A 288358-nucleotide genomic window follows, 5' to 3' on the forward strand; every position below is an offset into this window, starting at 1 on the left:
TAAGGAAAACAAAAAAGAAAATCGACGTATTACAAAGGAACTATCGGAATGGACGGAAATCGGTAGACGTGATGTACGTGTACACACAAACAAATGGTTACAATTTTAGAAAATTGGGTGATGTAGCCGGCCGCTGTGGTCGAGCAGTTCTAGGCGCTTCAGTCCGGAACCGCGCTGCTGCTACGGTCGCAGGTTCGAATCCTGCTTCGGGCATGGATGTATGTGATGTCGTTAGGTTAGTTAGGTTTAAGTAGTTCTAAGTTCTAGGGGACTGATGACCTCAGAAGTTAAGTGCCATAGTGCTCAGAGCCATTTGAACCATTTTTTATTATGGTGTTTGATCATACAATGCGCCTAATGCCCGTTTGACAAAAATCACCATAGATGTACGGTTTTTGTTTTGTGTCGTAACCGCAGAAACAAAAAAGTGATAAACAGTTTGCTGCTCGAAACAAACATGGAACAAATGAATTGAGTATTTTTCGTGGCGTATGTGGTATTATAGGCACAACGGTCACAAGCGCGTCGCGACTTCGGGACGATATAGAAACTTGAAGTTGATAACATCAGCCTACACGATGGAAGTTTGCAAATAAAAAAGAGTTCACAGTGACGAAAAACAAATGAGATAAGCGTAAGTCGAAACGGCTAAGCTGTAAAGAAATTGCGTGCTTCAAGGTAAGATTTCTTTTTATAGGAGTTCTTATTTATGAATGAAGGGGATTAAATTTTCACAGTGCTCTGTATGTACCAGAAATTTGCTTGGAACTGTGAGAAGTGAATGAAAGATAAGGAAAAGGAGATATTTAGATGTGTCCTCTGAATCACGTGGCTTGACAAGAAATGGCATGGCAAGGAGTGCGGTTTTCACGGTCACACAACACAATCATGAAGAGGGAGAGTTGCAAAATGAAGGCGCATGACTGTCTTAAGGACATCATTTTCGGTGTTCATTGACATACAATGAAGACAGGCTATTACAGTTTGCTTAGGGAAAGATCACAAGGCGAAGGAAGCGTGATAATAGATTCCAGATGGGTGGAACTTCTCTCAAAATACGTCAGTTATTTGGATGTGCCATGGGTCACACTTGCAGTTTCTGTTGTGGGACGAATCAGTTTCACGATTATAGTACATTTTCTCAGTAAAACTTGTGCCCAACATACTGAACAATTACAAGATTTTCTGAAGCTGGTTTCTTATTTCATTTATTAACGATGTCCAGTCCCTGTAGCTTTTTACACACACACACACACACACACACACACACACACACACACGCACGCACGCGCGCGCGCGCGCGCACGCACGCACACACACGATATTATTATACACTGAGAAATTCTTGTTGTATATTAAATTCTTTACATAACTGAGTAGGTGTTTGAAGGTGATTTTGATTGCTGAATATCTCATTCCTCACTTGTGTCACATTAAATCTTGAGTGATGGAGAGTGCAAGTCATTTCTCTTTCCAGCATTACATTTATGAATGCTATTGTTTTCAAACTGTGACTGATTGTTGGCAACAACATTCATAAGGGAGTAATAACATAAGACATTAATGAACGAACTTCTGAAAGAAAATCAGTAAACTTTTGCATTATATTTTCATATGTAAAATCTAGTGTGATGCGCAACGCAAAAATTTTAGAACTTAGAAACAGAAGTTCTGTTACATGTGACTTTCAGGTCAGGCTTTCAACAATTTGTGCACTCAAGAATTTACGGCATTTTCTTCCATTTATTGGTTTACCCTCATGCTGTGTTACTAATGATGTGGTCAGGTCTCGTACAGTACTGAATTGCATGTATGGTGTTCTGTCTAAGATCAGTTACAGCCGGTTTGCAACGAACCATTTATTAATTTCCAAGAAAATATTTTTTACATTTTCAAGGGTCGATGTTTATCCAGTAGGCTTGATTATAATAACTGCATCGTCAGCAAAGATAATTACATATTCCTACTTCTTGTGTATATTATTGTAGATGTTACAAATATAACAGGAACAAGAGCGGACCCAATATCGGTGCCTGTAATGCCCCTGTAGTGATCATTCCCCATGATGAAGATGCTATTTCTTTGTGCAAACCCTTTGCGTTTCTTAATGGGGCACCCCGCATACATTTAGTATAGATAAGGGGGAAACCAGTTTCCAACAAGATATTCGAGACCCATAATATTTTAGCTTCTGTAGGGCACTGGTAACTGCATAATAAAGTAGCAGTTGGAATATTTTGCCATTTCAACTTCGTTAATTTGATTCGTGACCGGGAAATAAGGTGTTCCGTGGAGATACCCTTTTGAAATCCAAACTGAGGTTGATGAACTTATTTTGAGGGACATCTGTTGTGGTTGTTGCATCCAGCACCTTCGAGAAGGAGTTATGTAGTAATACTAATCGCGGTAATTATTGACATCGACGAGGGTTGGAACTTTAATAGTGGCAACTATTTATTTACAGCTCGTACAAAATAGACACGTGTTTCAAAGTTTTACTGACCTTCAAAGTAGTAACCAGCATTGTGCATAACCCGTTGCCAGCGATGTGGAAGTCGTACGATACTCTTAGCAGTGCCAGTTGTGTTGACATTTCGAGCGGCGCGGTCTATTGCCCGACGAATTTCTAGCAGTTCTGAAGCGGATGCCGTGAAGGGTTCCCTTCAGTTCAGAAATCGAGTTGAACTCACGAGGGCTTAAGTCTGGGGAGTGCAGTAGGTGGTACAGCACTTAGCAGCCCCATCCGTCAACCAAATCAGTAACAGCTTGCACTGTACGTGCTTGAGCATTGTCCTGCAAAATGATGGTCAGGTTCTGCAGAAAGCGTCATTACTTCTGTCTCTATGCTGTTCATTTTTGGAACACAACCTACGACCAGCTTAGAGACAGAAGTGATGACACTTTCTGCAGGACCTGACCATCATTTTGCAGGACAATTGCCAAGCACGTACAGTGCAAGCTGTTACTGATTTGTTTGACTGATGGGGCTGCTAAGTGCTATACCACCTACTGCACTCCCCTTACTGAAGCCCTCTTAAGTTCAACTCTATTTCTAAACTGAAGGAAACACATCACGGCATTCGCTTCAGAACTGCTACAAATTCATCGGGCAATAGGCCGCGCTGCTCGAACTGTCAACACAATTGGCACTGCTGAGAGTATCCTACGACTTCCACACCGCTGGCAACGGGTTACACACAATGCTGGTGACTACTTTGAATGTCAGTAAAACTTTGAAACACGTATCTATTTTGTACGAGCTGTAAATAAATAGTTGGCACTATTAAAGTTCCAACCCTCGTATTTACTACCTTTACAATAGCATATTTCATTCTATCTGTAAATATTGCCTGCAATATTGATGCACTTGTGAGTGAATATATTGCATAAGAACAGGGTTCTGGTAGTATATTGAAGACATTATCAACTTCGTGAGAGTTTTTGCTATTGACGGAATTAATTACATTCTTAATTTCTTTGGTGGGGCATGGAGTAATTCCGATTTTCCTGTACGTCTGTAGCGGTATTAACAACCACGGTAGAATGCGCTGTCTTCTTGAATGGATATTTCATAATTGTGCCAAACGACAGCTGACCGAGGCAACAGGCGAGTATTAACATTATGGATCACAGGGCAAGAGACTCAGCAAAGCGCCACTGCCAAGGTCGCGGCAGAGAAGCCAGCCTTTCGTCTCGTCTCAGTGCTTCGCTTACGGGACTACCGAGAACCGGGGACGTCGTCAGTCGGATGAATCACGCTAACGGCGCTTGAAACTGACGTTCGGTTCCGAAGTGACGCATACACAAGCAGGGCACGTGTTTTGGTTCCAGTAAGGCATTAAACGGGCTGCTGCTCGTTCTGTTCATATATAGCGAGTTTTTTCGTTGCTGTTCAGGTTTCAATCATCTTCCCATACATACACCACGTTTACGTGCGATACAACTTGCGGAAGACGAAAATGGAATTTCCGAAACAGATTTTCAGTGCCTCATTTGCATGTTTAGTCTTAATCGATTTCGCTAGCCCGATCTTGGGTTACTATATATTTCCAAATGAAAAAATCGGGGGGATATTACAAATAATTTTTATGCGAACCACAGCGGCGGCTTTTTTTTTTTTTTTTTTTTTTTTCAAAAGCATGTTTCTCGATTGAGTAACTTTCGTGGATTTGATGTTGTCATAGTACTGACAACAAGTGAGAACTTTATAGTAAAAAAAAAATGTCGTGTGACGAGGGCCTCCCGTCGGGTAGACCGCTCGCCTGGTGCAAGTCTTTCGATTTGACGCCACTTCGGCGACTTGCTCGTCGATGGGGATGAAATGATGATGATTAGGACAACACAACACCCAGTCCCTGAGCGGAGAAAATCTCCGACCCAGCCGGGAATCGAACCTGGGCCCTTAGGATTGACAATCTGTCGCGCTGACCGTCGAAAGACACCCATTTCAGTTCGTTGTTGTTCCACTAACTCAGTTTTTTTATTAGAGAGGGCAGCTAGCCATCTGACCGAACACGCTGACCTACCGTGCCGGCAAACCATTCAGCTACCGGGGGCGGACAACTTTATAGTTATAACAGACGATCAACAATTTCTTTACACCTTGTACAGAAAAACTATTTCTTTCATCAGTCCAATGAATATTTATTAAGGAAAATACCCTTTCTGCAGGCACACTATGGGCAGGGATTGCAAAAAAGTACATAATTTAAAAAGTTCTGAATATTCAAATCCAGAACGATTGTTAATGAAATCACGCCATCTATCAGATACAGTTATCTCTAAAAATGTTTACCTGGTTTGCTGTTTGAGCTGTTCGCTTAAAAGCGTTTTACGACGATTTACGTGATGCAACAATTCACTATCATCCACAAGAACATTTCTGTTTCTCAAATAGGCTGCAGCATTTTCTGCATTTTCCCAATCAAGTTTTGTACTAAGAGTTAACCAATCGGACACAGTTAATTCATCGTACTGCTTCATCTGCTTGCTGATGTAATCGCTACAAACAGAATAAATGAATTCATGTCATTTCTGAACAAAATAATAAACTGGTCATTGTCACATTTAGAGATGACATCTCTTACTTATAGGGAAATAGTTATTTTTAGCAGAACCAGTCAGGACAGCATACACTTCCATTACAGTTTTTTTCTCACTTTCAATGTGCAATATTTTTTTGTGCAAGTAACTAGAGACATGGAGAAACCGTAGGTATCGTACATCCAAAATATTTTCTAGGAAAAGCCTAATTGTAATGGCGATATTATTTTCAGACATGTAGCAAGATCTAAGAGCCTTGTAAAATTGTAAAATTCTTTCAACTGTAAGTGATAACGATCTATGTCTTACGATTAGAAAGTATTATCTTACATTCAGTTCCTACAAAATCACAGAATTCAAACGAGTTTTGTCCTCGTAAGTGCAAACTGAAAAAATGGGAGAATACTTTCGGGACAAGAACTTCCCCATTCATCTTCATGAAGTCTGTAACATTTCTACCAGCATTATGTATAATACGGTACAAACAGCCACTCCTTAGAATGTTGTCCCGCTATTCATTCTTCAGTTCACTGAATACATTGTTGAAACCAGGTCGTTATAGTCCGTCAAAGTTGACATTGACGTTATCACTGCCAAATGCAACATGCTTTTGTGACAGGTGAGAGGATGTCCCAGATCGCAGTATATGTGATCTGGACTGGATTCGCGATACACTACTCTAGAGGAGCGAAGCTGAAAATCAAATCGCCATGTCATGACAGTCGACGATCGCCTGTAGTGTTGTTAACCTGCTTTTATCTTTCCCAGTTTATGTCCAGTTTCAGTCCATCAGACGACACTTGACATCACGAAATAACAACTCGACATCGAAGTGTAAAAACCGTTTTTTTAGTGTTTTATAAATTTGCATCTGGGGGTGGAAATAGGGCATTAGAAACCGGGTGGAATATGGATAAACCAGGAGATTTGGTAATATCCCAATAAACTACCGGTGATCCGAGCGACAATTGTTTTGCACTAATGGAGTCTGCAAACCAGCTGTTCCAATTTTATCACATGATATTCCTTCGAAATATTCTTCATTTTCTTCTTCAGCCTATCTCAGTCCACTGCTGGATATAGGCCTCCTTCTGTTTCCATTGTCTTCATTTATGGGCCACGTAGTACCACTGTGTTCCAGCCACCAACTTTGTCATCAAACCGTCTCTCTCAGGGTCTTCCAATGCCTCTCTTGTGATCCCATGGCCTCCAGTGACCAATTTTATGGGTCCACATCCTTTAATCTTGTCGAGCTACCTACCTGGCCCATTGACACCTCGGTCTTGCAATTCTCTCTATAACTTCTTTTATCTGTGTTCTCTTTCTAATGTCCTCTCACTGAATCCTATCCCTGAAGCTGACTCTTTAGCATCCGTCGCTGCGTAGCTCGGTGTGTGCGCTGTAGTTTACGAGCACCTGTCTTAAGAGTCACAGTGTCGAGGCTGTAGGCCGTAACTGGCAGTATGCTCATTAATATGGCTTTAGCCTGCAGATTATTTAGGGGATTAATGTTGGTAAGAACGCTGTCCAGCCCAGTCCTGTTCTCTACTTCGTAATATTTTTAATAAACAGATAGTACTATTTCCTAGTGGATGTCAGTAAATTCATAAACAGATCGTTCAAGCCCAGATCACGTAATATTCTTACGGGATCTGGGATTCAAGGAAAATATCTTTAAATGTCGTATTCATGCCAGCTAACGTTTGCGAAACAACCTTTTACTACGCCCGCCTCGAACGTAGGGTTGTGGAAAAAAATTACGAAATTATAACTGGTGGAACATTACTGAATGCCAATGTTGGAACTTGATACGGCTAGGAAACCTCCGAATGAGTAAAGGTAAAGTTCTATGGCTGCGTTAAGAATTGACAAATGTTTTGTCACTACCCATTGCTACTGTACGAGAACCTTTGCCACTCATGGAGTGGGTATGGCAGTTAAAAATCAGCCAGCTACGAAGGATATAGGGTTGTTGCTGGAGAGTTCGACTTTGCTACGTCAGTAAAGACAATAGCATTTATCAATCTTTTCCCTTTTAATATTGTTCAAATGGCTCTGAGCACTATGGGACTTAACTTCTGAGGTCATGAGTCCCCTAGAACTTAGAACTACTTAAACCTAACTAACCTAAGGACATCACATACATCCATGCCCGAGGCAGGATTCAAACCTGCGACCGTAGCGGTCGCGCGGTTCCAGACTGTAGCGCCTAGAACCGCTCGGCCACTAAGGCTGGCCCTTTTAATAAATATAAAAGGCGATTCATACTAATTAAAAAATGAGGTACGTAACTTTCAGTACAGTCCAATACTTTTTCTTTTCCTTCATACAACTGAGGGTACCAAATCACGGGGCTTATCAGGGTACCACCTGGTTCACACAACTAGGACTACCACAACACATGGTTTATCTGGGCTCCACCCGATTTGTAATGTTCAATTTCAAACCCCAGCTGCAAATTCATAAAAAAAAACAACGATTTTCGGACTTCCATGTCATCAAGTTGGACTGTGGCTTCAAGTGTCATCTGATGGACTGAAACTGAAACTGGACATAAACTGGAGAGATAAAGGCCGGCTGGCATCACTACACACGATCGTAGACTACCATGGCATGGCATTTGCTCCTCTAGAGCAGCATACCGCTCATCAAGACATTGACACTAATTCTGGTGATCGTATAGAAGGCTTCGAATATGCCTAAAGATAACTGTAAATGCAAATTTAGGGAAAATTAACTGCCTATCTTTCCATTTCTACATAGCAGGAGCTGAGGTAGCATTTTCATTCAATACCTTACAACACAACCAGTTTATCTCGATGGGATTGTACCAACAAATTGGTTGGAAAGGCTTTCGATGACTGCGAAGTTGCTGGAAACTCTTCTTGTAATAGAACTGAATGTGAAGAAATAGCAGTGTCTTAGCCTCTGAGTACCTAGATCACTTAAAATTTCAATTGGACGGAGTACCACTTATGCCAGTAACCAAGCAAAAATTGAACTTTTCCTGTGGTTATTCAGTCCTTTTTGCTAGCCAGGATGTTAATGTATTTAGAAAAGCTATGAATGCTTTTTATTCTATGCTTTTGTAAAAAAAAAAGTAAGCTAGTGCGGTCCACATAAAGATTCTAATATCCCCAGTTTTTTCATTTGGAAATATGGTAAACCTACACACAATACAAAATCACTTCATCCACATTAATTGTTTAAGCTAGTGGCAAGCTGATCGCCTAACCATGGTTTAAATACGGTATAGCGTTTACATGGAGCGGAAGCGTATTGCAGAAGCTGAAATTTGGCAGTCAAACCCATATTTCGGAATGAATATTTGACTGTTTACATGACCAGCCAGACGCGTCACTGGGAAATTGGTTTATGAAAAACCTTATTTGGGAGCATATGTAAATGTATTGACAGTAAAACGATTGTGACCTCTACGAATGACTCCGTGCACCCCAGCTCAGTTCACGAAATCACAAAACGACGTTGTATGCCAGCAGTTTAATGTACCCGCTTATGGGGCGAGGGAAGACCAGATGAGTTTGATGATAACGTTAGAGAAAATCAAACAGTCTTGTAGAATATCAAACAGTCATTCCAATATGATCTAGTTTAATATTTTTTGTGCTTTATAGAAAAAATATTCGTCTTAAAAGCCATGAATGGCTATTTAAGAAGGTTGCTCATTATCTTTGCAGATGTCCTGTGTTCTCTTGTTAGTGGGAAGGAATGCCGTGATAAAGCAGTCGAGAGAATCCTCCATCCTGATTTAGGCGTTTCACCGTTTTCCTAAATCAGTTTTGGCAATGCCGGGATGGTTCCTTTAATAGAAGCCACAACTGAATCCTTTCCCCTTACGCGACAGTCGATTTACTTTAGTGCAAACTCGCTCATATTACGATTTCTATATCCGCTGCTATCCTCTTGAAACCAACAAAAAATGTTTGGCACGGCGTACTTTTAATTCTATCATACATTAAGATTTCTTCCCGTTCCGTTCAAGAACGGAGCATGGTGAGAACGACTGCAATATATGCGCTGCGCAAACGGTGTTAGTCTTAGGACATTTTCGCAGTCTTTGCAGGGACGATATGCAGAGAGCTGAAGTACATTCCACTCATAAAACGGTTTGCTGGAATTAAGTGAATAGCTATCTGAGGAAGTTAGACGAATTCAAAGGCCTGTCGCTTCAAATTAAGCAGAATTCTGTCTGTTGTTGAAACAAGATTCCGACCATTCGCGCTGAACCGTGAACATTCCGTGTGCTCTGTTATCCCAACAAGATACTGATCGAATAATGAGTTGTATTCCTGTGTAGGCTGTACAAATTGTTTCAAGCAATCTCTTTCGTGCACAGATTGCATCTTCTCAGTTTCTTATCAGCACATCGAGTCTTATCATCTGCTTTACCTTTACGTGGGTCTAAGCTATCATCCAACTTGGTATCACCATCCATTATTAGCATATTCGTAGGTATTTGTATTGATTTGCTAAATCATTCAGGTGGGATGAAGGACCCGTTATTTTGTTATAGTAATAACGATGGTAATATGAGAGCAAGTGGGGTTCCTAACCATGCAGCTGACATTTTGTTCCCAGACCTACGTCAATTCTTTGATTAAATCCTTCAATCAGTACAATCCACAAGTGGTCACAGTTTTCTTCGTACTTAAGTAGCACACTCAATCACCTTTGTTGAAACTCAGTTCTCAATTACTATTGTCTAACATCGTCCAACTATGTTTCGTGTTTGGCAAATATTTAACAAAACTAATGTATAAGTAGACTATATGACTGTAAAAATACTGACACCTTATGCAGGGCCGCTTCGGCAACATTAATTTTTCTGCACAAGCGTCCTCCCGCTCCATCCTTTTCCCTCGTACATGTTCATCCCTGTCAATTTTAGCTACCAATTGTGAAACGCACTGCATACAAGTCTTGTACTAGGCGCCTCTGGCATCCCTCTCATGACGCCCCAAGCAACCTCTGAGGTCGTCTTACGTCGGTCACATGCCTGGCGTCCCCTTCAGCTTGACGCACAAAGGCCTAAGCGGCGCTTGTGTCGCTCGGGCCTTAAACCGGCCATGATCTTATGAAATACTTTAACTCAATACACTACATACACAAAGTCTGTTTATAAATTTTTCTCTGAGACATTATCTCGTTATCATTAATCTGTAATTACCTGATGATGGCTTCAAAACGGAAAACCACCACATAGCTTAAGTAGGACATAACTGAAAATTCACAGTGTGTGTTTATTCTTGAACTACTAGGAAGATGTGACTGTATCTTAGATGTGAATATATTTCATCTACACTGACAGGAAAAAAAATCGCAAGAAGGAGTTGTGCGACATACACGAAAGTTGGTAAGCGTGTTTCTACACTGACTGGCACGAAAAACTCAACACCCAATAAATGATGTGTAATCATTGTGTAATTGTCTGTTTAATTAAAGTGAAACATTACAACCAATTTTTGAGACGGGATATGTTATTGACGTAGCTTTGCGAGCAAACAATCAAGTGTCGATTGTTTATTGCATTAGCCTCTATTGTTGTCTACGGCGGACCCTCGAAAACACATCACTGAATGTTAGCGAACAATGTTTTCCCCCTCTTGTAGCGCTTATTGTTGTATCCTCCATTGTTCCTCTTTTAATCACACGTGTTTGTAGGATCTTTCTGTGATTGTAGTAATCAGCTTTCTGGAGTAAACATGCCGTTAAGCCCTAAACAAGCTGCAAAAGCTGTTGAGGAGTTGAGGACTACACCTTCCACGATTTCCAGAACCGTACAAAGGTACAGGGAAACTTGAGACTTCGCATGGAGACTAGGAACAGGCCCGAGAAGAGCAACATCGGAGAGAGAGGACCCTTCTCACAACTTCAAGTTCTCCGCAACTGAAACACTACTGCTATTGAAGCACGAAATCGACTCCACCAGAACTGTTCGAAGAAGACTGGAAGAAACAAATCTTCTGTACAGAAGACCTGCTACAGGTCCGGAATTAACCAGAGAGCATTGCACAGATCGACTACGTTTTCCTACCAGCTGACGGAAGAGAGAGGGTCTGGAGAAGGACAGGGGAAAGGTATTCACCTTGCACATTCTCATCCAGGACGCCTTTTCAGAGAGGTTCTGTGACAGTGTGGGCACGAATCAATAGAGCTGAAAGGATGGATTTGGTCTTCGTGGAGCTTGGGAGCCTTAATGCACATTGGTATGTGGAGGAAATCCTTCTGGAGCATGTTGTGCATTTCGCTCCATTTATTGGTGATGATTTTACACTAATGCACACCCACACGTTGCGAGAATTGAACAGGAGTTCTTGGATGAAACAGGGACTCATATTGATGGGTTGGCCTGCTCGAAGCCCTGATTTGAATCCTACTGAGCGCGTTTGTGACTGCCTGCGGAGAAGAGCCAGTGAGTACCGTCTAGACACTCTACAGGATCTATGCAACGCCTTCCTGGAAGAACGGGCTATGATTCATCAACAGGACAGTACCGCATTAATCAGGATCATGTCTGAAAGGTTGAATGTCACCATTGGTGCAAGAAGTGGCAATAAAAGCTTTTGAAAATGCGAACAAAGGTCTCCGACCGTGTCTCTGAGGTCTGTAAAGTAAAGAGTGAAGTGTATAACATCAAAACAGACGTGCATTACCTTTATGAGATTAATCAAAATTTCCTTGAAGTGCGAATCTCTAGCTTAATTTGTTAAATTTCTTTATAGTCGTCTTTCATTTTTCATTGTTGGACCCTTAGATGGGACCGTACCACAATATTCCATCATAAGATTGTGGATTGGTGTCATAAATTTAAAATAAATTTCAATTTTTGTAAGAAACTGAAGTGCTTCATTTTTCGTGCCAATTAATGTACATGTGAAAGATGATGTCTATTCAAATTTTGCGCCAGTCGCATAACAATGGCGCTAGTAGCATCACTATGAGGAGGCAAATCATGTTTGCTTTAAATACACACTATGAAGGTCGTGAGCGTTAGTTACCTTTGAGAGTAGACATGGTGAATTGGTGTTAGTCAAGAACGCCTTTGAGGTGACAAAGACACCATTATCAAAACCTGACAGCTTGAACAAGGTCGTGTAACAGGACTATGAGAAGCTCGATGTTCAATCTGTGGTACTGCAGAAAGACTTCGTAGGGATATAGCTGCTGTATATAATTGCTGGCAGCAGTAGACATAAAAATGTACAATTACAAGAAGAACGTGCTCTGGACAGCCACGTGGCGCATTGAGAGGAAAGACCACCGTGTTCGGCATATGGCTCTGGTGCCTCGTACTGCATCTGCAGCAGCAATTTGAGCAGCAGTTGGCACCACAGTGACACAACAAACTGTTACAAATCAGTTACTTCAAGGACAGCTCCAAGCCAGACGCCCTGTAACGTCCATTCCACTGACCCCAAACCACTGCCATGTGTGACTTCAGTGATGTCAAGAGAGGGCTCATTGGTGAGAAGGGTGGAAGTCTGTTGTGTTTTCTGATGATTGCTGGTTCTCCCTAGGTGTCAGTGATGGCTGTGTGTTGGTTGGAAGGATATCAACTGTGAGCCTGCAACTGACTTCTCTGCGTGTTAGACACACTGCACCTGTATCTGGAGTTACGGTCTGGGGTGTGATTTCATATGACAGCAGGGACACTGTCATTTGTATGTCAGGCTGGTGATTCGACCTGTTGTGCTGCCATTCATTAAGAGCACACCATGGGTAGTTTTCCCATCAGAATAACGCTCACCCACATACCACATTATGGTCTAACATGCTCTACAGAATGTTGACATGTTGCCATGCCCTGCTTAATTACCAGATGTGTCTCCAAGCGGGCACATGTGGGACATCACTGGATGACAACTCCAGTGTCACCCACAACAAGAATTAGCTGTCCCTGTATTGACTGACCAAGAGCAACAGGCATACAACTCCATCCCACAAACTGACTTCTGGCACCTGCAAGACATGATGCATGCACATTTGTATGCTTCCATTCAACTTCCTGGTGGTTACATCGGTGATTAACGTACCAGCATTTCGCGTCTGCAACAGCTTATCTCACTCTTACATTGACCTGTGATATTACAATATTAAACACTTAGATATATTACCTAGACCAATGTATTCCCGAAATTTCATTACTCTACATTATTTCTTGGTGTTGCGATTTATTTTATGGCAGTGTATTCTGTGCACTGAAGTCTGTGACTCTTCCATAATAGAAATAAATTTGGATAGAAACTGCAATCAATTACTATACAATCTTTAGAAATGATTTATTATCCTATTAACCAGGTTTCAAGCCACTGCAGCTGTCATCATCAGATTGTGAATGGTCACAGGACCTTGCTGAGGTTATCATGACTTCGTGTAGAAGATCCAGTAGGGATTCTTGTAGTGAATAATGTATGCAGTAAGTTCAGGTAATGTATACTTTATTCCCGACACTGCGGTACACAGGAGAGTGCATGCGCACACAGCTACTGTTAAGAGCAAACTGTTTTAGTGGAACTCTGCCCCACTGACAAAAGAGCTTTCTTAAGGCAATCTGTGATTGAGTTTCCACAAGTGCATGGAACCAAGGAGTTGGGAAGGATGAATAAATGCACTATTAAAGTATCCATTCTTATTGACAAATACCTTCAATAGCAGCTTACAGCATTAGATGATGTCATTTCTACAGTGAATGAATTTATGAGACTCGAGAGCATAATGTTATTTGTTTCTTTTTTCAATCCTGAAGCTCTGTAATTGGCCTCAGTATACTATCTAGGGCAATTCGAAACTTTCCTGTATGGGAAGATAAAGAGAAAAGGTGTTGGGGATGACATACGATCATTCATGTACCGGGCCTTTGATGTTCATGTCATGTCACATAACATGGAGGTTTGCCCACACAGCAAAGCAGGAAAGGCAGTGGTTTGTGGCAGAATATGGAGCTCTGCAGTAGACAGCTCCTACGTATTCCCACAGTGCCCCTATGACATCATCAGATACAACTGCAATTGGCATGGGATCATTGAGATTTGACCAACGGTTGTTGCGTCAGTTCAATGGTTGTGCCTGGACATGCCATTATTCAGATGAATGCCCACGCGACAGATGCATTGTGCTACAGATGCAGGCTGGTGGAGGCAGTATTATGTTTAGGGGACATTCACCTGGTGTTGTGTGGAACCTGTGGCAGTAATCGAAGGCACCATGATAGCTGTGGACTACACAAACATCTAAAAAACTGAAGGCAGCAGAGAATCATACAGGCAATGGCCCAACAGATATCCTAGCATAGCATAAGAAATATTTATTTTAACTGACAAAAGAAGAAAATATAAAAATACTACAAATGATGTAGGCAAAATGGGATGCAGACGCCTAAAAAATGAGATTCACCTGAAGAGCAAAGGTGAAGCAGGACTAGCTAGAGCAGAAATGCAAAGCTATAGAAGCATGTATTACCATGGGAAAAAAAGTCATTTTCAGAATATATCTCATATGGCAAGCCAGTACCAAGCATAAGTGAAGGATGGCAAATGGAAGGAATATATAGAGCATCTACACAAAGAAAATAAACTTGATGATGATATTACAAAAAGGGAAGAGGAAGTAGATGAAGACGACAGGGGGATATACTGTGAGAAGAAACCGATAAAGCAATGAATAACGTAAGTGAAAACAAAGCCCTGGGAACAGATGACATTGTCTCATGATAATGAAATCATTGAGGCAGCCACCCTTAACAAAACTATTCCACTTTGTACTCAGGATGTATGAGACAGGTAAAATACACTCACAAGAATGTAATAATTCCTGCTCCAAAGAAAGCAGGTACTAACAGGTGTGAATGTTACTGAACAATCAGTTTAATATGTCACATAGCAAAATATATACATGAGTTATTTACAGAAGAATGGAAAAACTGGTAAAAGTTCACCTCATGGAAGATCAGTTTGTGTTTTGGTAAAGTGTATGAACATATGAGACAACACTGACCAGTTAGACTGAGGAAACGTAAACCTACATTTATAGCATTTGTAGAATTTAGAGAAAGCTCTTGACAATATTGACTGGACTGTAGCATTTAAAATTCTGAATGTAATAGGAATGAAAAAGAGAGAGCAGAAAATTTAGCTACAGTTTGTACACAGAGTTGAAGGACATGAAAGGGGAGCAGAATTTAAGAAGAGAATGAGACACAGTTATAGCCTGTACCCAATGCTTTTCAATTCGTACACTCAGCAAGCAGTAAAGGAAACTAAGGTGAGATGAGAAAGGACTCAAAGTTCAGGTTGAGGTTTTGACAATGACAAAGCCAAAGGACTTAGAAGAAGAGAAGAATGGAATGGATAATATTCTGGGAAGGGATTATATGATGAATATCAATAAAATTAAAACACGGTTAATGGAACATAGTCAAAGTAAATCTGGCAATGCTCAGGAAACTAGATTAGGAAATGAAACACTAAAAGTAGTAGATGAGTTTTGCTACCTGGGCAACAAAGTGAGTGACAATAGTCAAAGTACAGAAGATATAAAATAGAGATTGGCAGCAGCAAGAAAACTGTTTCTGAAAAATAGAAGATCGTTAACTTCTTGCTGTACCATTTAGTTGGATGAAATCCATGCCCATTGGGGATGACATGTATGAAACGAGCCGGCATGATTCATGAGAGAATCACAATACAAGCCAGCATGCAGTTTCCTGTTATGTAGCTACATGTGTATTTGTTTCCAGTGGTGCTACTCTTGTAGATGGTAACACTGATCTAATTCTTGTTCGTTTTATTTATATATATTCTTGTAATAGAATATTTCAAACAACGCTTCAAAATAAAACTGTAAATTTTTACACATAAACAGTACTTTAGTAGAAACTATAATCTTCATGGGTGTCTCCAGGTGTAGCTTCTTCAAAAGGAATGTAATAATATGCCTAAATCTTGATATTATCAACAAAACTGTAATTACATGAACAAATGCTCCCCTTGAACGAATTTCTAGCAGGAAAACACCTACAACTCTAAAAATTAGTAGTCCTGCATGGCATGGTAGTTTCAAAAGCACTGCAGTAGATGTAATGCCACTTTACACTACATGCATTCCCACATCGTTTCAATTTGTACCTTGTGATTCATGCAAACTGCCTTCTACTTTTTTGTCATGGAATCAAAGATCAATATGTTTTGAGAAATGGGCTCAATATTGCACTTGGAATCGAAGAGGTGTTTCACCTAGTATTGGTTTTGTAGACCGGCAATTGGACATTTTTTATCATTACCTCTGCTATGTTTATTTGGTAATCAACATGTTTCCTTTCTCTGACTGTGTATTGTTTCTTGGATAGTGTATATATCAAATAGAGCCATATCTGACACATAAAAGTTTGGCGTAAATCTTGTTCTCACGAGTGTGACGTGATGTTTATGTTTGGCCCACATTGGTTTCCACAAGTTGGACTTGTCAAAGTACAGCAAGAGGTTAACATCGAACAGTCTTTTCTGAAAGTATGGTTTGGAGAGTACAATTGTACATAATATGAAATGCAGATGATAAACAGTTAAGACAAGAATGGAACTGAGATTTTGAAATGTGACGTTACAGTAGTTTGCCGGATATTAGATGGGTAGATCAAATAATGCTAATGAAGAGATACTGAATTGAGAAGGGGAAAAAAGAGATTTATAGCACAACTTGACTAAAAGTAATGATTGGTTGATAGGAAACATCCTGATGCATTGATATGATAATTGAAGAAAGTGTGAGGGTTAAAAATTATAGAAGAGCAAGTCTTGAATACAGAAAGAGGTTCAAATAAATGTACATTGCAGTAGTTCTGCAGAACTGAAAAGGTTTGCATGGAACAGACTAGCATGGAGAGCTGCATCAAACCAGTTTTTGGACTGGAGACCACAACAACAAGTTCACAAAGAAAGATTCTTCAACTTATTATGATTTGAAACATGCACGATTAACAAATTTTTTTAGTTTTAAACCCCTTTTGCTGTTATCATGTGTATTACTCATGTACCTGAATGAAAACACTTAACTTGATTAAGTTTGTGTGTGTGTGTGTTTTCCAGGTTTGCTTCTGATATATATGTAGCCCCAAAAACTTCACACATACCTACTTTTTATATTTAGTTGTATGATTATTTGTAGTTATACATTCTCGTATTCTGAAAGAAACACTGAACTTCACACACAAATTTTATCAAAAATTACTGACAAGAAATTTCCAATGAAACATTTAAACCATGTATATCAATAGCAGAGTGCTACATTGTTCTTTGCAATCAATGGCAGTTTGGCAATTAGTACTTTGTTCTAAAACTGTGACGCTACGAAATGTCCAAAAATATTACAAGTCGATATAGTCTTTGGCATTGGGAATCTTGTAACTGAGAGGATTCATTTGCAGGTGTCTTAAATTGCACCCACCACTTTCTATTTGGGGTAGCATGAAGTCTGCTACTGAGTTCAGTATCTTCATCTGATGGTCGCTTCTGAGGCTTCTTCCATTGTGATGCAATTTTCACAATTTGGAATGTACATCATCTATTCCCCATGAAATATACAACTGGTCTATTTATATCATGTTTAGAATAATACAGAATACTTTTGATTAAAGGACATGCTACCTCTTCTGGTCAAATGTTATCTAAGCAGACTGCCACTTTGTGACTAGAAAAGAATTACTTCCAGTCATTGGCTTCCCAGTCAGTTAATCAGAGTATCACAGAAGCAAAGCATGTGTCATAATTAACTGTGAACATAATTCAATGGTTTAAATTTATATATCTGTAAAAGATGGATCATGTAACATAATGTGAAGTGGATAAATGCAAGAATGAAATACCAGAAAAGTATTATTTAAGTGTAAATGTGAACAGAACACGGTCAGGAATGGGAAAAGAACCGAGAAAATGTATGAACAAAGATCTATTTTACTTGCGTTCAAACATGGTGACACAAGCCTAATACATCTAAGAAAGTCTTAGTTCAAGACTGCAAAATTTGTATCTATTTGTTTGTAAACTACAAAATATAGACCAATGGCAGGATAGTAATTTCAGGTTATTCACTGAGAAATGCAGATGTCAGCACAGAGAGAGAGAGAGAGAGAGAGAGAGAGAGAGAGAGAGAGAGAGAGAGATTTGAAGAGCTGACCCTCAGTATTTAAAAATTTATTGTCCGCCAACAAAGACAATAAGAATAATCATAAAAACAATATTAACATAACAGAAAAATTGCAATTTACAAAACTGATAATATTTCTCAATAACATTACAAAATATGAGATCTCAGTATTTTTAGAATTTCCACATACAGTCTGCTAATATTGTTGGTAAAAAATAATGAAAAAAAAATTAAAAAATAAAAAATAAATAAAAAAAGGACATGTATGAGATCATATTTTATGCTAAGAAATGAATGAAAGATATTGTTATAACTGAAAGATGCTTCCAATGAATTCCTACATTTCTCTTCTTTAAATAGGAATCTCATTATGATCCCAGAAATGATCGTTTTTCTGGCAACAAAGAAATTAGGAATGAACTTAAAAAACAACATTAACATAACAGAAAAATCATAAATTTATTCTTAATTTTTTTTAATTTTTCGAATAAAATTTCTGTTGGAGAAATGGTTCTGATATGTTCTTAACCTGATACCACTAAATAAGTTATGTTAGTTGTATTGGCCCTCCGCCTGGATTCCATGGTACAGGTGAAACAGGACCTGATCGGCCAAATTTTTTCCTATGTTCCACTCTCTCCAGCCAGTCTTCAAATGCTTGCTCTGCCTGGTACAGTCTTTCTGTGGCACGCATCTGTTCTCTCTGTATCTTGACTCGGTTACGTCGCCTGGAATGGTTATTGCAATTTGTAGAATATGTTTGTATGCTATGAAAGTGTTCCACCATTTTACATTAGATATTTTATACTTCCATGCACCAATAGTGGACATATTCTCATGGCTATGAAACATATCAAGGAATATAATATACAGGTTGAGACACATAAAGTATAACATCTTTTTTATTTCTTAAACAGTTTAAGATATTGCGAGGCACATAATTTTGTTTTATGCTTAATTCTCTTAATTCATTTATTAATAGTTGCAAAAACCCAGTTTCAATATCTTGAAATATTCACAAATGAAAGAGTTTTACATCTTACACAACTCACCCCTCTACAGATATTTTACACAAGACTTAATGTGCTTAGATTTAGTATTCATAGCACAAGCCTTCAAAAATATGGAGCAACTAAAAACACTAATTTTCATTTACAGATTAATAGACTGATACAGTAGGTTTAACATAAACAGAATGATGATGTATCATGTTTACTTTTATTGATCACATTCCTGCAGTTAAAGTACACATTAGTTGAATACTACACAGCATTCAAGTTATGTTATATTACTAACAATGTTCACATCAGTTGAATCTGCTAAGAAAAGTATTGATGGAATAGAAAGGGTTGGCTACCTTTAAGTTCCTCTTAAATTTTAAATTATAATTCATTAAATTATTCTTGATTTCTGACCAGTTATTGAAAATATGTGTTCCTGGAATAACTGACATCTTTTTTGACTCGAGTGAGTGATGTTTAAGTCTTTGTGCAGATTGTTCTTATTCTTCATACTGAATGTTTGAACTAAGCCGTTGGTTAAAAGAGCTGTACGTTATTCACAGTTAATTTTCTTAAGGACTCACCATAACAAAAACCACTAGTTAGTATACTTAATACTTTGAACAAATTTCCACAACACACTTCAATTCACAACAAAAATCATTCATGTTACATGCTTTTGGGCTTAGCTTGGACTGAGAAATTACCTTAAAATATAATACCATTTGATACAGATGGGTAGGCAGGTCAAATATTACATGCATTATATATAGTGTAATTGGAAGGGAACAAATACAAAATGCACACGGGTTCTATTCCAAGAAGAATTGTCCATCATATGGAAGAGGTCATCCTGGGAGCAATCTAAAGCTTGGGTTGCTGCTAGGTGAAGTAAACTATTCAGATGGCGACGCATATAGATGTGGTAGTAAATCGGTCCATAAATTGCGAGTATTTAGCGTCAATAAGGTGCAAGTTATGCGACAAAATCGTATCAAGTGGCATTAGAATTTGTTCAGTGTTACATATTTGGTATCATTCGCAGTGCTTCGCGAAAATAAATCAAGAAAACATCTTGTGTACGTGTGGAACAAAGTGTAACGGACGTCTGGCAGCGAGTGAAATGTGCCGCGCAAATCGTGAAATCATAGTACTCGGATCACTGCAGAAAGAACTGAAAGCCACAAGAAAACATGCTCTGTTGTTGGAAAACATTATTAAAAGTCTATCTGACCCATCACATAAAGAACTCGGTCAACTTCAAGAGTACAGTGAACCAAAGAAATGTGCAAAACCTAAATTTGTTTCCAGTGCGTTAAAAGTTCCGCTAATAAATCGATTTCAACATCTTATTATGGATTGTGAACTTAAAAATGTTGAAACAAGCAACTCACACCAAGACTACGAATCGGAATCGGCGGACAGGAAATTTACAAAGCGCAATAAGTCAGTAAAACGTAACTGTCTCGATGTTGCAAACAAAGTGACTCCTAAAAACTTTAGTAGGCCTACAGTTTTGCCTGCTGACAGCCACGGAAGAGGAATTGCAGGAATTCTTCGTTTCCAGCAGGATCTCAATGTGACAAGTGTTGTGAAACCTGAAGCAGGCCTAAAAGAAGTTTTGAAATACTATAAAAACAATAATCACGTGACACAAAGTGAATGCATTGTAATATTGGGCGGTGCAAACGATGTATATAAGAATGAACTAATGGTAGCAAACAGAGTGCTAAGAGATGCGCTACGTACAACAGAGGATCAAAAAGTTATTGTTGTAGGCATTCCACACAGACATGACCTTACTGAATCTTCTTGTGCGAACAGAGAAATCCAAAAAGCAAACAGGATGTATGAAAAGATCTGCAAGACCACTTCAAATGCTTTTTTCCTCAGTATTGACGATCTTGAAAGACAGCACTTCACAACACATGGTTGTTGTTGTTGTGGTCTTCAGTCCTGAGACTGGTTTGATGCAGCTCTCCATGCTACTCTATCCTGTGCAAGCTTCTTCATCTCCCAGTACCTACTGCAACCTACATCCTTCTGAATCTGCTTAGTGTATTGATCTCTTGGTCTCCCTCTACGATTTTTACCCTCCACGCTGCCCTCCAATGCTAAATTTGTGATCCCTTGATGCCTCAAAACATGTCCTACCAACCGATCCCTTCTTCTAGTCAAGTTGTGCCACAAACTTCTCTTCTCCCCAATCCTATTCAATACCTCCTCATTAGTTATGTGATCTACCCACCTTATCTTCAGCATTCTTCTGTAGCACCACATTTCGAAAGCTTCTATTCTCTTCTTGTCCAAACTATTTATCGTCCATGTTTCACTTCCATACATGGCTACACTCCATACAAATACTTTCAGAAACGACTTCCTGACACTTAAATCTATACTCGATGTTAACAAATTTCTCTTCTTCAGAAACGCTTTCCTTGCCATTGCCAGTCTACATTTTATATCCTCTCTACTTCGACCACAGTTATTTTGCTCCCCAAATAGCAAAACTCCTTTACTACTTTAAGTGTCTCATTTCCTAATCTAATCCCCTCAGCATCACCCGATTTAATTTGACTACATTCCATTATCCTCGTTTTGTTTTTGTTGATGTTCATCTTATATCCTCCTTTCAAGACACTGTCCATTCCGTTCAACTGCTCTTCCAAGTCCTTTGCTGTCTCTGACAGAATTACAATGTCATCGGCGAACCTCAAAGTTTTTATTTCTTCTCCATGAATTTTAATACCTACTCCGAATTTTTCTTTTGTTTCCTTTACTGCTTGCTCAATATACAGATTGAATAACATCGGGGAGAGGCTACAACCCTGTCTCACTCCTTTCCCAACCACTGCTTGCCTTTCATGCCCCTCGACTCTTATAACTGCCGTCTGGTTTCTGTACAAATTGTAAATAGCCTTTCGCTCCCTGTATTTTACCCCTGCCACCTTCAGAATTTGAAAGAGAGTATTCCAGTTAACGTTGTCAAAAGCTTTCTCTAAGTCTACAAATGCTAGAAACGTAGGTTTGCCTTTTCTTAATCTTTCTTCTAAGATAAGTCGTACGGTTAGTATTGCCTCACGTGTTCCAAAATTTCTACGGAATCCAAACTGATCTTCCCCGAGGTCCGCTTCTACCAGTTTTTCCATTCGTCTGTAAAGAATTCGTGTTAGTATTTTGCAGCTGTGACTTATTAAACTGATAGTTCGGTAATTTTCACATCTGTCAACACCTGCTTTCTTTGGTATTGGAATTATTATATTCTTCTTGAAGTCTGTGGGTATTTCGCCTGTCTCATACATCTTGCTCACCAGATGGTAGAGTTTTGTCATGACTGGCTCTCCCAAGGCCATCAGTAGTTCTAATGGAATGTTGTCTACTCCCGGGGCCTTGTTTCGACTCAGGTCTTTCAGTGCTCTGTCAAACTCTTCACGCAGTATCTTATCTCCTATTTCATCTTCATCTACATCCTCTTCCATTTCCATAATACTGTCCTCAAGTACATCGCCCTTGTATAAACCCTCTATATACTCCTTCCACCTTTCTGCCTTCCCTTCTTTGCTTAGAACTGGGTTGCCATCTGAGCTCTTGATATTCATACAAGTGGTTCTCTTCTCTCCAAAGGTCTCTTTAATTTTCCTGTAGGCAGTATCTATCTTACCCCTAGTGAGACAAGCCTCTACATCCTTACATTTGTCCTCTAGCCATCCCTGCTTAGCCATTTTGCACTTTCTGTCGATCTCATTTTTGAGACGTTTGTATTCCCTTTTGCCTGCTTCATTTACTGCATTTTTATATTTTCTCCTTTCATCAATTAAATTCAATATTTCTTCTGTTACCCAAGGATTTCTATTAGCCCTCGTCTTTTTACCTACTTGATCCTCTGCTGCCTTCACTACTTCATCCCTCAGAGCTACCCATTCTTCTTCTACTGTATTTCTTTCCCCCATTCCTGTCAATTGTTCCCTTATGCTCTCCCTGAAACTCTCTACAACCTCTGGTTCTTTCAGTTTATCCAGGTCCCATCTCCTTAAATTCCCACCTTTTTGCAGTTTCTTCAGTTTCAATCTGCAGTTCATAACCAATAGATTGTGGTCAGAATCCACATCTGCCCCTGGAAATGTCTTACAATTTAAAACCTGGTTCCTAAATCTCTGTTTTACCATTATATAATCTATCTGATACCTATTAGTATCTCCAGGATTCTTCCACGTATACAACCTTCTTTTATGATTCTTGAACCAAGTGTTAGCTATGATTAAGTTATGCTCTGTGCAAAATTCTACAAGGCGGCTTCCTCTTTCATTTCTTCCCCCCAATCCATATTCACCTATTATGTTTCCTTCTCTCCCTTTTCCTACAGACGAATTCCAGTCACCCATGACTATTAAATTTTCGTCTCCCTTCACTACCTGAATAATTTCTTTTATCTCGTCATACATTTCATCAATTTCTTCATCATCTGCAGAGCTAGTTGGCATATAAACTTGTACTACTGTAGTAGGCATGGGCTTTGTGTCTATCTTGGCCACAATAATGCGTTCACTATGCTGTTTGTAGTAGCTAACCCGCACTCCTATTTTTTTATTCATTATTAAACCTACTCCTGCATTACCCCTATTTGATTTTGTATTTATAACCCTGTAATCACCTGACCAAAAGTCTTGTTCCTCCTGCCACCGAACTTCACTAATTCCCACTATATCTAACTTTAACCTATCCATTTCCCTTTTCAAATTTTCTAACCTACCTGCCCGATTAAGGGATCTGACATTCCACGCTCCGATCCGTAGAATGCCAGTTTTCTTTCTCCTGATAACGACGTCCTCTTGAGTAGTCCCCGCCCGGAGATCCGAATGGGGGACTATTTTACCTCCGGAATATTTTACCCAAGAGGACGCCATCATCATTTAATCATACAGTAAAGCTGCATGTCCTCGGGAAAAATTACGGCTGTAGTTTCCCCTTGCTTTCAGCCGTTCGCAGTACCAGCACAGCAAGGCCGTTTTGGTTAATGTTACAAGGCCAGATCAGTCAATCATCCAGACTGTTGCCCCTGCAACTACTGAAAAGGCTGCTGCCCCTCTTCAGGAACCACATGTTTGTCTGGCCTCTCAACAGATACCCCTCCGTTGTGGTTGCACCTACGGTACGGCCATCTGTATCGCTGAGGCATGCAAGCCTCCCCACCAACGGCAAGGTCCATGGTTCATGGGGGAAGAACACATGGTATGCATTTAAATAAATGGGGCAAATCGCTGCTCAGTCAAAAGATCAAAATGGTAGTGGATATTGTTTCTCTTAGATGTAAGAAAAGTGATCCTATTCCACTACCACTGGTAAAGGATGCCTGCAAAGTATCTTCCCTACCATGTACTCCAGTTGCAGCAGTAACACATCAGGTATCACTGGTTACAAAAGAATGTGCTGGGAGAGAGGAAGCTGTAACTACAGTTACAACAGGTAGAACACCTCATTCAGGAACTAAGATAACAGAAACAGAAAAAGTGGCAGCATATTCAGCAACAAGTGTACCAACAGGTGATCCAGCTGTCCATTCTGCAGCAACATTTGAACTACCTACAGTGGGAACCCAGCCACTTAGATCATGCCATGAACAAGAAGACATGAAGAGACCTGCAAGAGTAGAAGCAGTATCAAGTGTATCGGGCAAACGGAAAACTGTACCTCCATTACGTCTAAATGATTTTTTAGTAGAAGGCAGCAAGGGGAAGAAGCCCATAAGATAAATAGTGCCAGAGATTTAATAGCCTCTCAGCAAAATAGTGCATCTGTAAAGAAAGACAGGTTTGATTTTATAATCTGTTATCTTAAAATTGAAGGAGTAAGGGATAAAGAATTTATTGTCAATGACTTTGGATTAGAAAATAAGTTTGATATCTTTAGTTTAAGTGAACACTGGGCTAGTGAGAGTGAACTTACATTTATTAAATTTGATAATTATATTCTAGCCAGTAGCTACTGCAGAAAATTGCATTTAAGAGGTGGTGTGGCAATATATGTTAACAAGTCACTTAGCGGTACATTCAATAGATTAGATCTAGATTTTCTGTGTGATGAACAGAACTTTGAAGCTGCTGGTATAGTAATAGACAGTTTTAAGTTAGTTGTAATTTCCCTGTACAGGTCACCTAAGAGTATAACCAATGTATTTTTAGAAAAACTGGACCTGCTGTTACATGTACTTACAGATACTAGATGGATACATTATGATATTGTGATAGGTGGAGGTGTGAATGCTGAATTCGATGTCACAACACAAAAATGTACTGTCACTGAACTCCAAAACCTACTAAGACAGTGCAACTTACATTCAGTCAATAACAAACCTACAAGAGAACATGCATGTCTTGACAATATTTTTGTAAATTTTAAAACAACAGAAGAATCATGTTTTGTGACAGTATTTCCATATTCTGATCATGATTCAGTATCTTTAAATTATACAAGTAGGTTCCCTCTTGATAAGAGTTATGTAAATAAGCTTGTCCCAGAAGTTGTGGTCAGTAGACCAGTCACAGATGAGAAAATTGACAGGTTTCGTACGTCCCTTTCTAACAGAGAGTGGTTTGGCCTGTGTTATGATGAGACACATTATACTCTAAGCAATTATCTGACAGCAAAGGTACTATTTGATAGGTTTCTCAAAGCATTTTTGGGACACTTTAATGACTGCATACCAATAAAGAAATGCAAAGTAACTGACAGAGTCCTAAAAGCAAAAGTTCCAAATAGACAAAATACATGGTATACAAAACAGCTGTCTACTATGAAAAATCAAGTTATGTTGTTGTACAATATTTATAAAAATCTGAAAACCAACCATGCTAAACTAGCCTATGTTAGATGTAGGAATGAGTACAAAAAAGCAATTGTGGAAGCCAAACAAGCACACAATCTCAGAAGTATTGAGAAATCCACCAATAAGTGCAAAGCAGCATGGACTCTAATAAATAGTGTCGCCAAAGATAAAAGAAGTGACAAAATTAATATCTCTCCCCAGGAATTTAATGACTTTTTTTATTAAATCAGTTGAGGAAGTAGGAAGTGCTATAATTAAACCTGAAATCAGGTCATCACAGTTACTGTCAAAAAATATTGCTAGGACATCAACAAACACAAGTACCTTCAATCTTTCTGAGGTCTCACCTGGTTTTGTGTTAAGAATAGTGAAGCAGTTAAAACCATCAGACAGTGTAGACATATATGACCTGTCTTGTAACATGCTTAAGAAAGTAATAGACTGTATAGTGTACCCCCTAACATATTGTATAAACAAGTATATACTGGAGGGTTTTTTCCCTGATGAGCTTAAACTGTCTAGGGTAGTTCCAGTACATAAAAAAGGAGATAAAAATTCTGTCTCAAGTTACAGGCCAATATCCATAGTTCCAGTTTTCTCAAAAGTTCTAGAATGCATAATTTACCAACAATTATCTGTTTACTTTGATAACATAGGATTAATAAGTGGATCACAGTATGGCTTTAGGAAAAAACTTGTCAACCATTGATGCCATAGACAATGTTGTTAAATACATCCATCAAGTATTTGAAGATAAATGTTTTGCCCAAGTGATTTTTTGTGACCTAAGCAAAGCCTTTGACTGTGTAGAACATACACTACTACTCCAAAAAAATGGACTTTTATGGTGTTAAAGGTAACAGCCTTAAGCTATTAAGATCATATTTACAAAACCGTAAGCAAGCCGTCTGTGTTGGGAAAGAAATCTCCAGTATAGAACAAGTTGAGGTAGGTGTTCCGCAGGGATCCGTGCTGGGCCCTTTCCTTTTCCTAATAATGATAAATGACCTGCCATCATTTATCAAATCCAGAACAGTACTCTATGCTGATGATACAACATTTCTGAACAGCAGTAATGATCTTAATAGCCTTAAAACATGTGTTACAGAGACAATTGAGCAAGCTTCACTCTGGTTTAAAGCAAATGGGTTCTTGCTTAATGAAAGCAAAACCCAGCAGATGGTATTTAGTTTAAAAGACAAGTTTCCATCAGATGATCCTAGTTGTGTTAAATTTTTGGGAGTATATTTGGATGATAAACTTTCTTGGAATCCACATATTAAGTATATTAGCGGTAAATTGTCTAGGGTAATCTATTTGTTAAGGCGATTAATGCACTGTGTACCTACAAATTATGTTAGAGTATCTTACTACTCATTTTTCCAAAGCATCATATCCTATGGCATTATTTTATGGGGAAACTCCACTTGTGTGCATGATATACTATTGCTGCAAAAGAAAGCTATTAGGATAATTACAGGCTCACCATACAAGGCTCATTGTAAACCTTCGTTTACTCAACAAAAAATCATGACAGTAATAAACCTATATATTTATTATGTTTTAATCTAAACAAAAAAGAACTTACCTAAAGTAAAACGCAGGGCAAATATACATTGTTACAGCACTAGGACAAACAGCTCTATCTATACGCCCTACCACAGACTGTCAAAATCAGTTAACAGTTATGAACTTATGGGCCACAAATTATTTAACAAACTTCCACAAGGTATACAAAATTTACCAGAGCAACAATACAAACAAACACTTTATGACTGGTTAGTTGTAAACACATTCTATAATGTAAAGGATTTCATGACCTGTGATATTAAACTGTAAAGTTCTTAACAATTCTGTCCTTCTATAGCATGTACTGTACTGTATTGTATTATATGTATGACTTTGTCTATTGCTGTAATGGCTTAAAGACAATAAAATTATTATTATTATTATTCATGTCAGAACCAATGGCATCTATCAACTGAAATTGAAATTATATTGAAAAAAAAGGTGACTACTAAAATCAAGCAAAGCACCAGGCCCTGGGTATAACTGGCTGATTTTGAATTCAATATACAGCACCAGAAGTCCCAATTATTACTTTTGTTTATCAAGAACCTCATCTGCAGTAAATAAATAATCTCATATGACGGGAAAAGAATGCAGGTCAGTCATGTTTACTATAAGAGCAAATATGTTTTGCAGAATTACAGACCAGTATCTCCCATTATTGCCTGTTATACAATCTTAAAGCATATTCTAAAATCGAGCATTGTAATGATCCTGGAGGAACAGAAGTCTCTCTCAAAGACTTAGCTTTTTTTTTTTTTTGGAAGGGGGGGTGAGGGGGGAGGGAAGTCTTGTAATTGTAAGAATGTCTTGCAGTAGTAGATGAAAGTGAATTGGCAGAGCCTGTCTCCTAGATTTCTGAAAGGTGTTTGACATTGTACCACATGGAAAACTTACAACTAAGATTCGGTAATGAAAGTTCTGTAGAACATAAATTATTTAGGAGTAAAGGCAGCAATTCACAGATTAGTACAGACATTCTGTCAGTGACAGGAACATAAACATAGCTGAAAACCTTGTTAACTTCCAGAAGAATCCTTTTTTGATCTAGAGGATACATATGAACATACAGATACACCATGCTGGCTGAAGAGACAATGCCAGAACTGCAGTTCTGCATGTTGACTGGCGTAAGGGTTTGTGTTGGTTGGACTGGGAAAGTGGAGAAAGGAAGTGGGGAATGAGAGGGAGGGAAGGGTAACTGACAGCTCAGAGAGAGCCAGCAGGTGCATGGAAAAAGAGTGTGACAGGGACACTGGCACTGGTAAATTTGTGCACTCCACTTGCAAGGGGGTGATAGAACAGAGGAAGGGGAAAATGCTGGGAAGAGGGTGTGGGTGCAGGATGAGTGTAGTTAGGGTCCTGGGGCAGGGCAGGGCAGGGTAGGGTAGGGTAGGGTACAGTCGGGTGGGGTGGGGTGGGGTGGGTGTGCAGCTGGGGGCTAATGGAGATTGAGACCAGGAGCCAATGAAGGATGTAAGAACATCACCCACCTACGTAGTTCATAAAAGCTGGCGTTGGGGTATGGAACCTGTGGTGTGCGTACTGTAAGACCTTCGGTACACACACCATCAGATTATTTGACTTCTTACTCTAACGAAGTAGGCGAGTGTCAGCAATATGGTTCATGGTCTTATCGTGGCGTGTTTATCTTCTGCCATTAGGCCAGACGATAGAAATGCCACTTGCACGCTTAGAGTAGCAGATTGACGCTGACCAACTTTAAACAGAACTTGATTAATTTTAACACACATTTATTAAAATAGTAACAAGCATAAACCTTACGTACCTTGATCCTGGATGCTATTTACAATTGACAATCTGAAGTTCCTTTGGTCTTGGTACGTTAATCTTATTCTCACATATCTCTGATACTTGACAAAGTGTCTATACATTTCTCTTCATGGCTATGTACAGGAATATGATAATCTTATTAGGCGCAGACTGAAACTTGACTATAGACTGGTACAGACAAATGCAGACAGGTCCAGACAAATGCAGACAAATGCAGACTGACTGATTGGAGGTCTGTACACTCGTTATAATACCTTGCGCATTGAGGTATCACTGCGCGAGTGTGATCCGCGAGGAGAAAAGGTTCTATGTTAGCAGCAATCTCATTGGCTGCGTTACATATTAATATGCGGATCGGCAGAAGCAGAATTTGGTCCGCCTCTAAGGCAGCACCATCTCGTAGTGCGGAGATGGACAAGCGCTGCGCCTGCGCTGTTGTGCTTAGCGGGTCGCGCTCTAGTGGGAAAGTTGTGTACGTGCTGACTACGCGGAACTATGTACACAACAGAACCACATGGCACAGATTATGAAGCAGCAATTGAAATCAAGAACATTGTGTTCAGCAGCATTTACCACCATTTAGTGGTCAACTCTTGGCCCAGTTTGGTGGTGTCCATTCATTTGAGAGGACATCTGGTTGGTGGTCATTCCCAAATAAAATGCTGTGGAAAATTGCTTCAGAGTAGGTACATGACATGGCTGCTTTAACAGGTGGGCCTGCTTCTGATGGTATAGGATAAGGCTGTGGTCTTCCACAGAGATATGAGCTGTGTGATAAGGAATTGGGAGCATGTGTGACATTAGGAACGGCCAGGATACTGCATTTATTAGGTGGGTAAGAGAATACCACATTGGGAGGGATGGGTAGAACCGTAGATAGGATGTTCCTCATTTCCAGCCAAGATCACAAATAGCCAAAGCCCTGGTGTAGGATGTGGTTTCCAGTTTGGAATGATATTGGGTAATGAAAGGGGTGTTCATTTTCAGCTGGTTCTTCAGGGTGATGAGAGGATTAGGGGTGTTTGAGAGTATGGGGTGGGAAATTTGTCTGTAGACTAGGTTCAGAGGATAGTATCTTTCTGTGAAGGCCTGAATGAGACCAGCATACTAGACAAGGGAATTCTTGTCACTGCAGATACACTATCAGAGACCCCATTATATGAGAGTGATCTCAGATTATTTTCTTTGTGTCCATAGACCTGCAGTAATTTAGAAAGGGTAATATTTTCCACTTGGCTTCTTATTTAAAGTATTTATTCACCATGTTCATGATTTGGGCCTAATGTGCCATTCTTAGTATTTATTGATGTGACAAATGCCGAGTTGCAGGCCCCCTATAACTGGCTAGGCAAGTCAGCTCAAAAGTCAGAGGAAGGTAAGGCACATCAACTCCAACAGGACCATGCCAAGTAAAGCACTGTGGTCCTCAAAACAATCTTTGGGTTGATGACTGCTTTACTTTGTCATTTTCAAGTGAGAGTTCATTGCAAAGTACATCAGTGTATATCATTCCTTTTAAGAGGGCACTGTCTTGTGTCAAACATGTTTATGTAGTCCATGTGCATAACAGGATAGGAGTCTTTGCCACGTATATGAATGCTGAACACTCCTGTCTTATTATACATAGAGAATATTTAAACATGGTTGACACAAGGCAGGGCTTGTATATGAAGGAATCAGACAGCTGTCGGATGCCTTCTGTCAGGTTCAGATTCTGTTAGGTGATTCATCATGATCTGTGGAAGGAGGGCAAGGCCACATTGGAGGTAAGGCTTTGCTTCAAGATAACCAGGGGGCAGTTTGATGGGTGAGGGGGAGAATTGGTCTCACCATCCTTCCCCAGGTTTGTTCACAGGAAAACAAACCTTTCAGTGAAAGAAAGAACAGCCGTCCGCAACCTCGAGACGTACCTTGGGTCAGTCACCCACCCTGCAGATAAAGGCTCCACCAACACTGTGGAGACTCATAGCAATTACATTAGAGAAAGCATCCACCAATTGACTGATTTCTCCACCTATAAGCCCTGCCACCGTGATCATACCTCAGAAGTAGATCAGTCCTGAAATCTCTCCCCTGAATCCATCTCCATTCTCAACCCACTGACCACTGCCCATCAGCATTCTACATGCTTCCCAAAATCCATAACCTCAACAATTTTGGTTGCCCCATTGTAGGTGGTTACTGAGTCCCTTTCAAAATGATCTCTGCTCTTGCTGTCCAGCGCTTCCAACTAGCTGCCCACAGACTAGCCTCCCATATTAAAGATATGATCCACTTCATAAGCTCTTCACCCTTTTCCCACTACCACTTGGATCCTTGCTCGTCACTGTTGACACCAACTCCTGGTACACTAACATCCCTCATGTTCTTGTCCTTACCATTATTAAAAACTACCTCTCCCAATATCCTTCTTTCTCCAAACTCACCACTTTATTCCTTATACCTCTGACTAATCACATCCTCACATATTACTACTTCTCTTCTGAGGAGAAGATATATAAACAAATCTGCAGAATAGCCATGGGAACATGCTTGGCACTCTCCTATATCAACCTGGGCCATTAAGAGGAAACTCTCCTAGCCTCTCGAAACCCCAAACTCCTTGTCTGATTCACATTCATTGAGGATATCTTTGCAATATTGCCCCAGTGTCAAGACACCCTACCCTCATTCCTTCACAGCCTTGACACCTTCTCTCCCATACAGTTCACCTGGTCCTCCTCAACCCAATGTGTCTGCTTTCTGGATGTTGACCTCCACCTCTGTGATGGCTCCATCCCTTCTTCTGTCCATATCAAGACAACTAAGCATCAATAGTATCTGCTTTTTAACATTTGTCATCCCTTCCACACCAAAAAAGTTACACCCATTCAGTCTCGCCACCTATGGATGTCACATTTGCAGTGATGAGAATTCTGTTGCTCATATGCTGAGGGCCTTCACAGACTAGCACTATTCTCCAAACCCAGTCTGCCGACAATTTTCCCACCCCCATTTTCTCAGACACCTCTAACATCTCTACTCTTCCCACCATTCCCAAGAACCAGCTGCAAAGGACCCCCCCCCCCCCTCCCCATCATTACTAAATATCATATTGGACTTTTCAAAATCCTCCACAGTGGCTTCAACTATTTCTGATCATGCCTTGAAATGAGAAATATCCTATCCACATTCCTTTCCAGCCATACTGAAGTGGTACTCTACTGCCCAACCAATCTACGCAGTCTTGGTCCATCATTATCCCACGCCTATGTCCAACCCATTGCCCCATGGGGCATATCCGTGTGGAAGACCCAGGTGTAAAACATGTCCAATACATTCACCCATCATATCCTATTCTAGTCCCATCAGAGGCTTACTCTATCTCACCAGTAGCAGGGCCACCTGTCAAAGCAGCCACACCAAATACTGTACCTACTCAGCTGCAATTTCTCCACAGGTTTTTACGTAGGCATGACCAACAACCAGTTGTCCACCTGAGTGGCACCAAACTGTAGCCCAAAGCAGAGTTGACAACCCTATATCAGAATGCACTGCTGAACACAATGCACCTGATTTCAGTGGATCTTTCACAATGTGTGCCATCTGGACCATCCTCCATCCCCTTCCCCGAATACCAGTTTTTCTGAACTATGTAGATGGATCCGTACTGATTTATTCAAATACTTGAACAGTACTGCACAGGCACAGTAACTTGGTGTTGGTGTGCAGTGGCTGCTAGCATACAATGTAAGGGATTTTACTTATTCCTCCTTTCCCAACATCCCCTATGAGAAGTGGCAACATATAGAACCTGGAAGCAGTGGCCATGAATGTGTGACTTGTGCATTTATGAAAGTGGGTGTGTTTTCCTATGTCTGAACTAGGATTAATAGCTGATATTATCTAACAACTTTCTTTCAATGTGCCTGTCTGGTGCTCAGTGCTTCTTATATGTAGTGAGTAGGAATCTATCTACTTAATATTGTCTCAGAAATTTATTTCTTCTGCAGCTCAAGTATTAGGCCTAGGCCTGTTATGTTGCCCATTACTCCATAGTCTTCGCACACTTCTTTGGCCTATGGGATTATAATTTATAGCTTTGTAATCTAGTCTGCTCCTGTTCATTCAGCCCAGATGTTCACTTCATTTTCTTCTGTTGTCTCTAGTTTCATTTCTTATGTTAAATATGTTTAAATTCCTTCCTAATGCCAGTAGTTCTTAATCTGCCTACTCTGGTACAGCATTTCACAGCCCCAATAAATCACATTTAAGATGCCTGGCTCTTACATTTTTGTGTGGTTTGTAACTGACCCATGACCCACTATGTAGAGTAGTGTGGAAGGCCATTACTTTATAAAACACCATGAATTTTTTTTTTATGTCTTGGTTCTAAAGTATCTGTATATTGTTCCAGATATGTTTCCAAATTTTTCTACATTTTTGTCCGTATCTTTGTCATACTCATATGTGTAATCATATACCAGATAATTAAGTGGCCAACCTGTTCTACTACTGTATTATTTACTGCTATTTTTGTTCTTACAGGGTCTTGTCCTATAAAAGCCACTGTTTTAGTTTTATTTGTGGATATAGTCGTGTTGAAGCATGTGAGTAATGATAGGTCCTGTTAGTGGTGAAAGGTGCAGCTAGCTCTCTGTATCTAAAGCGACTATTGTGTTCTTATATGGTCTTCTTAATGTATGTATTAAATGGTATGGGTACCCTCTTTTCTTTGTTGTGGTGTGGTTACCCTCTTTTCTTTATCACATGCTTTTTCCAGATCAACAAATGCTAAGTGGGTTTCTTAATTAAATTCTGCAAGTTTTTAATTGATTTCCATCCACAAGTGTTGAGAGACCTATTGGTACATCAGTTCAATTATCATTTCATCATAAATGTTGCATGTGTAAACCTGTTTGTTCTTCATTTAATAAGCACTCTGATATTACTTTTAAATCTGCTGTTCACGATCCTGGTGTAAGCCTTGTATGTTATATCCGTTGAGCTAATCCCTCTGTTACTCTGACAGTTACTTCTATCTCCTTTTTTATACAGTGATATAACTTTTGCTGGTGCTGTGCTCTTAGTATGACACTTCTTTCCAACACGTATTGAATAGATTTAACAGTTTCAGGTGGAGAGAGATTTCACTGTATTTCAGGAGTTCAATGTTGATGCTGCTCATGCCTGACAGTTTTCCTGTTTTTCAAAACCATCATAGGCTCTGTCACCTCTTCTGTGTATATGTCACCCATATCTTGTGAATCTATATATACTATTTCACCATTTTCTCTCTGCCTGTCTGAATGCCAAAGGCATTAGTTGTAGTGGCGTAGCAAGACAGCCACGCCACTCGGAAGTAGCCGAAAGGCACGCGTTCAGCTCACGCAGATTGGCGTGAGGTCTGGAACAGGACAATGTCTTGAGAATTGCAATAAAGTATGAAAATCTTGTAATACTTAACTTTAATCCACATTTGTAGAACATCTCTCGTTACGGTACATGCTTCATAATATTAATTATCAATCGAATACGGCGCCTTGCTAGGTCGTAGCAAATGTAGCTGAAGGCTATGCTAACTATCGCCTCGGCAAATGAGAGCGTATTTGTCAGTGAACCTTTCCTTGCAAAGTCGGCTGTACAACTGGGGCGAGTGCCAGTACGTCTCTCTAGACCTGCCGTGTGGTGGCGCTCGGTCTGCTATCACTGACAGTGGCGACACGGGGGTCCGACGTATACTAATGGACCGCGGCCGATTTAAAAGGCTACCACCTAGCAAGTGTGGTGTCTGGCGGTGACACCACATTAGTAGTGTTTGACTCATAGCTGCTGTTCTATGTTATTTATCTGTACTGTTTCTCTGTCTGCTTTGTTAAGTATTTTCATTGTCTTACAGGCTAGTGCTTGTCTTCTGTGGATTACATCTTCAATTATACTTACAAACTGTTTCCAAGATTCTTGGTGGCCATCTTTTACCATCTTTTTTTAGCAATGTACCTCTTCTGTTTGTAAATCTGCTGTTTTCTTCTGTTGGGGCCTTAAGCCATTCAAGATGAGCTTATTGTTTGAGCTTTATGGTTGCTCCAAGGCCAGGTGACTAGATTTTGAGGCCCCTCTCCAATTTATCTATCTTCTTATCTTCTTCATCAGCAGCATTCATTATTGTTTTCCTTATATTCCTGCTCAATGTCTTCATCTGTCTGCTACAGATATCTGTTTAATCTCTTTGATATGGTTCTCTGACACTGTCTTCATTAAGCAAATATACTTTATGAACTTCACAATTTGTATGTTCTTTGGGCAACTACTGTTTTTCTTTCATTTTGTGAACAGATCTATTTTAGACATTATGACACAGGACATCTGCAACTGCAGCGTATGATTTGAACAGAATTTCAGCATTAATTGCATTTTTATGTAAATGAAAGTGCAACTAGTGCTAAAAGTCCATTCAGATTTATGCAGTAGTCAAGGCAGTTACAGTTTCTTTCTGTTGTTTAATCACATATTTGTTAATATAATTAAATAATTCCTAAATTATAGTGAGAATTATGAAAAAGATTACATAAAAGTGCAGGGTTTGAGTTAAACTTCTCATTGCTGTGTCTTAAAATCATAAGGGTTATTATCATTTAGATCAGAGTAGCATTGAGTCTTGTTGAAGAAATCAACAACCACCACACAGACAATTTATAAAAGAAAGAGATCTTTTTGTCCTCCTTTAAAAAAAAAAAAAAAAAAAAAAAAAGTATCCCATATCAAACAGTACACATTATGTGCTCATATTATCTAAAATTAATATAATATGAATTAATTCAGTATGAAACTACATGATGTTATACATATTGAATAAAATGTACTTACTTGCCAGATACTAAAGTTAGGACAACAAATGTGCAGCCAGCACCAGCATAAAGCAGCTAACAATTATAAATTCTTGGCTGATAAAATGAGTAATTTCTTTGTGGAGGAACTGCCAGAAAAAAGCAAAAAATATGAGAAAAAATAAATGTGAAGGGAACAGGAAGGTAACCAGAACGTCACATCAAGACAAACATGCTAATATAAGACTGGAAATGAAAATAACAATGAGAATAAAGCTAAGATTTAGATTTCAGAATGCCCATTGAGTTGCGAGAGCTGCATCAAACCAGTCTCAGGACTGAAGACCACAACAACAACAACAACAACATTGAGTTGCAGCTAAACCGGACACTAGAACAACATATTTTGCATATGTCCATTCTGTAATTCATTACAGCATAACTTTCTGGGGAACAAGTGAGCAGAATGTACAAACAAAGGCTGTATGAATAATAATAAAAAGTGGCAATAGATCTCACAGTATTGAGTTGTCAAATCTATGGGAATCTTGACTGTTCCATGTGAATAGATTTATTTATTTATTTACACATCAAGTTCCATAGGACCAAATTGAGGAGCAAATCTCCAAGGTCATGGAACGTGTCAGTACATGAAATTACAACATAAAAGTAATAACAGATAAAAATAAATGTTCATGAACCTGAAAAAGTCAGTCCATAAGTTTAAGTAAACGCTATCAGCAATACAATAAGAATCAGCTTAATTTTTCAAGGAACTCCTCTACAGAATAGTAGGAGTGACCCATGAGGAAACTCTTCAGTTTTGATTTGAAAGCACGTGGATTTCTGCTAAGATTTTTGAATTCGGATGGCAGGTTATTGAAAATGGATGCAGCAGTATACTGCACACCTTTTTGCACAAGAGTTAAGGAAGTCCGAACCAAATGCAGGTTTGATTTCTGCCGAGTATTAACCGAGTGAAAGCTGCTTATTCTTGGGAATAAACTAAACACTGGTAACAAGAAATGACAATAAGGAATATACAGTTTGAGAGGCCAATGTCAAAATACCCAGACTCGTGAACAGAGCTCGACAAGAGGTTCATGAACTCACACCACTTATTGCCCGAACCGCCTGTTTCTGAGCCAAAAATATCCTTGTAGAATGGGAAGAGTTACCCCAAAATATATGACATAAGTGAAAGAAAATAAGCAAAGTAGACTTATTTTTGTGTCAAGGTATCACTCACTTCTGATATCGTTTGAATAGTAAAAATGACAGTATTAAGTCTTTGAACAAGATCCTGAACATGGGGTTTCCACGACAGCTTACTATCTATCTGAACACCTAGAAATTTGAACTGTTCAGTTTCACTAATCATATGCCCATTCTGTGAAATTAAAGCGTCAGGTTTTGTTGAATTGTGTGTTAGAAACTGTAAAAACTGAGTCTTACTGTGATTGAACGTTACTTTATTTTCTACAAGCCATGAACCGAGGTCATGTACTGCACTATTTGAAACCGAGCCAGTGTTGTACACAACATCCTTTACTACAAAGCTAGTGTCATCAGCAAACAGACATATTTTAGAGTTACCCATAATACTAGAGGGCATATCATTTATATAAATAAGGAACAGGAGTGCCCCCAACACTGATCCCTGGGGCACTCCCCCCCCCCCCCCCTCCCCCTTCCACTTGACAGTACCCCACTCAGATCCCACATCACAGCCGTTATCAACATTGTGAATAATGACCTTTTGCTGCCTGTTGCTAACGTAACAGGTGAACCAATTGTGAGCTACTCCCCGTATTCCGTAACGGTCCAACTTTTCGCAGAATGATCTCATAAAGAAAATGTTAATCAGTGTCCAGCAAACAGGTCTCTACATGAATATAGAACCAGATCCTGCCACCACTTACATCTTGGTAGGGGAAAAAAAGTGTGCTATATAATGGAATTAACTATAAAAAGGACAGAAATAAATGAAAAATGAGTAAAAGGAGGAAAAATAAAAACAGAAAAATAAATAACACAATCACACAAATAAGTGAAGAGAGCACGAGAAAGGGATACACTTATGAGTGTGTGTGTGTGTGTGTGTGTGTGTGTGTGTTTGTTTGTTTGTGTGTGTGTGTGTGTGTGTGTGTGTTTTACCAACAGCCCATAAATATTGCTTGGCTGATGGCTATGTCAAAACTGGTCAGCAGTCAACATTTCATTGAGATTCCTTTTAAAGGGCTGGGAGCCTCCATGAATTCCCAGTGTGTTTTGCCACAGCACTCAGCCAAACAATATTTTTGGGCTATTGATAATGACTAGACGGTCAAAACTGGCGGAGCCATGAAATAAATTTTACAGTGGAAAATAATATGGTCACTGATGTTCTCAGCCAGTAGCAAGGCAAATGTGTACAATTTGTCAAACCTGTTTCTTTCTTGTTGGGTTTTGATTTCAGTATCCTTAAGTGTCTTCCAGGCAGAAAATGCCTTCTGAGCTGCCTCCGCCTTTTCCATCTTCTCTTTTCTCTCTTTGGCTGCCTTTTGCCTTCTCTTCATGACTTCCTCTTTATTCTTTGCTTGGAGTGCTTCATCTGCACGTTGTTTCCATACCCGATAACTCTTAATATATCCATGAGTGAAGAAAGGAAAAATTAGTCAGTTGTAATACAGATCAGTTGAACATGCAAGTGACATCACTATATTTGAGGTGCCTCATTCTATGGAATAATTAGCAAATTAAAATTAAAACCTAATGAGCTCCATGCAGTATACATACTTGGCAGCACAAAAAAGTTGCTAGAGCTGAAGTTTGAGATTCGCACCAAGTAGTCCGTGAGCTACTAAAATAACAGTGTACACAATACTGCTCATAAAGATTTACACCTTTAATTGTGAGCATGATAAAAAGAGTAACATTTTCTTGATACTCAGCATAAGGACACACACTTTTAAAAACTCACAAGGAACCCTGTTGCATTTAATTTCTCATGATGTGGATAAGGAAACTGCAATTACCTTGTTGACTTGGAGTCAAAGATGTAAAATTGTTAAGATACATCACCTCAACATTGGATAAAACAGTACAATGTGTATATAGCTTAGCGTGTTTGTCGAAAGGTTAGACTGAACTTCCATTTTGTTACATGTGATTCAACACTCCTCCCACCCCAACCCAAAGCTGCATATTCTACTGTTGTTGCTATACTGTGTTGCATCTGTAGAGCACTTGAAATTAACAGAGAAAAGAGATCACAGTTCTTGTTAAGTTGTTTTGGACCCTGAAACTGGCAGAACATGATTTCTTCACCAATTAATATGCTTCCACAGATCTCTTGACTTTAGTGAGGAAGTCTATTCAGAGGGAAATAAATCCCTCATTTCTTGGCACCTATTCCCCTAATGTTTATAAGATTACTTCAACTTTTTGGCATGGGGTCTGGCCAGTTTTCTTGTAGCATTCATCTCATTTCTGTTCACACATTTTTGATGGGTTCTATGCATCAACATGTGAGGAGAACACTTAGGAATAATAATCTTGTCTGTTCTGCAGACAATCACAGCACGATCTCAACATGTGTTCTGGAAACTAGTCTTTCAGAAAACAGATTACTCCCTCACTATACAATTATTGAACTGATGGGATTGTGACATTACTCATAATTACTGGACAGCATGAATCCAGCGATCACCCTGTGAAGCACTTCAGGTCCAAATAGAGAGATCCAGCCACATGCTGCCACAGACACATCACAACGAGATGACTCACAGACATATCTGTGGTCAAAATGAACATGTTGTGACTTATGTACTTATATTGAACCATTGTTACCTGAGAAAAATACCATTTCATCAGAAAATGCAAAATTATGTATACACTTGCAAACTGAGCCATGTCTGAATAACTCTTGAGCAAGTTACTCGCAAGTGTGTATGTTGCTCATGAGCTGTTCATGGATTGCTCAATGAGAGCCATCTACTGTTAGCATTTCTGGTGATGACAAAGGGACATTCAGGCTCAGAGTGCTGATGCACTTGTGAGCAATGTTGCTCAAAGAATGCTCAGACGAGGGAAGCTCTCAGTCACAGCTTTTTCCCTAAGCTGTTCATGAGCTGCTCATGAACATATTGCCCACAATGATACACACACCTCAATGTTTCACCAGTTATGATGGACATTTTCCTTGGCAAATCCTAACCAGTCCTTGAGGACTACTTGTTGAATTTGTTGTCTGGTCTCCTAAAGCTGGTGCCAAATTGTACCCACTGATCAGGGAAATGCAGTAACATGTTTCAACTGCATTTTGTTTAAAAATTGATTTTACAATGATGTGTTCACCTTCTCACTGCCCTGGGTCAGTTGTGAAACACACCACAGTTACGTTCCTTCATGCATTCTGGATTCTTCATTTATGCAATACTGTTGTATCCACCAAACTCACAATTGTCTTGGCCTTTTGATGATGAAAAATTTTCTTCTTTCATAAGAGCAATGGTGGGGTCATGAATAGCCTGTTATTGATGAAGTTCACGAATAAATGGCTGGGCTCAAAGTGAAATGATTCAGGTATCTGACATATAATCTTCAGTCAACTGCCTGGTACAGAATGAATAAGCTTATAGAGATATTTAACTTGCTGCGCTAGACTGTTTTGCATTTGTGAGGTATATTCTAATGTAAAAAAAGAACACAACTTCACAATGACATTTTAGTGTGAGAGAGGTGGCTCTATAAGGAAGTTAAGCACATTCCACTGTTCAAAGCTGTCTACGTAATGTTGCTAAGCTTTTGGAGGATGTCCTTCTTCAGAGATAACTACAGAATATACATTCACACAGTTGCACACACATACAAACTTGGATGCAGTGTGTGGGGAGATTCAGCAGATGTACCCGTACAAAGAGCCAGTAAAGAATGCTGTAAGATGCATAATAAAAACTCTTCTAGAGATTCCAGCAGAAATAAATTCAGGGAACTAAACATAATGAAAACAGCATAACTATACATACACGAAAACATTGTCTGTGTAAAATGTAGCCATGCTGCATTGTTACAAAGAGATATCCATAATTATAACACAAGAAATAAAAATGATTATCATATTGAAGGAAATCAACTCAAATTAACTTGCAAAGAACCTACAAAATCAGGATGCCTTTTGTACAACAGTTTGCCAAACTATATGAAGATAATAGAAAACATGCCTGTCTTCAAAAATAGACTAACATGTCACTTGATTAAAACCTCTCCATACAGTGTTAAAAAGTACCTTGAAGTAAAAAACTAATGTATTGTTTCATGTGTAACTGTGCAAATATGTAAAAACTTTCAGAAAGCATAAAGTGATTTTAATCTTTGGTAATTATGTACATATACCACTGTTTTTTTAATATAGGTACTTGTATTTCAGAGGATATTTTTGAAGAAATCAGCCATTTTACTGATGTATGTATGTAGTTATGTATATTTTAAACTTCTAATTTTTCACATATCATGTAAACTTATCCAATACTATTGTACAGAATGGTCCACAGACATAAAAAATTTAATAAATGTCTTAAGTGTGGAAGTCTTGTAGCCAAGCGTGCTAGGTACCAGAAAGTGTTCTGAATGAAATCAAGTTCTATGGTTGAAGTCCCCTACAATGCTTCATTTTCGTACTATACCTATATCTGGTTATATAGGTACCAATTTCTAGTTTTTGTAAATAAACAATAAGGGTGCATTATTAGAGAACAATCAATAGTCATTTATTGTGATACTGTTTTCTGCTGTCATCAGTTACCATTATTAGAATAAATTGCTTTTGATTTCTGATCGTCTCTCAGACAGTGTTTCCCATTTCTTGAAATAAAGAGCAGAATCTGTCCATGCACCTAATTTGTTTAAAACTCTGAATAATTTATAGAATGGAAACTCAAAACAAGATTGAAATGAACAACTTCCTCAAACTAGTAATGAACAGTTATTTCAACTACAGTTGTTTCCTATGGTACTTCATCCAAAATATGTTGTAACCATTATTATTATTATTATTATTATTATTATTGTTGTTGGTACTGCTGCTGCTGCTGTCAAGTAGTGAAAACGTTTTCAGTTTATCAATAACAATAATGCACTCTCCACAGGAGCTCTGGATCAGACCCATCCCATAACAGTGGGCCACTGACTTTAGAGGTTTTTGCTAGTTTTATCATCCTGTCCACCAGAAGTGACCCTTTATGATTTCTATCCAACAGTCATTGCACTTACCCTCAGAAATCATTAACACATTTTTGATAAAAATCCTGGCCACCTGCTGGTCACCACACTGAGTAGTAAAAGCTGATCACTTAACTCAACAATAAAGTGTTAGAATCCTTGAGCCCAGCAGAAGGCATGAGCTGTACATGCAGTAATCTCTAGAGGGAGTTTTCTATCATTTGAATAAAATGTTTCCATATTTGCTAATGTTTTAGTGGTAAATGGCACACAGAATTAAAGAACAGTACCAGTGCATGAGATTAGGGTTCCATGGCTACTGTTGCCTTCAAAAAACTTTACCAGCTATGTAACTAACTGCATCATCATGTTGTTTTATAAACCAATGTTTTGGCCACTATTGGAAATGGCCTTCACCAGGGTGGTCTGAATATTCCACTCTACTGAAGACCACTTGCAAGAGTGGTCAGAATATTGCTTTATACAGCAATATGAGTTTGTGAATATATACACAGAAAAGTTTTATTGAAAAACACAAGTACGGTGTTCAATACCATACATTGTCTAATATTTTGATTTGGTATTTCACCTTCTTAATGAAAATATATGTCTAATCAATGCACAGCCGTTGTTTATTTAACTTCCTCATATGAAAATATGAAATGCCGTGCAAAAATATCTTCATAAGTGTTCTGGGCTGGATGTCCATCTCTGAACATCTCATTCTCAATGATTGCTTTGTAGAGAATGTTGATGATAACACTTTTGGGATGCATGAATGCATTCAAAGAATTTAACATGACCCAGAGACAGCACAAATTCATTAGAGATTTTTGTGCCGTAGGCAAGTAGTGTACTTGCCCATCCCCTTCCCAACCTTAAATCTGTCATTTAGATGGATGATACATTAGTGGATGTTACTTTATTTGACCTGGTGGTCTGTGGATTTCTGAGTCCAAAAAGAATGTCGACCCTTCTGATATTATGAAGGTTGTATTCTCCCAAGCAATTCTGATGCAGAATGTTAGGAAGACCCTCTGTGATTCCTGTTTTCTTCGTAAAGTCACATGCATCTACATGAAGGACCTATGACGACATGATGAAAAGTAATGTCCCCCAAATTTTTTATTTCTAAATAAAACATTATTAACATTCTACACCTTTATTCTTATATCTATATATTTATTTCTCAACATAGTCACCCTGGCAACAAACTCATTTCTCCCAATGAGAGAACAATTTGTTGTTAGATCGTTTGACTTTGTTCATGGAGCCACAACCTCACCACTGCTTGCACTGCTTCATCAAAGCGAATTCCTTGAGCATGTACAGTATGTTTTGGAAGCAGATGAAAATTGAATTGGATGGGGCCAAGGTGGGACTGTATGGAGGGTGAGCAATGACAGTGAACCCAAGGTATGGGATTGTTGTAGATGTCACAGTGCTCAAGTGTGTTCTGGCTTTTTTGTGCTGAAGGAGATGGTGCTCCACGTGTGGGTGAACTCTCAGAATTTGAAACACGATTATAACATTTTTTTTTCTCATGCACAGACGGTCACGTTACACACCACTATATTGCACGCTACAGTTCGGAGCACTCTATAAACAGAGGGCTACAAATATGCAGACAACAAGAATAAAAATGCAGAACATTAATAACATTTGGTTTATTTAAAAACCTTTAAGAATTTTCACATAAAAAATTTGGAGGCATCACTTTTCAAAATGAATGTAAATGAATGACTGACAAAATTCAGCACAAGGAGACTCCTTATTTTAGGATTTTACCAACTTGGTTTCTTAATTTACTATGTCAGGTGTGATCTAGCCTCAACTTCAAGTCTCAATAAAATTATGTATTGTTAGCTACATTTTTGGGGGGAAATGTCTCAGCTATAATGTCCAATGTTTATTTTTGTTTGTTACCTACGTTGTTACTAACAACAATGTAACATTTATTTCCAAACTCTTGTTTTCTGTTAATAATTGGTTTCAAATCAGTATGTGTGTTAAATAGTCAATGTGAGCATCAATTTAAAGACGTTGCAAAAAAATAAGTATTCAATACTAAATAAAAGTCATACATAATATAGCGATTAGAAAATGGGGGAACAAACGTCAGAATTGTGAAGGAATTGGGTATCCCAATAGTTTCTACAATTTGCAAGGACAAAGAGAAAATAGTCTCTTTTCAAACATAATTCCTTAAAAGCCAAAACAGCGAGAACATCTGAGCACAAAGATATTGCAGAAGCTTTACTTACATTGTTTCAGCAGCAGAGATCAAATAATGTGCAAGTCAATGGGTCTATTCTACAAGCAAAAGCAAATGGATTTGTGCATCTGTTGGCAAATGTAAATTTCAATTGTTCTTCATCTTGGATACAGCGTCTGCAAGCTCACCATGATATTATCACAGGGAATATTTGTAGATCTCTATAGCTTCTCTATACATGCAGGTATAATAATGTGACGTCCTAGCTATCACGTTTGTCTCACTAAATCTAGATCTATGGAACTTAGCGCAGAAGTGTCTTCTAACAAGCAGAAGAAGTTTGAGCATTTAAAAAAAAAACAGGAAACATTGATTACAGACAATTCTCATACATTTATCAACTTGTCCGGGAAAGAACTACCCAAGGAGGAAGTCTCTGTTCTCTCAAAAGGAGAAAATTTTGCTATCACTCCATCACAGATTCCCACGGAAGATATTGTTGCCAATACAGAAGGAGGGATTCGTCTGTTATCACCGCATTCTGCCGATGAAATCAGGATTGAGACAGCGAGGATATTACGTAAAGCCAAGCCACCCAGCAGTAATTTATCCCTAGGAGAAAGGAAGGCGTTATGGGAGATTAATGCAGACAGGAATATTATTGTACTTACTACTGATAAGGGTAATGCTACTGTCGTGCTGAAGAGTGAGGATTATCATAGAAAGATCAGTGACCTCTTGGATCCTACCACCTACAAAAAACTGAAAAAGGACCCTACAATGAAAGTGTTAAGTGCTACCCTGCGATTAATAAAAAGCTCTTCCATTCCTACAGAAGATAAAAAATACCTTTGCAAAACGGACACTTACCATCATAGACTGTATGGTTTACCTAAGATACACAAGCCCAATGTCCCATTGAGACAGACAGTAAGTGCCATTGGGGCTCCTACTCAAGAGCTGGCTAGATATCTTGCTTCTTTGTTGCAACCGTATATAGGTAAAACTGACACTCATATTAAAAATTCCATGCATTTTATCAAAAAAATTTTTTATCGAAAAACTGAGGGAGATCACAGTTAGTCCAAGTGACATCCTTGTCAGTTTCGATGTAGTATCCCTGTTCACCATGGTCCCTGTTGACAAAGCTCTTTCTTACATAGCTGATATGTTTCCTACTTATATAATAGCTTTGTTTCGACATTGTCTATCCTCGACTTATTTTCAATATAACAACGAGTTTTATGAGCAAATTGATGGGGTGGCCATGAGCAGCCCTCTGAGCCCGGCTATTGCTAATCTATTTATGGAATTTCTCAAACAACAAGTGCTGCAGTTGGCCAAAAAAAGCCCTTTGAAATGGTATCAATACGTGGATGACACCTTTGTGATATGGAATCATGCTGAAGAGGAACTGAGTGATTTTTTGGTGCACATAAACAGTCTCAATTCAAAGATACAATTCACCATGGAGAAAGAGAGTAATGGACAACTAAATTTTTTGGATGTATTGGTTATTAAACAGGCAGATGGGACTTTAGGGCACAAGGTATATAGGAAAGACACACACACCGATCGTTATCTATGTAAGGATTCGAATCATCATCCTAGGCAGAAGAGAGGAGTCATAAAAACTTTAGTGGACAGGGCTAATAACATCAGTGAGCCATTTTATTTGCAAGATGAATTAAGCCATTTGTGAATGGCTTTCAGGAGAAATGGGTACACTGACAACAAAATAGATTGAACACTCCACCCTAGAAGAAAAGTGTCCGAAAATACACAACAACCACCATCGGATGGAAAAGTTTTTCTTCCATTGATTCATAACATCATGAACCATATTGGGAAAGTTTTGGCCAAGTTTCAAGTGGAGACAATCTTTCGACCTACCAAGAAAATTAGTGAAAGTTTAAGATAGGTGAAAGATGCATGACACCCCTTAGCTATCCCAGGTGTGTATAAAATTCCATGTAGCTGTGGCATGGTTTATATTGGAACAACTAAAATGAGTGTTAATACCCACCTAACAGAACACACAAGGAACTGTAGATTGGGACAGACTGACAAATCAGCTGTAGCGGAACACGTTTTAAAAGACGGTGATCACAAAATAAAATTTAGTGAGACAAACGTGATAGCTAGGACCTCACATTATTATACCCGCATGTATAGAGAAGCTATAGAGATCTACAAGCACGAAAATAATTTTAATAAAAAAGAAGAAGGTTTAAAACTAGACAAGATATGGCGGTCGACTTAGTACCAACGAAGTGACAATTGATTACCTGTAATCGAGAGAGATGGCACTAGCCAGAGATAGTTTTAAAGTTGAAAGCACATGATGAGTGGTGGCGCCATCTAAGTGCTCTATATAAGCAGGACCTCCAGTGCCTAGCAGCCAGTTGCCGACTCACGTCAGAAGATGTTGCCCGCAGTAGGCAATGAAATGTCAGGAAGGAGAAGTAGTTTTATATATGGACCACGGCAATTCAACCGGAAGTTTTAATTAATGGTAGCAGAAGTTATCCACAAAGCTACCATCCAGTGTCCTTGATACTGATACGTTGTAGACTCTTAGACCATATTCTGAGCTCAAACGTAATGAGGTATCTCAAACAAAATGACCCCCTCCATGCCAACCACCCTGCACTTCAAAAACATCAGTCATGCAAAACCCAACTTGCACTTTTCTCGCATGATATACCAAAAGCTTTGGATCAAGGCAGTCAGGTGGATGCTCTATTTCTTGATTTCCAAAAAGCATTTGACTCAGTAATACATCTACAATTACTGTCTCAAAATTATGATCATGTTGGGTATCAAGGATTTTTTGGTAGTGAGGATGCAGCATATTATCTTGGCTGGAAGTCATCGGCAGATGTAGAAGTAACTTCGGGTATGCCGCAGAGAAGAGTGTTGGGACCCTTGTTCATGATTTATATTAATGATCTTTTGGACAATGCTAATCATAACGTCAGACTTTCCACAGACAATGCAGATATCTATATTAAAGTGCTGTCTGAAAAAAGCTACATATATTCATTCAGATCCTGATAAGATTTCAAAATGGTGCAAAGATTGGCAACTGGCTTTAAATGTTCAGAAATGTAAAATTGTGCACTTCACAAAATGTAAAAAACATAGTATTCTATGACTACAATATCTGTGAGTCACAGTTGGAGTTGGCCAACTCCTACAAGTAACTGGTTGTATGCTCTGTATGGATATAAAATGGAATAGGCTCAGTCATGGTAAAGCAGTGAAGCCTTGGTAGAAAACTGGGAAGATGCAGTCAGTCTACTCGTGTGACCCCTGGAAGAGAGTCACAGAGATGCTGAAGAAACTGAATTGGCAGACTCTTGCAGACAGATGTAACCTATCCCAAGGAGGCCTGCTTAACAAAATTTCAAGAACAGCCTTTAAATAATAATTCTAGGAATATACTACACTGAAGCACCAAAGTAACTGGTATAGACAAGCGTATTCAGATACAGAGATATGTAAACTGGCAGAATACGGCACTGCAGTCGGATGCACATATATAACACAACAAGTGTTTGGCGTAGTTGTTAGATGAGTTATTGCTGCTAAATGGCAGTTTATCAAGAATGAAGTGAGTCTGAATGTGCTGTTATAGATGGCGTATGAGTGATGGGAGACAGCATCTTAGAGGTAGCAATGAAGTGAGGATTTTCATGTATGGCCATTTCATGAGTTTACCATGAATATCAGGAATCCAGTAAAACATCAAATCACTGACATTGTTGCTGCCAGAAAAAGATCCTGCAAGAACAGGACCAATAATGACTGAAGAGAGTCATTCAACATGACGGAAGTTCAATCCTTACAAAAATTGCTGCAAATTTCAATGCTGGGCCATTCAATGAAACATCAATATGGGCTTTTGGAGCTGAAGGTCCACTCGTTTACCCTTGATGACTGCACAACACAAGACTTTATGCCTCACCTGAGCCTTTCAGCACTGACATTGGACTGTTGATGACTGGAAACATGTTGCCTGCTCGTACAAGCCTTATTTAAAATTGTATCGAGCAGATGGATGTGTACGGGTATGGAGACAGCCTCATGAATCCATGGACCCTGCATATCAGCAGGGGACTGTTCAATTTGGTGGAGGCTCTGTAATGGTGTGGGGTGTGTGCAATTGGAGTGATATGGGGCCCCTGATACATCTAGATACAACTAATGTCCATTATGCATTCCGATGGACTTTGACAATTCCAGCAGGACAATGCGAGACCCCACACATCCAGAACTGCTATAGAGTGGCTCCAGGAACACTCTTCTGAGTTTAAACACTTCTGCTGGTCACCATACTCTCCAGACATGAGCATTATTGAGCATATCTGGGATGCCTTGCAATGTACTGTTCAGAAGAGATCTCCACCCCCTCCTAGTCTTACGGATTTATGGACAGCCTTGCAGGAGTCATGGTGTCAATTCCCTCTAGTGCTACTTCAGACATTAGTCAAGTCAATGCCATGTTGTGTTGTGACACTTCTGCGTGCTCTTGAGGGCCCTACACAATATTAGGCAGGTGTACCAGTTTCTTTGGCTCTTCAGTGCACAATCCCTGCTTAATGCTTACATAGGGATTGTGAGGACAAGTTTAGATTAATTATAGCACACCCAGAGGCATTTAAACAACCACTCTTCCCACACTCAAGTGGAATGGAAAGAAATCCAAATAACTTATATAATGGAATGTATTCTCTGCCATGCATGTCACAGGGGGTCACAGAATATAGATACAGATCCCATAGTGAGGGCGACATGTTTTAAGAAAGAGCTGATGGTGCTGAAGATGAAGATAAGAATGAGGATGACATTCCTCTGGCAGAGTTAGTGCAAGAACTTTGTCTACCTTTATTATCCAGTGGAATAGAGGACTTTGTCCAGGCAGACATCAATCTTACTGTGTACGTCCCAACAAGTGAAGAAGAAATTGTAGCTGACGTGACTTAATGAAGCTCTTGGCAACAAAAATTTCTTATTTTCAAAGAACAGTTTAATACTAATGGAAAATTATGGGGCATTAAAACAAGTGCATAATCAAATGCAAAACGTGTATGCACATATTAAAATACAGAAAAACAAAGTTAACTAATTACCGTAAGTAGGACTGTACACTCTAGTATGCATTACTGTCTAGCATTTTAAAGTTAAGGCAACTGGTTAAAAAACTAAACAGCACTGCCCTTGCTGTGACTTTAGAGAACTAGAAAATTAATTTCCAAGATGTTATTTTTTCGAAGTACAGACAAGGAATAATAGAGTATTTGTTTTTAATAATTTGTCGTTATGTGTGCTGAATATTTTCAACATGTCAGGACAGTACATGGCATTTGTGCAAAATTTTAAAGGGAAACATAGGAGAAAGTGTAGGTCTTCAGTAATTTAGTGTGTATAGAATACAGTTTTTCATTTTAGTATTGGTGATTTATTTTTGCTATATAGTAACTGGAACAAAGCTGTGTCAGTCATGCCTGTTATACAGAGTGTCTCAAAAGAAAGTTTATATTTGAAGAGCTCTCTGCGCATGCGCAACAAATCATAGGAGAGCAGGAGTTACATTCATCGCATGCTTGGCCTTTAGGATTTCAGTTGATATAGAGCACTTCTCAGGATCAGACCACGCATTCTGCGTGCGAGCATTTTACAAAAACAATGATGTGGTGCCTGTAGTATGGAGGAAATTTTGGTATCTTTATGGATTGCATAATGTAAATGACGCTCAGTGTTCCCCTAATTTAGAAATGGATCAAACACTTGAGGAGACTGGTTGAACATTGGTCAAACCAAAATCCAAGTGGTCCAGATAAAGCCAGGTTCACACACACAACAAAAGTATCATTACAGCTAGTGGCATACTGTAGTTGCATACGTGAACTCCCAGTTTTTAGTGGTGCACCTTAAAAGATGCAACTTTGTCATGCCACACGACGTTCAACTTGGTTGTACTTCATTGTGCCACTTTCCTTCCACTACAGCTCTCTGGTGGAAGTATTCTGAAACTCGAGCATTCTTTCGCAGTACTCTATTTAATTTCAGTGTTTTCATTTTATCACTGAAAATAGTGAAAACATGTAACTTTCACAGCTTCTGGAACTACAATAACAGCAAACTATGTCTGATTTTCTGCATCACTGTTTGTGTGTGTGTGGGGGGGGGGGGGGTGGCAATATTTGCAAACCAATGACATATCCCACAACCTTAAAAGATTATCTGATGAATAAATAATTGAACTTAATATATTTAAACCAAAAAGCGAGTCATATAACCTTCATGATTTTTGAAACCAAGCATTGTATAAATTCTTGGTTACATGCAGGAAATGGCTCCCGAGTGTGATATGGCAGCTGTTAAACTAAAAATTAGTTATTTGAAATGCCTATATCAATGAATGCAATAAGATTTTAAACACTTGGGAAAGTGGAAAGTCTGCAGATTTACATGTCAGCTGTTGGTTAGTTTGCCACGACAGACAGCATTTTTATCTCTGAGTGTTATTTCTTTTATAAATGTGTTTGTGGCCTCTGATTTATCACTGTGCAAAATCTATTTTCAGATCCAATATTTGGGTTTCATCCTCCTTGTATTTAAATCTTGTTACAGCTATAATGCCAAAACCTGCATTATAACATTCCTACCAGCCCACATGATTTCAATTGATGCCATATTGAAAGCTGTGCAACTACATAGAATTCGTGGTGTCCTGTGTGAACGGTATTGTGTGAACCAGGGACCTAGAAACAATGGAGAGATTTCCTCCTGCCGTAGCCACAGTGGTCCCCCCACACTGAACCCAGGGTTATTGTGCAGTTCGGCCTCTAGTGGAACCCCCTCCCCCCCATCCCCACCCCGGAAGCATCTCATACCAGATGAGTGTAGCCCCAAATGTTTGTGTGGTAGAGTAATTATGGTGTATGCATACGTGGAGCCTGTGTTTGCACACCAATTGCCGACATAGTGTAACTGAGACAGAATACGGGGAACCAGCCTGCATTTGCTGAGGCAGATGGAAAACCGCCTTAAAAACCATCCACAGGCTGGCTGGCGCATCGGACCTCAACACAAATCTGCCAGGGAAGCAGCATGTTAGACCGTGTGGCTAGCCGGGCAGGCTGTGTGAACAGTAGCTCATGATGCCACAACAGAAAGCCCCAAGCTGTGGCACCACATTAGCTGTGTGTGTGAACCAAGCTTAAATGAACCTGCTTGTGACAGTTCCAATGTCTCCATTCGTAAGCATGCAAGTTCCTTAAATGTGTATGGATCACCTCTGCCCCAAATTCTGCAAAAAAACCTTAAACTATACCCTTACAAAATCCAATTGGTATAGAAAGTAAAGCCAGATGCCAGACATAGGCAGCAGTTTGTTAATGAAGTGACTGAGTGCCCTCCATTTAACATCTTGTTTTTTGAGAAGGCTTATTTTCACCTGAATGCTCACGTAAATAAGCAAAATTGCTACTACTGGAGTGCATCAAATCTTAAACAGAAGCATGAGAAACACCTTCATACACCAAACTGTCCATCCTGTCACCATTTAGTCACATAACATCTCACACTTACACTTACTTAATAACATTCTGTCAGAATTCAGAAATATACAAATTGCATCATGCTGCAATCCAGTATTTCAAGTGCAACAGTGAAGTAAGAATAAAGTCCAATATAAAACACTATGGCATAATACAGGACATCATTCCCAAATTTAGAGACTGAAATGTGCAAACTCACTGCCTCAGCTTGAGCCCTCTTCTCAGAATCCTGTTGTTTTTTGCTGTTTTGAACCTGTTCTTCATTGTTCTCCAATAAGTACTTATTTTTCTCCTTTCTGCTCATCATTTGGGCCTTCCTTTTCTGATGCAGCCAGTGATGGAATGCAGATTCTGCTTTTGCACGGATCTCTTGATTACTTGTGGTGGCAAGTCTATGACAAAATACCTTCATGTTTTCTTTCAACATAATTATGTAGGATTTATTTATTTATTTTTGATACATATTTCATAGATCCAAAAGCATGTGTAAATGTAGTAAAAACGTGGGATGAGTCAAAACATGTACTGTATTTGTCCAAGTATAAGACAAAGTTTTTTTCCCTCAAATTCATGATTCAAAAAATACAGAACCACCTTGCATTCACAGACTAAGCTTCCATTGCTGTGTTCAATGTTTCTATGCTATGTAATACAATAGTATGGATGTTGTCTTACATTAACAGATGAAACTTCGGCAACTGAATTCACATGCAGATTTGATTTGGAGGATTCAGAACAGCAGTTGCAGGGTGCGGGGAAGGGGGGGGGTGGTTAGGGGAGGGGGGAGAGAGAGTGGGCGGAGGGGGGGCGGTGGGAGAGGAACAATGACACCAGCTTGGCTGGAGTGAAGGGCAGGCAGCAAATTTTATTGTGCTGCCAACAATGGAAACATATACCATGTTCCTTGGCTTTTCAAGAACATCTACCTCATTTAAACTACAGTTTGCTTGACTTCATTTGTGGTTGAAATTCAACTAACTTTAAAACTGGACAAATACTAAACAAGAGTATACATTTCTACAGGAGACAAATTAATGCTAACAAAAATATGTTCACACATAAAAATATGTTCGCACAGAACACTTGAACTGTGGTACAACAAATGAAGCAAATACAAATACTTAATTCACCTTTGATCATATTTACATGCAATAAGTGTCATCAAGTTACATAATAATAATAACTTAGGCAAATGCACTAAATACAAGAACGTAATACAAGATAGATATACTGCATAATTAAGTAAATGGCACAATAACAATAAATAATTACACAATAGAGCAATTAAAAGTTAATGCACTATATATCAAGTGAATGCCAAAGACAATAAACAGTCAAACACATAAATAACAATAAGCACTTGAAACAATAGTAAAATAGTTACACAGCCTGATGTTTATGGTTACAAAATAATGTATGTAGTTTATTTATTGTGAGTCATTTGTGACACACTCAAGGAAGCCCGGAGTACAGTAAAATACTTTACCGTCATCCATTTCACAGGAGTAGTTTTAAATTTATTTACTGGCACTGTGTTGGCATCTTCATGTAATTTAATGAAGTAGAGAAGATCAAGATATCTGTAGCTGTTATGGCTCTTTGCCAGCCTAGCAAACAGCACATTAATTGCATGTCCACTCCTTGTATTACGGTCATGAATCATCATCTTTAGGTTAAACTTACATTAGTTTTCTTTAACATAGGCAAGGCATTTGAACATATACAGCCTAGGTACTGTATTTGTATTTAGTTGTTGTTGTTGTTGTTGTGGTCTTCAGTCCTGAGACTGGTTTGATGCAGCTCTCCATGCTACTCTATCCTGTGCAAGCTTCTTCATCTCCCAGTACCTACTGCAACCTACATCCTTCTGAATCTGCTTGGTGTATTCATCTCTTGGTCTCCCTCTATGATTTTTACCCTCCACACTGCCCTCCAATACTAAATTGGTGATCACTTGATGCCTCAGAACATGTCCTACCAACCGATCCCTTCTTCTAGTCAAGTTGTGCCACAAACTTCTCTTCTCCCCAATCCTATTCAATACCTCCTCATTAGTTATGTGATCTACCCATCTAATCTTCAGCATTCTTCTGTAGCACCACATTTTGAAAGCTTCTCTTCTCTTCTTGTCTGTATTTAGTTATCTGAAGCAATCTCTACATGATTTCCACAAGTTGAGTTCTGCAAACCACCTGATAGCTTTCTTATCCTATTTAGATATTAATTTTGAGCATACAGAACTACCACATAATGTTGTTGTTGTTGTGGTCTTCAGTCCTGAGACTGGTTTGATGCAGCTCTCCATGCTACTCTATCCTGTGCAAGCTTCTTCATCTCCCAGTATCTACTGCAACCTACATCCTTCTGAATCTGCTTAGTGTATGCATCCCTTGGTCTCCCCCTACGATTTTTACCCTCCACGCTGCCCTCCAATACTAAATTGGTGATCCCTTGATGCCTCAGAACATGTCCTACCAACCGATCCCTTCTTCTGGTCAAGTTGTGCCACAAACTCCTCTTCTCCCCAATCCTATTCAGTACCTCCTCATTAGTTATGTGATCTACCCATCTAATCTTCAGCGTTCTTCTGTAGCACCACATTTCGAAAGCTTCTATTCTCTTCTTGTCCAAACTATTTACCGTCCATGTTTCACTTCCATACATGGCTACACTCCATACAAATACTTTGAGAAACGACTTCCTGACACTTAAATCTATACTCGATGTTAACAAATTTCTCTTCTTCAGAAACGCTTTCCTTGCCATTGCCAGTCTACATTTTATATCCTCTCTACTTCGACCATCATAATAGTATCCCATAAATCAGATGGGAATGGAAGAATGTAAAATATGCACACGATAGAAGTTTCTTTACTGACACTGCTCCTCAGCTTGTACATTATATAGATGAGACACGCTAGTCTGCAACATAATTTCCTTGTCAGGAATCCCAGCTGAGCTTCTGGTCTGTGTGAAACTCTAATAGTTTGACTGTTTTGTTGGCATGACTGAGAGCAGTCAGACTGAGTACATGAGCTTTAATAACAGCACTAGAGTTGCTGCTACTATGCATCATTATCGATTTTCACTGGTGGCTACAGTGTTAATTTGAAGTGGAACAATTTCTGTTGATTTGGCTGTAGGAAATTGAGGGGACAATGTGTTGTTATCATTTAGTTTGCTTAGATTGTCAGTGTTGTAAGAACTACAAATTGTTGCAACTGATAATGAGTGCCAATTACAAGTTTGTGGTTCTCACAGACATTATGATGCTAACTTTATGTTAATGGCAATTCATGAAGCACAGGCCACAAACAACTGTGCAGCAGGCAGAAAATTTGATGTCACAGAAATGAATGTTCATAGGTGGTGCCAGACAAAGAATAAATTAAGGAGAGCCATTTCCACGTGATAAACTTTCAGGGTATCAAAGCACAAACTGGAGCAACAGGTTGTTCAATACGTGCAAGACATATACATTGAAGGCTTCCTGATTACACAAGAAATTATCTGAATGAAGGCACTGGAGATAAAAGACAAATTTTCCAGCTGGATGTGTTATGGAGTTCAAAGCAAGTACTGGCTGGTGCATGAGATGATGAAAAGGGTGGAGCTTACATTGTGATGCAGAACAGGAACTTCTCATACCTTATGGCAAAAAACTACTTGTGTATCAGCGTCATATAATAAATTTAAAGAAATTGCATGATTATTTGTAAGGCAACACGGGAAATGCTGATCAGAAGTCTGTTTATTTTGACGTGCCATAAAATTCTACTGTTGACATGAAATCCATGTTGATCGGAAGTCTGTTTATTTTGACGTGCCATAAAATTCTACTGTTGACATGAAATCCATGAAAAGTTCTGACAATGAAAAGGCCTGAAATAACATTAATTCTGGTTGCACTAGCAGATGGAGGAAGCTCCCCCATATGTGATTCTTCACAGGAAAATGATATGGAAACAAGCAGGCGCTATCTTTAAAGGCCACTAAAAGGTATGGATGACATATGACATGATGCTAGATTGATTGAAGTTGTTTAAACAGAATACCATGCTCTTGGCTTAACAGAAGGAAAATGTTGGAGCTGGATTCTTTCAGGTGATACCTCACCTAGGAAGTTAATGATTAATAGCAGCACATACCTGAATATAATTCCCAGCAGATCAACCTCACAACTCCAAGAAATGTACACTGTTGTGAATAGACCTCTTAAGGCTCACCTGTGACAGCTTTACAGTGATTGGTTTCTTCAAAGAGACCATGCCTTCACTCCAAGGGAGGAAGTCAGAGAACCTCAATATCCATGCTGGGCCAGTGGATCTTTGCTGCTATGGCAAAATCTCAAGTGAATCTATCTGAAAGAATTCAAAAAGTGCTGCATATCCAACGCTATGGATGGTTCAGAAGATGCCAGGAAGGACAAAATACCAGTAGATCATACCTTGTACTATCAAAATGTATACAATCAATAATGACATAATGTTAACATCTTTAAGCAGATGCTTTATATCAATAAAAATGCTTGTAATGTTAAAAATTAAATTTTCTCAAGGAATCTCTTAAAAAGGGGGGTGGGGGGTGGGGGTGGGGGGGGAGGGGTGTTATCCTATATTGAGGGCTATCTTATAGTAGGATAAAAAAGGTACTTCATTATGTGCATGTCATTTACATACATTAATTTACACACTTATCATTTGCATTAATTTATGTACTATTTGTTTATCATTTCACAAATGTGTAAAGAAAGACCTATCTATGAGTTACAAAATACACCCTAAGGCATAAAAAAGGTGCATCATGAAGGAATTGTCCGAATGGGATAGAAATTGGTAGATGTGATGTACATGTACAGAGACCAATTTCAGAAAAAGTGGATGATTTAGGCCGGCCGGGGTGGCCGAGCGGTTCTAGGCGCTACAGTCTGGAACCGTGCGAGCGCTGCAGTCGCATGTGTGTGATGTCTTTAGGTTAGTTAGGTTCAAGTAGTTCTAATTTCTAGGGGACTGATGACCTCAGAAGTTAAGTCCCATAGTGCTCAGAGCCATTTTGGATGATTTGTTCAAGAAAAAGACCTTCACAAATTGAGCAAGTCAATAATGTGTTGGTCGACCTTTGGCCCTTATGCAAACTGTTGCTCAGTTTGACATTGATTGATAGAGTTGTCGGATACCCTCCTGAGAGTATCATGTTGAACTCCATCCAATTGGTGCTTTAGATTGTCAAAATCCCAAGCTGGTTGGAAGTCCCTGCCCTTAATGCTCCATTGGGGAGGGATCCAGTGACCTTACTGGCCAAGGTAGGATTTGGCAAGCATGAAGACAACCAGTAAAACCTCTTGCCATGTGTGGGTGGGCATCGTCTTGCTGACATGAAAGTCCAGGATGGCTTGCCACATTTGGCAACAAAACGGGGCTAAGAATATCACTGATATACCACTGTACTGTAAGGATGCCACAGAAGACAATTAAAAGGGTCATACTATCAAGGGAAATGGCACCCCAAACCTTCACTCCTGGTTGTCAGGCTGTATGGTTGGCTACCTTCAGGTTAGTATCTCACGCTGTTTAGAGCATCTCCAGATATGTCTTCTGCCTGGAATCTCATTGGCTGGAGTAAAATTGTCTTCAGTGATGGGTTCCTCTTCGAACTGAATCCTGATGACCAACGAAGACATGGCTGGAGGCCCCAAGACAGCAGTGGGATACCAATCTGACTGTTACCTGCCATACTGCCTGACAACCAGGAATGATGGTGTGGGACCCCATTAGTTGTCATCTGGGGCACCTTTACAACACAGCCGTATGTTGACAATACTCTCTACCCTGTTTTGTTGCCCTTCATGCCGAATATTGTGCAGTAAGATGCTAGGACAAAGCTAATCCTAATCTCTAAATTTCAAACTGCTTCAAATGAACTCCTAAGGAAATAATGTGCACATTTATGAAATACCAGTTAAGCTCTCATGATAATCAAGCCAATGAGCAGAACAAGAACTATACAAGCTTGAGTATGAAATTTATAGATTTGGGTAAGTTCCATCACATTCTGAAAAGAATGTACTTAGTACATTTCTAAAGAATGCAAGGGTGTGGAATGAAGTAGGAGCACTCTAGAAGGGTTTTTAACATTACAGCTAGTAACAAAGGGCAGATTTAGAAGCAACATTGCAACATATAATGTGTTAACAGATTTGGTGAAGGTTTTTGATAATGTGGGATGGAATAAAATGCCTTCCATTCTTAGTGTTGTATCAGCTATAAAGATAGAAAGGTAATCTATTCTCTTTATACTAACCAGGCTAGAGTGAAATGGTATAAGAGACCACAGTCAAGATAGACATACTGCACGGTTGCTCATTGCCACTTTTGATAATTTCTATATTGAAAAGGTAAAGCAGGAAGTGAAGTCCCAGTTTGACAGTTGTTACTCACAGGAAGAAAATCAGTATAATTTCATTTGCTGATGATATAGCAGTGGTCACTGTAAGTGAACAGGGGCTGAACTGGTACTTAATGAAACAGAATGTGTGCTAGCTGATAGCTATAATATGCACATAAAAAAATAAGACTATGGTAATGGTGTGCACAGAAAGTGGACATGAGGGATTGCAAAAAAGAAACTCTTCAAGAGGTGGGTAAGTTTTCCTACCTTGAAAGAAGAATAGATAAAGAAGGTAGATGAAAGACAGATGTGGTAGTGTAGATTGCACAAGGAAAAAGAGCAATTTATAAAAGAAAATTGCTACTAACATCCACAAATGTAAATCTTGAGACCAAGGAAACAGTAATGAAACACTATGTTTTAAGAACAACTCTGTATGGGTATGAAATGTGAACAATAGGCAAGACAGAAGTGAAATGATTAGAAGCCTCTGAAATGCTGTCTTATAGGGGACTATTGATGATCTGATAGATTGACAGATGAAGGAATGGAGAGGTGCAACAAAGAGTCAGTGAGAAAAATGGTTAGCAAAGAACACACTGAATCACAGAAACAGACCACACACAGGGACAGACCTGGGTATGAATATATAAGGCAGATTGTTGATAACAGAGGATGTACAATTATACTGAAAGAAACAGGCTATCTGGAAAGTGATGTAACTGATGAACTGCATCACAAATTTTTGTGATCCATGACAGGATTTATAACAAAACAAATATTTCCTGGATCACTATGAAATGTTATTGTGAATATATTGCAACTGTGATTATCAAAGCAATAACAGCACTTCAAAACTCATACAGGCATAACCTGTCTTACCAGGTAATTTATTCCACAGGCTTATCTCATATTTGTAGACTTTTATTTTACAGTTCAATGACATATTACTATACAAAGTATAATTATTACTAACTATTGTAACAGCTTTGATATTTTCTGTCCTTCCACTGACGCTATGGCAGGAAAGCAGGGATGACAGGATGTATGGCAAGTGCTGACACTGCATGTCAGTGCTGATGGTGTGGCTGATGGTGTGGCACTTTCCAGGTTACCAATGAGCTTCCCCCAATCACATTGGGTGATTTTTACTTGTGGCAGGCCTGGGAGGCTGCTCCCTCACTCTGTTAGTGATCTTGACAGGTGACGGAATAATCTCAAGGGACTGAAGTTTCCTATCATGCCTCCCACTATGCAAAGGCACTGTACCCCTTCTTCCAATAAACTACTTTTGTACCAATGATGCCTTCTTCTTATTATCCCAAAATTTCACAGTCAGACCTGTTGCCCACCCTCCTGGCTTGACAATTCTGTACACTGGTCTGCGGAAGTAGCATCTGACCTGTAACCTTTGTAGCCTGTTCATGGCTAACAAAAGACTTTCAGAATACATTTGTGAGGAGCACACTGTTTCCTTACAGCACAATGATGTGCTGGACAACCCTGCTGCACTACACTTTCATATGTCCCCTGATTTGCCACATCATGTGCACTGGTATGCCCACTGGGAGAAGCATGCTGTTCTGGTTTCTGCACAGTTCAGAGCTGACCTGCGTGCTAATGCACTGTTATACATTTGAATTGACTGGGCACAAGAGTATGTACGTGGGTGAATCAAGTGTGCGCGCCATTGTGGATACCGGTATTGACCACATGAATAGCTCTGTGGCTGATCATTCATTGTAGCAGAGGGTTCTGGGATTGGCTCTTGCTCTGCCACAAGGTGTCCGACCATCACCAGCTGGCTGTGCTTTGGCGTAGCTGCTGCAACATTGTCCTCATCGCAGCTCAAAGACATTGACTGTGAGTGTTAAACTGTTTTACTGTAGTTCACCATGAAGATTTCTGAGCAGGGAAATAGAAGAACACCTGAAACTATTTTAAAATGTAATTTTACGTCCAGCTTAACAGAAGCATGAGATGAAGCCTTGGATATCGCCACTTTCATTGAAACAGCGTTTGCTTGATAACATTTTTTTATTGTTACTGATTAGTTGCCTCATTTAATTGAAGAGTGACCTATGCTATTTACTTTATTACTTTACTCTCTGTGCATAATTTGGGAAGGTTTTAGAATGAGACAAAGAATGGTTATGCCTAGAGCCCAGTGGAAAGATTCACATTGTGCAAATACTTCAACTGTAGAGGGAAGTATTGATAGTAATTGTGTTGTGAATGAGGTCAACATGGAGCAGTTAGAACAGTTTACAACAGCAAATTCCAACTCTCATATTGGAAAATCAACAATTGAAGGAAAAGCTGAATCAGACAGTTGTGGCTGCAGCCATAGCTAGCAGGGAAAAAAAGGTACAAACTAATCCCTATGTTGAAACTGCTTCAACTTCACAGACCTGTATGGTTTCACCATCTGTGACAATGGCAGTTAATCTGGTATCAGATGTTTCTTTGAGCAATTGTATACCATATTTTCCAGGGAAGTTGAATGAAAATCTGCACACATTTGTACAGAATATTAGAGATGTTGATCATACGCGGGCATTGTTGAGTGAGTTCCAGTTGATTATTACTCAACTTAAATTGTATGACGATGCCAGGAGCTACATTGAGTCACTAAATTCACTAAAAATGATTTTTTTCTTTTGAAAAACTTGTGCACAGATCGGTGAAGATTCCCGGATCAAAAAAGGGTTAACTTTTGTTGGTATAAGTTATCTACTTTGAGAAAGAAAACATGCTGAGTATTTTGAATCATTTGCAGACAGAAGCCAAGCTTTTTCTTTCCGTAAATACATTCTGACAGAATGCCAAGAATGTAAAGATATCCTGCTTCATGAGGCCAAAGCTTGCGCCATAGATGTCTTTAAGGAATTGATCCTAGAACAGGAGGTGAGATCAAGTTCACATCACATAGTACCTTTCAAGAATTGTACAACTCACTCTATTGAGGGAAGAGGCAAACCAATTTGTAACAACTGCAAGCCAGGAGTCTGATGTGCTCCATGTATTTGTAACCGGAACCAGGTGTGGTTGATGGCTCTTGATCTTCCACCGGAACCGAGTCCATCAACATAAGGTAGCAAATATGAGGCAGCCAAGGAGGTGGAAATGCGGGTTCTACTATGTAAAGACTGCTTGGTAGCTACAACAGGAAAACACAATTAATTAGCAGGAGTACAAAAGAAGAAAGTATTTATTACTCAGCTTTGTTGTAGTCCATGATCTGTTGGCTGACAATTATAGAAGATGCGACTAGACCGAGCATCTGTAGAATGACATAATTTACAAGTCACAAATCTTGCAGTGATGAATTAATCTCTCGTAATCTTGAATGTTGAATCCAATGAATATGAAGACTAACTTGGCTGTTGACATGACAGGATGTAGAATTGTTTATAACTGCCAACTTAGTACTGTTGACTTTACTATAGAACTATTACGGTGCATTACAACTGGGCTACAAAGACTTGATGGCAGCAATGGCTGAGCTGCAGACAATGACTGACTAACATCGCCACTGGCAGACCACTGAGTGCGACTACGAGCTGTAGGCTGTCACAACTGCACTACACTCCTGCTACACCTGAAGTGGCCTAGCGGCGCCTCACGGTGAGCATTAGTACTGTGACTGGCTGTGTACTCTTTGGCTAGCACAGCTGTTCTTCTGTTCTGTTTATTAAGCGAATCGCGTCCGGTGGATCTATCTCTCAGCCGGCGGTGTGGTCATATGACTGACGACATCACAGTGGCCATTATTATTGACTGGGGCACCATGCACACAAGAGAAATAGGCCACGTGCAACAGGCATGCTTCAGGCAATGGTACCAGCAGAATAGAAATCTGACAGGTGTTAGTGATAGCTGCAGATGAAATAATAGGGAAAAATTCGGGAAAAGCATCAGGAGCCAGAGTAGCCACCGTCCCAAGCTCCCATTAGCCAAGATTAATCCAGTGAGAAGCCAAGGAGTAGAAAAGGTGGAATATATGATGTTCATTGGAGAATTAGATTATTAAAATGTGAAAATACATTTTGGTGTGGAGTACAGTGGGCACATTATTTGCTCCCCATAGTGATAGGTGTGCCTTACAGCAGGCATCACAGTCATCTGTATGGTTAAGAACACCAGACAATACACTCTGTAGGCTCATTGGACATTAATTTGAATAGAATTTGCAATAAAATAACAATTTCTAGAGCAAATATATGATGTACATAATTTTTTTAATTGCCTTGATCACAGAATTTATTGAACAGAATAACTGGTTTTAGCTATACAATAGCTATCTTCAAAATCTACAATAGAATGAAAAGGGGAAAAAATTACTATTACAATAAGAGATTAAAAACAAAGAACAGAAAATATAATGTAAATACAATATACCTCTCTAGAACTGCTGCACTGCAATAAGTCATAGATGTGTAACTATAATAGGAGTTAAAACTGCCATGTGTGCTTCAACTGTGTTTGTGTGTGTGTGTAATATAAATCTATCCTAAAAGTCATTCAAGCATGCATAATGTGGTGTCACCGCCAGACACCACACTTGCTAGGTGGTAGCCTTTAAATCATTTGTGTGACGTGGTCGAATCGTTTCCGATTGATTTTCGTCGTGTAGCTACAGCCACAGCTGCTGACCCTGTCCTTGCTACCGTTCTGCGTTTTGTTGCTACGCAATGGCCCTTGTCAAAGTCACGGATCAAGAATCTGTTGGTTCACCGATTTTTTGCTCACAAGGAGAGACTTTTTGTTCGACGTGGTATTTTGCTGTTGCGTTCTGATAATGATCAGTCCAGGGTCGTGGTCCCACGTTCGTTACAGTCCTCTGTCTTACGGCTTCTCCACCAAGGACATTGGGGTATAGTGCAAACGAAACAACTTGCTTGTCAGCACTGTACTTGGTTCGGAATCGATGCTGCAATTACGAATATGTGCTCTTCTTGCATGGCGTGTGCCGAACAACAATCCGCACCCCCGCGGAAATTCTTTGCATGGCCGGAAGCCACTTCCCCTTGGCAACGCTTGCACATCGATTTTGCTGGTCCATTCTGGAATGCTCGATGGTTGGTTGTGGTAGATTCATCCAGTAATTTTCCTTTTGTTGTCCGGATGTCTTCCACGACCTCATCTGCCACCATCCAAGTGTTATCCGCGCTATGTATCTGGTTTTGGAGGCCTCTGGTGAGGTGCATCGGCATCTCAATCAGCTGTGCCTCTGTCGTCGCACGGGTTTTGCCGCTCTCCGTCTGCTTTCAGTGACGGTGCCGTCCAGTCAGCGCCCTGGGGACCCATCTACTGGTTCGCCTCATCCCCAGGTGTTCCCGACGATGCCTTCCATTTTGCCCCATGGCGACGCGCCGCTGCCGCCTGTTCTCCCGCCGGCAACGCCCGCAGTGGACGCGTCGCTGCAACCTCCGGGCACCTCCCTGGGTCACGCACTGCCAATCGCTTCCCGTGACCCGTTGTCCTCTGCCATGGACTTCTTGCCCGCTCTGGACCATAGTACGTCTTCGCCCGTCGGGTGCTCCGACCCGATGGAGGTCGACCCTTCGGCCCCTCCTGTCTCTCTACGGGCACGTACACCGCATGTTGGCGTGCACCCTGGACTAGGTTTTCAGGTGTTTCCTAGCTCCCCTCGGACCGAATGGCAGGGTGCGGGTGGCACAGCCTCGCCTGTTGTTAGGCTCCCCACCTCGTCGCATACGTCAACATGGGGTCCTCCCACGGCGGGAGGAAGCCTTATAACACAACCGTATGCCGATTTGCGGGGGAGGAATGTGGTGTCACCGCCAGACACCACACTTGCTAGGTGGTAGCCTTTAAATCGGCCGCGGTCCGTTAGTATACGTCGGACCTGCGTGTCACCACTATCAGTGATTGCAGACTGAGCGCCGCCACACGGCAGGTCTAGAGAGACGTCCTAGCACTCGCCCCAGTTGTACAGCCGACTTTGCTAGCGATGGTTCACTGACAAATTACGCTCTCATTTGCCAAGACGATAGTTAGCATAGCCTTCAGCTACGTCATTTGCTACGACCTAGCAAGGCGCTATTATCAATTGCTATTTATCTTGTGATGCATGTACCGTCAGACCGATGTTCACCAATTATGGATTAAAGTTAAGTATTCCAGAAGCTACGTACTTTATTTGCTAGTCGCTATTACTTGACCTGTTCCAGACCTCACACCAGCCTGCGTGAGCTTAAATGCGTGCCTTTCGGCTTCCTCCAAACCCCGTGGATTGGCTCCTACCAATCCACAACACATAACATACTGATAATTATACAAAGTAGTTAAAAATACGTTCATTTAAAGGTATACTTCTATAAAGTATTCTCTATTTAAGCAACATTTTTAAATTTTATTTAACCATATGAAAAATCTATGTTCAGAAATAAACAACACATTTGAAAATAAAAACTGATTGCAGAAATCATTTTAAAATTGAATATTTTCTTGATGGCTCTAGAATTAGTATTACCAAGGAAGAAAATGAAATAAACTTCAAGAACATGAAGATTGGCCTGTCTTTCATATTCCAATATATATTGTGATTCAGACAATAAACAATAAAAATGAAAACAAAATAAGCATGAAGTAACTATAAACAAGGAAATTACAACAGCATTCCAATAAAATAAGTGAGAATAGCATAATTTATAGCAGGAAGGTAGTGAGATGCAGCAGTTAGTTATGCTAATGGCAAAGGCTACTTGTAGTTCCATGTTAGTTTCTTTTCACTAGCGTTCTTGTTGTGCTATTGAAAACAGTGGATGTTACTGCAGGGAATGGCACACTGCCCCATGTGCCATGTGTCCACAATGAGCTGTAGATGACAGCGGCACTGTTGACCTCTGCAAGCCTTTGACAGTGCATGATGCCACCTTAAACTAGGAATTCAAATGTCAAAAAATAAGTTTTTCCAAGATTTCATAATAAATGTTTTGTTTGAAATCACTTTGCTCATTAACAACACAATCAGGATGCTGTCTCTTACTGCCTCAAATTTCAAGTTCCTTTAATATGATGAGGTATCTACCTTGGGGAGCAATGTGCAAGATTTTCAGTTTGTGTACTATGTTCATTACTCTGTTTCTTAATCTTTAAGTGATCTCCAAATGCTGTCTTAGTGCACACATGTGTGTGTGTTTTACATTTTGTTTCAAAAATACACCCTGTCTACCCAGTATAAAAGTAGTTGTAATCATCACAAGTAATTTTATAAATACCTGAATTTGAAAATGTAGTATCTTTCTTGCCCGTTTTAAGGCAAAGATGCATTTGCAAAGTGTTGTTAATTTGGAAACTTAATTTTCAATTTTTGGGACACTTTGCTCTGATGTTCCATTGCAACATATTTTGTTTTCTTGCTGTTGTTCTGATGTTTATTTCCATGTGTTGTCATTTGCTTATTGGCCTTGTAACAAATGTTCATTACTTCTTTTATATACATTAGCACAGGATATTTGCTTAGGGATGTTCACTCCTTTATTTACTTCTTCTTGTGACAAAAGGAGCCATATCTTATGATGGATCACCAAATTAAAGAAGGCTTTTCTCTATCATTGAGGGTTGCTTGATTTGACACGACTTACGCTGTATGTGGTAGTGGTTTTTTTATAACTGTCAGATGAGAGCTTATTGCTTTTTATTGTTGTTTTTAGATCTAGGAAATTTATACTGTTCTTTTCTTCTATTTCCACTGTAAATTAATCTTTGCGTGCATAGAACTTATTGTTTGGACAAAATTATTAATATTATTTTTTGTCATTTGTGCAGGAGAAATATATCACCCATGTATCTTTTAAAATAGATAGTGCATATGTTTAAAAATAGAGAATTTGAAGGAAAACTCATTTCCCAAGTAATTAATAAAAAATTTCTCCCACAGTACCAGCCTTATTTTTGTTGGTATATTTTATTATTAAAAGTGAAACACTCTTCAAGCTTTCCCAGTGGATGTGTTGTAAATAGTCTTCATGGGTTTGCTGCCGGTTTGTTTAAAAACAAATCCGAATCCGGCAGCAAACCCGTGAAGTCTATTTACAAAAGTAAAAGTGAATGAAGTCATTTGAAGAAGCTCAATAAATTTGATGATTTCTGCAGTGCATGTCTTCCTGCATTTGAGTAACTTTTCTTTAATAATGTATGGCCTCATCAACTGCAATGTTACTGTATAAGTTAGCATTATCAAGAGAGGCTAATACTGATTCTTCTGGTATCTCTATATTTTTAATTTCTTTCATAAGGTCACAACTGTTCTTTATGTTAAAAGGTTTTTGGAAATTATACATCACCCTTAATTTTTCATTTAGTCATTTATTGAGTTTATGATTGGGTACATAATAATATTATTAACAACAGGATTGATTTTTATCTTCTTTATGTATCTTGACCAATGCCTTCAATTCTGGAATATGGACATTCATTACTTTCATGGACTTCTTTACAAAGTTTGAAAACAGGAATCCTACAACGTCTATTTTTTTAATTCAAGTATTTTGAAAATTTGAAAATATTGAGCAAGTGGTAAAGAAAACAAAAGAAAAATTCGGAGTAGGTATTAAAATCCATGGAGAAGAAATAAAAACTTTGAGGTTCGCCGATGACATTGTAATTCTATCAGAGACAGCAAAAGACCTGGAAAAGCAGCTGAACAGAATTGACAGTGTCTTGAAAGTAGGATATAAGATGAACATCAACAAAAGCAAAACGAGGATAATGGAATGTAGTCGAATTAAATTGGGTCATGCTGCGGGAATTAGATTAGGAAATGAGACACTTAAAGTAGTAAAGGAATTTTGCTATTTGGGGAGCAAAATAACTGATGATGGTAGAAGTAGAGAGGATATAAAATGTAGACTGGCAATGGCAAGGAAAGCGTTTCTGAAGAAGAGAAATTTGTTAACATTGAGTATAGATTTAACTGTCAGGAAGTTGTTTCTGAAAGTATATGCATGGAGTGTAGCCATGTATGGAAGTGAAACGTGGACGATAAATAGTTTAGACAAGAAAAGAATAGAAGCTTTCGAAATGTGGTGCTACAGAAGAATGCTGAAGATTAGATGAGTAGATGACATAACTAATGAGGAGGTATTGAATAGAACTGGAAAGAAGAGAAATTTGTGGCAGAGCTTGACTAGAAGAAGGAATTGGTTACTAGGGCATATTCTGAGGCATCAAGGGATCACCAATTTAGTATTGGAGGGCAGTGTGGAGGGTAAAAATCATAGAGGGAGACAAAGATCTGAATACACTAAACAGATTCAGAAGGATGTAGGTTGCAGTAGGTACTTGGAGATGAAGCAGCTTGCACAGGATAGAGTAGCATTGAGAGCTGCATCAAACCAGTCTCTGGACTGAAGACCACAACAACAACATTTTGAAAATTCTTAGAGGGTTCTTTTTTAATTTCAATTATACCACTTTTTAAAAAGAAACTCTTCAGACTTTATTATATAATCACTGTCATAAATGATGACTGTGATATTGCCATTATTGTTTTGTGTTCTATATATGTCCAGTAGAAGCATGCATCACAATTTTGACTCATATTATTTTTACATGGTTGTGACTTGTTACCTAATTGTTTCACTTCGATTTCTGTTCTCTTTTCCTTGTGTTTCCTTTCCTTTTTTAGTGCATTTCTTCTCCTCTTGATTTGCCTCTGTATGTGAGGATTTGGAACTACGTCAGGTCTGTGTCTTTCAGCCATTCTCCTTGTTTGCTGCCCGTCTTCGTCCCTTCACCACATGTGCTACTGTTTTTATGGATTGGGGGCTGATGACCACGCTGTTTAGCACCCAAAAACCTCAAACCACACAAACCACTGACTTGTTGCAGTATAACATAATGAGAGGTATATTGTGTTTAAATTATTTTTCTTACCTTTGTTTTTAATGTCTTATTGTAATAGACAGTGAAGTCATTTCTTTTCCTTCTTTATTTTAATCCTATTGCAGATTCTGAAGGCTACTGTATATTTGAAACTGGTAATTCTGTTAGATAGCTTTGTGATCAAGACATTTTTTAAAAAATTTCGTGTACATCATATGGTCACACTCCAAACTGCCACTATGTATCAAATTCTATTCAATTTCAGCAGTCGGGCAGATGGAGATTTTTTTAAAAAGGCATTAGAATCAAATTTAAAGTAGGAAGAGAATACACTAAAGAACTTTTTAATAAAAATAATTGTTCCGCAAAAAATGAAGAAATTTCGTTAAAAGTGAAAATCAAGGAATCTTATAAAATAAAACATTTGCTCAAAAGAGGAGACTTATGCCTAGGTACTGAGATACTTCAGAAAAAGACACCTTGTCAGTACCTATTCCTCAAGCAAGAAATTAATAATTGGGTTGCTTAAGACACTGAAAAGATTAAAATAAGACATCAGGAGAAAGTTTAGGCTCTTTGTGAAAATCACCAAATTAACTCCAAAAATAATGTGCCTGTTAAAGAAGTACATGACTGTCAGGACAGAGTGGTTAATTTCACTAAGACCTCTTTTAATGGTGATGAACAATCATTGTTACAAAATGCTTTGCAGTACAACATCGCTCTGACAGTTAACACAAGTACGCTAAACAAATCATAGTCAAAACAAAAATCACCTCAACCGAAATAGCTAAAATGAACAGATTTAAAACCCTGAATACAGCTGCCAAACATTAACAACACAATGAAATTTCTGTGTCAAAAAATCAAGATGTGGTAATTCTAAACAATCTCAATCCAGAACTTCAGACAGAAAGCACAATTGTAATCAAAGCTGTCATTTATGACAGACATTATATTACAAAAACTGAAGATTTTTTCATAAAAAATGATATAATTGAAATTAAAAGAACCCACTGTGAATTGAAGACTGTAAATCAACAAAATAGACAGTGTAGTCTTCCTGTTTTCCAACTTTGAAAAGAAATCCATGAAAGTAACGAATGCCTGTATTCAAGAACTGAGGTCACAAGTCAAAATACATAAAAATGAAAAGTCTGTTTGTCCCATTGTTAACAATTTTGTGTGTCCAAATTATAAACTCAATAAATGGCTAAATAAAATATTAGAGATCATCATGCTTTCCAAAAACCTTTTAGCACAAAAACAATTGTGACCTTATGATTAGAAACATAGAGATGCCAGAAGAGTTGATATTAGTCTCTTTTGATGTTGTTAACTTATACAGTAACATTGCAGTTGATGAGGCCACACATCATTAAAGCAGAATTCATCAAATTTATTGAGCTCCTTCAAGTAATTTCATCCATCAACAATTTTACTTTTAATAATAAAATGTACCATCAAAAATAAGGCTTGGCCATGGGAAACAGCTAGGCTGGTACCATGGGAGAAATTTTTATTTATTACTTAGAAAATGAATTTTTCTTTGAATTCCCTATTTTTAAACAAAACACTATTTTAAAAGATACATGGGTGATATAATTATTCTGTACCAATGACGAAAAAAAACATTAATAATTTTTTCCAAACAATAAATTCTATGCACTCTAAGATTAATTTCACAGTGGAAATAGAAAAAAAGACCGGTACACATTTCCTACAAAAAAAAAAAAAAAAAAAAAAAAAAAAAAAAAAAAAAAAAAAAAAAAAAAAAAAAGAAAAAAAAAAAAAGGCAATGAGCACTCATTTGACATTTACAGAAAACCCAGCACCACAGAAAGCATAAGTCACACCAAATCACGCAATCCTCAAAGATACAGAAAAGCCTTCTTTAATTTGATGATACATCATAACATACGGCTCCCTTTGTCACCAGAAGAAATACATAAAGAACTGAACATCCTTAAGCAACTGGCCTAAGCTAATGGATATAAAAGACAATCTGTAATGAATGTTTATTGTGTGTTAAGACCAGAAAGAGAATGATAGCACATGGAAACAAAGATCAGAATAACAGCAAGAGAACAAAATATGTTGTAATGGAACATCAGAGCAAAGTGTCCCAAAAAACTGAAAATTATTTTCAAAAACTGAATGAATAATTAGGTTTCCAAACCAACAACATTTTGCAAATGTGTCTTTGCTATAAATTTCATAAGAAGCACATTAAATTTTCAAACTCAGGTATTTATAAAATTACATTTGATGACTGCATTTGAGGGCTTGTTACAAAAACCAGGCAAGCCCAAAAATTGACTTTTTAAGCTAATACTGCCTTGCTTTTCTCTTCACAACATCTACTTTGTGGAAGGTTTTGTTTTGGCAAAAGTCATACAGATCCAAAGAAATAGCCCTCTGAAAATCTTTTATCTTCTACAAAAAGCAGACAAGTTACTTATTATCTCTACAAAGCCAGACAAGACCAGGATTTGTAAGGTTCCTATTCTTATCTTGCTTGATTGTTTACTATGCACAATATTCAGAGTAAGTGTCCCAGGATTGTAGATGAAGAATGACATCACAACTGGGCAGCTGCATTTTCCCACTTGACTGCAAGTGGCCTGTCAATGGCAACTCTAGGCATCTTGTACAGGGTGGATGGGAAACAGGGAGGACTTGGGGTTTTGTACTGATCCCCCTAACAACAAGTTAGAGGTGCTGTCTTTCACTGTAGCTGAAAGTGAGCCAGTGTGATTCACTTCACCTGTTTTGGGGAAACCTGTTCTGTCTAATGTCAAGAGGAGGCAAACACAAAAGGATAAGGGTCTATTAATTATTGGCAATTCAGACATATGGTGAATGATGGCACACTTTAGGGAAGTGGTATCAAGGGGCAGGGAAGGACACCAGGTGCACTCAGTGTGTATGCCTGCAGGCTTCATTCAAGATGTTGAAGGGGCTATTCCAACAATCATTGAGGGAACAAGGTGCAACCAACTGCAGATGGTGGCACATGGTGGAACAAACGATGTCTGTCGTCTGGGCTCTGAGGTCATTCTTGGGGCATTCCAGTGATTGGCAGATAAGGTTGAGAAGACCAGCCTTGTGCATGAAATTTCAATGAAGTTCACAATTTGCAGCATTGTTCTCAGAATTGATCGTGGTTCCTTGGGCCTGAGCCAAGTGGAAGGATTGAACCAGAGAATTTTAAGGTTCTGTGACAAGCTAGGCTGTGACTTCCTGGCCTTGCACCATATAGTTGAGAACTGTAGGGTCCCCTTAAATGGGCTAGGTGTGCACTACACATCAGAGGCTGCTACTCAGATAGCTGACTGTAATCCAGATAAAGACAGCTGTAGGAAACCCAGAGTATCAGAGTAAGATCAAAAGAAATGCCTCCCACAGGTGGGAGTATTAAAATCATAATGGTAAACTGGTAAAGCACTCACAACAAAGTGCCATCATTTGAAGCACTCATGAAAAGCAATGAAGCTCACATAATAGGTCCAGAAAGCTGGTTGAAAGCTGAAATTGATAGCAGTGAGACTGTTGGGGAAAATTTAAGTGTATACTGAAAGCATAGGCAAACGGGAAATGGAGGTGGTATATTTGTCGCAACAGACAAGAAATGCAAAACCATCGAGGTAGAAATTGAAGCTGCATTTGACATTGTTTGGGCAAGAGTCAGTATCAGGGATGGGTATATAATAATAATTGGATCCTTCTATCACCACCAGACTCATCTCCTGATGTAACCGAAAACTTCAGAGAAAACCTCAGCTCACTTGTACATAAGTTCTCCAATCATACCGTAATCATCAGTGGAGGCTTTAATTATCCAACAATTAATTGGGAAAATTACAGTTTTGTTAGCAGTGGGCATGATATGGTATCTTATGAAATTTTACTAAATGCCCTCTCTAGAAACTACCTACTACAGATAGTTAGGAACCAAACTCATGATGGAAATATATTGGCTCTAATGCTAGCAAATAGACCTGACCTTTTTGAGGACATCCATGTCAAAACTGGTATCAGTGACCATGACATGGTTGTAGCAACAATGATTACCAAAGTACAAAGGACAACTAAAACAAGCAGGAAGATATATATGTCCAGTAAACTAAATAAAAAGTCAGCAGTGTCGTATCTCAATGAGGAACTTGAAACTTTCAGCACAGGGTAGGAGCATGTAGAGGAACTCTGGCTGATGTTTAAACAAATAGTTGACCATGCACTGGACAGATATGTACCCCCTAGAGCAGTTCAAAATGTGAGGGAACTTCATGGTATACAGTGTAATCTTTCCCTTCCACACATCACCATTAAAATCACATTCCTTGCACAAATCTTGAAAGTTACGGGAGGAGTAAGTTTACAGAAGAAGAAATTTTTTACTTATCTTCATTATCTCATTGTTGTTGTTGATGGCTCAAAATCTTCTTTAGGAGTATGTTCTTGCAACTGAAAATTTTGATTTCTTAGGTCCTTGCTGACAAAATAACTGATGGAGAGTTGCCTGTTGCTATGAATATCTTTTATTTTATCCTTTTCTTCTAAATGACACTGACTTTACAATTTCCATGTTCAAAAAGCCAATAATTACATTGTTGTTGGCAAGTTCAGCAAAATACATGCGTTTCCATCAGAGGCATGCGCACCACTACCTACAGTCTGCCATACTAACATTATTCCAAAGAATTTACAAAGCAAAAGAGTCTACAAAACAAAGGTTGAATCATTGCTAAATTACATCATTATTTTATAAATTAATTCAGAAATGAATTTAATAATTAGTGTTAGATTGTGCAATAAATAATGTGAATTTTAAGTATGCCACAAATTTTGTAATTTCAAATATTTTTAAAAGAATAATTTTAACTGTTAGTATATATCAATTGTAACACATTAATTTCTTTTTTATACATTTTAGCCTGAAGTATATTACATTGTATACAAAATCATATGAATTCTCTTAATGAAACAGCTGAGAAAATTTTAACCTATGTGGGATTTGAGATTATGGTATTGGTTATCTCTATATGAGGAGGATGATTCATTACAACAGTCACTGTAAAGAAACTGCTAAAGAAACAGAGATTACTGCATAATAGGTGTAAAACAAAGTGTAGGGCTATAGATATAGAGATGCTGAATGAAACTTGTTTGGCTGCCAAGAGAGCAATATGTGATGCCTTGAATGACTACCATAGAAGAATATTGTCAAGTGATCTTCCACAGAACCCAAAGAAATTCTGGCTGTATATAAAAGTTATTAGTGGCACCGAAGTTAGGTCCAGTCCCTAGTGAATGAAACAGGAACTGAAATTGAGGATAGCAAAGCAAAAGTTGAAATGCTCAACTGAAATGCTCAACACAATTTAAAATGTTTTGTTACAAAGGAATACCCAGGAGAATTGCCCCAATTTAATCCTCATACCACTGAAAAGATGAAAGAAATAAGTATTAGTATCAGTGGTGTTGAGAAACAGCTGAAATCATTAAAGTTGAACAAAGCTCAAAAGCCCGACACAATCCCTGTCAGATGGATATATTTAATTTGTGGCTGAATTAGCCCCTCTTTCAACTATAATCTATCATAGATCCCTCAAACAAAAAACTGTGCCCAGTTCTTGGTATAAGGCACAGGTCACACCTGTCTACAGGAAGGGTGGTAGAAGTCATCTACAAAGCTACCATCCAATATCTTTGTCATTGATTTGTTGTTGAATTTTAGAACATATTCTGAACTCAAACATAATGAAGTATCTTGAACAAAATGACCTACTCAGTGCCAACCAGCGTGGATTTTGATAACATTGATCATGTGAAACCCAACTTGCACTTTTCGCACATGACATACAGAACACTATGGATGAAGGCAATCAGGTAGATGCTGTAGTTCTTGATTTCAAAAAGCATTTGACTCAGTATCACACCTACACTTATCATCAAAAGTATAACCGTATTTGGTATCAAGTGAAATTTGTGACTGGACTGATGATTTTTTGGTACGGACACAACATGTTAGCTTAAATGGAGAGTCATTGTCAGATGTAGAAGTAACTTTGGGTGTTCCCCATGGAAGTATGTTGGGACCCTTGCTGTTTATGTTGTACATTAATGACCTTGTAGACAATATTAAAAGTAAAATGAGGCTTTCTGAAGATGATGCAGTTATCTATAATGAAGTACTGTCTGAAAGAAGCTACATAAATATTCTGTCAGATCTTGATAAGATTTCAAAATAGTGAAGAGATTGGCAACTTGCTTTAAATATTCAGAAATGTAAAATTTTGCACTTCACGAAATGAAAAAATGTAGTATACTATGACTACAATGTCAATTAATCCCTTTTGGAATCGGCCAACTTATACGAATACCTGGATGTAACACTTTGTAGGGATATGAAATGGAATGATCACATAGATTCAGTCATGTGTGAAGCAGGTAGTAGCCTTCCATTATTGGTAGATTGGGAAATACAATCAATTTACAAAGGAGATTTCATACAAGTCACTCAAGTGATTGGTTCTACAATATTGATCACGTGTGTGGGACTGGTACCAGATAGGACTAACAGGGGATATGGAACATATGCAGAGGAGGACAGCACTAATGGTCACAATTTTTTTAATCCATGGGAGAGTCTCACAGAGATACTGAAGGAAGTGACCTGGAAGATTCTTGAAGATGGACGTAAATTCTCCTGAGAAAGTCTATTAACAAATTTTCAAGAACCAGCTTTAAATAACTACTCCAGGAATGCAGTGAAACACCTTTTTTAAGTTTTCATGTGGTTCAGACCTAAAAAAATGCAAAATTGAGGAAAATGCAGAATTGAGGAAAATGTTAAAACCCTCCCAAACTATGGGCAAAAACACAGGTAATTGGCATATATTATTAAAATCCACAATCCTCTCCAATACTTTGTATAAAATCTGTCTAAGTGAAGGAAATTAAATGTACAATACAATGTTTATACTGTCACGTAGAAGACGGTTGGTAGGTTGGTTGGTTGGTTGGTTGATTTGGGGGAGGAGACCAGACAGTGAGGTCATCGGTCTCATCATATTCAGGAAAGATGGGGAAGGAAGTTGGCCATGCCCTTTCAAAGGAACCATCCTGGCATTCGCCTGAAGTGATTTAGGGAAATCACAGAAAACCTAAATCAGGATGAACGGACGCGGGATTGAACCGTTGTCCTCCCGAATGCAAGGTCAGTGTGCTAACCACTGTGCCACCTCGCTCAGTAGAAGAAGGTGTAAGTAGATGAATGACAAACACTAACTTCATGTAATGAAGGTTTATTCAGCACTTGCACATACAAGAGCACGGAGCAAACTGCCTCTGGCCAGAACACATACGGTATATATACAGCTACAGAACATTCCAGTACAATGAGTCTTGCCATTTGTGGATACTTCTAGAATGTACTAAAAACGAATATAGAAACTAACATTTTTCAGTTCATGTGGGTTTGAACTCATGACCCTCCATGCAACAGTTTAGTCTCATAACCATTATACTATGGTGACTGTGCTATTCAGCTTCTTCTGTGACATTGCTCCCTCCTTAAGAGAACAGCGTCTCGGTGTTATGTCCTCGTAGTCTGGGAACGAGTCATCTGTCCTGCATACTCTGACTCCCGATGGCTGATGTTCACCGTGGCAGTGATCTTCTTAGAACTTCCATTGGCATTATGTTCTTCATCACCTTTCTGCTTGTTGCCTGTCGTTGTTGTTGTTGTTGTGGTCTTCAGTCCTGAGACTGGTTTGATGCAGCTCTCCATGCTACTCTATCCTGTGCAAGCTTCTTCATCTCCCAGTACCTACTGCAACCTACATCCTTCTGAATCTGCTTAGTGTATTCATCTCTTGGTCTCCCCCTACGATTTTTACCCTCCACGCTGCCCTCCAATACTAAATTGGTGATCCCTTGATGCCTCAGAACATGTCCTACCAACCGATCCCTTCTTCTGGTCAAGTTGTGCCACAAACTCCTCTTCTCCCCAATCCTATTCAGTATCTACTCATTAGTTATGTGATCTACCCATCTAATCTTCAGCATTCTTCTGTAGCACCACATTTCGAAAGCTTCTATTCTCTTCTTGTCCAAACTATTTACCGTCCATGTTTCACTTCCATACATGGCTACACTCCATACAAATACTTTCAGAAATGACTTCCTGACACTTAAATCTATACTCGATGTTAACAAATTTCTCTTCTTCAGAAACACTTTCCTTGCCATTGCCAGTCTACATTTTATATCCTCTCTACTTCGACCATCATCAGTTATTTTGCTCCGCAAATAGCAAAACTCCTTTACTACTTTAAGTGTCTCATTTCCTAATCTAATACCCTCAACATCACCCGACTTAATTCGACTACATTCCATTATCCTTGTTTTGCTTTTGTTGATGTTCATCTTATATCCTCCCTTCAAGACACCATCCATTCCGTTCAACAGCTCTTCCAAGTCCTTTGCTGTCTCAGACAGAATTACAATGTCATCGGCGAACCTCAAAGTTTTTATTTCTTCTCCATGGATTTTAATACCTACTCCGAATTTTTCTTTTGTTTCCTTTACTGCTTGCTCAATATACAGATTGAATAACATCGGGGAGAGGCTACAACCGTGTCTCACTCCCTTCCCAACCACTGCTTCCCTTTCATGTCCCTCGACTTTTATAACTGCCATCTGGTTTCTGTACAAATTGAAAATAGCCTTTCGCTCCCTGTATTTTACCCCTGCCACCTTTAGAATTTGAAAGAGAGTATTCCAGTCAACATTGTCAAAAGCTTTCTCTAAGTCTACAAATGCTAGAAACGTAAGTTTGCCTTTCCTTAATCTTTCTTCTAAGATAAGTCGTAAGGTCAGTATTGCCTCACGTGTTCCAGTATTTCTACGGAATCCAAACTGATCTTCCCCGAGGTCGGCTTCTACTAGTTTTTCCATTCATCTGTGAAGAATTCGTGTTAGTATTTTGCAGCTGTGGCTTATTAAACTGATAGTTCGGTAATTCTCACATCTGTTGTTGGAGATTCAAATTTACCCTGGATTGCAGGATCCTTGTAGGGCTCCATTTGAAGGATGTGGACCGTATCTCTGATCATTCGTTGTCTTGTGTTGGGGTCGAAATCTTCAACTTCATAAGTAACATCAGACAACTGTCTGACAACCTTATAAGGTCCAAAGTAGCGCCTGAGGAGCTTCTTAGAGAGACCAACCTTCCGAACAGGAGTAAAGATCCAGACAAGGTCACCAGGCTGGTAGACAACAGTTCGGTGGCTTGTGTCATACCTTCGGCAATCGTTTTCTTGAGCCAGCAGCATGGGGAGTCGAGCTACCCGCCCAGCTTTCTCAGCTCTGTTAACACCTGGCTGACGTAGGCATCAGGATGTAATGGAAACATAGTGTCCATCGTCAACATCGTCTCACGCCCGTGCACAAGGAAAAATGGCGTAAATGCTGTGGTGTCTTGTTTGGCAGTGTTTTTGGCAAACGTCATGAAAGGTAGCACCTCATCCCAGTTGCTCTGCTCATCAATGATGAACACTGAAAGCATGTCGGCCGAGGTCTTATTAAAGCGTTCAGTAAGCCCATTAGTTTTAGGGTGGTTGGCAGTCATCATGTGATGAGTAATGTTGCACCGATGGTTTATCTGTATCACAAGATTTTACTGAAAAACTTTCCCTTGATCTGTAATTAACAACCTTGGGGCAATGAGTTTTAATACAATGTCTTCTACAATGAATTTGGCTACCTCAAATGCTTTGGCTGTTTTTCTAGTGGCATAGTGTGTCAGATAATCAGTGCAGACAATAATCCATCTATTTCCAGTAACAGACATTGGAAATCGTCCGAGGAAGTCAATCCCAACACGCTGGAAAGGTGTTTTGGCTGGTGGAATTGGTATGAGTCGGCCAGGTGGTTTCTGAGGAACTGCCTTTCTCCTCTGGCACTCTCGACAGTGCAACACAGTGATGGACACTCCTGGACAGGAAAATCTCTTACAGATCCTATCGTATGTCTTAATAAATCCTAAATGTCCGGCCTCAGGTGTGTCATGGAATTTCTGTAGAACATCTAAGTGCATGTGTTTAGGAATCACTGGTAGCCACCTCTTTCCAAATGGATCAAAGTTTTTCTTGCAAAGTAATCCATTAACTATCTTAAATTGTCCTTTCACATCCTCTGACCAATTTAAGGCAAGCATAATTTGAGATATCTTGGTGTCTTCCTTCTGCTCAACAGAGAGATCCTGGAGTGCAGCAGGACAGTCACTATCTTCATCAAAGTCTTGATGGTCTCGCACAGGGTTTCTTGAGAGACAGTCGGTGTCTTGGTGTTTTCTTCCACTTTTGTACCCTATGGTAATGTCATACTCTTGAAGACATAGCGCCCACCTGGTGAGTCGTCTTGTTGGATCCTTAAGACCTGTCAGACAACAAAGTGAATGATGATTTGTAACAACTGTGAATGGCCTTCCATATAGATACTGTTGAAATTTGCACATGGTCCAGATCACAGCAAGACATTCTCTTTCTGTAGTTGAGTAGTTTCTCTCGGCTTTTGTAAGTGTCCTAGAAGCATGGGCTATAACCTTCTCTTTTCCATCCAAAATCTGCACCAGAACAGCACTGATCCCATGTCCACTGGCATCTGTGTGTAGCTCTGTAGGTGCTCTCTCATCATACAGACCAAGAACGGGGTCAGCTGTCAGAGCTTTCTGTAGCACATCAAAAGAATCTTGTTGAGCACCACCCCAGATAAATTTAGCATTGGATTTTAACTACTCTTGGAGTGGCCTGGCTTTGGTACAAAAGTCTTCGATAAAACGACAGTAATAACAACATAATCTGAGGAAGCTTCTCACATCTCTAATACTTTTCGGAAAAGGAAATTCTGTTATAGATCTCACCTTTTCTGGATCTGGCCGCTCACCTTAGTTTGACACAAGGTGTCCAAGTATTTTGATTTCTTTTGCTCCAAAGGGACACTTCCTTGGATTAAGTTTCATCCAGCTTGGTGGAGACACTTAAGAACGGCCCTCAGTCTTTTTACGTGTTCATCAAATGTCTCTGAGAACACTATAATGTCATCTAAATAACAGAGATACATTGTCCACGTCAAGTGACTTAGAAGATTATCCATCATCCATTCAAAATTTGCTGGTACATTACACAAAACAAATGGCATTACCTTAAACTCATACAGGCCCTCAGGGGTGATGAATGCAGCTTTCTCATGATCAGCCTCATCTACTTCGATTTGCCACAATCCCAAGTACATGTCCATGGTTGAGAAAAACTTAGCCCCCTTCAGACAATCTAGTGTATCGTCAATTTATAGAAGAGGGTAAACATCCTTTTTATTTATCTTATTCAGCTTCCGGAAATCAACACAAAAGCGCCAACTGCCATCCTTCTTCCTGACGAGAACCACTGGTGATGACCATGGGCTCTGTGAAGGCTGAACGACATCATTCTTCATCATTTTCTCTACCTCGTCGCGAATTATTCGACGTTCTGTTGCTGACACACAGTATGCTCTCTGGCTTATTGGTTAATGGTCTGGTGCTTCACCATTGATTTGTCTAATTTGCTCTATATCTGTGGATTGAAGCATTCAGAGACCTCTTTAAGAATGGCAAGCAGCTTCTTCTATTGCTCCTTAGTGAGATTTGGTGATAGTTGAGCTAGAAGATCTTGTCTCGTAGTGGTAGCACTAATTTTGCCCACAGACTCGGCAGTGGAGGTTTCTATGACACTCAGCTGTTCTCCAATTAACGGCTCAGTGTCTGCTATGCACATGTGTCTTGGAAGGATCTGTGTCTCAGCGACAATTAACTATCCACAGTTCACCAAATACATTCTTAAATGAGTCGACAGAGGCTGGGATGACCAAGTTATTCTTCACTGCTTCTCTTACGTTCCACTACAAGATCCAGGGGTTGATGTTTGGAATGACAAATGGCAGCTACCTTTCTAGTGCTGACTGCAGGAATGATCACTTCATCCAGCACACATACTCTCCACACACTCAGATGTGCATCTTCCTGTCCACAGTATCTCATCTCGCCTAGCATTATCTTCAAGCGACCACAATCGATAATTGCCTGAGAAACTTTCAAAAAGTCCCATCCAAAATTACATCATGACTACTCTCTTGTAAAATGATGAATTCTAAGGGCTGTGTATGTCCACTTATACCCACACGAATGACACATTTTCTTGTAGGTTTTACATATTTCCCATTAGCCACCTTTAGCAGAGATGTGTTGTTGTCAATGAATATGGTTTTGTGCAACGGGACAGTATTTCTCCAAAAAGACTGAATATGATGGTCCAGAGTCCACAAGAGCTTTGGCTGGTCGGCCATCCATGAGGATATTGACGTAGTTTCCTATCATTTTTGTAGTGATCAATGGCAGAGGATTTTTCTCTTCAGTGGCCTCAACTCCAAGGAAGGTCGCACCCTTTAGTTTTCCAGGTTGCAGCAGCTAGGTGATCAGCTAGAGCTTCTAAATGGCTGCTGTCTTCTGGCATGCATGTCATCAAATATCTGCCACCTTTCTCGACAATAGTGCACCAGATGTCCCAGTTGTCTGCTGTGGAAACATACTGGTTGGTTATCCTGGGTCCTCCAGACGTCAGTCTTCCTTGGTACCCCAACAAGTTCCTCATGCAGCATTGTAGGAACATAACTTCGCCGGCCGGAGTGGCCGTGCGGTTCTAGGCGCTGCAGTCTGGAACCGAGCGACCGCTACGGTCACAGGTTCGAATCCACCCTTGGGCGTGGATGTGTGTGATGTCCTTAGGTTAGTTAGGTTTAATTAGTTCTAAGTTCTAGGCGACTGATGACCTCAGAATTTAAGTCGTATAGTGCTAAGAGCCATTTGAACCATTTTTGAACATAACTTCACCTGGGCCTCGACTTCCTCAGCATTTTAAAGGGAAATGAAGGACGAGAAATTGGTTTCAATGTCTGTTCCATTTCCTCCCGTATGACCTCCTGAAGTGTCTCAGTTTTTTTAAGTGTCTCAGTTTTTTGCTCGCTGTGCAATCCAAGTGCCTTCTGAACTTCCTCTCTCACTGTCTGACAAAGAACATGTGTGAAATCAGTTGCTTCCTCCATCACAGACATTGATAGGACATTTGGAAGCCGTTCAAACTTCTTGCATGTAATTCTTTTTTGATGCATTGTTTCGATATACTGGCACCATTTTATGAAGTCGTCTGCTGTCAAAACCTCCTTCATGAGTAAGGCTTGATACATGTCCTCAACAACACTCTTCATGAAGTGTGCCACCTTATCTTCCTCCTTCATTCTAGGATCCACTATTTTACACAGCTCCAAGACGTCTTGAATGTAGGGTGCTGCAGTTTCTCCTGGATGCTGTGCCTGGCACTACAATTTATCTTTGGCCTTGCACTTCTGTCATTGTGTGTCGCTGAAATACTTGCACAGTTCCACCTGGAATACTTCCCAGCTTGTGAACTTCTCCTCGCTGCTCTCATATCATCGCTTGGCAGTGCCCTCCAAGTAGAAAAATACATTAGCCAAAGACACAGTGTCATCCCATTTGTTAAATTTGTCTGTACGCTCATATACCTTCAGGCACATGTTTGGATCTTGGCCATCGTCACCAGAGAACCCGGCAGGATGTCTCTTGTGGTGGCACATAGTTGCTGTCATCATAACATCCTCTTCTTCTTCTGTCTCCAATAGATTGCAATCTGTTGAATAGGGATCGAGCTCAGGTTTCTCGCCACGTAAACGGCGGCTCTGTCGTTGATAATGTGCGGTATCACAAGTTCCAATACCCAGCGCCTCCACCAGAATAATGTCACGTAGAAGAAGATGTAAGTAGATGAATGATGAATGCTAACTTCACTTAACAAAGGTTTACTCAGCACTTGGACATACAAGAGCACAGAGTGAACTGTCTCCGGCCAGAACACATACAATGTATATACAGCTACAGAACATTCCAGTACAATGAGTCTTGCCATTTGTGGATAATTCTAGAATGTACTAAAAGCGAATATAGAAATTAAAATTTTTCAGTTCAGGTGAGTTTTGAACTCGTGACCTTCCATGCAACAGTTTAGTTTCATAACCACTACACTACGGCGAGTGTGTATTCAGCTTCTTCTGTGACAATGCAATAATTTGTCGAAATGAATTTTGTAAGATCTTAAAAAATATCACGGACATGTAAAAGAAAGTAAAAACTCATCAAAAAATTGAAATTGGTGTCTGGGTACAAGGTAATTGAACTGTTTTCTGACATGCTACAACTACAAATTATATATTCAAAACACACATTTTTGAGAGATCAAAAAAGTCAAAATTGATTAACACATTGAATTAAACCAAAAACACCACAGCAGCTCAGTGATTAAACCATCAGCATTAGTGCGGACATCTGCTTATAGACATACTTTGTCACCACTGCTGTTATTGTTTAATGCTTTTCTTGTGCACTGCACTTCATACACTCACAACTGTTAAAGTATTATTTTAGGTTTGATGAGAGAGACAGATATGTGAAAAAATGAGTGACTGGATAGAAGCTTTAGAGCCCCTTAACAATTTCATGTATGATCAGAATTTTCTCGCATTCTTGGCAAGATCTTTTACTAAGGTATGATGGTGGTAGTTGTTGCATGCTTCGTGCATTGATCTTTTTACAGACACACAAATCTCTATTAATTTTAGCCTCTTGTCACATGCATGTTCTCCTCTGAATTGAGAGTGCAACAGCCATTGTTTCCTCAGCATTTTTCTGAATTTCATTATTAACCCACAGTGAGCGTTTTCCATACTTAATCCACTTACTCAGCACATATTTCTCCAGAAACAATTTACAATCCATTTAAACTTTGCCAATAATTCGTCTCTGTCCGTCAATGATGTCAATTCATTGTCTAAATGGGATGCTAACAACTGCTCATCTGCTCTTTCTAGCAAAAATACTCTCATAGACTTCTTGATTGATTTACTAACTTTGGTAACAATAGTTTCTACAATGGAGACTAGTTTCTGTCTCAATACTGATGCTGTCAATAAGGTCAGGCCTGTTTGTAGCTACAAGGTCTAAAATATTTCCATTATCTGTGGGCTGTTGAACTAGCTGCTCAAGACAGTTTTCAGAAAATGTGCTCAAAAGTACTTTCCAAGACTGTCTGTTTGGGCCCCCTCAGTTAATGCACAGCTGTCCCAGTCTATACTCAGTAGTTTAAAGCCACCTTCAACTAATATTACATAATCTGGGTACTCGCATGCTACTGACTGTAGATTATCTTTGAATGACTCTAAAACTGTCACAGAGGAATCAGTGGCAGGTAAAAACATCCAACAATTAACCTGGTTTTACTTATACCTGTCATACACGGTCAGACAGTTTCACTGCACATTCATATTTGACCTCAATGGACACAATATTTTTGTCAGCTGCAATAAACAATCCACCTCATATTGTGTCTAATCTGTCTTTCTGATATAAATTCCATGAATCACTAAATACCTCCAGTCAGCTATCAGCCCTGACTATAATTTCAGCATGTGAAATTTCCTGGAGGGCAGAGGGTAGTAAATTCAGGAACTTCGTTATGAATACTTTGATAATTTTCTGATAAAATTTTGTCAGTTGAAGTGTCTTTCCTCTGAATGCAACCACATTTTGTTGTCTTCATGTCATCCACCTCGTGTTCATCACATACCTCAAACTACCAATTGTTGTTGTAGTTGTGGTCTTCTGTCCTGAGACTGGTTTGATGCAGTAACTCTCCATGCTACTCTATCCTGTGCAAGCTTCTTCATCTCCCAGAGCTTACTGCAACCTACATCCTTCTGAATCTGCTTAGTGTATCCATCTCTTGGTCTCCCTCTATGATTTTTACCCTCCACGGGAGCCCTCCAATGCTAAATTTGTGATCCCCTGATGCCTCAAAACATGTCCTACCAACTGATCCCTTCTTCTAGTCAAGTTGTGCCACAAACTCCTCTTCTCCCCAATTCTATTCAATACCTCCTCATTAGTAATGTGATCTACCCATCTAATCTTCAGCATTCTTCTGTAGTACCACATTTCGAAAGCTTCTATTCTCTTCTTGTACAAACTATTTATCGCCCATGTTTCACTTCCATACATGGCTACACTCCATACAAATACTTTCAGATACGACTTCCTGACACTTAAATCTATACTCGATGTTAACAAATTTCTCTTCTTCAGAAACACTTTCCTCTACCAATTAGCCTAAAAAAAGTGCACTCCACGAGTACTCTTTTATGCTCTGCTACCGTAGTAGCTGCATTCTGGCTGGAGCGGCCAGAGATAGTGATCATGTATCTTACAGTGAGTAGCAGTCTATACTTTTCATAATAATGTTGATTCTTCCAAGAAAGCCATAAGAATAGTTGACTTCACTGACTCTCTGATCATCTTGGGACAGTAAAATTTTGCTTTTACAAGAGTTCTATGTCACAAACTGTATGCACTGTGTTTTGTTGCAACTAGACTGTTCTCTAAAGGGCAGATGCTTTTGACATCTACTATCTCATTAGGTATGTCATTTATAATATGTTCTACATCTTTCACCCTAATACTTGTGTCATCTATATGGAGAAAATTTACTGAGTCATCTGCCATGTTTAGTGGCAGATAACTGATAGTATCTAAATAAGCAATGAACACACAACAGAACCTAGTGAGATTGCCCACTTTATATAGCCACAGTCAGATTCAAACCCTTCCTCCCCATTTCTTGACACTAAAGCACGACCTTCTGCTTCCTACATTCTAGATATGAAGTGAACCATTGTTGAAATTTTTCCATAATCCTACAATGTTCCAACTCATGAATTCTATAGAACCACATTTCAAAAGATTCTGTTCACTTTTTGTCTGAGCTGATTATTATTCAAGTTTCACTTCTGTACAGTACTATACTCCACACAAATACCTTCAGAAAACACTTCCTAACATTTAAACTTATATGTTAGCAAGTCTCCTTTTTTGCTGAAATGCTTCTCTTGCTATTGCCAGTATGCATTTGATATCCTCTCCTGTGGCCATAAATTATTTTACCACCCAAAATAACAGAACTAATTTACTGCTTTAAGTGTCTCATTGCCTACTCTAACACCCTTAGCATTGCCTGATTTAACTTATCTACATTCCATTTCTCTTATTTTACTTTTGTTGATTATTATCTTACAACACCTTTTCAAGATATTATAAATTCCATTAAACTACTCTTGAAAGTCCTTTCCCTTTGTCATAATCAAAAACTCAATTTGAACTTCAATTCTCTTTCCAAATTTCTACTCGTTCCATTCATAGCTTGCACAATGTACAGATTTAATAAAATTGTGGATAGGCTACACTAACTGTTTCACCCCCTCTACAACTACTGTTTCCCTTTCATGTCTTTTGACTCCTATGATAGCAGACTGCTTTCAGCACATGTTGTAGATAATCTTTCACTCCCCGTATTTTATCCCTGCTACCTTTGGATTAGCCGGGATGATATGGCAATCATTAATGTTGAAAGCTTTCTCTAAAGTTACAAATGCAAAAATGTAGGACTGCTGGTGTTCAATCCCTCTCCTACAATTGGATGTAGGTTCAGTATTGCTCTGTGTGTACTTATGTTTCTCTGGAAACCAAGAAAATCTTCCTAAAGGTCAGTTTCTATCAGATTCCCCATTCCTCTGAAAAAGCTCACAGCAATATTTTGGAACCATGAATTATTAAAGTGGTGGTTCAGTAATATTCACATCTGTCATCTTTGGAACTGGAATTATTACAGTTTTCTTGAAGTAGAAGGGTATTTCACCTGGTTGTTAGGTAGAACAGTCTTGTCATGGCTGGCTCTCCAAAGTATGTCAATAATTTTGAGGCAATGTCATCTACTGTTTTGACTCAGCTCTTACATGCTATGTCACATTACTCACACAGTATTACATCTCCCATCTCATCTTCGCCTACTCCCTCTTCACTTTCTGTAATATTGTCTTTAAGTTCATTTCTCAAGTATAGATCTACTGTATTTTCCATCCCCTTATTAGCCTTCACATCTTTACTTGCTAACATCTGCTCTTAATATTCATACAGGTGCTCCTCTGTTCTCAAAAAGTCTCTTTAATTTTCTTTAGGTGATATATATATTTCCCATAGTGATACATGCTTGTGCAGTCTTACATTTCATCTCTACCCATTTTTGCTTTGACATTTTGCACTTTCTGACAGCTTCATTTCTCATGTGTCTATATTCTGTTTTGTCTGCTTAATTTGCTTCCTTTAAGTATTTACTACTTTTTCCAAATAAAATTAATATGTGTTAGTGAAGGATTTCAACAGGGTATTGTCTTTTTGCCTATTTGAGCCTCTGCTGCCTTCACTATTTCATTTCTAAAATCTAATATCATCTATAAAAGCTAATATGACCTGTAAAAATATTTTATCAGTTCAAAACATTCTCTCAGATCCAAAATTTCCAAAGGAAACCATTCACTAAAGAAACATATGTTATATTAGAAATTTGCTGAGGCAACTGGTATACATTAAAATGTAAACGTGAATTTTAGCTTACTGACTGGAACATCAGTGTGATTACGTACCCAATCTGAGTGTCATCATGTTTCTTACTCTTCGGTTCATGAACCTTCTCTCTCTTTTGACTGCACCATCGCTGGAACTCCAGTTGTGCTTTTTGGCGGACATTTTCAGATTTCTATAAAATATTCATCATATGATTAACATTATAAGATGGAGATCAGGGTGGAATCGAAACAAGTGTTACAAAAACAAAATAAAACACATACACAAGGTCATCTCTGTTCCCCTTCATAATCTCCTATTTTATGATCTCTTGACCACTGATATAACTAGCAATATGGTTTGAGAAGAATGAGAATGAATCATGAAAGGAGAGGAAAGAGAAGTGACACAAGGTGAAATGAGAGACACAAATGGAAGCATAGATGGGAAGAGCTAGGAAGAAGAGGTAAGTCTGTAAACAAGAGAGGGAAAAATACACATAAACAAAATCTGATAGAAACATTATCTTTCAAACCCAGAGATTTCTTGCTACAGAAAATTTTAAAAAAAGTTTAAGAAAATGGGATTATGCCAGTATTAGGCAACTGAGGTCCTTGTTGTGGTAAGGAAACCTGAATAAATGAGAGGAAAATCAACAACAAACTGCAAGAAACTGATGAAATTTCACTTTTGTCTTGCCCAGTCATGTTGGTTGGTTGGTTGTTTTGGGGAAGGAGACCAGACAGCGAGGTCATCAGTCTCACCGGATTAGGGAAGGATGGGGAAGGAAGTTGGCCATGCCCTTTGAAAGGAACCATCCCGGCATTTGCCTGGAGCAATTTAAGGAAATCACGGAAAACCTAAATCAGGATGGCCGGACGCGGGATTGAACCGTTGTCCTCCCAAATGCGAGTCCAGTGTCTAACCACTGCGCCACCTCGCTCGGTTCCAGTCATGTCACCTTGGTTGAACCTCCTGCTTTAACTTCATTGATTCCATTTTTCACAAATATTTCCTCCCTTTTTGACATGAAATCTAATCTTAATTTTAGTTTATTTTAGTCTGTATTGTAGTTTTATAAATTACAATTCAGCTTAAACTGAATTGCATTATTAACAACAAATATTCTTATGGAGTAAATGCATCGGACACTCTGTTGCTATTTATTGTCTGCTTCCACTGACTGAATATTTTAGCAGTGTTGCTCCAGAAGTACAAAACATGACAGACTCATTGGTTTATGCATATATTGTTATCCAGATGGACCCCTCATGAAATTTACATATAGTGTTTTATTTAGATAATGACTATTAAGATCTATTTCTAGGTCCATAAGTCATTTTTCTTTGTCTGAAATTGTTTAATATTGGTCTTTGTGTGGTTCAAGTTTAAACCGTTTGCTGTGAAACTGCTGTAGGCCTGTTCAGTTATCTTTAATGCTGTATCTGGTGTGACACTTGATTAGTTTGCTAGTATATGTGGTATAAAATTATCTCCTTAGGGGTATATTTGTGAAACTAATGCATGATGGTGATGAAACTGTATTTGATGGAGTAAATATAGTACTCCAGTATCTGGCTGTTTATTAGCAGTTCCCACTATTTGGTCAGGAAGTAATCGTTGAAGCTGGTGACTAACAATGTCAGTGTGTCAGCGTCTCTGCTACAACTATTATTTGACAACTCAATTATATTAACATCACTGTTTTTGTTTGTTTCTTGTTTAACAATACCTTGGATTGTTTTTGCCTTATGCTTGGAGTGTTAAACTTTTTTGTGCACATACTTTACTTTTCAAACAATGGAAGATCCAGGCTGGGATAATGACAATAGTGTGAAAAGGATAGACTGCTACTCATCATATAGAGGAAATGTTGAGCCACAGACACTGTTGAGTAACAAACAGGCACAACAAAATGACTACAAAACAAGTAAGCTTTCAGCTGAAAAGCCTTCTTCATGCAAATTCACACAAATGCAATTCACACACACATGACCGTTGTCTCTGGCCGACATGACCAGACTGCGAGAAACTGTGCATGGTGTCAGAAGCATTCTGGGTGGTAGGGGTAAGCAGGAGGCTGGGGTGTGGATTGGGGGTGGTGGGGGGGGGGGGGGGTGAGGGAGGGACAGCAGCATAGAAGTGGGAATGGTAAAGTGCTGCTTGTGGGAGCATAAAGGGGTGAGTTGGAGAGATGGCAGGGCAGCTAGGTGCAGCTGGGAGGTTAGATGGTGGGGAAGGGGGAGGAGAGAGGATGGAGAAGTGAAAAAGGAGAGAAGCATAAAGAATGTGGGTGCATTGGTGGAATAAAAGGCTGTATAGTGCTGGAGTGGGAACAGGAAAGGAGATAGGTGGGTGAAGGACAATGAATAATGAAAGTTGAGCCCAAGAGGATTACGGGAATGTAGGATATATTGCCGGGAGAGCTCCCGCCTACACAATTCAGAAAAGCTGGTGTTGGTAGGAAGGCCCAGATGGCACATGATGTGAATCAGTCATTAAAATGAAGAATGTTGTGTTGGGCTGCATGTTCAGAAACTGTGTGGGCCAGCTGTTTATTGGCCACAGATTTTCAGTGGCTATTCATGCGGACAGATAACTTATTGTTTGTCATTCCTACACAGAACACAGCACAGTGGTTGCAGCTTAGCTTGTAGATCACATGACTGGTGTCACAGGTAGCCCTGCCTTTGATGCAATAGGTGATGCTTGTGACTGGACTGGAGTAGTTGGTGGTGGCAGGATGTGTAGGACAGGTCTTGCATCTAGTTGTATTACAGGGATTGCTTACCATTTCCACTATATGGTGGGTAGCAATCTATCCTTTTCAAACTACTGTACTTTTCTTGATACTAGACTGAAGGATTTTAACACATTCAACTGTGGGTTCTGGGTGAAACATTGTACATTGTATTAACTAAACAAAAAGCTTTTTAGCCTTGTTTCACAACTTGTATTATTGTTGTATGATATAGGTTTCAGGTTATAAGCTCATTTTCTAGTATATAACTGATTCAAAAGATGAAACCAAGCAAAGGTAGACATGTGACATGATTCTTCAGTTTCTCCTGGTGTATTTGTTGAGTGAACAGTCCTATAATGTAATTTCAGTCCACAGTATCCAATGAACACAATGTTTTGGTGATCAGACATGTTGCCAGTGCCAAGTGCATTGATGAACTCTCAGTTCATAGCACACTGGATGATGATGACATGTTTGATGGCCAAAATATTGTGCTTGTTGGACACCATGGAGAGGCAGTACACACACCGACTGTTCAGATATGTAAACTTCTTAATCTACTGATTCTTGACTTGAACTGTGGAAGTTATTACTGTGGACAAATTTGACACAATTACATTTGTATTCTCCAACATCCATTAGGAAACATTTACAATAACTATAAATAACAAACACTGGACTAGATCTAAGTGCACAGGAATTTGTGCCATTATCTAAACATGAAAGAAGGCGTCCAGGTTCTTCTCCTCCATAGAAATCATAACCTTGTCTAAAAGCAGTGAAAAATTGAATCAAGTCTGCTCAATCGATAACAGAAGTTGGATACACAGTCTGCTTTTTTTAAATTTCTAGTATTTCTAATTGAGTGAGCTTTGCACCCTTTCCCTCTGTATGTAGGATACCTACACCTATTAGTTGTTGTTTTGGTTTAAATAGTGTTTGGCGAAGGATGATTCTGACTTCTTTACTCTCCAGTTTCTGTGGAGTTCTTTGAGCTTAGTACAGACTGACTTTTCAGAATGTCCAATGTAGCAATACTGACACTCTTGGCAGAAACCCACTTTTCATACTGGCCAGTTGAGTATCTTTTCAACTGAAGCAACATCTATCTGGTACTTGCAGGAAATAGAAAAATGCAGACAAACACTTTGACTTTAACATTGCTTATTCTATTAGTCTCTTTTGATGTACACAGCTTGTTCTCAAGCATTCCTTTGAAAGACTGTATAGATACTATGCCAGAATCATTGTATTTACACATCATTAATCAGGAGAACAATTGAGCATAGTTTGTACAATAGAATGTTGCTTAAATCAGAACTGTTTCTGTTTTCAAGGGAGCTATTATAAGCACATAGATGATCTGACAATGGACTCACCCTTATTTGTCTTGCTAGCAGAAATGTTCATGAACAAGTGGGAGACTGATTTTCTTGAGAGTGAACCACATGGCGAAATGTGTATCGCTACAGATATGTTAATGTTATTCTGTGTATATGGAAAAGTTCCTCCAGACAGATCCAGAAGTTCTTGGGAAATATGAACCAGTGGTATACTAACCTGAAGGTCAATATGGAGTTAGGAAGTTCCACCATTAATTTCCCATGCATGAACTTACGGATAAAAAATAGAAAACATAAATTTTATCATAAAGTCTCCTTTACTGACATGATCATCACAGTTTCCTCTCACCATGCAACAGCATACAATCATTCAGCATTCTACCACATGATCCACTGCCTCCTTTCTATTCCCATGTCCCAAGAAGACTATGATGAGAAACTTAATACAATAAAAACAATTGCTACAAATGATGAATCTGAATTCACAATCATTGACAACATTCTCATTAAAAAGGCTGTAGAATGAATCCAGATCCTTACTGTACCCAATGAACAATGCAGATAAACCAAAAAGGAAATGGTGTTGGTTTCCTTTTATAGGTACAATTTCTATTAGCATAAACAACATATTAAAATCAAAGGGTTTCTACATTTTTTTCTCTGTCCCACACACATTAGTTACATGTTATTTCAATTAAAAAAATAAGCAACTGACCATGATGAAAATGGGCTTTATAAGATCTATATCTACATCTATAATCAGGAAACAACTGTGAAGTGTACAGCAGAGGGTACATTCCACTATTCCAATTACTAGGGTTTTTTCATGTTACATTCGCATAAGGAGAGTGGAAAGAATGGTTGTTTAAAGGCCTCCATATGTGCTGTAATTAATATAATCTTGTCCTCATTATCCCTATGGAACTGATGTACAGGGGGTTGTAGTACATTCCTACAGTCATCATTTAAAGCTAGTTCTTGAAACTCTGTAAGTAGGGTTCCTCAGAATAGTTTACATCTATCTCCAAGAGTATGCAAGTCCTGTTTCTTCAGCATCTCTGTAACACTCTCCCATGGATCAAACAATCCTATGACCACTTGTGCTGAACTTCTCTGTATATGCTGAATACCCCCCGTTAGTCTTATTTGGTAAAAGTCCCACACACTTGAGTAATATTCTAGGATGTGACACACATTATCTGGTAAGAATGTCAGCCTTGCTATACTGGACAGACTGAAGATGACAATCTGTACTTGGCTCAAAGAACACCACAGAAGCTGGAGATTAAAGAAGCCATATTCATTTTTTGCTGGAACTGCTTACACAAAACTGACAACTACATGATAGAACAGTGTGAGCTTCCGGAGATGGCAGTCAAGAATGTATGTGTTTTTTTTTTCTGACAAAGGTTGGGACTGAAAGCTAATGTACAACTGATGTTTGGTTGTGCCTGTCTGCAAATAAATGTGTCATCTTTACGGTAAGTAGTGCTTTATCTTTTTCTTGCATTATAGATGTAGAAGTACTGCACATAGACAGAAAGGGTGCAAAGCTCACTCAATTAAAAATATTAGAAATTAGAAAAACAGATGTGTTTATGTCAACATTTTCTGTTGAATGAACAGACTCAATTCAATTTTTCATCCCTTTTAGACAGTGTTAAAATCTCTACATATGAGAAGAACCAGGATACTTTCTTTCAATTCCTTTGCACATAGCTTTACTCCAGTGATTTTTTATTGAGGGTTATTGTAAATGCTGTCCTAATGAATGTTGTAGAATGCTTATGTAACTGTGTCAAAACTGCCAACAAAACCTTTATAGTTTAAGTAAAAAACTGATAGATTAACAAGTTGACATGTTTATCTTTGCTTGGTTTTCACCTTTGGGGTCAGTTGTGTACTAGAAAATGTGATGATAACTCAAGACTTAGATAATGCAATAATAATAAAGTTTGTGAAACAAGGCTAAAAAGTGTTTTGTTTAGTTAAGACTGAAGAACTTTACCTTATTGTAATGGAGTTTGGTTCTTGGTTACAACTTATTCTCTGAAGTGGGTAGAGGTTTCTCTCCATGGCACAAGATACTTTAATCCCTCATTTTATCCATCCTTTGCCCCTGCTTCTGTTTGATTGTACCCCTTCTGTAGAACAACAAAGGACTTAATGTAGTGAAGAAACATCTTGGAAGGAAGAGTTAAATCTATCACTGACAATTTCTGTGTGATGTCTCATATCAGTACCACCCTACCAGCATCTTTGAGTTGGCAACAGAATTGCAAGTTTCTGTCAAATGCCAACAGTGGCCATGTGGGACCAGCAGACCCAGCAAATCACACCCTCTGTGCCACACCTCCATTGGTTCTGGGCTACAAGCACCCTCTGCCACTGCAATACAGGATGGCTGGTGGGAGCCACTCAGCCCATTTGCACCTGGAAATTCTTCACTGCAACACTATTGTTCCGTTATGCATTTGTTTTTCTGTGACGATATGAACCTGACTGCTCAGCTTGTTTTACTGTTAACATTTGACCATTATGCTATCACCCTTTCTGTCTATGTGCAGGACTTCTACATCTATAATGCAAGAAAAAGATAAAGCACTACTTACTGTAAAGATGACACATTTATTTGCACACAGGCACAACCAAACATCAATTGCACATTAGCTTTCAGCCCCAGCCTTTGTCAGAAAAAGAAACACACATACATTCATTCACACATGCAAGCACACCTCATACACAATTGACTGCCAACTCCAGAAGCTCACACTGTTCTGTCATGTAGTTGTCAGTTTTGTGTAAGCAGTTTCAGCAAAAAATGAATATGGCTTCTTTAATCTCCAGCTTCTGTGGTGTTCTTTGAGCCAAGTACAGATTGTCATCTTCAGTATGTCCAGTATAGCAAGGCTGACATTCTTACCAGATAATGTGTGACACATCCTAGAATATTGGTCAAGTGTGTGGGACTTTTACCAAATAAGACTAACAGGGGGTATTCAGCATGTACAGGGAAGCTCAGCATGAGTGGTCATAGGATTGTTTGATCCATGTGAGAGTGTTACAGAGATGCTGAACATCTTGGAAGGAAGAGTTAAATCTTTCACTGACAATTTCTGTGTGATGTCTCATATCAGTACCACCCAACCAGCATCTTTGAGTTGGCAACAGAATTGCAAGTTTCTGTTAAATGCCAACAGTGGTCATGTGGGCCAGCAGACCCTGCAAATCACACCCGCTGTGCCACACCTCCATTGGTTCTGGGCTACGAGCACCCTCTGCCACTGCAATACAGGATGGCTGGTGGGAGCCACTCAGCCCACTTGCGCCTGGAGATTCCTCACTGCAACACCACTGTTCATCCTAGTTGATGGTGTGATAGTTGGACTCTGTTTCTTGCAACATTATTTGTATTGAGTCCTTGTATGCTTGAAGACATATAAGTTAAGCAAATCTTCTGTTTGCTGTGTTACCTTGTTTGCTAATCATTTCTGCTCCTGTCCAGCTTTCCTGTCATGACAGTTGCCACACCATTCTGTAGCCCACCTCTCCTTATCATTGTGTACGAAGTTCCACACAACGGTCTGTTTTGTAAATCCCTTCCTAGCGTTTCTTTCACAGTTTTTTTTTTAAACACTGTGATCAAGCCATTGGTTATGTTTCTGTTATGCATTTGTTTTTCTGTGACGATATGAACCTGACTGCTCAGCTTGTTTTACTGTTATCATTTGACCATTATACTATCACTGTCTACATTACTGTGGTTTTTCAGTTTAAGAACAAATTGTCAGTGGCTCTCACACCTCAAAAGTCACTCCTCATTGGGAATGTCACAGTAGGAAATATTCAAAACCTGGAAATCAACTACAGTGTTCTTGATCAGAACTATCAGAAAAGTGTGAAAGCCTCCACTATGAAGAGTCTCCAGATTAATCTGTACATCATTATTAATCACCCCCTAACTTTCTTTTAGGAAACTTAAGATACTTCCTTCTGGTTATCAAATGCCGTAGCACAGTGGTCAAAGGTCTTTTAAACACAATGGTCATTAACTTTTAAGACCTAGGTCTTATAATGATTTTTGTATATGTAGTGACTTCCTATTTTCTTTTACTAGCTCTACAATAGTATTTTATTAGATTATATACAGCTAGATCCATCTCTTCCATTAATACACAACAGTATTTTTGTTTATTTTCAATACAATGAAGATCCTTTTTTTTTGTTGTTCTACATCAGCTTAACTGTTCAGAATAGAACAAAATAGAATTTTTATTCAACTTTAAACATGTTTACATGCAATTGGTCTCATCATATAAAGTTTATATACATACATAGGTACAACAGAGCTGTGTGCCTAACTAAGTCATGATTATGTTATAAGAATATTAATTCAGTAATGCACATTATATACAATCTTACCTTTGTTTGTAAATCTAGTACAACAGGCCTGTGCCATAATGAATCAACATGTCACATTAATAACCTTATAACAAATTAACATTTAAACAGTGTAAATGCTAGTATGGAATAACAGCAATATGAAATGAATAGACTGCTTCTCACCACGTAAAGGAGGCATTGCAGCTGCGACTTTTTATATTTACATTTTTATAATTTTTTATAGGTACCTGGGGAATCAAAATTCCAAGACAACTATTACGTGTAGCTTGTCCACTGTGTGTTAATTTCTAGTGTTATGGTAGTGTATTCGCATCCTAAGGTTAAAGTAATCAAGGCTTCCTTTAGCATATACCAGGCAATGTGATACGGACAGTCATAATATTCATCCCCTTGAAATGTGTCTACATGATTCTCATGGTATTAATCCCACAACACATTGGATAGCCTTTTTTGCCATTTAAATGCAGTCTTTGATCTTGGTGAGTTTCCCCATAGCAGAATTCGACATGTTGAATGTGAAGTGAAGAAAGCAAAGTAAGCATACAGTAAGCGAGTTTCACTAACATAGACTTTCAGTTTATTCAACAGATAAGTCACACTTGACAGTTTGGTGCAAAATTTATCTGTCTGTATATTCCAGCTAAGACTTTGGTCAATATGGAAGCCAAGAAGTTTCATTGGTTTAGTTTCCTAATTGGGTGCATTTGAATTTTGTGCACTGGCCTGAAACAAGAAGGTATACATATCTATTACCATCATTACATTCTCTTGAATTCTGAGCAATTAATGTGAAGTCATCTGCATACAGTATTGTTTCAAATTGTATTTGAAGGGTATGTCATTTATGTATATAATAAACAGAATGTGTCCAAGAATGAAAGAATATGATTTTTTGTTATTTTCACACACTAATTCTTTCTTATTAGTTAGGTATGAATGCAGCAGGAGGAGAGCGTTCTTCCCTCTTCTGTTGTACTGTAGCTTTCTCATTAGGATGTTATTCGACACTTCATCAGAGGTTTTCCTTAAATCTAGCAGTGTCACATAGGTTACAGACTTACTCTCAACACAGTCATATACTTTTGTTATAATGCTGTCAACTGCCTTCACCACCGACAGGATAGATTTAAAGCCGTACTATGCACAACAGAGTAGGTTATTATATTCAAAATATTGGTTCATCTGCTGATGCACAGTACTCTGTTATTTTGAAATTATTGGGACAGTTGAAATGGGTCTGTAATTGTCAGTTGAGCCTGTCTAATGTGTATTACACAAAGACTTGATTATGGATGTTTTTAGCATTCTGGGTTGACACCTTCATTTAATATTTTCTTCATTATTTTTGTTCAAAGGCATTATTATCTATTTTTTATGTGTTTAGTAACATAATTAGGAAGACCATAATGCTCTTCAGCCTGAGTTTGACTATTGCCTCACTGACTTGTCTACAAGTTACGTGACCCAATCTGAGACTGTCAGCTGCTTTACTGTGTGATGTTAGCAGTAGTGCTTCTCCCTTGCCCACATCTTCAATGTTGTTTTCTGAGATAGGATAGTCAAATAACGTATTTAATGTGTCAGGACATGTTGGAATACTGTACTCTTTCTTTTGACGATTTATTTCTGTTTCAATGATGGTTGCTTTATATTTAAAGAGTGTAAAACATTGGCATTGTTGCTTTGTTTTCAGATCTGTAGTGCTTTTTCATGTTCTTGTATTTATTATTATCTGCTTCAGTGTAATGCGACCAATCACACTACGACAGCACCAAGATACAGGGCTACTAGAAATGATTCATTCAATTTCAAAACTCTATATTTTCCAAAGTATTACATGTAAAAATATAACTGATACATGAATAGGACTGTAAACTCTCCAGGTTTGCATTTTTCAGTCTACAAATATGCTATGAGTGCCCCCTTGACCACACAACACATGTCCAAATAATAGTCAAGTTCATTCCATACCTTATGGAGCAATATCCTGTCAATGGTCATCACGGCAGCATTAATACATTCTCTGAGCTGTTCCAGTGTTCTTGGCAGTGGGGTATGTAAACATGGTCCTTAATGTACCACCAAATGAAAAATTCACAAGGTATGGGAGTGACATTGGGGGGGGGGGGCGCTTGGGGACAGAACCACATCATCTTCACCACTATTCCCTATTCAGTGATGTGGAACTTCATTGTTCAGGTAGCCTTAAATGGACTGGGACCCATGGTGAGATGGTGAGCTCTGACAGTGGTCTCTCTCTCTCTCTCTCTCTCTCTCTCTCTCTCTCACACACACACACACACACACACACACACACACACACACACACACACACATCTGAGGTGACTTCTGTGGATGACATAGCACTGCTGCATGTGTGGACTTTCGAAAGTATGTGCACAAATCACTGCATTTATGATAGCAGGTGACTTTGCCTGAAAACCCTGAAGTTCTTTGACTGACATAGGGTGTGAGAGTGACACAATAGCAGAAACATATTGATGCAGGGGTTTGAAACCCTCACAAGAAACTTTAAACCCAAGATAAATGATAGAAGGTTGAAAAAAATATGACATTTTTCTAAATTATAGTTCAACTTGGCCACTTGGAGGACAGAAAAAAAAGAGTATGGAGATTTTGTAAATATTCCTCAATGGAGGCTCCAGAAATTACTGTCATCAAAATAGTTTCCACAACCCAGCAGACACACTGAAAGTTGTTCTAAAAAAACTTCGAAAAATAACAGGAGCACCAGAGACTCCAAAAGGCAACCAAAAATATTGGTACAGTCCAAAAGGGGTATTGACAACTAACAGGAGGAGGATATTAGTGTTTAACGTCCCGTCGACAACGAGGTCATTAGAGACGGAGCGCAAGCTCGGGTGAGGGAAGGATGGGGAAGGAAATCGGCCGTGCCCTTTCAAAGGAACCATCCCGGCATTTGCCTGAAGCGATTTAGGGAAATCACGGAAAACCTAAATCAGTATGGCCGGAGACGGGATTGAACCGTCGTCCTCCCGAATGCGAGTCCAGTGTGCTAACCACTGCGCCACCGACAACTAACATTTGTTGTTACTCTGTATCTAAAGCGAGTTGTAAATAGGCATCCAGCAAGTCAATTTTTGAGAAATATTGACCACCTGATTACTTTGCAAAGAATTCATTTGGATGTGGTATCAGGTATGCATCCACTAGAGATTGTGCGCTCACAGAAACTTTAAAATCACTGTAGAGGCGTAATCAACATGACAGTTTCTTTGCTATAACTAAGGGGGTATACTGTTAACTTGATGAAATTGGCCAAACAACACCAGATTCTGTGAGATCTAATTCACCTTTGACTTAGTTCCTGAGTACCACTGGAACAGAAAAGGCCCATAAAAATGAGGGCAAGCAGAAGGTTTCATGGTAATGTGCACTTGAAAATTGTTGGCACACTCCAATCCAGGAGAGAACAAAGAGGAAAACTCATAACATAATTCATTTAGCTGTGTATATGGCACTTGTTTAGACATTAAATTCATTTCATCTGAAATGGTAAAACCAAACATCTTAAAAGCATCAAATCCAAAAACATTCTACATATTTGCTGAGCCATACTATGATGATGGGTCACCATATGTCTTCCACATGCCATCTTTGCCTCTAGCGGTGGGCTTGTTATTTTGATGTCAGGAAGTGGCAGTGTGAGGAGTGAGTTGGACAGTGGTAGGTGATGGAGCAGGAAGGCCTCTTCAGGCATGGCATGTTAGGATTTGAGCCATGTGATTTTTCTTTCAGATGACTGATCTTCGGTGTTCTGCTTAGGGCTGTGTGCCCAAGAATTAGCTTACATCCTTCATCCTGGCAGCTCTGGAGGACATGAGGCAATCAAAGCTATTCCTACTGTGGAAGTTTGTGGCTGCGGTGCCTTCGTTAAGAGGGAAGCGTAGCATCTTAGAACTATGGTGAAGTACCTTACTTCTGTTAATTGAATTTTGGCAAGTGTGAGGTTTACAAAATGTTCATTTCTATTGTCTTTCACAGTAGCTGTCATTTTTAAGCATAGATACTGTAATAAATTTTTGCATCCTTCTTCTGTCACATAAACTTGTACTAAAAATGTCTGTGTCCTAATAATTACATGGTATCTAATTATGGGAACTGAAACTTAGTGTTAGTGATTAGTTCTCAAGGGTCTGAGACAAATTTCTTTGCCCCTGTGACATGAATTGTTGAAAATATTTGCTTTCATAATTGTGACAGTTAAGTGCAAAGCTCATTTGTTGTCTTCAAACACAGATATTTTCATAACCATATACAATATTTTTTATTTCCCATGTTTTCAACAGTACAGTGTGAGTCAGTGTGACAGCATAGTAAAGACTTACTTCAATGCAAAGTAAACACTGCAGCACATGTTTGGGGATGTGCACATTTATGAAATTTAATCATTTTGGAGACTTCTTGTTGTTTTTGTCCTTAACATGCTCAATTAATTAACTGTTGAAAGCTTACAAGTAATTTTTTAATTGGCTTGATTGATCTTTTAAGAATATGTTATTCAGTAAATAGTCGAGTCATGGATCACGTTCAACCCTTACTTAGGCCTAGTCCTCCCCCTCCTAGACAACCCTTTACAGTAGCTGTGTACCATTTTGGTAGGAAAGTGTGGTTGTCTTTATGTGTTGGAGATTTTTATGGTATTAGACATCATTCATACAAGTTCTCTTTTCATAACTGATTGTTGTAACTAGGTGAGATTGTTGCTTTCTTGGATTTTGGTATTGCAAATCCATTGCATTCCAAATGGAGCCTTGAGCTATAATTACAGTGGAGTGTTTGAGAAAGGAACAGCTTCAGCATGAATCTATGATCCGAAACCTTTTGGAGGATGTGGGCATTTATGAGCCATTGGTGCAACTGTAGGTGGTGGCTGGTGTTCCAGTACACAAGTAACAGCGGAGCTGGTTGGGCAAGTAAGTGTTGCCATGCAGCAGTGCACCACTTTCCTATTTGAACTTGAGGAAAATTTGAACCTTTTAAAAGACAGTGTTCCTTCATGCCATCAGATTTATCATATGCACACACAAATTTTCCACTGGCTGTGGTGGATAGAGGACCTAGTTGTATTGCTACTGATTCCAAATTTCAACCCATTATCAAGCAACTACATAGCAAAATACTTAGCATACAAATTGGTTTGAGTAACATAGAGTGTGGAGGACATTGGGTTGGTAGGGAGGTAGAATCTGAGGTTGTCGAAAGGGAGTTAGTTCTTCCAGGACCTGGAACTCAGGAGGTGGAGGATGCATAAGTGCCCTTTGCTAAGTTATCTAATCCTTTTGTGCATGTATTACATGGGGTAGAGTAGCTCAGTACTCAGAGGGAACAAGTTGAGTTTTTGTGGTTTATTTTTAAGTTAGAAGAGCAAGTCAGTGTTTTCCAGCTGTCAAGGGAAACTGTTTTCTGGTTGCTATACCCATTATGTTAAGGGTCCTTGGTGGGGCTAATTGGGGAGGTCCTTGCAACAGGGGGTCGGTCCATCAAGGAGTTGTGTGCATGCGTACTAAGAGAGCATCTATCAGCCAGAGTTAAAAGTGACCTTGTTAATGGACATTTCTATAGTGTTCAGGATACTAACGAGGGTTTGGCTAAGTATGTCCGGGAGGTGTGTACCACTGCTGTAGCCTTTGATTTGTGACTCCTTCAGCTGGAAATTTTTGCCACTATCCTGCAAGGCATTAAGTCAGAAGATCGGTCTAGACTCTTGATTGCAGAGCGCCCAAGGACTTACCACAATTTGGATGATCTTGTCGTGCTTGTGGAAGGAGTTACACTTGCAAATCAGAGTAGAGGATACACCAGGGCATTGGTTTTAACACACGTGAATTCCCATCCTCTTTTAGTAAAAATCACACTATTAGAGAAAATTGTGACCAGCCTGACCATCCTGCCTGACAATGCCCGGGCTGATGTTAAACATGCTCCACACAGTTGATACCACAGGAGCTGACAACAGGGGGTTTTCCTCTGTCATGTCTGCTCACTCTAAGGCATTCAAAGTTGTAACTACTAATCCTATTCCCTTTTCATGTACTTATATTAACAGTGAGCCCTTGTGTGCATTGCTCGATTTGGGTAGTAATGTTTCCTTGATGAGCCAGCAGTGGTACATTAGGTATCTCCACAGTTGTAAGTTTCCAGGTTGCATTTAGTGGGTTTTTCTTGCAGAGCTGTTAATGGTAATGCCCTACCTGTATTGGGATGTGTACAGGTCTTTTGTCATGTTGATGGATTTTCCTGGTCCATAAGGATTTTGGCCACAAAGGGTTTTAATACTGATCTTTTAATAGGTTGTGATTTTGTGAGTAAGATGGGTCTTGTGTTGAGTTATGCACTTAATAGGTTCTACTTTGGTTTCCATCCAGAGGTGGAGTTTCCTTTGTGTCATCATCTAGCCAAGTGGTGGTGTGTAGCAACAATAGTAGTGTGATCAAGGAAGGGGCATTTGGGACCTGAACAGGCTCATGCTCTCCTTATGGTATTGCATAACTTCTCTGAGGTTCTAACTGACAAACTGGGTGTTACCAGTTATATAGAGTATAAGATTTTGCTGTCTATCACATTCTGGTTAGGCAGTTGTTTATCAGTTGTTGCCTCTTACAATGAAAATATTACTGGAGTTGGTGAATAAAGTGCTCACAGAAGGCATTATACAGCTGTCCACCTTGCCATATGCCTCACCAATATTCCTGATTCCAAAGAATAATGGAGGGAATTTTAGGGAGGTTGTTGATTATAAAGTTCTTAACCACAAGGTGATATTGGAGTCTGCACTCCTTCCCAATTTGCAGGGGCCTTTCTTGTGATTTTTGGGGGCCCATTATGTTTTGGTAATTGACATTAACCAGGCATATTATGAAATTCCCTTATCTGAGTAATCAAAGCTGGCCACCACCTTTTGCACAGGTTGGAACCTGTATAATTTAATCAGGTTCCATTCAGGTTGTCCACCAGAGCAGCAATCCTATCAAGGTTACTTGATTCAATACTAGGAGATCTTAAATTCAAATACGTCTACAATTAATTGGACAATCTTGTTATTTATAGTTCCTATTTACAGTTCCTACTTTGACCATCATATTCAGCAGTTTGATCATCATATTCAGCAGTTGTGTTTGATTTTGGAACAGTTGAAGGGAGCTGACTTCAGAGCGAAGGTGACGAAGGCCACTCCAGCTCGAAGGGAGATTTCCTTTCTTGGACATTTGGTTTTGGCAGACAGTGTTACAATAGATCAGCTGAGAACAGGGGTCATTTATAGCTTTAATCCTCCAAAAATAAGAAAGGAGTGGCGCATTTCAATGGGATGACCAACTATTTCTGGACATTTGTATCCAAATTTGCCAAAGTAGCAGCTCCTCTGAATCTTTTGTGCAAGAAAGGGAAGCCCTTTGTACGGACAGGCAGTCAGCAAGCAGCCTTTGTCTCTTTTTATGGTTGCCTTAAGTAAAGCTCCCATTTTGACTGTACCTGGTTTTAACTTGCCCTTCATCTTTCAGACAGACACCACCAACTCTAGAGTGGCTGCCATTCTTCTTCAGGAGCAAGAAGATGAGCAAAGGCTGTTGGTCTACATTTCCCGAAGTTTATTGGCATTTATTGGCATCATAGAGAAAATATTCTACTTACAAACTGGAGGCACTTGCTGTTGTTTCCGCCCTTGAGAGATTTAAATAATATTTGGAACACTGAGAGTTTATGCTCTCAGTTGGGTTCTGGCCGATCCTCGTAAAACTGGATGCATTGCATGATGGGCAGTCAGGATCTGCTCCTTTTGGTTCAACATGCCCCATGTAAAAGAGTGTGAAAACAGCCAATGCTCTGAGTCACATGTTTGGGGTGAAAGAAGAAGAAGAGTTCCCTCTAGATATCGCCGAGCTGGTGGAGCAGTAGGTTAATTTCATTCTTACCGATATTCCCGCACTATTTTGCGATTTGGTTGGGCATCAAGAGGAGGACCCCAAGCTGGAGTGTACGAGGGGGCAGTAAGAGTCTGGCCAGGTCAGTCCCAGGGTATGAGTTGAGGAGAAAAATGTTGTGTTGTAATGCAGATCAGGGGCAGGAGGTGGAAATCTGCCTTCCAGCCATGTTGACCCTGGCAGTATTTAAGTGCCCTTCTCGTTCAGTGGCAGGAGGCCACCTAGGACTTCATAAAACTATCTATAAAATCCAGAAGTCCCTTACCCTATGCACATTGTATCAATATTATGAGAGGGAAACTCGCTACTCACCATATAGCGGAGATGCTGAGTTGCAGGTAGGCGCCACAAACTCACACAAATGCAACTCACACACACGACTGCAGTCTCAGGCAACTGGTGGTTTCAGTTGCCTGAGACTACAGTCGTGTGTGTGTGTGTGGGGGGGGGGGGGGCGCCCTTATATGTGTGTCTGTTGTTGACGAAGGCCTTAATGGCTGAAAGCTATAATTGTGATAGTCTTTTGTTGTGCCTATCTGTAACTCAGCATCTCTGCTATATGGTGAATGGCAACTTTCATTCTCATAATACTGTTACATTCCATTCTGGATTTTCTTTTGTACATTGTATCAAGATATTTGGAGGATAGTTGCTTTGTCAGGACTGTCAGATGACCAAATGGAATCCTGATGGGTGTACATCTACATCTACATGGTTACACTGCAATTCACACTTAAGTGCCTGGCAGAGGGTTCATCAAACCATTTTCATACTACTCTACCATTCCACTCTTGAATGGCATGTGGGAAAAAGGAACACCTAAATCTTTCCGTTCAAGCTCTGATTTCTCTTATTTTATTATGACGATTATTTCTCCCTACGTAGGTGGGTGTCAACAAAATATTTATGCATTTGGAAGAGAAAGTTGGTGATTGGAATTTTGTAAATAGATCTCACCGCCAAGAAAACCACCTTTGTTTCAGTGACTGCCATCCCAACTCGTGTATCATATCAGTGACACTCTCACCCCTATTGTACAATAACATGAAACGAGCTGCCCTTCTTTGCACTTTTTCAATGTTCTCCGTCAATAGTACTTGGTAAGGATCCCATACTGTGCAGCAATATTCCAGCAGAGGACGGACAAGTGTAATGTAGGTCATCTCTTTAGTGGGTTTGTTACATCTTCTAAGTGTTCTGCCAACAAAGTGCAGTCTTTGTTTTTCCTTCCCCACAATATTATCTCTGTGGTCTTTTCCAACTTAAGTTGCTCATAATTGTAATTCCTAGATAGGCACCACAAACTCACACAAACGCAACTCACACACACGACTGCAGTCTCAGGCAACTGGTGGTTTCAGTTCCCTGAGACTACAGTCGTGTGTGTGATGGGGACTACTTCAATCTACTCAAGTTGAGATGCCATTGGAAAGCCTTTTTATTGGTTACATCGGTCCTCTGTATCATACCCAAGGTGGGTATCGATATAGTTCTGTCATCGTTGAAGGGTTTACCAGATTTAGCTGGTTGTTTCTGAGTAGGGGCATTATAGCTACACAGAGTATTAGCCACCTGAGTAGAATTTTTACTTGGTTTGGTCCCTTCAGAGTTCTGGTTAGTGATAATGCTGCTGCTTTTACTTCTAGGGAGTTTAGCAACGTTTGTTTCCACTCTGGGGTTAAACATGTCATCACTATGCCCTGTTATCCCCAGCCACCAATTGTGGAATGAGTCAATCGTAATTTGAATCCTCACTTATTGCCTTCTACTCTGAGGATCAAACTAGTTGGGACTGTATGTTGCCCTGGTTAAATTTCGACCTTACTAACACTAGACATGAAACCTGTCAGGCTCACTTCACTTATGTTATCTTATCTCCTTGATTTTCCATTGGCCAAACTGTGGTAGATATTAGTTTGTTGCCCAATAACCCCACTGCTGAGTCTATCAGCGATGCCTGATGAAGGGCCAAGGCTAACATTCAGCGCACCTATTAGCATGGAATCAGCATAATGCAACAGGGGGCATTGTCCAAGAAACATTTAAGTCAGGGATGTAGTCTTTGTCAAAAATGTTGGGGTAGAGATTCACGCAGTAAGGTTCCTAATAAGTTGTCTCCCCATTTTCTGGGACCATATAGAGTGTTGGAATTTCCACTCGTCACTTCCAGGAGCAGATGTGGACGCTGACCACAATCTATTGGTGATGAACTGTAGATTAAAACTGAAGAAACTGCAAAAAGGTGGGAATTTAAGGAGATGGGACCTGGATAAACTGAAAGAACCAGAGGTTGTACAGAGTTTCAGGGAGAGCATAAGGGAACAATTGACAGGAATGGGGAAAGAAATACAGTAGAAGAAGAATGGGTAGCTTTGAGAGATGAAGTAGTGAAGGCAGCAGAGGACCTAGTAGGTAAGAAGACGAGGGCTAGTACAAATCCTTTGGTAACAGAAGAAATACTGAATTTAATTGATGAAAGGAGAAAATATAAAAATGCAGTACATGAAGCAGGCAAAAAGCAATACAAACGTGTCAAAAACAAGATCGACAGGAAGTGCAAAATGGCTAAGCAGGGATGGCTAGAGAACAAATGGAAGGATGTAGAGGGTTATTTCACTAGGGGTAAAATAGATACTGCCTACAGGAAAACTAAAGAGACCTTTGGAGAACAGAGAGCCACTTGTATGGATATCAAGACCTCAGATGGAAACCCAGTTCTAAGCAAAGAAGGGAAAGCAGAAAGGTGGAGGGAGTATATAGAGGGCCTATACAGGGGCGATGTTCTTGAGGACAATATTATGGAAATGGAAGAGGAGGTAGATGAAGATGAAATGGGAGATATGATACTGCGTGAAGAGTTTGACAGAGCACTGAATGACCTAAGTCGAAACAAGGCCCCGGGAGTAGACAATATTCCATTACAACTACTGACAGCCTTGGGAGAGCCAGTCCTGACAAAACTCTACCATCTGGTGAGCAAGATGTATGAGACAGGCGAAATACCCTCAGACATCAAGAAGAATATAATAATTCCAATCCCAAAGAAAGCAGGTGTTGACAGATGTGAAAATTACCGAACAATCAGTTTATTAAGCCACAGCTGCAAAATACTAACGCGAATTCTTTACAGACGAATGGAAAAACTAGTAGAAGCTGACCTCGGGGAAGATCAGTTTGGATTCCGCAGAGATGTTGGAACACGTGAGGCAATACTGACCCTACAACTTATCTTAGAAGAAAGATTAAGGAAAGACAAACCTACGATTCTAGCATTTGTAGATTTAGAGAAAGCTTTCGACAATGTTGACTGGAATACTCTCTTTCAAATTCTGAAGGTGGCAGGGGTAAAATACAGGGAGTGCAAGGCTATTTTCAATTTGTACAGAAACCAGATGGCAGTTATAAGAGTTGAGGGACATGAAAGGGAAGCAGTGGTTGGGAAGGGAGTGAGACAGGGTTGTAGACTCTCCCCGATGCTATTCAATCTGTATATTGAGCAAGCAGTAAAGGAAACAAAAGAAAAGTTCGGAGTAGATATTAAAATCCATGGAGAAGAAATCAAAAGAATGAGGTTTGCCGATAACATTGTAATTCTGTCAGAGACAGAAAGGGACTTGGAAGAGCAGTTGAATGGAATGGACAGTGTCTTGAAAGGAGGGTATAAGATGAACATCAACAAAATCAAAACGAGGATAATAGAATGTAGTCAAATTAAGTCGGGTGATGCTGAGGGAATTAGATTAGGAAATGAGACACTTAAAGTAGTAAAGGAGTTTTGCTATTTGGGGAGCAAAATAACTGATGATGGTCGAAGTAGAGAGGATATAAAATGTAGACTGGCAATTGCACGGAAAGCATTTCTGAAGAAGAGAAATTTGTTAACATCGAGTATAGATTTATGTGTCAGGAAGTCGTTTCTAAAAGTATTTGTATGGAGTGTAGCCATGTATGGAAATGAAACATGGACAATAAATAGTTTAGACAAGAAGAGAATAGAAGCTTTTGAAATGTGGTGCTACAGAAGAATGCTGAAGATTAGATGGGTAGATCACATAACTAATGAGGAGGTATTGAATAGAATTGGGGAGAAGAGGAGTTTGTGGCACAACTTGACTAAAAGAAGGGATCAGTTGGTAGGACATGTTCTGAGGCATCAAGGGATCACCAATTTAGTATGGAGGGCTCCCGTGGAGGGTAAAAATCATAGAGGGAGACCAAGAGATGGATACACTAAACAGATTCAGAAGGATGTAGGCTGCAGTAGGTGCTGGGAGATGAAGAAGCTTGCACAGGATAGAGTAGCATGGAGAGCTGCATCAAACCAGTCTCAGGACTGAAGACCACAACAACAACAACAACAACACACTCAGGTTCAAGAAGGAAGACAATGGAGATCAACTTAGGGTCCATAGTTGAAGGTTGGTAAACCCTCTCCCGTGGTTTCAGTTTAAGGAGTGGGTGGGTTGGGGGAGGGTGGTGGGGGGGGGGGGGAGTGGAGAGGAGATTGAGGATACTGTGTTGTTAAGTCAGAGTCTTCCACGTGCCATCTTTGCCTCTAGAAGAGGGCATTCCACCTTGATGTAAGCATGTGGCAGTGTGAGGAGTGAGGCAGGCAGTGGAGAAGGAAGGGCTCTTCAGGCTCGGCACATTGTAATTTGAGCTGTTTGAGTTCTCTATCAGACAACAGGACTTAGGTATTCTGCTTGGGACCATGTCTAGAATAAGTTTTCATCCTGATGGCTCTGGAGGACACGAGGTGGCCGAAGCTATTCCTACTGTGAAAGTCCATGGTTGCGGTGCCTTGGTTAAGAGGGAGGCGTGCCATCTTAGAACTATGGTGAGGTACCTTACTTCTGTTGAGTGATTTTAGGGCACAGCAAGAGGTTCACAAAATGTTCCTTTATATTGACTTTCCCAGTGTTGTCATCAGCTTATGCACCTTACCAACCTTCATGACTATTAGAATTCTAAAAATATGGGCTCAATCTTCCTGCTTGTTTAAGTGTCGGTCATGGGTATGTTGAGTGGAAGTTTAGGAGGCCTCCATATGTTTGTACCAACTGCTTATTATACCAACATAAATTTGTGATTTTCTGTAATTAAGGCATACAGGGTTTTTACCTTCTCATATGTGATAGCTTTGTGGAATTTGGTTTAAGTTACCTCATTAATTTCTGTGAGTGGCTTTGATGCTTGCCAGTTGACTTGTTAATTCTGGGAGAAAAGGGTTTATAGCATTTAAAGTACTGCCTCCTAATGTAATCAAAGTTCATTTGCCAACTGTGTGCATTCATTCAAATCTTGTTGATTTTCCATCGTGTGTGGCAGCCCCTAGTTACCATTAAGCCATCAGGTGCAGTCTTGAAACAGAATTTCAGTTGGCAGTCAAATCTGATTATCTCCTTGTTGAGATTTTGATGAACATCCAGTAATAATGCCCTGGTTTTTTCTTTTCTTTTCTTTTCTCTCTCTCTCTCTCTCTCTCTCTTTTTTTTTTTTTTTTTTTTTTTTTTTTTTTTTTTTTTACTTGATTATTTGTTGAACTTAAAGATCCTTTTCTTGCTCGATAATACTAGCAGTTACTAACACCAAGCACAGAATTGTCTCAATTATCTGGGAGCTATGTATATCTGATTTATGCCAAGTAACCACCTGGGTGCAGTTGGATTCTGAGGTTGTGGGTTGCACTGCCTCTGCAACAGTACTCACGTGGGCAAAAAGAGAGAGAGAGAGAGAGAGAGAGAGAGAGAGAGAGAGAGAGAGAGAGAGAGAGAGCTTGGCACAACATTGTGCTTGTTTTGGTTTTTTTAATTATGCATTTTTTTGGAATTGTGTGTGTGTGTGTGTGTGTGTGTGTGTGTGTGTGTTTGGGGAGCTAAATGTAACTTTGGAGGTCATTGTTTTATAAGTCTTCATTTCTTTGCTCAGTGGTGTTGTGGAACATTCTGCGATACCAAGCAACTGTAAACCAGCTGTCAGAAAATATTATAAGGTGAATTGCTAAAGTTTTGACACAAATTCTTCTTATTGTAGCTGTCATTTTGAAGCATAGATACTGTATTACATTTTTGCATCATTCTTCTGAAGTAAGCTTGTATTAAACAAAAATTCTTTGTCCTAATAATTACATAGTATCTAATTATAGGAACTGAAATTTAGTTGACTGTGGTTCGTTCTCAAGGGTCTGAGACAAATTTCTTTGCCTTTGTGATGTGAGTTGTTGAAAATATTTGCTTCCATAACTGTAATAGTTAACGTGTAAAGCTCATTTGTTGTCTTTGAAAATAGATATTTTCACAACAATGACAACATTTTTTACTCCCTACATTGTTAATGGTACAGTGTGGGTCATTGTGACAGTTAATTAAAGTCTTACTTGAATGCAGAGTGAACACTGCAGCACTTGTTCGAGGATGTGCATGTTTATGAAATTTAACCACTTTGGAGACTTGTTGTTGTTGTTGTTCTTCTTCTTCTTAACATACTGAACTAATCAACTGCTGAAATCTTACAAGCAATTTTTAAAAATTGGTTTGATTAAACTCTTAAGCATAAGTTGTTCAATGAATATTTTGATCTTGAATGATGTTCAATCCCTACTTAGGTCTAGTCCTGCCCTCCTAGACCACCTCACACAGTAGCTGTGTACCACATGCATTATCTACAGCAAGAAATGTAAGTGACTGGACTACTCACTTGTAGGTCACTAGGGCAGAGAATTGGCCAAGAATAGGTACACCCTGTTTATTGTAATTTACTAAGTTTCGTGACACAGTGAGAAGTCGAGGGGAGACCAACTTCATATGAGTTTGCAGGTTTAACAAGGTTACTGCACCTCCTGTATCCACTTGCAGGTGCAGAACTTTACGAAAAACCACAACATCAGTGAGAAGCTTATTTGGTGCAAGAGAAGTAGCCAATACAATTTTTATGTCCATATCCACATTAGGATCAGTGTGCTGAATTTTTGAATTACAAACAGAAGCAGTGTGTCCTTCTTTGTTACCGTTATGACAGGTAGACCAGCATTTTGATTAGCCTGGGTGCTCATGGTTAATGAAACAATAAGTGCAGGATGGGAGCATTGAACATGTGCATTGCTGTTTACTGGCCTGTTTACTTTGTTGGTGTGGCTGCTGCTGGGAGTAAGGCTGGCTGACTTAATGCTCTGATTGTGTGTGGAATGCCACAGCTGTGTCTTCTCCTAGTGAACTATCTGAAGCTTGGCTCAGAGAATAGAGTTGAATTGCTGATACGTCACACCGTGACTCAATTTGGTTACCCACAGCTCATGACACCTTGAATGATTGTGCAATAGCTAAAACCTTGGAGAGGGATGGATTTCACACTGGAGGGTTGTTGTTGTTGCGGTCTTCAGTCCTGAGACTGGTTTGATGCAGCTCTCCATGCTACTCTATCCTGTGCAAGCTTCTTCATCTCCCAGTACCTACTGCAGCCTACATCCTTCTGAATCTACTTAGTGTATTCATCTCTTGGCCTCCCTCTATGATTTTTACCCTCCACGCTGCCCTCCAGGACTAAATTGGTGATCTCTTGATGCCTCAGAACATGTCCTACCAACCAATCCCTTCTTCTAGTCCAGTTGAGCCACAAACTCCTCTTCTCCCCAATTCTATTCAATACCACCTCATTAGTTATGTGATCTAACCATCTAATCTACAGCATTCTTCTTGAAAGCTTCTATTCTCTTCTTGTCTAAACTATTTATTGTCCATGTTTCACTTCCATACATAGCTACACTACATGCAAATACTTTCAGAAATGACTTCCTGACACTTAAATCAATACTCGATGTTAACAAATTTCTCTTCTTCAGAAATGCTTTCCTTGCCATTGCCAGTCTACATTTTATATCCTCTCTACTTCGACCATCATCAGTTATTTTGCTCCCCAAATAGCAAAACTCCTTTACTATTTTAAGTGCCTCGTTTCCTAATCTAATTCCCTCAGCATCACCTGACTTAATTCGACTACATTCCATTATCCTCGTTTTGCTTTTGTTGATGTTCATCTTATACCCTCCTTTCAAGACACTGTCCATTCTTTTCAACTGCTCTTCCAAGTCTTTTGCTGTCTCTGACAGAATTACAATGTCATCGGCGAACCTCAAAGTTTTTATTTCTTCTCCATGGATTTTAATACCTACTCCGAACTTTTCTTTTGTTTCCTTTACTGCTTGCTCAATATACAGATTGAACAGCATCAGGGATAGTCTACAACCCTGTCTCACTCCCTTCCCAACCACTGCTTCCCTTTCATGTCCCTCAACTCTTATAACTGCCATCTGCTTTCTGTAAAAATTGTAAATAGCCTTTCGCTCTCTGTATTTTACCCCTGCCACCTTCAGAATTTGAAAGAGAGTATTCCAGTCAACATTGTCAAAAGCTTTCTCTAAGTCTACAAATGATAGAAATGTAGGTTTGCCTTTCCTTAATCTTTCTTCTAAGATAAGTCATAGGGTCAGTATTGCCTCACATGTTCCAACATTTCTACGGAATCCAAACTGATCTTCCCCGAGGTCCGTTTCTACCAGTTTTTCCATTTGTCTGTGAAGAATTCGCGTTAGTATTTTGCAGCTGTGACTTATTAAACTGATAGTTTGGTAATTTTCACATCTGTCAACACTTGCTTTCTTTGGAATTGGAATTATTATATTCTTCTTGAAGTCTGAGGGTATTTCGCCTGTCTCATACATCTTGCTCACCAGATGGTAGAGTTTTGTCAGGACTGGCTCTCCCAAGGCTATCAGTAGTTCTAATGGAATGTTGTCTCCTCCCGGGGCCTTGTTTCAACTTAGGTCTTTCAGTGCTCAGTTAAACTCTTCACGCAGTATCGTATCTCCCATTTCATCTTCATCTACATCCTCTTCCATTTCCATAATATTGTCCTCAAGTACATCGCCCTTGATAGCTTAGAACTGGGTTTCCATCTGAGCTCTTGATATTCATAAAAGTGGTTCTCTTTTCTCCAAAGGTCTCTTTAATTTTCCTGTCGGCAGTATCTATCTTACCCCTAGTGATATATGCCTCTCCATCCTTACATTTGTCCTCTAGCCATCCCTGCTTAGCCATTTTGCACTTCCTGTCGATCTTGTTTTTGACACGTTTGTATTGCTTTTTGCTTGCTTCATTTACTGCATTTTTGTATTTTTACCTTTCATCAACTAAATTCAGTATCTCTTCTGTTACCCAAGGATTTATACTAGCCCTCATCTTTTTACCTACTTGATCCTCTGCTGCCTTCACTATTTCATTCCTCAAAGCTACCCATTCTTCTTCTGCTGTATTTCTTTCCCCCATTCCTGTCAATTGTTCCCTTATGCTCTCCCTGAAACTCTATACAACCTCTGGTTCTTTCAGTTTATCCAGGTCCCATCTCCTTAAATTCCCACCTTTTTGCAGTTTCTTCAGTTTTAACCTACAGTTCATAACCAATAGATTGTGGTCAGCGTCCACATCTGCCCCTGGAAATGTCTTACAATTTAAAACCTGGTTCCTAAATCTCTGTCTTACCATTATATAATCTATCTGAAACCTTCTAGTATCTCGAGGGTTCTTCCATGTATACAACCTTCTTTCATGATTCTTGAACCAAGTGTTAGCTATGATTGAGTTATGCTCTGGTCAAAATTCTACCAGGCGGCTTCCTCTTTCATTTCTTAGCCCCAATCCATATTCACCTACTATGTTGCCTTCTCTTCCTTTCCATACTGTCAAATTCCAGTTACCCATGACTATTAAATTTTCATCTCCCTTCACTACCTGAATAATTTCTTTTATCTCATCATACATTTCATCAATTTCTTCATCATCTGCAGAGCTAGTTGGCATATAAACTTGTTCTACTGTAGTAGGCATGGACTTCATGTCTATCTTGGCCACAACAATGCGTTCACTATGCTGTTTGTAGTAGCTTACCCGCACTCCTATTTTTTTATTCATTATTAAACCCACTCCTGCATTACCCCTATTTGATTTTGTATTTATAACCCTGTATCCACCTGACCAAAAGTCTTGTTCCTCCTGCCACCGAACTTCACTAATTCCCACTATATATAACTTTAACCTACCCATTTCCCTTTTTAAATTTTCTAACCCACCTGCCCGATTAAGGGATCTGACATTCCATGCTCCGATCCATAGAACGCCAGTTTTCTTTCCCCTGATAACGACGTCCTCCTGAGTAGTCCCCGCCCGGAGACCTGAATGGCCAACTATTTCACTTCTGGAATATTTTACCCAAGAGGACACCATCATCATTTAATCATACAAGTATGGAAGGTATGCTCTTGCATCCAGAACCAAACGAATGATAGCACCTCCCTCCATCTAATCAGCATAAGGATCTTTAAGCACATCAGATGCAAAATGATAAAGACTACTTAACTCATGGAGTTCCACTACCAATGCTCTATAGGACTGATGTGGTTGCTCCCTACAGTGGTAAAACTCAAGCTGGGATGCAATAACATGGGTGCGCTTATAGCAGTATTTTGAAAGAAGTTCACAAATTTGGTCAATCATTAAAGGAGGCAGATCCTGCAAAGGTGTGAACTGACATAGGATTTGATACTCTTTTGGTGATATCTATGAAAGGAACAAGGCACAACATAAAATAGTGTCAGTAATCCGAAAATCTTGAAGTGTTGTTGCAGATGTTTCTTGTATGCATCCCATTCCTCAACGGACTCATTGTATGTAGAAAAGGGAGGCAGGTAAACCATGGGGGCCATGGAGGACAAAAGAGCAGATGACACAGATGAAGGAGCATGCTGACTACACAAAACAGAAGCCTGAGTCTGATTGTTCAGCACCTGCAACTGCTGCTGCAATTTCATGCTTGCTGTTCAACCACCAACATAAAATGTCCTCTGTAACACTATCAGTCATCATGAGAATAAATGGAGGTCCTACTAGAGTAGAAAGTTGTATGGAGAACAGAACCACACTCATTGCCAATCATGTTGTAATTAGGTATAAGTGCAACATGACCAACAGACTGAACACAACTTTATTCCAACAAAGCATTAACAAATTGAACACAGTATATTGTAGCCTTGCATTATCTATTTGTGGTGTATACAACTTTGGAATGGGAGTTTAGCCTGCAATATTTCTGGTAATGTCTAGGGCATATTTCATCAATGATTTCAGTTGCCATATTTATCAATGCTTTGGTTGACTCATTAGCTTCCATATTAGGCGCAATTAGTTCATCCAGTTTATTAATTGTAATCTAGATATTACTTTGTTTAGCTTCTGTTCGTTGATGGATTGGAATACTCTTTCCTGATCGGTGTTTGCTTTATTATCTAGAGGAAATCTAAGCCACAACCTTTTATGATCAGAATACCTAGTTTAAGTGTATTAGACCACGTAATGCCTCTGGGAATACAGACAATTCACAGTTTCACTTTCTTTACATTCTTTCTTTATTTTATGGGTTTCTGTAATAGTGGAACTGTTCACCTATATTATATTTTGTCTAAATATAGCTAGTGGGTTAGGAAAAAGCTATGTAACTGTTAGTACATAATATGTTCAATATGTTCCCTCATTTATACAATATAAATATGATAACAGTGCACTTGTTGAAAATACTAATTATACAATTATACTAACATATATAGTAAAATTTTGGAGCTATCCCACACTGATCTGCTCTATATTATTATTTTTGCTAGTCCCAATATGTGCTGTCTATGACTCAAGACATCTGAGTGCCTGCTACTACACAAAGGCTATGACAAATAGTACTATTTTGACATCTTTCTCTCTCTCTGATGCCTCCCCATCCCCCTCCCTTCTCCCACAGTCCCCCTCTAAATCTTTGTCTCCCTTTGTTATTTCATCCTCACAACAGGTGGGTGCATCTCATCCTGTGGCCTGAGAGGCCTGACCTTTCTTTTTTTAGAAAAAACTTCCCGACAGGACAGTATATGTACTTTTTTTTTGTATGTGTCTATCAACAGTGCTTACATTTTTCTGAAGGTAAATACTGTCCGCAATTCTGTATTTCAATTTTACAGTTTTTTGAGATAATTTTCCTTTTTAATATAATTACTTTATTTGAAAAACATTCCAACTAAGCTGTACAACACTGGAAATCAATATTATTTTTCCTAATGTACACCACATACTGTCAAGCAGACTAAATCTTAATTATAACTTTACAGTACCAGAAGAAAGTGATATAATACAAGCACTAAAATTTCTTATTATTTATTAATTGTTAATGGCTTCAACAGAACTAGAAACTAACTGTCTGTGGGAGATCCTATGGAATAGCTAATTGATCCACACTTAACTTTTTTTTAAAAAAGAATTATAAAACTATTCTACAATTCCCTTGAAAATTATTTTTTCTTGGGCATTATCAAACAATGCAAAATCCTCACCTCTTGTTGCTGTTTTTGTTTCATTCTCTCCCTCTCACGTGCTGCACGCTCCTGCATTAACTTGCGAAAATACCACTCCTCATAAACAGCTTTAGACAACAGTTCACGATCTGTTGAGTAAAAAAATGAAAAACTGTAATGGTATCTCTCACAATACTTTCTATGTTCCAAATATATGAAAATCATCAACAAATTGTATGCTTCCCTTCAAATTTGAAACTATTAAATCTATTTCATGAGGCTGCTGTTAATTACAATGAAAATTATTATTTTTAATTGAATTTATCCAGCACAATTTTTTTTCAAAGGAAATTTAGTATTAGTGAAAAGTGAATAGTGAGTAGCAGTAGCAGTATTTATTTTTATTTATTTATCTTACAGCTCAAAACATGTATTTAACATGCATGGACAATGTTACAGTAATTACATTTAGATTATTGATACACAATATACATAGATTACATGCTATTAAGTAAAAGATCATTTAAGTATATTTAACATAGCATTCCTGAGGTCAAATCATGTCAGCACCATACTGTATGGGCACTTCAATATAAGCCATTTTTTTAACTCATTTTTAAAAATTCTACCAGAAGGCTGTTTGGCAGAGAATGATAAAATATTGCTCCCTTAATGAATGGGGTATTTGTTGTTAGATTCAATCTTCTGCTCACCAAATGAAAGTCTGATTTGTGCCTTGTATCGTAATCATGGATTTCCATATTCCTGTTTGTCACTTTTTTGTCTTTTTTCACTAATAATATTGATTGAAAAATATATACTGCATAGATAATCATAATATCAAAATTAATAACCACTTTTTTGCGTTAAGTTCTGGGTCTTACTTTTGCCATAGTTCTTATTACTCTTTTCTGCAATACAAATACCCTTCTTATATTATATTGCCTACACCCACCCCATAATACAATTCCATAAGATAGATGGGGATACACCAACCCAAAATACGCTATTTTTATTGGTTCAATATCTAGATATTGAACTAATCTCCTTAGTAAATACAGACTAGATGTTATTTTACCACAGACATGATCTATTTGCTGATTCCACGAAAGTGTCATCTATATATATCCCCAGAAATTTACATTCTGAACAGGTATTTTCCTTAATGCCCTCATTTACAACAGTATTTTTATTTGAGCCACTTGTCTTAAAATAAATTAAATTAGTTTTGTTAATATTGACCCTCAGGTTTTCTTTTTCAAAATGTGTTTGGGATTTTTCAACCAAATTCTGTACCACTGAATTTAGGCCATCATTACTACGTGCCCAGCAAACCCCAGAGGTTTCATCAGCATACATAGTAATACAATGTAGTAGTAGCAGTAGTAGTGGTGGTGGTGGTGGTGGTGGTGGTGTAAGCAGCAGCAGCACTATAATGAGAAGAAAGAATGCATTTCCTTTAATAGTAGTAGTAGTGGTGGTGGTGGTGGTGGTGGTGGTGGTGGTGTAAGCAGCAGCAGCAGCAGCAGTATAATGAGAAGAAAGAATGCATTTCCTTTAATAGTAGTAGTAGTAGTAGTAGTAGTAGTAGTAGTGGTGGTGGTGGTGGTGGTGGTGGTGGTGGTGGTGTAAGCAGCAGCAGCAGTATAATGAGAAGAAAGAATGCATTTCCTTCTCTTTGAAGTACACATTAAATAATGCCCTGGTCTCAGAGATAAATATACATTTCTGAAATGGACTTGCAGGCATATTAATAATTTCAGTGTGCTTACTCAAATGAATACTGCAAACCTGGTTTATTCTTCATTAAAATAGTATACACAATCCTGTGGCAAGCGACCTCCATAAGTTTGTTTTTACTGAAAAGGCATACATGATCCACAGTGTTATGCAATAACAGACAATTTTCATAAGTTTGTTGTCCTCAATTTGTGTGTAGTTGATGTACTCATCACCAGAAGTGCTGTTGCTGTTATTTATGTAATGATGATTTTGCAGTCAGGAAAAGCATTTTGAATAATGGAATTTTGTGAACAGAGACTGCTGTGACAGAGTGCAACAATTTCAAACTAACTTTATAAATACTCATCTCAAAGAAAATTTACATCATTTGGTGCAACAGTTTTGAAACTCCTTATGTCTTTGCAATAAAAAAGTCTTTGTCACCTGGGACATTAAGGGAGACAGTGGAGAAGATGCCATTTGTACATGTAAGGAGTACACAGAAACTAACAATGTGAGCCAGTTGAAAAATTAAGAGCAACATTACCTACTAAAAAAAAAGAGGGGATCCACCCTGTAAGCTACACAAATCATGGCTCACTCAAAGCTGAAACATGTGGACAAGTCATAGTACATTAGTGTCTTCTTACAAGGGGATCATCATATGTGTAAATAACGGATTTTGATGGGTCTCGGATATGTTGTAGAGGGACACGCCCTGAGTACGAAGCTATTCACATTTTTTTTGATGGGCCTTGGTTTTAAAAAAAATTGATTTTGAAGTTCACTGTGCGCTGTAATACACTTAATGTTAGCCATGTTCCAACCAAGTGAATGTGGCACAGTGGTTAAGGTCTACAGCTATCACGCTTGAGGTACTGTGTTTGGGCACTTTCCATGTTTTTTGCTTTTTTTAAAATCAGAATAGTCCAACATTTTTCCATTTTATTTTACAGAACATCAAAATTGTGTGAAATTATTAAGAAGTTTAAATTTTGTGGGCTTGGTCAAACAGAAAGCAGACTGTCCATGCGGACATTCTGTGCAAACTCTGTGTATTGTAACAGTGTATCAGATTGGTCACTGCCTTTTATTTGGCTACAGCAATATAATTTCATAACACACAGAGTTCGTACGGACGGTCCTCTGTGTCTTATGAATATGTATTGCCGTGATTAAACAAACGGCGATGACCTAGCTCCTAAACCACTACTTTGCATTTGTCTTCAACGTCTGTTGCTCACAACTCATTGTTAGTGCCATGCGTGTTTGAAGAATATGGTGAAATGGATGACCCAAGTGTGTCTACAGAAGTGCAGTCAGAAGAAAATACATCAGAGGTAGAGGAAGTGAATGAACCATCGGGATGCAAAATCACTAACACCATCAAATATGCCAAAAAGTTGCTCATGATTTAAATCTTCTAACAAATACACCACCCAGCTTGATCTCTGCTAATTCAATGGCAATTGGCAATGAGATTATGTATCACAATACAAGACCTGTTGGCCAGGAGACGGATCATCAATGGCGATGAATTAATAAACATCGATGAAGATGAGGTGCACAAGTATGAGGCAGTAACTTTCACTTTTGTGTGGATGTTCTCTTTCTAGCAGACGAATTTACATAATATAAAGCAACTTACTTTGCAGTATATGGGAGTAGAGGGAGATGGCAATTTCATCGCCGATGAATTCACACATGAACCAGCAGATTATGTGCCTCTATCCTACAAAGAATGAGCAGTTGCTCTTGCAGTAACTCATCCAAAATGAGCCTAAGGAATTTGCAGTCCCATGGCATCTCTCAATTAAAATATAAATCAATGCTATATCGATAAAAAGAGGATGGGAAATGAGGTGGACCTCGTCATGATAAATGGAACATTATCGATCAAGAGATGTATGAATGGTTCGTCGAAGCGAGACAGAATTTGGAACAGGTAAATCATATCAAAATATATGTCAAATACATTGTAAGAGAGAGACTGGCTTGTGAAAATAATATAATTTCTTCCGTGAGCAGGTGACAACCAGAACTTTACAGCAATGGGTGATGAATGGTGCTGTTCCACTTTTACTGGATACTTTTAATTTCGTGGCCAGCATCGCTTGGGTTGAATGATTTAAACAAAAGCATAAAATCAGGCAAAGGGAGATTATGAAGTTCATCTGTTTCAAAGAATGTACAACGATGGAAAAAGCAATAGTAGCTATGGAAGAATTCCACACACAAACAAAAATACTTATTGGTAATTTTAACCTCAACTACATAATCAACACCAATGAAACGGGCTGTCAATATCAATCAATATACAATAGATCCCTCTTGGAGAAAGGGGTGAGAACCGTTCTCATGCAGATATTTAAACAAGATAGGTCATTTGTACACAGCACAGTACACTCTAACTGCATCAGGAAAGGTGATCCCTTATGTCTTTTTATGTATGCAGGAACTATTGGGAAAATTTTGCCCTAATGTTCAGAAGATAGTGGATGAATTAACTCTCAAATTTAAAAATGTAACCGTGTCCCGCATGAAATCAGGGAAGTTCACGAAACTGGTGTATGAAGACTTTTTAAAAATCTGTGGCTCTCCCATATGTGGGGCAGGAAAAATTTCTATATATTATTGATACGCGGGGAGGGCAGACTGATCTGACCATATATGATCACATCTTTGTGGATGAGACAAAAGCGTCCGCCTGCATCATAAAAGTTATCCCACCAAAGAGTACTCCACTTTGCCAGCCTTGTGATGTATATTTTTGCTGACAGGTTAAAATTTTCACAAAGAAAATTCAGAATGCTCCTGATTTGTTGAAGACCAACAAAGCAATCATGTCCAGGGACAATTCCATAAAACTACAACCATTAATTTTGCATCAATTCAGGGCACCTGCTTTTTTGAATATGATCAAATATGCATGGTTCGCATCAAAGTTAACGGATTAAAGAGAAACTTTTTTGAATGTAAATGAACAATGTTTTCCAGTATTGCTCTTAAAAACTAGATGTGCCTGCAAGACAGTAGCTTTTATGAAATGCACTTGGTGCTGTAAAACATTGTGTTTTGGTAGCTTTTATGACAAATATCACCCGGGTTTCTGTTGTGGCATAGCAAGCGATGCAGGTGATAGTGAGTAAGATTTTGTAATAATGACGTGAAAATTAAATTACTATGGAAAATTGAATATTTCTTAATGATTTCACACAATGTACATTGTTTGTTGATATTCTGTAAAATAAAATGGAAAAAAATTCTTCTACTCCGATTTAAAAAAAAAAAAAAAAAAAAAAAAAAAATGTGGATAGGACCTGAACAGGGTACCTCCAGCATAGTAGCTGTAGACCTTAACTGCTACACCACACTCACTTTTTTGGAACATGGCTAACATTATACATAATACAGGGCTCAGTGAACTTCAAAATCAGTTTTCTCAAAAACCAAGGCCCATCGCTAAAAAAGCGAGTAGCCTCATACTCGGGGCATGTCCCTCTAAAACATATCCGAGACCCATCAAAATTTGTTATTTACACTTCTAATGATCCCCTTGTTAGTGCCAAAATGCACAAATTTCTGCATGGAAGTCCCCAAACTGTTACAATAGAGTGGATTGCAAACGTATCAAGAGCAATGTCATTTCTGAATGTGGAGGTCAGTCACCATAATGTTAGCATCTGTGATATAGAAAACTTGTGTCCCTATGGAGCCTGAGAGGATTCGCCGTAAGTGAATATGCTTTGTGCAGTGAAAAGTGTATGGGCCTCTCTTCTTCATAGGGTCCACTGTCACTGGCCCCACTTTTCTGGCTGGGAGTGCTAACTAGGGTATCCTTCTATGGTGTTCCTTCTCATTTCCGTTGAGTTACACATAAACACCTGAATGACACTCCACCAGAATCCTGGATCAACTGCATCAAGAGTGATGACATGCCAATGCTCATCTGGTTTCTGCTATCACATGATTTAACTCTCAATGATTTGTTTTCTTGGGAATGCATCAAGTACACAGGGTACAGCCCCAGCTGGATTATTTGAAGAATTGCATATCTCATATAGTGGAGCTAAAACAAAAGATATGATGGACACCTATGGGACAAAGTGGACTGACATCTAAATGTCTGCCTTATGACCCAGTGTGCTCATATTTAACACCTATAATGCCTGCCTAAGCACACAACAGAAGCACTTTTGGCTGTTAGTAAATGAACAATGTGTACAGATTTAAAATTGTGTACCACTGTGAATTTTGCATATTATTTCCACAAACAGTAAATCAATTTTATTTTTGCACTAATCTTTATATTTGTAATGTCACTGAGCATTATAGGCTCATAGTTAAGACAAGTACTACTAGGTCTACAACATTGCTTCCGCTGGTTTTTCTCAAAGTTCGAGCCTTTATTGTGTAAAACTTACAAAAAAATTATGATTCATAGTATTGCCCATAGCTGGCCACTACATTCTCCCATCTTTTGGATAGCATACAAATCCCGTAGTGGAGGAAATGGACGTCTTTTGTGGGGATCCATGAATCGATTCAATTTTGCACTTGTTCATATAAGCAGAAGTGCTGGTCAGCCAGACTGTATGCCACTGATCAAAAAAGGTGGTAGTCAGAGAGAGAGCAACATATAGAGAATACAGTGGGAGGGATACGACTTCTTATTTCAACATTTCCATGTATATTTTGACTGGTTTTGCGACATGGGGTCGAGCACTGTCCTGCTGCAAAATTACCTTTACATGTCTATCGCTGTATTGTGGCCATTCGTGTTTCAGTGGTGGGCTTGAACGCATAAATTGCTTTCAATAATGATGTTCTGTGACTGTCTTCATCTGTTTCAGTAGCTACAAAAACGTTCTGTCCACAGTGTCCACAGTGTAAACCCCATGGTGTCTTGTTTGGCAGTGTTGTAGGCAAATGTCACAAAAGGTAGCACCTCATCTCAGTCGCTCTGCTCAACATTGGTGAACATTGATAGCCTGTCGACCAAGATAATATTAAGGCATTCAGTAAGCCCGTTAGTTTGCGGATGGTAGGCAGTCATCATGTGATGAGTAATGTTGCACCGACGGTTTATCTCTGTCACAAGATTTGATTGAAAAATTCCGTAATTAATGACCTTTGAGCACAGTGTTTTAATACAATATCTTCCACAATGAATTTGGCTACCTCATATCCTTCGGCTGTTTTCACGGCTTTTGTAATGGCATAGCATGTCAGATAATCAGTGCAAACAATAAATAATCCATCAATTGCCACTAGTAAATGTTGGAAATTGTCTGAGGAGGTCAATCCCAACACGCTGGAGAGGCATTTCAGCTGGTGGAATTGGTATGAGTCAGCCAGGTGGTTTCTGAGGGACTGCCTTTTTCCTCTGGCACTCTCGACAGTGTGACACATAGTGATGGACGCCCCTCAATAAACCTGGCCCGAAAAATCTCTTGCAGATCCTATCGTATGTCTTATTAAACCATAAATGTCCAACCTCAGGTGTGTCAGGGAATTTCTGCAGAACATCTACGCGTATGTGTTTAGGAATCATTGGTAGCCACCTCTTTCCAAAAGGATCAAGTTTTTCTTGCAATGTAATACATTAACTACCTTAAATTGTCCTTTCACATCCTCTGGTGATTTAAGGTAAGCATAATTTGGGATATCTTGGCGTTCTTCTCCAGCTCAGCAAAGAGATCCTGGAGTACAGCAAGACAGTCACTATCTTCATCAAAGTCTTGATGGTCTTGCACAGGGTTTCTTTAGAGATAGTTGGCATCTTGGTGTTTTTGTCCACTTTTGTACACTATGGTAATGTCATACTCTTGAAGACATAGTGCCCACCTGGTGAGTCGTCTTGTTGGATCCTTAAGACCTGTCAGACAACAAAGTGAATGATGGTCTGTAACAATTGTGAATGGACTTCCATAAAGTACTGTCAAAATTTGGACATGGCCCAGATCACAGCAAGACATTCTCTTTCTGTAGTTGAGTAGTTTCTCTCAGCTTTTGTAAGTGTCCTAGGAGCATAGGATATAACCTTCTCTTTTCTGTCTGAAATTTGCACCAGAACAGCATTGATCACATACCCACTGTCATCCGTGTGTAGTTCTGTAGGGGCTCTCTCATCATACAGACCAAGTACAGGGTCAGACATCAGAGCTTTTTGCAGCAGATCGAAAGATTCTTGTTGAGCACCACCCCAGATAAATTTAGCATTGGCTTTTAACAACTCTTAGAGTGACCTGTCTTTGATACAAAAGCCTTTGATAAAATGACGGTAATAAGAACATAATCAGAGGAAGCTTCTCACATCTCTAACACTTTTAGGAATAGGAAATTCTGTTATAGATCTCACCTTTTCTGGGTCTGGTTGCACACTTTTGTTTGACACAAGGTGTCCAAGTACTTTCATTTCTTTTCCTCCAAAGAAACACTTTCTCAGATTAAGTTTCAGTCCAACTTGTTGGAGACACTTAAGAATGGCCCTCAGTCTTTTTATATGTTCATCAAATGTCTCTGAGAACACTATAATGTCATCTAAATAACAAAGACACATCGTCCACGTCAGGTGACGTAGAAGATTATCCATCATCCGTTCAAAATTTGCTGGTGCATTACACAAACCAAACGGCATTACCTTAAACACATACAGGCCCTCAGGGGTGATGAATGCAGTTTTCTCATGATCAGCCTCATCTACTTCAATTTGCCAGTATCCCGAGTACATGTCCATGGTTGAGAAAAACTTAGCCCCCTTCAGACAATCTAGTGTATTGTCAATTCATGGAAAAGGGTAAACGTCCTTTTTAGTTACCTTATTAAGCTTCCTCGAATCAACACAAAAGTGACAACTGCCATCCTTCTTCCTGACGAGGACCACTGGAGATGACCACGGGCTCTGCGAAGGCTGAATGATGCCACTCTTCATCATTTTCTCTATCTCATCGCAAATTATTTGACGTTCTGTTGCTGACAGAAGGTATGCTCTCTGGCTTATTGGTTGATGGTCTCCAGTGCTAATCCGGTGCTTCACCATCGATTTGTCTAATTTGCTGTTCACCTGTGGACTGAAGCATTCAGAGAACTCTTGAAGAATGGCTAGTAGCATCTCCTGTTGTTCCTTAGTGAGATCTGGTGACAGTCAAGCTAGGAGATCTTGTCTCGTAGTGGTAGCACTAATTTCACCCACAGACTCGACATGGGAGGTTTCTATGATGCTCATCTGTCCTTCAATTAATGGCTCAGCATTTGCTATGCACATATGTCTTGGAATGAACTGCAGTTCTCGGCAACAGTTAGCTATCCACAATTCACCGAATCCGTTCTTAAAGGAGATGACAGAGGCTGGGACGACCAAGTTATTCTTCAGTGGTATGCTTCTCTTACATTCCACTACAAGATCCATGGGTTGATGCATGGTGCGACATGTGACAGTTACCTTTCTAGTGCTGACTGCAGGAATGATCACTTCATTCAGCACACATAGTCTCCACACACTCGGATGCGCATCTTCCTGTCCACAGTATCTCATCTCATCTAGCATTATCTTCGAGCCACCACAATCTATAATTGCCTGATAAGCTTTCAAAAAGTCCCATCCAAGAATGATGTCATGACTACACTCTTGTAAGACGATGAATTCTAAGGGCTGTGTATGACCACTTACACCCACATGAATGGTACATCTTCCTGTAGGTTTTACATATTTCCCATCAGCCATCTTCAGCAAAGATGTTTTGCTGTCGATGAATATGGTTTTCTGCAACTGACAATGGTGCTTCTCTTAAATGACTGAATATGATGCTCCAGAGTCCACAAAGGCTTGGGATGGTTGGCCATCCATGAGGATATCAACGTAGTTTCCTATCATTTTTGTAGTGATCGATGGTGGAGGAGTTTTCTCTTTGGCGGCCTCACTTCCAAGGAAGGTCGCACCCTTTAGTTTTCCAGGTTGTGGGGGCTAGGTGATCGGCTGGAGTTTCTAAACAGTGATGGAGGCCTTGATTGGTGTGTTGGGGAGCGCCCTTTCCAGTGGCTAGCTTGCGGCGGTGGTGACATACCTCGTCCTGCACCCACATCTTCTTGTTCATCTTTGTCGTCCTGGAGTTGGTTTCAACTATGATCGGTCTGCTGTCTTCTGGTGCAGGCATCATCCAATATCTGACACCTTTCTCTACCATAGCATACAACATGTCCCAGTCGTCTGCAGTGGAAACACACTGGTTGGTTATCCTGGGTCCTCCAGATGTCAGTTTTCCTTTGTGCCCAAACAGGTCCCTCATGCGGCATTGTAGGAACACAACTTCACCTGGGTTTCAACTTTTTCTCCATTTTAAAGGGAAATGAAGGATGAGAGATTGGGTTCAATGTCTGTTCCACTTCCTCCCTTACTCCCTTACAACCCATGAAACGTCTCAGTTTTTTGCTCGCCGTGCAATCCAAGTGCCTTCTGAACTTCCTTTCTCACTATCTGACAAAGAACACTTGTGAAATCAGTTGCTTGCTCCATCACAGACATCAATACGATGTTTGGAAGCTGTTCAAAGTTTTTGCATGTAATGTTTATTGATGCATTGTCTCAATATACCTGCACCATTTTATGAAGTCGTCTGCTGTTGAAACTTCCTTCAGGAGTAGGGCTTGATACATGTCCTCAGCAACACCCTTCATGAGATGTGCAACGTTGTCTTCCCTCTTCATTCTAGGATCCACTATTTTATACAGCTCCAAGATGTCTTGAATGTAGAATGCTGTAGTTTCTCCTGGACACTGTGCCCTGTACTTTAATTTATCTTCAGCCTTGCACTTGTGTCGTTGTGTGTTGCTGAAATACTTGCGCAGTTCCGCCTGGAATACTTCCCAGCTTGTGATCTTCTGCTTGTTATTCTCATACCATTGCTTGGCAGTGCCCTCCAAGTAGAAAAATACGTTAGCCAAACAAACGGTGTAATCCCATTTGTTAAATTTGGCTATATGCTCATATACCTTCAGCCACTTGTTTGGATCTTGGCCATCATCTGGAAGGATGTCTCATGTGGTGGCACACCACTGCTGTCATCGTAACATCCTCTTCTTCTTCTGTCTCCGGTAGATTGTGATCTGTTGAATATGGCTCGAACTCGGGTTTCTTGCCATGTAAACATCGGCTCTGTCGTGGCCTGATGGGAGCCACTTTGTTGTCTATAATGTGCACTATCACAAGTTCCAATACCCAGCGTCTCCCCCAGAATAATGTCATGTACAAGAAGGTGTATTTACATGAATGACGAACAGTAACGTCACTTAACAAAGGTTTATTCAGCACTTACACATAGAAGAGCACGGAGCGAACTGCCTCCAGCGAGAGCACATACAGTATATATACAGCTACAGAACATTCCAGTACAATGATTCTTGACATTTGTGGATACTTCTAGAACGTACTCTAGCCGAATATATAAATTAAAATTGTACAGTCCAGGTGAGATTTGAACTCATGACTCTCCATGCAACAGTTTAGTATCATTTTATTATTTATTATTTATTTTCATGTTCCATAGATGCTTGATGTGAGTTTGTAGAATTATTGCAGTAATAACCACTACCCCACAGTCCTACTCAGCTTCTTCTGCGACAATATAAACCTGCAGTTCAAAAGAGGTTTTTGTCATTTAGGAATATATTCCCAATGTATTAGTTTTGTGATGGTAAGAACAGTGGAAGAAGAATGGGGAGATTTTAAGAGGGCTCTAGTTGAGGCAGCTGAGACTGTGTGCGGAAGAACTAGCACAAAGAGGAGAAGTAAGGAAACCCCATGGTGGAACAACATACGTAAAGAGGCAGTACTTCGAAAGAACAAAGCCTTCAGAGAATGGTTCCAGACCCGAACAGAGGAAGCTAGGGTAAAATATAAGGAAAGCAAGAAAGCGGCACAGACCATAGTAAGGACGGAGAAGAAGAAGTGGATGGAAAAATGGACAAGAATGTTAGAAGAGGACAGTGAAGGGAACAAAAAAGTACTTTACACCATGGTAAGAAATAAGAGGAACGACAGAAGCGAGTGCCTGAGGATCATGGATAATAATGGCAGAGTTGTGGAGGAAATGCATGACCTCAAAAAGATTTGGAAGGAGTACTTTGAAGATCTGTTGAATGCCACCAAGCGGGTAACTAACAGCAATGGAGAGCCTAAGGCAGCAGACGATTATAATAGTGGGGAAATTGATGATCTAACTTGGAATGAAGTGGAAGAAGCCATAAAGAGGATGAAAGGGGGCAAGGCACCAGGCTGGGACGAAGTAACAGTGGATATGATACGAGCAGCAGGAGTAGTAGGAACCCAGTGGCTATACAGAGTGCTGAGGGTGGTGTGGAAGGAGAACAGAATTCCTGAGGATTGGAAGAAAGGAATTATAGTCCCGATCTTCAAGAAAGGGGATAAAAGGAGATGTGAGAACTACAGAGGAATCACCCTGCTATGCCACTGTGGAAAAATCTATGAAAAGATCCTGGAGAAGAGAATAAGAAGCAGTATTGAAAGTAGACTGCAAGAGGAGCAGTACGGTTTCAGACCGGGAAGATCAACAACGGACCTCATATTTGCGGTAAGGCAACTGCAGGAAAGGCACTATGAGTACGGGAAGGACTTAATCATGGCCTTTTTAGATATTGAGAAGGCGTATGACAGTATCTGTAGGGACAAGCTCTGGGATGTGCTTAACGCAAAAGGGATAGATGAAAAGATAACACGAAAAGTCAGAAAAATGTATGAGGGAAGTGAGAGTTGTGTGAAAGTGGGGAGGGAACGTACTGCATGGTTCAAGCTGGAAAATAGGCTGCGACAGGGAAGTGCACTTTCGCCTTTATTGTTTATTATTGTTAGGGATGAAATCCTACAGCAAGTATCAGATGCAATTGGAGATCATAAAATGAAAGCAGTGCTTTTTGCCGATGACCTGATGTTATGGGGAAATTGCGAGAAGGAGGTGCTAGAGCAGTTAGATGTATGGGAGGCAACGGCAGCACAATATGGAATGCATTTCTCTGCAAAGAAAAGTGAAATAATTGTCACAACAAGGAAGAAGAATAGGCCAAATGTGGATATAACTTGTGGAGGGGAAAAACTACAAGTGGTAGAGAACTTCAAGTACCTGGGAAGCATGATTGAAAGTAAGGGGGGAAACGCAATGGAAATAAATGAAAGGTGCAGAAAAGCAGGGCAGTTCTACAAATGCATTAGGGGGCTTATTTGGAGCAAGGAGGTGCCACAGAAATCCAAGGGAATTATATACCGAACCTACTTTGTCCCCATATTGACATACGGAAGTGAGACATGGGTAATGCACAAAAGCGACAAAAGTAGAATACAGGCTAGTGAAATGAAGTTCCAGAGGAGCAGGTTGAGTGTAACAAGACGAGACAGATTGCGAAATGTGTATGTGAGGGAAAGACTAAAGGAGGAACCAGTACAGGACAGGATAGAAAAATCAAGACTGCAGTGGTATGGACACATGAAGAGAATGGATGAGGGAAGAATTACAAAGAGGATGTTTGATCTGCAACTGGAGGGGAAGAGGCCCAGAGGAAGACCAAGAGATAGATGGGTGAAGGGAGTGAAGGAATGTGTGACGAGAAGAGGAGAGAACTGGACGAAGGTGGAAGAGGGGGAATGGTGGAAAGACAGAACACGATGGAGAGGCTTGTGTTCCCGACAGACCCAGCCAGTGGCTGGAAACTGTCCAAGATGATGATGATGATGGTAATTTTTGATAAATTTCTTCTATTTGGTAAGTAGTATTGCAACTCTGGTTGCATCAGTTCATTCCAGAAGATATTTTCTTTTGTTTATTTATTTTCATGTTCCATAGATGCTTGATGTGAGTTTATTGCAAGGATGTAGAATTATTGCAGTAATAACCATGTCTAAATGGTCATGTGGCTTACGAAGTAAATCATAAATAAACAGACACATGAGGTTCAAATGTTTAAACAACAAACAGATTGCAGTAGTAATAATGATTATGCAAACAAATTATAAGTATTACATGCCATTACACATAAAAAGCATTCTGCCACCAGTTGATATGCCAGTGCTATAAAGTCAGTTTTTATAGCAATTAAAATTAAACACATTGTACTAATTGTTACACACTGCCAAAAAATCCTGTGTAAAGAATAGAAAGAGCTATTCAAAAGATAAAATTTCAGCCATTTTTTGAAATCGGTCATATCCCCAGTGACTGATTTAATATGAAATGGAAGTTTGAGACAAACTGGAATGCACCTTCATATGTGCTGGGTGGTTTTTAGCAGCAAAAGAATGTGTGATATTAATTATCAAATGAAATAGTTTGCTACTACACAACAACCAGTGGCTCATTTACAAACACAGGGATCTGATTGTATGCCACAAAATTGTGCTCATAAGAAATTGTTCAAGAGTCGGTTGGCATAAGGCACAGTTAATGAAAATAGAACACAAATAAATGTATAACATTAAATAAATCAAATGGGAATGGTCCATTATGACAAGGGTGTAATCTGACAACAAATTTATTGTTGTGACTCGCCGATCTTTCAAAGTGCCACCACACAGTTATGCGCGTCCTCTACATGCGGTGCTGTCTGCCAGCCATGCAGCAGCAGCGCCACCTAAGCGGCCAGCCAGCCAGCGGCCGCTAGATTTGGACTCAGTTATGATTTGACTGTTAAAGTGGACACACATCTTATTCTGTTTACTTGATCTGTGACTTTCATGTATTGCGTCTTCCTTGAAATATATTTGTTCAACTTGAAGTTATTACAATTGGCGACAAGGTAGTGATTTTTCTTTTCCATCGTTGACCCACAAGTTTCCATGGCTACTTTAGAGCAACTATTGCAAGGTCTCATAGAACAGCAAATGCTTCTCACAAATGCGATTCGTGATTTCTTCGCGGCATCAAATGCGGGGTGTCTCTCGTCGTTGTCTCTACCTACTTTTCCTCCTTACGACAAGACAGCGGAAGACTGGTCTGATTACGAAAAACGTCTTCGACAGCACTTCTTGGCATTTCATGTCGCGGATGAACAAATATGTCTCTGTTCCTTTCATGGATTTCACCTCAAATGTATCGGTTGTTGTTGCAATTGGCTCCTTTGGAAGATCCTGCACCTTTGTCCTTTGCTGAAATGTGCTCACTTCTGTCAGTCTATTTTCAAAAGCAAATGCATGTGGTAGCCTCTCGTGTTGCTTTTTATCGTTATCAAAAACAACCGAATCAATCCTATCGCACTTGGGCTGCTGAACTTCACGGCCTCAATAGAAAGTGTCAATTTGTTACTGAAGTTCACAAAGAATCCTACGCCAATTCCATGGTACGGGATGCTATTATCCGATTGGTGCCCAACAAAGAAGTTAGGCAACATGCCCTTCAGTTGGAAAATCTGACTCTAGATGAAGTCCTATCAATCACTCAATCTTTTGAAATATTCGTGCCGCTGGAGCGCAAATAGAGCCATGGGGCAACATCGGGGAAATACAACCTTTGTGCGATGTTGACGAAGCGTGTGGCGTGTCCCCGCTGGCTGATGTGGCCGCAGTACGCTCCCAAGCGCAGCCTTGGCCTAACCGTAAACAAACCTCTAAGGAACTGCAGCAAAACCCATGGCAACTTCCTTCATGTCCACGGTGTTTTACGAAACATTCACGAGAAGATTGTCCACAACGTTGGGCCTTGTGTCACAAATGCAAAAAAAAAAAAAGGGTCATGTGTCCACTGTTTGCAAATCCAACCACATACATGATGTTCATGAACATGACGCTGATTCTGATTCTGTGTTGTCTGTCAATTGTAACTCTTCCCTTTCAGGGACGTTATTCCTCACTGTCCAAATACTTGGTCGAGATGTTCGCATGCAGGTGGATACTGGTTCAGCTGCCACTGTCATCAATTCTCAGATGTAACTTCAGTTGGGTTCTCCAATCCTGTCACCTGTCACTAGGCAATTACGGACTTACAATAAACAGAAAATTTCTCTCTTGGGACAATTTGATGCTGAGGTATCTTACAAATCTGTCGTTCACACTGTTCCCATATTTGTGGTCGACCATAGTAATGCGTAGAAACTTTTTGGTTTCAATGCCTTTCGTGTTTTGGGGTTCTCCATAGATGACTCTGTCAATATTGTCTCTGATGCTATTCTTTATGCTCAACTGGATTCCTTGTCGACGACATTTTCATCCCTTTTTTCTACTGGGTTAGGCTGTGAAAACAACTTTGAAGCTCGTATCATGCTCAAACCCACTGCTCGGCCTAAGTTTTTTCCGGCTCAGCCCATTCCTGTGGCCCTTCATGATCAGGTCAAACAGAAGCTGGATCGTCTCACTGCTTTAGGGGTCTTGCTTCCTGTCACTTCCAGTGAGTGGTCCTCTCCTGTCATCGTTGCTAAGCCAAATGGTGATATTCGTCTCTGTGGTGATTTCAAAGCCACTGTAAATGCTCAATGCCTTATCGACACTTACCCTATGCCTCTACCTGAAGAATTGTCCACTAAACTTGCTGGAGGCCAGTATTTTTCTAAACTTGACCTGTCAGAAGCTTATCATCAAATTCCTCTCAACGCTGCTTCCCGGCAGTTTCTGGTCCTTAACATGCCTTTCGGCCTCTATCAATACCAACGATTGCCTTTCGGGGTTGCCAGCGCCCCTGCTCTTTTCAGTGATTCTTGGAACAATTATTGCTCACTGTCCCTGGGTGCATAAATTACCAGGACGACATTGTTGTCACTGGTTCCACCACTGACGAACATCTTCAAAATCTCCGCACACTTTTTCATGTCTTAGAGACTGCCAGTCTTAAGTGTAATCTTCAGAAATAAAAATTTTTTCAGGCATCTATCATGTACTTGGGGTTTCAACACTCTCGGGATGGTATTCGTCCGCTTCAGCAAACTGTCGCTGTGATCTATGCCCTTCCTCACCCTACATCCGTTAAGAAACTGCAGGCCTTCTTGGGGAAAATAGCATACTATCACAAGTTTTTACCATCTGCTGCTTTGATGGCTCAGCCATTGCATCACCTGTTGCATAAAAACGTGGCTTTTCACTGGTCCGCGTCATGCGATGCGGCTTTCCAGAAATTGAAGACTATGCTGAAACAGGCCCCGTGCCTGGCTACTTATCGACCTGGCCAACATCTTGTTCTTGCCATGGTCGCCTCTCAATACGATGTCGGTGCAGTCCTTGCGCACTGTTTTTCTGACGGTTCTGAACAACCCATTGCTTATGCCTCCAAAACGCTCAACGGATGCCCAACAAAAGTATTCTCAAAATGAAAAAGAAGCTTTGGCCATTATTTATGCTCTTCATAAGTTTAGTGTTTTTCTCTATGGATTCAAATTTCATCTTTTTATGTATCACAAACCACTTGTTTCCTTGTTTCATCCATCAACGTCACTTCCCGACAAGGCTGCACACCGCCTCCAGCGTTGGGCTCTTTACTTGTCTCGTTTCAATTATGAGATTCATTTCCAGCTGACAGCTCAACATGCGAATGCTGATGCACTGTCTCGCCTTCCCATGGGTCCTGATCTGGCATTCGATAGGGACGAACTTTTGTGTTTCCACCTGGATGTTGCCGAGCAGTGGGTTATGGACAGGTTCCCCATCACCGGGGACTGGCTGGTGGCTGCTACGGGTTCTGACCCTACCCTCTCCCGGGTTTTACGATGTATTCAAAAGGGTTGGCCAGATCGTCCGTCCACTAAGACTTCTGATCTGTTGCAGAACTACTACGCTTTGCGTTACCGCCTCATGGCTAGGTATGGTGTTATCCTCCTTTTCACCAAAAATGCTTCGCTGCGTGTTGTGGTACCTGCGTCTTTGCGTGCTTTGGTCTTGTGCCTAATTCACCTAGGGCACTCATCACCTTCATGCAAAGTGTTGGGTTCACACCCAGTTTGTATCTTTATAGCTGCTGGACTGCATGTGCCTCTGCCTAATCTGCCACAGATGCGCCATTCACACACCTCCAGGAGGTGTTCTGTAGATGGTGGTGTGTGGGGAATGGCAGGCAGTGGTGGTAGGGGTAACTCCCAGCTTGTTGGAGGGTCATGGGGTCGTGTCCTGTTGTTGTGCATCTATTCCATCTGCTGCCTTTTCCACTTTCACATCAGAGCACTTTTGTTAGTGTTACATCCCACCTGAACCTCAGTTGGAAACCGCTATTGCCATTGACAAGGTCATCATGGATCCATAATTCCACTGCCTTTTTGATGATCGATTCCCAGAACCTGTTCATCTGGCACAACACCTCTGTTCAAAATCAAACATATCGGTATCATGGATCCATAATTCCACTGCCTTCTTGATGATCGATTCCCAGAACCTGTTCATCTGGCACAACACCTCTGTCTGTTCAAAATCAAACATACCGGTATGACCTCCACGGAGGCTGTGCTCTGCCACTACAGATTTGTCTTCTGACAGATGAATGCTTCTGACATGTTCTGAGCAGCACTGTGAAATACACCACTGAATCTGCGCAAATGGAAACATCTGCAGTGGTACAGCCTCAATGAAGAACATAATGTTGATTTTGAATGGATAGAAGTGTTGTGCCAGATGAACATGTTCTGGTACTCGATCATCAAAAAGGCTGTAGAGATACAGGCCCACGATGACTGTAATAAGGGGGTAGCAATTTCCAACTGAGCTCCACATGGGATGTGGTGCCACCAAGAATCCATAAAGAGTGCTCTGGTTGGAAAGTGGCGAAGGCATCAGATTGAACAGACAGGCAGCACCATCATGCAACACCAGGATCCTCCAATATGCCAGTTGTCTCCCCACCACCATCCCCCATCTCTTGCATGCCCCACCACCATCCACAACACCACTTCCAGAGGTGTGCAACTGGCCCAACTGTTGCAGACGAGGCAGAGGAGCCTGGATATGAACCCGACACTTTGCCTGAAGGTGACAAGTAGGAAACTTATTGAAAGATTGCCACAGAATGATGCCTTGACTAGGCTGATAACCTGGGAAGACATTAAAATTCACTGAGAAAACTTGCATTCTAATGCATGAAATATATTTCAAGATGATAAAGTAATTGAGTCAATTATCTAGTAGCTCTGCAAGGTATCCATGAGAGTTTCCGCAGATTTTGGAAAGTAAGAGAAAGGTAGGCCTGCCTGCTCATAGAATTGAAGCTGTGAAGATAGGTCTTGAGTCATGCCAGTATCACTTAGTCAGTATGAGCATTTTCCATGAAAGACAAGATTCCAGATTTTAATCTCAGTCCAACATACAGTTTTAGTTTGCCAGGAAGTTTCAAAATAGTGTTTGCTCTGCTGCTGAGAAAAAAAGTCATTCTTAAATTCTCTTTTTCTTTTCTTTATTTATGGATTCTCAGAAAGACACAGGATAGTGCATGGCAGAGGGTACTTTGTACCAGTATCAGCCATTCTCTGCCTTATTTATTTCATATAAGGAGGGAGAAAAAATTACACCGTGATTCCATATATTTTCTTATTTCTCTTTTCATTCCCACAGCTACTATGCATGAAATGTCAATAGAGACAGCAGAAGTGTAGCACAGTATATCTCAAATACTCGTTCTCTCGAGTTACTAAGCAGAGTTCTGTGAGAACAAAATTACCCTTCTGCCAAAAATTCCAATTTTAGTTTCTGGAGATTCTATGTGACAGTTTCATAGAGAGTTAAACTGGTCTATTACAGTCCAAGCAGTGTGCATATGAAATTCTTCAGTGTTACATTAGATAAACTTGATGCAGACCTAAGACACTGGTCAGTGCTCTAGAATCAGTCAGTTTAGATTGTTGTGTGCAGTTTCCTTTTCATGTGCATTGTACTTTTTCAGAATCACTCTTAAGTAATGTAGGTCTCCCATTAGCTTTCCTAATACTGTTTTCTTGTGTCTGTCCCATACCATATCAATTCATAGCATTGTTCTCAGCTATTTAAATGAAGTCACACGCTCCTCTATACTGACATCATTTTGATTAAACAGTTCTATACTCAAGTTTTGATCTGTCTTTATCAGATAACTTTCTGCCATGTACAACTTTGCCAATGCTAATGTCAGAGTTAGTGAATAAGGATACCGTAAATATCATAACTTCTGCCCCAAGCCAATACACTGCTCTCAAAACTTCAACAAACACTTCATATGAAGCTGAAAGAGGGTCTACACATGACTTACAGGGTCACCTGCAGCTGCTCTACAATTTCTTACCTCTGAGCATGGTGTACATGTCATCTTGCCTAAGATTGGCCAACGATAATGAGCGTTCATGCAATCTTGTACACAATCGTGGTGTTGGTGTCCGCCTGTAAAAATACAATTGATACAACACCTAAACTGAAAATCCCTTGTCCATAAGCAGCATTGTGCATCAACAATATTCACACTTGGCAAAAGTGTAATGAGAAATCATTGTAGGTCATATGACTGTTACAGTCAGTACAAGTGAATGAGAAAACTTGTAATATATTACACATTCCAAAGGTGCAGAACTGTCATAAGTGTTCATAATATCAGACACCATCAGTAACATTAATAGTAGAGGATAAAGATAAAAAATAGTAATATTCTGATATGTCCAGAATGCTGGAAATACATAGGTCAATGTCATCAACACAGTGTAGGAAATAACATGGTGAAGTAACTGAACGCAATATCAGTGGGTTGTTGCTGCACAAAGAAACACAACAAATTCCAATGAAATCACAGGGAAATCATATGCTGAAACTATGTCATCCAATTAAATATTAACTGATTATAGACGGCTCAATGAATGAACATGAAACTTAAACAGGTCAGTCATAGGGTCTTTGGGAAATACAGTAACCATCTTGTAAAAAATTTTATCATATATTTCAGACTCATATCCCACAAATAATATCCTTACTAGTTTTGATTTATAATTAAGTCAGCACCAGGTGATCCAAGTATGTTACACAGCTGTCCCATAACTGACAACCCCATAACTTATTAATGCTAAGAATTTTTTTAAATATGCAATTTCCAATGCGCTTTTGTTGTTTAATATTCTGAAAATTTCACCAGAATAACTCCAAGGAGCTGTCAGGGGCTGTATATTCAAGATGTAACTTGAACTGAAATTGGCACTTGGCACCTAGCTGGCCCATCAAAGAGGAAGGAGGAGGATTTAAATAATGAAACTAATTAAACCATAACATTTTTATACAGTATTTAGGATTTGCAAACATTTCACAATTAATGTTTCAGAGGCCAACCTAAATGTAATTAGCACTGAATTATTGTTCTTTAGGGAACTGGACCCCATGCCCTATATTAAATGAAATCTTTTTTTTGCCATGGTTAATATCATAAGATAATGACATACATTAATGGGCATGGATATATTACACCTGTCAAGGCATTACATTGCTTGGTGTGACTGTAATCCATTTTCTGCTGAAAGAGACATAAAAGTTGGCAGTTTCATTCTTACAGGAGTGTAAACACATTAAATTGTCAGGTACAGCATAAAATTCATTAACAGACTATAGTAATTGTCTCATATGAACAAGGTGACAGTCATAAGAACCATGTACATAGCAGATTTACATAGGTCTAAAACAGACTTGGCAGAATCAGGCAGTGCTTGGGGATTTCTAGCTGGTTAAAACAGTGTAACTCACTCAGTCTGTTTGTTTATTCAGTTTTTCAGTTTTCCATCAATGGAAGAAATAGCAATGCTTTAATGTTGTCATCCTCTACTTTGGGTGCTTGTATAGACCTTTCTTTCCAAAAGAACATTCAATCCAGTATTTCAAATATCCACTTGCCTTAACTAATGGCCTAATTTAGCAGTAGTAAACTGGTGTTTGACACTGACTGTGTTCTGTGATTATGATTTTGTAATGTGGTGCTAAATACAGTAGACAGCAAGGTTCTTACAAAATTAACTAGAAATGAACAATGTAGGAAAAGATAGATTACCACTTACCATAAAGATAACACAGGCACAATTAAAAGGCACTTAAACTAAAGCTTTTGGCCACAGGATTCTTCAGAACAAGAAAGAGAAACACACCACGCATTCAAACAAACAAGTACACCTCACACACATGACTGCCAACTCAGACCAGGATGCAACTTTCACGTGAAATATAAGCAGCAATCTGGAGGGGTTGGGAAATGGGAAGGGATAGTAGTGAACAGGTGACAGGTGGGGAGAGAGAGGAGCACTGTCTGGCAGAGCCATCTGGATCCTCCCCTTTATCAGCAGCTTTTCTGAACTGTGCAGATGGGAGTTAGTCTTACAACAGATCTCTGCTTCCATAATTATCCCGGCCTCAACCTACAGTAGCACACTGTCCCCATACCCTCCACTCCACAGTTTTCAACCTCTTTTTGTCCTATCACCTTCTCCCCATTCTCATCTCCCACCCTCTTTTTTTGCCATCCTCTGCCAACGTACGCACCCATCTTTCTCTGTTCCTCTCCTTTTTTGCTTTTTGCAGGGTGCGATTTGTGCTTTTACCAGTGGGGGGGAGGGGGGGGGGGAGGAATGTCTTAGGGGGTTAGTAGAATTATATATGTTACTAGCTTGGACCGTGGCGTTACGCATGGTTAAACAGCTATTTATAAATAGATGTTAATGCCGAAACTCACTATTGACGTGTATGCACTATCAGAAAAGCCATCCCTTGTTATATCTTTAAAAGTACATTATAGGTAAAGCTTATTTACAAAATCATCTACATATGGGTACAGTTATACGAGGGGAATTCAAAAAGTAGAGGCACATTTGTGAAAAGTTGTACCTATTCTGACGATAGAAAACTGAAACGTATTAATAGTAAGACTTATTAAAAACTTTCAGTGTTCGGCTCCACAAATTTAAATTATATGTAAAGTTTTACTCCAGTGCGTGGGAAATAAACATCCCAGGTTGGGATGCTTAAACTAAAACCAGAGGAGGGGATGGTCTGATGCAGAGTGGGGGAGGGGGGGGGGGAATCCCCCCATCCCCCCCTGCAAATCGCACACTGCCTTTTTTGCTCCGTTTTTCTCTCCTGACACAGTGCCAGTGGGCAGTGTAGTCCCTGCACCTGCACCTGCACTCTGCCAGGCAGTGCTCCTCTCTCCTCCCACCCATACACTGCCATCGCCCAACCCCCACCCCCAACCCACTCACCCACCCAACTGCCCACTCAGTTTGCTACTTCCATTCCACGTGAAAGTTGCATTCTGGTCTGAGCTGCCACAGTTTGGTTCACAGACGTGTGAGTGAATGTGCTTGCTTGTTTGAATGAATGGTGAATGTTTCTCTTTCAGTTCTGGCCAAAAGCCTATGTGTAAGTGTCTGCAACTTAATGTGTCATCTTTACAGTAAATAGCACTCTATCTTTTTCTAAATTGTTGATATTCCAACCTGGAGTTTCCATTGTTTGATTTAACTAGAAATGAACATGGGTAAAATAATAAAAATGTGTACACTGAAAACATGAAAATTTATTTAGAATGCTGTTTGCTGTCTCACTGAGTCACATTCCTCTGTCACAGATGCAAACTTAAAACAGACATTCTAAAAACATCAAACATTCTTTGCTAAAAAATACACTGTTACATAAGATTAGGATAATTAGTGAAAGGTAAAACTATAAGTTAAGACACAATAGATGATTGATCCCTTATGAAATAATTGGACAAGCCAGGTAATTCAGAAACATGCTGAAATTTCCATTTTAACAGTTTAGGAAAGGGTTACGATGTTACACAAAACTAAAATGTGAAGATATCTGATGCATGTATGGTTTAAGTTTCAATACTTCCTGTGAAATGTGTTTTGTTCAGCACAAAATATTGACAGTCCTGAGTCTCTATATGTTTCAGACCCTTATGTACACTAAGATCAGTTGGGATGACAGAGCTTTTGCCCCTCTTATTCTCACGAGTGTGTGTATTGCAACTAAAGACAACATAACTGAACTTAGCATATGTACCTTATGTTTAATTGAAATTTGATTTCTTCTGTTTCAATATGTAACTGTGCAATTTTGTGCATTTAAAGAGGCACAACATATTATCTCTGGGTAACTGTGGGCAAAGCCTTGCATAGCTTGATAGCTGCATAAAGGCTATGAGAATAAGGAGCCCCGCACATCAGTCTTTACTAAAGACATTATATTATTAACAGAAGCAGCAATAACAGTCAGCTATATGTCGTGGGACATCACTCTGTTCATAATGTCTAACAGGGTTAACAAGGAAATTGATAAGTGAGGAAGGGCCTTTTAAAGAAGGGGAGTAATTTGCCAAATCCTTACTCTGTAAGAAGACATTTTGCTTCCATGTGGTGTCATAAGCCTTCTCTGGAATATTAATTGAAACTAAAATTTACTGTAACTAGGTGGATTTATGTTATTTAACAGAGCAAGTACGTGTTGTCTGTACAACTTCTGAGTAATCTGTGGCACTGTCTGATAGCAGAAGACAAAAAGATTAGTACAAAACTAATAGATATTCAAAAGGCTTTTGATTGCATATGTGAACAGTAACGTAAATGTAATACCTTTGACAACTGAAAGGTGGGCAGCTATGTCTTGAACCACCTCAACATCATCTAAGGGCTGTGCCGTGTCACTGCAATGATTCTCGCCTATTTCGTGCTGTCCTCATTTCCTGATGATTTTGGAACTTTGTTATTTCCTTTCCAATTTATCAACTATTTTTTTTCTTTGCCTTCCCTTGGTCTTCTTTATTTATGTTAAACTCATACTCTGTCTCAATACATCCCACAACAAGAACACACCGTTTAGTTGTTACAGTTCTTTTTCCAACTTATTTCCTGCAGGTTCTGTTATTAATGTGTCTAAATAATCAAATTTTTCATCTTCTTCAATTTATTTCTTTCCATTTGGACATCAGGTGACCACCCCATTTTCATTTGCTTTGGTTTCTGGCTATTACTTTTTAGTCGAAACTTTTTCATAACTGCTGAAAATTTGTGAAGTATATGTTGCATATGTTATTATGTATCAGATACTCAGGCAATATCAGCTGCAAATCTTACAAAGTCAATTGAAAGACCATTCTCTTCAACTTCTGATGTTTTTCCTTTTAAGATACTCAGAGATCTTTTCATGGAGGAGTTAAACAAATATGGGGATAACGAGCATCCTTGTCTTAAATCCTTCTCTAATTCTGGCTTTCCATTCTTCTCCATTAATATCTATTCTTACACTTTGGTTTTTATATATGCTTAGTATTGTTCTCGAACATTGGAAAATCCAAGATGGAATGTAACAATACTATAAAAAGGAAAGTTGTTGCTATAAGTGAATGGCAACTTTTCTTTTCATAATATTAATTATATTGTTCTATATTATCAGTCTAAATGTGTATCTTCAAGATATCAAAGGGTTCTTCCAGCTACGTATCCCTATTTACTTTTAATGTTCTCTCTAAGAAACATCTACGCTATGATGGCTTCTCTGGTCCTAATTTCTGGCCTGGACAGTGCAGAAGACATGGGCTATCAACCTGGACTGTGACTGAATATTTACTGGCATGATCAGAATGACCTGAATGACAGTAAAATTTTAGTGTGGAAGGATATGGGATATCATTAAGTTATTTCCTAAGTATAGTAACCACGAGGGTACAGAGAATAATTTTTACATAAGAGATAATAGAAATCTGAAGTCGAGATCTACAAGGATATGAGAGAGGAGGCCCAGGTCAAGATCCAGCAAAAACCACACAGTACAAAGAAAGGGATGAAAATGGGACCATGAAATATCTGTCGGGACACTAGACACTACTAACAACACAGAATTTAGAACATAAAAAAAAAAAAAAATATCAACCTGTGTGAAACTAGATGTAAAGACAAGGTAATTTCAACAGTGACTTAATGACAATACTGTACAGTGGCACAGCAGTAATGTGGGGGGAGGGGTCTAATGTTAGGAACACACGTCATGTAGACTATAAAAATAACAAGTGACAAGGATAATGTACCCATAATGGGAGATTTCAGAGTCATATTAGGGAGTAATATTGGAAGAGGGGAAGCTGGGAGATTTGGCTTAGCAATAACTAATAACGGATGAGACCACTTACTTGAGTTTTGTGAAAAACATAACATAATGACAACAAAAACAACCTTCAAAATGAATAAAGGAGGAGATGCACATACAAAGATCCAGATGCAAACAGGATTCAAATTGAGTTTATATTAGTGAAGATAAGGTATATAAAGTAAATAAAGTCTAGCCATAGCTACCCAGTAATAGATGTAGACAGTGATTTGTCTTATCAAAAAGATGGAGTATTGAAAGAGTCAAAGAGACAGCAGTAAGAAGGGAGTATCAACAAGAACAAACTCTCTTAACAATATGAATATGAATATGAAGATGGTATCTGTTCTTTCAGACATGTCTGGAAGAACAGATACCATCAGTGACCATGCAGCTCTCTAGAATGAAATGATAATTAAATCAAGAACCCAAGCTGACGACAGGCATTAAAAAAGTAGTGTGTGGACATTAAGTTGGGAATGTGGGGCTCACAGCAAGCATGCTAGGGATACATCCCTGCAGTCGCACTATCCTCTGTGCCCTCGGTGACTCAGATGGATAGAGTGTCTGCCATGTAAGCAGAAGATCCTGGGTTCGAGTCCTGGTAGGGACACTCATTTTCAACTGTCCCCGTTGAGGTACATCAACGCCTGTCAGCAGCTTAGGGTCTTGATTTAATTACCATTTCCCTTAAAAATAGTAGATGAAATACCGATAAAAACTGAATATAGAAAATTATGGATGATTGACATAATTACAAAGTTGATTCAACAAAAAGAAACCCAAGTACATCAAGAAAGATAGAGAGTCATAAAGAACAACATATAAAAATGGATAAATGAAGTATGTGGAGATATAGGAACAGATGTAAAAATGGAAAGAGTGGTAAAGCATTCAGAAAGATTAAGGAATTACAACTCAAGACAAGGACAATATCATTGTGGTAAGAGACCACAAGGAAACATATTATGAATGCAGATGAAATAGTCAACAGAAGGAGGGAATATCTTTAAGAAATTTATGAAGGACAAATAGGCCCTCCAGTTGTGAAAATGGAGTTTGAATCAGCACTGAAAGAACTTAGACTAAACAAAACTCTACATCTTGAACCTGTTAAACTGAAGTTGCAGTAAGGCAACTTTTTGTCCATGAGTTGTTAGTATTTTATTTCTCTCTTCATTTTCTCAAAGTGAGGACTTTGCAGCATCTGGAGGAGATGTGTTGAGAGGGCTTCTGACAACACAAGGTAGGATTTGAATGATGTCCTGTTTTTTGAATAGATCTTTAAGGATGTTTGACTTCAGTGTTTCTGTTTCAGTGATGATGATGTTAGTGAACTTCACTGTATACTACTCAAGTTACCTTGGAAGCTGGCTTTCTGAATATCAGAGCAGATCGAAGATTGGTGATTATCTACCTCTATGTTGACTATCTGCCTTATGGCCTTGAGATCTCAAACTACTTCTTGTTCACAGGACATTCACAGCTCCATAGAGCTTGAGAAATTTACGCAAACTTGAAGTGAGCTGATACCAACCATTCTATGAGCCTTCTTGCTACATCATGTAGATGTTACCTAGTGCTTATATCATAGTATAACATAAGCATACTGCTGGGATTTAAAGCACTATTGTGGATAGGTATGCACTACAAATCCTCTCTTACTGCCCCCACATGCTTCACTTGTGGTATCAAAGGCATCTCAGTTGATCACACCCATTGTGCTGCTCACAGCTATGTGGGGGATGGCACTTTTGAACCTCTTGCCAGTATGCCAGGGTTAAGCTTGTTCTTCCTTTCTTCACTTTTCTTTGAGGGAGACATTCAGTAAGGACATGAAACTGATGTAGATGATACTACTAAACATAACTTTGTGTCAGTGTATCAGCATTCACAAATATTTGTTACAATCAAGAACTTCACTCTCTTTGTATACAACTTGGCACTGCTAAATAACTTACAGCATTCAAAGTTATGTATAACTCATTATTAAGTGTACATATTGTAATTAAACTTATTAATGTGTTACCTGTGTCTGATTGTGCTTACTGGCCACCTCCACTATTCACACAATCACTGTTAATGTACATGAAATTACAATATATTAAGTAATAACAGATAAAAAATGAAATGTTTATGAACACGAAAAAAGTCAATCCATAAGTTTAAGTAAACGCAATCAACAACAGAGCAAGAATCAGCTTAATTTTTCAAGGAGCTCCTCGACAGAATAGGAGTGACCCATGAGGAAACTCTTCAGTTTCAATTTGTAAGTGCATGGATTACTGATAAGATTTTGGAGTTCGAGTGGTACCTTATTGAAAATGGACGCAGCAGTATACTGCACACCTTTCTGCACAAGAGTTAAGGAAGTCTGATACAAATGCAGGTTTGATTTCTGTCAAGTATTAACTGAGTGAAAGCTGCTTATTCTTGGGAATAAGCTAATATTGTTAACAAGAAATGACAGTAAGGAAAATAGATATTGAGAGGCCAATGTCAAAATACCGAGACTAGTGAATATGGGTCAACAAGAGGTTCATGAACTTACACCACTTATTGCCCGAACTGCCCGTTTCTGAGCCAAAAATATCCTTTCAGAATGGTGTAACTACCAAAATATAATACCATATGACATAATCAAAAGAAAATAAGCAAAGTAGACTAATTTGCATGTCAGACGATCACACACTTCAGATAACGTTCAAATAGTAAAAATGGTAGCATTAAGTCTTCGTACAATAGGCTGAATGTGGACTTTCCATGACAGTTTACTATCTATCTGAACACCAAGAAATTTGAACTGTTCAGTTTCACTAATCATATGCCCATTCTGTGAAATTAAAATTTCAGGTTTTGTTGAATTGTGTGTTGGAAACTGTAAAAACTGAGTCTTACTGTGATTTAGTAGTTTATTTTCTACAAGCCATGAACTTAGGCCATGAACTGCACTATTTGAAACTGAGCCATTGTTGTACACAACATCCTTTACTACCAAGCTAGTGTCATCAGCAAACAGAAATATTTTAGAGTTACCCATAACACTAGAGGCATATTATTTATATAAATAAGGAACAGGAAGGAGTGGCCCCAGCACTGATCCCTCAGGCACCTCCCCCCCCCCCCCCTTCCACTTGACCATACCCATTCATACCCCACATCACAGCCATTCTCACCATTTTGAAGAATGACCTTTTGCTGCCTGTTGCTGAAGTAAGAGGTAAACCAATTGTGAGCTACTCCCCGTATTCTGTAATGGTCCAGCTTCTGGAGCAATATTTTGTGATCAACACAATCAACTTTAATTTCCACCAAGGTACATGGCCACTGACAAATATATGAAGAATGTTTTGACTGTCTTTTGTCAAGTTCACAGAATAAACATTCAGAAGCCCTGATTACTTATCGTCAGTCAGTACAGATTTTTTAGTTGGCCATTTGCAATGAGCTACTAGAATGAATAGTATTTTTCAATTAAATTTAGCATAGCAGGAATATGTTATTGACATATTGACATATTTCCAAAAAATTACATGCAGAATGACTGAACACTGCTACAGTGGATATGGATGGTTGATAGCTAATCTAGAAATGGATGACATGGCACTGTGTGACACACTGAAAGTGTAGGGTAGTCAAAAAATTAAAAATAATCAGTCTTGCTTCATTAACAAGTAAAGCAGAGGAAAGGCTTCCCTTTAACATCTGCTGCTGTTCTATTGTCAAATTATGAAGCACACCTTCTTACTATGTGGCTAATTGAACACATACGCCACATGCACCACAAATATGTGGATCCTCTTATTACAGTAAAAAGGCAGAGAAAAACATTATATACATGATGGTGCAGTGCTACTTCATCTTATTTCTTCGACTGGAAGGAAATATTATGGCGATAAAGCTGATTCACCAGCTGCAGCTCTCTCTCTCTCTCTCTTTTCCCCCCGGCATGTCCGTGGCAAGGTTCCTCGACTACTATGTCAGCTCCCTTATTTTCCTGTATTTTGATCCACCAATGTATCTACAATGATGATATTTTTTTTTCATTGCTTTTCTCACATGAGATAGGAATCAAGAACAAATGAATCTTTTTCTCTACTAGATTTATCTCTTGAAGATTCACAAGCTGTTTTGCATCACAAACTGATGATTTGCCTGGCAGATAAATCCTGAAGAAATGGTCAAGGTAAAGAAATGAAAAGCAAAGAGAGACCCAAGAAGGTAATTCCTGGTGAACAGTGAAGGAGCAGATAACTAAAGTACATATTACATAATGCCCATGCTAATATTAACATGAACTGTTTATTCTTAAAGTGATTACTATTTAAATATGTAGTGAATAAGATGAAACATTTTATAAAGATTCTTCATTGATTTAAAAGGAATACTCTGACCTGTGTTGCCAAAACCTAATTGGGCTGAACTGAATTGTATTGTAATTGACCTTCATGTCTACAAAAGTAGCATAAGCATAAGGCATTGGACAAGTCAATTTGCATATGTACAGGTAAAGGTGATTTCCATTCATACATATTTAAAATTACAAATAATCTTCAATGGAGTAGAAATATTGAGGTTTTGACCTCACTGTTTGCTTTTATGCTTTTTAGAAGTTAGTTATGACATCTAACTCACATATGGAAAGTACCTTTCTGACATAAGGATTTCTTGCTTTGGATCAAATGTACATTTTTATTTTCTCCGGTAATAGTGATCATGAGTACCAGAGTTTTTTGCAATCTGCTGTTCTTACAAAAAGGTACAGCCAAACTTTCAGGAAACATTCCTCACACACAAAAAAAGAAAAGATATTATGTGGACATGTGTCCAAAAATGCTTAATTTCCACATTAGAGCTCATTTTAGTTTTGTCAGTATGTACTGTACTTCCTCAATTCACCGCCAGTTGGCCCAACTGAAGGAAGGTAATGTTGACTTTGGTGGTTGTGTTGACATGTGACTCATTGCTCTACAGTACTAGCATCAAGCACATCAGTACATAGCATCAACAGGTTAGTGTTCATCACGAATGTGGTTTTGCAGTCAGTGCAATGTTTACAAATGCAGAGTTGGCAGATGCCCATTTGGCCATGGCGCGGTACATTTGTCTCGAGACAGATTTCGAGAATGAAGGTGTCCCAACAGAAAGATGTTCGAAGCAATTGATTGGCATCTTAGGGAGCACGGAACATTCCAGACTATGACTCGCGACTGGGGAAGACCTAGAATGATGAGGACACCTGCAATGGACGAGGCAATTCTTCGTGCAGTTGACGATAACCATAATGTCAGCGTCAGAGAAGTTGCTGCTGTACAAGGTAACACTGACCACGTCACTGTATGGAGAGTGCTACACGAGAACCAGTTGTTCCCGTACCATGTACAGCGTGTGCAGGCACTATCAGCAGCTGATTGGCCTCCACGGGTACACTTCTGCGAATGGTTCATCCAACAATGTGTCAATCCTCATTTCAGTGCAAATGTTCTCTTTATGGATGAGGCTTCATTCCAACGTGATCAAATTGTAAATTTTCACAATCAACATGTGTGGGCTGACGAGAATCCGCATGAAATTAAGCAATTATGTCATCAACACAGATTTTCTGTGAACGTTTGGGCAGGCATTGTTGGTGATGTCTTGATTGGGCCCCATGTTCTTCCACCTACGCTCAATGGAGCACATTATCATGATTTCATACGGGATACTCTACCTGTGCTGCTAGAACATGTGCCTTTACAAGTACAACACAACATGTGGTTCATGCATGATGGAGCTCCTGCACATTTCAGTCAAAGTGTTTGTACGCTTCTCAACAACAGATTCGGTGACCGATGGATTCGTAGAGGCGGACATATTCCATGGCCTCCACACTCTCCTGACCTCAACCCTTCTGACTTTCATTTATGGGGGCATTTGAAAGCTCTTGTCTACACAACCCCGGTACCAAATGTAGAGGCTCTTCGTGCTCGTATTGTGGACGGCTGTGATACAATATGCCATTCTCCAGGGCTGCATCAGCACATCAGGGATTCCATGCGACGGAGGGTGAATGCATGTATCCTCGCTAACGGAAGACATTTTGAACATTTCCTGTAACAGTGTTTGAAGTCATGCTGGTACGTTCTGTTGCTGTGTGTTTCCATTCCATGATTTTAATGTGATTTGAAGAGAAGTAATAAACTGAGTTCTAACATGGAAAGTAAGCGTTTCCAGACACATGTCCACATAAGATATTTTCTTTCGTTGTGTGTGAGGAATGTTTCCTGAAAGTTTGGCCGTACATTTTTGTAACACCCTGTATACAAGAACATACAATTAAGGTCAATATTTGACAGCCATATGAATAGCAAATAGACTCCATTGTTTTTATATAGAACTGGACAGCAGTTGGAAATGAGTCTGACCTAATGTTTACATGTTTTCAGGGATGCCATTCATATTTCATTGATATTTACTCTGAGGAGATGAAAACTGATAGCTTACTAGAGACCGAAAATTAATGGAAATGATGATGACAGACTTGGAACTGCAGTGATGTGTTCAAAATAATTTTCTGTGTTAATGTTCTATAAGGTGCCACCACCTTGGTGTTATGATTGTATCATGATAAATATGAAGTATCTCTACTTCAGGGTAAGTTTGATACAAAGCTGACAGTAAAGCAGAATTTCTGTGACACGGCCGAGAATCTACAAGGAAAATCGATTTCATACCACAAAATTAACAATTAAAAATAATCCAAAGTTTCAAGCTGATTTCCAAAGACAACAAGTGATGTAACTATCATGTAATCATTGCTGGAGACTTTTATCATCCAACAATTGATCGGAAAATTATAGTTTTGTTACTGGTGGACATACAAGACAGCTTGTGAACCATTACTATGAGCCTTCTCTGAAAACCACATAGAACAGATAGTTCAGAATCCCACACATGATGGAAATATATTGGATCTAATGGCAACAAATGCACCTGATCTCTTTGTGGATGCCCACATCGAAACTGGTATCAGTGACCATGGTGTAGTTGTGGCAACAATGATTACCAAAGTACAAAGGACAACTACTCTAAATAGGAAGGTATATATGGTAAGTAATCTAGATAAAAAGCAGTAGTGACATATCTCAATGAGGAACTTGAAACTATTAGTGCAGAACAGAAGCATGTAGACAGACTATGACTCAAGTTTAAAAGAATACTTGACCATGCACTGGATAGATATGTACCCAAGAGAATAGAGAATAGGTCATAGTAGGAGGGACCTAATGTGGTATATAGTCACTGAAAAGAAAATTCTAAAAAAACAAGACCTACTGCATAACAGGTGTAAAACAAAGTAGAGGGCTATAGATACAGAAATGCTGAATGAAATGCACTTGGCTGTCAAGACAGCAGTGCATGAAGCCTTCAATGACTACCAAAGCTGACTGCTGTGATATGGTCTTTCACAAAACCCAAAGAAATTCTGGTTGTATGTAAAGGCTGTTACCAACACCAAAGTCAGTGCTTAATCACTTGCAAATGATACAGGAACTGAAATGACATGAATGAAATAAGTGTTAGTGTCAGTGATGTTGAGCAACAACTGAAATCATAAAAAAAGGTCTAGGGCCTAATGGAACTCCTATCAGATTATATACTGAATTTGTGGCTGAGTTAGTCCTTCTCCTAACTATAATCTATCATACACCCCTCAAACAAAAAACCATGCCCACTAGTTGGATGAAAGCACAGGTCACATCCATTCACAATATAGGTAGTAGAAGTGATCCACAAAACTACAGTCCAGTATCATTGACATCAATTTGTTTAACAATCTTAGAACATATTTTGAGCTCAAAGATAATTAGGTATCTTGAACAGAATGACCTCTGTAATGTCAACCAGCATGGATTCCATAAACATCAATCATACGAAACCCAATTTGCACTTTTCTCACATTACATATTGAGAGCTTTGGATTATTATTTGCTGTTAAATTTTTTTATAAATGTAAAAACATGGGATCTAGAATATGTATGTGCTATATGACTGTATTATACTGTATATATAAAATGATGGACCCACAGTATAGAATTACTGCAATTAAATGTCCTGTAATTTAGGTACATAGATTATGTATGCCTCATAAAATCCATTCAGTTTACAGTATCTAAAATTTTGTAACTATGATGTTAATTTCCAGAAATGTTGTGGCTAAAATTTATTAGTTATCTTGGCAATACTATAGTTAGAATCAGCAAATATGTACTTGAGCTTATTCCATAGATGTACATCATAAGGTGCTAAATAAATAAATACATAAAAGCCAGTCAGGTAGAGGCAGTATTTCTTAATTTCTGAAAAACATTTGACTCACTACCACATCTACACTTATTGTCAAAGTATGATCATATGCGGGTATCAAGTGAAATTTATGACTAGAGTGATGATTTTTTGGTAAGGAGAATGCAGCTTGTTATCTCGATGGAGAGTCATTATCAGATGCAAAAGTAACTTCAGGTGTGCCCCAGGAAAGTTTATTGGGACCCTTGCTGTTCATTTTGTACATTAATGATCCTATGGACACTGTGAACAGTAATCTCAGACTTTTTGCTGACGATGCAGTTATCTACAGTGAATTACTGTCTGAATGAAGCTGCATAAATACTCAGTCAGATCTTGAAAGATTTCAAAGCGGTGTAGATTGGCAATGTGCTTGAAAGTTCAGAAATCTAAAATTCTGCATTTCACAAAATTAAAAAACAGTATCCTATGACTATAATATCAATGAGTCACAGGTAGAATCGGCCAACTCCTACAAATACCTGGGTTTAACACTTTGTAGAGACATGAAATGGAATGAGCACATAGACTCAGTCATGAATAAAGCAGGTGGTAGACTTAATTTTGTTTGTAGAATACTGGGAAAAATGCTGCCAGACTACAAATGAGATTGCTTACAAATCATTTGTGTGAACAGGTCTGGAATATTGATCAAGTGTGTGGGACTCATATCAAATAGCACTAACAGGTTATATTGAATGTGTATAGAGAAGAGCAGCACAGTTGAAACTGAACTGGCAGACTCTTGAAGATAGATGTAAACTAACCTGAGAAAGGTTACTGACACAGTTTCAAAAACCAGCTTCAAATGGTGAGTTTGGTAATACCATACAACCCTCTGTCTATCACTCACATAGGGATCATGAGGAAAAGATTATATAAATTACAGCTCACACAGAAACATTTACACAGTCATTCTTGCCACACTCAGTATGAGAATGGAATGGAAAGAAACCCTCTGCCATGCAATTCACAGTGGTTTTCAGAGTATGGCTGTAGATGTATGTGTAGGTGTAAAAATCCAGAAAAAGCAAAATAGGTGCTGGTGAACAGCTACCTCATACCAATACTGACCTATGGTATTGAAGTATGCACCCCCACAAAGAGAAAGCCAAAGACCACGCATCAGAGATGAAATTCCTTAGATCCACCTTTCAGAAGACCAAAATGGATAAGTTAAGCAATGTGGAGATAAGGAAGAACACTGGACTCAAGACATCCATTTTAAACCAAATTAGCACATCCAGACTACAGTGGTACTGGCATGCGATGAAGTTGCAGCCAACAAGATCAGCCCAAATAAATCAGGAAAGAAAAGTGGAAAGAAAACATGCTGTAGGAAGACCCAGAAACCACTGGGTGGATATGGTCAAGGAAGACCTCATGTCAGAGGAAGGACAATGGATATTGATCTCCATGACTGGTTATACATGGACAGAAGGAAATGGAAGTGGTTTATTAACAGATTAGAACTGTACAATGTTGTTGTTTTTATTGTTGTTGTTGTTGTTGTTGTTGTTGATGATGATGATGATGATGATGATGATGATGATGATGATGATAAAATACTTATTACTGAATATATGGAAATAATTCTTTATAGAAACTCAATACAACAGTATGAAGATCTCATTATTACCTTAAGTTTTATTCTTAGAGTCCAGAACACATATATTTGCATGTCTAAATGTGCAATTAGCATACCTGCTGATAGAATTATTTGTTGCCTTATAACAGGTGGTATAGGATTTATTTGTTTCTAGGCCCAGCAATTTGAGACTGCGTTGAAATGCTGACAAAAAGTCCTGTATTTCTTCATCCTCATCTGTTTTCTCAAATGTTACACGTTTCTTTGGTTCACAGCTTCTGGCACGTACTCTTCTGTTATTTCTCCTGTATTGAAACAGAAACAAACAAACAAACAAAAATTAATCTTCTATGAACGCTCACAAACATAGCCTCGAACTGCTGAATGATAGCTAGGTTGATGAGACATTAATGAGACTGAAGCATCCCAGCAGATTTGAGAGACTATAAGGCATTGATAAATAAGTGTTCATTGCTCATGAGACAACAATAAATTAAAGTAACATACATTAGTCAAAGAGTAAGTAAGATGCTACTCACAACCAATACTGTATGGTGTAAGTGCACTATATCTACCGATGCTAAGTTCTTTGATAACCTGGCAGAGACAGTCATTGGGCACTGTAGTGTTGACAATGCATGGCCTTTAAGTCTAATGTCCTGAAGCGGACTGACAGCCACAACCTCTTTTACATAAATGTTCTTGGAAGGTCTTGTTATTTCAAATGGGTCTAAAATAAAACACACTATCTTTGCACTTCCATCAGGCTGATACATTTAGCAGCAGTTTAAAAAACTAGAAATAATCAGATGCAAATGCTTGATATAGCATTTACACAGGGTGATGTTTACCACTAGAATTCAAGCAGATAAAATGCCAGAAAACTTCAACCATAAGGCATCACTTCTTCCAGAAACATCCGTATCATATAGTGTTGCCAGTTCATAAAGGAGCTCGGTCCAACGAGCAGACCTAGTATCCATGGCTACCGGGCTGTGGCCAGAGTTCACGTGAAAGACTGAACATGAGTAATAATAATAATAATAATAATAATAATAATAATAGCTTTATTCAACATTGAATGGTACACTGCACATGTACAAAGAAACAGTAACGATTAAAGTTATTTGTACAATACACAAGACAAGTTCTTCTGAATACGTCATTAATTTACAACAAAATTACAATAAGATGTTTGCTGATTTCTATTCACATAATTTCTCAAAGCATTTGTTGTTCTTCGTATAAGTATGGTACTCTTCTAATGTGTAGAAAGGGTGTTTTACTAAAAATTTCTTAATCTGATGTTTCAGTTTAATTGTAGGAAGAGCCATGACTGCACTAGGCAGTGCATTAGCTAATTTTATACCTGCGTACTGAGGCCCCTTTTCGTAAAGTGCTGTTCTGTGGCTGCCAATGTAAAAACTTTATTTATTTCTAGTATTGTACCGGCGGAAATCTGAATAAGTGTTTGGGTGCAGTCTTTTCATAAGCAATATGGCTTTTAGAATGTGTGTGTTTATAACAATTAACCCCTCTGTTTTTGGAAACAAGTTGCAACAAGATTCCCTATATTTTGCTCCACAGATTATTCTCACACCCCTTTTTTGAAGAATGAGTAACTTATCTAGATTAGCTTTGGTTGTTGCCCCCCAAATTTCAATACCGTAGTTCAAGTGAGAGGAGAAAAGAGCATGGCATGCAGTCTTTAGAACTACAGTGTCTCTACAGAACTTGCTAACAGTACTGATTGCAAATATACTTTTTGACAACTTAGTTGCTAGGGAGTCAATATGTGTGCCCATTTCAGGTTGCTTTGGATTGTTACACCAAGGAATTTTACACTAGACTCTTTCTTTACCAATTCATTGCCAATGTATAATTTAATTTCATTATTCAAACTACTTTTCTTAAACTCCATCAAACATGTTTCACTGGTGCTTACATTTAAGCAGCTTTCATTAAAAAACTGAACAATTTCTTTTGTCGCATTATTACACTCGGCCTCTAGTTCATTACATGATTCCTTTTTACACACAATTGGCTCTCATCAGCATACAGAACAATTTTGGAATTTATAGTACAGTATTTAATATCATTTACATAGATCAAGAACAGAAGGGGGCCCAACACCGAGCCCTGGAACAAGCCGTATTTTATGCAAGTGATCTCTGATTTGTAGACACCACTTTCTGTTTTAAGTAGAACAAACTGTTTTATATTGCTCATATAAAACTATTAGGTCATAAGCAGCACCTCTAATGCCCATGTTGCATAGCTTGTCTAATAGGATGTCAATATTAACACAAACAAAGGCTTTTTCCAGGTCTAGGTATACACCTGCCACATGTTCCTGGCTTTCGATACCCCCTAACACCACTTCAATTAGTTGAGCAGCTGCAGTGCTAGTTGATTTACCTTTTAGGACTCCATTTTGATTTTCAAACATCAGGTTGTGTTTGTTAAGAAAGTTTATAATCCTGTTGTATATAACTTTCTTAACTATTTTGGAAAAGACAGGAAGGATTGAGACTGGTCTGTAGTTTTCTATTTTGTTGTTATCACCTTTCTTAAAAATGGGTGTTACCTGTGCTATTTTTAGTCTGTCTGGAAAGGTGCCTGATTCTATTATATTGTTGACTGCTACAGACAGAGGTACAGAGACATTTTGGCTACAGGCTTTTAAAACATTAATATTTAGGCCATCATGCCCAGCTGAATTAGAGGGTTTTAGAGAGCTAATGATGCCCATTATCTCTGCACAGTTTGTGGGGGCTAGAGATATACTATGGTCACATATATTACCTTTAAAACTGTAGTGCATGTTTTTTATCTTTGTCATTTATGGCTTCCCCTGCAGAAGAAAAATATTCATTAAAAATATTTACAATTTCCAGTTGGTCTTTTATGAGCATGCCATTGTGGTTAATAGTAAAGTCCATACAGAATTTGTCATTGCAGTTTCTAAAACTGTTTACGACTGCCCAGATGCCAGCAGTTACGTTGTGTGAGTTTTGAAGCTTATTTGCAACATAGTTGCTCCTGGTCTGTGTGAGTAAGTCCTTATAGTGTGCTTGATATATTTTGAAGGCTTCCATTAGCTCAGGAATCTCTTTATTATTCAGCATTGCACCGTGGAGTAGTTTTAATTTTTCCCTCACTTAAGTGACATTACTATTTACCCAAATGTTTTTGTTTGTTTCTTTTTTGTGATTACAACTGGGCATGTGGTATCAAAGCAGTAATAGAAGTCAGCAGCAAAGCTATCATATGAAAAGCTATTATTTTCAACCATTTTATTTGTGCTAGCATGCAGTTTAGTCTGTTTATGTTGTCATTATACATAATTCTTTTAGTTACAAACTATTGCTTTGTGGTGACAGTGGGGGCCTCATGGAGCTCCAATTTAAGCTGTACTGCATGGTGATCTGAGATGGCTAGTTTTAAAACCAATGCACTGTGGGATAGGTGGGTCATGTGCAGGTGGCCTGTAAACACCGATAACTGTTATGTTATCTCTACCCCATTTTAGGTTTATTGCAGCAAATTCTGAGACTCCTTCCAAGCAGAAGGCACTCACATCAATAACATTAAAATTACTTTCATTTACAGTGAAAATTGCTACACCTCCCTCTGTCTTGTCTTTTCTACTGAAGGCTGCGCAGAATTTCATACACAGTGGTTGACTAATGCTAATCAGAGCTTCATTGTACCAATGTTCAGTTACAACTAATATATCGGGTTTGTCAATCCGTGAAATTACATCTAGATCATTATGTTTATTTCTAAGACTACCAAGATTCTGGTGTATGATTTTAAGGCTGAGTTTTACCTGCTGGACCTTAGAGTATATTTTGGACTAGTGATGAGGCCAGCAGGCTTTACAAGTTTCCCTGGCTTGCCAGTGGTGGCTGGTGTTGTGGCAGATTTTGTTGAGGTGGGTTGTACCAGCCCATGGCAATGGACTTCTTTTCATCATTTTGTGAACAAGTAGTGAGTAGTCATGTTAACACCTCAAAAAATTCAGCATGCAACCACAAAACTTGGTGATACTGTTAGTGTTTCACTACATATTTACCCTTCAATGTGACATGTATCTCCCAATGGGAGAGACCTCAGTTGTAGGAGTTTGAAGCTTGACTGTTCAGGAAACAGTTCACCTCAGAAATCAGCTCATTGTCACATGAGGTGTCACGTCAAAAGAAAACAGAGGGAGGAAGGAGGGTGAGCCAATATTAGATAGCTGGTTGGTTTGTGGGATTAAAGGGACCAGACTGCAACGGTCATCGGTCCCCAATATTAGATAGCCCAAAAATGTTAGAGAGAGAGAGAGAGAGAGAGAGAGAGAGAGAGAGAGAGTGTGTGTGTGGGGGGGGGGGGCTTGCTCCTTTATCTGGGGGGGGGGATGATTATTGGCTAGCTTACGAAGTCATCTTGATTGGCTTGGCACAGGTGTAATATTTTAACATTTCTGCTGCTGTACAGATTCTGTACCTTTCTTTCAATGCCTCTGATCAGTTGCAGAACACAGCAGAAAGTAGCCTTTGTCATGTACAAAATGTCATGCAAGATGCTGAAAACTGATCAGCGACTAATTTTCAGTTTTTCCATTCTCACCTCTTGTAACCCTGCCAGAAGCAGAAATGCATAAATCAGTATACACTAGGCTCTATCTGGCTATCCTTGCACCTATCGGTGCTGAATTAATGGAAGTGCCAATTACTGAGTGTCTTAAACTTAGTGTAAACACACAGGGATTATACTTTATTAAATCCAAAGATACATTCATTTTCATAGAAAACTTAGTCTTTGAGTGTGTCCAAAATTTCTAATTGTCACAATGACAATATGCAATGACAGTATTCTGTGTGACGTAATGGCTTTGCAAACATTAAACCTGTACTGCATGTATTTGATTGTTGTATAATGTACTCTGGGAAGATGTCTACAGCTGCAGCACCAGCAGTGTGAGGTATAATGTGTTCTCTTCCCCTGTGCCCTATTCTCCATCACTTTAATGATAACTTTCCTTTAAACTTTTAATTCTCTCTTCAGCTGTTAAAATTTGCTCATAAACAGTTGATGATGATGATGAAGTCGGTTTGTGGGGTACTCAACATCGTGGTCATCAGCGCCCATACAAGTTCCAGTCTTTCCATTTCCGGCCTCGCCATTATCCAATTGATGATGAGGACAACACAAACACTCAGTCCCTGGGTGAAGAAAATTCCCTACCTGCCAGGAATTGAACCCAGGACCTCGTGATCCAGAGGCAGACCACAAGCTGCAGACCATAAACAGTTGCTCATTCAACGCTGTACTCAGCGACAATGGCTTTCGGCAAAGAACCTCAGTTCAACTTACCTCTAACTTCCAGTGCTTGAGGCCTAGCATAATGTGTTCCTCTTGTGAGCCATCATACTGAATCATAAAGAAAGCCACAATTCCAAACATGTAAAGCATTGTTTAACATTATAATTATCTAACAACATTGTTGTGCAAAACAGTTCATTATTGTATGTGTTATCTCTGCTTGAGTGACTAGAGGCTGGATGCAGGGTGGATTACTGAGGGGCCAGATTACTGACGGGCCGGATTACTGAGGGTGAGATCAGTGAGAGTTTAGTGTAATTACAGATATGTCAAATGGGGTCATTAGGTGGAGTGCAGAATTGTACACCTTCTGGTACCAGTACACATGGATAATAAATGGCGGCAGATTAAAGGACTGCCCCAGACCGTCTTGGCCCACTGTTGTGTGGTACATGCTCTCGGGTGAACTTATCTTTGAAAGCCTTGCACTACTTGGCTATTTATAGACACTGAAGTACACTCTATTATTCCCGGGCATTGAAGTTGGGCTTGCACATGGACAGGTGCATTTTCCTAAAGTGGTGAGGTTCCCATTCTCCACTTGACCACCTATCACAAGTGCATTGACAGAGTGTGTGAGCACCAGAAGCATGGTTTGTATCGAGTGCTTCCTGGCCTGACAAAGTTACAGTGTTCTAACATTTGACTTAGTCATTAAATCTCCAGAATACTTTAATTGCAAAAAGATGTCCACCTCTAAAAGGATGTGTTTGTGTTTGGTTCAAGAAGAATCAAGATCTGTTATTTTCTGTGATTTATTTGTACGTTTTGTTCAATAAAACCTGTGTTACTGAAGAAGCAGGCTTACAACAGCCTCATCTGTGACATGGCAGTTTTCGAGCACCAGGGCCTCCATTCCTCTCATGATTCCTGGTACTTCTATGGTCTGCCATTTCTTTTTTCAGACTTGTTCCAGCTCCTGCAATACAAGGTGCTAAAAAAGTGTTGGAATATTTTGAGGGGTGGTAGTACCCAAAAAAAGTCTTGTAAACAAGGGTTCTAAAATGCATACTTTAAAAGCTGTGAGCACTTGTTCATCTTTGATAGAGCAAAATGCATCTCTTCCACTGCAAGCTCTTTCCTTTTATGTTTTGGGAGGAGACAGTATGGGCCAACACAAGAAAAAAATATCCCGTAAACATGAGCTCTAAAATGCTCTCCTTCAGAGCTATAAGGACTTGCACTTGTTAAATAGAAGAGATTTGTTTCATGGCATTGAAGATGAACAATTGCTCATAGCTCTTACAGTGTGCATTTAGAGCTCATGTTTACTGGATATTTTTACCCATATTGGTCCCTACTACCTCCTCCCAAAATAGGGAAAGCAAAAAGCTTGAAGAAGAAGAGAGATTTTTCATAGTATCTATGATGAACAAGTGCTCATAGCTCTTAAGGTATAAATTTTGGAGCCTATACTTACTAGACATTTTTTCCTTGTATTGGTAGGTACTAACACCTCCAAACACCCTGTATATGATGGTGCATTTGCTGTACACTTCCACCAACTTGGCATGAATTGTTGCAGCGTTGTCCCCCTTCAAAAGCACAAAATGTATTAACACACAATACTCCACTTTATCAGTGAGCTGTACCATTTTTTTTCTCCTCTAGTGGTGTACTACAGTACTAAGGCATGAGGACTTCAGTGTGTAGGAGGACTGCAGACATAAACCTGTATATATGAACAAATTAACTGTGTAACTTTTACTTTTTATAATGTAATAGTTAAAACTTTATGACTACCCCTTGTATCAGCAACAAATACCATGAAGGAACATGTACTGTGAAGAGTGTATGAATTGCAGGGTTCTTAAGAGGTCTCTGCAACATTTGCAGTTATCTATTGTGAGGGAGGAACTGTATGGCTTAGAACTTAAGCAGCATGGAAAGCAGCACAGAACCATAATCAGCCACAGCCTGTCAATGCTTCTGCCTACACAGCAACATCAGGAGAAGCTGCCACCCACTTCTGCAAACTGTCAGCTGGGCCTGGAACAGTGACTGACTGCCACATCATAACAGCCAAGCCAAGGTCAGTATCCTGTGTTTCAGAGGTTTCTAATTGACACAGAAACATAGCTCTCCCAGAAACTCAGCCCTGGGCAGAGGTTTTTACACCCACAGGTCCAGCCTGTCATCATCAGTACAGATCGGACATACTATGACGCATAGCCTGTGCTAGCCATCACTGAACTTATGACATAGCCACAACTGCCATCTCAGGGCCATGAACCAACAACTGTCCTCTGATTGTCTGAGCCAGGGCAGCCAGCAAGCTGGGCTGCCTTCATGGTCCAGGCAATGAATTGAGTTCCAATCAGCTCCTAACCTTGGGGAACCACTGCTGCTCTCCAGCTGTTCTGTGTTCATCATACAGATAGCCCTGCTGGGCATGCCTACCCAACCCTGGCTACCTCATGCTGCCAGTGTATCTGTATCAGCATGGTAGGGTCCGAGAGATGTCACCTGCCGCTTACTCATACACTGCTCTATGTTTACTGGCAACAGACTGGCTGCCTGCATTGTCTGTACCTCTACCAATCTGCAGCAGAGAGCCACTCGTCCCTACCTTCCTGATATCCCTTCTAATGAATAAATACTTTAGATTCTTAACCCCAGAACATTATTACATAAGATGACAGAGAAAGAAAAATGGAAAGTCAGTTAACATCCTTGTCTTTTTGTCAAGAAAATGATTTATTCTTCTCAGTGTAAAATATGCAAAATTGAGCTGCTTAATTAGTTTATCCATATGTAGACTACATTTTGACTTGAGGTCTCAGGTCTGCTGCCAAATTACACTTTTTATAATGTAATCTGGGGGCTGACCCAAGAATCATTTACTGAACGTATCAAACAGGAATGCCTGAAGAATTACATTTCGAATTTGTTATCAAGCTGGACCACAAGATATTTTACACAGTGCGTATCATTTGGTCTACTTCTATTTCTGGTACTGACAGGTAATCTTTGCACTCTCGCACCAGCGTATGAATCTTCATGAGATTAACATTTAAATGGTTTCTTGTGAACCAGTTACTGGCCAATTCAATCATCGCCTGGGCTGCATCTCATAAGGTATAGTATGAGACTTCATTTAGTAAGTGTATGTCATGAGTAAATTTTAGTTTTTAAAATCTTCTTTAAGGTCACTGGAAGATCATTAATTTAGGTTACGGACAGAAATGGATCAAATACCAGTGTGGAGTCAACATGTGTCCACTCATTCTGAGCTTAGTTTTATTATTGTGACAGTCTGTTAATGTGACCCTCTTCTCTCTTTTATGAAGGTAAGCCTCTAATGATCCACAATGGATCCATAACACTTTAGTTTTTTAAGCAGAATTTGGTGGTCCACACAATCAAAGGTGTTGGCAAGGTCATAGAATATTACAAGATAATTTTACTTGTTTAATGCTGTCAGGATTTCATTTGTGATGTCTTCCAGGCCTTCTCTTTGGTTAACTGTTTATCAAACCCAATATTTTCTACTCAGAAAAAATGTGACAATGTTCTGTCACATGTCACTTTCTCAAAAACTTTTCAAAAGACTGGAGAAGTGAAATGGGTGGGTAATTAGAGGTAGTTTCTGTTTTATAGGTGGAAGTGTTGAACAGCATATTTAAGCTGCCGTTAGTCATTGACCGCTTAAAGATAGTCCTGTCAATTCCACATAAGATGTTAATACTCTGATGGTAATACAATCAATGCTAGAGGCGCTACCACTTTTTAGGGGTCAAATTTTACAATCACGTAAGGGGTTTCACTTTCTTTGTAGTCAATGTATCTCTGTTGGTGTTTGCAGTGTCTTCTAAAGGAAATCAGATGCATCTCCAGCTGCTTGCTTATCAGTAGGCACATTGTTTGCTGTCACTAGGAGGAAGTAATCATTGAATTTGGTGGCCAATGATTTCAGTTTCCATCATTTTTATCAACAACAACATTCTAGGAAGAAAATTTCATTTGAATCTCAAAATTGTTTATTTTCTATCTGTAGCTTAGCTTTTTAAATAACAGGATTTAATAAGACTGGTGGTTGTGGAGCTTCAATTATTGACTATTATGTGTCCTCCATATTGGATACAGCTTTCCATTCATAGTGCATGATGATTAACACCCTTGGGTTAGCTATCCCCTGTAAATGCTTCTGTTTAATTTTACCCTTAAATGCGTTAATAAGACTTACTCAGGAAAGTCCAAGATGGAATAAACACTATTATGAAAAATGATAAATTGTACTTACCACATACAGGTGGTGCTGAGTCACAGACAGACACAGTGAAAAGACTGCTAAGCATTTAAGCTTTTGGACAAAAAGCATGTGTGCGAATGGACGAGCATGTGCACGCTCCCTCTCTCTCTATTTTCGAAGCAGAACTTTTTATCCAAAAGCTTACATGTTTGGCTGCCTTTTCATTGTGCCTGTCTGCAACCCATCGCCTCCTCCATGTCTAGAGTAGCAATCTGTCCCTTTTATAATACTGTTAATAAGACTTACTCTGCACAAATTCACAAGTCCCTTAGAAGGTGGCCTGCACCTGAAAAGTCACAGCACTGTCCATCTGTCATTTTAGACAAAGTGCCACTAATTGCTTCACGTGAAGGACAGATTACATACAGACTATCAAAACTGATTGATTGATTGTTCAGCAGCCTGATGTATGGCACAGATCACATACACTATCATATTATGAAGCCCCTGACTGTGCCTGTAAGTATAAGTTTCAGTGGATTCCATGTAAATATGAAATTTTTTTTCTATCATGTCAATATACACAGCATGGAAAAGCTGATGAAGATGTCAATACTGGAGGAAACAGTATGCAATGTTGAAGTCTGTTATTTTCACTGTATTTGAATGACAGATGTCCGTCCCCGGTAGCTGAGTGGTCAGCACGACAATGTCAATCCTAAGGGCCCGGGTTCGATTCCCGGCTGGCTTGGAGATTTTCTCCACTCAGGGACTGGGTGTTGTGTTGTCCTAATCATCATCATTTCATCACCATCAATGTGCAAGTCACTGAAGTGGCATCAAATGGAAAGACTTGCACCCGGCGAATGGCCTACCTGACGGGAGGCCCTAGTCACAAGACATTTACATTTTTAATGACAGATATCACAAGAAGGTTGAGGTCTAAGATTATAGATGTAGGTTGTGTCATTGGAATGTGCAGACTGTGTCCCCCTAGAAATAAGGTACACCAAAATCTCTAAGAAAAGAGTTGGGTAGAAAATAGGGCCCTCAAAGCCTTACTTATCAACATCTTAGACATAAGATACAGTAACATTGTGCGAAATAGTTTGTGCTAAATGAATACGGCAGTCAATTAGTAGCATTTATTATCTTGTCAACTATTAATCAGTATGTGAGAAAAACCAAAGAGCAGTACACATAATTTTTAAATATAACCAAGACTTTGTTAGCTCTATCATGACTCAGGCTGACTTGCGTGTAGCAGTATTGCTTATGTTGAACAGATAGTGCAAAATGTAGTTTTCAGTTATAAAGGCATGTTCCAGGAACTTTTACTCATTATATGTGAATTAGGTAACTGTTCTCAGTCCATTACAATATAAGCCCCACTTACAAAGTTTGCTTGGCCCTTACACTTAAGCTGCAGTGGAAGTGTTCACATATCACGTTACACCTTCTTCCAGGTGTTAAGTGTACCAGCCTACCTTTCAGTGTTTACTTTCACCCACTCTGTGAAACCCCAATTACTCCCAACACATTCATAAGCACTGACACTCTGGTAACTGTGTGTTCTGAGCGAGTTAATATGTGTAGCTGAATTTCTATGCAAAGTTTTCAGTATCTGTTCAGAGTTTGGGTCTCACACTTGAAATGTTTCCATACATTTGCTGGTGTGGTCTCTTGTTTGTTTTTGACTTTGTTTTGTGCCCAGTTATTTGATAGGATTTACATCAGAGAATTATTCTCATATATTTTCTGTGCATATGAAGTCAGAATAAATTTCATATTTGTGATGAAAATGACATATCCTTGTAGATTTGAAGGGGAAGATATCCTGGAGAAACCCCCTAAGAGTGGTGGTGAGGATAAATTCCATAATGCAGACTATACTAACAACTCTTCTACAGAATGTTAAAGTAGCAGTCCACAGACAACTACACAAGTACATACCATCAGTCCCACCCATTTTACAGTCCTTCAGAAGCTGAACAGTCTGTGATGTGGTGGTGAAATACTTGTGAAACACGCATATTTTATCTAAACATTCTATTGAAGGAAATGGGATTTTTGTCTGTTTACACAAGGGTTTGATGATTCAGTTTCAAGACACAATGTGAACTAGTGAATCGTTATCCATATTTATGACTGAAGACCTGACAATGTTGTAATGGAAATGGTGGTGGAATATAAATAATGGTAAGAATACAGGAAAAATCTCATCATATAGTGGTCGATAGCCACATACACGACTGCAAACACTGCTGTACCTATGCTTAGAGATGTTTCAGTCTATATTATGTGACTATTGACCACTCAACTCCTCCACTACCGTGTGAGTTGTTACTTTTTAGCAGAAGAAATTTAGCAGATTTCATTGTACAACAAGGCAAATGAAACAGATTTCTAGCAGTTTCAAATGACAAAGTGGAAAAAGATACAAAATTTGGAGAATCTTATTGGTCTTTGCATTCTCAAGGCTTGGCCAAAATTACAATTGCAAAAACATTACTTTTGAACACTACAGTTTTCGGTGAATTTGCCCTGATAGTGTTTTACATTAATTTGGATAATGTTTCACTTTCGTGACAACTCTGACAGCACTGAAGGAGACTCTTTACTCAATCTTGTGAATATTATCAATTCATTTGAACATTGTTGCATAATCTGTCCATATTTATTAAGATCTACTGTTCAAACAGAAACTGTGTCTAACACAATTTATTCTATCCAACTGAAATAGGTTTGGAATAAAGCTATTTGTGCTGTGAACCTTTTTTTAGATTGCCTTTGCAAATTAGGATGGATTGCAACTCACCACCTAAAGGAGGCACTGAGTAACAGATGGGCACATTTAAAAGTAGATTGTTGGATGTTTTGCGCACGCGCGCGCTCACACACGCACACACACAATTATCAGTTGTCAATGAAATTCACCAACAGCTGTGTAATTGAGATGCTATTTTATTTTAACTACCAGTTTTGGCATTCCACTATGCCATCTTCATGCCCCACATGCATGTCTCAAAAATAAATGATAGTATCACACAGTGGCACATATTCCCGGATGTCATGAATTCAAAACCGTATCCCAGGTGCTTCATTCGAAGACTTGACTGCAACTTAGCACACCCGCATTCCACAAAAACTATTGTCTCTGGGTGCTGTGGCACCACTGAGGTATGTAGTGATCCCGGCTAGGGTGGATAATGGACAGTACAGAAGAAGTGTGCGGCAGGATGAACCATCAGGGTAGGGGTGGAGGAAGATTTATTTATTTATACTATTTTTCATCCTTAGAACATTCAGCACAACACTATCCAATATGTCAGATACATTAGAGAAAAAAATTAAATAGAGTGCTTGATTTGTGATAGTATGCACCAGTGTACTGTACTGGAACCTCTTGACGAAAAAAAATGAGAACTGCAGATTCAGAGATGTGGTATGATTTTCTACAAGTACAAATTTTCTGTACACTTTTAAAATTCACAAAAATCTGTTAAAATAATGTTTTAAGAAGTCTAAATTTCGCCCCCCCCCCCCCCCCCCCCCCCGGAAGATCACAGCACTGGAACATTCTTTTTTACAAATCAAATACTATGTACATACATAAAAGATATACAGAGTAGGGCAGGATTATGTGAGGATAGGGCAGTAGGGCAGGAAGTCAGCCATGGCTGTATCAATGGAATCATCCCAGCTATCCATTTAGCAGCTTTAGAAAACCACAGAAAACCCGTGACAGGATGGTCGAAGAGAGGGTACAAATCACATTTCTCCTGAGCAAGAGTTCAGAAATATTAACACAGGCTCAGCCTTCTGGCTCGATACATGATTTTCAACGAAAATAGTGCTGGCTGTGGGTGTGTGCAGGGACAGGATAGTGGCACCTGGAGGGGATGGACTACCAAAGATTGAGGCTGGGGGAAGGGGGGTTAAAAGGACCAACGATATATTGCAGGGAAAAAAATTGGGGTTGGTGTGAATGCCCATGGCACAGGCTGTGAAATAATTGTTGAAGTCAAGCACACAGTATTTTGTGGCATGCTTGGCAACTGGGTGGTCCAGCTGTCATTTTGCCACAGTTTGGCAGTGACCATGAATGCAAACACCAGTGTGTTGGTGGTTATGCCCACACAGAGTGCTACAGCTAAGTTTGTAGGCTTATGTGTATGCTATCTCAGGGTTGCCCCATGTTTAATTGGGTAGGAAATGCCTATGACAGGACTGAATTAGGTGGTAGGGGAAGGATGTACCACACCTCCACCACTCCTCTGCTTCCTAAAATTCATAAATCCAACAGAGAGAATCTCTGCCCTTTCTGAGCGATACTTTACCTTTAACTTGCTCTCCCATATAGAAGACAATAACCATTTTCTCTGCTGACTCTTCACAGATCCTGTCCCTTTATTGCTCGATGGCCTGCTTGTTACTGTCGACATCACCTCCCTTTACACCATCCATGGCCTTGACACCATTGAACACTTGATAGCATGACTGTCTCCATATCTACAACCTCCTGCCTGGCCACCTCGACCTACTATATCCTCACCCATAATTACCTCTCCTTGAAGGTATGATCCACAAACATATCTGTGGTAGAGATATGGTTAGATGCATGGCACTGTCCTAGGTCGACATATTCATGGGTCTGTAGAGGAATCATTCCTAGCTGTCCACCAGGCTCAGGTTTATTGATGACATCTTTAGAAAATGGTTCACAGGTGGGGGTATCCTATCCACACTCCTCCAGAACCTTGGCACCTTCTCCACCCATTCTCTTCATATGGTCCTCTTCAAACCACCAAGGCACCCTCCTCAATTACACATCAGCCTCATGGACAGATCCATCAGTACCTCTGTCCTCATCAAATCTAAAAGCCTTCAACAACATAATCATTTTGACAGCTGCAACTAGGGGATGATAGTTACCAGTCTGTGTAACTTGTGCCTGTATGAATATGTGTGTGTTTCTTCACATGACTTTGTTCAGTAGCTAATAATATGCTTCTAACTTTACTTGTCTGCTGGTCAGTGCCTCCTCTATGTTGTGAGTAGTAATCTACCATAATTCATATTGTTATAACATTCCAGATTTTACAGATACATATGTTAAGGTGGATGTTTGAGAAATGTGTGAACTGGCCTGACCTGTCAGAACAAGTGCAGTATGCACAACAAAACTGTATGCACTGGAATCATTACATCAGATAAAAGTGGCGACTCCAATTGCATCTTTTTACTCATTTTCTATACTTTTTTTACCCTACCTTATTTCAAGGGGATGCTGGTGCAGTCAAACATTTTTCATTAGTTAACCAAGGTAAAATTAGGGTGTTTTAGTAACTGATAGTAATTAATCAGTAAGTTGGAGATTGTTTTATGAGTGTGGACTTCTTTTCTGTCAGTAACAAAGTTGAGACATACAGAAGTGTTAATGGCACTGACTGGAATGCTTTATCAGAACAGCAACTAAGAAATGATGTTAAGGAAATGTGAACCATTCAAAAGTAAGATGGTGGTGAATCAGAGATTCACATTTAAAGCTGGCTTTACATTACAGATGAGTGGATGAGCATTGAGGGCTCAACCTGCACCTTTGTAAACCCACAGCCAGCACAAAAGTGCAAGTATACCATGCTCATGAACTATGATGCTACGTGACATCATTCTTTCAGTTCTGTTTTCCAGATTTAACATGAGCATTCGTACTGGTTACTCTACTCTCTCTCTCTCTTCAGAACTTTAATGTTCTCAGCTTTGGCTTGTTCCTAGATTTGATTGTAGTTTATCGATTGTAACGTTACTGGTAAAGTGTTACATGCAAATAAACACTGGTCACTGTTTTATGGATATATATACTGATTTTCAGGGTTCTGTTTACTTATATTCCTTCTTTACACCCAAAATGTATAGAATTAGATCCTTTCAAATGAAAAAGCATTATTGCATACTTTATGACACCAAAGTGATACCTGTAAAACTAATTTGATGATAACACCCACACAAAAATCTATTCTTTCGTAAATGAACCATTACAGCAGAGTTAAATGAAAACAAGAACATTTTGTTGTAGTTCTTTCTGTACAAATAGTTAATAGATAATCCAGACATTACAGGATTTCTTCCAGAAATTGATAAATTCCTCCTTGAACATATGTCTCATACAACCAGATGAAGTGCATCGGGAAAGTGAATCTTTGAAAAAGTTGGTAAAATTATTTTGAGTAAAATTGACTGTTTTATAATGATGTCAGTTACTTGATTTCTTTCTTGAATTATTCTTATTTGAAAGAGTGGGAAATCATTTTCAAATCATGACTTCTGCAGTTCAAAAGCTGTTCCACTTCATATACTTTTAGGATGACCAATGAATGATTAATGAATCCATTTATAATAGAATAGGTCAAAAAGGCATGCAAGCAAATTTAATCATAGTTAGTTGCTCAGAAGTTTCACAGTGTACAACATGCAAATGACTGTGCCATGTATTGTGTAAATGCAGTGCTGCAACCAAGCAAATACCTTGATAACTAGAGAACAATTCACTAATAGTGTAACAGTACTTGGAGTAGCTACTTTGTTAGACGTACAAGGAGGGTGGACAAAAATATGGACACACCAAAAACACAGCACATTACCATGCCTAATATGGTGTACAAAAACTGCTGGCATTCAAAACATCTACCAGTCATCTCAGAATGGATGAAATATTTCGGGGAATATTACACTACTCTTCTCGCAAAACACGGCAAGTTCAGGTAATAATTAAAGAGCTGGATAGCAATCGCACACCCTTCTATCCAAAGTGGACCACAAAGGCTCGATAATACTGAGGTCTGGTGACTGGTGGCTAGGGGTAACGTGACAATTCATCCTAGTGCTCACAAAACCAGTCCTGGATGATACATGCTATCAGAATCTTGCAGAGTAACTATGGGGCTTCGTGGAATACCACAATATGGCTTCCCAAATCACCATCCCCCACCCCCTCCCCTCCCGCATGTTTTGCTCAGGTTTTATGGCTTCAGCACCATATTTTTCCTGTTACAGACACAACAACAATGAGTGATATTGGTATTCCAGCTTTCTCTGCAATTCCCAACTTCTGGAGCTCCCTTCAAGTTGTTTTGGTGCTGAAAGGGTTTGTGAGGGTGCTGTTTGGTTCTGCAATGACTTTCGCAGCTGTCATCCCTTTATGTTTCATCACAGTCCTGTTCAGTGACTGTGTGTCGCGATCACTCAGTACACGCTTTCATCCACTTTGTGACTTAGTGGATGATTTTTTTCCTGTTTTTCCTGTATGTGGTATAGATCTTCGATATGGTGTCTCTTGAAACACCACAACTTTACTGACCATGACTGATCTTTGCAACATTTTGAGGACATTGCACAGGTGCCATACATGGTCAAATACAACAAGCAACTTGGAGGCTTGGCTAACATTTGCATTTGCATTCAAGCATTCATTTCTCGCGGTGTTTCCAAATTTTTGTATGATGCATTAAGACAGTGGTGCTGCCTGCACATGGTATGCTGACAATAAAATTACTGATAAATGCAACCAAAGATTGGAAAGCAAAACCGGGTGCATTGTTTGTGTTTAGCAGCTCACATGAGGAAGTGTGTGACAAAATACAGCACTTACCATACATTTTAAATCATCTACTGAAATTTACCTCTATTCATTGTGCAATGACTTTTCAACTGCTTCACTGCTACATGAACTTCCATTCTTGAACTTAATCATAATTAAAATATGTTGTTGGTAAAACAAATTTTTAAATACACAAACTTGTAGAAAAAAATACCATGATATTGCAGTACAAGAGAAGTAGTGTGGTGATTAAAGGCTTCTTAAATAATGTTTATTTCTTATGCTTCAATTGAGTAAAATGAGTCCTAAATGCATAATTTTGTGTCCATTGTTACAGAAGTGGATTTGCTGATGGTGAATAGAAGTGCATGAGCTGATAAATTAATCTGCAGTAGGGAAATGTTTTCCATAATCCACATGACTACACTAGGTAAATATAGCACCAGTACTGAAAAGCATGTTTTATATACGGTTGTTGTTGTTGTGGTCTTCAGTCCTGAGACTGGTTTGATGCAGCTCTCCATGCTACTCTATCCTGTGCAAGCTTCTTCATCTCCCAGTACCTACTGCAACCTACATCCTTCTGAATCTGCTTAGTGTATTGATCTCTTGGTCTCCCTCTACGATTTTTACCCTCCACGCTGCCCTCCAGTGCTAAATTTGTGATCCCTTGATGCCTCAAAACATGTCCTACCAACCGATCCCTTCTTCTAGTCAAGTTGTGCCACAAACTTCTCTTCTCCCCAATCCTATTCAATACCTCCTCATTAGTTACGTGATCTACCCACCTTATCTTCAGCATTCTTCTGTAGCACCACATTTCGAAAGCTTCTATTCTCTTCTTGTCCAAACTAGTTATCGTCCATGTCTCACTTCCATACATGGCTACACTCCATACAAATACTTTCAGAAACGACTTCCTGACACCTAAATCTATACTCGATGTTAACAAATTTCTCTTCTTCAGAAACGCTTTCCTTGCCATTGCCAGTCTACATTTTATATCCTCTCTACTTCGACCCTCATCGGTTATTTTACTCCCTAAATAGCAAAACTCCTTTACTACTTTAAGTGTCTCATTTCCTAATCTAATTCCCTCAGCATCCCCCGACTTAATTTGACTACATTCCATTATCCTCGTTTTGCTTTTGTTGATGTTCATCTTATATCCTCCTTTCAAGACACTGTCCATTCCGTTCAACTGCTCTTCCAAGTCCTTTGCTGTCTCTGACAGAATTACAATGTCATCGGCGAACCTCAAAGTTTTTACTTCTTCTCCATGAATTTTAATACCTACTCCGAATTTTTCTTTTGTTTCCTTTACTGCTTGCTCAATATACAGATTGAATAACATCGGGGAGAGGCTACAACCCTGTCTCACTCCTTTCCCAACCACTGCTTCCCTTTCATGCCCCTCGACTCTTATAACTGCCATCTGGTTTCTGTACAAATTGTAAATAGCCTTTCGCTCCCTGTATTTTACCCCTGCCACCTTCAGAATTTGAAAGAGAGTATTCCAGTCAACATTGTCAAAAGCTTTCTCTAAGTCTACAAATGCCAGAAACGTAGGTTTGCCTTTTCTTAATCTTTCTTCCAAGATAAGTCGTAAGGTCAGTATTGCCTCACGTGTTCCAACATTTCTACGGAATCCAAACTGATCTTCTCCGAGGTCGGCTTCTACCAGTTTTTCCATTCGTCTGTAAAGAATTCGCGTTAGTATTTTGCAGCTGTGACTTATTAAACTGATAGTTCGGTAATTTTCACATCTGTCAACACCTGCTTTCTTTGGGATTGGAATTATTATATTCTTCTTGAAGTCTGAGGGTATTTCGCCTGTCTCATACATCGTGCTCACCAGATGGTAGAGTTTTGTCATGACTGGCTCTCCCGAGGCCATCAGTAGTTCTAGTGGAATGTTGTCTACTCCCGGGGCCTTGTTTCGACTCAGGTCTTTCAGTGCTCTGTCAAACTCTTCACGCAGTATCTTATCTCCCATTTCGTCTTCATCTACATCCTCTTCCATTTCCATAATATTGTCCTCAAGTACATCGCCCTTGTATAAACCCTCTATATACTCCTTCCACCTTTCTGCCTTCTCTTCTTTGCTTAGAACTGGGTTTCCATCTGAGCTCTTGATATTCATACATGTGGTTCTCTTCCCTCCAAAGGTCTCTTTAATTTTCCTGTAGGCAGTATCTATCTTACCCCTAGTGAGACAAGCCTCTACATCCTTACATTTGTCCTCTAGCCATCCCTGCTTAGCCATTTTGCACTTCCTGTCGATTTCATTTTTGAGACGTTTGTATTCCTTTTTGCCTGCTTCATTTGCTGCATTTTTATATTTTCTCCTTTCATCAATTAAATTCAATATTTCTTCTGTTACCCAAGGATTTCTATTAGCCCTCGTCTTTTTACCTACTTGATCGTCTGCTGCCTTCACCACTTCATCCCTCAGAGCTACCCATTCTTCTTCTACTGTATTTCTTTCCCCCATTCCTGTCAATTGTTTCCTTATGCTCTCCCTGAAACTCTCTACAACCTCTGGTTCTTTCAGTTTATCTAGGTCCCATCTCCTTAAATTCCCACGTTTTTGCAGTTTCTTCAGTTTCAATCTGCAGTTCATAACCAATAGATTGTGGTCAGAATCCACATCTGCCCCAGGAAATGCCTTACAATTTAAAACCTGGTTCCTAAATCTCTGTCTTACCATTATATAATCTATCTGAAACCTGTCAATGTCTCCAGGCTTCTTCCATGTATACAGCCTCCTTTCATGATTCTTGAACCAAGTGTTAGCTATGATTAAGTTATGCTCCGTGCAAAATTCTACAAGGCGGCTTCCTCTTTCATATATACGGTACAGTACAATATTGTATCACTGGAAAGGTATAAAGAAAAGCTTGAAACAATGACTGAGATACTTATACAAAGCACAGCAAAAACCAAAGACATGAAAATCTATGCGAAGAGAGAAAAACTGTAACACTGCTAGACAGCCATAGTAGACTCGTGCCCGAACACAAAATAAAGAAGCTGAATTGAAAGTAAGTGGCATGGAGCATGGAACTCCACTACACAACAGTTTAAAATGCATCTTCATAACGTGGGAGTCACGAATATTGTTTACCAATTTACTAACAGGAAAGAAAACTTTCTGTAAAAGCACTGAAGGATATACTACCAGGAAACCCTGAAACTGGAATATTTTGTAGTTTATAAACCAAAATGTAGGCATCAACATACTCAAAGACTCGTGTGTTATCTAATATAGGTTTTCTGAGTTTACATTTCATTTTTAGTTGTTATAACATAAAGGTTGTTTAAGTGGTGTGGGCAGCTGGCTACACTGTTAGTTTGTTAACAACATTGATTCACAAATTACCATCTTCCAACCATTACAACTCAGGCTATGCTACAGATCAGTCTGTCTCACAAATGAGATTTTGTTGGGAGGAGGGGTACTATAACCCTACAGCCAAACACTGATGAAAAATAGACATGTGTCCAAACAGAAATCCTTTGGCAAATAGGAAATATAGACAAAACCATATAGCAATGTGCCAACTACAACATTTATGTCAGTGACATCTTTTACAATGCATATTTTTAAAAATTTATGGATTACGTACAAAGCACTGAGGAAAATTTATATTTCTTAAGAAACCCTAAATGTAGTCAGTGAAGTGACAAACAAAAAGCTCCACAGCATACAGTTTCAATCTTCCGCATTCATTAAACACAATGAAATGAAAGTGCATGTCTCAATAACGAAAATATCTCAGCAATTGTGGAAGTGTCAGAGGAATCACAGGGTGAAACTTATTAAGGTTGGTGAACTGTTTCTGAAATACGGTGCTATAGAAAAATGTTGATGATTAGAATGGATAGATCAAGTAAATTTCTGAAAGACATCAAATCAGATTGTGAGGAAAAGAGAGATACGTTTCAAGTTGACTAAAATAATAACTTGTTAGGACATATCCCGACGTGACAAGGAATAGCTAATCTGGTAAATGGTGGGAGATTTGATGATGACATCAAGGCTTGAATACAGCAGACAGGTTCAAAAGGACATAGGCTACAGTACTTATGCAGAAACTAGTATGAAATGATTTACACGAGACAGATGAATGTGATGAGGCACTTTAAAGCAGATGCTCGTCACCACCAACAACACACTATTTTGTGGGGAACAAATGTGCAGCACATCAACCTAGCTTCAAGTTACAAAAAAGGGCTACTTGAAGTAAAACAAAAAGGCAACAGGGCAGCTCACATCACTGACTTGTTTAAAAACATTTGCCATTATCCAACTATTAAGTAAATACATGGACATGAGACCTGATCCAGTTACCATTTACACCTCAATAAAGACAAAGTTTAAACTCAAAGTGATATCCTACATAATGGAATCATGATATACAACACACTTCCATAAGAGATCAAAGACTAGAATGAATTTCATGCCTTCACAAAAGTTGTAAAGATCTGTTAATTAAATAAGTAAATCATTTCAATGAATTTTCATCTCAAACAATCATCTGTCATGAAGAAGTCGTCCTGCTGGAGAACTGTCTACAGAGTTCTCTACTTTCCTAACAGTCATTGTAACTTTCATTTCACTCTTCTCCTGTTTCATTAGCAAACAAGCTTTCAAAAGTGCTACACCAACCAGAATCTTTCCCCCATTATTTTATTAGTGTCACTATTATTGAGTCTGTTTTGTAATAACTAATCAATAGCATTCTTAAGGCTTTCATTATTTTATCAACATAATTAGTGTTACTATTATTAATAATCCGGCACGTAAGGCCCTAATGTGGTCTCGCTAAATAAGCAACAAATAAATAATAAACTACGGAAATATCACACTGTTATTGAGAAGACTCAATGTGAAATAGAGCAGGACCATAAACCAAACATATATGTAATCTAATATTTACAAAGAGTGTGTGTTTTGCTTCTGTGCATATTTAAATTATGTATTCTTTCGACAACATCCATACAATGCATTTTGTCCACGTACTGGATAAATAAATAAAAAATGGTCACGTAGTATCCTATGATTTTTTGGTTACGCTGAAATTTAAATAAGTTTTCTCTCTATTTCCTGTACAACTTGTCCCCGTTTCTGGACGGTTTGAAGCAACCCATAAAATACGGTGTACAGAACTGAATTTCAGCAACTCCACCACCAATAACTCTGAATAGTAACACACAATGAACATGAAAAGTTCGCTGAAACATTTACAAGCTGATTATGCAAACTAACTCAATGCGATTCGAATCTGTAATTCGACTCCTATACGTACTTTTCAAATATGTCACTGTCATAACGTAAACTAAGACTACTCTTTGGTCTGTTATACGACCTATCACATAGGTCATTCGCGTTTAGAGTTGACTTCGTAACATGTTCTTTTGTGTACGTTGCGTCTGAATGCTCTGATTCATCTTCAGATGAATTATAATCAAAATCCTTTAAATCATCACATGGTTCACTGTAGAGATCAAAATCGTTATCATATCCACCACAATGCGACGGAATAAATGAACTTTCAGACTCATTGGGAGTTTCCATAGTCCCCACAATAACTTCATCCTATTTACGCCGGTAACGCCCCTTCCCTAACCCCCACCAACATCCTTTGTTTTCATAGCAAGTATGTGCAAACATTATCCTTGAAAGACACATATGTTTTCAACATTGACGTTGGGTGTATCTTCCGCATCATTGGAACAATTGCCAGTAAATGAGAAAGGTACATATTTCAAATAATCCGGAATGATATAGGCATTTACTATCGGCGCCAGATCTGTCCGCAGCACCATATAGTCAATGCAGGCTGCTCATTCCACAGTTACGAATTCATTACTATCCTAAAATTTCGAATACTGCTGCAGATGATGAAAAGCTCTCTGGTTTCCAGGTGGATTACAGAGAGGGATTGATGCAACCAATTCAGAGTACAAACTGCAAGCAAAACTGGAATCTAAATTATGCACCTACCAGCCATTCTGCCTTGCTTGCTGCAAAAAGCCAATGAAATTAATTTAAAAATTATTATATACCGCCTATATATTGTGTGTAAAAAAAATAAAACATACACAGTTCATGAAAGTTAATAACTATAAAGTCAAGTAAAACCGATATGGAACGTCGTTAAAGAAGAAATAATTAGGAACAATGTGATGAAAAAACTGCAGTTGATGAAAAAAATAACAAATTAATTGACTTACATTGCTCGCTTTTACTCCTGTTTTTACAATGCACACTCACTCTAAGTGGATATTACAATTTTCGATTGACCAGACATGCTATAATGGATTCTTTCAGGTTTCAGAGGTAACTGACATTACATGTTTACACATTTCTCATTAACTGACGGCACAGACCTGTAGTGTTCCAGATGCATTCAGATCAGATAAATTTGATGGTTAAAGCCAGGTTCACACACGCAACAGAAGTTTTGCCACAACTAGTGGCATACTGCAGGTGCACGTGTGAGCTCCCAGTTTTCTGTGGTGCAACTTAAGAGACGCAACTTTTGTCACGTCACAAAACTTTCAGCGTAGTTATACTTTGATGCACCACTTTCCTACCACCTCTGCTCCCTGGAGCAGTAATTCGAAACACGACAATTCTGTCGCAGTTATCGTGGCGTAATTGCTGCTGTATGCCATTCGATTTCAGTCTTTTTTTTTAATTTTATTTCTGAAAAAAGTGAAAACAATGGTCGGCAGGTACACTTTCGCAGCTTCTAGAACTACAAGAACAGCAACCTATGCTTGATTTTCTGCAGCAGTGAATATCTGCAAACCAGTGTCGTATCTCACAGTCTTAAAAGATTTTTGTATGAATAAAGAAACCTGACATATTTAACCAAAAAAGCTAGTCGTATAAACTTCGTGACTTGTGAGTCCAAGCATTGTATATATTGCGGATTATACGCGGTAAATATTTCAGAGTGTGATGTGGCAGCTGTTAACTAAAAATTGATTATTCTAAATGCCTGTATCAACGAATATAATAAGATTCTAAAATCTTGGAAGAATGGCGTGTTTGCCAATGATATTTCCATGCCAGCTCTTGGTTAGTTTGCCACAGCAGACAGCATTTTCTTCTCTGAATGTTATTTCTTTTATAAATGTGTTTGTTTCCCCTGATTTATCCCTTTGCAAAATCTATTTTCGGATCCAGTATTTGCGTTTCGTCGTCCTTCTATGTAACTCCTGTCACAGCTCTATACACCCATATGATTTCAGTTGACGCCATATTGAAAGCTGTTGAGTACATAGTATTTGTGGCATCCAGTGTGAACAGTAGCACATGATGTCGTTACAGCAAGCCACAAGCTGTGGCGCCGCATTAGACGCATATGTGAACCCTGCTTAAGAGTCAATATCAGTGCTCCTCAAACCACAGACAATTATAAGGGTGCTTGTGCACGAAAATTCATTATAATACTTCATTAATACACTTGGTTACTGTGGTGCACTTAGTACAGTACTAGCAGCACATTCATTCCACAGATTCACACAGCAGGCGTCATGGCGGATTCAGTAAGGTAGCAGCATTAGATTCGTACTATAGTTCAAATAGGTTACTGAATAGCTGTAGAATTAGTTCTAGATTCATACAATAGATTCCCAACTAGCTGTACTACCGTGACTACGCACTTTTCTGATGGATGACAGAAGGGTAATCATAGTGCTCTAAGAATCTCACCAATTCCTGTCCATGACACAGAATCGCTACAGCTATGGGACGTAAGACTCAGTTAATGTTCAAACTCCTTGTAAGTATACCTGATGTTACAGACTAGATTCTTTTACGAGTTTGATACAGCTGTTCACTGTATTACATTCCCCACTGTTAATATATACATAAACACAGCACCCTTCATCCAGTTGCACACAATGTGGTAGGTAACATGAGTGTTATGACTACATTTATAAGGCTATCATAATAGTGAGATATATACAGTCTAGAACCAATATAGCACAATTCAAGCCTTCTCACAAAGACGCACATCCTGCCAGAAGTAAATTTCACACTGGATTTACTAATGTATAGAAAGTTTATGTTAGTGTTACCAGCTATAATTATATGCTTGTATGTCGATTCGAGACCTGAAAGATCAGTTTCGAAGCAGGCAAACCCACCTACTTTAGAAAGTTTGTAGACGACAAATACAAGCCATGTTCTGTTAAGGGATTTGATCTCTATGAACATATACAGATTGTCTCAAACCTTTTGAGTGAAATTGAATCAGGTGATAGTTCATCCACAATCGAATATATTGAGACATAGAACCAATGGTCAGAAATGCAAATTTATTGTGTTATGGACACACAGCGTACACCATGTAACAATAACAAAGCTTCAAAGTGATGACTGACAGTCTTAATACATGGATGGCAATGACACAACAATTTCTGCCACACTCTCTCAAAGATCCTTAGTGGTTGTTCTATTAGGAAACAGACAGCCTGGATGCCAGGAAGCAGGTCTTTGTCTACTTCTACAGGGGTTTCACACACCAACATCTTGACATAACTCCAGAGGAAAAAGTCCAGAGGTGTGAGATCTGGAGATAGCACTGGCTATGGAACTGAGTTTCACCTTCAGATCCAACTATGAGGCTACATGTTGTTCAAGTGCTCATGGACATTAACATTGAAGTGGGCTGGCACCACTGTGTTGAAATGACACCCTTTGGTGGACAACAAGGGGTACAGTCTCCAAGAACTGGGGCACAACATTTCGCAGGAACACCAGGTAACATGGACAGTCAAATGCGGTGGCAGCAAATAAGGTGGTAATAGGTGATTTTGCACAATGCCCACCCACATACGTTGGTGGAGTACTGTTGCTGGCAGTCACCGATGTCATTGGCGTGGGGTTTGTTCTCACTCCAGACTTGGCTGCTGCAGCTGTTGGACACACCATCATGGCTGAATGAAACCTTATCCGTGAACAATAAAAACTGTTTGAAGTTCACCAGTATAGCACTGTGATGGATAATACATTTACAGAAAGAACACGGGTCTCAAAATCCGTTGGTCTCAGTACTTGCGCAAGTTCTTTATGATAGGGGTGTAATTTTCTATAACGTTTCTCTCTGAACTCTCTGTTCTCTGGAACTGTGGATTACACCATCTTCTGCTCATTTTCGGATTTTTCTGTGTTAGATATATCTTATGCATAGTAAAGGATGCATTAAAAAACTTGAACAGTGACTCTAAATTTTTCAGATTGTGTTTTCTCATTCTTATCGCCATGCAGTGGGTCGTCTGGGACTGGAGCATTTTGTAATTATGCGCTACAGCCATTGCTGAAAGACGGTGTATAAGTGTTAGTCCGTTATAATCACGAGTAATTTAGTTTCTCACCAAAAATTAACAGCTGGGTGTTTCATGGTCACTTCACACCTAATCTGCCACTATCATATCCCATACGCATTTGTTTTGACAATATAGAACAAAGTGGAGTCTTATTCAGTTTGCTTCACTGTCGTCACAGTGTTGCCTCTGTGTGGTATCCTACCTCTTCGCTACTCGCCTTGAGCCCCAGTCGATTCTGTGGTCTCAGGCTGCACCTGAGAAGCTGGTCACTGCAGTCGGCACCACAAAGCGCGCCATTTATCTGTACCCATGATAGCAACACCAATTTTCCAGACGTCAGATTCTCAATAAACTGAGACAGAAATGGGATGCTGCCAGGGATAAGTCCACTTCCTAAGTCACACCCACCTGGGTGCTATCATACAGTGCCAAAAATCTGCATCTAAATTTACATCTACACTACATACACATTCTTACAATGTATGACAGTGGGGTTTTTGGGTATCGCTATCAGTTACCCAGTTACTACTATTAACTAATAGTGTGTGGTAAGTTTCCATTTCCTCCATTTTTCCGCCAAAGTCATTTTTCGAGATGGATGTAGCCCAAATTAATTTATTGCTTGACTCCTCTTGGAAAGCACACTCTCATAATTTTAATAGTAAACGTCTCTGTGGACCACAACGTCTCTCTTCTAGCGTCTGTCACGAGTGTTTGATGATAATGTAAGTGACGTACTTGCACTTACTAAACGAACTCGTGAACAAACGCATCACTGATGTCTGGATCTTCCCTATGTCACCTATTGGTCCTAACTAGCAATGGTCACAAGCTGGCGAGCAGCCCTTCAGAACTTGCCAGAATGAGGTTTTGTGATCTACATCTTTGTGCGTGAATTACATTTTGTAAATATTCTTCCAATGAATCTCAGTCTGGTATCAGTTTTACCTAAACTAATTTTATGTGGTTATTCCGTACACATACTTCTAGAAATTTTTCTTTTGTTACTGTCCCCAGAGACTGGCTGCCGATCTTGCATTAAAAAAAATATATTTCCTTTGGCTTACTTCAGGGCAACACATTATATTTACTCATGTTGAGCCTCAACTGTCATTTCCTTATTTACTCATGTTGAGCCTGAACTGTCATTTCCTTCGCCAAGCATTGACCCTCTGCAGGTCTTCCTGCATTTCAGTTTGTAACTTTTCTATAAACGAAGTATTATCCTCGAACGGCCCCACAGAGCCTCCGACATTATCCGCCAGACCATTTGTGTCTTTTATGAAGACTAACCTCCCAATAGCTCTGCCTTATAGTTCTTCGGAATTCTATTACGTACGTCGGTTTTGTCCTGTTAAGAAGCTCTGAGTTTCGTGTGTTAGGAAGTTCGTAATTCACTCACAAAACTGGTCAGATATCAGGTAAGCTCGTATTTTGTTCACTCCAATGCGTAACTTTATCGAATGCCTACCAAAGTTAAGGGTCACAGCATCAACCTGGACGCCTTTAACTACTGCCTTCTTGATCTTACAGATGAAAAGGGACTTTTACAACACTGATGTTTGCAGAATCAGTGTAGATTCTTACACAGGAGATGTTAAGTCTGCAAAAGTAGTCATAGCGTAGGAGCATGAATCCGGTCCATTGTTCTACAACAGACTGAGAAAATCAGCTGATCAAAATGATGATCCCTGTGTTCACTCCCCCCCACCCCAACTTCGTCATAAACCTCTGCTTTACAACTATACATGAAAGCTTTAAGGGAGAGGGATGCTATTATCTCTGGAAGTCATTGATAATAGAGACGTGGTGTTCACAGTAACTGCTCAGTTAAGAAGAGCAATACCAATAATGGCCTCAACCGCAACACATCACATCTTCGCAGTATTATGGTACACAGTGGGCACTTCACTTTGTGATATTCGCTTATGCTGCATACATTGTTTTACCAAACAGATCAATTTACTACGCTATCCAAAACTTTGTTTGTGGACATACTACGGAATACTGTAAACTGTGCTGTAGAGACCTGTATCACTGTCAGGTTCATGTCAGTGACTCATTCAGTGCATGTTCGACAGTGCATCAGGTATTCACTACTACCTTTATTTGTGCTTTGAATAAGAAATAGAGTATATCCAATAGATGGTATTTTTCACAGTTATGAAAGAGTCCAACAATGAAACATTGTGACATCAAAATGACTGATGTATCTGACAAAAGCAGGACTCTAGCCTAACGTCTTACTTATCTGTAATAATCCCTACTGTGCCACTATCAAGTGTTGCTTCTGTACTGTAACTCGTGAATGATACATTCTTTCTTTAATGTGCGGCAGAAAACTTAAGCTCGACATAAGCTTTCGCAAGATTACATGATTTTATTAATCACATCATAGCAATTTTAATGCGTTTCTTATTTCGCAGATTGAAGTAACTGAAATTTTACATACCAATTGCATATAGAACGTGAAAACCGCTAATTTATATACAAATCAAGATTAAAAATGATGACATGCAAGGTCTATTCTTTCCTGATTCTTAATACTTCTTTGTCAGTGAATAGCAAGTTACTGAAAACATGAGGTAATAAATTACTTGTAACAGTTTCTCTATTTTGGGTAAAGCAACCTTTATAAGTGTGCAGATTCCTTGTATCAAAAAGAGGTGCATGATATGGCGTCATGAGGCAAAAGTCCAAAATAAACTGAGCCAGAGCTTAGTGAATGCACATTTAGTGACAACTAACGCAGAACACGATTCACTTGTCTCATTTGACTCTGAGTCTACATCTATACCTTGTACTTTGCAAGCAAAAATTTGGTATGTGATGGAGAATGAATGGCTTGCCACCAGATCAAGAAAAATAAGTAAATAATCAGCAGGATCAATCTTGTTCGAAAAGAACCTACTTGGTGAAAATCAAAAGTAGATAAATGCCTACAAAAGAATGAGACCATCCAGAAAACAGTGATGGCTGCTACAGCTATACAGATTAGATTAGATTAGATTTACTTTCATTCCAATTGATCTGTAGTGAGGAGGTCCTCCAGGATGTGGAACATGTCAGAAAAACAACAATACATGACAAATATTTACAACTAAAACAAATAGGCTAATGTATCATTCCACAGGTCCCAAGTGGAATGATCATCATTTTTTAATGAACACTAAGAGTCATTTTACAAATACTAATGCATTGAATTTAAAATAAAAAAGTCTTTTATTTATTTATAAGGTAATACAACTACTGTAATACTTATTTACAATGAACACATTACTTCACTGAAATGGTGCAGAAGTTAGATTATACTAACACACACACACACACACACACACACACACACACACACACACACACACACACACACACACACACACATTTTCAATGAACACATTACTGCACTGAAATTGTGCAGAAGTTATGTTGTACTTATATACAAATCAGTTGGTTTTACTAAGAAATTCATCAATGGAGTAGAAGGAGTTGGCCACCAATAAATCCTTTAGGCTTCTCTTAAACTGAATTTCATTGGTTGTTAAGCTTTTTATGGCTGCTGGCAAGTTATTGAAAATGTGTGTTCCTGAATAATGCACACCTTTTTGTACAAGACTAAGTGACTTTAAATCCTTGTGAAGATTATTCTTATTTCTAGTATTGATTCCATGAATTGAGCTGCTGGTTTGAAAAAGTGATATATTTTTAATGACAAATTTCATTAAGGAATAAATATATTGGGAAGCACTAGTTAGTATCCCTAGTTCCCTAAACAGGCTTCTGCAGGATGCTCTTGAGTTCACACCACATATAACTCTCACTGCACGTTTTTGTGCCCGGAAAACTTTAGCTCGGCTTGATGAATTACCCCAAAAAATAATCCCATATGACATTATGGAATGAAAGTAAGCATAGTATGCCAGCTTTTTCATTTTTATATCCCCTATGTCTGACAAAATTCGCATTGCAAACAGAGATTTGTTAAGACGCTTCAGCAGTTCTGTGGTGTGCTCCTCCCAGTTGAATTTATTATCAAGCTGTAATCCCAAGAATTTAACACTGTCCACTTCTTCTATCTTCTTGTCATTGTATGTTAGACATATACTCTTGGGACACCACTTACAAGTTCTGAACTGCATGTAGTGTGTTTTTTCAAAGTTTAGTGACAAAGAATTGGCTAGGAACCAGTGATTAATGTCCACAAATATTTTATTGGCTGATCTTTCTAAGACTACACTTGATTTGCTATTTATTGCAATGTTTGTATCATCGGCAAACAAAACAAACTTGGCATCTGGTAATGTTACTGATAAAAGGTCATTGATATACACAAGAAAAAGTAAGGGCCCCAAAATGGAACCTTGTGGGACCCCACATGTAATTAGTTCCCAGTTGGATGATGCCTGATAGCTTGATACATGTCTCTTTCCTAATAACACCCTTTGTTTCCTGCCAGAGATATAAGATTTGAACCATTTTGCAGCATTTCCTGTTATACTATAATATTCTAGTTTACTTAAAAGGATATTGTGATTTACACAGTCAAATGCCTTTGACAGATCACAAAATATACCAGTTGCCTGCAATTTTTTGTCTAATGAATTAAGCACATTTTCACTGTAAGTGTAGATAGCCTTCTCAATATCAGAACCTTTTAGAAATCCAAACTGTGACTTTGACAGTATGTTATTTGAGATAAGATGGTTATAAAGACGACTGTACATTACTTTTTCGAAAATTTTTGAGAATGCTGGCAACAGTGAAATTGGATGGAAATTCGATGCTATTTCTTTATCTCCCTTCTTAAACAGTGGCTTAACTTCAGCATATTTCAGCCATTCAGGAAATATTCCACTAATAAACGACTGGTTACACAGATAGCTTAATATGTTACTTAGCTCAGAATCACATTCTTTAATTAACTTTGTTGATATTTGATCATACCCACTAGATGTTTTTGATTTTAAAGATTTTATGATGGACATTATTTCTGTTGGGGTAATGAGGGTCAAATTCATATTATGGAAGTTACTTGAAATGTCTGGTCTAAGGTAATCCATAGCAGCATCTACCGAACCTGACAATCCCATCTTTTCAGTAACAGTTATAAAATGTTTGTTAAAAAGTTCTGCAACACAATACACATCTGTCACCAATGTATCATTTACTCTTAATGCTATTTGTTCCTCTTCATGTCTGGTTCTACTGGTCTCCTCCTTCACTATATCCCATATTGTCTTTATTTTGTTATCTGATATGACTATCTTTTCTTTGTAATATATTTGCTTTGACATCCGTATTACAGTCTTTAATATTTTGCAGTATTTCTTATAATGTGCTATAGCATCAACATTGGAAATGTTTCGGATTGACAGATACAGTTTTCTTTTTGTTTTACAAGATACCCCTATTCCTCGAGTAATCCATGGCTTCTTTGTAGACTTTGCTCTAACCTTGGTAAGTTTTGGGGGAAAGCAGTGTTCGAATAAGGTAAGCACTTTATTAGCAAAAATGTTATATTTTTCATTCATGCCATGAGCACTGTAAACATCAGTCCAGTGAATGTCTCTGAGGAGTGTCCTAAAATAATCAATTTTTGGCTTACTGATTACCCTCTTGAGCTCAGATTTAACAGATTTTATATCCTGTTCAGTATTAACATTTAACAGAAGGAACTGCATGTCATGGTCTGAGAGGCCATTGACTATTGGTTTTGTAATATAATTTTGTTCATTGGACTTTTCTATAAAGATATTATCAGAGGCTGTTTGTGAGCAAGTGGCTATACTAGTGGGGCACTTTACAGTGGGAACTAAGTTGAATGATAGTGTTACTAACTCAAATAAGTTCTTATTGGGAGAGTCTTTAAGGAAATCTACATTGAAATCACCAGCAACCACTATTTCTTTGTTTTTGGTTGTTAAATGGGCCAGTACAGCTTCAAGGTGGTTGACAAACAGATTAAAGTTACCTGCAGGTGCTCGATATACACTTAATATTATGAAGGATTTTTTGTGAAATTCTAATTCTGTTGCACATGCTTCCATATGCTGTTCTAGGCAAAATTTATGAATGTCTATGTTCTTAAATTTATGACAGTTCCTGGTGAATGTGGCAACTCCTCCTTTCTCCATTTCTGATCTACAAAAGTGAGATGCTAACCTACACCCTGTAACACTTAAAAGTTCTACACCAGTGGTCACATGATGTTCAGAGAGGCAGATTATGTCAGCTGGGTTTGAAGACTCTAATTCATTTATGCAGATAGTTAATTCATTAATTTTATTTCTCAGTCCTCGAATATTTTGATGCAATAAAGATAGCTGACATTTCTCATTGACTGAGTTAAAATTGGGTGGAGTTAAAATATCTGCTGACAGTTGAAAATTCTTAACCAATGGCTGTTTATGCTGATGTAATAAGCTGGAATTATGTTTTTTGATTTCTTTCTCAAACTGAAGGTTTGTCTCAGTTCTAACCTCTCTTAAAATTTGCTTTCTTTCTGTCCGCCCTACCCTAAAAAAGGGTCTTTTCTGAACCCTATAACCACTGGTATTTTACCACTCATGCCAGTGCCTCCCCCCTTTAACTTTCCTGCTATTTCCCCAGCCAATTTACCCTTCCCCTTCCTGTTGAGGTGAAGGCCATGCCTAGTATAATCCCACCTACTGAGAGAATCAACATGAACCACACCAATGTGTGACCCCGCACCTGACATGAGCAGCCGTTCCAGCTCCAAATTAACTCTCTTGACAGAAGAGTTCCAATGAGGTCGGTCATGGCGCCCAAGAACAGATACAAACTCAACACTAGTATGCTTCGATGCTGATGCAATCTTCGCCAGGTCACACTCTATACTGTACCCAGGATCTCTGTCAATACTGTTACCTGCTCCACCCACTATAACCACTGTGTCTTCCTTAGTGAAATCTTTGCAAAATGATCCTAAATCCTCTGTCACCTGCTTCAGACCAGCACTAGGTTTAAAAAAATTGGTGACCTGGTATTCTGATCCTAGTTCATCCTGCAAAAGTTGGCCAACACCTCTTCCATGGGAACTACCTAACAACAACACTCTCTTTCTCTTTACTGATTTCCCTACATTCTTACTTTTCAATTTGCTGCTGAAAGTTTGTTGTGCCCTGTCTACACCTGCAACTGCTTGAGGCTCACCAGCTTCTAACTGAAGCAACAGGTCAAATCAGACAAAGTTCTAGGCCTGTTCCTCCTGTTGCCTGTTGCAACTTCCCATCTCTCTTTACCCTTCTCCCTCCTTAACCTGTCAAGATCTCCCCTGGCCTTGTCTAACTCAGCCTGAAGGGCGGCAATTTTCCCCGCCGGTTCTAGTATCTTCCTATCTCTACTACAAATCCTACAAAACCACTGATGAGTCTCATTTACTTCCCCTATTCCCACGCCACTACAGTCACCCACATGGAAAAAACTACAGCACCCATCACACCAAAGCCCCGACCTAACAATTCTGCGGCAAGTCAAGCACTTTTCACTCATGATAAACGTAATAGTTTATTAAGAATAAGTCAGTTAAATTACAGATAAACACGAAAATATGGTTACACAAATTTGGCCTATACGCAACTGTGTGTAAACAAAAACAAAAGTGCAAAGTTTCTGAAACAACAACTTAAACTTTACGCTACTTTCCGGAAATGCTAGTTAAATAATGAAGAGGTACGCTAAGTTAAATTGCTGGAGAGAGAGCAAGGAACAACTAAACGAAATTCTATATATTTGCTTCAGCAGAACGTAAACAGAAAATACGACTGTACGGTCTTTTCGCGTTTTCTGCTATTTTACGTAAAGAAAAATGAAACCTTTAATGGTAGACTTAAACGGCACACTAATACACTTATTTACCACGTAATCAGCACTAATCTATATGTTTTATAATCTAAAATGACTTATCTTTACGAGAACACCAAAACTCGCGCTAGTTGCCTGGCTGCAGGGCTGCCAACCTTTGGAGGATTAGTTTCTGTGCAGTATAATATTTATAAAGCGATGTGGCTTTTGGAGTATACATGCAGATGTAGAAGTAGAATTTTTCAGCTATTTTAAAACCACTTTTTAGCAGTTATAGAACGTTTTACTTGTTAATAACAGGAATTCGCTAGTGGATGTTGAAAGTTGTGCTTCTGCCTGAATCAGAACGAATCTTTAACTTACGGATATCATTGTTCTTATTGCATTGAGAATATCGAGAATAAGAAACTATAATGATTAATTTTGTGTATAGTTTCTCCTATTGAGATATGCGTAACATCTAGTATTTTATTTTTGCAACAGAGAAGTAAATCTTGCTGCCAGTACACCATGATTAGAAATACTAAAGGATGATACAGTGACATTCCAATATTATGTGCAATCTGAAACACTTATTGAAAGGGACGTCATGTAAATGCGCTCGACCAATTCTGCAACATTAATTCCACCTAAACTGTTCATTCTTCCTTGTAACATTGTGTGTAACATAGCCAAATCTGCACTGCAAATGACACTCTTCACTTCACGAAATGTTCATGTCCACATTATGTACATCTACAGTGGTATGTATATCCAAAAGAGGTAGTCATATACACTTATATCATGCAAATTTGGAGGCATGTAACCCAAAAATAATTCACAAAATAATGTCCTGAAGGTATGTGCTGTAGACTAATTGAGTAAAATCGTATCATCTGGCGAAAGACCGGTGGGTTATGAGCAGAATACCTGTGCAGCATCTGGAGAATTGAATCTAACAAGTAACCAGCATATTCTTTTTTCACTCAGCCGATACATAAAAATGAAGTTTGTTTCTCATTGCAGGAACTGTATCATCAGTCGTTTCATTTAAGACAATCGCATATCTTGCATAGGGATGGGCTATGATCGTGCTCGAGAAAACGCGTGACGCGAAGGCAATTTCTCGAGAATGTCTCGTGTACGCTCGAGAAGTTGACAGTGCTGTGCTCTCTGAAAAACTGCGCAAACCTTCAGTACACGAAGCATTGAGCCGCAGCGATCGTACACGTCGTACGTACGTGCACGGAAAACTTTGAAATTCTATGATTGATGTCAACTGTACTACCGTTATTAATGTGTACTGAAGTATTAGAATATGTCTCATAAGACAAAAATCATAGAATTGTTGCTTAAAACAAAGCACAGAATTCGCATGAAACAGAAGCTTTATTCTTACTGAATAAATTACCTTGGATATTCTGCATGTGTGCATGCATGCTTAAACTTAGAAGAGAAGTGTTATAGCCCTTTATATACAGAAACTATGTACATGCGTTTACTTACTGAAGAAAGAAAGGAAACAAAAGTTGTTCAGCAGAAGGCATTTTTACATCCCATTGCTGCACTGACGTCGATTTTTATTTAGAAATATGATTTTATTAACCAATTGGCCTTTTAGTCTGCTTCTTTGTTTGTTTATAAGTAGTCCTGTTTTCGAAAATATTCTTTCACTGGGAACAGAAGTTGCAGGTATTGCAAGATATGTTTTTACCACGTCAGCTAGACCTGGGTAACTGTTCTCATTTTTTTTCCAGTAGTGTAAAGGATTATCCGTGCGTTGTAGGTACGGTTCTTCCAAATATCGTTGTACCTCCATGTCTATGCTATCACAACCGCTTTTCATTAGATTTTTATTGGAAACCTCTTCATCGAAAGAAGCCCATAAGTAACTACTGTTGTTTTGTACGAAATGGTACTCGTGGGTAGTGTCGTTTGCAGCCAAATGAGTAGATCGTACAGTCTCCACCACGTTTGTGCACTTTGCAATTAGGCTTGCAACGGCGTGTTTTGAATGAATGGGATTCGTAAATGGTTGTTGTTGTTGTTGTGGTCTTCAGTCCTGAGACTGGTTTGATGCAGCTCTCCATGCTACTCTATTCTGTGCAAGCTTCTCCATCTCCCAGTACATACTGCAGCCTACATCCTTCTGAATCTGCTTAGTGTATTCATCTCTTGGTCTCCCTCTATGATTTTTACCCTCCACGTTGCCCTCCAATACTAAATTGGTGATCCCTTGATGCCTCAGAACATGTCCTACCAACCAATCCCTTCTTCTAGTCAAGTTGTGCCACAAATTCCTCTTCTCCACAGAACTATTCAGTACCTCATCATTACTTATGTGATCAACCCATCTAATCTTCAGCATTCTTCTGTAGCACCACATTTCGAAAGCTTCTATTCTCTTCTTGTCTAAACTATTTATCGTCCACGTTTCACTTCCATACATGGCTACACTCCATACAAATACTTTCAGAAACGACTTCCTGACATTTAAATCTATACTCGATGTTAACAAATTTTTCTTCTTCAGAAACGCTTTCCTTGCCATTGCCAGTCTACATTTTATATCCTCTCTACTTCGACCATCATCAGTTATTTTGCTCCCCAAATAGCAAAACTCCTTTACTACTTTGAGCGTCTCATTCCCTAATCTAATTCCCTCAGCATCACCCGACTTAATTCGACTATATTCCATTATCCTCGTTTTGCTTTTGTTGATGTTCATCTTATATCCTCCTTTCAAGACACTGTCCATTCCGTTCAACTGCTCTTCCAAGTCCCTTTCTGTCTCTGACAGAATTACAATGTCATCGGCGAACCTCAAAGTTTTTATTTCTTCTCCATGGATTTTAATACCTACTCCGAATTTTTCTTTTGTTTCCTTTATTGCTTGCTCAATATACAGATTGTATAACATTGGGGAGAGGCTACAACCCTGTCTCACTGCCTTCCCAACCACTGCTTCCCTTTCATGCCCCTCGACTCTTATAACTGCCATCTGGTTTCTGTACAGTGTGTAAATAGCCTTTCGCTCTCTATATTTTACCCCTGCCACCTTCAGAATTTGAAAGAGAGTATTCCAATCTACATTGTCAAAAGCTTTCTCTAAGTCTACAAATGCTAGAAACGAAGGTTTGCCTTTCCTTAATCTTTCTTCTAAGGTAAGTCGTAAGGTCAGTATTGCCTCACGTGTTCCAACATTTCAACGGAATCCAAACTGATCTTCCCCGAGGTCAGCTTCTATCAGTTTTTCCATTCGTCTGTAAAGAATTCGCATTAGTATTTTGCAGCTGTGACTTATTAAACTGATAGTTCGATAATTTTCGCATCTGTCAACACCTGCTTTCTTTGGGATTGGGATTATTATATTCTTCTTGAAGTCGGAGGGTATTTCGCCTGTCTCATACATCTTGCTCACCAGATGGTAGAGGTTTGTCAGGAATGGCTCTCCCAAGGCTGTCAGTAGTTCTAATGGAATGTTGTCTACTCCAGGGTCCTTGTTTCGACTCAGGTCTTTCAGTGCTCTGTCAAACTCTTCATGCAGTATCATATCTCCCATTTCATCTTCATCTACATCCTCTTCCATTTCCATAATATTGTCCTAAAGTACATCGCCCTTGTATAGGCCCTCTATATACTCCTTCCACCTTTCAGCTTTCCCTTCTTTGCTTAGAACTGGGTTTCCATCAAAGCTTTTGATATTCAAGCAAGTGGTTCTCCTTTCTCCAAAGGTCTCTTTAATTTTCCTGTAGGCAGTATCTATCTTACCCCTAGTGAGATAAGCCTCTACATCCTTACATTTGTCCTCTAGCCATCCCTGCTTAGCCATTTTGCACTTCCTGTCGATCTCATTTTTGAGACGTTTTTATTTCTTTTTGCCTGCTTCATTTACTGCATTTTTATATTTTCTCCTTTCATCAATTAAATTCAATATTTCTTCTGTTACCCAAGGGTTTCTACTAACCCTCGTCTTTTTACCTATTTGATCCTCTGCTGCCTTCACTATTTCATCCCCCAAAGCTACCCATTCTTCTTCTACTGTATTTCTTTTCCTCATTCCTGTCAATTGTTCCCTTATGCTCTCCCTGAAACTCTGTACAATCTCTGGTTCTTTCAGTTTATCCAGGTCCCATATCCTTAAACTCCCACCTTTTTGCAGTTTCTTCAGTTTTAATCTACAGTTAATAACCAATATATTGTGGTCAGAGTCCACATCAGCCCCTGGAAATATCTTACAATTTAAGACCTGGTTCCTAAATCTCTGTCTTACCATTAAATAATCTATCTGAAACCTTCTAGTATCTCCAGGGTTCTTCTATGTATACAATCTTCTTTCATGATTCTTGAACAAAGTGATAGCTATGATTAAGTTATGCTCTGCGCAAAATTCTACCAGACAGCTTCCTCTTTCATTTGCCTCCCCCAATCCATATTTACATACTATATTTCCTTCTCTCCATTTTCCTACTGACGAATTCCAGTCAACCATGACTGTTAAATTTTCGTCTCTCTTCACTACCTGAATAATTTCTTTTATCTCATCGTACATTTCATCAACTTCTTCGTCATCTGCGGAGTTAGTTGGCATATAAGCTTGTACTACTGTAGTAGGCATAGGCTTCGTGTCTATCTTGGCCACAATAATGCGTTCACTATGCTGTTTGTAGTAGCTTACCCATACACCTATTTTTTTATTCATTATTAAACCTACTCCTGCATTACCCTTATTTGATTTTGTATTTATAACCCTGTATTCACCTGACCAGAAGTCTTGTTCCTGCTGCCACTGAACTTCACTAATTCCTGCTATATCTAACTTTAACCTATCCATTTCCCTTTTTAAATTTTCTAACCTACCTGCCCAATTAAGGGATCTGACATTCCACACTCCGATCCGTAGAACTCCAGTTTTCTTTCTCCTGATAACAACGTCCTCTTGAGTAGTCCCCGCCCGGAGATCCGAATGGGGGACTATTTTACCTGTGGAATATTTTGCCCAAGAGGACGCCATCATCATTTAATCATACAGTAAATCTGCATGCCCTCGGGAAAAATTACGTCTGTAGTTTCCCCTTGCTTTCAGCCGTTCGCAGTACCAGAACATTTTGGTTAGTGATAGAAGGCCAGATCAGTCAATCATCCAGACTGTTGCCCCTGCAACTACTGAAAAGGCTGCTGCCCCTCTGCAGGAACCACACGTTTGTCTGGCCTCTCAACAGATACCCCTCCATTGTGGTAGCACCTACTGTACGGCTACCTGTATCGTTGAAGCACGCAAGCCTCCCCACCAACGGCAAGGTCCATGGTTCATGGGGGGAGGTCGTAAATGGTAACGTTTTGAATCTTGGGTCGAGAACTGTGGCAACAGCATGTACTTTGTTTGTTTCTATTAATCCTAGCCAGGGTATTAGTGAGTTGTGCAGATATTGCTGTAGCTCTTGCGCTGTCGTGATAGCCCACTTCCCATTGCATATGGTTAGGATTAGCTGTCTGATTATTGGAATAGCTTTCGAAAGAGAGTTATAGTTTTCAGTTGAGATTTCACTTGTTACCACTTCAAATGGCTCCAGTACACATAAACATTCGCTCAAAATTCGCCACTCGTCAGCTGTGAGATTCTCTACACTTGAATACAAAGATGATAAACAGGCTGCAATGCATTCCTTTTGCTCCACTAGACGTTTTAGAATATGAAACGTACTCTTCCATCGGGTTTCGGTTTCCTGAATCAATTTATGAACAGGTTTTTTCATTAGGTCCTGGATCTCATGGAGTTTTTCATTAGCATTGCAACTTGTTTTAAAATAGCTAACAATTTTTCTGGCCTTTTCCCGCATTATGTAGAGCTCAATGTTGCTGTTCAAAGAACTTTTCACAACTAAATTAATGGTGTGTGCTAAACAAGGCACATGTTGCATATCTATGTTGCCACTGTGAATAAGTTGTACAGCTGCCGTCATGTTACTGGCATTTTCAGTTGTGATGCTTACAACTTTGTTTTCAATGATCCATTTTGAAATCACGTTATCTAACGCCTTACTAATATTTAGCGCTGTATGCTTTTCCGGGAAACGGAATGTCTCGAGAGTTAAAGCTTTCAGGTACCAATTAGTGTTAATGAAATGACCAGTTACAGAAATATATGCCTCACTATTGAGTGAGGTCCAAATATCGGTCGTTAAAGAAGCACAAGTAGAGTCTTCCGCGGCCAAGTTTACAGCCTCTTTCTGTTTATGCTAATCGTCCTCAATCATGAGGCGCAGCTTTTTTCGATTTGGTTTCGAGTATTGCGGGTCCAACAGTGAAACAAAACGTCGAAAACCAGTGTCCTCGACGATTGAAAATCGTCTGTTATCATGGCCACTAGTGCTTCATCTAGCTGTTATTGCTGTTCACTTCCTTCTATGAAGAGAAACGTAAGATTTAGTTCAGTGCTCCTGCAAGGGGATATGTTATGCTCGACAACTAGTCCAATAAAATTACATATCGTATCGTGCAAAAGCTAGGATAGTATAGGTTTGATTTTGGGGTATGTTGTATGTTATCGGAGTATGATTAAAAAATCAATGTTTTTTGAGCGTGGCGGACCGCTTCGGACACTATCCGAACTTTTGCACGGAACTCACCTTTTGTACCATATGTACCTGTCTGGATACTTTGTCTGCCTCACACTATTGGAAGAATGAGCCTCTGTATCCACGGACGTCGCTGTTTTATTGCTCGATAAATTGTGCAGTTTAAGATGTCTCATCATGCCCGTTGTATTTTTTGATACATTACGCAGATTTTTACTACAAATGTTGCAAGTAACGTTATCTACATCCTCCATAAAGTATTGCCAGCACCATGATGTTCGTTTTCGAGTGTCCATATTGATTTGAATAACAACTTTACTCGGATGAAACCTGAGACATACTAGTTACGAGCACAGCGAGCAGCGAGCGTGTTTCTCTAGCAGCGGCATTCAATTCATAAAACAACAGCGGCGCGGCGTATTTTGTTACAGCCAACTGGTGTGCAGCGGCACACGCCGCCGAGCCGTTTCTCGTGAGCTTCTCGAGAATTTGATTGAGGACTAGAGGCTTGAGGAATTCTAGGTGCGCTCGAGTCGCCGCGCCACGCCATCCCATCACTGATTTTGCATAGATGCAATTTCAAATCGTTGGGCATCATTTTGTGGATACTGGTGTGGATTAACTGAGAGGTTGACTGCGTGTTTTCGGTGGAATGTTATTGGATTCTTATCAGTGTATACCTCACTGTTTAAGTACACTCCTGGAAATGGAAAAAAGAACACATTGACACCGGTGTGTCAGACCCACCATACTTGCTCCGGACACTGCGAGAGGGCTGTACAAGCAATGATCACACGCACGGCACAGCGGACACACCAGGAACCGCGGTGTTGGCCGTCGAATGGCGCTAGCTGCGCAGCATTTGTGCACCGCCGCCGTCAGTGTCAGCCAGTTTGCCGTGGCATACGGAGCTCCATCGCAGTCTTTAACACTGGTAGCATGCCGCGACAGCGTGGACGTGAACCGTATGTGCAGTTGACGGACTTTGAGCGAGGGCGTATAGTGGGCATGCGGGAGGCCGGGTGGACGTACCGCCGAATTGCTCAACACGTGAGGCGTGAGGGTACTCCACAGTACATCGATGTTGTCGCCAGTGGTCGGCGGAAGGTGCACGTGCCCGTCGACCTGGGACCGGACCGCAGCGACGCACGGATGCACGCCAAGACCGTAGGATCCTACGCAGTGCCGTAGGGGACCGCACCGCCACTTCCCAGCAAATTAGGGACACTGTTGCTCCTGGGGTATCGGCGAGGACCATTCGCAACCGTCTCCATGAAGCTGGGCTACGGTCCCGCACACCGTTAGGCCGTCTTCCGCTCACGCCCCAACATCGTGCAGCCCGCCTCCAGTGGTGTCGCGACAGGCGTGAATGGAGGGACGAACGGAGACGTGTCGTCTTCAGCGATGAGAGTCGCTTCTGCCTTGGTGCCAATGATGGTCGTATGCGTGTTTGGCGCCGTGCAGGTGAGCGCCACAATCAGGACTGCATACGACCGAGGCACACAGGGCCAACACCCGGCATCATGGTGTGAGGAGCGATCTCCTACACTGGCCGTACACCACTGGTGATCGTCGAGGGGACACTGAATAGTGCACGGTACATCCAAACCGTCATCGAACCCATCGTTCTACCATTCCTAGACCGGCAAGGGAACTTGCTGTTCCAACAGGACAATGCACGTCCGCATGTATCCCGTGCCACCCAACGTGCTCTAGAAGGTGTAAGTCAACTACCCTGGCCAGCAAGATCTCCGGATCTGTCCCCCATTGAGCATGTTTGGGACTGGATGAAGCGTCGTCTCACGCGGTCTGCACGTCCAGCACGAACGCTGGTCCAACTGAGGCGCCAGGTGGAAATGGCATGGCAAGCCGTTCCACAGGATTACATCCAGCATCTCTACGATCGTCTCCATGGGAGAATAGCAGCCTGCATTGCTGCGAAAGGTGGATATACACTGTACTAGTGCCGACATTGTGCATGCTCTGTTGCCTGTGTCTATGTGCCTGTGGTTCTGTCAGTGTGATCATGTGATGTATCTGACCCCAGGAATGTGTCAATAAAGTTTCCCCTTCCTGGGACAGTGAATTCACGGTGTTCTTATTTCAATTTCCAGGAGTGTATTATCCCTATTTTGTACAATTTTGTGGAACCAGATTTTTTTTATTTTGTGCAGACAATAGTTTTTCAAAAGCTCCTAATCTTCAGGAACTTTGTATAGTGACTAAGGATGTGACTATGATGTGTAATATTGAAATTCGATGGAACAGCTACTATTTCTTCATTGTGAATGAACTTACCATAAATAAAAAGTTTTCATTATGAACACACAAATTATCATTACGCTGGTCTATCACTAGTAAAGAAGTTCCTTCTGCAGTCGCTCTGTATGCCCACTCAGAACGAAAATAACAGTGTTCCCAATATATGGGTATTTAAAATGAAGCAGATTGCTGGGGTGCACCCAGTATTTACTTGTTTCTTATTCTTTATTTCAGAGATTAAATATAAATATACTACATAATATAAAACTAATGCTAAACCATAGTTTACAATTAGTTCATTACTCTATCAGTTTGATATTTATCACAGTTCAACTTACACTAAAGACTGCTGCCAATCATATTCATATGAACTTACATTTAATGTCTACTGATAATCAAATAAACAATTATTTAATATTTTTCTATGGTAAATCCCAAAATTGTTGTATAAGTGTGAATAATTTCATTTGTCAAGACTTACATCCCCTTCATTTTTGTAGTCCAATCATATCTGTGTCAAACAGATCTCACTTGTGAATCAGTTATGAAGTTGTGTAAAAACCAAATGACAGTAAATTATAGATTCTTCCAGTATAAAATTGCAAAATAATCATGAAGTTGTCAGGTAAGTGAAACATTACAGAGTAGTATACTGTTGGTGAATCTCTGGAAAATGATAATTATTGTCGGAGGACATGTTGCATGCTATTATGTGGGCTAACTAAGTAGTAAATTACCAGAGAAATTTGCTATAAGGAAATAACACTTTTGATAATGTGCTTTTCTCCTTTGAATGTAAATTATGTTGTATTAGTCTAATGCATAGTTATTTTGAAATTTTGTTGGGATTCAATTAAATTACCTTTTTAGTGAAAATGAATAACTAGTGATGTATCTAGAAATAAAGCCTTGAGCATAAATGGGTAGTTATAGAATGGCTGTAGGGTATGTGTCATGGTGCCAAAACATTAAATTCCTTTTACACTATCTACTTCTAGACGTAGATGTAGATCAACGATGGAAACCTAAAATAATTAACATTATATACATGTTGAAATGCAGGTTTAAAGTAAAAGTCTTACAAAGAATTTTTACACTTATTGGATGCATGTTGCTGTGGAGGTAAATTACAAAAGTAGGCATAAGGCACAAACGAAGTGAAAATTTCACTTCATTAGTAATACAATCACAACATATATGCTGAGTGACATTAGAAAGTGCTATGCGACTGCACATAGTGATGTCGTGCCAATGTCTCATGAGTTGAGGAAAATTTATAATGCAGGAGTGCTGTTGTGTGGTACAAGTGGGTGGCATGAATCTGTTGGAATATGAAAAACGTGAACTAAATTTCTTAGATATGAAATTATTTTTACAGAGTAATAAAATTAGTTTCAATATTTTCCATAAACCCACCTACACAGTAAATATATGCCTACAGATTCATGCCACCCAAATGCCCATAAAACCAGCTTTTCCCTCCACAATAAATCGTCCCCTGTGCATACTTCTAGCCAAGCACAGTTTTCAAAAAGAAATAAATGTAATCAGATCAATTGCAGTTAATAATGAGTATGAACCACATTTAGTTGATCACATTTTAAACAGAAAAAATAGCTAGTAGATGCTCAAATTTAGGTATGGTAGTAACAATAAGAAGATAGAAAGAGAGATCAAGAAGTTTCTTGCAATATCGTTTCTACAAAATGTATCGTACATAATTAATGGATTCTTGAATAAAAAATTGTGGCTGAAGGGTCAGTCTCCCTGTTATCAACAATTTGAAACAAAATTTAATCCACAAAATCGATGCAGAAGATGATCAGTACACCAACTTAGGTGTATATAGAATTGTGTGTAATGTCTGTCCTAATCGTTATGTGGAACAAACAAGCAGATGTTTTAAAATAAGATGCAAACAACATTTTATGGGTAAAGAAGGTTGAAATGTATGCAATTCAGGTTTTGTTGAACACTTGCCACTTCTTGAACACTTGTGATGGAAATTTGAAGATTTAGTGCTTTTGCATCATGAAATTAAACGCTATAGACTTGATTTGTTGGAGAGATTAGAAATCTTTAAACATATCTCTCATGAAGATGGTCTTATTTTAAATGAACAGGTACAACTTAAAAACAGTAATTTTTAGATAGTTTCAAGCCTTTATTTTTGATAACATTTGTACTTATTCCTTTTGTATATGGAATTACTTTCGGTCTCTGCTATAGACAGCGCATTATGTAACTTGTAATTTTTATTGATGCATTTGATGGTGTTTTTATACGAAGTTTGGCATATGTTCTGAGAATTTCTGCTTCGAATTTATGACGACAGTTACACTGTAGGTAACTAATCGAAAGCCCCCTTTCTTTCCCCCTTTTTATTATATTTTCACATAATTTGCTTACTCCCATTTCCTCCCTGTTTCATCCTCCCCACCTCTTTCTTATCACTTGCAGATGATGTATTTCAAGTTATTTTTTATTTGATTTATGTCACAAGTTCCAAAAAAGTTTTGGATGATAATCAAATAAAATACTGTATGTTTGTCTTTTCATACAATGATAATGGTGTCAAGCCGCCCATTCCTTATGTTAATATATTAATATGGTAATTGTTACCTAGTCACTTCAGTACCATTCTTTCCCTTACTTCGCCATTTATCCCATGCACACACATATGGCACTCTCATGTTGTACATTTTCCTCAAATATTGTGACACCAACAAGATATCAGTTCACTGGGTACAATTGAAGCATTTTCTAATGAAGTCAGTCTGTATGTTGTGATTTTATTGTTATAGAGGTAAAATTTTATCTTTGTTAATGATTTTGGCTACATTTTAACTTAGTTCCACAACATCATGTAACCAGAAGTGCAAGTCGCTTTTACTTTACAGCTCAATTTTAATACACATCTAATGTTAACCATTTTAGGTGTCAATCTTTCATTAAAAAGAAGAATCAGTTTTTAAAGGTGTCAAATCATGGGTGAAGAGGCTTTAATAAACTTTTTAACTATTGTAACTGATTTGGCTGTGTTTCACCTTTTGCTCACAAAGACTGAATTGTATAGTTGCTGCCTCTTGACATGTTCAATACTTTACAGTTGTCTTTACTCATCAACACTATCCTCATTAATGTACAATCACTATTTACTCATGGAAGCTATTATTAGGACTGAACTTGCTTTATAAACCTATCTGTAGAAGATATGCATTATTTAATTTAACTATCTCAGTGTACTGGATCAGCTAGAGACTTTGAGCAATGAGGGTGACAGTGCTTACTGTATTTATCGTTTCCAACTATTTTGAGAATATTACATATTGTGGTTTTTTCTTCAGATAAATTTTTGTCATTCTTTCCCAATAGCTCGTAGTGCTGCATTATTCTGAATACTGTCATGTATTCAAGTCACGCAGTTTTGATAATAGGTTTTTTTGTATTGCACAATTTGAAAGCGAGTAGGTAACATTTTGAGTACATGAAGTATCAGATTTGACAACCTGTCAGCTTCACCTTTAGTAACCCCTGTGACTATGAGTGGTATTTCAAACGATCTTGGTGAGGACAAAACTCCCATACAAGCAAGAATATGCAATGATGGACAAAAACAGTAAACACACATTGAGTAATGTGGAATTAAGTGTAGGACAAAGTGCAAAATGCATCTAACACCACTAGCAGGTTAAAACAGATAAATTAAAAGGAAGAGAACCATTAAAACTTCAGAAAAAAGAAATGTTTAGTTGAGGAACTCAAAATGAAGGGCTGAAACGATAAGGAATTAATCTCTCTCTAATGATGACAAATACTCATCAAGATGACACACTTTCTTGATTTATTAAGTAAATGTATCAAAAAGCTGATTGTAAATGTTTGAGGCAGTAAACCTTTTATGTGACTGACATGTGGAATGTGTTTGTTTTCATTTTTTAAAAGTTTTATCAAGCTGGATGAAGTTTTATAAGAACCATTCACTCAGCAGCTATTTTGAAACATGGAGAGTTTGTCTTTTTTCAGCTGAATTATAATGCTGTGGAATATTTTTTAATAAAAATTAAGCCTCATACAAAAAGTTAGCTTCAAGCAGAATAAGTATTACACAAATTATATTTTACAACACCATTATCTAATACCAAAAATTTCAGTGTGTAGGTGAAGCTGTACTTACTGTTGGTCTGCAACTGCTTATTATATAGAAAATATGTTCACTCTTTGGGGTGTTCAAATAAGGGACTTTCCTGCTAGATATGACAATATTTAATAGTTTTATTTCAACAATTATAACAAAACATTATGCTAATTTTGTGGTGGGTTTAGCACTATAAACGGAGATAGGATAGGATGAAGATCCAAACTCTTCCTTTTTATCGACTTGCAGGGTCTACTCTAGAAATGGAATTAAAATATTTAACAGTATTTTGTAACATAAAAATGGAAAATCTGGGATGTAACAGAAACAGCCCACATTGGGAAAGACTGCTGTTCATCACATAGAGCAAGTGGTGAGCAACACACATGCACATTTAAAAGTAGAATACGCTGTAGAATAAAGTCCTTGTTCAGATTTAGAAAAACACACGCATTCATACAATTCATACGGTCAACACACACATACACACACACACACATACACACACACACACACACACAAAATTACTGCTGTCTCTGAGCGATGATATCAGACTGAACTTAATAGCAATCTTGGCTGGAGTAGGTTGTGGGGGTACAGAAGAGGCATGTGGCAGGGAAGAGATGAATAGCAGGGTAGGGGTGGGAGAAGATGACAGTGGGCTGCTGGTTGTAGCACTGAGAGACTGTGCTGCCAAGAAGAAAAGGGACTGGAAGAAACAGAGATGGGGAATGGACTATGTAGATGCACTGAGGAGGACAGAAGGGTGTGTGATGCGGGAGTAGCACCAAGGAAGAGCATAGAGGCAGGTGGAGAAAAGGAAGAAGCAAATTTTGAGGCCAGATGGTAACAGAAATGAAGGATATGTTGCAGAGACTGTTCCCAAATATGCAGTTCAGAAAACCTATTGTTGGCAGGAAGAATCCAGAAGCACACCATCTTGCATAGTATGCTGAGCAACTAGATGAACCATCTATCTTTTGGTCACAGTGGCCATTCATGTGGACAGGAATGTTAGCTGACACATTAGAAATCTAGATAATTCTAGAATTTAATAATAATACTGCTCCCAAAATGCAAAGAAAACTTTGTATTTAACACATATAAATCACTTTTATACAACCATATTTGATATAAAAATAAGGAATTGTCGAATATTTTTGGCAGTGAAATCATTTATTTACGAATACCAACACATGTGAGTCTAAGGGCGAACTTCAAGAACTTGTCATGACATGAAAGTGTCTGGAAAACAAAAAAAAAGGGAAAAACACGAATATTTCATAATGTGATAGTTTAAGAGAAAATTTGACATTGAAGAGATGTGAGATTGCTTTATTCAAAATTCAGTAAGGTATATGTGTAGCTCTATAGGAGCTCATAATACACAGTGAAGCATTTGCAATTAAGTGATGTACATAGCTCCAATTTAAAAATATATTGTATACATCAACTGTACATACAATGTTAACTAAAAAAAGTATTTTGGTTATAGAGACACAATCATTGCAATAGCAGAGACACAAGAGATTTTACAACCAGTGCTGATTACTGAAGCAACTAAACTGATGCTCTTTAATTCTGGCAAACATTTGTCTACTATGCTCAAAAAGCTGTGATTGTACTTTTTTACATCAAAGCTTTAGACTATTTTGTGTTAGATCTTGGTGAAACTCACGAAACCTGTTATTTGTTCCATGCATTGCTGGTCTCTGAAATAATATGAGACAGTTATCCACATTTCAGAGGACAATTTCTTAATTTTCTAGATTGGTCTGATACAGTAAATTAAATAATCTGTAGGATCCATTTAGAATCTGAAAATAATGAATTTCATATTATTATTACAACATATGTTATGGATTAACATATAATAAATATTATAGCCTATAAAGTGGCAACAGTGCTTACATAATTACCTAATATAATATGTATGATGCACATGTAAATTGTGTGCAGATTTATTGTATGGACAACACATGCGCACACACACACAGCATTAAGATCATGGTGTCTGTCAGTCCAAATCTAACAATGCATGTGAGAAATTACAAAATAAGTCTACAATGGCACAGCAGGAAAAATGCAGTAGTTTGATCACTACAGTATAAAAGGATGAGTGGATGAGGTAGCCATTTTTAACACAGAGATTGGAGTGTTTACAACACACAACAGTTTAAGAGTTGTATTACATTCGTTTCGTCATCAGGGAAGTTCTCCACTTATGTTTGCTTGACAGTGACGATCGTATAAGTCCATGTGTTGTTGTGTTTAGGTGCCTGCTTCTTGCAAAAATTGCCCCCCTTTCACCAAAGAAATTCAGTACCTGCAGATATACTGTACTGACTGTCTCGCCATAAGGAACCAGTTCTTGATGTACAATTAGAATGTGTCGAAAAACTATCAGGCTTGTTGTTTGACATTGACAGTTCGTCATTTTTTCTCATTAGCTCATCTTTTCTTCCCATTGTATGTCTTATCTCTTCATCTCATGGTCATATTTGTGTATAGTGCACTATCTGTAATCAGGTATGAAAAGAAGTTTGTTTTCCCTGACCAGTCTCCACAAACACCCAAGTGACTTTCCTAATGTTCCGCTCATCATTTTTTGTAAACAGTCATCACTCATGGTGTTATAATTATCAACTCTTGTGTGAGAATGAGGTGTGCAGTCTCTCAATTAATATCAACATCATCGTTCACCATAAAGGGACAATCTGGGTTGAGGGATTGTTTAACCTTCTGGACATAGATATCTTTATGTACAATGATAGAACCTTCTGCACACTCTTCATCCAACTCAGAACTTCAGTCTTCACTGAGCTTTCGGATGTGCCTGGAGAACTATCTTTTTCACAAGGCATTCTGTAAATTTGTTTCATCTTTTCAAAAATTAATGAATTCATTTTATTCACTTTCACTACAATGTTCATTACAGCTCTCTGGTCATCAAAATTACTACAGATTTCTATAACAATAACAGATTACACATGTATAAGAACAGATATACACCCAGTATGAAGTTGACTGAGTGGCTGAAACAATTAGTTTTTTTCTGTTTTGGCATAGAGGGATAACAGAATCACTGTTTCCAACATGCCAGTGTTACTATGGCACCTACAACATATCAGCATGAATGGATACAAGTTTGTTTGAACCACAGGATAGTGTCATGGAATTTCTAGAAAGTCTGAACTGACAGACAGCTGAAGATAGACACCAGCTATCCTGCCAAGACTGCTTACAAAATTTAAAGAACCAGTATTAAGTGAGTGTAGGAATATATACTGCTTAGGCCAGAAATTTATGTCCCATTTTATTTTTTTTGTCCAGTAAAATTAGATGAACCCAAGATTTCTATAAAAGATAACATTTAATGTGGTGGTACTGTCAACTGACAAAACACAGTATTCTGTTTAAAACTATTGCAAACTCTATAGTCGGTTCTCTAAATCCTGGTACAAAAGAAAATCGTCTCTGTGTAGTGTTTGTGGTTAAACAGGGAGAATGGCTACAGAAGGAGAGAAATTGCAAATGCTTTCAGGTGTCACCGAAGATGGACACGTTTTTTTTTAGCAAACAGAACACAGCATGTTGTTCTCAATGGAGAGACGTCTACAGACGTTAAAGTGACCTCTGGCGTGCCACGACGGAGTGTTATGGGACCATTGCTTTTCACAATATATATAAATGACCTAGTAGATAATGTCGGAAGTTCCATGCGGCTTTTCGCGGATGATGCTGTAGTATACAGAGAAGTTGCAGCATTAGAAAATTTCAGCGAAATGCAGGAAGATCTGCAGCGGATAGGCACTTGGTGCAGGGAGTGGCAACTGACCCTTAACATAGACAAATGTAATGTATTGAGAATACATAGAAAGAAGGATCCTTTATTGTATGATTATATGATAGCGGAACAAACACTGGTAGCAGTTACTTCTGTAAAATATCTGGGAGTATGTGTACGGAACGATTTGAAGTGGAATGATCATATAAAATTAATTGTTGGTAAGGCGGATGCCAGGTCGAGATTCATTGGGAGAGTCCTTAGAAAATGTAGTCCATCAACAAAGGAGGTGGCTTACAAAACACTCGTTCAGCCTATACTTGAGCATTGCTTATCAGTGTGGGATCCGTACCAGGTCGGGTTGACAGAGGAGATAGAGAAGATCCAAACCAGAGCGACGCGTTTCGTCACAGGGTTATTTGGTAAGCGTGATAGCGTTACGGAGATGTTTAGCAAACTCAAGTGGCAGACTCTGCAAGAGAGGTGCTCTGCACCGCGGTGTAGCTTGCTGTCCAGATTTCGAGAGGGTGCGTTTCTGGATGAGGTATCGAATATATTGCTTCCCCCTACTTATACCTCCCGAGGAGATCACGAATGTAAAATTAGAGAGATTCGAGCGCGCACGGAGGCTTTCCGGCAGTCGTTCTTCCCGCGAACCATACGCGAGTGGAACAGGAAAGGGAGGTAATGACAGTGGCACGTAAAGTGCCCTCCGCCACACACCGTTGGGTGGCTTGCGGAGTATAAATGTAGATGCAGATGTAGATGTAGATGTTAATTGGCAGAAGATGCTAAGTTGGTGGCTTTCCTGCGATACTGTGGGACAACGAGCAGCAAGTTAGGACGTGTACTGCAGAGACGTGGATTGAGACCAGTGTTCTGGCCCGCCCCCAAGATACGAGATATGTTGCTCCCTGTTAAAGACGACACAGCTCTTCATGTGCGCGGTGTGTATTGCGTCCCTTGCGAGACTGCGACAGCGTCTATACAGGCCAGACAATTGGCACAGTTGCAGAGCGTTGTACCTAGCGCAAGAGACATAGTAAACAAAGGGAGCTCGACAAGTCGGCTATAGCTAAGCATTGCATCGTAAACGAACACAAAAAACAGCTCATGCATCAACGTTCTGGGACTCTGCTATAAGAGAGGCGGCTGAAGTTAGAATAAACAGCAGCAATTTCAACAGAGATCAGTGTGGTGTCACCGCTAGACACCACACTTGCTAGGTGGTAACTTAAATCGGCCGCGGTCCTGTAGTACATGTCGGACCCGCGTGTCGCCACTGTGTATTCGCAAACGTAGCGCCACCACAGGGCAGGTCACAAGACACGGACTTGACCTCGCCCCAGTTGTACGGACGACATAGCTTGCGACTAGACCTACCAAGTATTCCTCTCATTTGCCGAGAGACAGATTAAATAGCCTTCAGCTAGTCCATCGCTACTACCTAGCAAGGCGCCATGTGTATCATTGCTAATTGCTTACTACTATGCAAGAGATGTATTTCAACAAGAACAAGACTACATTAAAGTTAAGTATATTAACCTCTCTCTTCTTTTCTTTATAGTTTTCATCCAGTCTCCTGTTTCAGAATTTACGCCCGTCTGCGTTAGTTTCGCGTGCACCTAGCCACTCATTGTGTCGAGACCTTAGGGAATCGACACAACAATATTTTGGCGACGAGGTGTGGTGCCGCGCCCACGTTGCAGTCTTTGTGTTATACTTGCTCTAATTTGCTTGTGTCATGGCTTCGCCGCATTCTCCAGATGTACTGTCCGAATTTTTTCGCTTGCAGAATCAGCAGACGCAGGCGTTATTGGAAGCCCTTGGACAGCTCGTCCAGGGTCAACGTGCGCTGCAAACCGATGCGGCGGCAGCCGCTTCATCGCTACCGCAGCCACACAACGCTGTCGCACCGCCATTTAGGCCCTTTGAGGCCCATAACGAAAGCTGGACTGAGTGGGCCGATCAGTTCCGGTTCCACCTCACAGCTTATGGAATTCAAGGTAAAGAGCGGCAGCCGTTTTTGCTTTCTTGTGTCGGTGTGTCTACCTACCGTGTGATAGTGAAATTGTTTCCCCGACGCGACGTCGCAACTCTGTCCTACGAAGAAATTTTGTCGGCTTTAGATGCCTATTTCAAAGAAACAGTTAATGTTGTTGCAAAACGGTATACGTTTTTTCGTACAAAACGTACGGCCGGTCAGACTAATAGGGAGTGGGTAGCAACTTTGCAAGGCCTTACTAGAGACTGCGCGTTTGCCTGTGAATGTGGCCTCCCATATTCAGATACTATGGTGCGTGATGCAATTGCACAGAACGTTTCTGATGTTCGCATAAGGGAACAGATTTTGAAGCTAGTTAATCCCTCCCTGCAACAAGTGATAGACATTTTGGACAGGCAAGACACACTTGACTTTGCTCAGGAATCATTTGAAACTTCGCCAGCAGTGTGTCACGTTAATCGGCCCGCCCGGCCCGCTGCACGGGACGCTAAGCGGCCCTCGCGCCCGACTTCGCTGCGGCCGCCTAGCTTGCAACCACGTGCGCCGCGTAAGCACGCAAATGCAGTGAAATCTTGCCCGCGGTGTGCAACTAGACATTCGCGTGAAAATTGCCCGTCACGCCAAGCTATTTGCTTTTACTGTCAAAAGAAAGGACATGTACAAAGTGTTTGCCAGACAAAGTTAAGATCAGACAATCACACAAATTCCAGGCCCTTTGCTTCGCGCCGGAATCGAACCCAGGACAATCAGGCTCGAGGACCTTCGCCCATGGACATTAATGTAGTTCATTCCCACCCGTCCAGTGACACTTTAGCTAACAGTGACTGTGTTCGTCCCACCCAAAGTGTGCGTCGACGTCGCCGGAAATCCAGTAAAGTTGCAAGTGCTTCTGGACCTGTATCAGTTCAAATTGCGCGTGACAGTCGCTCTTGTCGTCAACAAGACAATAAACTTTTTGTGGCCTTAGACTTTGCAGGAAAAGTGATACCATTCCAGCTCGATACCGGAGCTGCAGTTTCATTGCTCAATCACGACACGTACAAACAACTGGGCGCCCCGCCTTTGCGTACCGCAAATGTTACGTTAACTAGTTACTCAGGACAGCACATACCTGTGTTAGGACAGTGCAGCCTTATTGCAACATACAAGGGACAGACAAAACTTGTGTCATTTTATGTTCTTCGTTCCTCTAGTGCAGTGAACTTGTTTGGTTTAGATTTGTTTCAATTGTTTAATTTGTCTATAGTAAATCAGGTCCTATCAGTGAATCAGACTGTGCCTTCCGCCAGTGTTTCTAGTCTTTGTGAAGAATTTGCAGACATTTTTGCACCGGGCCTTGGTTGCGCTAAGAACTATGAAGCGCATTTGGAACTGAAAGACACCGCGCAACCGAAATTTTTCAGAGCGCGCAATGTTCCCCACGCATTGCGTGGTGAGGTCGCAAAAACATTAGCCGAATTAGAATCTCAAGGTGTAATTGAACGTGTGCAGGCTTCTCTCTGGGCCTCACCCTTAGTCATTTTGCCAAAACCTTCCGGAAAACTGAGACTTTGCGTGGACTTCAAGGCCACTGTGAATCCACAACTAGTGACTGCAACTTTTCCTTTGCCCCGCCCGGAAGATCTTTTTGACAAACTGTGCCCGGGAAAATATTTTTCAAAATTGGACCTAGCAGATGCGTACTTGCAAATACCTGTGGACGAAGAATCCCAGCGCGTCTTAGTGGTAAACACGCATCTTGGCTTGTATCGCTTCAAAAGACTGCCATTCGGGTGTGCATCCGCCCCTGCTTTATTTCAGCAATATTTACAAACTATTTGTGCGTCGGTCCCTACGGCTGCGAACTATCTGGACGATATTGTCATCTCAGGAAAGACAGAAGCAGAACATTTGCAAAATCTCCGAACATTATTTCAGGTATTGCGTCAGAATGGTCTTCGCTTGAGGAAGGACAAATGTGTGTTTTTTGCTCGTGACTTACCGTACCTGGGGCATGTCATAAATGCCCAAGGTATACATCCGAGTCCAGAGCACCTTCGTGCCATTCAGGACTTGCCGTCACCGCAGAACTTAAAACAGCTACAGAGTGTGCTGGGTAAGGTAAATTATTATCATCGATTTGTGCGCAATGCTTCTTCCATTTCAGCTCCGCTTCATCGCTTACGCCGTAAAGGTGTTCCGTTCGTCTGGACGACGGAATGCGAACGCGCCTTTCGCCAGTTGAAATCGGCGTTACTTTCAAATACTTGCCTTACGCCATTCGATCCCCGAAAACCCCTTTTGTTGATGGTAGATGCCTCGGATTTCGGGATCGGTGCGGTGCTTGCGCACAAAGATGGCTCGCATGATCGCCCTATTGCCTTTGCGTCCAAATTGCTCTCATCTGCGCAAAGAAATTATTCACAAATAGAGAAGGAAGCTTTGGCTCTTGTGTTTGGTGTAACAAAGTTTCACGATTTCTTGTATGGTCGTCACTTTACCATCATCACGGACCACAAGCCTTTGACATCGCTTTTTCATCCGAACAAGCCTGTACCTCCACGTACAGCGCAGAAATTCATTCGCTGGTCGCTTTTTCTCTCGCAGTACCGCTACGATATCTTGTATCGGTCCACTGCTAAGCACGGAAACGCTGATGCGTTGTCCCGTTTGCCTGTTGCTGAGGATAAAACATTCGATTCTTCCGAACTTGCTTGCATGTTCATTGATTCGGAAGCCGATGACGTGGTCGCATCGTTTCCGATTGATTTTCGTCGTGTAGCTACTGCCACAGCTGCTGACCCTGTCCTTGCTTCCGTTTTGCGTTTTGTTGCTTCGCAATGGCCCTTATCAAAGTCACGGATCGAGGATCCTTTGGTTCGCAGATTTTTTGCTCACAAGGAGAGGCTTTTTGTCCGACGTGGTGTTTTGTTGTTGCGTTCCGATAATGATCAATCCCGCGTCGTGGTCCCACGATCGTTGCAGTCCTCTGTCTTAAAGCTTCTTCACCAAGGACATTGGGGTATAGTGCGAACGAAACAACTTGCTCGACAGCACTGTACTTGGTTCGGAATCGATGCTGCGATTACGACTATGTGCTCCTCTTGCGTGGCGTGTGCCGAACAACAATCCGCACCGCCGCGGAAATTCTTTGCGTGGCCGAAAGCCACTTCCCCTTGGCAACGCTTGCACATCGATTTTGCTGGTCCATTCTGGAATGCTCGATGGTTGGTTGTGGTCGATGCTTTCAGTAATTTTCCTTTTGTTGTCCGGATGTCTTCCACGACGTCTTCTGCCACAATCCAAGCCTTGTCTGCTATCTTTTGCATTGAAGGTCTTCCGCAGACTATTGTTTCCGACAATGGCCCACAATTCATGTCCGCAGAATTTCAGTCGTTCTGCAAGGCCAATGGTATTCAACGTCTGACATCCGCGCCGTTTTCGCCTCAGTCAAACGGTGCCGCTGAACGATTGGTCCGGACTTTCAAGTCCCAGATGTTGAAATTGAAAGAGTCGCATTCTCGGGAGGACGCTTTGTTGCTCTTTTTGTCCTCATATCGCTCTCAGCCTCGCGATGGTCGCTCGCCGGCTGAATTGCTCCATGGTCGTCCTCATCGAACTCTGATGTCTTTGCTGCATCCGCCACATCAGGTTCCTGTGCAGCGGCAGACTCCTGCTTTTGCTCCTGGCGACGTTGTCTATTATCGCAACTATCGCGGTTCACGGCGTTGGCTCGCAGGGCGCATTCTTCGCTGCCTCGGCCGCGCGATGTATTTGGTTTTGGGGGCCTCTGGTGAGGTGCGTCGGCATCTCAATCAGCTGCGCCTCTGTCGTCGCCTGGGTTCTGCCGCTCCCCGTCTGCTTTCAGCGACGGAGCCGTCAGGTCAGCGCCCTGGGGACCCATCTACTGGCTCGCCTCATCCCCAGGTGTTACCGACGATGCCTTCCATTTTGCCTCATGGCGTCGCGCCGCCGCAGCCGCCGCCGGCGCCGCCAGCAGCGGACGCTTCGCTGCAGCCGCCTCGCGCCTCCCTGGGTCACGCGCCGCCGCTTGCTTCCCGTGACCAGCCGTCCTCCGCCATGGACCTCTTGCCCGCTCCGGACCAGATGTCGTCTTCGCCCGTCGGGTGCTCCGACCACATGGAGGTCGACCCCGCGGCTCCTCTTATATCATTCCGTGCGCAAACACCTCATGTTGACGTGCACCCTGGACTAGGTTTGCAGGCGTTTCCTAGCTCCCCTCGGACCGAATGGCCGGGTGCGGGTGGCACAGCCTCGCCTGTTGTTAGGCTCCCCACCTCATCGCATACGTCAACATGGGGTCCTCCCCACGGCGGGCGGAAGCCTTATCTCACGACCGTTCGCCGATTTGCGGGGGAGGAATGTGGTGTCACCGCTAGACACCACACTTGCTAGGTGGTAACTTAAATCGGCCGCGGTCCTGTAGTACATGTCGGACCCGCGTGTCGCCACTGTGTATTCGCAAACGTAGCGCCACCACAGGGCAGGTCACAAGACACGGACTTGACCTCGCCCCAGTTGTACGGACGACATAGCTTGCGACTAGACCTACCAAGTATTCCTCTCATTTGCCGAGAGACAGATTAAATAGCCTTCAGCTAGTCCATCGCTACTACCTAGCAAGGCGCCATGTGTATCATTGCTAATTGCTTACTACTATGCAAGAGATGTATTTCAACAAGAACAAGACTACATTAAAGTTAAGTATATTAACATCTCTCTTCTTTTCTTTATAGTTTTCATCCAGTCTCCTGTTTCAGAATTTACGCCCGTCTGCGTTAGTTTCGCGTGCACCTAGCCACTCATTGTGTCGAGACCTTAGGGAATCGACACAACAATATGGGCTACAAGGAAGCAAAGGCAGATGCTTGTAGGGAGGCAGGAACGGCAGTTTCAAACGTGGCGCCGGCTCCTCGCGCCACCTGACGTCACTCGGTCCCAAAGTGGGCTGGAGCTGTCCAACTCGCTTTCCGCGCATGCGTCGTTTCGGCTCTTCTCTGACTGGTCGCCAGCGGTCGTAATCGTAAGTGCACCATTGTGACAGTTGCTTACTGGCTACTTGGCTCATTGAAGTGACTGTGTAACTTACTGGCTACTTGGTGCACTGCTGTCACAATGTAGCTTGTTGGAGACTTGATACACTGCTGTCACAGTGTAGTTTAATCGTTACTTGGAGCACTTTTGGTGCAGTGTAGCGTACTGGCTACTTGGCGACCCACTGTCACAGTAAAGTTTACTGGCTGCTTGGAAGCTCACTGTCACAACATGGCTTACTGGACACTTGATGTACCACTGTCATAGTGTAGTTTACTGAATGCCTGGCACACCACTGTCAAAATGAAGCTTACTGTCTGCTTGGTGCACATCAGTGACAGTGTAGCTTACAAGCTACTTGGCGACCCACTGTGACAGTGTAGCTTACTGACAATTTGGTGTACTCTGTCACAACGAAACTTACAGGTCACTTGGTGCACTTCTGTTAGTGTAGCTTACTACCTGTTGGTGCACTGCTGCGATTACTTTGTACAATAATGTCAGAGGCTAGCTTACTGGCTGCCTGGCTCACTGCTGTCACAGTGTAGCTTACAGTTTATGTGGCCCACCACTGTCACAATATAGCTTTCTGCCTGCTTAGTATAATGCTGCTACAGAGCAGCTTATTTTTGTTTGGCAAGGTGCTGTTTGCAGCATAAATTAATGGCTACCTGGTGTATTGTTGTCACAGAGTAGCTTACTGGCCTCTTGGCCCATCACTGTCACAATGCAGCTTACTTGCAGCCTGCAATACTGATGTCATAATGTAGCTTACTGGTTGCTTGGTGCACTGCTGCCACAGTGCAGCTCACAGGCTGTTTGCTGAACTGCTTCCACAGTACAGCTTATTGGCTGGTTGGTGCATGCTGTCACATCATAGCTTACTGGCAAGTTGGTGCACTATTGTCACAGTATAACTTGCTGGCTGCTTGATCCACTGCCATCACAGTGTAGCACAGGGCTTCACAACATACGTGCTCGCGGAGCAAGCTGTGAGCAGCAAGGCGCGAGCACGGAGCAGCGCGAGCACGCTACCCCCACTACCGGACCAGAGCGGAGAGTGGGGAAAGTCACGTGGGGCACACAACAGCTGCCGCCAGTCAATGTAAATCCGCGGCCACCTGCAGGGATATCACTCACGAATTATTACTGCGACAAATGAAACAAATAAAGGAGAATGTGCAAATGCCACATAATTTTATTAGCTTAGTGTATGCCTCTACATTCGCGTTAATTTGTGAACTGTTACACAATAAAAGGTGTCACTGAAGTGTTGGATTCTCGGTTATCTTGTACTTTTTGCCCTTTACAATTGCGTCTATGTTCGGAGTAATTGTTCTTGTGCATCGTAGGCGCAGCGTGCAGTTTAAATTTCGATCAGACAATGCGTTTCTCAGGCGCGTCTTGTTACATTTCATTGCAGAGAACAGTTGTTCACAAACATACGTGGAACCGAACATTGATATTATTGTAGCTGCCAGTTTGTGCAAACGAGGAAATCTATCGTGAGGGCAGTGTCTGTAGAATTCCAAAATGTTTTTCTTGTTCTGAAATTTGTCTCTGTATTCTCTGTCACACTGCAGGTCAATAATTTCTTGCTGCAGCTCAGAACGAATCTCTTAAATATTCGCTGAATATGGAGAGAACAGATCAAAATTACTGTCTAGTGCTGTCAGATCTTGAAAGCGCTGATACAACTAAACTATACGGATAACGTTCACAGTCTTTGTGAACATCTTGCATGGATGATAATTTAGGAAAATGAGCTAGGTTTCCTGTTTCCAGCTGACTCACCCAAAGTGTCAATTTCATTTTAAAAGCTCGCATTCGATCTATGAAATGAGTAATTAGCAGATCTTTACCTTGTAGTAAAATGTTCAAAGCATTCAGATGGCTGGTTAAATCTGCTAAGAACGCGAGATCACATTCAAACGTGCGCGCGCATTTCCCCTCCCTCCCTTCCCTCCCTACTCGGCGACCTTGCACCTGCTTGCGAGCACGTGCCTGAGCAGACGCGAGTACTCGCGCTCAAAACCGGCCAGTTGTTAAGCCCTGGTGTAGCAGTTGGCTACCTGGCACACTGCTGTCACAATGCAGGTCACTGTCTGTCTGGTGCACTCCTGTCATTGTAGCTTACTGGCTGCTTGTTGCCCTGGTCTCACAGTGTAGCTTACTGGGTGCTTGGTGCACTGCTGTTATAACCTAGCTTACAGGCTGCATGGTACCTTGCTGTCAATGTGTTGCTTACTCGCTGCTCGCTGCTGTCACTGTGGAATTTATGGGTTGCTTGGTGAATTGCTTCACAGCGTAGTTAGTGTACTGGCAGTTTCACACACTTGTGTCACAGCTCAGCTTACTGGCCACTTGCTGCACTACTGTAACAGTATAGCCAGCTGACCACTTGACGTACTGCTGTTATAGTGTAGAACATAAATGTGAATCTGTGTCATGGCTGTATGTGTTAACTTTGCCACAGATGAGAAGGTGCTGGACACTGTGACTGCTATTTCAAGATAGACAGCAGCGGTGTTTTTGCAGTGGGAGTGGGTAAGTTGGTACACAATTACAAAAAAATGTGTCAGTTGAAATGGTGATTATGTTGAAAAATATTCGTTACATATATGCAGTACCTCTATGTAATTCTGCATTGCTTCTTGCACTGCTTCTAATGCAGCATTCTCAAAATTTAAAATGAGATACTTCTGCATACAAAAACACTAAGAATATTATAACAGCGAAGTGGTTTGTGGAGTAGTAGGCAACAGAGGTGCTGGTGCATTTTGTTAGTGCTGGTATGCACTCAGGGGCAAACCTACTGTTCTCCTTTGATTGACAGCAGCCTATTGTTCTGCTAAAAGGATCCTTCCTTTTGATTGACAGGTCCTTAACCTATTGTCCCCCCCCACCTCCCCCACACCCTACCCCTCAGGAAACCTCCAACCCATCCCCTCCCCCTCACTGATACAGGTACACTTTCAGGTCTAAGTCATTCAAATGCCTCCTCTCACTCTTATCAATTTGATTCACTACTTAATTAAATTAATCAATTAACTAACCTCTCCCCTCTGGTACCACCCCTCACCTGGCACCCTCCCCTCTTCTACCGGGAAATTGGCGGCTCTTTGGTGGAGAGGAAGGAGCTAATGACAGGAAATTCAAGGGCATATTGTTTATTTATAAAACATTCTGTTTATGGGGGTTCAATTTCTCTTGCTCATCATTCTCTTCTTTTTGGGAAGATGCAGGTCTTGTAAGAAGTAATTAAATGGATTGCCTTTCTTTTTATTCTGATTGCACAAGGAATACTGCCATGAAACACACATCACACGTAATTACACAGTTAAAATTTTTTCCATCATGAAGCATGCGCTGCCCACCATCCCCTGTCCACTGGATATACAGAATGCCACCGCACATGCTTCCAGTAGTTGGCGTGCATCGGAGGGCCCTGCAAAGTGATGACATGGCTGTCAGCTGTCAAGCTATTTGCAGGTGTCCGTTTGGGTCCCACAACCATGAGGTGGCAGCATCCCTTTCATACTTGGCACCTGAGAAATTCCCGTCGAAACACATGTTTACCTAGCCACTATGGCTGACGCATAGCCTTTGTATTAACGGTAAAGCGAGATCTCACAGCGACTCCCCCCGTAGGTGCAGCTAGAAGGTTGTCAGTATTATACTGATGTCTCATGTCTATGTAAATAACAGCCGAGTCCCCCTCTGAACACGCTATAGAAATCTCTTGCAATGCTTCCCAGAATAGCACAGGATCCATTCTTCCTAGCGATCCTAAATGGACAGCCCATCCCACATGCGAGACACCTCTGGCCTCGCACTTGTTTATGTAGCCACTGTGTGTACCTGGGAGTCCAGTGGTGGCCTAATTGCAGAGCGAGATGTTCCCATAGCGACTCACCTGTGCAGGTGCAGCTAAAAGGGTTGTCAATGTCATACTAACATCTCATGTCTATGTAAATAAGAGCCAAGTCTCCCTCTCGGAAATGTTGCAGAAATAGTTAACGATCGCTTTTATTGGTGTAGGAGCTTTCGTGATGTCTGCATGGAAATTCTTGCCCTAACAGGACCTGTTTACGAAAATAGTCCAGAATAACACCGACTTCATTCTTCCTGATGGCCCTAATGAGGCATCCCGTGCTACCCTTCCTGGAAATCGTGGCGTCCTGCTTTCAACATATGTTATTACAGTAGCTGTAACCATTATTGTGAGCTGTGATCTGTTAATAACCACTACGTAAGAGCTGTAGACCAGTCCTAACGAATGGAGTTTTTGTGTACTTGGGACACAAGAAAATCCTAATGGAAAACTTTTAATGGTACTAGGAGCAACCCAGATTTTTATTACGCATTTGTGAGTCTCTTCAAACGTGTCACTGACAGAAATTGCTAGGCTGTTTCTCACAGAGTTTTCAGAGTACTGGCCTGCAGAACAGACAGAGTGTGGTGAATGTCTACACCGAAGACAGAGGTCTGGTGTACCCACCTGCAAGAAGGTCTCCCTGGATAGAGTGTACATCTTGCCGACCCTTATCTCGAGCAGGCGAGCTGACCTCACCATGAACACGGACAGCGACCGCTTGAAGCGGGCATCGGCGTCCGGCCAGGCGCAGCTGAACGCCGAATTCACCAGCCGTTCACTCTGCAACACGGGTGCATTTCGAGAATCAGTATGTTACGAAGATTCTTTTTTCCTGGAAATATCATTAATGGTTTGAGTCGTGACTGAATTTACAACGAACTTTAACAGAAACTGATCAGCAAACGACAGATAAACCAGTGGGTTGTTCATAACCAAAGGAGCCTGAATCTGCCATCGACTGATTGCTTATTAAGTCCTACTAGACATTTCCTTTGTTTGCGGCCTTGTGCGGCCATTACATGGCGCTCTTGGGAAGGTTTGTTGTGTTACACTCTGTCCCAGTTACCCAGTTGGGTTACCATATGACACGTAGGGCCACCAGTTTTTGAAACCCTTCCCCGAATCCACTCCCACCATTCAGTTTTGGAATCTTTTACAAAACCAGCTGCCTTTAGTATAATATAAAAATATACTTTTTATTTATCACTTCAATGTATTTTGGATCCTGGCTCGTGCAACAGTTATCCAGGAAATTTGTTACACTTTTAGCACCTGTTTTGTAAATGTATTTTGTTATGATTTGTTTGATCTCTAGTGGGTCTTTGTTTAACTCAGCTTAAAGTTTACAACACTTATTCTCTTTACTCTTTGTTTTCTCTTTACTTTCATAAAGATACGATAAACAAGAGAAGCTTCACAGTAATATTTTCAGTGGACCTACATTTTCTGGAGTCTGGAGCGAGTAGTGTGTTATAATATACACAGTATATCGTTATAGGGATCATGATGCCAAAAGATAACTATAAGTGGAAGTTAAAGTTTGTTACAAAACTGAATTTCCTTTTGCTGTGCCAGGTTACAACAAAATGGTTCAAATGGCTCTAGCACTATGGGACTTAACATCTGTCGTTACCAGTTCCCTAGAACTTTGAACTACTTAAACCTAACCAACCTAAGGATATCACACTCATCCATGCCTGAGGCAGGATTCGAACCTGCGACCGAAGCAGTTGCGCAGTTCCGGACTGAGCGTCTAGAACCGCTCGGCCACCGTGACCTGCAGGGTACAACAGACATAGAAACAGAACAAACGTTAGGGGAGGATGGTACTAGGAGCTCAGGGGGTGTCCAGGATGTTCCTCCTACATGTAAAATGAGAAATCCCATGATTCAGGGGAAAATGGATTTTATTCCCAAGAACTACCTCTAAGGGATACAATATTCGTGAAAACTGTCTACGGCCGTGGAGTGAACCGCACATGGCACGGAAAGAGCATTTCACCTTCAGTAGGAAGGACTGGTGGATACGTCCATAGGGCAAGGAACTTGGCCGCTACCTCGCCGACCCTCTTGCGTTCCTCACATGACGGCACCCGGTCCTCCCATTGGCGGTTTGTGGCAGAAGGTTGGCGTCTCTCACTCAGCAACACCGTGGTGGCGTCCCTAGCTCAACGTAACAGCGCCTGGGAGCCAGCCTCAAGTACTGTGGAATAATTTACATAACTGCTCATGCCACTGCCTTATTTGAACCCTCGAAAAGAGCCAGAGTGGCAAGCAACGAAAATCTGTGTTATTTTTAAAAGGTGTTACTATTGTTATTGATTACTCTGTAGCCTTTGATGAAATAAGTGCTTTAAGATCATAGTACGTGACGAACTCTGCAAAATTTGGTAGGGAAAAGTGTTGTTGATAAATAGTAACAATACTTGAGTGGTAGAATTGATCGCAATAAATTGCCTAAAGTGGTGGATTACTATTTTGCCATACCTGCACATAATGCAGCTGTATAGAGGATTTTGTGTCTGCTAAATGTTCAGTGGACTAACATCAATGTTGAAAATGTATAGTTGTTGACTGTTATGTACAACATGAAAAATAAACATGTGTTCAGCAATATGACAGAAATATTTTTAAAAAAGATTTCATTAAATAGGTCTAAGGAAATGAAACATATGTGAAATAAATCACATTATCTGAGTTCCCCCTGTTTTTGAACATTAAAATGTGGTAATCCTAGTGCATGTGATCAAAACTGCAGAGATATGTCGAACATATAGACCATGCAATGCTCACTATTGTGCCATTATGAATATAAGTATGGTTGGCGAACTATGTAATGAGGTGTTACTATTGTTATTGATGAATCTGTAGTCTTTGATGAAGTAAGTGCTTCAAGATCATAGTACATGACGAACTCCGCAAAATTGGTAGGGAAAAGTGTCGTTGAGAAATAGTAGCAATACATTGTCTTCGCGACATTCCTTCTAACAATTAGCCATGTGCAAATACAGTTTATTCATAACAACATACTATTTGTTCTTGACGTCTTGATAGAGTAATTGTTTGGGTAATGGGAATGGGGCAAGCAAGTTCCACTCACCGAAGTACAACACATTGTGATGGGTGTATCAGGTGGGGAAGGGGGGGGGGGCGAGGGCTGTATTTTCCTCATGCAGTGCTGGTACTAGGGGAGAGTGGGGGAAATACACGCACCTAAGGAAAAATCGATGTGCACCATTCGTTACGTCATTAAAACCTACGAAAATAAGTACATACCATAAAATTGACATTTCTCCACATATTCCAATCGTCAGTTAGTAATTATACACAGTATCTTAATTTTGAACATTAAAATAAAAAAAGTGCAAATGCATGGTATTCCCCACCCCTGAGGGTAATGACACACAAAGTACTGGGTAATGACACGTAAAACAAACAAACCATGAAAGTGTACAATACTTGCTATTTTTATTTGCTTATTAGTTACTACAAATAGTAAACAGTATATTTAAGGACGAAATAATGTAATTCTATAAACATCTCTCATCATTTTCGTTTTTTTTACATTTTTATTGATGTGAAAAGAGTTCATTTTCTCACACAGCAAAGATCGCACTTGTAACCTCATGGAGTGTTCCAGCCACTACATTCTTCATGACTCCATCTGCTACAAGAAATACATCAGTACCATAGTTCTCCATCTTTCCCAAACTCTCCACAAACTAAACAGAAACCTTCTGAAATCGCCAATGGATCAATATCATCCATTTCATTGTCATCACAAATGTTCTGCAAATCCAGATTTAGGTCATTCTCGCTGCTACTTTCACTTTCTTGGTGATTTCTTCTTATATAATGTCTGTTTCTTCTTCAAGACTTTTATAAGTTGCAGATTTCTGCACTTATATGCTTTATCCTTAAGATTTCTTTTCTTGTTTCCTTCAGCTTTCTTTTTTATGGCTTCATTTTGTTTCTTTATTGATAACAGTTTATTCTTCTCTGGAGTTGTGGAAGGATCACTGGCTTTCCCTTAGGCTTTCCCTTGGCTTGTTTCGTCTTAGGAAAAACTTGTTTTTGTTTTGTAACAGGAGCCGGCCGCGGTGGTCTCGCGGTTCTAGGCGCGCAGTTCGGAACCGTGTGACTGCTACGGTCGCAGGTTCGAATCCTGCCTTGGGCATGGATGTTTGTGATGTTCTTAGGTTAGTTAGGTTTAAGTAGTTCTAAGTTCTAGGGGACTTATGACCACAGCAGTTGAGTCCCATAGTGCTCAGAGCCATTTGAACCATTTTTTTTGTAACAGGAGATATGTCAAAAACACTAACGTGCTTGACACATGCACTTTTAGTTAATGTTGTTGTGACCTCTTCTAGGCCTACTAGAAGTGGAACATCTTCTGCTGAAGATCCAGGAATCTGTTCTTGACTCCTTTTGGGGATATGTGGCTCGTTTGTAGATGCAACCACTTCATTTCCATTTGTTGCATTCAGAACCTCTTCATCTTCAAGGACATCATCTCTGAAGATCTCACATTGTTGTAAGTCGTCATGCTGAAATTTGTTTGGATTGAAAGGGCAAATCCCACATGCCTTAAACCCTGACTGCCCTTTGTCCATGGTAGCGACCTTAATATATGCATGATTAAAAAGTTCATATGGTGTAAGTTTTTGATACACCTGTGACCTCATATACATGTCACATTCACGATTGAAGGCTGATTTCAAACAAGAAAAGAATGTAACATCTAGTGGTTGAAGCTTGTGAGAAGTGTGTGGAGATTTGGTTACCATGACAATAAAACTTTTTTTACAAAATTGAAAAATATCAAGTGAAATGTGCCTGCTGTGATTATCTAAAATCAGCAGCACAGGGTCATCAATAGCTGATTTTACCTTTTTCTGAAAAGTTGGATCCATTCGAAAAATAATGACTCATTGGACCAGCCATTGACAGAACAACCATATATTTCTCCAACTGGTCCACCTTTACTCTTCCTGGGGAAGATAAATATAGGGGGCATGTAGATACCAGCAGCATGAAACGACATATCACAGTCACGTTTTTCCCCCTTTCCCAAGACGTGGCCCCACCTATTTGTTTAACACCTTTAGGAGCTAAAATTCTCTCGGGCTTTTGTACAGTATTAATGCCTGTTTCATCGACGTTGAACACTCACCCCTCTTTAAATTTATATTTTTCTAAGACATGTTCTAAGTTTTTAAAATATGCATTAACCTCTTCTTCATTAAATGCCTGTATTCTGTTAATGCTAGTTGCTTCAGGTTTTCTCATGCTAATACTTGAGTTTCTTTTTAAAAATAGAGCTAGCCAATCCTTTCCAGCTAACCGAGATGACTTATCAAAATTGTTTGCAATGTTGTTAGCCTCTGCATACTCAAATGCAATCTTTCGCAGCTGCATGCATGTAATGCCATAGAACAGCTTAGCCATTGTAATAACATGATCCCTAATCTCATTGTCCTGTTCTGTCGAAAATGTTGGGTTTCTTCATAGTTTTGGACCCTCGGTAGTTTTAAAGTTCATTCTCGTTCGCAGAGTAGCTTCATGAATCCAGAAAGCTCTTGATACTTCTCTTATTTTTCTTCCAGATTTGATGGCATCAAGAGCCTTACAAAGTTCCTCTTGCGTCCATTTTGCTTTCTGGGTTTTTCTTTTACAACATCTACCCATCTGAAATTAAAAAAAAAGAAACCTCGTTAGTATTGAAAATATAACCTGCAAGGGGGAATATCATGCACTTCAACAGCTGCGTGGCATTACCCCACTGTAAGTTCGATGACTAACCTAAGCATAACTCGGCACCTAATTGAAATAGCGGGACAAATCTGCAATTAAATTAAAGGTTTCATCTAGGGTTAGTGGTCGATAAGCAAGAATTACATTAGAGCAATTTATAGTAGCACTTACCTTGCAAAATACAGCTGACCAAAATTACATGAGACATGCCGAAAATAAACAATACTTCACTGCTCCAACAATGCCTCTGGAAAATGGCTGGCGTAAGCCGCGTAGTAGTTGTTACTCCTGCCGGCAGGGTGCAGCACCAACTGGGAACAGCTTGCGCCATTCAACCAGCGTAAATCAGCCTGCGTGGGATTACCCACATGCATCTAATTCCCCCCCTTCCCCTACATGTAAGCTTACTGCGTTGGACTGGCGCAGCACGGTATAACAGTGGCTACAGTATGCACACGTAACATATTTTTTGGTTGTTAGCAGCAGCCAAAAACAAACCACTGGTAGTCTGAAGTCGACCGCCTTCTACCGACTTCAGTGATCTAGAATTAAGCAGTATGGCCTTTCAGGCACATGGCTCATCCGAGTAGGCTGCACTTTTCTGCTGTGTGCAAGAGAGAGTGCGAATAAATTTCGTATAGCTTGGCAAAACTTGCCCAAGGTGACCAATGCTGGCTGACCTAATGACACAGCCGAATGAGCGCTGTTCTTGGCCACATGGGCGTCACACGCTTGCTCCCACTTGTGCACAAGCTGAGAATTTGCAGTATGTGCATGCACTTCCCCCATCACTACACATTGTGCTTCCTTCCTATTCCTGCTCAGTGCAGTTAACACCATCAACTATAACGAACTTGTTAGTTCATTTGCTCGAGTTGCTAGCAAGAGCCTACACACACGTAGCTTAGTTGAAATATATTTGTCAGTGTGATTTACCCATAGACTGAATGCGATCATTATTTCATCAGCTATTCATTCACGCAACTTTAGAGTCGCTCAGCTAAATCAGTAACCTTCAACGACATTCAGTGTTCGATGATCACTTTAATTTTTGTTATGCGTAAATGTACTGTATCATGTTGTTCTGTCTGCAGATTACATAAATAAAAACTTCAGTATCAGTGAACATGTAATAAGACAAGAAAGAAAGATGTTCCATGTTTAGTCACTAAGGGCATCAGCATGTAAAAGTTCACCAAATCGAAGAAACTCACTGTTTATAGAGAGCGCATTTATATGTACATAACATAAGATATTACAGAAATTATTTCTGTTAATTTCATAGGAAAGGCTCACAACCTTTTAGAAAACGCGAAGGTGAAAAGAAATTGGATACACCAGCAAGTGAATGCTCTACTCTCTGATTCATTATGGGACATCTCTACTAACTACTGTTCACTGAAGCCATTTTATGTTACAGTTTTCTAAAAGCTATTAGCGCCGAAATGTTAAAACTTGACATTTAATTGTAACAAGTTCTAACCATAACGACGCCTTTTTCATGAATCTCCAACGAGCTCTTGTCTTAAAATAGCTTACTCTCATAACACAATCACACAATGGAAAATCCAGGATGGAATGTAACAATACCAGAGAAGCAAAGTTGATTCTCATCATATAGCAGAGATGCTGAGTCGTGATAGGCACAATAAAAAGATTTACACAATTAAAGTTTTCGGCCATTAGGGCCTTTGTCAGCAGTAGACACACACACACACACACACACACACACACACGCATAAACGCAACTTGCACACACGTCTGAAGTCTCAGAGAGCTGAGACCATACTGCGAACAGCTGCACCAGTGCATGATGGGAGTGGCGACTGGGTGGGGGTAAGAAGAGGCTGGGGTGGGGAGGGGGAGGGATAGTATGGTGGGAGTGGTGGACAGTCAAGTGTTTCAGTTTAGACGGAGGGCGGGAGAGAAGGTGAGATGTTGCGGAGGGGGGAGGGGGTAAGTTGCGGAAAGGAGAGAAATAACAGAAATTAAAAGACTGTGTGTGGCGGTGAAATGACGGCTGTATAGTGCTGGAATGGGAACAGGGAGGGGGCTGGATGGGTGAGGACAGTGACTAATGAAATTTGAGGCCAGGAGGGTTACGGGAATGTAGGATGTGTTGCAGGGAATGTTCCCACCTGCGAAATTCAGAAAAGCTGGTGTTGGTAGGAAGGATCCATATGGCACAGGCTGTGAAGCAGTCATTAAGATGAGGGATATCATGTTTGGCAGCGTTTACAGCAACAGGGTGGTCCACTTGTTTCTTGGCCACAGTTTGTCAGTGGCCATTCATGTGGACAGATAGATTGTTGGTTGTCATGCTTACATAGAATGCAGCACAGAGGTTGCAGCTTAGCTTGTAAATCACATGACTGGTTTCACAGGTAGCCCTGCCTTTGATAGGATAGGTGAGGTTAGTGACTGGACTGGAGTAGGTGGTGGTAGGAGGATGTATGGGACAGATCTTGAATCTAGGTCTATTAAAGGGGTATGAGCCATGAGGTAAGGGATTGGGAGCAGGGGTTGTGTAAGGACGGACGAGTATATTGTGTAGGTTTGGTGGACAGCGGAATACCACGGTAAGAGGGGTGGGAAGGATAGTGGGTAGGACATTTCTCATTTCAGGGCATGACGAGAGGTAATCAAAACCCTGGTGGAGAATGTAATTCAGTTGCTCCAGTCCCAGACGGTATTGAGTTACAAGGGGAATGCTCCTCTGTGGCCTGACTGTGGGACTTTGGGAGGTGGTGGGAGACTGGAAAGATAAGGCATGGGAGATTTGTTTTTGTACAAGGATGGGAGGATAATTACGGTCAGTGAAGGCTTCAGTGAGACCCTCAGTATATTTTGAGAGGGACTGCTCGTCACTGCAGATGCGACGACCATGGGTGGCTAGGCTGTACGAGAGGGACTTCTTGGTGTGGAATGGGTGGCAGCTGTCGAAGTGGAGGTATTGCTGGTGGTTATTAGGTTTTATATGGACGGAGGTACTGATGTAGCCATCTCTGAGGTGAAGGTCAACATCTAGGAAGATGGCTTGTTGCGTTAAGTAGGACCAGGTGAAGCAAATGGGGGAGAAGTTGTTGAGGTTCTGGTGAAGTGTGAATAAGGTTTCCTCACCTTCAATCCAGATAGCAAAGATCTTTGGAAAATGGTGTTTAGTATTTCAGCTTTACGCGTGTTATCCTCTGTTTCGATGACATTATCATCCCAGAGTGTCTGGATATGCTGTTTCGATCAACTTACTGATTTAACGTAAGACCAGAACTTCCTAGGATTTTCTGTCAAGTCGGTACATAGAATTTTACTTTCGAATTCACTGAACGCTTCACGCATAGCCCCCCCTTACGCTAACTTTGACATCGTTTAGCTTCTGTTTGTCTGAGAGGTTTTGGCTGCGTTTAAAATTGCAGTGAAGCTCTCTTTGCTTTAGCAGTAGTTTCCTAACTTTGTTGTTGAACCACGGTGGGGTTTTCCCATCCCTCACAGTTTTACTCGGCACGTACCTGTCTAAAACGCATTTTACGATTGCCTTGAACTTTTTCCATAAACACTCAACATTGTCAGTCTCGGAACAGAAATTTTCATTTTGATCTGTTAGGTAGTCTGAAATCTGCCTCCTATTACTCTTGCCAAATAGATAAACCTTCCTCCCTTTTTTTATATTCCTATTTACCTCCATATTCAGGCATGCTGCAACGGCCTTATGATCACTGATTCCCTGTTCTGCGCTTACAGAGTCGAAAAGTTCGGGTCTGTTTGTTATCAGTAGGTCCAAGATGTTATCCCGACGAGTCGGTTCTCTGTTTAATTGCTCGAGGTAATCCTTGCGGTTCAAAACAACAGTGGTGGAGCCATTGTCAGCAGGTAGGATTATAAGGTTGGGATCAGTTTTTAGATGGTGGACTGCGGTTCTTTCTGCGGATGTAAGGTTAGTTTGCATGTTGAGGGATTTGGGGAATGATGTTGAGACAAGGTTCGAGGTTAAGAGATTCTGGAAAGTTAACAGGGGGTGGTTTGGAGGCAGTGGGGGTGGATCACGGTTGGATGGAGGAGTGAACTGAGATAGGCAAGGTTCAATATTGGCCTTTGGTTGAGTCTGATTGATAGGGTTGTAGCGAAAAAGTGTTTCCACTGTAGGGAAAGGGAGAAGGAGAGAAGGTCTTTACCTAGTCCTGCACAGTTGAAATTGGGAGTGGGCCAAAAGGTGAGGCCTTTGGAAAGGACTGATATATCTGTGGGACTAAGGCTTCTGGAGGAAAGGTCCATAACTGTGTTGCGGGTCTGTTTAGATTCTGGGTTCTGTGTGGTGGTGTGAATCTTTTTATTGTGCCTATCGCGACTCAGCATCTCTGCTATAAGGTGAGTAGCAACTTTCCTTCTCTGATATTGTTACTCTCATAACACGCGAGCTATAACGCAAAAATAGCTGATACAATAGTTCTTGAATCACCAATATGACGTTTTTCGTCATTTTATTACAACAAATAGTACCAATAACGATTCATGATCGAAATTTTTCAATGTGCGGGTGCTTAGAAACAGTATACATTCATAGAGTATAAAGTATAACATAAAACCCAACGAATATGGGTCTCTGCTGAACACGAAAACTGCAATATACCGTCTGGCTTTTTGCTTGTGATGCAGGGAGAGGTCGTGCTTCTCATTGGGTATATTTTACATGTTACTTACTTTGAGTTTTACGTGACGAAATGGCTCCTCAACGTGAAATAGCAGGAAATGACGTCACAAAACTCGGTAGAGTGCCACGTCACCGTCTAGCTATCTCGTCCCATGTCACGACGACAGGGCTACTCGATTCGCACGCTTCACTTACAAGGGGAGGCCGCCAATTGTGAAATTGAGATTCGATTCATACTGCGCATAATAAAAGCTCATGGCCAGAGGTGTAATGTGGCAAACCACCAAGATGCACTTCTCAGCCATTGTCGAGAAAATCGACAGTTAAAAGAAACCGTTGTGGTGAAACACTCTCAACGGTTCATACTTTTCTATATCGTCGTGGCGCAGCGGTAAGCGCTCGGGTTCGTAATCCGAAGGTCGTCGGATCGAATCTCGCCCCATGCAATTTTTTTTTATTATTAGTTTTTTGTAATTCAAATATATATATATATATATATATATATATATATATATATATATATATATATATATATATATATATATATATTACTGAATTGCTTATGCATGTTGGTGAAGGCGGATCGCTCTCCAACTGTACCGCCTCCATTTTTCCGTTTGTTTAACAGGGTGTACCAAAGCTCTCCCGTCCGCACTGATTTTCGACGATATAAGTTGCGCTAGGGACCGCATCTACCTTCTTTCGAAATTAGCAGGCAACTACGCTGTTATGCGGCGGCTCGTTTCGGCCCATTCAGCATCTGTCCTTCAAGTGTAACGAGCGAGTAACGGAGTTTATATTTCATACCTGCCACAGCAAATTTGTGTTCGTGGGGTCTCTTATTCTAATTCGAACGATTGACTTACGCTATACGTATTCGTTTCGGAATATCGTTTCTACGTCTTCCGCTAACTATACGTGGTTAACATTATGAAGACAATTAATAACATTTGTGAAATACAACTTTGTTTGCGGAAAACATGATGATGTTCGAAGTCGCCAGTTTTTCCACGACAAACGACTTTCAACAACTTATTATATGCATAATTGTTGCAACTGATTGCCGGGAATTATATATACGAGGGCCGTTCAGAAAGTAACCTCCGGTTGATTTAAAAAAATACACCAAGTTAAATAAAAATATTTTAATATATACATCTTACAACTACATCTTTGCACTATTTTTCTACATAGTCTCCATAGCGATTGAGGCACTTATCGTATCTCTTCACAAGCTTTGAAATTCCTTCTGCATAAAAATCACCCGCTTGTGCCTGGAGCCAGCCTGTGACCGCATCTTTGAGCTCTTCGTCGTCATCAAACCGCTGTGACCCGAGCCATTTCTTCAAATGCATGAAGAGGTGATAATCACTTGGCGCCAGGTCTGGGCTGTAAGGTGGATGGTTGATAACGTCCCACTTGAAGGACTCAAGAAGGGCCGTTGTTCTGCGAGCAGAGTGAGGACGGGCGTTATCGTGCAAAAAAACGATACCGGAAGTCAGCATACCACGGCGTTTGTTTTGTATAGCCCGTCGTAACTTTTTTATTGTTTCACAGTACACGTCTTGATTAATGGTCGTACCACGTTCCATGAATTCAACCAACAACACCCCTTTGGCATCCCAAAACACCGTTGCCATCAGTTTTCTGGCAGAAAAATCTTGCGAGGCTTTTCTTGGTTTGGTAGGCGAATTTGAATGTGCCCACATCTTTGATTGTTCTTTTGTCTCAGGGTTCACGTACTTAATCCAGGTTTCGTCACCGGTCACGATTCTGTTTAACAATGGTTCTCCTTCGTCCTCATAACGTGACAGAAAGTCTAATGCAGAGGCCATTCTTTGAGTTTTGTGGTGGTCGGTAAGAATTTTGGGCACCCATCGTGCACAGAACTTACGGTAACCCAATCTTGCTGTCACTATCTCGTACAAGAGAGTCTTAGAAATCTGTGGAAAACCAGTAGACAACTCCGACATTGAGAAACGTCGATTTTCACGAACTTTTGCATCAACTGTCTGAACGAGTTCGTCAGTCACCAATGATGGTCTACCACTCCTCTCTTCATCATGAACGTTTTCTCGTCCACTTTTAAATAAACGTACCCATTCACGGACAACTCCTTCACTCATAACTCGTGGTCCGTACACGGCACAAAGCTCACGATGAATAGCTGCTGCAGAATATCCTTTGGCTGTAAAAAACCTTATGACAGCACGCACTTTACATTTGGCGGGGTTTTCTATTGCAGCACACATTTCAAACTGCCACAAAAACTAAACTAGCGCAGGTACGACGTTCACTCGACCACGGCTTGATGCCGACTGACCTGTTGAGTGCGTGAACGCACAGATGGCGTCGCTACTCCCCCCACAACCCGCACTGTGACCAATCGGAGGTTACTTTCTGAACTGCCCTCGTATATATTACAAAAAACAAATACTAAAAAAAAAAATGGTTGCATAGCGCGAGATTCGATCCGGCGACCTTCGGATTACGAACCCGAGCGCTTACCGCTACACCACGACGCTGAAGAAAATCATTAATCGTAGAGAGTATTTCACCGCAACGGTTTCTTTTAACTGTCGATTTTCTTGACAACGGCTGAGAAGTGCATCTTGGTGCTTTGCCACATTACACCTCTGGCCATGAGCTTTTATTGTGCGGAGTATGAATCGAATCTGAATTTCACAATTGGCGGCCTCCCGTTGTTAGTGCGAGCGCGCCCGCGTGATGACGAGTCTGCATACAGCCGGTCGCGTGCTGCCACACCGCGTGCAGAGCGAGTGATAGCAAACGAACGCCGCTTACGCGGTTTCGCCACGCGGATGCAGTGATCTTTTAGTGAGCCCTCAGCGAGGACGTTGTGAACAAATAGTATACTAGTTGTGATCTGAGGCTTTCCTGGCATATCTCGGGTGTAACGTCGATCCAGTCGGTGAAGGTCCACGGTATTTCGTGGAATAACGGTTCCGCCATCGTCAGGTGGTACTAATGGAATGATTATCTGGCGACTGCTAGCGGTATTTATGTTTGCATGTCCAGAGTTCGGTCCTCGCCAGCACCGCGCCATGGTTTGTGCCATTTTTAAGGGCAGTTGATTACATTATTGCACTCTATACAGCTATTGCAACTGCTCAGTTCTCGCTTTAACAGATAGTCAGCTCTTACACTACACCTGTCTATTGTTTATGACTGGTGCTTTTATCTGTTAGTCGTTTACCAAACGACGCAATATCTTGATCTTTTGGACGACTTTTGGAAAAGACGGACCAAGAAACATCTCATGAAGCTCAGGAGCTTCCGCAAAGTTAGAGGTACATCTGCAGGACGTATTGACTTCCGACCCAGTGATCGGGCTTTGGTTCAAGAAAATGATCAAGACACATGTGGGAGAAAGGGAAATTAGAAAGATGTGTACAGGGGAGAGAAAATAAAATAGGGACGATAATGTTGCACACAGCTGAAGGACAGCAGATAGCATGTCCGGTTCACATGGTCATCCCCGTGGAGGTTGACCAGCATGGGGAGGATGTTGGGAACTGAAGTCGTCGGGACATTTATATCTCTGATTAGTGATACTCTTTGTAAGACATAACATATTGTGAACGCTTTTGATATATGTACTTTCGGTGACTGTTAAAGTGTTGTGTTAGACTGCAAATCGCTACTTACTGTTGTGATTTAGGACATAAGAATTGCTGTCGAAACCCTGGAGATTTCCACGATTGCTGCTGCGATAACACGATTTTTAACGTACTTCATGCGGCAATAACACCAGAGGCTCGCGCCAGGCAACAAAGTCTTCCGACGGACAACAGCCAGCGCACACAGTTAAGTTAAACTACATTAGCACGCTACACTTTTTGCAGAGCAGTTTTTAAGAGCAGTTGTTTACATTAATCTGTTCTATAACTGCTATTGCAGCTTCTCAGACCTCGCTTTAACGGACTGTCAACTCTTACTCTACACGTACCGATTGTTTATGATTGGTGCTGCCATCGTTTGGTTGTTTACCAAACTAGGTACTATCTTGATACCCTTAGACAACTGCAATCGCTTCACGATGTCTGACACGGAAAACGCTAATAGCAACCATCAGTTACAACACTTGAAAAGAGTACAGGTGAGAGCAAGAGCTAATATTATACGTATTTTGAAAGAAGTGCACGACTTTAATGACACAACTACCATTGAAGATTATGGATATTTCTAAAAATGGTTCAAATGGCTCTGAGCACTATGGGACTTAACATCTGAGGCCATCAGTCCCCTAGAACTTAGACATACTTAAACCTAATTAACCTAGGTACATCACACACATCCATGCCCGAGGCAGGATTCGAACCTGCGACCGTAGCGGTCGCTCGGTTCCGGACTGAAGCGCCTACAACCGCTCGGTCACAAAGGCCGGCGGATATTTCTAGTATCGATTGATAGGGGGATACATCGGCGCCTCGTAAAAGGCCCGTAAAGGACTAAGTGGAAGGAGGGGGGAGGGAGAATTTCATTCACCATTTATTGGTCGCAATGTTTTATTCATGTAAACAATTAATTCAGACAACAATTATAATGAAAAATTTTGCCAAATGAGTGGTTACCATATATCTAAATAGGCACAAGTTTGTCCTTGAGACAATAATTCTGATACAGATACAATCAGTAAAAGCAACAAACTAGGTTTAAATAACAATTCCCTGAACAGTTTGTCGTTATAGTGATTATAGTGATTATTAGTTACACATCAGACGGCAGTAGCCGATCTACGCTACGCTAATGCAACTTTCATTGCTATGATTAACAGTAGAATGATAGTGTACCAAACGGCAGAAGCCAATTTACGTTATTGCAAATTTTATGGGATTATAGTTATGCGATCACAATAAAATGCTTTCGATGTTAAGCAGCTCGAGGACTAGACTGAACACAAACTGAACAGTGACAAAAAAGACCAACAGATAATAAAGAATAAATATAATAAGCAGTTTTAAATGTGCAAGTCTTTCATCTGAAACACAACTTAGATAAAACCTGAAGAGATCAGGCAATAATTAGATATACAGAAATTCCCTTTAAGTTTGTGACCCACGGACTGTAGACGACACTTATAAACACACACATCAAAAAATGTTTTGCATCACATCGGTTCCGAGAGTTCCGGAACCTGTATAGAAAATTGGAATGGAGATCAACATAAACATCATTCCCGCCCTTTTTATTGCTCATGAAAACCACACACTGCATGTTGTACCACCATACAGCCACACCTTCAGAGGTGGTGGTCCAGATTGCTGTACACACTGGTACCTCTAGTACCCAGTAGCACGTCCTCTTGCATTGATTTATGCCTGTATTCGTCGTGGTATACTATCCATAAGTCCAGCAAGGCACTGTTGGTCCAGATTGTCCCACTTCTCAAGGGCGAATCGGCGTAGATCCCTCAGAGTGGTTGCTGACGTCGTGCATAAACAGCCATTTTCGATCTATCCCAGGTATTTTCGATAGGGTTCAGGTCTGTAGAACATGCTGGCCACTCTAGTCTAGCGGTGTCGTTATCCTGAAGGAATTCATTCAAAAGATGTGCACGATGGGGGAGTGAATTGTCGTCCATGAAGACGAATGCCTCACCAATATGTTGCCGATATGGTTGCACGTGTCATACAGCCGTTACGGCACCTTCCATGACCACTAGCGGCGTACGTCTGCCCACACACTGCCACCCCTAAACATCAGGGAACCTTCACCTTGCTCCACTCGCTGGACAGTGTGTGTAAGGCGTTCAACCTGACCGGGTTGCCTCCAAACACGTCTTCGACGATTGTCTGGTTGAAGGCATATGCGACACTCATCGGCGAAAAGAACGTGATGCCGATCCTGAGCGGTCCACTCGGCTTGTTGTTGGGCCCATCTGTACCGCCCTGCATGGTGTCGTGGTTGCAAGATGGACCTCGCCATGGACGTCGGGACTGAAGCTGCGCATCATGCAACCTACTGGCACAGTTTGAGACGTAAATGACGTCCAGTGGCTGCACGAAAAGTATTATTCAACGTGTTGACATTGCTGTCAGGGTTCCTCCGAGCCATAATCCGTAGGTAGCGGTCATCCACTGCAGTAGTAGCCCTTGGGCGGCCAGAGCGAGGCATATCATCGACAGTTCCTGTCTCCCTGTATGTCCTCCATGTCCGAACAACATTGGTTTGGTTCACTCCGAGACGTCTGGACACTTCCCTTGTTGAGAGCCCTTCCTGGCACAAAGCAACAATGCGGACGCGATCTAACCGCGGTATTGACCTTGTAGGCATGGTTGAACTACAGACAACACGAGCCGTGTACCTCTTTCCTGGTGGAATGACTGGAACTGATCGGCTGTCGGACGCCCTCCGTCTAATAGGCACAGCTCATGCATGGTTGTTTACATATTTGGTCGGGTTTAGTGACATATCTGAACGGTCAAATGGACTGTGTCTGATACAATGGTTCAGATGGCTCTGAGCACAGTGGGATTTAACATCTGAGGTCATCAGTCCCCTAGAACTTCGAACTACTTAAACCTAACTAACCTAAGGACATCGCACACATCCATGTGCGAGGCAGGATTCGAACGTGCGACCGTAGCGGTCGCGCGGTTCCAGACTGAAGCGCCTAGAACCGCTTGGCCACAGCGGCCGGCTGTGATACAATATCCACAGTTAACTTCTATCTTTATGAGTTCTGGGAACCGGGGTGATGCAAAACTTTCTTTGATGTGTGTATATCTGAGCTCCAGGCCCCACCCATGTACGGATACGAACGTCGTATACAACAGGCAGCGTGGACAACGCCTGTTGTCCCGCTTGACCACCAATTGTCGGCCCGAAGAATAGTGCGAGGTATACAAGTCTCAGGTCGACTTACTCGTAGTCTCACATATACTCCCTCAAACAGTATTAACTTCAAAACAGGCAACTGTTACTGGGTGTACCTGGAGTATAAACCGAAAGTTAAAGTCTACTAAATTAGAGACACACAAGGACCCGAAGGCGCAGGTTAAACCCCACAACCCAAGCTCAGAATACAACAAATATTAAGAAATTACGATCCAATAACTCGCGCGCCCCGATACGATAAGGAACACGCTACAGCTTAAACACCTTAAATAACTAATCCTATCCTAATAAACCCAACACGGCGCACATAGAACAATATTAGATAAAACAACATCAAGTTAGTACCAAAACATGTTAAAAAAATTGTCACTGCGTCCTAGCAGTAACCAAATCACACTAAAAAAATGGTTCAAATGGCTCTGAGCACTATGGGACTTAACTTCTGAGGTCATCAGTCCCCTAGAACTTAGAACTACTTAAACCTAACTAACCTAAGGACATCACACACATCCATGCCCGAGGCAGGATTCGAACCTGCGACCGTAGCGGTAGCGCGGTTCCAGACTGTAGCGCCCAGAACCGCTCGGCCACCCTTGCCGGCCAAATCACACTGAAATACCAGGTATTTTAAACAAGTAATTCAAGTCACACTAACCTAAGATTACCTCAAGAAAGGTATAAAACGATAAATTGGCCTCAAAACAATTACACGTATTTGGTGGACCCGACCCCGCAAAAGATTTGGCGGAATGATCATACATTGGTGCATCGGTCTGTTCAGTGACACACAGTGCTTTCTGAAACAGACTAAACCCTAAGATTAAGAAGGCCCCAAGGTTTAAATGGTAAAACAGAATTTCGACGCACTCATACGCCAACATGAATTACTACAGTCAGAATGGCACAACTAGATAAACTGATATCTGAGTTTCGTGATGGAGAATCAACAAGTAATCTGTCTCCGCTTCATCACACTTGCAGCACGGAGAACGTAAAATGTGTCTCCAACGAATGACGTAAATGCAATGCTATCACCTTATTACGTCAGTTGAAGTCCGTATCCAACAGCATCGGAAAGGTAGGTCATGAGTCAGGACCCCCAACAACATATAATCGGCTAACGACCACCAGCTTCTTCGCTACGCAGTTCATCCCAAAACGCGCTCAATATAGCCGGCGCTGACCCGACCGGATGTTCTAATAGCGACAGCATTCGCCACCAGTGCTGCGGCTCGTGTCCACTACCGACCCACACGCAGTTACTAACTGCCTCTCACTCCGCACATTCGCTCGGTCGATCACCTCTCTCGTGTGCGTCTGCTCGAACCGCAACACGAGCGCCGAAAAGGTACGATCTCCGGGGGAGAATCGATAGGACGAAAGCCGGCACGGTTGAGACTGAAGGAACTATTGTGTACACTAACAGATCGTGATAACAAAATACATGATCTTCTCGAAGACCCTGATTACGCTGCTGAGGTGTTAAAATATGACAAAAACATAGACGCATCCAAGCTCTCTGTTGTAAGTACATCACGGGGAAAAGTTGGGAAACTTACAAATGCATTGGTTCACACTATCATCAGTGCTGTTACCGTTTACCAGTAGTTCCACCTGCTAATATCAGTTAGCCGGCTATAAAAATTGAGACCTTTTCTGGAAACGTTGAGACCTTTTCTGGAAACGTTAGGACCTGGGCCCGTTTTTGGGAACAATTCCAGCAATCGATTGATCAAGATCCCTCGACAACCACCAGTCACAAACACTTATTTCTGCATGAATATTTAGAAGAGGTACCGAGGTCTTTAGTTGATAGTAATGGAAATTTGTGGTAAGGTCTTATGGGACCACACTGCTGAGATCATCGGTCCCTAAGCTTACACACTATTTAATCTAACTTAAACTAACTTACGCTGAGGACAACACACACACCCATGCCCGAGGGAGGTCTCGAACCTCCGAAGGGGGGGGGGGGGGGGGGGGAGCGCCGCGCTGATGGTATTGCTGTGACCTCTGATACATATGAAGAAACCAAGAGAATCCTCACAGGACTCTATGTCGATAAAAATAGAATCATACAAGCTCACCTGGTTCGTTTGGAATCTATTAAACCCGTTCAGTTTTCGAATCCAGAATACCTTAATTCTACACTTATCGAGTTCAAGCGCCGTATCCAAGCTTTGCGCGCCCTCGGTGAACACGTAAATGGTTATGGTCGCGTACTAGTACTAAAAATTCTCAGAACTTTTCCTGCCGATATCTGCCGACGCTGGCTCATTCATGTACCGTTCTTTTAGAAGGGGACGTACTTCAGTTGGTGTAATTTATAGGAACGGAAACAGATGCAGCCCTTGCTTCGCAGAAGCTCCGCTGTGACAATAAAACGTTGACTTACACCCCCACAACTGCAGCCCTTCATGTCCGCGCTAATAACGAATAAACATACCTTAATGGCAACAAAAGCTACGATCCATTTTGCGTCTTTAGTGAAGAAGGTGGCCATTGGGCCCAAGACTGTAATGAAGTTACTGACCTCACTGAAAGAAGACAGAAATTACAAAGTACCAACCGCTGTTTTCTCTGCCTAAACAGAGGACATAAAATGTCAAATTGCATGAAAAAGGGGAGGGCATTTTGTGCTAACTGTAAAAAACCACATCACAAGTCGATATGCGCCAAAACTTGTAAGAAAGCAGCTCAGAGCAACGTCACTTCTGTTAGTAAAATAGACGCAACTACACCCACCTTTACCTTCTTCCAAATTGCTCAGCTGCATCCTTCACAGCAAAGTCATTAATAAAAGATTTGAAATTAACTGTCCTAGACCAACGACAGCTTAGTGTTTGAACGTTCGAATCTCATACTAGCTCCTCACGATGGCGTAGCCTTGTTAATTTTGAAATTAGAGGAGAGTGGGCTAATTCTACGACTTACATCAACGCATAAAGTGACCACTACTTCATGCCTCCGCCCAGATTTTCACAAAATATTAAGAATGCAGCATATGTCTGCACACTACAGGTAGCTGTTCCACAGACAGATTCCCAAGAAGATATGCCCAACGAGTTTTAATTGGAAATGATCACTACTGGAAGATTGTGACCGATGATTTACTGATCCGTATTTCTAAATCCACTGTTTTGTTTGCCACCATCTTCGGCTGGATCCTCAGTGGCTGCAGATTTGCCGTCTCTGAGAATTTAGCTGTTGTTAACTTTGTAGTTCAGACTCAAATGCTCACGGATGTTCAGTTTAGACTATTCTGGGATCTAGATACTATTGCCATAACTATGCATCATGATGCGGTAAAGATTAATAAAGATTTTGCCCTCCTACAAGAATTTCAGGCATCTTTTCTCGTGCAGGATCATGGAAGAGTCGTTCGGCCTCCTAAGAGACATAATATTATTTTATACTAGGTTTACAACTTTGCTTCCACCGTTTTTCTCGAAGTTCGCGGCCTTATTGTGAAAAACTTACAAAAACAAATTATGATTCATAGTATTGCCCATCGCTGGCCACTACATTCTCCCATCTTTCGGATAGCATACGAATCCCGTGGCGGAAGAAATGGGCGTCTTTTGTGGGAATCCATGAATCGATTCAGTTTTGCATTTGTTCATATGATCGGACGGGCTTGTCAGTCAGACTGTATGCCACTGGTGGAAAAAGGGGGTAGTCAGAGAGAGCAACGTATGGAGAATACGGCGGGAGGGATAGGATGTCTCATGTCAACGTTTCCATGTATATTCTGACGGGTTTTGCGACATGGGGTCGAGCACTGACTTGCTGCAAAATTACCTTTACGTGTCTATCGTGTATTGTGGCCGTTTGTGTTTCAGTGCTGGGCTCGAACGCATCAATTGCTTTCGATAATGATGGCCTGTGACTGTCTTCGTCTGTGTAAGTAGCTACGAAAACGTTCTGTCTCCCACCGCCATGTCAGTCTTTGACATTAAAACCACCGATCTTAAGGCGTTGAAAACATTCTCTTCCACTAATAGTTCCCTCACCATTGGTCTTACCAAGCATTATACAGGGTGTTTCAAAAATGACCGGTATATTTGAAACGGCAATAAAAACTAAACGAGCAGCGATAGAAATACACCGTTTGTTGCAATATGCTTGGGACAACAGTACATTTTCAGGCAGACAAACTTTCGAAATTACAGTAGTTACAATTTTCAACAACAGATGGCGCTGCGGTCTGGGAAACTCTATAGTACGATATTTTCCACATATCCACCATGCGTAGCAATAATATGGCGTAGTCTCTGAATGAAATTACCCGAAACCTTTGACAACGTGTCTGGCGGAATGGCTTCACATGCAGATGAGATGTACTGCTTCAGCTGTTGAATTGTTTCTGGATTCTGGCGGTACACCTGGTCTTTCAAGTGTCCCCACAGAAAGAAGTCACAGGGGTTCATGTCTGGCGAATAGAGAGGCCAATCCACGCCGCCTCCTGTATGTTTCGGATAGCCCAAAGCAATCACACGATCATCGAAATATTCATTCAGGAAATTAAAGACGTCGGGCGTGCGATGTGGCCGGGCACCATCTTGCATAAACCACGAGGTGTTCGCAGTGTCGTCTAAGGCAGTTTGTACCGCCACAAATTCACGAAGAATGTCCAGATAGCGTGATGCAGTAATCGTTTCGGATCTGAAAAATGGGCCAATGATTCCTTTGGAAGAAATGGCGGCCCAGACCAGTACTTTTTGAGGATGCAGGGACGATGGGACTGCAACATGGGGCTTTTCGGTTCCCCATATGCGCCAGTTCTGTTTATTGACGAAGCCGTCCAGGTAAAAATAAGCTTCGTCAGTAAACCAAATGCTGCCCACATGCATATCGCCGTCATCAATCCTGTGCACTATATCGTTAGCGAATGTCTCTCGTGCAGCAATGGTAGCGGCGCTGAGGGGTTGCCGCGTTTGAATTTTGTATGGATAGAGGTGTAAACTCTGGCGCATGAGACGATAAGTGGACGTTGGCGTCATTTGGACCGCAGCTGCAACACGGCGAACGGAAACCCGAGGCCGCTGTTGGATCACCTGCTGCACTAGCTGCGCGTTGCCCTCTGTGGTTGCCGTACGCGGTCGCCCTACCTTTCCAGCACGTTCATCCGTCACGTTCCCAGTCCGTTGAAATTTTTCAAACAGATCCTTTATTGTATCGCTTTTCGGTCCTTTGGTTACATTAAACCTCCGTTGAAAACTTCGTCTTGTTGCAACAACACTGTGTTCTAGGCCGTGGAATTCCAACACCAGAAAAATCCTCTGTTCTAAGGAATAAACCATGTTGTCTACAGCACACTTGCACGTTGTGAACAGCACACGCTTACAGCAGAAAGACGACGTACAGAATGGCGCACCCACAGACAGCGTTGTCTTCTATATCTTTAACATCACTTGCAGCGCCATCTGTTGTTGAAAATTGTAACTACTGTAATTTCGAAAGTTTGTCCGCCTGAAAATGTACTGTTGTCCCAAGCATATTGCAACAAACGGTGTATTTCTATCGCTGCTCGTTTAGTTTTTATTGCCGTTTCAAATATACCGGTCATTTTTGAAACACCCTGTAAGAGCCACAGCCGCAGATTTCTTCATGTTGAAGCAGAAAATTGAAACTTCCCGCAAATGGTGAGAAATAGATAGGTAAGTTGACATACTTAATCGAGAATAACCTTATGATGCAGCCACAAAACGACTAATATTTTTATGGCATTATCTTTACAGATGCCTAAGCTTAATGTATTACACCTATGGCCAACCACGTGAACCCCACTTGCCGCTACTGCCGTCTACTGCAAAACGGGGGAAGCAAAGTTGTAGACCTATTCTATCAACCGACTGAACGCAGAAAGTAGATTTCCAAGTTTACATAGAAGACTTTTTCGCAACGATTCCTGAAGGGACATCATCGTCTTATGTTGGAGAACATTACAAAGAACCGTGTAGAACTGGCTCCTCCTGAAGACCCAAGTAACACCATGTTTTACCTTCCACATCATGCCAGTTAGGAAGGAGAAACTTGGAAAAATAAACTGGAGGATCGTTGTTGATGCGTCTTCTCACGAGATCAACGCACCCTCGCTCAACAACAGTTTTAGAGGCGGGACCAAGTCTTCTGCCAGAAATACTTGCTGTTCTTATGTTAGCGATATTGCGCAAGCATTTCTGCAACATAATTTGCACGAAGACAACAGGAACTTGACAAGATTTCTATGGCACGAAGTTTTTGAAGATGGTCATGGAAGCTACCATACGACGAACGAAGTAACGACTTACCGTTTCACTAGACTTCCATTCGGCCTGACATGCAGTCCATTTCTGCTTTCGGTAACGCTGACAGAACACGCTTCTGTACATGAGACCGCGTTTTCCGTCGCCGCACAGATACTAGCCAACAATGTTTTTATTGAAACTATTGAACTTTCAATTAGCGAAATGGGCCATTACCTCAGATCAGTTACAGGTCATATGAAGAGCTGAAGGGCGAGAGATTACTACATCTGCTCAAGGTTTAGGCGTATGTTGGAACACGGCGACGGACAGCTTCTACATTAACACAGATGATGTCACAGAAAAATTATCTGATGAACCTACTACAAAAGGAAGCTTTTACAGACTGTAGGTAAATTTAACGATGCACTAGGATTATTCTCTTCTGTGTCAATATGGCAACACAGTGGAATACTTAGGTGACTTTACCTGCAGTGTCGTGTATTAGTATCTCACGACGGATATCAACTATCAAAGATCGAGACGTTCAGGTTCATTTATTTCGTGATGCTTCGGAACGAGCGTATGGCGCAGCTCTATACATCCGCAGTGTTACACGGCAACACAACGCTTTATGAAGCCTGAAGCAAGAACAGACTTGCACCTGTCAAAAGGATAACAGTGTCACATCTCGAACTTCTAGGTGCATTTGTGGGAGTACGACTACTAAGATATTTCTGCACAGCAACAGGGCACGAGATTAGTCATGTAATATTGTGAACGGACGCTGCAGTGGCCTTGGCTGGATACGCAGTGATGTGAATCGATGGAAGACTTTTATCAGTAGTAGAGCGACAGAAATTCACATATTTGCATCCCCTAGTCAGTGGAGATAAAGTTCTGGAAATGATAACCCAGTGGATCACCTAACACGGGGACTTCTTGGAAATCAAATCCCATCTGCGCGTGTTTAGTGGGAAGAACCGCCGTGGCTTGCACACCCAGAAGAACATTGGCCATCTGGTACTCCAAATATGCGTCATAACTTCCCGGAAGAAAGAAGGAATGTAAAACACGCGATGGCAGTTTCTATACCTCCAAGCATCGTAGACATTTCCAAATTCAGTTCTTACTGGAGACTAATTCGTAGAAGTGGCTGGATCCTTCGCTTCATACGTAAGATTCGTTACAAAGATAAACTTGCTGGAGAGCTGACAGCAATCGAGATCACAAATGCACGCACTTACTGGATCAAAATAGCCCAACTTCAGTGCTTCCCGTGGGAATTCCATGCGTTCCAGAACGGTAAACCGATCACGCAAGACTCTAAAATTGTACGCTTTCACCCATTCATTGAAGACGGACACATTCTTCTGTGAAGCAGACTGCTGTTCGCAGACCTCACCAGTGTGGAATGACATCCATTACTTCTAGATGGTTCACATCGTTTCAAACCATTAAAAAACTCCTGCATACATGTTTACCATGCAAGATCATGAAGATATCAAGAGGACAACAAACTGAAGCTTCCACCACCCATAGATCAAATGATACCATCTAAGCCTTTTTCTGTCACCGACGTAGACTTCGCTGGCCCTCTTTATATCAAAACAGGTATGACCATGGAAAAGTCCTGTGTAACACTCTTCACTTGCGCGACGACACGTGCAGTACATTTACAGCGCTGCTCCAAAATGAATACCAACACATTTTTGACGGCCTTACAGAGATTTGCTTGTAGATATGGATTGCCGCACACCATCTACGCCGGCTGGTGTGGCCGAGCGGTTCTAGGCGCTTAATTCTGGGACCGTGCGACCGCTACGGTCGCAGGTTCGAATCCTGCCTCGGGCATGGATATGTGTGTTGTCCTTAGGTTAGATAGGTTTGTTCTAAGTTCTGGGGGACTGATGACCTCAGATGTTAAGTCCCACAGTGCTCATAGCCATTTGAACCATTTGAACACCATCTACACCACCAATGCAAAGACCTTTCATGCCACTAACAAAGAATTATCGGAACTATGGAACTCGCTAACCACCTCAGAGATCCATAGCTTCCTCGCCAAAAACGGAATCACTTATACGTTCATTGCACCATGGTCGTCTTGGTGGGGAGGATGGTGGAAGAGGATAGTGGGCACCGTCAAGCGACGCTTACAGAAAGTGTCGGCACGAATAAGTCTAACTGCAGAGCAACTCTATGCAACCTTCGTCAGCATTGAAGCTGCAGTGAACTCAAGACCAATCCCTTCAGGAGACGACGCAGAACCTCTGATACCAGCACACTTTCTGGTTGGTGAAGACCTGTTACATGTGTCCACTGGACCACAACCTGCCGTCACACACAATCTAATCAAATAGTTTAAACTACTGCAAAAACTGGCAGAAGACTTTTGGGAAAGATGGACCAAGGAGTATATCATGTAGCTTAGGAGCTTCCACGAAGTTAGAGGCACATCTACAAGATGTAGTGACTTCCAACCTGGTGATCTGGCTTTGATTCAAGAGGATAGATGACCATGACACATGTGAAGAAAAGAGAAAATAGAAAGACAATAAAATAAGGACGATAATATTGCACATGCCGGAAGCACAGCAGATAGCTGGTCAACCACCCCCCCCGCCCCCCCCTCCCCCAAACCCATCCGCCCCCGGCGCAAGAGGTTGATCAGGGTGGGGAGGATGTTGGGAATTGAAGCCATCGGGAAATTTATATCTCTGATCAGTAATACTCTTTGTAATACATAACATGTTGTAAACTATTTTGATATATGTACTTTCTGTGACTGTCAAATAAAGTGACTGTAAATCACTGTTTACTACTGTGACTTACGACAGTGGTGGTGGCCGTGGTGGGGTGGGGGGGGGTGGGGGGGTGTGCAGCTGTGGTGATGGGTGGGTGGAGTCTCAGTTGCCTTCCTTCCGCCACCCTGTCGCATCTCGCTTCCAGATGTCGCGTTCTACTTTGATGGAGCTTAGTATTGGCTCCCACGCCTTGCTCAGTTAGAAGCCTGTGTCCCTTTTGACTGAATTGTCAGTCACACAGAATTCAATCGCTTCTTTGAAAATGGAGTCCCAATATTTGTCAGTGGTTTGCCATTTGTTCTGTTTCCTTGGCAAACTGGCTGTTTTCATTGGCGGAATTCAGATGTTCCAAGAATTTCTATAGTTTTTTGGGTCCTTGTGGCCAGATGACAAAGGTGTCATCGACGTAGCGAAAAAACAAACGGGTTTCTAGTGCTCAGTCCTCGAGCTACACCATGAACAAATTTTCCCATGGTTACGCCATCAGTCTGCTCATAGTATTGTCCATTGAAAATCAAATAGGTCGATGTCAGAACGTGTCTATAAAGCTGCATCAGCTCAGGGATGAACTTCTCGTTGATTAGTTTTATGGGCTCTTCCAAGGGGAGTCGAGTGAAATGTGAGACGACATCAAAGCTAATCCTAATGTTGGACCTCTGCAGCCTTAGCTCCTCCAGCGGCATGCAAAATTAATTTGCTGGTATAGGAGATTTCAACAATCATGCTCTAATTGTGAGCGTAATGTTAAATGCACAGAGGAAAGAATTATGCGCGTTCCCAGTTGAGACAGAATAACTTTGAGCGCCCTTCTGAAGTTTCCATACACTACTTCAGCGGAATACAACAACAAACCATTGAACAAGATTGGACCAATTACTTGCTCGGTACTAGTGTAACTGTCCTCCCCTTTGGTTCTAATACCTGATCTACGGAATATGAGCAAAAAATTAGACAAGTTTTGAAGTTTTCTTCAATTTTGTGTCCAGGTATAAATCTGTCACGATGAACTTCGTTACCTACCTGGTCGATTATGGTCTGTCCAATTAAGCAGAAGAGCCCAGTCTGGTACGTGTAGATGGCAAACGCACACATCATCTTGAAAGTCTTGTCAAACTGAATTTCATCCTGCAACAGCTGAAATTATCTTTTAGTCTTAAATCTTTCAGAAATTTTAAAAAAAGAAAAAGATTTCCATTAGAATGAAAAACGTGCTGTGGAGAAATTTTACAAATAATTATAGAGTGGGATGACGCCTACACTATCGAGTCACATTATTTCGACGCCTCTTAGATCTCACGTGCGAAGGAGGCGCGGATCCTAGTTGGAGGCCACGATCATTTTCCTAAAAACATTTACATTTTGACATGTATCAGTAAACAATTTTCTCAGTCAACTTTTGGAGAAAAGTTAGTAAACTCTTTATTATTTCAAAAGTAATCGCCATACCTTTTAATATATTTGTCCCACTACAAAACGGCCAATACCTTAAGCGAACACGCGCGAGGTAGCCGTGCGGTTTAGGGCGCCTTGCCACGGTTCGCGCGGGTACCCCAGTCGGAGGGCATGGGTGTGTGTGTTGTCCTTAGTGTAAGTTAGTTTATGACCTTAGCAGTTTGGTCCCATAGGAACTTACCACAAATTTAAATTTTTTTTTCCTTAATGGAAAAACATTTGTTGTTGTCTACGGTACCATGTTTGTATACAGGCGTGCATTTCTTCGTCCGAAGCAAATCGACGGCCGCGAATCTCTTACAGGGCTCCAAAAATTTAGAAATCGCATGGGAAGAGATCGGGATTGTACGGAGGATGTGTAAGAACTTCCCAGCAAGAAATACAAACATGGTTCCATAGACAACAGCAAATGTTTTTCCACTAAGGCATTGACCGTCTTACTTCACAGTGTGATAAATGTATCAACAGTCATGCCGATTGCTTTTGAAATAATAAACACTTCACTTACTTTTGTCAGTCTGTTCCGTTTTCATTAGACTGCCCTTAAAACTCTTAAATCAAACGCTTGAGAATGTACTTCTAAAATTTTTTGTCAAATGATTTTCAAATGATGTTTTTCTCTATATTACAATTCCTTCGAAGTAACGCTAAACCTAAGTTATGAGCACTGAGGTCATCAATTATTGTTATCATATTAAAAATTTCATATATTTTACTGTAATTTTAATTATTAAAATCCAAGGCACGTTAAAATAGGGTTGAAGCCATGTTATATTTGGGTTGGGATGTCGGGGAGTAACAAACTGTTCAATCCCTTCCACCCCCACCCCCTCCCAGGAGCGATTAATGTCTCCGCACCTGGTCCATAACCCATATTCCATTACGTTATTTGAGTGTTGTCAACTGAGTAACAATGGTCACACAGTTAACTAAAGATATTGTAAAGATGTTTTGGAAAAATGCGCGAACGTGTGAGAAAGAAACTTGCACAATAGTGGCCCCACCCTAACTGATTTATCAGCGAAATAACTTTGGGCTGGTACAATCGTTACAGTTCTTGAACAATAACAACACTCACTTAATTTGGCACCGTGCGATTTGTTCTTCTCTTTGTGAAAATTAACCCTGCGCTAAAAAGGAACTGATTTGTGACGGCGGAAGGGATAAAAGACAAGTACGTGGGGGAGTACATCTAGTTGAAAACAAATTTGTAGCATCATCCTAGTTCCTTTTGTGTCAGACCTCGTAATGTGGCTAGACAGTGGATGATCACCTCATTATTTATGTTCTGCATAGTGTTGAGAAGAGCGTGGTAGGTTTCGTTAGTCTGTCCGCTAATTGAAGAGGGGAAAACAACTCGTTACGTGGTTGTTCTATTATAGATATATACTGTATATATGTTTAGTATTTGAAATATTTAAACGAGTTTTGTGCAGTGGAAATCAACATAATATTAAACGATTCATTCAAAGCCGATTCCATGGTAGTAAACTGTTCTGCGCGAGTAAATAGGCCTTTCTCCAATGTCTGCTGGTTCAATATTTCTTAGCACATTGTATCATTCAAATAAACAGCTGAGCAGCCATTTTATTCTCTGGTGCAGTGTTCTCTCACACATAGACGACAATATGGCGATCACGTCCGGTTTGTAGTAACGCTTTGTTCACGTTGACCAGAACTCCCTAGCACTCCCTTTCTCCTTTTTTGCAAGACCCCCGAAAAATATTTCGAAATATGTTTACAAAAATTGCCAATTAGAAAAAAATTGATCTTATGTATTTCCCTTCCACTCAAAGTCTTCATCTTCAGATTAGTTACTGTTGTGGTAAAAGCGTGAAAAAAAAGAACAAAAAATAACAGTGGTTTCAAAGTGGTTTTAACTGGTGCTACATAGTGTGTTTAGATCTTCTATAAAATCGTATTTGAAAAGAATAAACCATAGTGTCGATCAATGCAAATATCAAAACCATTTTCGAACTTTCTGCTGAATACAGAGTGCTACGATGTCGACAATAATGTGTAGTAAAACTGAGTAGCGTGGGTTTCGTTCATATTTGTTTCTTTCCAATGAGTTCGAAAGTTTATATGCAACGATCTATTGCGTACAGATTTCTGTGACAGTTTTCATGGAATGCATTTCATTGTAACAATGTTCCTTCCTGACACATGAAAGTGAAGCTATTTTTGTTAAAATTAAATGAAAAAATCCAGTTTTTCCTGTAATTAGTTATGTAGAGATTATATTCTAGAAAATGGGATGCGAACACTGGATACTTGATACACTCAGGAAATTGTGCATAGCTCTCTCTTTCTACCACCAAATTTAAGAATTTTTCCACGTACTTACCACTGCCGTTACGAAGATGTGTAAGCAGATGCAGACCATATTGGATGACAGGAGAATCAGCGTTGAGTGACTCATTACGGTTTCCAACTGGCTTAGGCAACTGAAAGCATGAATTATTGAGTAGCATTTCACTTCATCCTTTCCTTAAAAAAAGAAAAAGGCAACATGTAACAGGAAACAGGACATTGAGTTATGTGCGCCAAGGTTTTGTTCCCTCGTGACGTGGCAGTATTATTTCCACTCCTAGATATTCATATTATCTTGTGGGGACTATAAACGAAGGAATCAATGATTCTGAGTATCAAAAGTGGTCACAAACAGTCTGAAAAGCTTGTAAGGTGCTGCAGGGTAGGCTGTGCTGAGAAACAATTGTTTATGAAAAAATCTATACATTGCGCCGTCCCTGAATTAATTAGCGTTGAAGTTAGCTAATCAGGCCGTTGCGAACGCAAATTGAACCGGTTTGCCAGATACAGTTAGTGTTAGATAGTAACGTACGAGATTTCTCAGCCTTTGGCTCGGGTTCGACTCTTACTATCGTCAGATGTCCAGTTCCTGTATAGCTCTCTTGTTCAGTTTTAGGAAAGCAAACGAAGAACACATTTGACAATACCGTGTCTAATGGACCGCTTGAATTTGCGTCCGCACCCGCAACAATTTGACTGGCTAACATCAATGCTAATTAACTTGGAAGCGGCCCGACTTACCGAATTTCTTTCTTAACAGTTATTTCTCAGCGCAATCTACCATGCAACGCCTTTATAAACTTTCAGACTCTTTCTGACCACCCTGTGCACAAAATAGACTAAGGTAATATGATTTTTCACGGCAGTCCTTTGTTAGCGTGAAAATCGTTGTGGAATGGTCACTTGTAACTACAGGCACCACGCGATGGATCAGGAGAAGAATTATTGTCATTTATCTAGAACGTGGCTGTATACAGATAAGAATGTACAATATGTACGAACATATCCTCACCAATCTTATATGTCTGCGTTTGTTGGATCCTTGTACCTAGATTCCATTTGAAATGGTAGTACACTCAGAAAAAGAAAAAAAGGAAATCAGTCAATATGTCCTTTCACATCCTGAGAAGATCTGTGTCTTGGACTACTTGAAGTAGAACCACTCCGAATTTCTACAGGGACAAAAAATAAGGCCATTCCGATCAAGTAAACTCATAGGGCAGGCACGTGATTGATACGACGAACATTATTCAAGTAGTGGAGCCCCAGCATTTGTCGACGTTCGGTTCTAGTGTTCGATACTATACGGCGTGATTTACCGAATCTATAATGTATGTTGATTCATCGTGGATACGGGACAGCGGGAGGTCAGATATTTACCAAAGAAAAATCACCAAACAGTCGTATATTTTCAGTAGTTGTTATTTTATTTACACGACCAGTTTCGGCTGATTATCCATGTTATCTTCAGGTCCCTATGCACTCCATATATAGACATACAGAGTTGCCGATGTATCCATAACCGGAGCCGTTTGTGGAGTACCCACTCCCTCAAAAAATTTACAAAATTCATCTATTGACCGCTCCAGTTATGCAAGCATCGATGTATCTGATGCTCTATACATGGAATGCGTAGGTCTTGAAGATTGCATTAATGAGATGCCGAAACTGGTCGTGTGGATAAAATAACAAATTCTGAAAACATACGGGTGTTTGGTGATTTTTCTTTCGTAAGAATCTGTAATGTGTGAGCAAGAAAATGTGATTAGAGACACTGTAATTTTACGACTGTGGGCCCACTTCTAAACGATTGAGTTAATCCAAGAAGATCAGAAGCGGGTAGTCCGCGAGTAACTCCAGCTAAAGATGATCGTTACTATGAAAACCGTCCTTTGGACTGGCTATAGAAACAAAATCAAGAGTCAAACCTTTCAGTCAAAAAATGATACAGAAATTCAGATTAGAAGCTCGGAGGATAATGGTGTGTGTTTCAAGAGTACCGCAGCACATTAGTGTCTGAAGCCACTGGGCAGAATAATTTCGTGGCTAGGGCACACAGCAAGCAAATGTGATTTATTTTCTGATGAGCTGTGATTTAAAGTGGAGTCTGGTTTTTGGGGAAAGGGTGCAAGGTGAAACAACTGCACACACCTTGTCGATCATCCTACTATTAAGATGATTGATGAGTAAGCATCGGTACTGGAGGGCATAACGAACTCTGCATCCGTAAGAATGTTTCTTTGACGGCTCAAACGGACAGAGGTAAACTTTCTTAAAGTATAGTTCCCACTTATACTGATGTCATTGGTGAATTTTTCCTTTACATCAGGCTCATCCAAGAATTGCGCCCGAAGGGCGCCCCCGCGCCCCGCGGGCGCAATACAGTGTAGTTCAGCGCCCCGTCCGCGACCGTGTGTCGCTAATGTCGCCATAGGAGCGAGCGACAGAGAGAGAGAGAGAGAGAGAGAGAGAGAGAGAGAGAGACTGCACAGCACTGCTCTGCGCTGGACTGTCCAGCGGTCAGATCTAACATAAACAAAATATTCTATTTTACAATTAATTTTATGTAAGGGATATAGATTCTCATAAATATACGTGGAACCAAACACTGAGAGAACTTTGGCCGCATGCTTGTGCAAAAGAGGATATTTCTCTCGTGGAATATAACTGTAAAAGTCATCCAAAGTTTTACACATAAGAAAGCGGTCCTTCAGGCGGATATGGCACTGTAGGTCAATCAGCTCTAGTTGAAGCACTTGTGAGACGTCCTCTGCCAGAAGGGAAAACGGGCGAACAAATACATCTATCGGCTGGCGTTCGGGCGGTCCGCACGGCCAGCTAAGCGACATGCCTCGGCCACTGTGTGTAAAGTTGTTGCATTAATTTGAGGTGTAAGCGGTGCTGATATTCAAGACCATAAAAGTGGGTTAAAAGCTGTGAGCTGTCTGGGGAAGTTAACCTTGCATTACTGAGCAACTGTTTCACCAGGTATCCAGTCTAGCTTACCAAATTCCCAACCAGACTACCATTAATTATAATCTTTTAATAGTCATACGACTACCGGTGATATATATATATATATATATATATATATATATATATATATATATATATATATATATAAAAGAGAATTTAAATAAAAAGAAATAAATCGCTTTATGTTTGAAATTTATTTTAACATTGATCATACAAATTTCAGCATATTTAACTTGATTCATAACTAAACTGGTGCCTTATTTAGGATTGTGAAAATGTGAGTTTGTAATCTTACGGAACACATCAAATATGGAGCCAAGATTGGGACACTGCATACAACACTGCATTCATAAAATAACACACAAAGAACGTTGAAACATATGCAAGAGGAAATTAACCACAACCAACCGATTCAATTTTCACCCAAAGAAGTTACGTTCGTAGCGCAATCCTGTCCGTCATGTAATTACCACACACTGGTATACTAAATTCATACTAACTCTCTGTGAAATCTTCCCGAAAAGAATAGCTGAGGGCTACTTTGACGCTTACACCACATGCTTCACGTGGTCAACTTGGTTTACACAGAGTGTAACTCCACCATAATTTTGATAATTAAAATAAATTACATCGAAACGCACTTTACTAAAGAAAAACCTCGAACTGGTTACTATCGTCTTACTATTTACCTGATGGGTCAAACAATTGTATAAGCACGTGGTACTGGTCTCACAAAGTACACCCCACGTGGGTTGAACATAAAGAAAAGTTGCTATATTGAAAAATATTATCAAGACGAGACGCTATAATCTCACGCACATTCGCATTTAAGATTGATGATCTTAGTTAGAGTTACTGATCAACACGTGGTTCCACTTTACTCACAAAGTAGTGACAAAGCAACTACCGGAAGATATTCTGAACTTCACACGCGAATTACACTGCATTGCAATTTAAGATAACATTAGATATTTCAGAGCTAAACCTGAAATAAAGGTGATTAAATTTTCAGTTAGGCTGAACTTAAGAAATCCATTGTCCTACGGACTTAGCAGACACGCGCTTAGCCGGAGATCTTACCACTTCAGACGCTCGCCGCGGACAGACTGACCTGGGCTCCTACCAAGGGTGCTTCCGTACACAAAACGGAAGTGACCAGAGAGGCAGCTTCCTATACCAACATGACAAGGGACGGACAGGACCATACCAAGGATAGAAACTTCTTTGCTTTTAGAAAGCGTAGCTATCTGTTCCGACGTTGGTCCTACTGTTCTCTAGCAGACAGACTTGTCTGCTACCATCCAGCATGCAACTAGAAACATATTTGCTCATTCATTCTTTCTCACAGAAAGGAAGGGGGATGACAGTATCTTATCATATACAGTATATAAAAGAAAGCGGATGTAGGTTCCGTATGACTCTGTGTGACATGAATTACATATAAACTGTGTTTTAAAGTGTAGTAGTGTGACAGATCGTTCTTGTTTATGTGTAAAAGTAACACGTTTCACTGCTCAGTCTCCTCCCAGATAGTCAGAAACACCACAGTAAATTTAGAAGAGGAATTTATGCCGTAAATGACAACAGATTTAAGAAATTAACATGAAAGGAATCCAACAGAGACCTTTCAACTGCAGCAACATACGAATTCGCCCGGGGCGCTGGCCGCGGGAGATCGCGGGCGCTAGCGCCCCAGGGGCACAGTTTGGACGAGCCTGCTTTACATGGACGAAAACGCTTCTCCCGCTGGATGACTGTTAAATGACACCATGCCAATAAATGAAGCGATCTCTCTAATGTCAAATCAGCATGCTCATTGTACTAAAATCCTTCTGATCATGTCTGGCATTCGCTTGAAAGATAAATTTCAATTAGGCGAAAACTTCTCACGACTTTTTCACATTTAAGGATTGCTCTTATTGTCATGAGCCAAAGAAGGCCATGTTCCTGCCCAAAAAATATTCTCTGATATGCTTAGAAAATGTTCTAGAGCACCTAAATAAGTATATTTCAGAACATTATAGTGTATCTGGATATATACAAAGTAGAAGATTTCCTTGTAATTTTAGTTTGCAAATTTCAGTGCGTATAACCACTAAAAGCGACAGTTTGGTTCAAATGGCTCTGAGCACTATGGGACTCAACTGCTGAGGTCATTAGTCCCCTAGAACTTAGAACTAGTTAAACCTAACTAACCTAAGGACATCACAAACATCCATGCCCGAGGCAGGATTCGAACCTGCGACCGTAGCGGTCTTGCGGTTCCAGACTGCAGCGCCTTTAACCGCACGGCCACTTCGGCCGGCAAGCGACAGTTTACAGGTACTTAAGTATACATCGTACGGAACTAGTTCTTAACAATTGGTTGGTTTCGTAACGAACACATTAGCTCTCTTTCTACCTCTTACTTGTAATTCATTTTCAGCCAGGCGTTCCGATACTTTTGATCACAGAGTGTATGTGTGAGTGATTAAAGTAAATGGTAGTAAGGTTACTGGAATGTTGCTATCTGTTTTGTAGTAACGAAGAAAATTGCAATTTTCGGTTGAAGATTTAACATTATTGTCGATGGTAATTAACAATAACTAATGACAGATTTCGAAATATTTCAGAAGCTATTTTCACTAAGGAACAAAGAGAAGGGAAGGGTGATCTTTCAGCGAGAAAATTTTCAGTGTAAAACAAATAACAGAAAAAAAGAAGGAAATTGTTTGTGATAACAAACTGCATTAACTCATTAGTATAACTATACTCTTGGACGAACTGATTTTTCTCAGTAGCCGATATGAATCCATACCGAGGATTGGAACTGGATATCAATAAAAGTTTTACGACCCCAAAGTTGAGTTTTTTCTTAGGAAATAACTAAATTTCCATGACGTTATATCGCTGTTCAAGGGAAACACTGCCACTGCCGTTAATAATAAAGTTAAGATTGATGAATACCGAAGAGAAAAGTACAGAAATGCCTCTAAGTTGTGGATTTGTAATTCTGCAAATATGTTTGTGTGTGAACGGATTTTTGGAATTACTTAACTCAGAATACAAAGGTGCACCCGACAGCGGACGATACCGTTTAACATCTCTCCGTCAATCTGTGTGGCTGTCAAACATTTCGAATAGCTGAGAAACACGTATAAATTATGCAAGAACGTTTTACTCTGATGATTGAGTGTCAGGTTGGGAATATTACAATAGCGGAAGTAGAGAAAACTTTACTCACCCTATTACTGTTTGGTGGTGCTTTATATTGCTTACGAGATGACTGTACATTTCATCCTCTGCTGTATCTGTATGAAGTTCTACGTATCCGAGTCTACCACTGGCTTCGTCCTTTTTCCTCTGCGGCGACGCGTCGATTTTGCCGTCCTCCGCTCGCTTTACTTCGGATGGGCCCACTTCCCGGTTGTAGATGGCAGCTACGTTGTCGTTGAGGACCTCCAGTTCCGCAGCCAACTGGAGCATCAGGATCTGGAAGGAAGTGTCTAGGAAGACGGTTCCCTGGACGACGGCCCAGATGCAGAAGACCTGGACGAGGTAGACGATGTGGTAGGTGGGCGTGGCGCGCATGTCCAGCGGCAGCCAGACCGGCACGGGGAAGTCCCGCGCACCCGACGAGCCCCCTAGCAGCGGCGCCACCGACCACAGGCTCGTGCAGAACACCGTCGACACCTGGCCAACACCAGCACACCTGTGGTCTCCAACAGATATCATAGCTGCACTGAAATCTTTCGTTGCTGGAAACACCTAGTCATAGCTTCGCAACTGATGCTGTGATTCGTTTTCAAAGTTGTTCTTGAAATATAATTAGACCCCAGACCCACTCACACTCCCCACTCTCTCTTAACGAACCTCCAAGATAATAAAAGCCATGCATGCATTCTATCAACTCTCACTCTTTAGTTCAGGCTCATCCACGAATTGCGCCTGGCGGGCGCAAGACAGTGCAGTTCAGCGCCCCGTCCGCGACCGTGTGTCGCTAGTGTCGCCATAGGAGCGAGCGAGCGAGAGAGAGAGAGAGAGAGAGAGAGAGAGAGAGGGAGGGAGAGAGACCGCACAGCACTGCTCTGCGCTGCTGTCCCGCGGTCAGATCTAACGTTATACTTCGTGCTACAATTTTTTGTATCCCTTTTCAGAGTTTAGAAATCGGATCCGTAGTTTACTGTTTTGTACGTAATAATTTTAACTAACAAAGTTTGAAAACTTATTAAAATTGAATTAAGGTTATAAAGCTCTTTTATTCTTACAGCCAACATTGTTAAAGAAGACAATTAACATTTTACACGTTTTTCTTTTTCGAGGAAACGGTTTTGTCTAGGCTTGGTACAATACTCCGTGAGACTGCTAACCTCAAAGAATTGGTCGAATTTTTATCGCCAAGGAATGAACGGTTCTTAGTTTTAGGAAGTTACACATTAGAAAGCGGCCCTTCAGACGGATATGGCACTGTAGGTCAAATAAATGGTTCAAATGGCTCTGAGCACTATGGGACTTAACTGCTGTGGTCGTCAGTCCCCTAGAACGTAGAACTACTTAAACCTAACTAACCTAAGGACATAACACACATCCATGCCCGAGGCAGGATTCGAACCTGCGACCGTAGCGGTCGCGCGGTTCCAGACTGTAGCGCCTAGAACCGCTCGGCCACTCCGGCCGGCATGTAGGTCAATCAGCTCTAGTTGAAGCACTTGCGAGACGTCCTCTGCCCGAAGGGAAAACGGGCGAACAAATACATCTATCGGCTGGCGTTCGGGCGGTCCGCACGGCCAGCTAAGCGACACGGCTCGGCCACTGCGACAACATACGAATTCGCCCGGGGCGCTGGCCGCGGGCGATCGCGGGCGCTAGCGCCCCGGGGGCACAGTTTGGACGAGCTTGCTTTAGTTCCTTACCTTACCTCATATCAGGGTTCACATCCCACCCTTTCCACGCCTCCTACTCCTCCTCTCGTCATACCAGGCTGGCCCCCGCCCTACTCCCATCCAGGGGTGGACCCAGGGGTTGGCAGGAGTGACCCCCGCCAGTGGCGCAAGAGGAAGGGGGGCGCAAATTCCAAAGGCCGCCGACGATGACGTGACGGAGCGCCGCGCCAAAAAAATAACGCTGCGCCGCGGCCAGTCTGGTACGAGAAATTGTGGAAAAATTTGCTACTGAAGGGAGAAGAGATACTAAAGGAAGACGCTCTGATGACGAGAATACTCTTCGCTTTACTGGGAGGCACTTTCCTCATGTCACTCCGAGTGACCAGTCCAAGAAACGCAGACTATGGCGTAGATGTGCAGTCTGCTCGAAACAGAATGTGCGTCGCGGCGGGTATTATCTTTTTAGATAAATATATATATATATATATATATATATATATATATATATATATTTACTTATATTTCCTAAGAAACGCCTTCACATTTTCTTGGAACAAAGGAAAATATCAATCTCTCTGTATTGATAAGGGGGTGCATTCTTTGTTTCCTGGGGGATCCTTTAGAGGGCGCCATTTTAAATTCTTCCCAGAGGCGCCACATACCTAAGATACACCACTGGTCCCATCAACTCACTTTCAATTTCTTATCATGGAATGTAGTCGAATTAAGTCGGGTGATGCTGAGGGAATTCGATTAGGAAATGAGACACTTAAAGTAGTAAAGGAGTTTTGCTATTTGAGGAGCAAAATAACTGATGTGGTCGAAGTAGAGAGGACATAAAATGTAGACTGGCAATGGCAAGGAAAGCGTTTCTGAAGAAGAGAAATTTGTTAACATCGAATATAGATTTAAGTGTCAGGAAGTCATTTCTGAAAGTATTTGTATGGAGTGTAGCCATGTATGGAAGTGAAACATGGACGGTAAATAGTTTGGACAAGAAGAGAATAGAAGCTTTCGAAATGTGGTGCTACAGAAGAACGCTGAAGATTAGATGGGTAGATCACATAACTAATGAGGAGATATTGAACAGAATTGGGGAGAAGAGGAGTTTGTGGCACAACTTGACAAGAAGAAGGGATCGATCGGTTGGTAGGACATGTTCTGAGACATCGAGGGATCACCAATTTAGTATTGGAGGACAGCGTGGAGGGTAAAAATCGTAGAGGGAGACCAAGAGATGAATACACTAAACAGATTCAGAAGGATGTAGGCTGCAGTAGGTACTGGGAGATGAAGAAGCTTGCACAGGATAGAGTAGCATGGAGAGCTGCATCAAACCACAACAACAACAACAACAACAACCATTACGATACCCCGTTTTCAAAATTGGTTGCACTATCCACCATTCCTCAGATGGAAGAACTCAGCGTTATTATCTGCGAAAAAGATGATGATATTAATTTCTTTTGCGAGTGATTTTGTCTCCTTCGCAGTGACAGTCTCTCTCTTCTTGTGTATTGTGGTAGACGCATGTTGTAGTCAGAAGCGAGGGTAGCGGTGACTTATTGTTAGTACAGAAGATGAGTACATCTACATCTACATGGATACTCTGCAAATCACATTTACGTGCCTGGCAGAGGATTCATCCAACAACCTTCACAATTCTCTATTATTCCAATCTAGTATAGCGCGCGGAAAGAATGAATACCTATATCTTTCCGTACAAGCTCTGATTTCCCTTATTTTATCGAGGTGATCGTTCCTCCCTATGTAGGTCGGTGTCAACATAATATTTTCGCATTCGGAGGAGGGAGTTGGTGATTGAAATTTCGTGAGAAGATTCCGTCACAACGAAAAACGCCTTCCTTTTAACGATTTCCAGCCCAAATCCTATATCATTTCTGTGACACTCTGTCCCATATTTCGCGATAATACAAAACGTGCTGCCTTTCTTTGAACTTTTTCGATGTACTCCGTCAGTCCTATCTGGTAAGGATCCCACACCGCACAGCAGTATTTTAAAGCGCAGTGTAAGCAGTCTCGTTAGTAGGTCTGCTGTAAAGAAGCACTGACAAGGCGAAATAACCGATTGTCGAGATCAGATCGCCTTTAAGGAAGGTGTGATTTGTTGAGACTGTGGAAGGTGTAAGAGGAAAATTAAATGATGCAAAGTAAACCATTACATACGTGTTCCATTGGAGGATGAGCAATACTTGGAATGAGTTTCACACTATAGTCCACGCTTCGAACGAAAAACATACAGCCCGCATCTCGTGGTCGTGCGGTAGCGTTCTCGCTTCCCACGCCCGGGTTCCCGGGTTCGATTCCCGGCGGGGTCAGGGATTTTCTCTGCCTCGTGATGGCTGGGTGTTGTGTGCTGTCCTTAGGTTAGTTAGGTTTAAGTAGTTCTAAGTTCTAGGGGACTTATGACAACTGCAGTTGAGTCCCATAGTGCTCAGAGCCATTTGAACCATTTGAAAAACATACAAACCACGTCCAATACAAACAGTGTTGTATTCTTCTTTGTTCCACTTCTGTGGTGAGAAGACGTATGTGTTATGTCAAAAGAAAAAGGGGCACACAACAAAGACACTCTTATATCCCTACGACAAAAAAGCGCGCTGTTTCTGTATTCATTTGCTGATAGCTGCTCGCGTTTATGGGCTGGCAGCGAGTTGTGTAGCTATACATTCGTTTCTATAATTTATTTCAATAGTTATTCACCATTTAGAAATTGCACTCCGTTTTCATCTCATGTTTTCTTGTCGTTACATACTCGGTAAAGCTTCGAAAGTGTGTGTATCTCAACGTAATAGTTAGACGTTTCCTCAACGGATATTAAATACTAAAATAAATTTACAGCAGTGTTCGAATAAGTTTCGTCTGTATAAATGTATGTATAAACAGATCAATATTCATTGCTCACCAATAAGTCGTTATACAGCTATATAATTTGCTTCTGTCATTTAGGGAAGTTGGACATTTTGTGACATTTCAACTTAGTCTTGGGAATGACTATAAAGCCGGAATCGTGACTGCGTACGTACCGGGAAGGTTGCGTGTCCGCGGTGCGAATTCGCGTTCTCGCACTCCCTTCTGAAAGAGTCGAGTCCAGTTGTATCCAACAACAGACGTAAGGGCGGGCGAGTGGGCAGCGGCGGAGACTCACGAGTCGGGTCTACCGACACGGAGACGACGATTTCGGAGATGACGTCACAGGCCTCGCTGACGAGTTTATACGCAGTATACGGAGCTCATTTCTGAGCTCTCTTGGTAGGCCGAAAAAGCGGTGTGTGTGTATGTATGTGTAAGGCTCCTAAGTAATGTGAAACAACGCCTTAAAATCATGTGACTGTGCAATACTTATGGTCGAAATCGAGCCACTTGGGATAAACGTCACTTCAGTGGTGGACAGCAAGGGAGACGTGGTGGACCAAAGAGAAGATAACTGGAGCTGGTATTCGAGACACTGGGGAGTCTCCGGACTCTGCCCCGCTTGACACTGCTGCCAACTGGCCGGTTCCTGGCTCTGAGCCGCCTCACGCCGGCTGTGGCCGGCTGTGTCGTCGGCAAAGGCGAACGGAACTAGAGTGCGGACGGCCCGTTGCGTTTGTTTATACAGGGGTGCACGCGGCGCGGGCCACTCCGTTCGCCTGCTATGCAGCACGCGCATCCTGACACCACCTGCTCTCACTGAGGTATTTTCTCAAATATGAATCCTAAAGCAAGATGATCCTAGGTAGAAATAAAATGCCAATACTGCTCCTGTCGCTCAGTAATAATTTCGAAATACACTGGGGTGACAAAAGTCATGGGGCACCTCCTAATATCTTGTCGGACCTCCTCCTGCTCGGTGTAGTGCAGCAACTCAACAAGTCGTTGGGAGTCTCCCGCAGAAATATTGAGCATGCTGCCTCTGTAGGCATCTATAATAGTGAAAATGTGGCTGGTGTAAGAGTTTGCACGCGAACTGGCAACTCACTATGTCTCACGAATGTTCGATTGGATTGATACAGGGCGATCTGGATGCCAAAATCATTCGCTCGAATTATCCAGAATGTTCTTCAAACTAATCGCGGTCAACTGTGCCCCGGTGACATGACGCATTGTCATCCACAAAAATTCCATCGTTCTTTACGAACATCAAGTACACGAAGGTCTGCTAATGGTCTTCAAGTAACCGAACATAACTATTTCCGCTTAATGATCGGTTCAGTTGGAACAGAGAACGCAGCCCACTACAAGTAAACATAGACTACAGAATTATCGAGCCACCACCAGCTTGCACAGTGCCTTGTTGACAACTTGTGTCCATGGCTTTGTGTGGTCTGCACCACGCTGGAACCCTACTATCAGCTCTTATCAACTGAAATCGGGACTCATCTGAGCAGCCACCGCTTTCAAGTCGTCTAGTATCCAACACTCACGAACCTAGGAGATGCGCTGCAGGCGATATCGTGCTGTTAGAAAAAGCTCTCGAGTCGGTCGTCTGCTGCTACAGCCCATTGACACCAAATTTCGTCGCGCTGTCCTGACGGATACATTCACTGTACTTCCCACATTGATTTCTGTGTTTATTTCACGCAGCGTTGTTTATTTGTTAACACTGATAACTCTACACTGCTCTCTGTCGTTAAGTGAATGCCGGCAGCCACTGCGTCGTCCGTGATGAGAGGTAATGTCCGAAATTTGATATTCTCGGCACATTATTGACAGTTTAGGTCGCGGAATATTGAATTCTCTAACGATTTCCGAAATGGAATGTCCCATGCGTCGAGCTCCAATTACCACTCCGCGTTCGAAGTCTCTTAATTCCCGTCTGCGGCCATTATCATGTCGGGAACCTTTTCAAATGAATCGTGTGTGTACAAATGACAGCTCCACCAATGCACTGCCCTTTCATGCCTTGTGTACGGAACACTACCGCCATATGCATATGTGCATATGGCCATCCCATGACTTTCGTTACGTCAGTGTACATTAGTGCAGTGTCTGTAATTCACAGTGTCTGTATAGTTCGATGTGATGTGCTTTCGGAAAAGGATTCATGTCCAGAGGAACAGACACTGCAGATAATGGATAACCGTACTAAATCATGAAACGTATTCTCAAAGTGCAAACACGGCACCACAACAGCTACACACTTTACTGGAAACATATGAAAACTTCTACCGTACCGGGTCTCAAACCTCGATATCCCGCTGGCCGCGAGCGGTCGCCTTAAGTACTTCGGCGGCCCGACCACTCTTTCAAGGCCGATCCAGACCTCAATTATGTCCCAGTGTCTGCTTCCCATCGTGCTCGCATAGTTATGTGATTCCGGCACAGGGAGGGACTTATTTATTTTTCTCCTCAGGTTGTCTTGTCTTCGGCATGAAATATACTCATTTTCAGAAAAAAAAACATAACACCTTGAACGACTAGAGATAGGACGTTCATATTCACAGGACATGTACATCAGTAAGTTCTGCAGATTTGGTTAGCATTAGAAACACGTCAGCCCGCGTGTTCGAGTTCAACACCGATACCGCGGCGCAACACCACCTATCGATAAAATGTGCGTGCGGTCCCGTTGTTGCTATAAACTGAAGGTAATACCTCGTAGACGTATGCGCGAATCCTACCGTCAAATCGATGAGTTTGCAAGAGGGTGCATTATAGGCACGAGGGAATACGATGCTTCCATTTGGCAAATTGCTGCTCGTGGAGGATGTCGTGTTTCAGCAGTGCAACTGGTGTGTGAAGAATGGATCACGGAAGATCGTAGATAACGACGAGATGGGTCAGACCGCAACACCCAGATCCCCCTCCCCCGCTCCTCCCCCCTCCGCTCCCCCGAGCAGATCGAGAACTCACCCTGTAAGTAGGGTGTTTAGGTTTTTATGTCGGTAACGCCACGCAGTGCTCTGTATGAAAATCGCTGACTGCGATGTGTGCCGCTATTAAGGTAAACACATTGTTTGTTCTCTATCAAAATCTTTCATTTGCTAACTATGCCTATCAGTAGTTAGTGCCTTCAGTAGTTAGAATCTTTTATTTAGCTGGCTGTATTGGAGCTTGCTGTATTGCAGTAGTTCGAGTAACGAAGCTTTTTCTGAGGTAAGTGATTCATGAAAGGTATAGGTTATTGTTAGTCAGGCCCATTCTATTGCAGGGATTATTGAAAGTCAGATTGCGTTGCGCTAAAAATATTGTGTGACAGTTTAGTGATGATCAGAATAAGTAAAACTGTCTGAGTACGTTGAGTTTTGCTCAGTTGTTTGAAAATCAAATAACGTAAGAGTTTTTCCAGTACTGTCATTCTTTACATATAAATGGGAAGTTTCAATCCGAATGGCATTACAGGACAGATCTGGTTCCTCCTCGGCTCTGGCGCAGTAGTGGAACAGTGTAACACATCGACCACTAATCAGGGGTGACAGTCTGTTGCCATTTATTACGGCATGGGTTACGTGGGCGTCGTCCACTTCTCTGTCTACCTTTGACGAATGTGCAGAAACACGCTAGACGGCAATGGTGTATGGAACGACATCACTGGGCACAGGAAAGGCATCAGGTAATGTTTTTGGACGAATCCAGGTTCTGTTTGTTTGAAAATGGTGGCCGCAATTTGGTTCGCCGAAGACAGGCGGAGCGGCATCACAGTGATTGCATTCGTACAAAACGTACATTCGCACAAAACATACTGCGCCAACTCAAGGCCTCATGGTGCGGCGTACAACAACAGATCACAGCTGGTGTGTGTCCAGGGCACTGTGACGAGTGCGACCTACGTGAATGACATCCTGTGACCCCTAGCCACACCGTTCCTATACAACTCCCCATACGAGACTTTTCAGCAAGACAATGCACGACCACATGTTGCTGTACGAACACGTACAGGACTTCAGGCGTTTCCCTTGGCCTGTCAGATCACTAGACTTGTCGCCAATCGAAAGTGTGCAGGATATGGTGAACAAGTGGCATCGCTGTGACCCAGTGGCAACCACCACAGATGAACTTTAGAACCGGTGAATGGAGCGTGGATGGTTATACCACAGGACGCCATTCGCTCCTTACACGCGTCGATTCCGTCATGCATGGAACGATGATGATGATGATGTTTGGTTTGTGGGGCACTCAACTGCGCGGTTTTCAGCGCTCGTACAAGTTCCCAACCTTTGCTCAGTCCAAACACGCCACTTTCATGAATGATGATGAAATGATGAAGACAACGCCGGCCGCTGGTAGCCGACCGGTTCTGGCGCTACAGTCTGGAACCGCGCGACCGCTACGGTCGCAGGTTCGAATCCTGCCTCGGGCATGGATGTGTGTGTTGTCCTTAGGTTAGGTTTAAGTAGTTCTAAGTTCTAGGGGACTTATGACCTCAGCAGTTGAGTCCCATAGTGCTCAGAGCCATTTGAACCATTTTTTTGATGAAGACAACACAAACACCCAATCATCTCGAGATAAGTGACAACCACTGACCCCGCCGGGAATCGAACCCGGGACCCTGCGGTCGGGAAGCGTGAACGCGACCGCGAGACCACGAGATGCGGACTGCATGGAACGAATTATCAGCATCCATGCAGATTTTGTGCCTACTAGGCAACAGGAGATATGCTGAACCGAGATGACTGAAATGGTAATCATTTGCGCAGAACATACATGTCCTGTGAATATGAACGTCCTATCCCTAGTCGTTCAGCCGGCCGGAGTGGCCGTGCGGTTCTAGGCGCTACAGTCTGGAGCCGAGCGACCGCTACGGTCGCAGGTTCGAATCCTGCATCGGGTATGGATGTGTGTGATGTCCTTATGTTAGTTAGGTTTAATTAGTTCTAAGTTCTAGGCGACTGATGACCTCAGAAGTTAAGTCGCATAGTGCTCAGAACCATTTGAACCATTTTGAACCTAGTCGTTCAAGGTGATCTATTTTTCTGTGAACATAGGAGAGCATCAGTATAATTGCTGTATTGACAGTGTCTGTATAGTTCGATGCAATGTTCCTTCGGATATGTACGCATGTTAACGCGGCACGTCGCGACAAGTGGGAAACCTGCTTTCGAATACCGGTCTGACACAAATTTTCATATGTTTACAGTAAGCTGTATAGATGTTGTGGCACCGTATTCGCACTTTGGGAACACATTTGATAATTCAATAAATCAAAAGTAAACTGCAAAGCAATTGTGGTACTTCAAACACAAACAACTAAAATGTGCAACAAACGAACACACTTTCACAAGTAGAAACCACAGAAAACGAAACTTAATGCGCAAATTTAGTTTCATCACACTTTTTCACTCATTTTTCTCTGACAGAAAAGTTACAGTGACTAAAAGCAAGAACATCAACATTTTCTCGGTGTAAAAGCGACCGTCTCAGTGTGACAATGCAACTAGCCGAACTAAAATTTCTCCTCGAACCCGAGGTGGATACTTGTATACATAGTATTTTTCTGGCGATGTTCTAAAGAGTCGGAAAATTTTGTCTGTTCGTAAGCAAGTAAGAAGTCACATTTTCTTTGATTTTACAGTATTGCATTAAATACCTCCACGACTCGCCATTTTTAATAGGACTATACTCGATATCCGATCTCAAAGCGAACTTCTTTACTTCCTCTGGTAGTGAAATTTGACGAAAGAATGGCCTTTACTTGACTCGTGGCTCTTTCGCCATAATGCGTTTCACCCAATTATAAGTAGGCCTATACAAAGACTTTGTAACATATCGTTTGGTAGAAATTTTCAAATGTGTGTGAATTTCTAAGGGACCAAACTGCTTAGGTCATCGGTCCCTAGACTTACACACTACTTAAACTAACTTATGCTAAGAACAACACACACACACACACACACACACACACACACACACACACACACAGGCCCGAGGGAGGTCTCGAACCTCCGGCGGGAGGGGCCGCGCAGTCCATGACATGACGTCTCAAACCGCGCGGCCACTCCGCGCGGCCGTTTGGTACATCATCTCCGTTGTGAGTCCTTCTGCGATCGTGATAGTGCCATTGGAAGCAAAACTAGACGTCATGTTCTGGAAGATAATTGAATCGCTTCGTAGAATTTCGGGGCTCGAACAATGTCGGTCCCAGATTCGACCTGCACTTATTTTCTGTGATAAGAAAAAAATAGAAAGGTCGGTGATAATGTAAAGTGCCCTACACACTACGGCGCACGGCACAAAGCAGTGCCTCTGCCCGCCGTTTGACAGACCACAGCTCGCCGCAGCGGTCAGTGCTACCGTCAGCCCGCCCTTTCTACAGCTCCTGTATAACAGGCTGAAGAGTCCACGTTTCTCCATCTCTGAGGATTAGCATTGTTTGCGTTTGAGTGATTAACCTATCCAAGCGACTTTTTACAGTATTTCTTATAAAATATTTGATATTGCATGTATGAAGTGAACCAAACAGTAGTTACCGTTTAAAGATATATTTAAAAAGCCATTTTTATGCAACAGAAAAACATAAATGTAATATTACACGGCTACAGAAATGTAGGCCCGCAATTTGCGTGATAGTTTGTAAATATTAAGTGTAATGGGTTAAAAACTCTGTACTAATGTCTTCAAATATGGTTGTTATGCAGTGACAACCTGTGGTTATTTATTAGTCTTGCCTGCATATAGCCGTTTGTAAAACAGGTCTTTATTTTTAATTCAAAAGAAGGTACTTTAAGCTGCGATAAAAACTTCATTCTTTGAAGGTTATGTTACCTGTGCAGTTTCCCTCACAATGACCAGTTCGCTATCAAAATATCCGAATTATCACTTGTTCTGTCGGGCCTATATAAGAAATGGAGTTAAGCAATATTCAGTTTGTGTAAGTATGTTTATGATAAGACGTATAAATACATCAAAAATATTCCTCTTCACTTTTCCAGTTGCAAAAGTATCACAGGGATCGAAAGATTCTGAGACGAACTGCTTCAGTGCAGTGTTCGACTAGGAAGGAACGCAGTTTCATACAACTGGTTTCATGTTTATAACCACTTTTATAGCCTTATATTTACAATACACAACTAAGCGCTGAGTGGTTCCCAATTGTCTCTCCGGCGGTCTCTGGCTCATGTTTTTCTTCATTCAGTCACTAGGAAATCTAAACATGCGAAAACCATTTTTGCAACAGTTAATGCCGTTCACGGATGAGCAGCCACCCATATTTACGACCAGTTCTTCAATATATTTAATTACAAATCTCCACTCGCATCGTGACTCGTATCTAAACAAGTATGAGTATCCAGAATGAGATTTTCACTCTGCAGCGGAGCACTGATATGATACTTCCTGGCAGATTAAAACTGTGTGCCGGACCGAGACTCGAACTCGGGACCTTTGCCTTTCGCGGGCAAGTGGTAGAGCCCGCGAAAGGCAAAGGTCCCGAGTTCGAGTCTCGGTCCGGCACACAGTTTTAATCTGCCACGAGGTTTCAAGTATAAGTATACTATACTTTGTGGAAAAGTGGCGGACAGTTCAGCTCAGGTTGTAGCAGTCTTAGCTCGCATCATGACGTCACTGGTTCGTTTCGTCAGATACTGTTTTGTACGAGACAATTTACAGAAGATCAGAACTTATGAACTGGTGGTCTAAATAATCGGTGGGACAAGGACCTAAACGTCGAGAGACACAAAAAGAGGACATACATTTTCAAAAATGGCTCAAATGGCTCTGAGCTCTATGGGACTTAACATCTGTGGTCATCAGTCCCCTAGAACTTAGAACTACTTAAACCTAACTAACCTAAGGACATCACACACATCCATGCCCGAGGCAGGATTCGAACCTGCGACCGGAGCGGTCACGCGGTTCCAGACTGAAGCGCCTAGACCGCACGGCCACACCGGCCGGCCCATACATTTTCAATCATTATATACACTACTGGCCATTAAAATTGCTACACCACGAAGATGACGTGCTACAGACGCGAAATTTAACCGACAGGAACAAGATGCTGTGAAATGCAAATGAGTAGCTTTTCAGAGCATTACACAAGGTTGACGCCGGTGGCGACACCTACAACGTGCTGACATGAGGAAAGTTTCCAAACGACTTCTCATACACAAATAGCAGTTGACCAGCATTGCCTGGTGAAACGTTGTTGTGATGCCTCGTGTAAGGAGGAGAAATGCGTACCATCACGTTTCCGACTTTGATAAAGGTCGGATTTTAGCCAGACGCGATTGCGGTTTATCGTACGCGACATTGCTGCTCGCGTTGGTCGAGATTCAATGACTGTTAGCAGAATATGAATAGGTGAGTTCAGGAGGGTAATACGGTACGCCGAGCTGGATCCCAACGGCCACGTATCACTAGCAGTCGAGATGACTGGCATCTTATCCGCATGGCTGTAACGGATCGTGCAGCCACGTCTCGATCCCTGAGCCAACGGATGGGGACGTTTTCAAGACAACAACCATCTGCACGAACAGTTCGACGACGTTTGCAGCAGCATGGACTATCAGCTCGGAGACTATGGCTGCAGTTACCCTTGACGCTGCATCACAAATAGGAGTGCCTGCGATGGTGTACTGAACGACGAACCAGGGTGCACAGATGGCAAAACGTCATTTTATCGGATGAATCCATGTTCTGTTTACAGCATCATGATGCTCGCATCCGTGTTCGGCGACATCGCGGTGAACGCACATTGGAAGCGTGTATTCGTCATCGCCATTCTGGCGTGATGGCATGGGGTGCCATTGGTTACACGTCTCGGTCACCTCTTGTTGGCATTGACGGCACTTTGAACATTGGACGTTACATTTCATATGTGTTACGACCCGTGGCTCTACCCGTCATTCGATCCCTGCGAAACCCTACATTTCAGCGGGATAATGCACGACCGCATGTTGCAGGTCCTGTACGGGCCTTTCTGGATACAGAAAATGTTCGACTGCTGCCCTGGCCAGCACATTCTCCAGATCTCTCACAAATTGAAAACGTCTGGTGGCCGAGGAACTGGTTCGTCACAATACGCCAGTCACTACTCTTGATGAACTATGGTATCGTGTTGTAGCTGTTTGGGAGCTGTACCTGTATACACCATCCAAGCTCTGTTTGACTCAATGCCCAGGCGTATCAAGGCCGTTATTACGGCCAGAGGTGGTTGTTCTCGGTACTGATTTCTCAGGATCTATGCACCCAAATTGCGTGAAAATGTAATCACATGTCATTTCTAGTATAATATATTTGTCCAATGAATACCCGTTTATCAACTGCATTTCTTCTTGGTGTAGCAATTTTAATGGCCAGTAGTGTAAGTGTTTTCTTACAAAATATACGAGTATTATGAGCAAAGTTGGTAACTGGTACAATTTTACTCAAAAGTACTGTTCTGTTAATCAAAAGGATCAGCCTTAGGCAGGCAGCAAGAAATTTCCGACTCGCTTCTGCATAACTCCGCTGACAGGCCCGGATCTACGGGTGGGCAGCCGTTGCATCTGCCCGGGGCGGCAATTTCAGGAGACGCCAAACTCATTTTCTTGAATAAGAAAACCTTGTTTCACAAAGCGCCTAGCATCCAGCGCACGTTGGTCTATCGATTAGTCATATGATTTTGAAATGCATCGCAAGTGATTTTTGAACATTTTTGAACACATTCTAAGTTGATTTCTTAACGAATGATAAGTTGACTTTTGAATGCGTGCATAGTGCACGTTATGTCTCTGTCAGGGGAATACCCGTCGCATCTACTATTACAAACTTTCCTGCAGACAAAAGGGGACAGAGCTACACGAGCTGAGTCGAATAAACCACAACGAGTGAATGAGAATCGCTGCTTGTTTATGCGCTTGACGGGTGTGCGAATGATCAGCGTTGTTATAATAATTACCATAATCCATAGATTCAGACTAGCAGAGTGGAAATAAGCGACTAACAGGAATAACAGGTAAGAAAGATTACCTATTATCTTCTCGCTGTATCCAAGAGAACGAAATTTTGACAAAATTTTTGCCAGATCGCTGCACTACTGACGACCAGTTGTGCAGCCGCCTATGTTCTATTCTGGGTATGGGGCAGAAACGCATTGTACGAACACGTAATAATGCCTAACCGGAGATTGAACGCGGGCTAACCGAATCGGTTATTCTGGCAGAGTTAATGAAGTTAACCGGAGAATAAGTTTTGATAATGGCAGGAATAATTACAGAATTAATGATGTCCAGATTTTCTGTTAGAACGAAGGAGAAGAAGCGAGGATATCACTCAAATTATATGGAGGAATATGACGATTCCAAATTTATATAAAATTTCGTGCTACTTCTTTTCGGTCCCGTGCTTGAGAAACTGCAACGTATGAATGAAATGTGAACTATTTCCTATCTTTTTGCTTGTAGTAGGCCCAATAGCAATCTGATATTGATACTTCGTGAATTAGATTCTGTCGTGTCATTTATGTAAATGAGGTACATACAAATGACCATCTGCGCCAAAGCAGTTTCGCTTATTTGGCGTGTGTTACAACTGCTGCGATATTAGAAAGGCCTATTTCGTTCCATCTAGCAGACAGGGTAAAAATAATCAAATTGAGAAACCTCATTTTTCATGCAGCAAAACGTTTGACGAACTTAGATGAGGTAATAGATTCTTTCGCAGAAAGGAAAGACGCCGTGTAAAGCTGTTGCAAGATTAGAGAGACAAAAATGCTTGGATCCAAAGATTGAAGAAATAGTACTGTCTTGGTTTATCTTGCCTTTACTGTTTTTATGTTTCCTGTATTTAATTTTATGTCACACAAAAAAGAAAGTTATTAGCTAATAGGCAATAAAGAGTGCAGATTTTCTGAAGAGTTCTTATTCTACTGGTCACAAATAATGCCACCCAGTTGTGAGTTTTTTTTAAGGTGGGTAGGATATCAAACCGGCTAACTGGGAGCAGGAGAGCCACCATAGGACATATTAATTTCCACTGTCCTGAATGTAGGTTTGATGGCTTCGATTACAAAATATACATGTTCGAATTCCAAACATCGAAGTATAGTGACGTGCGACAGAATAACGCTGTGCGAAGAGGCGTGGCGCAGCACTCTGGTAGACTTAAAATCAAATAACATATTTACTCGGACATATGTGTTTTATACATCAAACTCGTCAGAATGATGTTCGCTAGTGTTGTGTGCTGTCCTTAGGTTAGTTAGGTTTAAGTAGTTCTAAGTTCTAGGGGACTGATGACCATAGATGTTAAGTCCCATAGTGCTCAGAGCCATTTTTTTTTATGTTCGCTACAAAATGAACATATTTTTGTAAAATCGAGTTTTCTAAATTTTTGAGATCCTATCTAAATCTCTCGAGGGTGGGGGAGTGGGGGCCGACTATCAAGTTTTTGCCCCGGTTCGGAAATATCGTAGATGCTGCTTTGTCCGCATATACTTGGATATTAACGAATATCTTTTCAGTGCAAATTCATCTGTTAGGCTATGCGCTCGCAATTGACGTAATAAATTATTCCGAGTTGTTATTCATTGCAGTGAAGTACGCAATCTCAGTGTGTGCCGTATTATGTTACCATGAAAGTGAGTGTGGGCAGTGAACTGGTCTGGCGCACGATCAATACGTATGTTTACACTATGAAGGTACAGAAATATTCAAAATGTGTTAATTCCTAAGGGATCAAATCGCTAGAGTTACACATTACTTAAATTAACTTAAACTGACTTATGCGAATAACAACACACACACCCATGCCCGAGGGGGGACTCGAACCTCCGGCGGGAGGGGCCACGCAATCCGTCACATGGCGCCTTAAACCACGCGGCCACTCCTCGCGGCGGCTACAGAAATATTATTAAATTTTATGCGACCTTTTCCATATTCCATCTACGATCTTGTACTGCTACTATAAGCGCAAACCTCAGCTCATTATATTCAGTACTTCCGAAGATATGAAATCTTAACCTGAAAACTATAATAACTTTTCTTATACTGCAAAACAGAGGTAGGGGTTGTAATATATTGCTTATAATATCATCTAAAACTGCAACTAAAACGATCAGTTCATATAAATTCTTTATTTAAAATTATTTTTGTTTTCGCTACAACACACTGCTTAAATGAAAGATATCATTTCGAAATTATTATTTAATTATGTTTTGTTGTGTTAGTGTTGTGGACAGAGTACGAGAGTGTATGGAGGATATACGTGAAGTAAGGAGGTTCCGTTTTATTGAAAACTATGTAAAACTATGCAAGGCCAAATCTTATGCAATCATGAAGCATGTGAAGTACGTCCAACATGCATGCTTTTGTATAAAAGCAGCCAGAACGAAATTAGTGTTTTAAAAGGATTAATATTTTATTCATGAGAATAATTTTCGTTTTTATTTTAATTTTTTTTCGTAAATTCAGAAGGTCTTTCACTGTTACTTTCTGTAATTTTACTGGATGAATAAGAATTCCCGCGAGTATTTGAGGGCAGGAGCTTTTGTGATTGGCTGTCCAGATCGTCAGCCAATGGGAATTAGGCAATCGCTACGCTTAGAGTAGGGCTTGAAGCTGCATGTCTCGAAGAGTCGCTCGGGAACTGTCTCAAGTGTTTAAATGTGTGTGAATTCCTAAGGGACCAAACTGCTGAGGTCATCGGTCCTTAGACTTACACACTGTTTAAACTAACTAAAACTAACTTATGCTAAGAACAACACACACACCCATGCCCGACGGAGGATCGAACCTCCGGCGGGAGGGGCCGCATAGTCCGCGCAGGGCGCCTCAAACCGTGCGGCCACTCCGCGTGGCAGAACCGTCTCAATGAGCAGAACATATGTAACAGCGAGACACAAATTTCGGCTAAGATGAAGAATACCATTCATGTTTTCTGTTCTTTTACCGTCAATGTGAAGCGACTACAGTTTTAAAACTTATAGTGAAGTTCTGAGAATTTTACGTGATTTATTTTGTAAGTTGTTCAAATAATTTACGGAAGTGCAACCGGGTGGCATTGTCGACGACCGCCGATATTTCGATCGGAGCACACCCTGCCACTTTCAAAGCAAAACTGCAGCAAGTAAGAACTATGTAAGGGAATTTAAAACCTCAGTTTTCAGAGAAACTCCGGAAAGATAACACTCACACACACTGTAAACACTAACGTCATCACAATCCGAAGATGATCGACGTAAGAAGTTCTCGATAGTGAAATTAATAATCAATGGATGAGTGAGGTAGCATTAACTCTGTCTCTCTGATTTTTGGCAAGGGAGAGAGCAGGATGCGATGTAGAATTTAAACAAATTTTTAAGGTTACTTGCTAATTTAATTTTAACAGCTTCCTTAATAGCAGTACCCCAATAGCTTGAAGTGCATGGCAGAATCTCCGTGTTGCTGTGTTCCACAGGATGAACGGTGCCAAGACGATGTTCTACGGATCTGTTCGACTGTTGCATGCGTGTGTGCCACTTAGTCCACCGGTCGTCCATACTCCTGATAGTTAGGACATTGCTCAACTGCAAGGAATACGGTAGACCACAGCCTTAGGCAAACCAAGATCATCCTTTACGGAACCTGAAAGGACCATGATGTAAGATGGTGGTGGACGTTGTGGGATGCAATATATGCTACCCCACCCGTTGATTATTAATTTCACTATTAATAAATTCTGACGTCGGCCATCTTTGGTTTGTGATGACGCTAGTGTTAACAGTGCGTGTGAGTGTTATCTTTCCTGAGTTTCTCTAAAAACCGAGGTTTTAAATTGCCTTGCACAGCGCTTACTTGCTGCATTTTTGCCTTGAAAATGGCAGGATGCGCTCCAGTCTAAGTATCGGCGGTTACCGACGACGTCATCCGGCTGCATTACAGGTCTCAGTTTGGAAGTTATTTGCTTGTGAAATTTATGGTCGTAGAACAACTCCACATGCGGTGGTATGTGAACTTTTATGCAAGAAGACCACTGAACGACATGACGTAGCAACTCGCGAGCAACTGTAGGTCAGTGAGTGTTTTGGAAGTGGAGTTTATCCGAATTGAACATGTAAGGTTCTGGCAGCTTTTCGTGTGAAGTCTTGTATTAAAATAGTAGTGGAGTTGCAATGATTATAGTTTGCAGCCGCAAAAGCTGATTTGATAGCGATTTAAAATTTGTTTCAGAGACAAAAAGACCTAATTAACTGAACTTTAAACCTTTTATGCAGGTAGATAGCATCCAGAACTCCCGATATTTTCTTTTGAATTTACAGATACTGCCTCCAAGCTTGAGTAATGAGGCCCTTGTTTGATAGGTACTAGTCGTTGTTTCTTCAACGTGCTTTTCATCTTTAGAACCAACATCAGTCAACACAGAGTGAACTGGACGCACTAAAATCTGTCGAGGTAGGTGGACTGAATTATCTGCACCGAAACTGACGGAACTGTGATCTGAAGCAGGTGTAGGGAGTAGAGTAAAGAACTCGCCCCATTGTAACAGGAGTTTTTTTCCACTGCCCAACCTCAGCCGTTTTACGGTCTCTTTGATTAAATATACGCACAAAATATGTACAACGTTGTAATTTGTAACAGAGCAAGGAAATTCATTGTTACGGGCATCTCTGCACATGTGTAGTGTATACAAAGATCACAATATATTACAAAAAATAAAATGGGATTTTTGATTGGTCTTGCTCACATGTATCATAAGATCGCTCGTGAAGTCCAAAATGAAACAAAAACTTGCATTAAAGAGTTAAATATGAGTAAACATACTCTCTATAAAGAGATGTATGCATAGACTTTCTTATGAGTATTAGTGAAATTTTAAAACCTAAGACGAATTGATCTTTACGCTTCTAGTGTACGGTAATTACTTAATATTCTGAACTGGCATCTAAATTCATTTAAATTGTTTGTGTTTAGGCCTACTGTGTTTCGAAACAGATATATATTCTATGAATTACTTACCAGTCGCGTTTCCACTGACTGAACGAATAGAGAGCGTCGATGAGCGTTGTGCACACAGGTAAAAGTAAACTATCTCGCGCGTTTCGTTCCTCACTGCCAACAAAAGCACGAAACCAACAACTGGGCGGAAGCAATTGGCGGTTACTGCTGTCGAATGGAAGCACTTATTGTCACTCCAAGAGAAGTCGCGGCCTGTCTGTGGACGAAACGCGGTAGAAGTTCAAACGCTGTTCAGAAAGCAGCGGCGTGGTGACAATACTACAGTGGAAGTCACTCCTCCGGAGAGTCGAAACTAAATTAAAATCAAATGGAAATTTTTGTAAGTTGCGCCAAAGCGATCTTACAGTCTTGGTCAATGGATTTAGTCACTCAGTTCCGTATTCCCCAAGCCACCTTACTTTGTGTGCCCGAGAGAATGTACTACGTGTAGCAGTGGCTTGTGCTCCCCCTCCTGTTCGAATTGTGAGCGCCAAATATTAGCAGGGCTTCCGATCTGCCACGGCAGCACACGCTTCGCGCTTCCTTTCGGGGAACTACCTGCTTTGACCCAATTGTTGTCATTGCTACTATTGTTAGACTGCTTGCCCAGAATTCAGGAGGAAACAGTTTGGGCGCCTTCGCTCGACGCTATCTATCGAGTAGTGATTCTTAGCAGCGCCTGAGCCGACTTTTCATAGATGGCGGCGATTCGAGGCTTGGCCCGTAAAACGCGTCACCGGATGGCGTCGTGTGTAGGCCGCTATTGGAAATAATGTCCCGCCAGCGGTAGTTCAATGTGAAGGGGACATTGGTCTTGACAGTGTGGAGTTTTAGAGTTCTGCGCGACGTGAAACGAGTTTCAAAAATAACGTCTTTCTTCTCTAAAAAACAGAAGATAACATGTAAGTGAAACTTCCTGGCAGATTAAAACTGTGTGCCCGACCGAGACTCGAACTCGGGACCTTTGCCTTTCGCGGGCAAGCGCTCTACCAACTGAGCTACCGAAGCACGACTCACGCCCCTCTCACAGCTTTACTTCTGCCAGTATCTCGTCTCCTACCTTACAAACTTTACAGAAGCTCTCCTGCGAACCTTGCAGAACTAGCACTCCTGAAAGAAAGGATATTGCGGAGACATGGCTTAGCCACAGCCTGGGGGATGTTTCCAGAATGAGATTTTCACTCTGCAGCGGAGTGTGCGCTGATATGAAACTTCCTGGCAGATTAAAACTGTGTGCCCGACCGAGACTCGAACTCGGGACCTTTGCCTTTCGCGGGCAAGCGCTCTACCAACTGAGCTACCGAAGCACGACTCACGCCCGGTCTCACAGATTTACCTCTGCCAGTATCTCGTCTCCTACCTTCCAAACTTTACAGAAGCTCTCCTGCGGACCTTGCAGAACTAGCACTCCTGAAAGAAAGGATATTGCGGAGACATGGCTTAGCCACAGCCTGGGGGATGTTTCCAGAATGAGATTTTCACTCTGCAGCGGAGTGTGCGCTGATATGAAACTTCCTGGCAGATTAAAACTATGTGCCCGACCGAGACTCGAACTCGGGACCTTTGCCTTTCGCGGGCAAGCGCTCTACCAACTGAGCTACCGAAGCACGACTCACGCCCGGTCTCACAGCTTTACTTCTGCCAGTATCTCGTCTCCTACCTTCCATACAGAAGCTCTCCTGCGAACCTTGCAGAACTAGCACTCCATCATCTTCAGGTGGTAAATTGATCAGCCAATTGATGAAACTAAATTAGTTTTACTGTATTTACTTAGGCAGCGAAAAGTGAGTTTTCGTGGATAGACGTACTTGTTGATGCAGCGAGTCCTCTTGAGCGAATGATAGTGTATATTACACTCAAAACTATGGCTTTACATACCTGCAAGTAAGCTTTGAGCTACAGTAACGCTGTAATATCATTGTCACTGTTTACATTGTACTTCTCTGGAGCTATTAGCCTCAAATGCTTTGTTTTGATAACGTAATTAATATAGTTATTGCATTCTTATTACCACTATGTTTGTTTAAAATCGAGTATCATTGTGAATTGTATTGAAAATAAAAATTAGAAAGAAATATTTGTGTGTCTATTGAAGATTTTGCAACCATTATTTTCAAAACATAAGTATATATATACCTCCTTTTTGCCGATGATACTTCACTTTTTACCTCAGGTGTAGATAAACTTCATAAAGAATGCAAAAACATGAAAGTAGGTCTGCAAAACAGTTATAATAAAACTAAAGATGTTATAGCTAACAGATGAAAAAGGAAGTAATACAAATTAACAGTGAACTTACAAAAACCCTCCACGAATTGTTATGCTTAGTATCTTTTACAATAACGACTTGACGGACAGCAAAAGAAATAAACAGAAGTGAAAAGACGGTTTGGAGTACCTTTGGTGAACAAAACAGTGTTTTCAAAATTACGCTTGCTATGCGACTGAAAGACAATCATTGGGTGTTGCCTGTATTGACTTACAGCAACGAGACATGAACTTTTAACGCGAAAATAACTGAAAGTTTCTCATCGAGCCATATGTTCTGAATTACGAGGAGAGACAGAAAAACAATCAGATTGATCAGGGAAGTGACTAGAATCGAAAATGCAATTATGACCGTAGCGAACAAGGAATGGAGTTGGGCGGGACACACGTCCAGGCGAATAGATGGAAGATAGACCAAGAAAGTTTTTTGCTGGACTTTAAATCAACCGACACTACGACATGATGGAAGCTGGCATCAGAAAACGATAACGAGCAATGTGGATGTATGTACCCAAAAACCGCAGTACACGGAAATAGTCAAGAAGTGGAAATGAAGTGAATGCTGTTATTGCTGCTGCTGCTGCTGATGATGATGTATGTCGTGCAAGATGGCTATGGGTGAGTGGACGAACATGACATGTTTATCTCACCCGCAACTTTAATTAAAAGGAAGGAAGATGATAGCTTACCGTTAACAGGTCTGTCAATGGAGACGGAGCACAAGCTCGGATTACAAAAGGGTGTGGAAAGAAATCGGCGGTACCCGTCTCCAAGTACCCATCCGGCACTTCCGAAGAGAGATTTAGCGATTCATAATAAACACAAATTTGGATGCCATGACGAGGATCCGAACCATCGTCTTGATGAATGCGAGTCGGATGTGTTAGCCACTGCGCCATCTCATTCGGTCTACGCGCTGAAGAAAACCAGCGAATATTTAACGTCGACTAAAGAAAGATCTGAACAGCTCTCAGTTTCGCTAGTATATCTTCTGCCATCTACCTATAGCTAACACAATATCCTGTAAAGTCTAGAATTACGCAGAGCAAATGGGAAAAGTACTGACTTCTAGGGCAAGTTAACAACTAGCAAATTAAATTGCAGGAGAGGTAACTCGAATTTCGACTGTGGAACACCTTTACCGAGGAGTAAGAAAGGAACAGTACATGTCTGATGGGCCATATTCACCAAATGCAAACTTGATGATGACGAATACTCCACCTACTTCTCAGAGCAGCCTAACGATTACGGTAGTTCGTTACAAAGTCACAACACTGGCCACTGGCTCAATCTACAAATCTCACTTCCGTCAATGAGCTAGACATTATATCCTTCACGCCGACAACATCGGCTCCTTTCATCAACCCCATATTTACAATCCGCCAGTTACGAACTTATTTCTGTTTTAGTACTTATAACGCAACGGTCGGCGTGACTGACATTTCAGAGATTGCTAGGTTGGTATTATGAACGCCTGAAGGACAACTTTTGTCTACGGGTTAATGGCGATAGCATCCTCTTTGAGTTTCTGAGTATAAAGTATTCCTCTATTTGAATCACCGGGGACTACTCAGGAGGATGTTGTCATCAAGGAAAAATAACTAACTTTCCAGTGGTCACAGTGTGAAATGTTGAATCCCTTAATGGGATATGCACGGCTAGAGAATTTAAAAAGTGAAATGAATAGGTGGAAGTTAGATAAAGTGGGAATTAATGAAGTACGATGACATAATGAACAGCTCGCCAGCCGAGCGCACGGTTATAAAGAAAAAAAAAAATCAAATAGGGGTAACGCATGAGTAGCGCTAATAATGAATAAGAAAATAGGAAATCGGATCAGCTACGTATTACCGTAACCGAGGTAGACACGAAGTCAATAACCACTACAACAGTACATGTTTATAAGCATACTACAAAGAGTGAAACAACGAATGATGAAACAGAAGAAATTATTCAAATAGTTAAGGGAGACGAAAACTTAAATGTCATGGGTCATAATGCGAATACGGAGAGAAGGGAAAAAGTGGCAGGAGGACTGGGAGAAATGAATCAAAGGCAGCTGGTTTAAAAATCATGTAAGGAACTACACTCCTGGAAATTGAAATAAGAACACCGTGAATTCATTGTCCCAGGAAGGGGAAACTTTATTGACACATTCCTGGGGTCAGATACATCACATGATCACACTGACAGAACCACAGGCACATAGACACAGGCAACAGAGCATGCACAATGTCGGCACTAGTACAGTGTATATCCACCTTTCGCAGCAATGCAGGCTGCTATTCTCCCATGGAGACGATCGTAGAGATGCTGGATGTAGTCCTGTGGAACGGCTTGCCATGCCATTTCCACCTGGCGCCTCAGTTGGACCAGCGTTCGTGCTGGACGTGCAGACCGCGTGAGACGACGCTTCATCCAGTCCCAAACATGCTCAATGGGGGACAGATCCGGAGATCTTGCTGGCCAGGGTAGTTGACTTACACCTTCTAGAGCACGTTGGGTGGCACGGGATACATGCGGACGTGCATTGTCCTGTTGGAACAGCAAGTTTCCTTGCCGGTCTAGGAATGGTAGAACGATGGGTTCGATGACGGTTTGGATGTACCGTGCACTATTCAGTGTCCCCTCGACGATCACCAGTGGTGTACGGCCAGTGTAGGAGATTGCTCCCCACACCATGATGCCGGGTGTTGGCCCTGTGTGCCTCGGTCGTATGCAGTCCTGATTGTGGCGCTCACCTGCACGGCGCCAAACACGCATACGACCATCATTGGCACCGAGGCAGAAGCGACTCTCATCGCTGAAGACGACACGTCTCCATTCGTCCCTCCATTCACGCCTGTCGCGACACCACTGGAGGCGGGCTGCACGATGTTGGGGCGTGAGCGGAAGACGGCCTAACGGTGTGCGGGACCGTAGCCCAGCTTCATGGAGACGGTTGCGAATGGTCCTCGCCGATACCCCAGGAGCAACAGTGTCCCTAATTTGCTGGGAAGTGGCGGTGTGGTCCCCTACGGCACTGCGTAGGATCCTACGGTCTTGGCGTGCATCCGTGCGTCGCTGCGGTCCGGTCCCAGGTCGACGGGCACGTGCACCTTCCGCCGACCACTGGCGACAACATCGATGTACTGTGGAGACCTCACGCCCCACGTGTTGAGCAATTCGGCGGTACGTCCACCCGGCCTCCCGCATGCCCACTATACGCCCTCGCTCAAAGTCCGTCAACTGCACATACGGTTCACGTCCACGCTGTCGCGGCATGCTACCAGTGTTAAAGACTGCGATGGAGCTCCGTATGCCACGGCAAACTGGCTGACACTGACGGCGGCGGTGCACAAATGCTGCGCAGCTAGCGCCATTCGACGGCCAACACCGCGGTTCCTGGTGTGTCCGCTGTGCCGTGCGTGTGATCATTGCTTGTACAGCCCTCTCGCAGTGTCCGGAGCAAGTATGGTGGGTCTGACACACCGGTGTCAATGTGTTCTTTTTTCCATTTCCAGGAGTGTATATTTGTGGAAGAGATCTGGAGACACTGCAAGGTGGCACATTTATTCTATAATGGTAAGGCAGATTTTAAACTACAAAACATTTTCGGGGGCAGATGTGTGCTCTGACCATAATTTATTTATTACGAACTGCAGATTAAAACTGAAGAAATTAGAGAAAGGGAACAAATTAAGAGGATGAGACCTAGATAAATTGGAAGAACCAGAGATTGTTGAGTAGTTCAAAGGAAGTAACGATTGATGGAAAGAGGGGAAAGAAACACAGCAGAAAGCGAATGGATAGATTGTATAAACAAAATAGTCAAGACAGCAAAGAGTCAAATAGGCAAAGAGACAAGGCTGAGTAGAAATTCTTGGATAACCCACGAGATATTGAATTTAATTGGCGAAAGAAGACAATGTAAAAATAAAGTAAATAAAGCAACAGAAGAGAATACAGACGTCTAAAAATAACATTGAGCTTAAGTGCAAACTGGCTAAGTAGGTATATTAGGGGACAAGTGCCAGGCGTGGTGACGTGTGTGACTAGGGGAGACATAGATGACACCTATAGAAAAATCAAAGGGACCTTTGGAGAAAAGAGAAGCAACTACACTGAACAGCTAAAGAAACTGGTATACCTGTCTAATATCGTGTAAGGCCCCTCGAGCACGCAGAAGCGCCGCAACACCGACGTGGCATGGACTCGACTAATGTCTGAAGTAGTGCTGGAGGGAACTTACACCACGAATCCTGCAAGGATGTCCATAAATCCGTAAGAATACGAGGAGTTGGAGATCTCTTCTGAACAGCACGTTGCAAGGCATACCAGATATGCTCAATAATGTTCATCACTGGGGAGCTTGGTGGCCAGCGGAAGAGTTGCTGGAGCCACTCTGCAGCAGTTCTGGACGTGTGGGGTGTCGCATTGTCCTGCTGGAATTGCCCACGTCCGTTGGAATGCACAAGGCACTTGAATGGATGCAGGTAATCAGACAGGACGCTTACGTACGTGTCACCTGTCAGAGTCGTATCTAGACGTATCAGGGGCCCCATGTCACTCAAGCTGCACACGCTCCACACCATTACAGAGCCTCCACCAGCTTCAACAGTCCCCTGCAGGCATGCAGGGTCCATGGATTCATGAAGTTGTCTCCATTCCCGTACACGTCCATCCGCTCGATACAATTTGAAACAAGATTCGTCCATCCAGGCAACATGTTCCAGTGTCGGTGTTGACGGGCCCAGGCGAGGTGTAATGCTTTGTGTCGAGCAGTCATCAAAGGTACAGGAGTGGGCTTTCGGCTTAGAAAGCCCATATTGATGATGTTTCGTTGAATGGTTCGCACGCTGACACTTGTTGATGGCCCAGCACTGAAATCTGCAGCAATTTGCGGGAGGGTTGCACTTCCGTTGAACAAGTCTCTTGAGTCGTCGTTGGTCCCGTTCTTGCAGGATATTTTTCCGGCCGCAGCGTTGTCGGAGATTTCATGTTTTACCGGATTCCTGATATTCACGTTACATTCGTGGAATGGTCGTATGGGAAAATCCCCGCTTCATCACTACCTCGGAGATGCCGTGTCCCATCTCTCGTGCGCCGAATATAACACCACGTTCAAACTCACTTAAATTTTGATAACCTGCCACTGTAGCAGCAGTAAGCGAACCGATCTAACAACTGCGCCAGACACTTGTCGTCTTACATAGGCGCTGCCGACCGCAGCGCCGTATTCTGCCCGTTTACATATCTCTGTATTCGAATACGCAAGCCTATACCAGTTTCTTTGCCGCTTCAGTGTATATGAACATTGTGGAAAGTGAAGAGCAAGGAAAACATAGGAGATATTGTACTGCGATAAGAATTTGACATAGCACTGAAAAGAAATCAAGGTCCTTAAAGTAGATGACATTCTTTCAGAATCACTGATCCTTCGGAGAGCTAACCATGATAGAACTATCCCACTTGGTGTGCAACATATATGAGACCCCGAAATACCCTCAGACTTCAAGCATGTAATAATTCCATTTCCAAAAAAGCAGATTCTGACAGATGTGTATGTTGTCGAACTGTCAGGTTAATAAGCCGTAGTTGCGAGATACTGACACAGATTACTTACAGGTGAATCGATAAACTAGTAGAGGCCAATCTTGGGAAGGTCAGTTTGCGTTTCGGAGAAATGTGAGCACATGTGAGGCAGTACAGATCCTGCGATTTATCTTAGAAGATTGGTTGAGGAAAGATAAATCTCTGTTCGTAGCTTTGACGAAACCTTATCGGCTTATCAGCCAAATTGTGCCTGCATTTTTAACTCATAATATCCTGCCTATGCTGATTAGACAGATGTTAGCGTCGGGAATAAAATGGCTGTCAATAGCATCACTATGTATACGCAGGAGGCCATCACTATCTTGAAAAAGCGGGCTAAGTAAAATCAAAGACATTTCGGGAGGACGTTTCTAACGTCTCATAACTATGCAGCGATGATACGTAGTTTCACCTCAGTATCTTACGATGATTTCAGAAAATAGCTGACGGGGTACATAATGTTGTGGATTGGCAAGACAGCCAATACACTAGGAGGAAGCCGAAAGGCACGCGTTTAAACTCACGCAGGCTGGCGTGAGGTCTGGAACAGGACACGGAAATGAGAATAGCCAAAAACGTACGTAGCTCCTGGAATACTTAACTTTAATCCATAATTGGTGAACATCGCTCTTGACGGTACATGTTTTACAGCATCAATAGTGACTGGTAATAGCGCCTTGCTAGGTCGTAGCAAATGACGTAGCTGAAGGCTATGCTATCGTCTCGGCAAATGAGAGCGTAATTTGTCAGTGAACCATCGCTAGCAAAGTCGGCTGTACAACTGGGGCGAGTGCTAGGAAGTCTCTCTAGACCTGCCGTGTGGCGGCGCTCGGTCTGCAGTCACTGATAGTGGCGACACGCGGATCCGACGTATACTAACGGACCGCGGCCGATTTAAAGGCTACCACCTAGCAAGTGTGGTGTCTGGCGGTGACACCACACATAATATGTAGAACTTTGATTTAATGAATTATTCGTCAAGACCAACGTTAATAGTTTAGGTCCCACTCTTTTATGAACTTCCTTTCTACAAGCTTAGCTGCGTGCGATTACTGAGGAGCTGGCCGGCTGAACACAGCACTATGAAGACGTCAAATAGTAAGTGGATACTAAACCAGTACAGAACGGTAACCATCAAAGGCGGCGATAAACCTAAATTAATGTTCCATTATTGACTGCCCTATTTAATTTTTGTTTAAAAAAACACTGTCTTTTTACCTTTTAAAGTATTGCTGTAGCAAAGATGATAATTTACATTTTTTACAGTAGATGCTTGTTGCTAAATGAAGCAGATATATTTATTGTCTTTTGATGTGATGCCAGTTGTGCTTAAGTTCTTCCAAGAAGTTGACGGTCAGCTGTTATCATTGTTGTGGAAAGTGTCATATTAAATTGTCAAGTTAATATGGGATAGTGGAATAAATATAATAAGTTTTCGATGAGTCGGTGTCTTATGCTACAACGTATTGTATAACACCACATTTCAGAAGCTCGTATTCTCTTCTTGTCTAAACTGCTTGTCGTCCACGTTTCATTTCCTTCAGACAAATACATTAAGAAAATACTTCCTAACATTTAAATTTATATTCGATCTTAACAAATAGCTTTTTTCAGAATCACTTTTCTTTCTATTATCAGACTGTATTTTATATCTTCTTTACTTCAGCCATCGACTGTTATTTTCCTTTCCAAAAAGAAAAACTCATCGACTACTTTCATTGCCCTACTTTCTAATCTAATTGTATCAGCATCACATGAATTAATTCTATTACATAACATTACCGTTGTTTCAATTTTGTTGATATTCATCTTATAATCTACTTCTAAGACTATATCCATTCCATTTAACTAATCTCGTAAGTCCTTAAGTGTCTATGACAGTGTTGGAATGTCATCGGTGAACCTCAAAGTTTGTATTTCTTCTCCCAGAACTTTAATTCCCTTTCGAATTTTTTCTTGGTTTCTTTTACCGCTTGCTCAATGTACAGACTGTATAACATTGGGGAGAAGCTACAACTTGGTCTCACTTCCTTCTCAACTATTGCATCCCTTTCGTGTTCATCGACTCCTATAACTGCAGCTTGGTTTCTGTACATGTTGTAAATAAAATTTCGCTCAGTATTTTATTCCTGCTACCTTCAGAATTTCAAAGAGTGCGGACCCGTCATCATTGTCAAAAGTTTTATTTAAATCTACAGGCGCTACGAAACATGTAGATTTGCCTTGCTTCAACTCATCTTCTGAGATACATGGTAGGGTCAGTATTACCTCGCGTACTGCTACATTTCTCTGGGACCTAATCTGATCTTACCGTGGTCGGCTTCTATCGGCTTTTTCATTCTTTTGTAAATAATGTGTCACTATTTTACAACCATGTTGTATTAAAGTTCACACCAGTTAGCATGTCGCTTCTTTGGGATTGGAACTATTATATTCTTTACGAAGTCTGAAAGCGTTTTGCCTGTCTAATATATTTTGCATGCAAGGCTGAATAGTTTTGTACGAAGGTTCTGCCAAGGATCTAACATATCTCGTGTGCAATGTTGAATAGTTTAGCACGGAGGTTCTGCCAAGGATCTCAATTATGTCGCCTACTGGAGGTGCCAGTTTAGGTCTTTCAGAGCTCTGTCAATTCCTCTTGGGGTTGTGAACATTTTACTGTAATATTTCTTTTGGTTTTTCTTTTTTCACAGCAAAGAGAATTGCAATAGTGCAAGTTTTCGTTCCTTTCTGTATACGTTCTGTAACTGCCGTCTACGGAACTGTTATTCTTATGCTATGTGCTTAAAATATTTCTAAGTGCATAAAATGGTATATTAATGTAAAATTTTAATTTCGATTGAAAAATTAAAACATTGTTATCTATGGTATATTCCGCCAGAAAAATCAGCTTTGGAAATGTATCTGGGGAGGATAGCAGAGACTGATTATTGTCGTGCTTGAGCGAGAGAATGTAGTCTTTCTAGAATATGTATTTAAGAGTGTGTTTTTGGTGTACAACACGGACCTTTCGATACACATTGCAGACTTTGAACTTAGAAGAAACACAATTAATGCGTTCTTGTGTGGACCATCATCTCACAAAGTAAGCTTCAGACTGCCATGTGCGCGTAGGGAAGTAACGTGTTGGCTGAGTGGACGGTTTTCGCTGTGTGGCTTGGAATGGATGTGCGCATCAAAGGGATTTTGTTATAAACTACTGTTTCAGAAAGTAATAATATGAAAGCTAAGATGTTCGAACAGTGGAGTAACGTTTCTGGTGGCTTTGCGGCTTTCGAGGTATAACGTATCATACAGTGAAAGCTATAAAAACGGAACAATGAAGAGGCAGGTTTATGATGTTGGCTGTTTTCAGTGCACAGGGCGGACTGTGCAGTTTAATCACAAAATATATACTTCCTGCCATGTACTAATACTTCAAAAAATAACAATCTGAAAGCTATCCAGTTTGTACAGTGGAGTAACATGTTCAGCAAATGATTCGTTTTTGACGTGCAACGCAGACTATGAAATACAAATGTACTGCAGTGGATCTTGCCATAAACTAGTATCTGAGAAACTAATATAAAATTAAAAGATTCGAAGAGTAGTGAGAAGTGTTCAATAAGAGCAGTAACGTTGCTAAACATCACGTTTTTCTCGGTGAAGCACGTTTGCTCTATATCGCCGGCTACAGATATTTCAAACAACGAGGGAAGGGTAGTTTCTACTGCATTGCTATACAGGTGGATGACAATTCCAGGCGCTGTATTTCATACGGGTTACACTAAAACGGTTTATAGACGGCGTGGGATGAGGGGATGCTATTTCTTACAGCTGTCTTACAGTGTCTTAAGTAATAAACAAACAATTTTTTGGCAGAAGTTACTTTTATGACTTGTTGTTGTTGTTACCAATCTCACGTATATTAAATCCCAGGCATATTATATGATACTTTCAGTAATTTGAAAACATTAAGTGAAATTAATTTATTTTATTAAATTCTCTTTTCTAGCAAAATGTTATGATTTTGAGAATACAATGCCTTTTGAACTCGTTTTTAGTCTTGTAGCATTGATCTACACATTCATTTAAATAGATATAATTTTTTTATTTTATATGTTCTCCATCTTCTACTACATATAGCCTAACAGTGTTTTAGCAGTGTTTGCGAGTGTTGCTTCATTCTTTTGCAAGTTTACCCATACTGCCCTCCGAATTACGAGTTTTTTAATGCAATGTGCAATGAAATACGAGCGTCATATATCGTTCGCCATGAAGCCAGTTGACCTCGACAAATCAGGAACGAGTGAACGGATTTTCATTGATGAAGCTTTTAGACAGCATGAAAGTTTTAAATCTGACAAATGAGTGTTGGGTGAGGTTTGTCTACGTAATAGAATTCGTCTTACTATGATATTTTACGGCCATTGTGGAGCCTTGCTTACTTGTTTGTTTCAGTCTCAGTGAATTCTGGGAACAGTCAAAATTTCATGTTTTTTACTTGTTCCAACATTATGTACTATGTCATGTAATTAGAAATATGTCAAGTTTCCCCCTCTTCCGTATGTTTTTGGATCAAATTCTGCTTTAATTGGAAAGAACAGTTATCTTATTAATAATTGTTTTGTGTGAACTCAGTTATTTCTGTAGAAGTAATTTTAGGAGAAATTCCTGTTTCGTCATATAGTTTCATATCTTCGCCCTCATATGCATTTACATTGAGGCAACAGAAGTCTTGGGTAGTGATATGACACATACAGATGGCGGCAGTATCGCGTACAAAAGCTATGAAAGGGCAGTTCATTGGCTGTCATTTAAACTCGGGCAATTGATGTGAAAAGTTTCCGACGTGATTACGTCCACACGACGGCAATTAACAGACTTTTAACGCGGAATGGTAGTTGGAGCTCATGGGACATTCCATTTCGGAAATCGTTGCGGAATTCAGTATTCTGAGGTCCACAATGTAAAAGACTGGGCCGAGAACACCAAATTTCAAGCATTGCCCCTCACCACGGACAACGCAGTGGCCGACGGCCTTCACTTAACGATCGAGAGCAGCGGCGTTTGCGTAGACTTGTCAGTGCCAAGCGACGCTGTATGAGGTAACTGCAGGAACCAATGTGGGACGTAGGACGAACGTATTCATTAGGACAGTGCGGGAAAATCTGGTGTTAATCGTCTACGGCAGCAGATGACGGACGCGAGTGCTTCTTCTAACAGCACGACATCGCCATTCGCCTCGCCTGGGCTCGTGACCATATCGGTTGGACCCCAAACGACTGGCCTGGTCAGATGAGTCCCGACTTTAGTTGCCAAGAGCTGATGATAAGGTTCGAGAGTGACGCAGGTCCCACGAAGCCACGGACACAGCTTGTCAACAACGCAGTGTGCAAGCTGGTGCTAGCTCAATAATGGTGTGGACTGTGTTTATATGGAATGGACCGAGTCCTCTGGTTCAACTGAACTGATTATTGACTGGAAATGGTTGTGTTCGGTTACTGGGAGAACATCTGCAACCATTAATGGACTTCACGTTCCCAAACAGCTATGGACTTCTTATGGATGACTGTCATAGCCGCCCTTTTTCTGTTTTCGCTTTTTCGTCTAATAGGTGAAAGTTTGATTTTATTTTTTACACATTGTTTGTCATTGAAGGGTTTTACTTTTATTTAATATTGTTCCGGCTAAGTATCAGTTTGATCACTTTTAAAACCCAATGTTAAACGTGGGTCACTACACGTATAGTCTTCCCAACTCTGAGAGAAAAAAATTCTAGAATTGCTTTACTACCAATGTTTACAGACGACGACAGTTTAACCTTTTGTTCAATTGCTTTAGTTACGAATCGCTAGTTTGTTCTTGGCATAGATCACGTAACCTTAACGTTTATTAATCTAAGTTAAATTAATGTTCAAGACTTGTATTATGTTTCAAATTAACAACGTCAGTTTATTGACAAGAATTATTAATAAATAGGTTCACTCATACGATCTCATTCAAAGAAGTTCTTTCATTAGATGTCTAAGTAGGATTCCCGCTAGCATCAGAGATGTTAGATAATATCCTGTCACTTACGGTAAATAAGTTATTTCTATTTTATATCCGCAAACTGTCATTAACTATGATCACTAGTCGCGTGAAGTTACAGTTTTCCACTATCACAATTCAAAGTCCGAATCCGATTAAAATTGTCAGTTCAGTAAAGCGTTTAAATATTCAAACGAATTGACATTAAAGCCAAAGAGATTACTATTCACCTTCCCGATTATCTAATCTGATAGATATCCAAATTAAAGTCTTGAATTGACAATCCTCAAAAACAATCTCGTCACGATCTATTCTTGATCCCCGTTTAATAAAGTCCCAATTGTTGTTCTCTAAAGCTGTACGTCCTAAATAACTTCCGAACTAGAACAAACTAGAGAATGGAGTATCGTAATTACGACGTATGGCTATTTATACTTTAATAAACACAATCTTTGGTGTGACTTCTGAAATTTTCCCGGAGTATTTCGTCTTCTAATAATTTCCGGCTGCATACCCGGAAATTATTGGAAGACAATCTTTGGTGTCTCAGACGTACGTTCTATGACTATAATATTGATTTTGTTACGTATTGGAACAACTAATATTTTAATATTTTGTACTGTTTTTCCCCCTTCCCATGTTTCTAAAATTTATAATTAAATTTTCCTTTTCTTATCTTGCCGGCCGGTGTGGCCGTGCGGTTCTAGGCGTTTCAGTTTTGAACCGCGTGTCCGCTACGGTCGCAGGTTCGAATCCTGCCTCGGTCATGGATGTGTGTGGTGTCCTTAGGTTAGTTAGGTTTAAGTAGTTCTAAGTTCTAGAGGACTGATGACCACAGATGTTAAGTCCCATAGTGCTCAGAGCCATTTGAACCATTTTTTTTCTTTTGCTTTCTATACTAGATATTTCCGTCTATTTGTTTTTTATTCACTTTTCGTAATTACTGCTTGTGGAGGGACTTGGGTCATTTGGTGAATTGATATTTTAAGTACATGGGAGCTAATCTGGGAGCTATTTTTGTTTTTTCAACACCGAGAGGCGCTGTAGGTGTTACACAGTGCGCCATGTCATTGGACCACAGTTGTTCACAATTGGTTTGGAGAACATTGTGGACAATTCGAGCGAATGATTTGGCCACCCTGATCGCCCGACAAGAATCCCATCTAACATTTGTGGCACATAAGCGAGAGGTCAGTTTGTGCACAAAACCCTGCACCGGGAACACGTTCGCAATTATAGACGGCAGTAGTGGCAGCAGGGTTCAGTATTTCTGCAGGGAACTTGCAACGACTTGTCGAGTCCTTTCCATGTCGAGCTGCTGCACTATGCCGGTAAAAGGTTGATATTACTAGGTATCGCACGACTTTTGCTCGTATAATTCTTCGCCAGTTTCTTTACCGTTTTCATGACGCTCATTAGTCTTACTCGCTGCGAGTTAGGAAATTTACGAAGGCCGATCTGGCCGAAGCATAGCTGTAAATGTGCAAGGGACTGTGAAGAGTGTGAGCTTTCATCCTGAGGAGAGCTGCGTACCTGTGTGAACCTGTAGAGCGCTGTGCCGAAGGCGAGCCTGCGGGCGCGCGTGGCGGCGTTGCGGCCGCCGGGGTCCGCGTGTGCGCGGCGCGCGGCCGCCAGCCGCACCAGCAGAGCGTTGAAGCTGCCGCGGTCCACCACGTACGACACCACCTGCACACAGCGCCTCTGTCACTGGCTGTCCCAGCACCCTCGGTCATTCTTATCTCTACTCTACTCGCTCAGAATGTAGCCTGTGCGTATCAACGTATCTTCCACATACTCGTTACATCTACATCTACAGGGTGTTACAAAAAGGTACGGCCAAACTTTCAGGAAACACTCCTCACACACAAAGAAAGAAAATATGTCATGTGGACATGTGTCCGGAAACGCTTACTTTCCATGTTAGAGCTCATTTTATTACTTCTCTTCAAATCACATTAATCATGGAATGGAAACACACAGCAACAGAACGTACCAGCGTGACTTCAAACACTTTTGCTACAGGAAATGTTCAAAATGTCCTCCGTTAGCGAGGATACATGCATCCACCCTCCGTCGCATGGAATCCCTGATGCGCTGATGCAGCCCTGGAGAATGGCGTATTGTATCACAGCCGTCCACAATACGAGCACGAAGAGTCTCTACATTTGGTACCGGGGTTGCGTAGACAAGAGCTTTCAAATTCCCCCATAAATGAAAGTCAAGAGGGTTGAGGTCAGGAGAGCGTAGAGGCCATGGAATTGGTGCGCCTCTACCAATCCATCGGTCACAGAATCTGTTGTTGAGAAGCGTACGAACACTTCGACTGAAATGTGCAGGAGCTCCATCGTGCATGAACCACATGTTGTGTCGTACTTGTAAAGGCACATGTTCTAGCAGCACAGGTAGAGTATGCCGTATGAAATCATGATAACGTGCTCCATTTAGCGTAGGTGGAAGAACATGTGGCCCAATCAAGACATCACCAACAATGCCTGCCCAAACGTTCACAGAAAATCTGTGTGGATGACGTGATTGCACAATTGCGTGCGGATTCTCGTCAGCCCACACATGTTGATTGTGAAAATTTACGATTTGATCACATTGGAATGGAGCCTCATCCGTAAAGAGAACATTTGCACTGAATTGAGGATTGACACATTGTTGGATGAACCATTCGCAGGAGTGTACCCGTGGAGGCCAATCAGCTGCTGATAGCGCCTGGACACGCTATACATGGTACGAAAACAACTGGTTCTCCCGTAGCACTCTCCATACAGTGACGTGGTCAACATTACCTTGTACAGCAGCAACTTCTCTGACGCCGACATTAGGGTTATCGTCAACTGCACGAAGAATTGCCTCGTCCATTGCAGGTGTCCTAGTCGTTCCAGGTCTTCCCCAGTCGCGAGTCATAGGCTGGAATGTTCCGTGCTCCCTAAGACGCTTACTTTCCATGTTAGAGCTCATTTTATTACTTCTCTTCAAATCACATTAATCATGGAATGGAAACACACAGCAACAGAACGTACCAGCGTGACTTCAAACACTTTTGCTACAGGAAATGTTCAAAATGTCCTCCGTTAGCGAGGATACATGCATCCACCCTCCGTCGCATGGAATCCCTGATGCGCTGATGCAGCCCTGGAGAATGGCGTATTGTATCACAGCCGTCCACAATACGAGCACGAAGAGTCTCTACATTTGGTACCGGGGTTGCGTAGACAAGAGCTTTCAAATTCCCCCATAAATGAAAGTCAAGAGGGTTGAGGTCAGGAGAGCGTAGAGGCCATGGAATTGGTGCGCCTCTACCAATCCATCGGTCACAGAATCTGTTGTTGAGAAGCGTACGAACACTTCGACTGAAATGTGCAGGAGCTCCATCGTGCATGAACCACATGTTGTGTCGTACTTGTAAAGGCACATGTTCTAGCAGCACAGGTAGAGTATGCCGTATGAAATCATGATAACGTGCTCCATTTAGCGTAGGTGGAAGAACATGTGGCCCAATCAAGACATCACCAACAATGCCTGCCCAAACGTTCACAGAAAATCTGTGTGGATGACGTGATTGCACAATTGCGTGCGGATTCTCGTCAGCCCACACATGTTGATTGTGAAAATTTACGATTTGATCACATTGGAATGGAGCCTCATCCGTAAAGAGAACATTTGCACTGAATTGAGGATTGACACATTGTTGGATGAACCATTCGCAGGAGTGTACCCGTGGAGGCCAATCAGCTGCTGATAGCGCCTGGACACGCTATACATGGTACGAAAACAACTGGTTCTCCCGTAGCACTCTCCATACAGTGACGTGGTCAACATTACCTTGTACAGCAGCAACTTCTCTGACGCCGACATTAGGGTTATCGTCAACTGCACGAAGAATTGCCTCGTCCATTGCAGGTGTCCTAGTCGTTCCAGGTCTTCCCCAGTCGCGAGTCATAGGCTGGAATGTTCCGTGCTCCCTAAGACGCCGATCAATTGCTTCGAACGTCTTCCTGTCGGGATACCTTCGTTCTGGAAATCTGTCTCGATACAAACGTACCGCGCCACGGCTATTGCTCCGTGCTAATCCATACATCAAATGGGCAACTGCCAACTTCGCATTTGTAAACATTGCACTGACTGCAAAACCACGTTCGTGATGAATACTAACCTGTTGATGCTACGTACTGACGTGCTTGATGCTAGTACTGTAGAGCAATGAGTCGCATGTCAACACAAGCACCGAAGTCAATTGGGCCAACTGGCGGTGAATCGAGGAAGTACAGTACATACTGACGAAACTAAAATGAGCTCTAACATGGAAATTAAGCGTTTCCGGGCACATGTCAACATAACATCTTTTCTTTATTTGTGTGTGAGGAATGTTTCCTGAAAGTTTGGTCGTACCTTTTTGTAACACCCTGTATACTTTCTATAGGGTACTATTTGTTATTTATTTATTTACACGTCTAGTTCCGTAGGAGCAAATCAGGGAGCAAATCTCTAAGGTCACGGAGCGTGTAAATATATGAAATTACAACATAAAAGTAATAGCAGATAAAATAAATTGTTTGTTGTTGTTGTGGTCTTCAGTCCTGAGAATGGTTTGATGCAGCTCTCCATGCTACTCTATCCTGTGCAAGCTTCTTCATCTCTCAGTACCTACTGCAATCTACATCCTTCTGTATCTGTTTAGTGTATTCGTCTCTTCGTCTCCCTCTACGATTTTTACCCTCCACGCTGCCCTCCAATACCAAATTGGTGATCCCTTGATGCCTCAGAACATGTCCTACCAACCGATCCCTTCTTCTAGTCAAGTTGTGCCACAAACTTCTCTTCTCCCCAATCCTATTCAATACCTCCTCATTAGTTATATGATCTACCCATCTAATCTTCAGCATTCTTCTGTAGCACCACATTTCGAAAGCTTCTATTCTCTTCTCGTCCAAACTATTTATCGACCACGTTTCACTTCCCTATGTGGCCATACTCCATATAAATATTTTCAGAAACGACTTCCTGACACTTAAATCTATACTCGATGTTAACAAATTTCTCTTCTTCAGAAACGCTTTCCTTGCCATTGCCAGTCTACATTTTATATCCTCTCTACTTCGACCGCCATCAGTTATTTTGCTCCCCAAATAGCAAAACTCCTTTACTACTTTAAGTGTCTCATTTCCTAATCTAATTCCCTCAGCATCATCCGACATAATTCAACTACATTCCATTATCCTCGTTTTGCTTTCGTTGATGCTCATCTTATATCCTCCTTTCAAGACACTGTCCATT

At 40.5% G+C, this 288358-nt stretch overlaps 2 protein-coding genes across 2 annotated transcripts; both read right to left on the reverse strand.

The window, feature by feature from the left end:
- Positions 1–18595: 18595 nt before the first annotated feature.
- LOC126239574 (trichohyalin-like) lies at positions 18596–174283 on the reverse strand. Its single transcript, XM_049947871.1, has 8 exons — positions 173974–174283; positions 151613–151801; positions 135762–135856; positions 115855–115964; positions 87063–87175; positions 52378–52570; positions 38622–38815; positions 18596–18929 (listed from the first exon to the last, which is right to left on the reverse strand). The coding sequence occupies exons 1-8, from the start codon at positions 174240–174242 to the stop codon at positions 18749–18751; spliced, it is 1344 nt and encodes a 447-aa protein (XP_049803828.1). The 5' UTR covers positions 174243–174283; the 3' UTR covers positions 18596–18748.
- A 26192-nt stretch (positions 174284–200475) lies between these two features.
- LOC126239590 (odorant receptor 43a-like) lies at positions 200476–250097 on the reverse strand. Its single transcript, XM_049947872.1, has 5 exons — positions 249749–250097; positions 243584–243683; positions 240805–240918; positions 214115–214270; positions 200476–200604 (listed from the first exon to the last, which is right to left on the reverse strand). The coding sequence occupies exons 1-5, from the start codon at positions 250093–250095 to the stop codon at positions 200545–200547; spliced, it is 777 nt and encodes a 258-aa protein (XP_049803829.1). The 5' UTR covers positions 250096–250097; the 3' UTR covers positions 200476–200544.
- Between the last annotated feature and the right edge of the window lie 38261 nt (positions 250098–288358).

The sequence above is a fragment of the Schistocerca nitens genome, chromosome 1 (assembly GCF_023898315.1).
Source record: "Schistocerca nitens isolate TAMUIC-IGC-003100 chromosome 1, iqSchNite1.1, whole genome shotgun sequence".
Classification (NCBI taxonomy): Eukaryota; Metazoa; Arthropoda; class Insecta; order Orthoptera; family Acrididae; genus Schistocerca; species Schistocerca nitens.

Coding starts and splice junctions, on each gene's coding strand:
- LOC126239574 (XM_049947871.1), bottom strand. CDS start 174,242: ATGGAAACTCCCAATGAGTCTGAAAGTTCATTTATTCCGTCGCATTGT. Junction 87,176..115,854: donor AACAAAAACAGCAACAAGAG/GTGAGGATTTTG, acceptor AATATTTTATAG/AAATCTGAAAATGTCCGCCA. Junction 38,816..52,377: donor AGAGGGCTCAAGCTGAGGCA/GTGAGTTTGCAC, acceptor GGATATATTAAG/AGTTATCGGGTATGGAAACA.
- LOC126239590 (XM_049947872.1), bottom strand. CDS start 250,095: ATGCGCGCCACGCCCACCTACCACATCGTCTACCTCGTCCAGGTCTTC. Junction 243,684..249,748: donor CACCACCAAACAGTAATAGG/GTGAGTAAAGTT, acceptor TCATGCTTTCAG/TTGCCTAAGCCAGTTGGAAA. Junction 214,271..240,804: donor GACAGACCATAATCGACCAG/GTAGGTAACGAA, acceptor CCCGTGTTGCAG/AGTGAACGGCTGGTGAATTC.